General features: G+C 45.0%; 4 protein-coding genes across 8 annotated transcripts; 2 read left to right on the forward strand and 2 right to left on the reverse strand.

Moving 5' to 3' along the window:
* Positions 1–4,301: 4,301 nt before the first annotated feature.
* Positions 4,302–65,497, reverse strand: Cul3 (cullin 3). The gene is made up of 16 exons (XM_050188494.3): positions 65,081–65,497; positions 56,686–56,883; positions 54,644–54,757; positions 47,323–47,483; positions 46,192–46,306; positions 44,286–44,465; positions 42,207–42,255; positions 37,481–37,977; positions 30,897–31,004; positions 30,278–30,402; positions 19,831–20,177; positions 17,576–17,644; positions 15,925–15,997; positions 15,276–15,345; positions 7,945–8,051; positions 4,302–5,643 (listed from the first exon to the last, which is right to left on the reverse strand). Exons 1-16 carry the CDS (start codon positions 65,132–65,134, stop codon positions 5,619–5,621), a joined length of 2,292 nt encoding a protein of 763 aa, XP_050044451.1. The 5' UTR covers positions 65,135–65,497; the 3' UTR covers positions 4,302–5,618.
* A 785-nt stretch (positions 65,498–66,282) lies between these two features.
* Positions 66,283–67,658, forward strand: THG (tRNA-histidine guanylyltransferase). Its single transcript, XM_050188499.3, has one exon. The coding sequence runs from the start codon at positions 66,723–66,725 to the stop codon at positions 67,638–67,640; it is 918 nt and encodes a 305-aa protein (XP_050044456.1). The 5' UTR covers positions 66,283–66,722; the 3' UTR covers positions 67,641–67,658.
* A 92-nt stretch (positions 67,659–67,750) lies between these two features.
* On the reverse strand, positions 67,751–99,757 carry Ppat-Dpck (Bifunctional Phosphopantetheine adenylyltransferase - Dephospho-CoA kinase). 2 transcript variants are annotated; one of them, XM_050188495.3, is made up of 9 exons: positions 99,508–99,742; positions 98,421–99,141; positions 96,557–96,771; positions 92,791–92,922; positions 91,352–91,606; positions 88,342–88,426; positions 80,642–80,739; positions 76,348–76,494; positions 67,751–70,183 (listed from the first exon to the last, which is right to left on the reverse strand). In XM_050188495.3, the coding sequence occupies exons 2-9, from the start codon at positions 99,049–99,051 to the stop codon at positions 70,121–70,123; spliced, it is 1,626 nt and encodes a 541-aa protein (XP_050044452.1). In that variant the 5' UTR covers positions 99,052–99,141; positions 99,508–99,742; the 3' UTR covers positions 67,751–70,120. The 2 variants fall into 2 exon arrangements, with proteins under 2 accessions (XP_050044452.1, XP_054932783.1); XM_055076808.2 differs by lacking the exon at positions 92,791–92,922 and having other exon boundaries at positions 99,508–99,757.
* A 253-nt stretch (positions 99,758–100,010) lies between these two features.
* Positions 100,011–229,476, forward strand: LOC126541645 (uncharacterized). Of its 4 annotated transcripts, XM_055076807.2 has the most exons (24): positions 100,011–100,222; positions 102,132–102,185; positions 103,473–103,706; positions 112,167–112,211; positions 116,871–117,071; positions 121,730–121,882; positions 128,030–128,233; positions 129,057–129,340; positions 133,915–134,061; positions 140,720–140,788; positions 145,702–145,975; positions 151,507–151,581; positions 153,049–153,262; positions 154,452–154,539; positions 154,976–155,093; positions 155,894–156,113; positions 173,398–173,485; positions 182,199–182,282; positions 187,618–187,763; positions 189,396–189,475; positions 205,608–205,690; positions 206,008–206,099; positions 224,016–224,126; positions 227,449–229,476. In XM_055076807.2, exons 1-24 carry the CDS (start codon positions 100,196–100,198, stop codon positions 227,592–227,594), a joined length of 3,237 nt encoding a protein of 1,078 aa, XP_054932782.1. In that variant the 5' UTR covers positions 100,011–100,195; the 3' UTR covers positions 227,595–229,476. The 4 variants fall into 4 exon arrangements, with proteins under 4 accessions (XP_054932782.1, XP_050044459.1, XP_054932780.1 ...); XM_050188502.3 differs by lacking the exon at positions 102,132–102,185 and having other exon boundaries at positions 100,012–100,222; XM_055076805.2 differs by lacking the exons at positions 100,011–100,222; positions 102,132–102,185 and adding an exon at positions 100,258–100,459.
* Positions 229,477–271,540: the final 42,064 nt, after the last annotated feature.

Here is a 271,540-nt window from a genome sequence, read left to right on the forward strand (position 1 = left end):
ATTTAGCCTTTTATGCAAATAAGTACCAGTCTCGGATATAATTTTATTACATAGAATGGGCCGCATATTGCCACATTATCTAGCAATTGGGAAAACGCAAACTTCAATGAGAAAAAATTTCATTTTTTTTAATGCAGGAGTCTGAGACGAAAGGTACGGCTTCATGCCGTGTCTACAATATCTTCACATGCGGAACGAAGTGCAACCATTAATGTTTTCGTGTGCACTCTATCCCCACAGCTAGTATTTTCTCCCGCAGTGGGGCCATTATAGGTATTCTGTGATAGGATGACACTATTATGGAAAGCGCCGGCAGCGGGGAGCGAACGCTTTGTCTGCCTCTCACTTCAACGAGTCTCGGAAACTCGAGGTATTGCAACCTCCAGTACTACATGTGCAGGAAAGTAGCGCACATGATGCCATGCCATATCAGCACCCTCTCTTTGCATGCCCAGCAGATTACCTCAAAAACAGGGCAAGTGGGCTGTGTATGCACTCGGCCGGGCTAAAGAAGGAGACGTGCACCAAGCTGCTCCTCGCGTGGGCATGATTGCCGCTACCGTGAGCTCGCTCCCCTGCGCCACTTCCCTTTGCTCAAGCCGGAAGACTGCGCTCATCAAGCCACCATCCTTCTCGACTGACCCCCGCTAACTTCCACTCGCACCTAAAGCATACAGTGCACGCAGCGCGATAGGATCTAATCGCACTTGGACTTTACGCAGAACATGACACATGACACTGCTCTGCTTCAGCAATGGCTCTGTCACACAGCGCGCGATTTGAAGTGCGTTTGCAAGCATGCAATTCAACCATTTGACCATCTGCGTCCGTGAAAGTTTTCATTTATTGTCCTTGTATTCTTTCACGGCAGCAGTGAAAATTGGTTATATTGAACTCGTGTATAAACACACTTCATTATATTGAGGTTGAAAATACATGTCCTATGGACAAGGTATAAAATGTTAAATTTGTTATATTGAGACTTTCGTTATATTGAGGTTTAACTGTGTTACAATATTCAACGAATGAATACAAATTTAAAGTTACTTCACATTTATGGTTCCAGTATGCAATATACCATGTCTTTGCCATGCGCACAAGCAATGTGCTAGCAGTAACATTTCAGCTTGCTTAGTCAGTGGCAAATACATTCCGATATGCGACACCTCCTATGTAATAACTGTCACCAAGCCATCAAATGCTACACTGAATTACATGATGCACACCTTTTTTTTTTCATGTGATTTTTTAAAGCGAAGCTGTTTATGGCTAGGCTTTCATGAATTTTTGTTTTGCGTCAACAAAAGCTATCACCACCAGCAATGGCTCATACCTCCTTAAAGGGACACTAAAGGCAAATAATAAGTCTATGTGGACTGTTTAAATACTATTCCAGAAACCTCGCAACGCTTGTTTCATGCCAAGAAAGGACTTTGTTTTGCGAGAAAATTGCATCTGAAGGGTCCGAATACCTTTTAAGAAATTCAAATCTCCCGCTACCCAAGCGGGGGAGTGGTGACATTGCATATGTCATCACCACCCTTTGCTGCCGTCAGTGAGTAAAACGGAGCCCGGAAGACTGCAGCACTGAGTCAAGACAGAGGTGGATTCGCCGCTGCAGCTGCTTTTTGGTCAAGTGGCGTAGATCGCTCGGGCATCCGACACGTGATCAGACATAACATGGAAGTTGAATTGTCTACTATACTTGCAGTTTGTGTGAGTTTCGCGAGGCAGAAAAACCAGCACAGCCCTATGCGATAACAAAACTGCTGAAACACGAAAGCGCGAAACCAAAGCTTTCAACCGCGACGAGTCGTTGCAAGGGCAATTTCAATGTTCTTTTTCTAAAAATGAAATAGAACTGCATAAGTAGTACTTTATTTCATCTTATAATACAAGGATGTTTTTTGCAACAAGTGATTGAGTACTAGTGTCAGAATTTAAATGAGGAGTGCTTTAATCATTGGGCCAGTGCTTAAGTGTCCCGGGGGAGTATTCAATTATGTCCTGCATTTACCGAAGTTTCTCAATTATTAAGGCCCTGTTCGCAATAATATTGATGCCTTAGATTCCAAAGCACTAATCTATCACTTCAGCTTGACTTAACATTTGCCTTTAGTGCCCCAAACAAAAAATGCTTACCGACAAACTCAAACAGCAAAGAATGTCAAGTGGACGAGCGTTTTTGAACCGCTACAGACAAGACGGAGACGAGTTGGTTTCACACATTGTTACAGGCAACCAGACTTGGATATCCTATGCCACTTCAGAAACAAAGCAACACTCAATGCAGTGGCGCTACTCTTCACCAAAACCAAAAAAATTGATGCAATCTCCTTATTTGAGTCGGAAAACTATGGCTACCATTTTCTGGGACGAAAAGGGTGTTCTTTTGGTTGATTTCATGGTACGTGGGACCACAGTTACAGGCAATGTATACTGCGAAACACTCGCTAAGCTGAGACGAGTGATCAAAAATTGATGGCATGGGAAATTGTCTGGAATTGTCCTCCATGACAACGTGCAACCTCGCAACCACTGCCCGAACCAAGAGGAAGATGGAAGATTTTGGTTGGGAACTTTCTTATCACCCGTCCTACAGTCGCAACCTTGCACCAAGTGACTATTTCCTCTTGTTTAATTTCACTCTTGTCACCCAAGCCACTGTTTCAAGAGGAGAAACTCAAGACCACCGTTGTCAACTGGTTCAATTCAAAGCGGCGAACTTCTATGCAGAGGGACAAAAGAAACTGGTGCAGCGGTACAAAAAGTGCTTAAATGTTAGCAGTGATTATGTAGAAAAGTAGGTTTGGACTAAACCTATCAATAAAAACTTTCACCAACGAATAAATATATTTTTAGGATGAAAGAGCCCTTAGTTTTTGAATAACCTCCGTATATAATTTATTACCTCACTATAATGAAGTTCAATATTACGAAATTCTCGATATAACACTAACTTTTCATAACCTCTTCTCCATGTATTTATAACCTCAATATAACGAAGTGTGTTTGTGATTTCAATATAACGAAATTTCGCTTCCGCCGCAAAGGAATGCAGAGACAATAAATGGAAACTTCCACGGACACCGATGGTCAGATGACTGAACTACGAGCGTCTTCTTGCAAACGCACCTCTCAAATCAAGCACAGCCCGACAAGAGCGACCGCCTCAGTGGAGCCGCATCATACTCTGTATAAAGTCAAAAGTCCGATGAGATTCTATCACGGCCCGTGCACTTTGTGCTTTAGGTGAGAGTGAAAGTGTGCGAGGCCGAGACAAAATGATTGTGGTTTTACCGTCACGAGTGCCGCCTTCCCATGCAAGCAAAGGGAAAGAGGGGGAGGGGAAGGAGCTCGCGGTAATGCAATCAAGCATGTGCGAGAGACTGGGGTAAGTTGGCACGCGTCTTCGCGGCCGTGGCTGTGCATGGCTGTAAGTGCAGCTGAGCGCATACACAGCCGCGCACCCTACGTTGGAGGTAATCTGCCACCTGTGTAGAGTGGGCGTGCTCAGACGGTGTGGCATCATGTTAGCCGTCTTCTTGCGCGTTTAGTATTGGAGGTTGCTTGTATATTCTCGAGTTTCGGTGACCTGTTGGAGCGAGAGGAAGAAGCAGCACTCGCTCCCCACTGCCAGCGCCTTTCCCAATAGCGTCGGCCCAATGCGGGCAACGCTATCAGCTGCGGGGGTGGAGAGCATGTGAAAGCGAGGCAGGATTTGCTTAATTTGTACCGCTGATGTGAAGATATTGTCAACCTGGCATGAAACCGTATCATTCATCGCTCACTACCAAATTCACCAAATTGTTTCCCCATTCAAATATGCTTTTTTCGACTGCCCGATAATTTGGAAAATTCTGCAGCACCTTTCCTTGCAAGAAAAATTGATCGGCAACTGTACTTATTCGGTCGAATTTCAATACAACAAATTTCGATGTAACAATCAGCAAATTGCCGATTTTACCTACTTTGTTATATCGAGGCTTAACTCTACACACACACACACACACACACATATATATAGCCGTCTACGCAAGCGTATATAAATAAATGTGTGCGCGTACCTTTGGTCACGATGACCACCGATCAAGACAATGCGTTTATACCTTTGTTCAAAATTCTGTGTCACTTCTGTGCCATGTGCTAAACGGCTTCACTAGCAGAGTGGAATGGCTCATGATTTTTTTTAATGTGAATGTGAGAAAAACTTTCCAGTCTTTCTAGCATTGCCTGCTATGTATGAAATGAATTATCACTCAATCAATCATGTTGCTAGGACATCAAATCACACATGCACAGAAGGAAGAAAAATCCTTTACTGAGGCAATTTATGTACATCAAATAATGCTATGTACAACAATAAATGAAGGCATTAAAAAAACTGCACCCTATTTCCCCCACTGGAAGGCCAATGAAAGGCTCTTGGGGCGATACACTCTTGTGGCAGCACGCAATCCGAAAAACGTGCCTGCAAAATCATTAGAGAAACCCAGTGATGCAAACTAGGTTTCTCCTGTACATACAGTAGTGTACAGCAGAAAGGAAAAAAAAAAAAAGGAAATGTACACTGTTGTGACAGACTGTCCAAATAAGAAGGCATTGACCCTCAGTCAATCACACGCACACACTTTCATGGCGCTGGCAATGCAAACTCGTATGGCAATGCTTCTTTGGTGCCTAGGCCTTTCACCCAAACCCATTTATTCCCTCAACTAGCAACTGTACCTATAACTTTCTAGGCAATGTGGCAGGGACATTTGCATCATAGAACTTCACATCGAGGTCACAGCTTTCATCTCACAGTAGTGACACATCATGATCATCATCTCACCGTAAAAAGCACAACATGCTACGCACTGCTTGAAAGTGGACACAGTTCTTACAATTAAAAAGAAAAACAAAGGAGAAAACAAAAAACCTTGCATCCTTCTCATGGAAACAGCATCGCCTAACTGCTGCACAAAAACAGAATAAATAGCTTGTATTAGCTAATATAAAGGGAGGCACCTTACATGCTAATGGAACACAGCACAAATAGAAAGGGACGCAATTATCCATGCACGCAGACACGCACGCAAACAGACAAAATTATGTGTCTAATTATGCACAGGCTGTACAAATTAGTGCCCCACATTTAACTTTACTTTAAGAGTGCCTCTACAGATGTGGCCGTCGTCGGAGTGAGCAGAAATGGATGTGGACATCACTCGAAGCAGGCAAATTTTGTTGTCAGTACACCTTCCCATTCAAGGAAAAAGAAAAAGAAACTAGCCTCCCGTGTGCGCCCAGAGAAAGCTAGGGAAAAAAAACCATGTGAACCCCTCTATAAAACTAAGATATTGAAAAGCGAAAAACTGTTGAAGGCATCCTCCTCCTCTTATCATGGAATGAAATGCAAAGAAAGAAAGGAGGACTTTTTTTTTTTTTTTCTTTCCTCGGCAGCAGTGACCAAAGACGAGAGAGTGAGGGCTGCCAGAACCAGTCTTCCTTCCAGCTGCACTTGTGCCAGCAGTTTTGCCGCGACTCGGCCCATTTGCTCTACTCCAATAAATAACCGCACATCTACAGCCACAGGCACCGGTGCCATCTTTCCACAAACTCCAGCACTCCAGATTTTACGCCACGTAGGTGTACACCTTCCTGCAAGTGAAATTCAACGGTCATCACTTATATGTGCCTGAAATCTTTAAGCAAGGCATACATGTGAGACACTTTCGCAATTCACAAAACATTGTAGCATATCTGCCGGGCTCAACTTAGAGCCAAATATTCTCCTTCACAGATCCCATTCCAGTGGCCACACAGACAGGAGGAGAACCTTAATGACTGCTTGAGTGCATATGGACTCTATTCAACTACAAACTGCTCTCTTTTCATAAGGCAGAAAACACACAAAATCCAATTAGATCTATAGCCAGCCTAAATAATATGCGCGTTCATGGAAGCAGCAAGCAAGATCATGCACATAGTACACAATCAGCCAAAAGCATAGTTTGGTAGCAGTAATCATGTCTATGCAATGATTTAAAGATAAACCACAGAAAAACAAATAAAAGCGTCAACCATTTCTCTAAAAAATGGAAATAAAAACTAAGCTGAAGAAGACATATCAGTAAGCAAATACTGCTGGCAAGTAAACATTGAGTACTGCTACACGAAAGAGTTACATAAACTTAGTTCATGAAAACCACCATGATAAAGACAGCAGTTTGCACCTTTCTGCCTTAAGCATGCAAGCATCCATGAATGGCCTATGTATTAAAAAATTCCGAGGTGAAAATACCCATTAGTGAGCCAAAAGGTAAGAAGATAAGCAAGCCTTTTCCTTACAGTTGATTTCTGTAAATTTGACCATGAAGCAGCCAAAAGAAGTGGGGGGGTAGTGTGTGAAGGTCCACCTAGTGGACATATCCATTTGGTCCGCTGCTGAAGTGTGGATTAGCTGGGGGCACCTGTCTCCTTCGGATCGGTGCCCCAGCCTAGCCAATCAGAACTTCAGCAGCAGATGAAATGGACATGTCCACTAGGTGGACACTTACTGAACACCCCTGTCACTAAATTATCTGGCAGGTCAAATTAAAAGACAAGGCCAAAAAGAACAACCTAACAAACTGCTACATCATTTTCTTTATTTTGATAATACAGCATTTACCCAATTCTAATGCACACTTGATTTTTGTCGGTTCATATTGGAAAACAATATGCGCTCAAATCTAATGTGCACCCTATCTTATAACAAGAAAAACGTACCATGACTCAAGATTCTGGCAATCGTAAATAAGATGAATCCCGCAAAGTTCGCCTTCATAGGATCAAAATTTATTTAGACTTATTGTCCATCTGCGGGGTCGAGCTGCTTTTTGCCTATGAACAACATGTCACCGATCTTGTGGTCCAATTGTAATTGAAGGCTGCAGCTAACACCGCAAACACAGTTTTGGTTTCGTATCTGATTGTAATATGGAGGCCTTTTTCAGACTAATTCCTTTTCTTCAAAAGGGCGTGGATTACAATCGGTCAAATACAGTAATCATTCATTGTAAGGTGCCATTAACGCTTCAAGATCTACCAAAATTTTGGGTTTTAAAAGGAACATTGCGTGTTTGCAATGCATTTGCTATCCCGTAGCGTCATCACAGATGAAGTGCAGCCACTGGAGTCGCCATTAGTGTCGGAAGCATGCGTATTGAACAGCCAAGTTCAAATTATCCAGCGAGGGCCAATTTCATGAATGAAATAACGAAACTTCTGGCCCGTATGAGAGCCAGCTGGGACCTTCAGTCGGGATCAAATTAACCAAAAACAGACTGCCTGCTGCAGTGGTTCGCTTACTTGATAATGAAGCTTTTGCAGCCGCTATTTACAGTCCTCCTCTGTCTACCACTGCAGTTTTTCTTTCTATACCTCTATTATTTAGTTCTATAGAGTCATTTTCATCTACCAAAGCCCTAGGAGCTTAGTTTATTTCATGTTGGTAGTGTGCACCGACATCTTTATGTACTACTTCTGTTTCTTAGTGATAGTGATTGTGTTTCATACTGTACTGCAGCTTATTATAAAAATGCCATAGGTTGTTCACATTGCTGTGTAACCTTCCCCACTGTAATGCCTAAATGGCACTGTGGATATGAGAGTAAATAAAACTGAACTAAGAAATTGAAGCCTACTGTACCACCCTCAAGGCAATGGGAGCTAACTGTGACTTTCCTACTTGCATCTTTTCACTTTTGTTCAAAGCCGCTTGTTTGGCATCAAGTGCGTCACAGCAGCTGACTTACAAGCTATATATTCATGAATGGCAAAAGATCCCAAATACAGAAGGCAACCATGCAAACCCTTGCGCTTATTTTCTCTTGTCAGCAGGTACAAAGCATTTAAATCATACATTTTTCCCACCACAGAATGCATGTGCAACAGGCAGGACAAGCAAAACACCCATACCTGTCTTCAGCAGTCCTGGCTAGGTATTCCCTCTCAATAAGGCCTTCAATTCTCTTCTTGATGACTACAGGACTGGGATAAAACCTGGACCGCAGCTGGCTAGTCACCTGGGGGGAAAAAAGCGGTAACCAAGACATTACCACATAGAGATGCGTTCAATGGTCTCCCTAACACAAGAACAGATTGTATAGTCTCACAAGACAACATAAAGGCTGGAAAACTGTGCATCGAGACAAGACACTTTGCAATGACCCGGCTCAGACGTGTGGATGATGTAGCACCAGCACGACTCTGCTTTGACATGTTAGCCATGCTTTTAACAACGGAAGGAATACCCATTGTGAACCAGTGCCATACACCCTGCCACTTGCAGCATCAATTCTACGACAAAACCAGCACACTGTCATCCTCATTTCGATACACCGTCTCACAATCTACTTGCAGTGCAGTGAAAGCTACAGGTAGTGTCAGCCAATCAGAGAAGCCAACGTACAGACCGTGTCAGTCTGTGATGTGACCAATATGGAGCAGACAACACAGCGAGCAAGCAGTGCGCCTTACCATCTGAAAAAGTGTGTCTGCCACGTTGGACATGTACAAACACAGTAGAGCCTCGTTCATACGTTTTCAAAAGAACACAATAAATAATGCACTAACCGGGAAAATGTACATTTCAGTCACTAAAAAACTTGACAGACTCAACTGTAGTTGACATTTATGTATTGCAAAGCGTAGCACGAAACATTACAGCACGAGATGCCTATGCACGCTAAGCTGGTAGGACCTGAGCAGCGCACTGTCGTTTTTGCAAATACGACACACTTATGTTTGCGCTACGCAAATGTGGCCTGTGTTGGAAGCTTCTTCGAGCGGAGCATTCTGGCAGGGAGTTTTGAGCTGCGAGCTCGGCACGAATCGTTATGGAAGGAGACATTGACCCAGGTCAAGCTGGTAGGGCCCAAGCAACCCGAGGTGTACATTGTTGTTTTCCTATTGCAGAGTGTTTTAAGACAGCGGTGGGAAACCAAAACAAAATTGAGCTGGTTGGCAACACTGCAATCCAATGCCTGCGATGCCGCCACAGCGAAACATGAAGATCACTTTGTGCCGCCTGCAGCACGGAATGGCGGCACATTTCTATTATTGCCTTTTAAAAGCATGCAGTATGCTTTCCACAGCAGGACAACCCAGGCATTGTGAAACAGCCAGGTCACTATGCTTATCACAATAGGTTTGGTGGCGATGGCTGTGAATGCGGCACATGATGAGCCGGGAGGAGATATGCTGTTACCAGAATAAAAAACCAAGTGTGCACCGGCAGGGTGTCTACCAAGTTGACATTTCCAGGTTTTCTCCGAGTGCCTTTGCAAAATTCCCTGAGTGATACAGAGTTTTGTTTAATGTCAAGACGGGCTGACATGTCGCCTGATGCTGCCATTCTCTAGTAAGCATGTTAAAAAATAAAAAAAGTGGCTTAATCCAGTTTGAATATAAAGAAGTAGCGTCTATTTTATACAAACACGAAGGGTTAGTAAAATGCACAGCGAATAAAATATCTTTGAAAAAATGGTAAAGCCCATTGCAAATTGAGTCGAACATTTTTCAGATACGAATAAAAAAAAAGATGCATACAGAAGCAAATATTTTCGAACATGAACTATTTCTATTGACTCATAGCAAGCTCATTGGAATGCGGCTCAAATTTTGCCACAAGTGAGATTCTCTCTCAGAAGTTGGAAAGTCAATCTCAACCGCCCTAACATGCTCTCTGCCTGCTGACTTTCAGAAACCGGTATTATGCAATGCGCCATGCATTACGAGCTTCGAAGCCAATTGCAAGGATTACAAAGGCAGAGTAAATGCCATTGCTGACAGCAGCGGATTCTTTCAATGAAAACAATGGCACCGAATGGCAAGAAGCTTAATAGCGAACATCGAAGCAGCGACGCTTAGCTTTGCCCTGGTGGTGGCTACGGATGCCAGCACATTTACGTGCGACAGCACCGGTTTGAGGCGGCGAGATAATAAAAATGGCGGCGGTGGTGGCTTTGATTAATGCCATTTCGGACCTGCGATCATGGCAAAAAGTGCGGAAAATCAGCCAGCGAAGGGTTCTTGCATCCGACATCTCAGATTTTGTCGATATTTCAGACATTGACATTTTATACATTGACTCTATGGGGTACATGATGGTGCCACGAAGCCATCTGAATTATCAGGCATCCAGAAAATCAGGTGACTGGAAAATCCACTGTTGACTGTACACTGGCAACTCCTCCGGCCGATGACAGCATGTCAAAGACGATTCCTTACAATTACTCTGTTAATCGAGCCAGCATTAGCATGACTTTCGTTCCCTTTCAATAAAATTACAGCTAATTTTCCCCAACAGATGCACAAATTCGCAGTTTTCCCAGAGTATATCTAGACTATTCAAAATACCCGAGAATTCCCGGTTTTCCCAGTTAGTAGACACCCAGGCCAGGTGAGTATTGTGGGGAAGCTGTTGCGGCAGGTGGCTACGGTTCTTGTCGTGTGCCTCCCACCTTTTCAAATTTTACATGGTTTACAAGGGGGATCCAGCAGCCAGGAAACATATCATACAACCACAGTTTGGCAATGTACCATAACGCTGGCACTGAAATATCCTGTTTTCAAGGAATGTATGAACCAGTAAAAAGCAAGCATAATACTGTATTGCATCATTTTTGGTGTTCTCAATAGCAAATGTTGGCTGCGGGAAATTGCATGTAACAGGATCGTATCAACGAGGTTCTGCTGCAATTAGCAGATACACAGTGTCATTCATTCAGTGACATTTCTGATGTAACACTAATGTTTTTAGAATGTTCGTTGGGAAGGAGTACGAGCTATGCAGTGCGTCTCTCGTTTTCTTGTTGCGCACCTGCAGACTGCTGCACAACAATTCCTGTGATGCCGTACCAAGCCAAATGGTAGGCACAACACAGGATTGTGTAGGAGGTGAGAATTGGTGAAAAAATGCATATATATGCATTACCAGCATGAATTGAATCGTGAACAGGAAAAGTGATCAGAAAAACTTACACGTGGGTGTGCAATGTGCAAGCGCTCTGCAGCTGGTTGCTAAGCAGAGCGCAGTCTCGAATGTACGTTTTGGAGCCTGAATTAAACAACTGTTACAAATGCAGGCAAAAATGTTACTGCAGGCATTAAAAATGCTTGACGATTGGCCCCATTTGTAAGAGACAATAAGAAACTCTGGGCGAGCATGGGTACCAGCCCAGAGTTCTCGTTTTTCCATACCTAAAGTTGGCCCTCACCGGATAACTTGAACTTCAGTCAGCATGCATGTGCATGATCCATATGGTGACCCAAATAGCAACCGCTTTATCAGCAGCATTGTCTCAGCGGAGCTTAAAGGGGCCCTGAACCACTTTTTATCGAAGTGGAGAAAGACATTTGAAGTGAAGATAGGCTATTTCAGAACCACTTTGCCGCAAAAAGCGCTTCAATGCGTTCAGCAGAAGTGGAGTTACCGGCAATCAAACACGGCCTCAGCTGTGCTCCCCTTCCTCCCCTTCCCCTTGCACTGCGAAGGCTACGGCGGAGACGTCACCGTGGTGCACAGTTCAAATGTCCGATTAGGTGCTTATGCTGCGCTAAACGTAAGCCAAACGCGGCTGTCCTCAGAGAGCTGCAGTGCACTTAGCCACTGGACTCGTGGCGGCACCTCGCGGCGGCCGCAGTGTAGCTGAGCACAGCGACCAGTAGCAGGCGCATATTGGAGTGTGCTTTATGACGAAATAAAGCACACAGAAGAGAGTGAGGATCATGGGGTTTTTGAAACGAGAGCGTTTGAGAAAAAGGTGATTCGCGCTCCGCTTGCGAGCTCCACGGACCGTGTAGGACAGCCGAACTTGGCCGAGATATTCACAACAGCGTATGCTACCTGCGGACTATGTTATTTCACCAAGACCGAGGGGTGGTGCAGGGCCCCTTTAACTCTTTCATTACTGCGAGAAAATGGTAGTTTTTCATAGGTCTCGGAAACAAATATTTACCACTACAAATAATATTCCAGCACACACTGCAGCATAGCATATTGTGCATAATGAAATGCTCTTTCCAAAAACATAATTGCCAAAGAAATTCATTAGGTAAAACATAAAAAGTCTAGAAAACGCCATTTTTGCTGCCAGTTAATAACAACGATAAAAATACTTGATATCTACAAAAACATTAATATCAAAGAATATACACTTTGTGTGTGTGTGTGTGTGTGTGTGTGTGTGCGCGTGTGTGAGAGAGAGAGAGAGAGAGCCCTTTTCACAATCTATGCGACTCTAAGGGAGGATTCTTTTTGCAAACTGTGCAACCAAGGGGAGAACTCCCCGCTAACTGTCCGTCTCTGGAGAAAGGATGAGCCGCCCATCCCCGACCAGACTCCGCGGGTTCCCGCCAGAGGAGGCAAGCACATGCAACATTGCCCAGGAGAAAAGGAGCATCCGCAAAGCAACGACGGGGACGTGCAATATTGCCCAGGAGAGAAGGAGCAGCCGCAAAGCAACGATGGGGACTCTGTGCATGTCACGTGACGTTGACGTGAGCAAGATCCCGCCTACTATTTTAGTGGGCCTATTTAAGGGGCCACGCAATGTACTTTTTCAATTGATTCATTCTCTTCTATATCCTTTGCCAACCACTGAATAAACAGTGCAAGTTTCGCACTAGAAATCGTCTCGTCCCTGCCTAGTTGCCATGGTCTACTGGATGCCTGCAGCCTGCCGACAACGCCACCCTGCCCAATAGTAACGCCAGTCGAGGTTCGAGAAACAGGTGTCGCAACAGGGCCTGTAAGGTACCTAGAAATAAATAAATAAATAAATAAATAAATAAATAAATAAATAAATAAATAAATAAATAAATAGGTGCACACAACACTTTTCCCACAACACATCTGGTTTTTGTTCAACTTTGCGGTCCTTATAACACATTTTGTAGTTCCGCCTTTTCAGCATCTTCTGAGAGTGGTCCGATGAGAAGTCCAAGGAACGTACTTCACCAGTCCGTCTAGAGTCATGCACCTCTTCCAGAACCGCTCGCTCTCAGCATAGCTGGGCAACTACAAGATTAAGCATCCAAGCATATCTGTTTGCATTTTCGCATATTGTCTTTATCACCCCTGCAAAGAAGATGAGTACAAAGAAATCCCCCGCCATTGTAAAGTGTCTTGCACTGATCTTTGGTGCTGGGTCAAGATGTGATACGGGCAGCCTTCTTGGCGTGAACAGAAGTTTCTTTGCTGCCAGTGGCAGATACCATAACCAATCAAAGTATGCACCCTGAAGATAATCAGTAGAGCTCTCAAGTCGTGCAAAAAGATTGGCAGACAAGCGCACACAAGGAGACCACTCAAGGCCGTAAAGGAAACTCGCCGGTGAACAGCTGCAGATGTCCTTATGCTGACTCAAAACATCGTCGCCGTCAGAGCTTGAATCTGCTTTGCTGTCATCTTCGGAATCATAACTCGAGTCCTCATCACTAAATTGAAGTGCAGGTGCAGCATAGTTTCCAGTACGAAGCTTTTCACACTATGCAGACGTGCCGGACGACACCATGAGAGTGACTTTCGATAACTGCGCAGTGACATCGGCAGTGCCCCTTGCCTGGATTTTACAAGAGAAGTGAAACCCAAACTCTTGGAATCTAGTTGAAGATGCCAGGTCCACATGTTGGACATGCGGCAGACCTTCAGGAATACACTTTGGAGGAATAAAACGACTGGACTCCACACCAAAGCTCTCTAGTGAACAGCTGGCGACATTTTCGGTTAACCATCGCCGCTCAGCACTGTCGGATGGCAAAGCCGGCCATGTAATTTAATTTTTTACTTGCTGGAAGTGACTTGATTACAAAATCTTGAAGCTAGTGCAGCGTAATCATGAGTGGCATGCTTTTTTCTCGAGCGTGGCAGAAGGTAGCAGCCACGCCTCTTTTTCCTACAACATACGCAAATTAGTTTGCGAAAAGTTCGGTCAAAAATCACAACATTGCTGGAGCGTGAAAATTTAAATCATTTCTGAAAGTTCAGTGCCTGTACTAACTACTAGATGGCCTTAAGTGGATAAGAAACGGCTCCAACATGTGGAAATCGGAAACATCGAGCACCGGTGATAGATTTGAATAGGCATGATAACGAAAGAGTTGAAGGGACGGTGAATGCATTCAACACACGTCATCTCCCGTTGAATACACCTATTTGCCGCTTGTTCTAAGAAAATTTTCAAGCAATACCTCTATAGCTCACAATGTCTGATTACGTTATTTATACAATTCTAACATGCACAATCTTTTTTTTCTCCAGGACAACTGGGCTGAAAATTGCCTGCACGATGCAACTGGATACAAAACCAAAATCGCATCCACAGCATTTCTATGCTTTAATGCATAACACAGATGTAATGCGGCGTAACTGGCTTTGGGAAACCAGCCACCATAATGCAACACCTCGTAGACCTTTGCCCATTTTAAGCACGAAATGCTATAAGTTCCAGATGTCGGCGACCTTCAAATGACCTTGAGTCAGAAGCCAGAGCTGTTATCCAGGCACTCAAACAAGAATATCTGGGCAAATTGTGAGAACAAAACGACATCATCTGAGCACCCAGTCAAAACTTAAGAAAATACGGTCTATGGCCGCCAACCCTTTTTACAGGACCCCAATACATATGCTAGTTACTGCCCAAACAAGTTATTAAAAAATATTGCTTCAGAGTTCTTCCTAATGTTTGTTCACCATATCACTCAAGTTGTAACTTGGTGTGGTGGTTGTGCTGTTGCAAACATGCACTACATCCATTTTAATATGGTGGCTATTATCTCCAACCAATCTGCTTTGTCAATTGCCATTTCCTGCTTACACCTACTCTCGATACGAGAGAGCCAGAAATCTTTTTCTGCTAAAAGAATGGGTGCACGTTAGATTTCTACTTGGTTTAGGAGCTTTAATGCAATTTCTATGTTAGTTTTCTACTTGGGGATACATAGAAAGAGGGCACGTGTTTGGCTTGGGGGCATGTTAAAAGTGGGCAAATACTGCCAGATGAATCAGCAGTGTGTTTTGGCGTCTTTTCTACATCTTGCTTAATTTAACCCACGGGATAATTTTATTAACTTCATCGGGCCAATCAGGGTTGAACTAACGAAAGTCAACTGCATTACGTTCTGTTGCGAGTTATATGGCACATTAACACACTCCATATCTTTCATTGCACTGCAAATACACTGAGAGACAGAGTACAGAAACAGAAAATAAGAATACGAAAGAAGACTCAAATAGGGCAGCTTACCTCAGTGACGAGGACATTGTGTGACAGCTTCTTCCGTGCCTTCATTATCCTTACAATGGCAGCCTCAATCGTGCAGTCACAGTTAAGAAGAACTGGCACAATCAAAAGTTATCAAAAAACTACAAAGCAGTCTAAACCACGACACAGATGAAGTGAATGTGTTTCTTACAAAACGACATTTGCCAACCTGTATTTAGTGAACTAGTACTCATTTCTGGCACACCAAAGCTCAAACCTGTGAAATTCACACGGTGTGGTTCTGCATTTGTGAAGTCTTAAGCTGACAGCAGTATACCCCTGACCTTTAATAAGATTTAATATTGTAATTTCTCACAAAAGTAAGACCATTTGAACAGATGACGCAATTAGCAGAAATGGCTCAATTAATAAAGCAAGATCCAAATAAAGCTCCAGTTCTCTTTGGATAAGCATTAAAGTTAACACAATCAGTACCTTAATGCTACTTATAGATATTTATGAGTTCATTGTTAATAAAAAAAAAATGCAGACAACAAATTCAGAGTGCAGCAGACTTGCCAAAATTATCATCATCATCAGCTTATTTTATGTCCACTGCAGGATGAAGGCCTCTCCCTGTGATCTCCAATTACCTCCATTAGCCAAAATGATAATTTTAGGTAAAGGATATTCATGCTTTCGGTCTTCGTCCACCTTGCTTCTTGTTTCGTTCCTCTCAGGCTCGCTCTCCCCCTTTGCTGCAACTAAAGAAAGGACAACAAGCAATGAATGGATGAACCTAAAGTGATTTAGGCATTTTCCCCAGACCTATGGTATATAAATTAATGTGCCTTTAATGTACTTGTCAAAGCCCCAAAACAAAGGCAGAATGAAAGAGAATATTGCATTGCATTCAAGATGTCTCCTTACATGAATACTATTGTGAGATTGCAAAATCAGAAAACTATTTTCTTACTATATTACAGTAACAGTAGCACAGAAGGTTCATATACAGATTTTGGCCAGTGCAATAACAAATACTTGTAATTTTCTTGATGGCCGAGTCTGAAGGAGTATTTTACAGCTGCCCATTACACAGTCCAAGGAGCGCTGCATGCTGTATGATGCAGCGAAGCGCAGCTGTTGCACATACCGCTGACTATGTAGTGCCAGCAGTTAAGGCTGTGTTGCAGAAACTAGCTTCACAACAGTCTGCCTATGCCCAGCTTGACCTTTTCTGTCTGTAGGCACACAGACAAACATGGGAAACTGCTGGCGACCTGAACATCACATCTACAGCTGCCAGTCTAGCAGCTCGTGCATGTGAGGCCTGATCAATAGTGAGTCGCTCATACAAACAGCGGAAATCTTCCCATGTCAGCAACTACCCACTGTCACGCTGGCGAGCAGAAAATTTTGATTGAAAACACTGTTCAGGCAGTTAGGCCTAACCAATTCATGCTTCATTGGTGTCAGCAAATAAGATTATGGTTTGGCACCGAGTTCAGCGGCTGCAGCACACAAATAGCTGAGAAACTGTCTCGAAACAAAAGCAAAGGTAATCCAAATGGCACCGGCACTGTTCATGGCCACCATTTTTGCAATGCAATGCACGAATCATGACTGAAATATTACGCGAGACACTGTGTGGTGTCCCAAAACGTCAGTTGTTGTTACGAGCTTGTTCTGTGCAGAAAACGGCCATGCCACAAGATGTCTGAATAATCGAGTAGGCCGGAAAAATCAAACACCCTAAAATCAACTAATGTAGTGATACCTCTCTGATGTACAACAGCTGCACTATGTCTTTGGAATTTGAGACCTCCTTTCTTGTATTTATGTATTCTGTGCACTGTACTTTCACGTAATAACAAGTGAAATTAAGTGCAAGGTTGCTTTGGCAAACGAAGAGTACCAATCTATCTAGCCGAAGCAAGTAAGAAAAATGACACCTTTCCCTCTTAATGTGAATTAATTTAATGTAAGACCTTGCAAAAAAAAAATAATAAAGAAAAAGAGAAAAGCACATATGTAATTAAAATTAACACGGTAAATAAGATAAAGCATCTCTTACAATTGCAAATTACTGGTAAAACACAAACTGCACTATCAGAGCCAACTTTCTGTTCAACAATTTCTGTTGCTGCAACCATTATTCCTTGGAGCCCAGCAGAAACTTCATAGTGTGCCTCTGTCAACCTGCCATAAACTTAATATTTAAAACACCATCAGCCCGCTGCCTAGCGACTGTCTCATCTCAACTGACATTTGTTTATCAAGGTAATGTAATTCTCGAGCAAGAGGGAAAAAGAAAATCACAGGAAGAGGGTATAGCTCAGTACCTGCTTGAATCTTGACTCTGTACAATTTGGAAGTGAAGGAGTCATTGACAGTAAACGTGTGACTTGGCTCTGAAATAAGAAAAAAAAAAAAAAACTATCGTGAGAGAGAAGCCCTAAGCTGTCATTTTTCACAAGACAAAGGCACTAGCACAGGCTGGGACATCTTTCAGGGCCGAGGAGGACAAGATCTTTCAGATAAAGTAAGGCCTCTTCCCTCAATCCACACAACAAACGCTGATCATTCGCAGGCCTGCTCAACTCCTATGCAACTCGCACACTTTCTTCAATAAAGGTTTTGCACCATAAATGGCAATGTCACCATTCAAGAGAGCATACATTCAGGGAGAACACAGAAAGTACACTTGTGATAATATGAATTCCAAAAATCCGAACCAACCTTTCAAATCAAACGCTATGCCAGCAACCCCAAAGCAGAGCAGCTTCACGTTTTGTATGAAGTCCAAGCGTGAAAGGATCCTGTGGCACTTATTGCACGTATAGCTTTATACGTTGGGTGCAAGTGAAAGCTTGCGAGGATGAGCTGAAAACTACGGTGGCTTGATGAGCACAGGTTTGCCATGTCATCAAGTAGGGGGGGGGGGGGGTAAGCGAGTTTGTGGCAACTCGATCAAGCCCACAGGAGGAGGTGGGGGGGCAGGTTGACAGGCTTCTTTCCTAGCGCGGCTGAGCATGGCTGTCAGCACAGCTGAACACATACGCAGCTCATGTGCCTTGTTTTAGAGGTAATCTGCCGCATGTGAGTGGGTGTGTCGAGATGACGTGGCATCATGTGTGCTGACACTATCAACGGGGGCGGAGTGGACATGAAAGCGTGACTGGCTCTGCTTCATACCGCCGTTGTGAAGATATCGTCAATATGGCATGAAACCGTATCTTTCATCGTTGGCTCACAAATTTAACAAAATGAATTTTTCGTTCATTCAAATTTGTTATTGTCAATTGCCCTATAGTTCTGAAAATTTTGCGGCCCCTCCCGTGTAACAAAAATCCATTGACGACTGTGCTTATTTGCATAAGAAGTCGAATTTCAATAAAACTAAATTTCCATATAACAAAGCAAACTCCCGATTTCAGCGACTTTGTCTTATCGAGGTTTGAGGGGAGACCCTGCTTTTTGGAGCCAGAAATTGGTCCCTATATCTTTTTGCGTTCCTTTGCTCCAGGTTGGTGTATGGCATTTATTTTTGCTTGATTGGACCCCTGTATCATCCTCGATTGATTTGGCCTTGCCAGAATGACTATGAACATGTTGTGATATGTTTGTTATCAGTTTTACAAAACATATTTGATGGTGTCACAGTTCTGGAGCAATATGTCTGATTCTATTGTCCTATCACAATAATTATTTTTTTCTTCGAGAGGTAGACAATAAGAGAATCCAATAGGTACTGTAATATAAACAAATATTATCACAAAAATTTTCAAAAAGGAATAACTTGTCCTTGGTGACACTACGGGTTCTTACTTTAAAAGCTTGCTATGCTCTCACTTGATATAAGATTAGCTTAGAACACTATCCTTGCGGTTTTACACTCTTTGTTTGTTCCACATCATTTTTGTATGTCAATCTTTATTGCACCATATATAGTTCAGTAAATAGCTCACCTCCAAGCAAGTTGTGAAAAAACAGATTTTTCTTAATTTCTAAAATGTTATTCACTATGCAAGAAAACTGAACATATATATTAATAGCACATTTAAATACCTACATCAATTCAGCAAGTTTCTTCCAAATGTACCCACAAATAATTTTTGAAGAGCATGGTCCCCCCATTAACTGCACTACAGAATAAAATGCAGGCGCCAGAAAACAAACCTGCTTGCCATAAACATTCACAGCAAATGCGAGCTTTGGCAAACTTAGCTTTTAGAGGTACATGAACACTTCCTCTGAAGTCTCTCATATGGCCTTCTCTCTCTGTATGCTGATAGGCTCACGAAGAGGCAGTACTCAATCGAGAACTTCACCCAATACTTGCAATTGCCTGGTTGATTAAGTTTACAGGTTTACCCAGCAAGATAATGCACAAAATCAGCACATAGTGACGAGTGGCTCAAGCACGCAATCAGTTTCCAGCAGAAACAAATGGCCAACTAAAACACAGCCATGAGTACATGCATACTAATCACTGTCCTTGTATTTTTCAAGAACTGAAATGGCGACATGGAAATTGCTAGCAAGAGAGAGCAAACCAAAGAGGAGAGAGTTCTGGCTACATTTAAAGGATTCTCACCAATTTCCTTTGTCTTCGGGCTTTTGATGAGGATGCGCTGCGTGGGCTTTCCCATGGCCAACGACTGAAGTGCACGCACCAGATCCTTTTCAGGGATGTCTGTCTCAGAGGCAATCTCTTCGTAGAGTAGACGGTCACGGCTGTTGAAGAGCATCAGAACACACATCTGATACGTAGACACCTGGATGACATGCTTGCGCGGCGCACCAGCAGCCAGGCTCCCCAGCGAAGATGACGATGCTTCATTCTCCTCTTTGCGTGGCCCGTAGAACACTGCATTCAGATCCGCCCAGCCTAGCTGTGGCTGCAGAGTCAGCTGCCGGCCACTGTGCTTGGCCAAGTAGAACCTGAAACAAAGCCATTGCCTCTTTATATGTCGGTTTCCTTCACTCCTCATCTGTCCCTTCTGGTGCCAAAATGTATTGTGCATTGAACACAGTACAGTCTGGTAGTACGGTAGAACCTTGTTCACACGTTTCCGTTATGTAGGTTTTCCCCGTGCTAATGCTTGCAATCAAGAACACAAAAAATGACCCAACAGAGTTACGCTCACTTTTTACCGGTTTATATATTCCCGGAACATACAATTTTTCAGCACAAACGTTCAGTACATTGCCAAACTGCAATCATGTGATAAGTTTTCCGGCTGCTAGATCCCATGTAAACAAGAAAATGCGAGACGCACGTGTGATAGAGAACAGTATATGGCTGCCTCCCGCGGCAGCTTCACCACAATACTCGCCTGCCCCTCTCATGTGAAAATGCCAGCGCACACTCAATTACTCAATTCGGTAACTGCAAATTTTCACTCAGGCCGTCGCACGTGGCATTCACAACTATCACCACCAATCCTATCACAATAAGTATCTTTGCCTATCTGTTTCGCAGTGTGTGGTACGTAGTGCCATAGGTAGGTGGTGGTGGTGATAAACAACGATTACTTGAGCCTTTTTACAACATTGCTTGTGAGGGGGCTCAGGAGCGCGTAGGGTGTCCGGGAGTTTGTGGCCCTCGGCGACCCTCAGAGCCCAGCCCACCAGCCATATTTGGTCGGCTGGGTTGGAGCTAGACACCGCGGTCTCCCATCTCTCAACGTAGGCGAGTTGCCACTTAGAGGGTGGCTGGAGCTCAGGACATAAGAACATTATGTGATGAAAGTTCGCTCTAGGCACGCCGCAGAGCGTACATTCCTGTCGATATAGGCCTGGATGAACCAGGGCGAGAAAAGTTGGAGAAAGGAAGGTTTGTGCCTGAAGCTGACGCCAAGTAGTTTGTTGGAATTTCGTTAAGGATTTATGTGGGGGAGGATATCTCCACCGCATTTCGCAGTAGTGGAGAGTGATCTCATGATATTCTACCAATCGCGTTATCCAGGTCATCGGACGGCATGGCTCGGTTGACGGCTAGTCAAGCGATAGAATGGGCCATCTCATTGCCTGGATGGCCTGCGTGCACGGGCACCCAGATGAGCTTAATTGGTCTGAGGGGGATCTGATGATTGAGAATCTTCCGTGCCGGTTCATGAACTCGGCCTTTCGAGTAGTTGCGGATTGCAGTTTTGGAGTTGCTAAGGATAACCTCGGCAGTGGTGGTTGAGATGGCCAGCGCTATGGCAGCCTCCTCTGCCTCTATGGATGTGCACGCCTTCATTGTGGCAGCTGTGATGTAACCAAGCTGATGTGACACTACACTTACGGCATAGGCCGTTTACTGTGGGTAGCTAGCGGTGTCGACACACAGTATAGGTAGCGTACTGCAAGCTTTTATATTAAGCGATAATCCAAACGCACCGCTGTTCACTGCTGCAGGCGGCGCGACGTAGGCATCATGTTTCACTTCAGCGGCATCCAGCGTAGCCTACCACCTCGATTTCGCTTCGGTTTCCTGTTGCCCTCTTAGAACACCATGCAATAGGAAAACAAAAAAACGCATCTCGGGCCACTGGAGCACCACCACCAGCTTGACAAGCGTCAGCACCTTGTGCTGTAACGATCCCTGTGACACTTTGCATTATGTAGATGTCAGCAATAGTTGAGTCTGTTACAATTTTTAGTTACTTTGGATCATACGTTTGCCCGGTTAGTACATTTCTCAGAGTTTTTTCCATAACATATGAATGAGGCTTTGCTGTATATCGCTCATGCCTTCCATTTGTCCCGTTGCTTGCTCTATTTAGCTGTAGCAGACTCCTAGCACTCTTATGCTACCTCAGTCTACAAGAACCGCACTACCACCACGGACACTGCTAGAATTGTCTAAAAAAAAAGCTAAAGCTAATGATTCAGAATTGAATCCTTAATCATGAGACACAGAAATACCTGAAAATGTTTCTCTTTTTTAATCTAAATGTGCAAAACACATTGAGAATAAGCACTATCAACAAAAAGAAGAAATACTTCGCCGAAAATTTCTCAGCAATGGGGGGAAAACCAGGCAAAAAACCAAGTGGGTTGGCCCCCAAGCCACCTATGGCTTCGTTTGAAATCTGTACAGGCAGCTCTTGTTGCATGTGAATCGTAGGTGTACATTTCATTTGCTTTACATCATGTGTGACAACACAGCAGCCGAGGACCCTTCATTAGTTTGTCTCCTTGGACTGTGCTCTCAAAAGAAAGCGAGTTGCAAGCCAAACTTCAAGACAGAAAAGTCCGAATCAAGTGGTTTCTGGCGCACGCGGGCGATGCGTCAGAACGCAATAAGAACCACAATGAGACGACACACGCATCGGCGCGAGCGCTTACCAACCACGCCCTGGCAACAGACCGTCCGACGTGGTTCGGAACCAAGGACCGCATGACGGACTACAAGGAAATCACGAAGGCCTACCGCCTGGCTCGCAGGACTCTCCCACTCCCGCACCCAAGGCTGAGTCGAGCGGAGGCGGTACTACTGAGACAGCTCCAGACCAGATCGCTACCGAGCCCGGGACTGATGCATCTCATGTACCCCGAGACATATCCGACCGATAAGTGCAGAGTCTGCCGGAGGGAGACGGCAGATTACACGCACATCTTGTGGGACTGCGTCAAAAATCCAGAAGCAGCAATATCAAGAACGATCCCACCACGACTCGAGGCAGCCGCAAAGAGCTACGACCGAGACGAACAGCTTTGGGCCATCCAGCAGGCCTCAGGGCGCTCGAAAGGCAGGGAGACGAGTAATGGCGACTTCGTAGATGACGTAGGCCCTCGTCAGGGCGCGCGAGCGCCCAACTGCAGGCACAAATAAAGTTGGCTCCAATCAAATCAAACCTGCAAGTGCAGCGCGAGTTCGGCGTGCACGAAAAGAATGTGCGACGATGGTGCAAACAACGGACCAAACTGTTCAGCTGTGCAGCAACAAGCTTGGCATTCACTGGACCAAAAACGGGCAGACACCATGAGGTGCAAGAAGTTGTCACTGATTTTATCACGGAACAAAGGGAAGTGGGAATGCCCGCGACGACAGAGATTATCCAAGCGAAAGCCAGGGAAGTTGCCAACATTAGGGTGTCGTACGAGCCAATTTTAAAGCAAGCAGGGGCTGGGCAACGCACTTTATGAAACAGTTCGGGTTCAGCCTGAGACGATGGACCTCCGTGTGTCAGAGGCTGCCTGCTGACTTCGAGGAGAAGCTTGTGAAGTTTCAGTGTTACGTGATGGAAAAACGGCGGGAAAAGGGGCTACCAACTGGGGCAAATTGCAAACGCCAACCAGACCCCAATGTTCTTCGACATGGCAATGGCACACACCGTGAACAAAAAGGGTGTGAAGGAACTCAAACTTAGGACGGCGGGTTACGAAAAGCAGCGAACGACAGTAATGTTGTGCTGCACAGCCAATGGACAAAAACTCCTCCCATACATAATACTCAAGCGCAAGACTCTACCAGCGGGCGTGAAATTCCCCAGAAATGTTTTTGTGCGCGTTCACGACAAAGGCTGGATGTCAAGCGGCTTGATGGAGGACTGGGTGAAAACAGTTTGGGAACGCCATCCAGGGGCCGCGTTGTGCAAGCAGTCACTTCTAGTCCTCGATTCCTACTGCGGCCATCTGACTGACAGCGTGAAGACCACGCTTTCTCGTGCTGGGACAGACATCGCCATAATCCCTGGTGGCATGACTAGCCAACTCCAACTGCTTGACGTCGCCATTAATAAGCCCTTTAAAGATAGGCTTCGCAAGCACTATACCGACTGGCTTACGTCGAAAGAACGTCAGCTCACCCCAACCGGGCGCATCAAGCGTGCTTCGCTTGGCCAGCTGGTGAACTGGATCGCTGCGGCATGGAATGAAATTCTAGATGAAACAATCATTAGAGCTTTCAAAAGGTGTTGTTTTTCAAACTCGATGGACGGAAGCGAGGATGATGCCCTCTGCGATGAACTCAGCAACAAAGAGGACAGTGATGTTGCAGACGATAATGATGACGACGGCGAATAAACTTTATATGTACGTGCCTACGGAGTGTGCGCTTACCCAATAAAAATCCTCGGTTTTCTGCCGATGAAACTTTTTTTTTTTTCCTACATTCGAGGTAAGCTTCCTTTCTTTTTTTCTGGCTTCAGACTTTGGGGGGGGGGGGGGAGGGGTCGGATTAGAATCGGAGTCGGCCTAGATTCGAGTAAATACGGTAGCAGCAAAACAAAGACGCTGCCGAGGTTGATCCTGCAAGCGCTGTTGTTGCCCTGCTCCTGACTTTAACAGAGGCTGTAGCTGCTTTGGCCCTTCTTTGCCGCTACTGCGGTGCAATACAAGGCACCGGCCTATCGCTTGTGGATAGTTCAGACTATGTTGAGGACACTGCAGTTAAGCATGCGGCTGGCAATAAGAAGCAGGCTACAGAGTACTGCTATAGTACTTTCAGCCAAAGAAATGAATACTTTGTTTGAAGCTTCAAGTGAGTACAGTTAAACCTGGATGTAACGAACCTATATGTAACGAATTCCTGGATTTAACGAAGTTTTTGAATTCCCCAACGCTGCCCCCATTGAAGCCCATGTATTTTCGACCTTGATGTAACGAACGCGTTGCGGCGGTTAGCCTTGATGTAACGAACTCCCAAAGCTGATCAGTCATTACTTTTAGCACTTTTAAGGAAAATTCGGCCGAAGAAATGCTCTAGATTATTGAATATTAATGCTGTAAGGAGCCAGCAGCTACGCGCACGCCAGGGATTGCCGCGACCGAGCAAAGTTAGCGATGATGATGATGATGGCGGCAACTAGCGCCGCTCCGTGCCTAACGTAGCAGTCTTTTCAGGCTTTGCTTGTCTAGCGTGGCACCAGGTGGCATTGGTATCGGCAGCTGATTTTTCTTGCAGAATTATTTTGTTTCGTATGGATTTGAGGACAAGCATTCTTATTTTGTGATTTTCATTTGTTTCAACGGCTTATACACACTTATGTGTAAGAATTCACTTGAAAAGCAACGCTGATAGCCGGTTCTTTCATTGCCAAGGCGCCGGAAGGGAGAGGGGGAGGGACGATGACGAACGATATCCGTCACTTTTTTTTCTTTCTCTATGGGTGCGTTGCATTCGCCATCTTGAGTGTTGTCCTGCGTTCTGCACGTGTGCGTGTGTCAACTGTGCTCTGGTACTGGTTTGTCCGACTTGTTTTGGAGGTGCTAGGCCTGCCTGTCGGCGTGTAGTCGTGCGTCTCCGCTTCTAACTGCGTCGTCGGTTGGTCGTGATGAGTTCTACTGCCAGAAAACAAAAAGTTCTGTCTTTTGAAGACAAACTCGCAATTTTAAATGCAGTCTCCGCAGGCGAGAAGAAGAAGGACGTTGCCACCCGTTTCAGCATTCCAGCGAGCACACTATCAACGATTTTGAGTGCGGAACACAGCATCAGAAACGCAGTGGAGTCGGGAACAAGCTCGAAGAAAAAAAGACTGAAGCTGTCCACATACACTGATGTGGACAAGGCAGTGTTCACGTGGTTTTTGGACACGCGAGCCAGAAATGTACCCATAAGCGGCGCGATCTTGCAACAGAAGGCAAAGGATTTTGCGTGTATCTTGGGTCATGACGATTTCAAGGCAAGCAACGGGTGGCTGCAGGGATTTAAGAGCCGGCACGGTGTCGTCGGAAGAGTAATCAGCGGCGAATCTGCCTCCGCAGACAGCGATGCTGCTGCTTCGTGGGTGGCTGACAAGCTGCCTGGAATCCTGAGTGGCTTCGAGGCGGCTGATGTCTACAATGCCGACGAGACAGCTCTATTTTATCAAATGCTTCCGGGCCGCACGCTAGCGTTAAAAGGCGATGACTGCCGCGGTGGAAAGCAGAGCAAGCTCCGCATAACGATTCTGCTGTGTGCCAACCTCGACGGCACAGACAAGCGAGTCCCGCTAGTTGTCGGCAAAAGTGCCCGTCCCAGGTGTTTTAAGGGAACGAAGCGTATGCCCGTGAAGTATGTGGCGAATTCCAAAGCGTGGATGACTCGGCCAATATTTTCTGAGTGGTTAAAGGAATTTAACCAGGACGTCAAGCGGCAAGGCCGTCAAGTTTGCCTACTGCTGGACAATTGCTCGGCGCACCACGTCGAGGGCCTGCAGCTGTCGAACATCGAACTGCATTACTTCCCGGCCAACTGCACGTCCCTAATACAACCCCTGGACAAAGGGGTCATTAACAGTTTTAAATGCTGTTACCGGCGCCGACTAATCCTGAAAATACTTCTCGACATCCGTCTGGAACGGGAGATGAAGATCGACATTTATCAAGCAGTCGAGATGCTTGCTGCCTCCTGGCAAGAGGTCAGGGCAGAAGTTATCGCGAATTGCTTTTTAAAGGCCGGAATAGCCAAAAACGCACGGGCTGGTGCCGACGAGGAGGAGGAAGACCTTTCTACTCCGTCCAATGTGGCCGAAGCGTGGAACGAGCTATGTACTAACGGTGGTGTACCCGACGACGTTGAACTGACTGACTTTTTGTTTGCCGACAACGCCGCCGTGACTACAGAAGAAATGTCTGATGCAGCAGTAGCTGAAAGCGTGCAAAATCCGGATGGCGGTGATGATGGTGCTTGTGAGGCAGATCCGTGTGACGTGCCTACTGCAAAGGAGGTGATGAACGCAATGGACGTTATGCGCCGTTTCGTCGGCTCGCTCGACGATGAAGGAGCTCTACACGATTTAGCCTCTTTGGAGCGGCGTGTTGTGCCTACACTCGTGCCGAAGAAGCAAGCGGAAATTACGCAGTTTTTTAGTGTAAAATAAATGATTGAAGGGTGAGTTCACCTTCACGGATATATTGAGCTATTTGGTTTCGTTTCTGCATCATTCGTACGAGCCTTCACACGAAACCTGCATGTAACGAAAACCTGCATGTAACGAAAAATTGCGAGCTTTTGTCAACTTCGTTATATCCAGGTTTAACTGTATTTCTTGCACTTTGATTGGGGTGCGATTCTATCGTTGTTTCGAGCACGAGTTCGGTTGTACCCCGCACGATTGGCCTAGGCCAATTGCATGCATTGCAACCAAACGCACCCTCCGAACAACGATACCCAATGGCACCCTTGGTTCATTGATTCATTTGTACAAGTTCTTGATACGTCTTTTACGTGATTTTATATGTCGAATTCTGGCTATATCGAACTATTTTGTGATCACTGCTTTTTTTTTTTTTTCGATATATAGAGGTTCGGCTGTATTAGGTTACAACAGATCAATTCTGCGAAAGGATGCAAGGTGAGCGAAATTCATGACAGGTAAACACCGCGATTTAGATGACTCTAGCATGAACCTACAAGGAAACTAATATCTCGGAAAGCATCGTAAAATTACATGCCAGATGTGCCGACTAAATGTGGCAGAGAAACAAATAAGTGAGGGCTTTTCGGTCATAGGCTTATCTTATGCTAGTCGAGTGCTTTTCTTTTTTCTTTTTTTTTTCATTGTGAGAAGCCACTCATTAATTTTTAATGAATTAACATTTATTACTTAACTTATTCAATAAGGTGCTAGTGGAAAGGTGGAATACGTCTAGAAATGGCCAATAACGTATATAGCGACCTAGTCTTGTTGGGTCCTTTCCTGACCAAAAAGAAAAGGGGAGTAAGAAATGTTTGCAATTTTTTTTTGTACTCCACATGACAATGCGTCCCTGCACCAGTAATACAAGCAGTCTCAGACGTAAACGTCATCAGTGCATTGTGTATATTATGAAAGCGCAAACCTGGGTCACGGTCTGGCAACTGTTTGGAAAGCGAACCGTTACAAGATCCCGCTACTTCACGTGTTACAGGGAGCGGAGATGCGCGTCAAAAACTGCTGACACGGTGAGAAAAAAACGCAGCCGCTTGTTCCCAATGCCACTGTTTGCATAAAGGTTGATGCGATCTACAGTGTGTGGAAGCGTTGTCAAGGTCACAGCTTTTCTTTCCTTTTATTTATTTGTTTCATGGGCTTTCTTGTCAGAAAAAAGTCTTCACGAATCCTAGGTCGTTTCAAATGCTGTTATCAGTTATTTGTTAACGTCATCCACAACTTTTAGGTAAATTTATAAATTTCAGCTAATTAAGCATATTTGTGCACAATGAACAAGAAATATTCACAGTGGCCACCATAAAACACACCCATCAAGGTACAGTGAACGCAGTTCACGTAGTGCCCTCTGGCCATTCTTAATTCTCGACAACTTTCAGTCAAGATAATTAATAAAGGTAAAACGAGACATCCACCCAAACGTAGCAAAGTGCTACAATGAAAAGCGGGAAAGGCGGTGGTCCCGGGTTAGAGTCCCGGACCAGGATGAATTTTTCTTCAACTGCGAAGCTTTTCTTTTGAGGAAGCCGTATGGATTTTCTTTGTAGCACTTAGCTACGTTCGGGTGGATGTTTCATTTTCGCTTTATTAATTACTTCTCTCCACCTTGTGGGTTTCAGCAGAACTATTTTGTCAGTCAAGATAGTGGAATATCGCAGAATAAATGTAAAGTGATGTACTGGTCATTGCACATTTGCCAGTATTTCACAATGCTCGCCGAGTGAAAGCTCTATGATATTTTTGAAAGCAGAAAGGGATAAAAAATGTTCACTGGCATTGCAGTCTGCGTCGTTGACCAATATTTTGAATAAGGTCGATTATTCAAGCTTATTCGCAGTTCCGCCACAGGCACTGTATAGCCAGTGTAAAACGGCAACCAATATTTCATTCGCCGAAAGATGGTTTATTAAAATTCTTGGCTTCGACCTGCAAAAGTTGCAACGTGAACGTTCGTTGCCAGGAACACAATTATGGAGGTTTGCGGTTTCACTGAACGTCCAATTACGACCACAATTTGGCCACTAAGGTTGACTAAATATGAAACATTACATCCTTGGCTTGCATTCTGCAGCAGCAAGAGCCTGATCTAGTGTGGTTTGAGTGACGATTTGAGTGACGATTGCGGTTGCCATTAGACACTCGTGACCAAGAAGTTTCATGAAAGCAAGCAGGTCATTTGTCAGCATGCCGCACTATCATCCCAGTAAGCGGACATGGTGCGCGTGCAAAATAGATTTGGAACGTCACATGCATGGTGTTCGCCCATTAATCGACGCAGATGCACCAATAGGGCACAATATCGAGTGCTAAAATGTATAACGAAACTGATGAGCTACACATTGAGCAGACTGCACAACCTAATTCACTCAGCATGGCTTTTCTTCCCGACTACCCCATGAAATGAGCACCAGTTCACATCTTTATCTGGTCTGCAAATAGGCAAAAACTTTACTCTTTTACAAAACATTTGTAATGCATTGTATAGCACGTAACGGTTTTTATTTTATTGTGGCCTAGTTACAATTATGCCACCAAACACACCTACACTCTGAAGATGCCGATGCTGAAATGGATTGCTTAGGCTTGGATTGCAGCGCTAAGCACTAGCCAATGCGTGTCTGTGGGCTGTGTGGTTGCAACTGAACAAGCACATCCTACTCAATTTGGCCACTTCATTCCAAATAAGTGTTTTGGCGAAGGTTTGCACAGCTCTATGGTTTGGCGCAAGATGGTTCAATTGGCGCATTACTACCATCCCTGTGGGTATATCACAAAGATCCCATGTTCAAAATGGAGTCAATGCAGTGGAAACGCAAGTCACCACCCGCACTAAAATATTCAAGACAGAAAAATCTGCTCCGAAATTCATGTCAACTGTCTCCTGGAATGTCGAAGGAGTTTTGCTTTTGGAGTTCATGCTAATGAACCTTAACTGAGGCAACTTATGCTAACAAACTGCAAAAAAAAAATTAAGTAGTAGTACGTGGGTTGCTTTCAGGGGACTACATTGAAAAATAAAATAATAATTTTGCCGAAAGCCTCTTCATTCTTATTGATGTAGATAAATTAATGAACACCCCTTATACACTATTAAGAAACATAACACAAAGACAATGTTGAAACAAAGTGCCGAAGAAAAGCCCAATTCCTTTGTTTCTTTTTGTTTTTTTGTCTGCCAGGGCAACAGTAGCTGCATACCTGCGAAAAGCCTCAAAAGCATTGCGAGGGGCTGTGGGAATGTTGCTCTTAGGTGTAGAAGCAGGGGTGGGCCAAAACCCTGTGGTGAGCACGCGCACATTCAGGTCCACTCCATACAAGTTCATCTGCCAACATGAAAGGAGAAAAACATGTCAAATGAGCTCTTAAGTACCACACAAATGCAGGATAACCCGTAAAACCACTATCTAAACCGAATGTTTAAAAAAGCAGTGTGTATTGACCAAGAGCTTCATTAAAAGAAAAGTACTTCAGTACAGTTGTGCAACATTTACATGCTGAATAAACACATTGAGTTAGACTGTACATAAAACCCTACAAACTCTGACTGCCGGTTAAACAAAACTATCGACACTGCAGTATGTGGCAACCTACCGATTACAAAAAGCCCACAATGAAATTTCATCATGAAAAGCGCTGCCTAGCAGGCTAGAGCCCGAAGTCCAAATTTAAGTCACATGTGTTAGGTTAGGCAAGAGAACTAAAGAGAATATAAACAAAAGTACCGTTTTTGCGGTTCCTTATAACTGTTCATGCATCATTCTATAAAATTGGATACTCTTTTCGGTAACATAGAACATAGGTGATGAATGCTACTTACATTTGAAGAGGCCACAGCAGCTTTGAATTCATCCATCATTGTATTCGATACTGACATGTCCTTGAACATGCCTTCCAATTTAGAGGTAAACTGGCAACCGCATTCAGTCTGCAAAGATGCATCTCATGTTACTTCAATCCTGGATTACCATGGGTGAGCTTGAGTACATTACACCACAGCAATGCACGCAGGTTCTTGATTAAACTGAAGCCTACAACCTTGCTTTGCATGACACATTATAAATCAGGTAAAAAGGTCAGTAGCATTGTTTACCATATTTATTAGATTAAAAGGCAGTCACAATTATAAGGAGAGGGTGGACTTAGGGGTATCCAAAAAAAGAAATTAGATACACACACTAATATAAGGCAGTATATAGTAGTTGATGGACTATTTAAACTTGGTGGGGATTGCCAGACACACTGAATAATCAGAAGTCAGAAAAACAATGTCTATGTACGACAGCAAAATGTAATGTCCCGATTTCTTAGGTGGTCACGAAAACGGTATGTCTGCTGTTTACATGCAACTACATTAGCACATTTTGGCCGCTGCCATGCCAAATGCACCTTTAGAGCTTGCATTACATTTTCATCTTTTGGCAACATTGAGAGGTTTATTGTTTCCACGGGCAGAATGATTCCAAGTTCCCAATTTTAATTATGTGGCACTTCTCTCGCGTCATGACATCCCGTATACGCACAGACAGCCAGGTGGATGGAGCTGGTTAATAATTCTGGGAGGCAAAAAACTTGGAAAAGAAGACAAGAAGAGGACACTGTTGCTATTTATTACATTAAGAAAGAAATGTTAGACGCCAAGGAAGCGCACAGTGTGTGTGTGCAAATATGCAGCTTGTCTTGACCAGTTAGCTTAGTCATGGACTACTGGATTGACCAAGTTATGGATTAGGCCAAAGGTGTTATCTGGCTACTTTTAGTTTCGAGGAGGCACTGGCAATTTAGCGAATTTAGCTCATTCTACTCATTGCAGTGTCAGAGTTCACATGCAGTCATACAGGTGCACTTCAAAAGATTGAATGGCACGCTGTAGGGCATCTCAAATTGCGTCATCATCACACATTACATATATGGGGGCTAGTTGCGGCGCCGGGACAGTGTTTGTAAAATCGGTTGGCGACTACAACTGAATCAAAAAATTTAGTTCATTCCTAAGTAAACAGAGGAAAAAAATAAAAAAACACATTCTAATAAAAATGCCACTCTTTGGCCTGTTCCACAACAGCTCTCCACTGCTGTTGAGGTAGCAATGGTTTCTCGATGGCTCATTGATAATGACAATGATTAACGCAGACGTGCAAACTTTAAATTTGAAAAACACTGCACTGAATTACAAAAAATTTCGGGAGGAATACTAAAAATTTCCACTGCACACACGCAGAAATGCATATGAAGTTAGCATTAGTGAAACATTCACGTAACAGCTGCCACCATTATTGGTTCTATTAGTTGATGTCACTGCCATGCAGGTTGGTCCATATAATCAATAGGTCCGAAAAATAGGCCATAAAAAATTACTTGATTATATTAGCCTTCTTTTTTTTTTTTAAGTTCACTTTGCTCTTAACTATACATGCAAATAAAGAATCGGAAAATATGTCCAACATACGACAATTGTGAATGAGAGCTAAAAACATATCCGAGGACACTTGAGCACTTACGAGTTGTGAATGCGAAAGCATTTACAGTAAAACCTTGTTAATTCGTACTTCACGGGACCGAAAGAAATGTCAGAATTAATCGAATTTTGAATTATCGAGGGTATCAAGAAAACAATAAGCAAATGCATCTTTTATTTATTGAATGAATCAGCAAATCCTCTTCCTATTTTGCACAAAAGTAGTGCAGAAGCTGCGATTCTCATCTCGTGACTGATTAGCGCTCGCAGCAGCAAAGGCCTCGCGACTTCCTTCACAGCGCGGCCGCGGCGTACGTCTTAATCTGAGACGCTTTTCACAACCGTGTGCACATCCCAATTATTTTTTTGCCAGTGTCACCAGGTCACCACCCATCGTGATGTAGACAGTGCTCTTCATCCTCTACAGCTTTGCACTGAGCAAACACGAAACTATTGTTTGCTACAACCGTTGTGAGCAAAACCGAGGCCGCTGTCGAAGCGATCTTTCCCGCCAACCTTGCAGTTCTCAAGGCGTGTGGCCGACGCGTTCTAGTCAAAACTAAACTACTGTTTGCCGCAATCGCCGCGGACGAAACAGCGGCCGCTGTCGACGTGATCATGTATGGCAAGTACGCAGTCGTCAAGGCACACGGCCAATGCAGTGCTAAGCGTGGTCGTAAATGCAAGAAGAAAGGCTTTAAAGGCACAAATAGGCATGATGCATTCTCGCATTGCTGTCATTCAAGTACAATTACTGCTGATGACTATGGCGATACAGACTCCGCCGCTTCGTTTTGGTGGACGCTAACGCCGTTTTTGCTCTTGCGGTGCTCTACGCTCGCCCAGCTCTGAAAGTTGTCCAAATTAAGCGATGTGCAGCTAAATGTGTCCGAATCAACAAAAGTTTCATTGCATTAAATAATTCATACGCCTGCCAGGACCAGGGGACGAGTCCAAATTATCCAATTTTTTTAATTAACGAGGGACGAATTAACGAGGTTTTACTGTATGTCAAATTGAACTTCGCTGAGCAGTCTTTCGAGTTGTGAACTCCTTGCACGCAAGAACTTGCGCGGACAAAGAGCACATGGATAACCCAGGCATCCAAGAGCACGGGTGACGTGCGGTCATGGTGATGCCCTCTTCCCTTGCGCAACATTTGGCACGCTACTGCGGCAGCAAGTGTTCCCGTTCGCTTGCTCTACTTCATTGAGGTGCACACTTGCTGTGGCGTCACAGCCAATGGAAATTTAGGTGCCATTTTGCTGCTACAGACGTCGGATTTTCCGCTCAGTGAGCCATTTGATGGTTTCACACCAAAATTGGGCATTTTACAATAAAATCATATAAGTTGGTAGGTATGTGAACAACATTTGCCTTCCATTGGTGTGATGGCAAAAACTACATCATCTGGCAAAGTTTATTAGTTGCTATACTTTGCGTTGCCATTTAAAAGTTGGATCGCAGTAAATACGGCGCTGATGCCATTTGAAAGAGTAAATGAGTCTCGCATATATGGCAGGGGGTGCCTTTGATGCTAAAGATTCTGGAACGAAACCTTGCCCTATACAGTCTGATCCGGATACATTTAACGACGGCATATATTGAATTATTGCCTACATCGAACAGTTGTAACATCCCCTTGGAAATCTCATGCACTGTACTACACATGTATTGAATTCCCATTCACCACCACATTCAATATATTGAAAACTGTGCCGTGCTACGCCCCTGAAAGTCCCCCGCTTCTAACAAGACTGCAATAATTTCTTGTGTCATCAGAAATATTCATGCTGACGAAATGGTGCTGTTTTGGCAGATGCTGTCAAGGTATTGAATATGAAAAGCAGTACAAGCCATTGAGTAAAAATGAGCAAGGTGAGTGCCTCAAAACACACAATGCTTGGGAAGCAAGGGTCTTATTTGCACTCAATAATGCCAGATTTGCTATAGTTATCTTCACTGCATCAAAACTGTGAAATGCAGCAAAGCATACTAAAAAGAAAACGATTCAATTATGGATTTTATGTGCCAAAACAACGATTTGATTATAAGGAACGCCGCAGTGGCGGACTAAAAAAATTTTGACCATCTGGGGCTCTTTAACGTGCAGCGAAGCATACTAATAACGAAAAGAACTGCCATGCAGTGAAGCCCACTACCTGAGGTCATTTGTTATTGGAAAGAGGATTGCCATGCGGCTTCAAGAACACAAAACGTCTCTCAGTCCGATACACGCACACCACAAGAAATGTACGGCACTCATTTTTTATTTTATTTATACTGCAGGCCAACATGCTGGCCCAGTGAGTGGCTTTGGGCATGGAACTGGCAAATTCCAGTTTCTCACGTTCTCAGGAGACTATCCGAGGTAAGCTTCAGATAGGCAGATTTTACATTTCAAATTATTGATATATTGAATTATTTCATGATGGCCTTCGAGTTGGATATATCTGCGTTCCACTCTTTTCAAATAAATACAGTAACAAGAGACCATGATTACTGTAGAGCTTCATTATTGCAAACTCCAAATAAACTGAGAGTTTGTTTGAACAAAATGGTGTTCAAGCCATAGGAAGTCCTTCTGACACAAATTCAGATTGGTGCAAGACAGCTGGAATGAATGTGCTTGACTACATGCAAGCTAAAAACCTTGCCACCAAGTTTCCAGCCCTATGATCCTGCAGCATCAGTGCGGTGTGAAACAAGACGAAACATTAGGATTGGTAACGATAGCAGGAAGCTGTCAAGCACAAACACATGGTGTTTATCTCAGCATGCACAGGTTATCTCGGCAGAAATGCGAACACGACTAAGTGAACTAGAAGGTGAATTTTCCTTCCCACATTCACCACTGTGTGACACTGGGGTGATTAGTTCACAAACGCTTAGGGTCTGAGCACACTTAGTGCCCGGCTAAACCTCAATGACACTTCACACTTTGAAGTTATCAGGAGCAAGAGATGTCGTTCTTTATTTCTTATCACTCGGGCTTCATTCTGGCAGGATAGTACCTGCTTGTGTGTTGTTGCTGCTTACGCAGTCGATGCCAGATATGTCAAACTCGGATATATCGAATTATTGTCTATATTGAACAGTTGTAAAATCTCCTGAAGATCCCATGCAATGATGTTGCGATGTACCACACATAAATCGAACTCTCATTCACCGCCCCATTCTATGTAATGAACGCTGCCCCATGCCTCATCCTTGGAAGTGTGCTTCTCCTAACAGAGACGCAACTACTTTTCATGTCTTCGGAAGTATTTAATAACGACAAATTTGAAACAATACTGTTTTGGCAGATGCTGCCAAACAAGAGATTGAATCTGAAGAGCAGTATGTGCCATGGAGAAAAAAATTGGCAGGGTGGTGTATCAGTTTACCTCGCTATGCATATGGATGGCTTGTGCAAATTGCAGCTGTTTGTTATTAGCAAAAGCAGATTTCAACAATGCAAAAGGCCTCCCAATCCGATACGCTTTCCAAAAGAAAGTGTGGATGACACTTGATCTTTTCACTGAGTGGCGCTGGGCACGGGATTTCGAACTGCTGTGTTGCCGGGTTAGTCTTCTTGTAGGCAAGAGCTTTCCGCAAATGGGCATTTTAAGATTCCGCAAGGGACCAAAACAATTCAGAGCACAACCTCCACTTGGACGGATCCTTACATTGCAGTTTGAATTTAACGAAACCTCCGCCCACCACATCTGCACTTCACGGAAAACCTATTGCAGTAGTGGCATGCAAGACTCGTCACTGTACGATTGGTGGGTCCACATTGCACGCGTTTTATTCATGCTTGCACGGTTATACCGTGAGTGGGAATGGACTCGAATGTTCAGCAAGCTGAAAGCCATTTTTGAAACTAACCACATGTGTGTAAGGTCAGCAGTCTCCGGCACAGGGACCAGAGAGGGAAGGGCTGAGAACTAACGGACTTACTGGCTGCGCTGAGTGGCACAAGAGACAGACGTGGACTTTTTAGGGTGATCGAGAAACAAAGACAACTAGTTCCAACAGTCAGTCCCGGAACTCGACTTGACAGTTCTCATGGCTCGTTGCCCACATATGACAATCGACCGTTTAAACAGTTTATTGTTGGAATAGCAATGGACACGTGGCCAGTCATATTCACGAGCGATTTGCAGAACAAGTGCACTGATGGCGGCACGGCACGTATCCATACAAGCTAGTTAAACTTCTGCGATGCATCTATTTCTACCTTATCTTGAATAAAAACGCTCAACAAGTCTTTTGACGCACCACCGGCGCGCTCAATGGTGCACCATGGTCTCTGCGTCCGGGCCGAGCGGGCTTTTATGTTTAACATTGGAATCAGTATCTCGGAGACTATTCCGCATCTCAAGCCATTTGAGACATTCGTGAGCAAAGAATACGTGAAATTTTATGCATTTGATAAGGCCTTGGAGAAGAAAATTGGCAAGTTCACGCTTTTTACAACCTCTGGAAACTGTCCAAGTTGTGTGGAAGGTATATTATAAGCTTCAGATAGGCATATTTTATATTTAATATGATGAATATATCAAACTGTCCATGTCCCCTTTGAGTTCGATTTCGAGTATGGTGCTCTTTGGCCACATCTGGCCCTCGCGCCAATAAGCTCCAATCATCATCATCATCAGTTCAATATATTTGGAATCAACTGTATACCAGGTGCACATTACTTTTGCAGCTAGTTCCTACTGTCAAAAATACTACAGAATCGCTGATCACACTGTAAAGCAGATGCACTAGAAGTTTCTCAGGAAATGCCCAGTGCCTGAAATATTCACAACCTAAACATGTACAGTCATAATAAAGCTTTCGAATTACAGTAAAAAAAAGAAAAGGTTTATGCAACAAGTGCACCTTAAGCCCGGAAATGGTGAATAAGCAAACAGTGTTGCCCTTGCATCAAGATAAGGTGCTATCATCCAGCAACTTGCCTTGAGCTTGGAGATCATGTTTTTCTCAGAGTCGTCGGAAACGCTCTTGTTCAGCAGTAATCGCTTGGCCAGGTGCTGCTTGTAGTATCGCTCAAACAGGTCCTTCTCCTGCAGGTAGCGAAACAGCACCATGGTTTTGTCCAGCACCTGCTCTATCTCCTGCTCGGTCATGCCCTTCAACCCCTTTTTGAGCTTGTCGTCCACAAACAAGGAGAGGTACTCGGGCGACTTGCGGTTCAGGTTGAGGAAATACTCAAAGTCGCTGGCAATCATCTGCTTGAACTGGCGTTCGCCGTTGAAAGAGTGGTGCAGGAAGTGGTCAAAGCGGTCCTTCAGGTCCAGAAGGTTCTGCACAAAACTCAGGGCGTCCCCCTTACCACCGTCCTCTTCAGTGACCAATGACTTGCCCTGCTCACGCAGATACTGACTCACACAGTCCACCACTGTCTTGAGGCCGTCCTGGACCCGATTGAACAAGCGGAACATCCGTGCCAGGTCTGCAAAGCAAGAACACACCAGCGTGTGCTACATATGATCAGCTGCAAGAAGCAGGTATACCTAGTCCTTACACTGGGTAGCTGCTGGGCAGGGACTACATGGGTAGACAGCAGCCTAGACACCTATGCACCTGCCATGCTTTCCAGCAAAGATGCAGAGAATCTCCACATATGCATGGTGCGGTGCTGCCAGGCCACTTTATCTTAATATTGTTAAAGTACTGTCTAAATATTCGCATAATGATTAATCATATATTATGAGCTCATTTTTCCGGACGCCAAAATTAAAAAATATTAGCAAAAACAAAAAAACACCATTTATGTACCTAAATACCAGAACTTCATGTGTGGCTGACACATCTGCATTTGGCTGCAGTTTGTTAATAAAATATAGCCAAGCCGGAGAGGGGCAAATGCTTTGTCCCACACAGCAGCTTCCACGGTCACCAGTGAGCCCTGCTTTCCAGTAGGACCCTTAAACAACCATGTACTCTGACTGGTCTGTCAATCCCATTGCTTTCAAGCCCATGCTGGCATGAACACCCGGTATGCGAATGGTACCGTGCTTAGAGATTCAAATGCGATACTCAGACTGCACGCTTACCTGCACTTGTTGCACCACTGGTGAGCAGTGGGGGGTCAAATGCAGTCACCATGAATCATAAGCACTCTCGCAATCAGCGTATTATACCACAATGCATCATCGATTTTCCCAGTGCCCACTGATTGCAAAGCAAGCACCAGCACCCACACTTTTTGAGAGTTTCGCATCTGAATCACTGAGCCCTGCCCCCCAAACACACCTCACCTGCCTCGTGCACACCAGAGTGCATAGTATGTAGTTTTTGGATTGTAAATTGCGTTTACATGGTTTTAGGGTTTTCCACATATGCATTCATGCATAACTGGCACACTTGAACCTAGATATAGTGAAGTCATACTTGTAGGGAAAAACTTCATTCGTGAATCTCATTAAGCATAGTTTAAGCACAAATATCAAGTGTGCTTAGGAGATTATCCGAGAGACTGCAAGCATAAATAAGGCATGCCACACACAGTTTCTGTACTGGCCAGGCACGTACCCAGGATATTTTTTGGAGGGGGGGGGGGGGGGCAACCCAAGGTAACTTTTCTATGCAAATGAGGGGGGGGGGGTACTTTACTAGTACAAATGTGAATAACGCCCACCATTTGCCATAAAAACCCGTAAACCCACAAAAGAGAAATGGATTAAGGTGTATTTTACAGGTGCGCCTGTGCGATACACCTCTCCTTTACTTGGCAAACAAAGAACCATGCCAAATGGACTTGCGCAGGAAAGAAGCGCAGAAAGTACATTGCCAAGAACAAGTAAAGAAGCGAAAGTGTCAAATAAAGATTACTTTAGTAGAATATAACTTCGAAAACAGTAGTTGGCAACAAAGGCACACGGACCGCGTGGAGTTGTGTTACTCCGCCAGCCAATGTCAGAAGCAAACAATATTGTCGTCATGCGGCCTTTTCAAAATGGCGTCGTACTTGATACCTCCGGAGCGTCTTCTCTTCTTAAAAAGTTTTTTCATCGGCAGAAACAATGAGGTGTGCAACAGACATGGACAAAATGCATCGAGTCTGAGCATTTCACTCTTCAAAAATCTGCTCTGCAGTTCATTTCACTGCTGAACCCGTTTTACTCATGAAACTTCACTACCAACAGAAGTGAAACTTCACAACAAATAGTTGTAGAGAAGCAAGCATGTTATTTCAGTTCAATAATGAATTAGGCATTCGCCATTCCACTATAATACGCGAGGGGAAAGGTATAAAATTACGCGCTAATAACTTTATTTTTGTAGTTACCACCTTATTTGGGTAACAGAAGAGGTTTGAAGTACGAATTATTTGCAGCCTCGCGGAGGAACAGTGGCTGGCGGTAATGAGGGCGTGGGCGGGGCTTCATTGCCAACGAAGCTTTAGCTCGGGTGCTCCTATCTAAATACATGTAAAAGGATAATTCGTTTTTCTCAGCAACAGCTGCACCAAATTTTACGAGGTTTGTTCCATTTAAAAGAAAACCTTAAACTCTAGTGACTGTTGGTTTAGAACTTTTGCTTTATATCGTCAATTTTTTATTAATAAAAAATCGACAATTTTCTGAAAACGAGACTCAAGTTTACAACTCTGTCTTTCGGCAACGAAAAATATCACAATTCTGTAAATTGCATCTAATAGTAAATTTAAAGCGGACAAATGTGATATGTTACATATGAATCTCAAGAAAATTTAGTAATATGGAAATACACCTTTTGCAGAACCCTTGTAAACAACGCAACAAATTCAGATAAGACGTAAAATGATACATCGAATTGGTCCGCTTTGAATGGCCTAACGGATGCCGTTTACAGAACCGTGATATCTGTTCTTGATGCAGAGCTATGGATTTGTAAACTTCGTGATTCTACTTTTTTCAAACTGTCGAATATTTGAATATCTCTTTAACAAAATTCACGCACTAAATCGAAATTCCGCTTCAGAGAGTCACTTAAATTTAAATGTCTCTCTCAAATGCAACAAATTTCATTAAAATCGGTTCAGGGGTTATCTCAGAAAAACGTTCTTGCGTTTTAAGTGTATTTGAATAGGCCGCCTTGGAGTTGGGCCCGAGCTAAAGCTTCCTCTTAAATTGTATCCGACTATAGTAGCGTTTTTTTTAATTATCTCTGGAAGAAATATAAGAAATACATATAATACAGTTTTGCCTTGCCGCAAGCCAATCAGAACGCGGGGCATTAGAAGAGCACTTTGTAGCTATAGCATATTAGAATATGGAAGAGTGGGTCAAGTGGTGGCATGACACATGCTTTCCTGCAATGCCAAAAACATTGGTGGCACTACGATTGAACTATATATTGCCGCGCCAACCTCACGGTGATAGTGGAAGACTTTCTGAAATTACGCAGTCCAATTGACCCAGTGACATAATTTCTGAGTCACCATATGCCCCCGCAGACCCAGAGCGCCACAATCAACCCTGGGCTGGTATTATGTAAAACTATCCCAATTTATGATTATTATTTTTTCCCCAAAACTGCCATTAGAACTTCATGATAGGTCAAATTGGCTCAGGCCTTGCCCACATGGGCACAAAAACAGATTGGAATAGTTTTATGTTATGTCCGCCCTGGGGACAGAGACAGCCGCCCGCTGAACCCACCGCAGCGCGCACCTCCCTATTCGCTCGCAGCACCCTCAGCTTACTTCGTTTTTTTGCACCTCAGCGAGGGAGCACTGTGTCACTCGGCCCACTCACATGTATTCTTGTACACTCTAAATATGGCTGCTTTGCCATCCTGACGGCAGTGGTAACAGCTGGGAGTGGCTGTGAACACTGGCCGCTAGCCAGAAACGTCGAAAAGTCCAGCGTTAAAAGCACGAAAATTACGAAAAACTGTGCGGGAGGCACCATCGTGAGGGTGTGCGGATTGTGAACAGCTGCACTCTTTTTCAGAGAACAAACACGCTCGCTCTTTGCAGCCATTGCCGGAGCACACATGCCGAAGCCATTCTGGCTCATCGTGGTGCAGTTTCAATTAAATTTCTGTGTTTGGCGCAGGAGTCCCACCCCTGCAGATGACAAAGTGGTGCATTCCGTCCACAGCTTGACTGTGAGCATTTGTGGTTGCTTACAGACATTAGCATGAGAAATGTAGCATGCAAATGGTGAATTCACTCTCACATGATGTCCTTTTTTTTTTTTCTTTTGCTTGTAAAAGCTACAGGTACATGCACATGACGCTTGTAGAGTTTGGAAAGTTGAAAATTACTCTGCTAAACGGTGCAAAGATATATGTGGCAATCAATTAAACTAAGATCTGGAAATAAAAGATTGTTAAATCACAAATTTCACTAAATGAAGGTTCACTGTTCTGAGGATTGATTTTATCATAAAATGCACTCCCTCTGGTATAGGCCCTGTGTGCTGCCAATTTGAGTGCACAGGAAAGCATAATACAGTACTAGGCTTCAGGTGCTTGCTGCCAACTAATTATCTGAAATTTTGCTACTTAAACAACAACAGCACACTAGTGTCGAATATGTCCCACGAACCAGCTGCTATGGAAGGTTTGACAATTCTTCTGGTACTTACAATGCCATGACAAACCAACTTATTAAATCCACAGGCTTCCAAGAACTATGAAAACAAACACATCACCAATGCACCAAGAATTACACGATAATAAATGTCTTACCCTCTGTCTTCTGATTCTTGAGCATATGCACAACACCAGAGTTCTCCATCTATTGGGAAGTAGGAAGGATAAATAAATGTACTGCAGTGAGATAAGATAGAGATGATATATATATATACATTTTTTTTTTATCTTCAGAGGGCCTTTTCGATTTCTCACTTCTGGCTACCCGCGGGCTGCCAGAGCCAGCCAAAGTGCCTTCGCTTTTTCGGGTTACCCCACCCACCACGCCATGCCCACCGGGCATTTGTTTTGCTTTGGCTGGACGGTTCTGGGGACCCATGGGGTGCCAGAACCAGCCAGGACGATTTTGGTCTGGCTGCTCTCTGGAAGTTCTCTGGCTAGGAGACGACTAAAAGAAGTGACGGGCACTCGCCACCATCTCTGTGGGGACTTGACGGATTGCAACACGGGTGCTTGAGGTGCTTGAAGCCAAGCCAGCCACGCTCTCGTGGGCACTTCACCCCGCAGCTGATAGTGTCGCCCGCACTGGGGAGCGATTGCTTCGTCTGCCTCACGTTCCAACCAACGGGTCACCACAACTCGAGATCACGCAACCTTCAATACTAAACACAGAAGACAGCTTACACGATGCCATGCAGTGTTGGCATGCCCACTCTTTGCACACGTGGCACATTATCTCTAAAGCAGGGTGCATGGTTGCGTATGTGCTTCGCCGCACGAAAAGCCATGTGCAACCATAGCCATGATGCTCACCAGAAATTGCCAACTTAACTCCCCTCCCGCCCCACCCCTCACATGCCCTTGATCGCATAACCACGAGCTCCCTCCTACCATCTTTCTCTCTCACCTTTGCACACTTTCACTCGCACCTAAAGCACAAAGTGCACGGGGTGCGATAGGATATTATCGCGCTTCGACTTTATATGGAACATGATGCGGCTTCACTTCGGCGGTCACTCTTGTCGCGCCGCACACAATTTGAGAGGTGCGTTTGTTAGCAGCCGCTTGTAATTTAATCATCTGACCCTCCGTGTCCGCAGAAGTTTTCACTTATTGTCACGGCATTCCTCTGCTGCGGAAGCGAAATATCATTATATTGAAATCGTATACAAACACACTTCGTTGTATTGAGGTTCTAAATGCATGGTGTTCTATGAACAAGAGGTTGTGAAAAGTTAAATACTTCGTCATATCGAGGATTTCGTTACATTGGTTTATTATATCGAGGTTTAACTGTATATACTTTCACGCTGCCAACACAGGCCAACTATGCTGAGCGCGCGCCGGCCTCGCCCGGTGCTGTCATCCTGGTAGCATGTTTACATTTATCCCGCAGCCAGTTGCCCCGGCATTCGTTTTTGCAAACTTCGGGCAGCTTCGGGTTGTCTTGGGTACCAGCCCACATGACCTATCAGGACCGGGACTAGCTGACTGCCGTCTGGCTGCCAGAGCTTCAAAAATCGAAGAGGCCCACTGATGATCTGTAAGTACAACAACACTGTTGGCCCAAAGCTTTAGCTCAAAAGCCATTTCAATGACAAAATAGTAAGACGCCTTTGAATACTCAGAAACACCTGTTCAGTTAACCTGCCGCAAGTGAAATTGTAGTTTTCCAATTTAACAACCATCACACTGGTACTGCCAATGCCATTGACCAAAGCTCATTCAAGCTACCTAATTCAACCAATGCATGCAACACACAAGATTTGCACAGGCAGCTGACGATCATTATACTCACCCTATCTAAAGAAAACCATATTCTTGACCGATCACTTTTCAGGGATGCTTTTGCTTGTGGGCAATGCTTCGCTGAAGCAATGAGCATCCCGTTGGCTGGCTCAATCAATCACGTCGCATTAAAAGTGATATTCCCGATATTAATTTATCGACCAAATGGCTGTAGCCATAGCAATTACTTGTACCCTTTAAGTAACAGCTGCAGCTCGTGGTAACATCTTCCTGACACAGAAAGATCATCTCACAATTAACATGATTTCCTTTCATTCTCTTTCAAAATAAAATAATAAAAGGAGGGAGGGAAACCAAAATTCAGCTGAGCCTTGTCAATCAGCACATAAGAAAGTACAAAGCAGACTGGGTGCAGCAGGAGGTTACCTCAACAATTGTCTTCATGTGGTTGGTGATCAGCTCCTTTTCAACCACCTGCACAATAAGCTCCTCGGTGAACTCGTCCAGGTAGTGCTTTGCGCGTTCCGCCTCTTCGTTGATACGCTGCTCCACTTTCTTGATGTACACGCATGCACTGTTCTCCGTCAGAAACTTTTGGCTCTCCGCCTGCATGTGTGCACATTTGCATTAAGAGGAAAGAAATAACTATCTAGCTCACTACCTCAGGTTGAGTCATATAAGAGAAATTAACTTTGAGATAGTAGCAAACTATCCGAACTTAGCAGCAAATCCATGGTGAATGCAGTCTTCAGGAGCTTCTGTGCTATGCGAGATTACTCCACCTTACGGCTATTTCACTTGCTTAATTTAAGTACCGTATTTACTCGAATCTAATGTGTACTTTTTTTCTCAGGTAAAACGAGTCCACAAAAATTGCATGCGCATTAGAATTGAGTACAACCCTAAATCTGTGCTACCATATCACCATCGGTTTTTTAAAATGGCCACCTCGTATATGCTTCGAGCCTAGCTGCCGTAGCTTCCTCCATGTGCTGTAGTACGTGTGCTTAGGCATGGCTAGAGTGTACAAGAATACAGTCATTCTAGTACACTGTGGACATGGCCGTGGCTTAGGTTAGTCCACAGTCTGTCTTTCCATTTTCTGAATTTTCTCCATCAGCATGGAAGTGCTGAGTGTGAAGAACGCCAAGTTCATCATGATGCCGCAATTAAAAGGCAAGTGATCAAGTGTGCTGAGAAGGACGGAAATTGGGCCAAATCACGGGGGTTAGGAGTTTCCGAAACTTGCATGCGGGACTGGCGCAAACAGAAGGAGAGGCGTTTTACTGTGGCTGCTGCTGCGTAAGGCGCAGCCGTGCAGGCTTATCTTGAAAGCAATCTGCAGTGAGGACAGTCTACTCGTCTAGGTGCACCGCACTGTGTTCTCGTCGCTTAGTTCACATTCAAGTGAGAGGCAGCACGAAGGCCAAAAATTCGTCGCTCCAGCTACTGCAGTTTCTCACTTCAGCATTTTGATAGCGAGTTTCCACGGTTACTGAGTAAGATGTGCTCATGCTTGGCTGTGCAAGCGTGACACCATGCTTGTTAATTAAGTTAGTAAGCGAATGTTTTCAAGTTTATACAGCCGGTAAAACTACTATCCTTACTTCATATAGCTGTCTACTAATTTGCTATCGCAATCGATGCTTCACTGTTTTGGCGAGACTGCAACTTTTTTTTATTTATCGCAACTTTAGTGCATTGGGGGCAAACATTAGGTTTTCCAAATGAGAGAAAGTCGTATTTCTGTATGAAAGCATGAGGTGCACAGTACTGTAAAGGACTTTTCTTTCTTGAGGTCACGGCAAACAGGTGCTCGTTACAATCGAGAGCACCTTTTTCGTTACAAAAAACGGGTGCGTGTGATGGAATTCAAATGACAGCATTAATTCTGCCAGGCTGAGGTCACCAACCAGTAAATATTCAAACATAAAACTGACAAGAAAGACATCCAAGTAAATTAGCAGGCCAGAAAGTTTTCAAGGGACAGAAGGTAATTTCATTATGCTTTGCAATGCCGGCAGCAAAGAAAACTCACTAATAGACACTTAATTGGCCTCATACTTCTCTTTCATAACACCTACTCCAGATTTCCCAACAGTTGTGTATTTCGAGCTAGCTTAACACGCTTGATGCCAATATAGTATGCCGCACATTGCCAAAGTGCCACGAAAAACACACATTGCATGCAAACATGACTGTGTATTGCTGTCGTGAAAATGCAAAGCAGATGCAAAGCTTGGAGGTACAATTTTTCGTCATTCATCTGGATGTTAATTGGCATAACATAAGGCCTAATGAACACACTCGCAAGAAAGGGAAATCAGCTTACCATATAGAATTCTGCCGATTGGGCCAGGAAGGGCCGCTCGAAGTCTTCCTCATAAACTGACCTTGAATCAATCCCCAAGTGTACAAGCATTTGGCATGCGTTCTTGATGGCTAGCCTGAAAAATAGCATGTCCTTTGTTCCTATCTGTGTCATTGAAAAATGATCATTCCAACAGCTATGCTAAACTCAAGACACAAAGACTGCAGTGGAAGGTCAATCAAACACTATAAAATTCCACTGAAGTGAACGATATTTCTCTACACTTCTTGCACTAGCTAGCTAAACACAAAGACAACTCTCCTTATGCTGTGTCCTGCATAGTGCTGCATAGCCACAGATGCTGACACACAAAGATTTGGGTATGCCCTTTTGTTCGTTTGCTATTAGGGCACAGAACGATGTGAGTACAGACTCGCTGCATTCCCGCATTCACCTACTTTCTTAACCTTTTGCCATGAAATCATTTCCTCATCCCCACTAGAAGCTAATTATAAATGAACCCTTATGAAAGAGTGTCCATTGTGACGCTATGCAGAAGACAACATTGGAATCAAGTGGCACGCTCACAGACACACACACACAAAAAAAGTTTTCTCCAGCTGCTTTTGGGACTTGAAGAGATTTAAGTGTTGCATTTGAACCAATGGGGAGGGGTTACACATCAAAGGGCAAAAAGAACGTTAATTTGGAAGCAGGGCTGCCACGGTGCCTCAGATGCTATGGTGTTCTGCTAAAGACAAGGTTACATCCTAGCCATGGTTGCTGCATTCCAAAGGGACACTATGCAGAAACAATCATGCATGAGCATTGGGTAAACATTTAAGAACCTGATGTGGTCAAAATTAATTTTTAGCTCTCGGCTATGCTGTCTCCCATATCTACTGCATTGCCTTGGGGACATGAAGAACCCAGTCAATTCAAATGTAGCAGCCCTCTGTATCTTATGAAAGACCCCACTGTTGAACTTCTTTTTTCAGTGTTAACAACACAAGGACTTGTGCTTAATAGCACAGCACAACTGCCACAAAGCAACTGCAGCCTGTAGTAATATATGATATCACACATGCTGCAGCTCATCAATATGACGGTAGCCGGAGTGATAAAGATGAACATGGGACAGTGGGCACACACCTATCAACTACTTCTCCTTTGCGTTCCTGCTGGACCATGCCAAGGAGTGTGTCCCGGAGGTGGTCCCGGATGTTGCCATACCGCACCACCTGGTCCCGGAAGATGATCAGGCCTAGGTTGTACACGTTGTCCACATTGTTCTGCTGTACATACACGCGATCCTGCAACAATGTGAGAAAGCCACCAGTCTCTCAAAAGTAATTTCCTTCAGGAACATTTAGCAAGTTAAACCAGCTCAAACAAACGGCTGCAAGAAATAATGCAAGTTGCTTAGGTGCTCACAAAATGATCGTGATCACTTTGCTTGGCTGCATTTTTTAATATCCAGCCTGTCAAAAGCATGTGCTTAGCACTTTATCAGGACATTATACTCCAGAATGACCTGACAGCAAAAACCCAAGGCAAGAAGAGGATAATTACAGCAATGCCAGGCAATCCTGAGCTCACCTATACCATACCTGCCAACCGACCTTATTCGCACCAACGGGGGGGGGGGGGGGGGGGGGGGGTTGCATCATTGTTTCAACTTCCGGTGGCCTTAGCAACTCGGTGAAACATGTTCTCCATCAGTGTTTTTTCATTTTTCCAACCATAGACCACTGCACGTCCCACCTTTCTTTATTAAGAATGTCCTCTGGAAGACTGTACGCCTGTAGTGTGGCAAACTCAGCTTCGAGAGCACCTAAAGCGTCTTCAGCAGATTCATTGGCATCTCGGGGCAGCAGCTGAGGGAAACTGAATAAAGAAACGAAGACTCGAGAGCGATGCCTGTGAAATTTCAGGTTGGCCACCTCCGCATTCTTAGTTGCGTTTCAGAGTTGCATCTACATCCATAGCGCTTTGCCTCGTCTCATTTCGGAAATATTTTCGGTAGAAGAGGCCCAACGTAGTCGCTGACACTAAGGGGTAGGTTTTGTTCGACGAGGAATCCCGTAAACAGGCACTCCACACGTATGACACTGTCATCGCACTTGTTCTGGAGAAAGTTCACTATCTTGCCTTGCTGCTCAGCGGTACGAACATAGCTTTGATGCTTCACTGTGGAAACGTGCAGTTTCAAGTCGCCGTTGACACCGTGAGACACGCTGACGTCGCATCCAACCGTTCTACAAAATGCAAAATGTTCTCCTTTTCTTGATGTCAAAAAGCACAGAAATTCAGAAGTTCGCAATAACTTCTGCAAATACCTTTTCTTCGACTTTGGTAGCACACGAGAATTCTAACTTAACACGGTGCACCGACACACGGCCTAGCCAACACTAATCGTACAAAAAAGCAGCAGCAACAAGATGCACCATGGATAGACACTGTACCATGGAGGAAGGCATGCATGAAATGCAAGAACCACAATGGCTCTGGCTTTGGTAGGCTTACTAGGCACCATGATGAGACGCCCTACCCCCTTGTGCGCTAGGAGAAAAGTGTGGAGGAAATGACGTACAGTAAACCCTCGTTAACTCGAAGTTGTAAAATCCGGGAAAAATTTCGAGATAAGCAGAGTTTCGAGTTAAGAAAAATGCCGAAAATTTCAGTGACCGGGTCACTGAAAGAGCCAGTGATAACCAGCACTGCTAACAAACGCTCCACAGCACGAGGGGAGCTTTTGCAATAAACGCAGAATTCCCAGGAAAAACTGAATTTTATTGTTTTGAAAAGAACTTGGTGATGCTTGCCTGCTTGGCGTTGGCATTCGGCGCGAGAAAAGCGTCCTCGAGCTGCTGAACGCACCGCATGAGCCGTTGTTCGCCGCCGCTGCATTCAACTTTGTTGCGGAGCAAACGTAGCAAGTTCCTTGTTTCTGCAGTTGTCGGCACTTCTCTAGGTGGTTCTTCGTCAGCGTGATCGCCGTCGTTCACTGCCATTTGAACAATGTCGGCGTCGGACAACATTCCGGTAACGGGCACGTCAGACTCGTAGAGCGCGTACTCTTCAAATCCGATTTCGCCGTCTTCGGCATCGCTGGCGCAGCCGGCAGCTTTGCGGACTTCGTCGCAAAGTTCATCGCAATCACTGAACTCGTCAGTGTCTGGCTCGAGCGATTTCTCGGCGCGCGAAAATCCTGCGTGCGCGAAACAATTGGCAATCGTCAATGGGCGTACTTGTCGCCAGGCTTCGGCGATCAGGTGGATTGCACCCAGCAAATCTATTTCGTACTTCTTACCACTGTCGTATGAGCACAAAATGCGGTGCAGGAGGCTCTTCCGATAGAACTTGCGAGCAACCTCAATGACTCCTTGGTCCATCGGCTGGAGCACGGACGTCATATTAGCAGGCAGGAACTCCAGCGTGACTGCCTCCAAGTTGTTGATTTTTCCGTGGCCGGGGCAGTTGTCCACAACGAACAATACTTTCCGGCCGTCCCTTGCCATTTTGCGGTCAAGAGCACGTACATACTCTTCAAAGAGCGCTGCAGTCATCCAGGCCGTTTTATTGGCGCGATAAGTCGCATCTCTCGGGAGCCGTGCATTTCGGAAGCACCTTGGATTGAGCGACTTACCGATAACAAGCAGCGGCAGTTTTTCATCGCCAGTGGAGTTGGCTCCGAAAAGTATCGTCACTCGGTCTTTGCGCTGCTTAGCGCCTGAGCACGCTTCTCCCTTCGGCGTGTATGTGCGGCTAGGCAGCATCTTATAGAACAGTGCTGCTTCGTCGAGGTTGAAAATGTCCTTGTCCGCATAAGCCTTTTGCAGCTCAGCGAGGCGGTGGTTGCGCCAGGTGTCTGCAGCCCCTTCATCAACAGTACCGCTTTCGCCGTGGATAGGCTTCGAGGCCACGTTATTTCTTTTTTTAAATCGTTCAAACCAGCCATTACTGCAACTGAAGTCTGTGTGGCCCATCTGCAACGCCAGAGCGTCTGCCTTCTCCATCATCATTTGGGTTGTCACGGGAAGGTTGGCTGCCCTGATCATTCCGGAGCCACAGCATGAGTGCTGCTTCGACGTCCGGGAATTTCGAGGCCCGAATCCGCTTCCGCTCGCTGGAAAAACTTTGCTCGAAGCCATCGAAGACCTTCTGCCGATTTTTTAAAACTGTCGAAAGCGTCGACAAGGGGATGCCGAATTCTTTGGCGATGCTTGTTTTCGATCTTCCCGCCTTGTCCACTTCCTTGATTAACGCGACTTTTTTCTCCAGCGTCAGAGACTTACACTGCTTGGGGCGGGACATCGTCGTCGTCCGTTGACCACACACCACACTCACAACAAAAAAAAATTGCAGTCAACGCGTCGTGCGCACAGCGCGACGAAACAAAGAACAGAATCGCACATGCACAATAACGTCCGCACGTGCGAAATGCGGTGGCACGACCACAGAACACCTATACAAACGCACGACTACCCGATAAAACCCATGAGCCCCCGCGCGCAAGCGGCGCACACCACGTGACTGCTTCCAAGGTTACTTGACGTGGTTGACGGAAAACGGCTGCATCCGCGGGAATTTTGTATTCGCCCTTCGATCGTGACCGCGTTCGGCACTTTAATAGGAACCAAGCGCTCGCTCGGAGCCTGTATCACCTATTGGTAACGGCCTTTGCCTTCAGCCGTCCCGGTCGAAATTTTGAGATATCCGTATTACGCCCGAAAAATGCTTCGAGATAAACGGATGCGAATACATAACACCTATGGGTGGGGAAGGCGCGGCGTGGAAAACTTTCGACTTAACCGATATTTCGACATATGCGAGTTCGTGTTAACGAGGGTTTACTGTAGTAGGTTCTCCTTTGTATTGCTGTTTCTTTATTTCTTTGCTGTAGTGGCCCCGCCTTTCGGGCCACAATGGCGGCTTTGTTATTGTTCTGTGCGCCTACACGTGTTGCTCCGTAGGTTTCGTACCGTGGCAAAGGCGCCGTGTGGGCAAGGTTTGCGTTGGTCTACGTGTTTTGTTGTGCTGCGTTTCTGGACCGTGCTCTACCGGATGTTGCTGTGGCCAGGTGGGACAGGAGGAACTAAGGTAGTGAAATGAATGCGCATGCAACGCTGTACGCAATGTACCGCGCCATGGCAATGGCAACGGACGAAGGAATATCGGCGGGAAATTTTTCCCTCTTTTACAGAATCATGCTAACGTGCTAACGATTGTTTAGTATTGCTGCGGAGCACACGGGTCCGAGCAGCACGGTTGCGCGCAGCGCGGCGTGGTTTCGCGAGAAATGTAAACAAGAGAGGAGAGCTGGCCCGATAGGCGGAGCAACGCTATGAGCAACGCCAACTTCCGACTTCACTTTCGCTTCACAAAGAGTGACGTTAGGGCCTCTCCTGAGTTTCCTTCCTCCGTGCTAGACACTGTAGTCGGCTGGATGGATGGCGGCTACACCCTTTGTAACGGGCGGCGGCTGGCGCCGCCTAGCCTTTTGCTCCCCCTCCTATTTTATTTTTTCCTTTCTTTATAGCCCCTTCTCCTTAAACTAGTTTTCACTCCCCTCCTCCCCCCAAAATAACTATCTAAAAAAGTATAGAAAACATTATCTCCCCGATTTATGGTATTATCTCTCCCTTGACTTCCTCCACCAATCCTCTAGCCTCCCCTTCGTTACTGCCACTCTTTTCTCGTCTATTTGCCCTCGTTCCCCGGGAAAACCTAATGCCCCTTCCATATCTGCCACTGTTCCCTCTGCCAGAGTCGGGCGAAGGTCTGTGCATCTCAGCACTATATGCTCTGTGGTCTCCATTTCGGCTCCGCAAACTGTGCACAAAAGGTCCACGTCTTCAAATTTAGCCCTGCATGTTTTCGTTCTCAAAAGCCCCATCCTAACTTCGAATAATAGTGAGCTGCCCCGCGAGTTATCAAATAAGAGCTCTCTCTCTCCCGTTTTTGTGACCTATACATAGATAGTGCTGGCTTTCCGAGCATTCTTCCCACATTTTTCTTTCCGTGTTCTTCACCTCCTTTCCCACACTAGAACCTCGTTGGACCCTCTCCCTCGGCTGTACATATCTATTCCTCAGCTTCCTCGTTCTGAGTGTCCACTTTGTGTTCAAACTTTTCATGTATAGATATTTGTACACTTTTCCTGCCCACCTTTGTTCCACCAGTGCTGGGAGTCTCTGTTCATATTTTAGCTAACTTATTGCCTCTCTACCTTCGAATGATGTCCATCCCATGTCCCCCTGCACTCCCTCATTAGGGGTGTTCCCGTGCGCTCCTAAGGCCAACCTGCCTACACTTCTCTGTCTTGTTTCCATGCATGCCTGAACTTCCGATTTCATGCACAGTACTGAATTTCCGAATGTGAGACCAGGTACCATAACCCCTTTCCATACGCCCCTAACCACCTCGTACCTATTATAGTTCCATAGTGCCTTGTGTTTCATTACAGCTGAGTTCCTTTTCACTTTTTCAATCATAATTTTTTTCATGTTCTTTCAAATATTTTTTTGCCCTCGTTTAGCCTAAAGCCCCTCCATACACGTTTCCGCCGACCAGGTTAAGTACCACCAACCTGCCCTCCTCCTCCATGCTCCTCTCCCACTCCCCGCCTTAGCTTCCGGCGTCAAGCGGAGCTTACGTAGCTGCAGCTTCCTGTTCCGAGTGGAAGTGACGCTATGTTTTTTAGCGTTGTTTACTTTCGCGTTGATGGAGAGGCTTTAATTGCACCAGCTGCAGTTTAAACTGTGAATGCGATTCAATCCAAGAACCACCGCCTATTGTAATCAGTGATCTGCTTGTGTTCGCTGCTTCGCGTTAACGTGCGATGGATTGTGCCACGAGCGACAACGTACAGTGAAATGTAGTGCCTGGGTGCTTGGAGACCACTGCCGTTTTTCGTGCACTTGGAAAACAGCGACCGCGAACTACTACTTCAGCGCAATACAACAGCTTGTCCCCTTTGCATTTTTCTTATGGTGACTGCCACAGCTCTGCTAAGCGCACGCGTGCTAAGCACGCACGGGCGTCTCACCATCGCCTAACAGCAGTTAATGCGAAAATTCCCACAGCGCAACTCCAGGAAGCGGAAACGCCGGAACCGGAAATTTTTAAACCGGAAATGCCGGAACCGGATTTGGTGTGAGGCGAAAAGGCGGCGCACAACAAAGGTTGTCGCTACTTAAGAAAGCGGCGGTGGCGCGTGGATGGAGGGGCTTTAGTTTAGCCATATGCCCAAATACTTGTATTTTTCAACATGATCAATCTTAGTGCTTTGTATTTCCAATGGTTCCCCCCTTTCTTCATTGTATACTATTATCCCAGACTTCTCTCTACTGAATTGCAGTCCCAATTTTTCTCCCACCTCTCCACATATGCTCATTAGTTCCTGTAGCCTTACTCGGGTGTCAGCAAGCAGTACAATATCATCTGCATACATCAGTCCGGCTAGTACTTACGCTACCTTCTGCCCTTCCAGCATATAGCTTATGTCGGTTCCTATTGTGCTCTATTCTAGTCTCTTTTCCATTTGGCTCATGTAAATCATAAAAAGCAGGGGCGACAATGGACAGCCCTGCCTGCAACTTCTTATTTTAGCTGGCTTTGTAGTTTCCCCCTCCCATGTTATCTCTACCTCATTATCAGTATAAACTTGTTGTAGGAACCCAATCACCTTTCTATCTAGACCATATTCTCTCAACTGGCTCGATAACTTTTCTCGGTTTACATTATCATAGGCTCCTCTAATGTCTAAAAAGGCTATCCATAGCGGTTTCTGCCTGGCTGTCGCTATCTCTATGTACTGGGTTATAACAAATAAATATCATCTAGCCTTCTGTTCCTTCTAAATCCATTCTGCAGTTCTCCCAAGATTTCTTTACGTTCTGCCCATTCCTCCATTCTCATTTTCACCATATGAAAATCAGTCGGCTGCTTAGTCGATGACACCGATGGTGCTAGTGCTGCCGTTGTTGGTGATGCTGACAATTACGATGCGGCTGTAGATTCCGCGGTGCCGGTTTCGCAAAAACCATTATTGCGCGAACAGAGACCACTTTTCGGGAGATATAAGATAGTGATCGTACAATCGGAAAGTTCAGTCAAAAATTGGAGAGTCTCCCGGGCAAATTGGGAGGGTTGGCAGATATGCTATACTATTCAGCTTCCATATAGGTGAATTTTTTGTACTCCTTCCTGGAATGCTTTTCAATATGCGAAACTTTCATAATCATAGAGCGCAAACTAAACTCTGATAATCCACAAAGTGCAAATGTTCTGGCACAAAGCAGTACTGAAATACTCATAAAACAAGAGGTTAAGAGAAAAAATTCTTAATATATTGTCACAACTACAAAACTGAAAACAGTAATTCATTATGTAGCTTTTATACTTGTTTGGGGTTTAATGTCCCAAAGCAATACACATACTACATGAACAAAAAATGATGAAAACTTGCCATGTACATGAGAATGTCCCTGATCATGACCATACTTGTTTGGTGATCATTCCAGGCTTGATTTAGTGTTTGGAGGAAGTTGTTGTGCAGGGAGGCTAAGACATCTGCCCGAACCTGAAAGTGGAAATGATGCATATTGAGCCTGCAGCATATTGATGATATTGCTGTATTATTCTTACCTGAACATACATTGTCGAATAGAACAGGTAAATGAGGTTACAGACAGCACATACAGCGATGTACTGACATGGCAAAACATACTCTGAACTGCGACCTAAAAACAAGCACACAATTTGAGGGTCGCATGTAATCATTTCCTAAAAAGTGGATTATTTGTTAGTTTGTTTTTTATAGCATACTGCTGAATCAGTGAACGCATGTGCAATCTTATAACCACAAAATGGATGTGTTGCACCCTTCTGTAGAATTTTTATTCAGCAATGGTGGTCAAACCTTCTTGAGGACTGTGCTTCAGATGAAGCTGCATATTGTTGTTTGGGACCCAAATTCATAGGACAAACAGGGTATTATGATAACTTAATGGAACACTAAGCAAAACACTAAATCAGTGTAGAGTGATAAAGTATTGCCTGAAAACTCCATTGTTATTATCATGATAATGGGTTGATTACTAGAAGAAAAAATGAAAGTCAGAGTTTCATTCTTTTCTTTTTTTCAGTGAAACCCCAATGCCAGGACGCCAGTGTGATGTCAAAGATTTCAAAGTACCTTTTTTGCATTAGGATCATGCTGGCTCATTTAAACTCCTCAAAACCTGTCATGCTCACTCCTTGGCTCCTTTAGAACACAATGTAGCCCTTTTTCACCAATAAATAATTAACTACAACCTAGCATACATGGTAAAAATCCAATGACGTCAAGGTGAGTTGGTGTGGGACCTTCAAGATGGTGGCATCACACGTCTCATTTTTGTGCCTTTACTGCATTACCAAGCCTCCTCTTACCATAAGAGTGGCTTTATTGGTATTGTAGAAGGTTAACTTACTAAGGCAAAATCATTTGTCTTTGGAGTCCCTTTCAGAGATACAACTACCCAAGAAATATTTCTCGCACTAAGACCTCCGCATCTCTTTTTTACCTTAACAATGTTCAACTAGAATCAGTCACCTTGGCATTCACATTACCACTAACTTAACCTGGACCCTTCACACCAAACACATAATTAGCAATGCGAACCACATGTTAGGTTACTTACGTCCTAACTTCCTTAGAGCGCCATCGTCACTTAAACTATTGCTGTACAAAACACTAACACGTTCCAAGCTAGAATACGCATGCTCGATATGGGATCCAAGTCAGGATAAACTTTTAAAGGCACTAGAACTGCTTCAAAATAACTCCCTAAGGTTTATTCGGTGTAACTACAATCGAACCCCTAGTGTTACTGCCATAAAGTCTAATCTTGCCCTTCCATCCCTCCCTGTCTACGTGCCGCCAAATTTCCCGACTAACTCTTTTTCATAAGTTGTATTATCATCCTGTTCTGCGCGATCAATTTATCTCTAGGCCACGTTACCGATCCCATCGCAACAACCAAAGTTCAAATTGACATTTGCAACACTAAGCATTTCTTTCACTCTTTTTTGCCCAGGACTAGTCGCGATTGGAATCGCCTTCCTTCTGATGCTGTATCTATCATTAACAACCAACACTTCCGAAATTTTCTAGGTAACAATGTATAAACAGGGTCTTTGTAATGTTGGTTTTTCATGTTATTGTGCTAATATTTTATATATTTTTTTCCAGTGATATAGCTAACACTGTATTGTGAACGAATATTGTATTTTGCTTTTACATTTTGCTTTTATATTAACGCCACTCCCCTCTGTAATGCCTTTGGCCCTGAGGGTATCATAAATATAAAAAGAATAATAATAAACAACAACCTGGTTCTTATAAATTATTTGAGATGTACCAAAACGAAATGCAAAAGTTTTGTGCAGCAGGCGCGTTTCGTATAAAGCATATCGGGGGAGCATTACATGCACAATACAAAGTATGGTATTTTTCCAGGCACAAACCTTGTTCACTAGATGCTCCGTAACCACCTCCCTCAGTCCTGTGTAGAGACGCTCTCCGTGTTTGTGCAACACCATGGTGTATGCATTGCGATACAGCTCCTCAAAGCTCAACCCACTGTTGTTCTTTTTCTGTATCTCCTGGATAGCGTTTCGCAGGAGACCCCAGATGTTCTGGACATACCTCTCATCCATAGACATCTGCATAAAATAAAATAAATGGTGAGCAGGAAGAAGTAACACAGTGTGCTGGAATTATGAAATTTTCTAGCAGAAAATTAGACTTGACATAATGTAAAGTGTGAAAACAGATACCCCACAGGAACAAAGCATAACACAGAAGCACTACTTGGATTATCATCCGCAGACATGCTGTGTACATGCTGATAATGCAACATGACAACAAATGGAGAGGAAATTGCAGAAATAGGCTCATGTAATCTGCCACTAACAGAGGAATCGCACAATACTGTCAGGATTGCCAATGAGCCTACATTTCAGCTTCCACTATTTATTATCCAGCTCCATGTATTGCTCCAGAGCTCTGTCTGTCTCCACACGCAACAAATGCCGTGCCTGCCAGTCTGAGTGCTGCCATCCTGTGCCCCGTCCAGCAACTACAGTACCTTGTGCAACACTTGCACCATCTCTCGGTCGTCCTCCTAACGACCATATTTCCCAGTGTTTTTTTGCAAAAGTTTCGGCAGTCCATCTTATGCAACGGTGCAACTTGCATAACATGTATATGCATAAAACCGTGTGTGCTGGCGCAGCCAATATGCAATTTTTTTTTTTTTTTTGCAAGTACAAGAAACCACCTGTGGCAGCATTCTGAAAGAAATTGAATCTTGTATTAACACCAGAAAGACCACTGGTACAGACAAATGTTAGCTCCTAGGTGTCGCCGTCTGAACAGTGCAACAGCAGCATTAGGGTAGCAGTAGTAAAGGCCGCCAGCATGGCCTCTGTAATATGTCTCTCTATGATTGGAAGTCATGCTAGTTTGTTTTTATAGTTTAGTTTTTCTTAACGGGACCCTCACCAGACCACACAGCAGAATTTGGTCATACGCTGGAATACGCTGGAGATTGTTATGTGCCCTTTTGAGAGCATTATACCGCAAGAATTTTTCAAATTGGTTCATTAATAGCCGGGATAGAAATATTTCAGTGCTGCAAACCCATGATTTCGGGAGGTGAGCGTCACCGCCAACAAGGACACTCTCTCCACTTGTAACATCTAGCCTCCACAACCAAAATTTCTTTCCTGCGTTCTCCCATACCGGAGCTGGAGGATCGTGCAACAGATACATCACGGGCCTCGCCTTTTTTTTTTTTGTTTTGCTGCACGATGCACCTACGCCGACGGTCGCACATGCAAGTTGTTGCATTTGTCTCATTTTGCACACTGTGCATGAGAACACTCGACTAGCAGTAAAAGTCAGTGTTACACTAACAGTAAGGCAGACGTAAGCAAATCAGAGCACGATCGTGCGCTGCAACATGTTGGAAAATGACTTAGTTTCATTCCCAGTGCGCACGACTGCATGACGTGGGAACAAGCAGATGAAACGGAAGTATGTGTCTCTTGATGCGGTGCAAAGTAAAACAAAAACATGGAGACATTCGGTTTTTGTGTTTTATTATTTCTCTACACTTTCATTCGTCCACTGAAGCAACAAATTACACAAATAACAATGTTGCCTTGAATAATTTTTGAAGTGGCATGTGTTTCTATGAGTGACATCACAACATATACATGTACGTAGGCGCAGTTGCTGATGTGACATCCACCCGTCTTGGAGCACGGAGCCCTCGAGGAGAAGGGCAAACAGTGCTTAGCTTGAAATTTCAGGTCTTTCCGTGGCGCTTAATGATGTAATTCTTAGCAGACACAATCATGAGCGCAAAATGTATGCACTACGCTTGTCGGCTCAATATGGCCAGACCTGGAGAGGGGCCCTTCAAAGAAAAGGTTAAACCTACAGAACTGATGCAATAAGTACCTAAAGGATGTCACAATTTTTTACTGTAACGTTGTGGCAATCATGGAGCTTCCAGTCCCCATTTTGTATTCTTTATATGGCTCTTCAGGCTTCTTCAGGCTGACAGTTACCTAGCGATACTGCTGGCCAAAGTGGCTCACGCATTTTTACGGTGGATCGGAGGACAAGGCCTTTGGTGGCTTTGAGTGAAGTGCAATAAACATTGTTTGCTGTTCGAGTTTTTGGCTAACGCAAATTTAGTTCCTGGAAATTTAGTGCCCTGTAAGTTCAGCATTTTGTCATAAGGGTACATGCTTGTATCATTTCGTTTTGCAGATGGAGTTAAAGGGGCCCTGAAACAACTTCCTAACCAATCATAGAATATTACCATTAAATTTTATTGCCTCATGAATCTCCTCCCCCAAAAATTTGTTTAAACCTTTAAGCAAAAGCGAATTTAGACATAGTTATCAGACTGATCAGCAGCTTTGTTTCCTTTCTTTCAACTGGTGTACTGGAAGATACAGAGGGGAGATGGCAAAGGGGTGAAAGGGAACAATGCGATGCTGACTCCACCTAAAGGTTGAATGCCAGATGCTTCGTGGTGGCACCCCATGGCAGCCACAGTATATATGCTACTCTTTTCATCTCGGAGGGCAAGCACAGCAGACACAGCAATGTGCAACTGCCATGTCAAGACCGGCAGTGCCAAGATGAAATCGTTTTTCAGCATTTTTGAGATTGCAGACAAATATATTTCTTATTTATTGAACTAAACTGAGCAACAATTTTGCTACTGAGAATGGTCTTGCTATCACAAAATGAGCCAACAGTTGTTGTGGGTCCAGCTGCTTGTGATGACGCTGCATGACGACATTGCTAAAGCGAGAGCAAGCTATTTTTTACTGCTTTTGACATGGGATTGTAAGTCCCCTGCTGCATGCAGTGCTATAATATTTGGCTCACATATTCACAGGAGCCTTATTAACAGATTGGCAATGTTTTCTTACTATATTTAGAAAGTGTTTCGGACCCCTTTAATATAGCTAAGTATTATATGCCTGTACAATTAATACACCAATTTTTTCTTCTAAACTCATGTAAAGGGATGAGTGCAATTTATACAAAGGTGTCACTTATAATCTGTGAAGTACGGCACTCGGAGGTCCACTGGTGCCACCACTCCCTTTTCACAGATCTCCCCACCCCCCTCTCGGCCATGAAATGTGAAGCAGTACGGAAGGAATCGGGTGGTTGCGGTTCTTGGTAGAGCATCAGCCGGTCAGTGTGGACAATAGCTTGCTGATTCCCTGTTGTTGGATCATGCAAGACAAAGTTCAACTCCAACCAAAATTTATTTTAAGAACCTGATGTTTTCGCCAGTTCCCCAACAAGGCAGAGATGTGTCGAATGTTTACCTTTGTGTTATTCTTATTCTGAAAAAGAAATTCTGGGGACATAGTTTGCATTTAACCAACATTTCCGCCAATCATATAAGCCAAAGTAAAGCTGTTATGTGGCATTGATAGCGAAAAATTTCTGGCTACCGGCAAATCTGCACCTGAATCCTGGCATAATGGACCGATTAAAACACATGAACATTTGATCATCATGGCTATGATGTGCAATAAAATCATTACACACCATGCTCCTATACAAACAACAAGATTGCCAAAGCTTAACTTGTGTCAAAAGATCGCTGACACATATTTTTGAATTTGTAGAAGCAAGCTCTATCACATAGCTCCTACACAAAGATATGACCCTCAGTAAGTATGAAGGCTGGGAAACACGCATAAGATATTTTAACCTGATGATAAAGTTCAACTCGGAATACAACCTTCTCATCATCATCACCATCATGAGACGTCATAACACAGAGCAAAATTCGTAGACTTGTAGAAATAAGGCTAGGTGTGGTGCCATTGCTTAAATATTGACATGAGTGCTGTGCATGTCCATACTAGCTGCACTTGCACTTAGCAGCCCCAGTTATCACAGGAACAATGTATTGTGGCGCCATGATACATCCACCTTCTGTGTACGAAAACTGAAACTGGTCCAGAAAAACAAAAGATACTGTTTTACATTATGTAAGCCTTTCTGATACTTGGCAACATTTTTCCGTGTTGACTTCAGAAAAATGATATGTTAAATGAAAAATGTCCTGTCAGTACTGGGTACCTTTAAGGCGTCCTCCTCTGAAGACCTTGTTCGAAACATTACAAAAACTTTGTTTGCCCATGTACAACAACATGGCAGTGTACAATGTAATATACTGATAAACGGAACACGAGTGCACAGCATGTGAGAACCTCTCCCTCTGCTAACTCTAAATTCAATTTATGGACTCTGCAGCAGATGGCTTGTGGTGCTGGCACCTTTCCACACACTAGTGCAGTGCCAGCAATGTGAGAGCCACACATTATAGTTTTCCCTTTAACAGTGGACTGCACCCTACAAAGGGTATGAGGAAACAATCCATGGTATAATAAGATGCAAATGCATGCTATTAATGCAGCCTCGTGGTGAATTATTTGTGTCTATCTCTGGTATAAAGCACATTTTGCACCATTAGATTTTGTGCAGGTAACAAGTATCACAAACCCAGAAACCAACTGAACTAGCCTGTCTAACAGCCATTAGTTGGAGCTCTGAAATTGACCGGAGAAAAGTACCAGCGCAAAGCAATATATAATAAATTTAATAAATGTAATCAAGGATAAATTTAAGCTTGTAAAAATGCAGGCTCCTGCTCAAATACTAACAGCACAGCTTAAGTGCTGCATTTGAGAGAGAGCCATTCAAGCAATGGTTTGCTTTGATTTGACTTTTTGTCCAGCCTTGCTTGAAACATGATAAACTGTGTTGCAGAATCACTTCTGTTCCTTCTTTTCCAGTTTATAAAGCAGTGAACAGTAAACACTGAAGTTGCTAGAAAGTTTGTTTCAAGACATACATTCAAAATGCAAGCCACTACATCCCCCCCCCCTCTGACCCACCAAACTACAAAAGAAGTCTGCAACGAAGCATACATTAGAACTTTGATTGGGCTCCATCCTGTACTCCGATTTCAACTTATTGTTTAACAATAACTTTTTTCACTCATCATCCATAACAATGAGTGGCCAATGAATCCCAATGATAGCGACAGCCTGGCATCATCAGTTATATAAAGAACAAATAAAAGACGGGCCCTGTAAACAGATAAACTGAGTACTTGTAGATCAGTAATTCTTTCGCAGATGTGACCAGCCATTACAGTTTCCAAAATTATGTTTTTCGTCAGAACACTGGAATTTGCATATATCATTAGACACTGTTCTGTAAACACCAAGAACTTCATGCCCTCCATAATACATACTATTTTCTGGAACCAGCATTGCATTTTGTCAGCCTACTGTTACCTGCTATTCCAGCCTAGCTTGTCAACGACTTGCTGGTAAGTTTTGCTTTGAACAGGCACAGCTCGTCCATGGCAATATTCCCATTTTCAAAGTGAATTGGACTAACGGAAAGCATCCACTTAGTTTTTCTTTTACTACGTTGATGGTCTCAATGTGCCAATGCTCTAAGGCTATGTTTAATGCACTCAGGGCTGCATTTTTTCGGTGCTCTAAGGCCATGTTAATTGCAATTTTTGTGTTCTACTACATAGATGGTAGGACTCTGTCAGCACTCAAAGGACTGTGTTTTTGAAACCATGCTCTCTGGATGTCTTTTGGCAGGAGGTTTTGAAAGGAAATCTGGGCATGGTGCAAGTCCTGTGCCAAGCTCCGCGCGCCAGTCCATGTTTCATGAATTTCACACACTTTGTGAATTGCCATAGCAGAGGAAGAATGGGTGAAAAACTTTCTTTGATGCCGAACTTTGCTTCAGAGAATATCTGACTTTGAAGCACTGTCAAATAAAGCAGTTTGCTCGCTTCTAACTATACCATTTGTGCCAAAAACAAATGCATATATTGCTTAACCAAGAGGCAAAATGAGATTTTCATGCATAAAATATGAAGTAAATTGGTTGGAGACACTTTAGAAGTGTTTTGGAAAAAGAGAAGCTTTAAAATATGCAATAATAAAAGATGCAGAATAAGGTCTCTTTTTGCCAAAACAATAAACACTTAAAGGGTTAACGTTTCCTATAATATAGCAGACATGATCTGCCAGAAAGACACAAATGAGATAGGAGAGTAAGCTTTCTTAAACTAAGTGAGCTTACAATCTGTCCTTCGATTACACTTTCCTGACAAAACTATAAAGCTAGATCAGAAAATAAAACGTACTGTCCTGGTGACAGAGCAGAGAAAGCGAAACTGCCGATCCCAACAAGTCTGTTCATTTAACAAAGTGCAAATGCAAAATGCTTAACGAGCGTAATTTCTGATCACAGCATATATTTTTCTGTGCCTTAATTCCTAAGTTTATTCATTTCCCCCAACATAACGTTTCCCCCTTGAATAAAGTTCAACCACTTATGCTTTCCTTGAGGTTGATGACCTCTTGCATATATTTTCCATCCAGTATTATATGTTGCACTCAAAAAGCTTATGATATGCCTGCATTACCACATAACGCCTACATAATGTGACAGACATGGCTATTTCTGCCAGTTGGCAGAGTAAAACTGTGCATGTCCTTTTCATTTGCTGCAATCCACACTATGGATATTTTAGTTTATTCCTAAAGCACACAACTTTTACTATATCCAGTGAATCAAAGTGAATTACCACTACAACCATTTACACAACACTTATCTTAACAATAAACATTCATGCATATTAAATTGTGGGGTTTAATGTCTGGAAACTGTGGCTTATGAGGGGTGCCATAGAGGAGAGAGCTGCATTATTCTGACCACTTCGGATTATTTAATGCACTTAAATCGAAGCACATAACCTTAGCAGAGTCACTGAAAGGCCAATGACTTTACATAGTGTAATACCACAATCATACAGGCATCTTTCAATTTCGATTAGGCTCAATTGAAATCAAAAGTACACTGTGAATGGGGTATTTCAGGAATTAAATGGAAAGGAACAGCTTTGTGCATCAAGACAATATTGTGTATTTTTGTAGCCAGAATAGACATCAATATAAAGATTATAGTTATGACACTAATGTTTCGAATGGCTGTCCTTACTCGAAAGCAAGACGTAATATTGATGCCACAAATAGATGAAAACGGAAATGCGAGTTTAGCAAGTGAAAAACAATCTGTCACAACTAAAATGGTAGCCAAGCCTCTTTGAATTTTCGGAAAACAAGCAGTACAAAGTATTTACGGGACATTAATATTACTTCCACATGTCAGCAATTGAAATGCACAGTCTTCTAAAAGAATTTTGTTGATGTTCACTGCAGTTTCAGTCACACTAAGGCCTGCCCAAGTCACCCAAGCTATTGGTGAAAGGTGCTGAAGAACAGCTGTATCGGCATATTGAGGAAACTGCCTGGTGCTCTCAAAGTCGGCAATCGCCAAATATATGGGTGTGGTAGGAGATTCAAGGCTGAACTAAGTCGAAGAAGAGATGTCTCAGTAGTGTAAAATGCCGTGTTACTTCTTGACATTTCGGTAGAAGCCACAAATCCGGGCCAAACGCTGCCATCACCTCACGTACATACTACCTACTGACACAAGTCATATATGGGCCTTGCCGTCACGACCGGCTGTGGTCGCCGTCGCTCGATGAAACGGCCTTGGACTTTCATTGGAAACTTATGCAAGAGAGGTAAGGCCGTCAACGAGGCATGATACAGCGTGCTACCCGAGAGACAAATGTGCACGTGCGGGCATTTCTCACATTTTATAGTTAAATCAGGACCAATCCCCAGAGGCCTTCGGCGCATTCAACGACCGCCTTTATCAAGCCGTTATTGCAGACGGAACAAAACGACACTCGCTTCACTGTGCAAGCAATGTCAATGTCGGCGAATTATTCAATGTTTCTGTCGGAAAGTAGGTCCTAAAGCCATAGCTTTAAGTGCATGCTAAACTAGAGCACATACCTTCCTACAAATATCGCCGGCCCGAGGCAAGTCTTTCAGATCAAGAAAACTGTCGTATTCAGTGCAAGCTTAGCCTTGATTGAAGTGTCATGAAGTCGGCATAATATCGTGGGGGTGTGTCTCTACAAAAATTGGCTGCACACATTGTTTACATCTAGAAAAACAAAGTATGTAATAAACAACATAGAGCAGCACTAGTTAACCACACCGGGCTAGACACAAAACTTCAATATCACAGCTTCCGAAGAATCACTTCTAATGAAACCCACAGCACGGTCTCGGCGTATTAAGTGCGTTACGTGGCAAACACAATTCACGTTCTAGTTTTCTTAGCCGCTAAAAAAAAAAAAAAGACTTTATGAAAGCGCATTAGGCTTAGAAGTGATTGAAAAGGTTTCGAGACACTCACAGGAAATGCTCGGATACGCATTTTGGTATCCTTCTTGCCGGGCTTCAAGCTCATTGTGCGTTCAGGACACGGCAAGAACTCAGACGAGCGCACGCATCCACGGAGAAAGCTCTAGGCGACCGTTCTAGCGAAGTTCCCAGCCACCGACATCAGTAAACAACTGTTCTGACAGGCTTAGCACTCGCGCACAGTAGCCACTGCCATGACCGACTTTGAACTTGCACTTATGCTTTGCAGTTCAGCAAAAACTAGCGCAGTAAAAAAAAAGTTGCAGTAACCACTATACACATATAAAAGATTAGGACGCTTCCATTGGAACCCAGGGGTTTCCACGCAATGCCGAACTCGAGGAATTTTACATCAACGTGACGATCGAGACGCAGGTTTGCGTGTCTGAGCAGATTATTCAGCTGCTCTATGCCGCGCTAGAAAAAGTTCCTCAGATGTCAGCTTATGCACTTGGACTGCAGCTGATTTAACTCAATTCTTAAAAGTACATCTGTTTACGAAGCTAGATTTATTCTTATACCAAGCGTAATTTTTATTTAGCCCGCATTAGTCGTTTAAACAGTGATAAATCCCGATATTTCCTTGGTCAAAATTATCTTTCTAGGAAGGTGTGAATATTATACATATATATATTTCAGTTGACAAATAGTACAGCTGACAAACTTTTGGCAGCAAAAGCTTTATGTAGGAACTATTTGCCCTTTTTCGAAAACATTCCGAAAGTATAGTACGCGCCGACGTTACATAGGTGGCGCCTAGCAACTTCCGGGTCGGTATCTCAGGTATCAGGTTCAGGTATCTGTACAGGCAAAACATTGATTCACAGTGGAGGAAAAGAACTAGAAAGCTTACCAGCAAGTATGTGGCCTGTGGGGTGGGCAACACAGCAACAAAGGTCAAGCGGAAAGTCAGAGAGGCTGAATTAATCTCATGGGTGGCGGCAATGGAAAAGAAACCTGCCATGAGTAACTACTTAAGGGGAAAAAACGAAATTAGGAAAGAAACCATTTATGATAACTCAAAGGGAAGCTCATTACTTTTCGAAGCGAGATCGGGATGCCTTAGAACACGCACCTATAAAGCGAGATATAAGAAGGAAGAAGAAGCATGTGCTTGCTGCGGTAAAGCTAGGGAAACGACGGAGCATATTTTATTAGAATGTGAAGACGTCTACCCAGCGGTCGATTTAGGCACTGGCCTCCTTGAAGCCCTTGGGTTCAGCGGGAGCAGTGGTAAAGCAAACAGGTCCGCAATAGACATCAGTAAGAGGCGATTGGAGGATTGGTGGAAGAAAAGTAGGGAAACGACAAAAGACGGAGACGTACAAAAGCACAGTTCGCAATAGGGTATCAGAAAATTTGGACGTGGTAGTTCATAGTGGGGTTTTTTTTGTTTTTTCATTGGTTAACCTAGGTAGGATATTAAGCAGCATAGTAGCAAGAGCTTGGTGGCGCAAGCCACCGCCCCGTTCCAAAGGGGACGCTCATAACATCCATCCATCCATCCATCCGTCGGTTTTGGTGCACTTCTGGTGTTGTGCAAGGTTTCGTTGTGCATGGCGGTTGTTCTTGTGCTGTGTACTTACTTCACTGTTTTGCGTGCGCAATCGGGAGGAATGAGTTAGTTTTGTGATATGTCCCATTTTGCGCAGTCATTGTGTGTTCTAGCTCTCAGAAAGGTTCGGACATCGTCTTGCCAACGGCGTGCGTTGCTCCAAACTGACTTTCCGCCCGCCGCACAGTTCTCTTGTAGCAACGTTGACAAAATGGCTAAAAGTAAATTTGAATACGTCCGTCAATTCGAAGCCGACGACAAGTGCTTGCCAAACTGTTGGATTGTCACGCGAATTGATGGGAAGGCCTTCCACAAGTTTTCGGACGTACATGGCTTCGAGAAACCCAACGACAAGCGCGCCCTTGACTTGATGACGCGCTGTGCGGAGCGCGTCATGGAGGAGTTCGGCGAGATCTGTATAGCGTACGGACAGAGCGACGAGTACAGCTTTGTATTCAAAAAGAACGCCGAGCTCTACAACCGTAGGGCAAGCAAAATCATGACAAACGTCTGCAGTTTGTTCACGTCTTCGTACCTGTTCTACTGGCCCTCGTTTTTCTCGAGCCCCATCCAGTACCCGCCGTCATTTGACGGTAGAGTTGTTTTGTACCCGAGCGACGCAAATCTTATGGACTATCTAAGCTGGCGACAGGCCGACTGCCACATTAACAACCTCTACAACACTGTCTTTTGGGCACTCGTGCAGGAAGGAGGCCTCACTACTAGGCAGGCTGAAGAAAGGTTGCGAGGCACTGTCTCGTCCGACAAAAATGAGATACTCTTCCAGGAGTTTCAGACCAACTACAACAACCTTCCAGCGTTATATCGTAAGGGCACCGTCGTCATTCGCGAGGCCACGGACGAGGGGTCGTCAGGAGACGGTTCGAAAGCATTAAAGAACCGCAAGCAGGCCAAAGTGTATAGAATAACGGCACTAAACGTTGATATAATTCAAAAGAACTTCTGGAGTAAGTACCCCCATTTATTGGCGGAATAAATTGAATTTTTAATACCACTTTTTCCTCACAAGCAGATAGTGAATGGATCACCGATGAGCCTATTGCGGGTTCAGTGCGTGTTACGTGGAATAAGGCTCTTGACAAGAAGTCCCATGCCCAAAACATGTCTTTATTTCAGGTTATAATTCACCTATCTTCCCAAAGTAATGACATGCACGCGAAGCCACAAAAAAATATTGCACAAAACGTGTGTCTGCAAATTCGAGCACACCTTGCTGTCACATTAATTGCCTGCACTTGTGCCAAACAAGAATGTGAAAAGTGCAAGCCATAAATCACACAGTAAATGTGCAGTTTTTTTATACATAATATGCTTGCATAGTTTAAGGTAACCATTGCCAAAGTTCCTCTAATCACACTTGCCTTCTAAAGTGAAGCAAACAGCTTTCACAATACAGTGAAATTCACACGCTTGAACTCTGGCTTTCCACCTGCACCTGTTAACTGTAAATACATACACATCACCTTGATTGCTTATTTATTAGATTTTAGGGATCCCATGAGCATAAGTGGTGTCATCATAAATTGGAGAACAAATTTTTGGATTCTTTCACTTGTCAATGCTAACTTAATGCCTGTGGACAACACCAAACAAATTCTGACTCCAATCTGTTTGCAACAAGGTGTCACTGAATCCAGCATTCTCAGTATTAGCAACCAGGCTCTACCTCGTAATAAGCTTGCACTATATTTCTCATGTTCCAATGATTTTCTTCTGCTACATAAAGGCATGTGTTTGATTGTGCATGCCATGTCACAGCCTTTGCCTGGTGCTCTCTGCATATTAAAGAAATTAGCTAGGTCAGGTTTTCCGGCACAAACCACCAATCACCACTTCAGTAATATGCTCAATCTATAGAATCCTAGGAAAACACCAATGGGTAGTTGTACACCCAGAACCACAAACATACATTAGATACTTGGGAGCTGATGAAATAGCTAAAGTTGCCAAGTTTGCTCATTCACAACTGCTAAAAACATTGTCCTGGATGGATGGATGGATGGATGGCGGCTATACCCTTTGTAACGGGCGGCGGCTGGCGCCACCTAGCCTTTTGCTCCCCCTCCTAGCACATATTCAAAACAGTGTTGCCATTTTAGCAGGTTACTGGCTAAATTTAGCATTTTTCACACATTTAGCAGACAAAATTTGTCAACAGGTTGCAAATTGCATTTTTATTAATGAATCCTTAGTGTATTCAAAAATATCTACTGGACTGTGGCGCCATTCAAATGCTGTCCATGCTCCAGCGGAATATTCGCAGGAGAAACTATAGTAACGGTGACTTGCACAGCCTGTTTGACAATGTACATGCTGAAATGTATATTCACTTAACTCATCTGGCAAGTGTTATTCTTTGAAACATTGTGCATTTACTGAAAGGTGTTCAGAAAACACTTTGCCATCAACATAAAATTTACACCTTTTAGATGTACCTTAGTAGAACATGCAAAATTGTAATTGCTATTTTATTCGCACTTGCACTACTTAAAACTACCTGCTTGCAGATGTTAACCTTACTTATAGAAGATTTTTATCATGGACTGCAATGGAGATGTGTCAGCATAATCTTTGCACAAAAAAAAATTGATTGCAAGCCTCAAAAATTTTGGCTACCCTTGCCATAAATGCAAGCAAGGAATGTCGCAAATGAGACTGAATTATGTGTGACCACTTACAGATGCATTGGCTGCACCATATTAGTGTGCAATTAGGTGAGCAATAAAAGCATGATGCAATAACATAGCGGACATGAAATACTTCCCCCTGTAAAATATAGGTATGTCTTGATACCTGCAGTAGTCGTATTTCTACCAGTCCTCATCACAAGTCTGATCACAGTACAAGATGGTACATGTTGGCTCCTGAATGCATGGTGCTGTGCAAATAGGAACGATCTTGTGGCCCACACCAGCTTATTTCACAGATATGGCAACATGAGCCAGACAACGCTCCCCGTATTTAACGCACAAAAAGCAAAATTCAGTAACACCTTAAAAAGCATAGCTCTATGCTTGCGGCATCCAAGCAGCAACTTGTCTGACCATGCAACAGCACTACCTAAAAGATGTTGTCAATGTTCTTGCTCTTCGTACATAATGCTTATGAAATGAGTCTAAGCATATACCTAAGAAAAAATACATGTATGTATATATATATATATATATATATATATATATATACTTTAATTGCTTATATTCTGTATATCCTGAATCGTACAGGAATCGGAATTATAATTATTAGAGGGTAGCTGCCTCTGACTTGTCTCTAAGTTATGGTGCCAGTATCACAGGTTCATGCACCTCTTCATGAACAGAGAGACTCTCCTCCATTTATAAAGTTAGTCCAGTGATTGCCTCAGTGGAAGTCCATGCTGACCCGAATGCATGCGTACAGCACTACCCACATAAACGCTGCAGATGAGACTGAAGAAATGTTTCTGTACACAAACAGTGATTACAGAGCTGATGACTTCTCCTTGCCTAAGAATGCTTGAAGTTCATTCCATGCTTTTGCCACCTGAAATTAAACAAAAACAAATATTGAATTACAGATATGAAACATTTACTGTGCTTCACCAACAATTAGCACTCCATTCAGTTCTGCATAAATTTGAAATATCACCAGCAGCTCAGGGCCTACTGTCACAAAATAAGTAAAAATTGAATTTTCTGATGCACAGTTAGTGCATCTACATAAGCTTGCACATACTATATCACAAAATTAACGGGGAGTAAAAGCACAGAAATTTACAATTTTCAGTTCTGAAAATTTGACTGGTGAACCTAGCTATTGAAGAGGTTTTGTGATCGCACGGGCTTCCTTTACTTTGCTACTGGTAATTTGTTTTTCAGCAGTAATTTCCAATGTCCTGTGGATAGCACTCCTGCTGAGCTGTCAAGGCTTCCATTCAGCCAGAAGTAAGTCCAAGGGAAAGGACGCCTTGTTCCTTACGCATGCCGAACTAAACAAGCTTGTCCTATCTTGATACTTCACGCTAATGCCTGTACACAACATTGTACATTTCTGCATGGTGGCTATGTTTCCAGCAACGCAACAATAAAAAAAAGCTGAGAAAAAACCCAGAAATCATTATGTTATGCCACTCAGAAGTGCTTCCGCTGATAGGACACCTCTTCACTGCCACTTCACCACCTTAGGAAGCACCTACTCCACATACGTAGAGTCATCAATGAATGTAGTTTTCTGCTGTCTACAGCCAAACACTCCTCTGTGATTACTAACTGAGGCCTATAAAGGCTACAAAAGAGCAACAGCAAGCCCTTTTCTTTCCCAGGCATCTTGTTCAAACCCAAGAGCACATCATATCAAGTAAAATCTTCATTTACCTCTATATGCCCAACAGGCAGTGACAACAAATGCCATTTCAGTCACTGAAAGCTGCAGTATTGTTGCGTTAAGCCACAGCGACCATATTTACTCAAACTCTAAAACATGCCTTCTGGAAAAAGTCAATACAACATAACATGTACGTTAGAATCGAGTATAAAACAAAAATTGCAACAAGGACAAACTATTTGCACTTATGTCGGAAATTGCTATAATCCAATCCAACCTACATGGAGGCTGCTGCTGTAGAAGCTGCGGTAGCTGTGACATTAGACTTCTATTAACTAAATTTCTTGGTTCATTAGATCCCGACCAAAGGTCACAGCCGGTGCCCATGCATTTCTATGGGCCAAAGCTTTTGATATTTTGATCATAAAATTTACCTTTGTCGTGTAATTCATGCTTGACTAGTCAGCACATATGCACCTGACCCCTATGGTGACCCAAATAGTTACCCCTTTAGTGCAACCGGCTGTCTCAGCAGGGCTAAGGAGACAGTGAATGCATTGAACACGCGTCGTCTCCCATCGAAAACGCATATTTTCAGCGTGTCTACCAACAGGAAAAACTGGGAATTCTCAGGGATCTTGAGTAGTCTGGAAAAACTCAGGGAAATCTCAGGGAATTTGTGCCTCTATCAGGGAAAATTAGCTGTAATTTCATTGAAAGGGTCGAAAGTCGCGGTAATGCTGGCTCAAGTAACAGACTGGAATCGTAATGAATCTTCTTTGACACTCTGTCATCGGCTGGAGGAGTTGCCAGTGTACAGTCAACGACTGACTTTCCGGATGCTGGATAATTTGGACGGCTTCACGGCACCACCATGTACCCCATAGAGTCAACGTATCAGAACGTCTGAAATTTCGGACGCAAGAACCCTTTGCCGTACAATTTTCCGGGTTCTTTGCCATAACCGCAGGTCCAAAACGGCATTAATCAAAGTCACCACCGCTGCCATTTTGATTACCTCGCCGCCTCGAACTGGCGCTCTCGCACACGCATCCGCTGGCAGCCGTAGCCACCACTGCGGCAATGTTAGACCTACCTTCTTCGATGTTCACTATTAAGCTTCTTGTCATTGGGTGCCATGTTTTTCATTGAAAAAATTCGCTGCTGTCAGCAATGGTACCAACTCCGCCTTTGTTGTCCTCACGGTTGGCTTAGAAGCTTGGAAAGCACGGTGTGTTGCATAATGCCAGTTCCCGAAAGTCAGCTTCGCCTCTGTACAGTACCAATGTTACTTGGTGAAGCATACGCAAAAGTATTGCAGTGAAGCATGACAAGCGTGGAAAGGGGCTATTGCCACGGGACACAGTATGTATTCCTTAATTATACACGCGTGCACCCGGTATCTCCTGTCACAGACGAGCACTGATATGCCTAATACATGTACTGACAGGCCTTTAGAGCATTTTTGAATGTGCCTGCGGCAGTTTGAGCCCTTAAGCACAGTAAATGACATGCACTTATTTTTTCGAACTGGACGATTTTTCGGTTGTTTTGGAGGCCCTTAGGAAGTTCGAAGAATCGGATGTGGACTGTGCAACTGACCAAGAAGATGCTTCAAATGGTCCATGGGGCGAATGAGTGGTAGAAGGAGGACAAGAACAGAAAGGACCTACGCATTGAGGAATTAACGGGAAAGCAAGCATGCTGCCACCGTTTTGAAGGAGCTTGAGCTCAAAAAACAAAGCGTTGGCTGACGCCGAGATACAGGTGTCCCTCATTCAAACCAAAATAAACTCTTTAAAGCAGTGAAACAACACTGAGGCGTCATGCACGGACTGAGAGTATGTCAGGACAGTTGAGGCTGACTTACAAGCTGTTGAGAGAGAATCTCAATTGTGACAAAGTTTGGGCCTCATACCACTGAGCTTGCTATCATTTGACAGAAATAGCTCATATTCGAAAATATTTGCTTCGGTATGCACCTCCTTTTTATTCGTATTTGAAAATGTCCGACTCGATTTGCAATTTTTTTTTAAGACATTTTATTTGCTGTGCATTATACTAACCCCTCCCTTCTATTCTATTTTTGCGTAACATAAACGCTACGCCTTAGTATTCAAATAGGATTACGTCGTGTTTTTTAAAAAAAATTTCCATATGCTTACTAGAGAGTGACAGCATCGGGTGATATGGTTTCAGCCCGTCTTGACATAAAACTTAGTTCTGCATCACTCAGGGAATTTTGCAAAGGCACTTGGGGAAAACCTGGAAATCTCAGGGAATTTGGAAATGTCAACTTAGTAGACACCCTGATTTTACAGGCTGCCCTAGGAAAATTTTCAACCAATAACTGTAGCCTAACATGCCTGATTATGATATTTAGTGTGAGGGTACGCAAATATCTAATAGCAGATTTTGAATCTAATAGCTAACTGAATGAAGGAAAAAAATGCCAATTGTGAAATCAAATATCATAAAGCTTATCACAATCTTTATTTGCTTTCAGATCTTGTGCCAGAAAAGACAGTGCTGCACACATTCGGGAGTCCTCTAGCATTGCATAACAAAAGTACAAGATACTCTTATTAAAAGAAACACCAAATTAATATGCCAGCACTGAAAACAGCTCAGTTTTAGTGTATGAAGATACGGAAAATATTTTTTTTTTATCAGCAGAATGTCTGCGAATGGAACCAAGTGCTTTTTTCCCTCTGGAGCTGAAGAATCAAATGTTTAATGAATACCAATGAGGTTCTCAATTTAACCCTTTTATGATGGCACACACACACATATATATATATATATATATATATATAGTCGGAAACAAAAAAATTTTATTTTCTATCCAAATTTGAATAACACATCAAGGATATGCACAATCGACAAAAGGAAAAAAATATTTGGCAGAATTTTTTTTAACATTAGAGGAAAACACCGGGCAGAAAAGTGAAAGTGGTCTTCGCCCCAAACCACCTATGGCTTCATTTGAAATTCGTACAGCGAGCTCTTACCATACATGAGCCATAGGTGTAAACTTATTTTGCTTCACATCACTTGCATGACACCACTGCAGCCAGAGATTTTGAATTCCAGAAATACTGAAGTGGCATTAAGTTTGTCGATCTATATCCAATATGATCTAACGTGCCTTTCGATGGCTAATTGTCCCTGTCTTCGCACATGAACATGATTTCGCATTTACCAAAATATGCGCCACTTTGGTTGTCATTCCTTATGTCTGCATAGCATTACCATTTTGATCGGTCTTGATCAGCCAAACCTGGATGAACCCTGTACCAGCCCAGCACAGGCAGCCCCAGCGGACGCGGTGGCGTTTGGGTGCTGTGTGCAATCACCACATTGGGCCGATGTCGGGGAGCTCGTGCAGCATGGCAGAAGTGCTCACAGAGACAACATAAGTGCTCCCAATGTATATGATAATGTATGTCAGCAAGGGCTTTCAAGATTAGAAAAAACATCACACCTCTTGCGAAGCATGCCTGCGCACACTTTTTGTGCTCTATTTAAAGAGCACGAAAAGTGTTAAAGTGCTAAAAGTGTTAAAGTGCAGAGAACAAAGTAAAGAAAGGGATCGACAAACCCGTTCTTACTTCAACCTTCTGTTAATATAGTTTCTTTTAAATGTAATAATGATGCATGGCAATGAGAATTTGTAGAGGTGAGTTCATCAGATGATTTGCGAGCAGCACTCTTTGCCATTGCATGTTCCTGTGAGGGATCTCTTTTGTTAAAATAGAACTTTTATGTCCAAAAGGAGACCATTGCCTGTATGAATAGCTTGTAAAAGTTACTAGAAAATTCCAAACTCTTTCAAGACAACAAAACCCCCGATTTCTCTCCAGTTTTCATCTTCAAAAACAGCCCTCGATTTTTACCCCCCCCCCCCCAAAGTTTGAAAAATATAAAACCTGGAAATGAAGGACCCTAGAGATGAGGGACGCAATAGTGAAGGGCTTTAGATTATATTTGACCACCTGAGGTCCTTTAATCTGCTGCCAAAGCAAGAGTGTCACTGCATTCTGCCCCTATAAGAATGTGGCCACCATGGCCGGGAATAGCACCTACAACCTTGTACTCAGCAGCACGATGCCACGCCCACTGAGCCACCACAGCAGGGACAAAACTGTCAGTAATTGTAGTTTTTAGCAGGTGGAATGGCAACTAAAGTTGAGAGCAGAGATTTTCTTTTCCCTTTAACTCTTTCCCTACCACACCCATTAGGCATCGTTAGCCCACTATTGATGGTTTGAAACACCGCTTTTGAGACCTTCTGCACTGCTCACACCATTGGACTTGAAGGAGAACTCTATGCTTGTTCTTTAAGCAGGGAGCTTTTTTTCCTGCTTGGAGGTGACTTTTAAATATGCTCTGAAGTTTCGCGACCTTCAGAGTAGAAAGCAAAAATGGCCGCCTCCGGAACCACCGCACGTGCGCTTCAAAAGATGGCAGATCTAGTGATTCCGCTGCATATGCGACTGATTTTATCAATGGATCGAGCAGCGGCGAGTCTGAGGATGCTGCTTTTTCATTGGACTGACACCAAGAGCGATAATGACGCAAACCAGCACGGAACATCGGCGGCCACAGCCCATTCAGTTTCGCCTCTTGCTTCGGCCCGTCTTTGTTGCTGTTTGGAGTGCTGGAGAGTCTGCCAAGATGGAAACTTATCGAAACTGCTAGAAATGCTACGACAGGAAATCCGCGCAGAAAACAAGAGTGCACTGCAACACATGCAACACTCCACAATGTTTTCCACCGAGAAACTACTTCGCCGCATGGCACGCCCAACCGTAGTGCTTCAGCTTAATTTTTGCAGTGGAAGAACTGTTCAATGAAAATTTTTGTTTTCTTAGAGATAGTGCCTATTAGATGGCAATACATTTTGTATATCTCATAATTCTTGTAGATACATGCGTGTCCTTACAAACTTTGTTCAATTCTATCCCACAACCTTGATTCAGGCAATTTATATCTTTTTTATGACATATATCTCATTAATAAAGCCTTTATGCATGAAAAGTGCATTCATTTGCTTTTTCTTTATATGTTACATAATATATTGAGTGCAGTAGCTGCTTCAGAAAAAAAAAATATGGTGTAACTTACAAAACACACCCATTTTCCCCATGGTAGGGAAAGGGTTAACTTTATTAAAAAATTATGTTATGCCACGCAACAAAGGGGAGGGAAGTATTATGGCAAGGTACAAGATTTTGGGTACAGAAGTTGGGGATGGAGAAGTCAAAGGATTAAATTATTAGCAGCAGCAATTGTAAAATGTGTAAGAAATAACTTTACGATCAAAAAAACACGAAACTATCAGCAAGCAGTAATCTGCCTAAATTCACTTTTTACATTCATACCTGTCGTTCTGTTGTGGCGTAATCCCAAAGGGAGCAGAAAATGACATTAGCCTTGTCCACACGTTCCTTGTTAGACATCTGGGCTTGGACTCTGCGTAGTGCTTGGTCTTTCTCCAGGTTGTCCCTGGCCATCACTCGCTTCAGCGCCTGTTTTAGACAGAGAAATTGCCAGAAGTGTGGTGCCGCATTTAAAAACCCCTTGCCCAATCAACAATGCACTTTCTTTTTAAAGCAAATCTTTCTTCGCCTCTTCCCTCAACTTTCCCACTGCTGCTGCTGTGCCGGCTGCTGTCTGGTACACTGCATCAGGGGGTGGTTCAGAATGTGTGTACACATGACAGGAGCTACTCGGAGAGGAAAGGCGACACTAGAAACTCATTTGGACCCCACCACATTGAATGTGCACAATGCCTTCTGGAGCTCCCTAGGTGTCACCATATTAGCTTCTTGACAGCTGTGATTATCCATCACCCCCCTCAAGAGCATTACAGAAACCGCAGTGCTTCCCTTCCTACTAACGTGCGAGTCCAAAAAGGGATGTAGATAGAACTGTAGAGAGGATGGTGGAAAAGAGGCAGTTCCCATACAAGGGGGGCCTCAAGCAAACACCTCTCCCTGTGTGTTCTGTGTACTACGCAAACGGCAGTGGTACACGCAAGGTAACGTTTAACCTCAACTCACCACTCTCGTGTTGGACAAAATGTTGAAGAAATTAAACATTTGCTGTCAACATCACCGCTTAATTATCATCAATCAAAGCAAACTACACAGAAAGCTTCGCTTACATCGATTCCCACAATGCGTGGGATCTGCATTCTTTTTTTTTTTTTCAGAAGAGTGTAGACTATTCTTACAACTTCTCATGCCATAGTGCTGTACCAAACATAATGCCACATTTTTCTGAGCAGCTGCTATTGCCCATGAGAGGTTCCACAGAAGTACTCAAATCAAATCAAATTATAGGGTTTAATATTCCAATACAACACACGAGCTATGAAGATGCCATAGAAGTAAAGGGGGAAGGTTCGGGATTAATTTGGAACACCTGGGGTACTTAACATGCATCTACATCTACCCAAGTAGCCTAGTGATTTTGTATTTTGACATCATCAGAAGGCAGCCACCACAACCACGAATGAAACCTGCTTGTGATCAGCAGCAGAATGCCATAGCCACTGCTCCACCATGGCGGGTTTAAAAGTACTCAACAAAGGTGGGTAGAACTTAGAAGCTTGGTACATTAGCAACTAGAAATAATTCATCACTCAAGCCAAAAAAGGTGTAGCGGAATCATTTCTTTTCATATCACAGGGCTGGACACTAATGTTATTATTTTGCTCATGATAAAGGAAAATGTCAGAAATCATAAAATACCATTCATTAGCTTCGCAGTAGCTTTCGTGTTTGCCACCACAGTTCAGAGCAGTGCTAGCAAGCAATGCTAAATGCCTGTGTACAGAGCTCAGATCTATTGAAGGTACATGGTACATTCAACTGATTCCTACTGCACTCAGACTCAGTTTGCTGGGATGCGGAGGCCTCTTGATGCTGGTGCCAAAGAAAGCATGCACAAGCCAAACATTCCACTGCTTTCGGAGCAGTCAGTAGAGCCACACGATCGGAATTCTGTTGGATCTCGACTGGGCGCTCAGCTTGAGGAGGATAGTGCCTCTGTGCGCTCTGAATGAACTGCATGAACGTGTTCCGAGTGCTTAATTTTCACCAGCAGAATGTAAACTGTTCTGCAAAAGTGCTCAAAAGCAACCAAATCTGAGAGAGTTTGTGAAAGCAGCCGACCTTACTGCACCAAAGTGTGGCATCGTCTGTGGCGAAACATGGGAGCGACAAAAAGTAAAGCTGTACATCATCAAATCCCGGTAATGTCTGCATTGGCGTCAAAGTTTTTGGTTTGTTTACAGGCTCTTCATTACTGCTGCCTCAGTTGATGTTTGCGTCTTTTCTGGCTCTAGATGGCTTTGAAGATATCGTCTGTTGCCTGTTATGACTGCATCGTCAATTCAATAGCATGAAATGTATTCGTCAGCTGTCGCACCCACTGCTTTGTTACAACCAGCATACGAAAGGAGCAACTTCTGAAGCAGTGCACCATGACTTGCGTTCGTTGACAATGGCATGCTCTTCAAGTGCTTTGTTAACACTGCCGTTAGTGCTAGCGCAGAGCACAGCTCAGTGGTGTCTGCGGAGGGCAGCGGCATTACCGCTACATGGCGGTCGTATTAAAAAAACAAATCGGCCATCAGGGACACCTGAATTTCTTTGTTGTACAGTTAAACCTTGATATAACTGAGTAGGTAAAATCAGCAATTTGTTTTGTTATATTGAAATTTCTTTGTATTGAAATTCGACCTTTTCTGCAGATAAGTACAGTCGCCGACCGATTTTTCTTCCATGCAAAGGGGCAGCAGAATTTTCCGAATTATCGGGCAATTAATTTGCAATTCATTTTAATGAACTTGGAAGTTGGTGACGAACGATGCGGTTTCATGCAACGTCGACGACACCTTCAGGTCGGCGGTACGAATTAAGCGAAGCCAGCCACACTTTCGCGTGCACTCCACCCCCGTGGCTGATAGTGTCGCCCGCACTGGGACAAAGCTATCACGAAAAGTGCCGGCAGCGGGAAGTGAATGCTTCATCTGCTTATTGCTCCGACGAGCCACCGAAACTCAAGATTACGCAACTTCTAATACTAAACGGGCGGGAAGACAGCTTACATGATGCCACGCCGTCTCGCCACGCCCACTCTTTCCACATGCGCAGCCACGGCCGAGACGCATGTGTGCCAGAAATCGCGAGCACGGCAACTTACCCCTCCCCCCGCACCCCTCACGTGTGCTTGATCGCATTACCGCGAGCTCGCTCCCCTCCCCCTCTTTCCCTCTACTCGCGCAAGAAGGCAGCACTCATGAAGCTACCATCTTTCTTGTCTCATCCTCACACACTATCACTCACACCTAAAGCACAAAGCGCAAGGGGCGCGATAGATCTTGCGCACTTCGACTTTATACGAAGGATGATGCGCCTCCACTTAGGGGGTCGCTCTTATCGGCTGCACGTGATTGAGAGGTGCGTTTGCAAGCAGCCGCTTGCAATTAAATTATTTGACCTCCTGCGTCCACGGAAGTTTCCATTTACTGTCTCGGCATTCCTCTGCGGGAGAAGCGAAATTTCGTTATATTGAAGTTCGTTATATCGAGGTTTAACTGTACAGGCAAATTCGTCGTAGCGGTCTTCGTTGTAGAGTGTTCACAATACGTACGAAAGCCGGGACGCAATCAAAAGGCACATAATCACTCCTTTGTTATACCACGGCCGCTACATAAAAATGGTGCGGCATTCCACGTCAGGCGGGCTGCAATGGGAGCGAATGTCTCATCCGTAGTTGGATTTTCAGCTGCTTGGCTGGGCCGAATGGCACTAGCTCTCAGGGACGGGACACGTCGGTTTCTACAGGTGATGGCGTTTGAAGCATGTTTTTCATGCATTTTCTACGCCGATCACAGACAACAGTCACCGACTGGTAGCGCTGCGGCGGATGACAGCGTTTTCGATGCATGCGACAGGCTGCTTTTTTTTTTTTTTTTTTACATATATCTAGCATGTCATTTCATCGTAGAGGTGTCTGGCTGTATACAAGTCTCCTCTATTATATGTCTCGTTACAAATGAGGTAGCCTTCAATAATACCACATTTACTCGAATATGGGCTGATAATTTTCCTTAAAAAATAATATACAAAAGTTAGGGGTCAGCTTTGGTTCAATGATACAGTTTGGCTGCAACCACCAGAAGCTGCCGACCGCAGAAAAGATGATGCCACATGGTGTAAAAAGTCACTGATTTTATCAAGACACAAAAAGAACCTGAAATGTTGATAACAATGAAGATCATATAGGCGATGACAAGGAGGTCACAAACATTTGAGGCGTCGCTTGGAACAAGTTCAGATGCCCGTCTATTCAACATGCCTTCAACCATGTCTACTCGTTTAGTCAAGCAGGAGATGAAATTAACGCCAATCTGATAGTACAAGCATTCTAAAAGTGCAACAGCTCAGTAATGTTGCAAGTTCTTTTCACAGCCAAATGCCCTTTTTTGTTTGACTTCCATCCAAGGAATGTTTTTAAAATTTTTTTGATGTTCTGAATTCCAGGGGTCAACCTAGAATAGAAGCTCGTCTAGATTCAAATAAATATGGTATTCTATTTGGCACGAAAATTTCTGTATTCGATCTTCCCTAAAAATATGAACAGGGGCTTCATTCCAGTACTTACTTCCTCCACAGGAATGACGCACACCCACACCTGGTGAAACTTGCTTTCCCAGCCAGCCTCCAAAAGAAGTGCAGACTCCAAGACAACCACTTTGGTACCTGAGAGGCAAACATGGTCGTCTAAATTGTAGAAACATAATAAAATGAATACACCTGTAAAGTAAAATGTTAGGCCGGCACTTCCCATTGATGCCAGTGTCCTTGACTACATTAAAGGTCCGTCTTGGAGCGCGGCGGCCACGAGTGAAGAGGGAAACGGCGTTCGGATTGAAATTTCAGATCTTTCCGCGGTGCGTAGTGATGTAATACTTTGCAGACATGATTGTTATCGCGCAATGTATGCTCTGCGCTTGTCAGCTCAACATGGCCAGACCTGGTGAGGAGCCCTTTAAATGTAATAAATGAAGACAGTACAGCAAGTGCATTCAAATGTACTGGCAAGTCATGAGCTCCTTGTGTGTACTGTGTAGCTTTGTGGAGCTAAAGGTTTCTTTCACACAGAATGCCGTCCCACACACTGTACACAAAGTGCCTAGTGCACTGATGCCACAGTTATGAAGGTCGCAGTTTTTCAACAACCTTAGGAGCCAAGCAGCAGCTGTGTTGTGGTTCAGAAATGTATGCTATTATCAATGACAACAGTGCTGTTGTGCATAAACCTACACAAGCTACCTATATTTTCTTTGGTAGGGTTCCAACTAAAGACACCACACGTCCCCCTCTGTGCTATTTGACACATTCACTACATAGGAGGTCACATGTTAGTTGTATCAAGCATTCTTCTTCTGCAGCGGAGAGAAAACAGTGGCTGCAATTTCAACCAATTGCTTTTAGGGTTACATTTTTGTGTAACGTAACATAACAGACATCTAATCCACTTGAGAACTGTAGGTGACGTGAGAGCATTTATTGGATGTGAGGATTCACTCTCAGGATCATCAAGCCTTTCTGTCAAGATTGACAAGAAAGGATAGCAGGTGACATTGGTCATTGCTGAATAGACAAAGAAGAAAGAAGTACGGTGCCTAAACGAAGCGCACAAGAAAAAAAGAATGTGGCAGCACAAGCGGGTGCAGGCTTTTGGAACACAAGAAGATTGAATGTGTCAGTGCTGCATCACAGCAACATTGACAAGACTTTGGCGCGCTGGTCTGAGTCTTGCCCCAGCACCCGTCGTCACCCAAGTCATTCTGCCCAAGGTCATGGCTAGGTGAGAAGCCGCTGTTAACCACCAGGACCAGTGCTCGGCTTCCAGTCTGGCTGCGCCCATGTCAGGCAAACACAAGTGGCAGGAATTTGCGGACCATGTCAGTGAACGTGTCACGGAGGACATCGCCGGCTTTAATCTGGTGAATATGTTCCGTCGAAGAAAACAGTGTTACATACATGGACGAGAAAGGAAAAAGACGGGACGAGCACTATCCTCTTCTTTGGCTGACTGACAAGGAGTATATATTTCTCCAGGAATAATCATGATGCTTTCCTTATCTTCATACCCGTGCGTGACTGGAATTCTCATTCTCCCCTGTTTACCTTCCCCAAATTTCCCTCCCATTCAAGAAACCAGACAGACATCAGTTCATATGTAAGGAAACAGCCCGTGAGACAATATTAAAACTAACCACAGTGTGCCTGCACACACACGGATGCAAAAGCAGTCGCTGAAATACTAGTGTAAAGAAGCCATGGAATGAAAACCAAGAGACTATGGAGAGAAAAAAAAATTCCTTGTATCCAAACAGGGTGGCAGCACTTGCTTGGCAACAGAATTGAAAAATTGACACATTTTGCAAACATGCAGACGGTGTAATAAATATGCGGCATTGATCATTTGGGATTTGTGTTGTTGTTCACACAAAAAATGACACCACTGAAAGTGACTGACTGAGACTATAGACAGTCTTCAGCAGTGGCGCGTGGGGGCAGCCATGTTTGATCACATGATCACGCCGGCATGATTGGCCTTGAAAGCCAGCGAAGCGGCCGTACGGTTGTAGGCATGGGTGACAGTGCGACAGACGCCACTGTTTCGGGTCCACTAATGGGCAGCAGCTGGTTGGATGACACAAAGCTCTGGCCTATGGTTCAACGAACATGTAAGTGAACCATTGTTTGTCATTTTAACATTGCATGTGCTCGCACTGGAGTGCTCTGGCCATTGAGTGTAGGAGTTGCTGACGTTGAGGTGGATTTTGAGAATGGAAGGTTTATTTACATTAAGTAAAGGGCTTAGAAAACAAGTAAAATAACAGTAAAGAGTCATGGTCGGCCGGCAGCAAATCGTACGCCCACGGCAAGAAGCATGTCTCTGAACGTCTCTCCCTTTCCAATGGTAATCTGGCTTATAACCCCTTCAGTCCATCGAGGTCGCGTCACTTTCAGCCAATCGACGAGCCCGTACAGGTGTCGTCATGTTTGGCCAATGGGGACACTCACTGGGCTTTCCCCTCCGATGGCCACATCCGTTCCACGCTGCCTCCTCGCCTGTTTGTCCCCGAATGGTCTTTCAGTGCTGCAAAGCCACTTTTCTTGGAACTAAGGTCGACCACCTCAAAACGTGCCAAACTACATGCATGTACACTTTCGGAGAATCGCTACATAAGGGGGGGGAGGGGGGGAGACAAAAGCCTGCCGACTGTTCCTCATGCTCCAATGCGTTAATCAGACCATCTGAGTTGGTCGTCCTTTTCCTTATGGTGTATCCACACGACGGACGGCTCCGCGCAAATCTGTGCCGCGGACGCTTATTCCGCCGCCCGTCCGGCTGCGAAGCGCATCCAGACGACGGACGGACTGAGTAGACGACCGCGCCGGAAAAATAAAGATGGCGGCTACGCCCGAAGCGACTGCCGTCCGCCTCGAACCTGTCAAGTCGTCGTCGTCCACTGTGTGGCCCGTAACTTTCAAACTGAGGATTGTATTTGGTTTAAATTTGTGTCCAGAAGCTTCGACAGCAATGTATTCGTGATGAGTGAACACCGTTTCCGAAAGCGATACTCAGATTCTCGGCGTGTAGGCTTAGAGTGGCTGTATTGGCTGAACATGGCCTCGAAGATGTTGCGGCGGCCCGAGCGGATCTCAGTGGCCGTAAGTTATTATAATTGCTTGTTTCTACTCGCTCTAGATGATGCCATCGGTGTAACAAAGACTTTGTCATAGGTGTTTTCACTCTGAATGAAAATGGAGATCGAAAGGAAACGACGGTTGGCCGCAATGGCTGTTGTTTTGTCCGAATTGGACACGAATGGTCCAAGCAGCGATGAAGCTGTTTCAGAAAGATCCCAAAGCCGCACTCGTTGCCAGACTGTAGAGCATGCTAGGCTAAATCCGCAGCATTCGACCCCCAAAATCCGGATGCGAAAAATAGCTCGGCATTTTCCGTCCGTGGGGGTCGCGGACGACGCGCGGACGGCACAAATCCGTGACGCGTAGTCACGTGATGCGCAGTCCGTCGCGAAAAAGACGGATTTCGTCCGTCGTGTGGATCCACCATTAGCGTCATTCCTGCCTCCTGCATAATCTCTTTGGCTTCGCGGCAGATTTGAAGCGCATCTTCATCTGACTCTGCTCCAACCACCAAATCATCTACGTAGAATGACTCGCTGAAAAGTTTCATGGTAGTGGCTTTGCTTGAAGGCATACTCTTTAGGTGAAGGAGTATAGTTGCCGTCAGTAGAAAGGGGCTACATGTTGCTCCGAATAGCACTCGCGTCATCCTCCACTCTTGAATCTCCTCTTCGGAGAAACGCAGTGCTTTTTTTTTTTTCCAAACCAGGGGAATCGAAAGGCATCTCTCTCTATCCTTCTCTGCTATTGAGATTTAAAGGAATGCTTTCTTAATGTCGGCTAGCAGAGCTATACAGTGCGTTCTGAAGATTAATAGTATCTTCACCAGATTCTGGTACAGGTTTTCATCCTTTTCGAGGCATTCATTTAATGAGAAGCACCCTTTGGCGTTCGAAGAAGTGGCGAAAGCTATTCTGACTTTTGTGGTTAATGCGTGCTCTCAGATCACTTCCCTGTGTGGCACATAATAAACCTTTGTCGGATCCAGGGGTATCCCTTCAAAAATCTCCGCATGTCCAGCCTGCAGGTACTCCCGTATGGTGTTGTCATATGTCTCTAAAAGTCCTTGCTTGCTCGACAGTCGGGAGATAAGTTTACAAAGCCTTGTTATTGCGACTTGCTTGTTGTCCGAGAGCTCGACCTCTTCCTTCCAGGGCAACATCACTTCGTATCTTCCAACCCTAAGAGTGATGGTTTCTTCGAATTTCATCAATACTGGACTGGGCCTGCTCTCATTGTCAACGGCGTCCAATATTTCCACGCTCTTGAGTTCCCAAAATGAGTGGAGGAATTTTTCGCTCTTTTGTACACTCGTCTTCAGTACGCAGACCATTATCCACGAAGCTGTTGTATCTGATGCCATGCAGTTGGTGTTGCCTTGAAACATCCACCCTAGCTTAGAGTTCAGTCTCATTGTTCTCGCATTGAGTGACTTCACCCGTCATCACAGTCTACATTTGGTCGGAACCAATGAGAATGCTTATGCCTGCTTCCCCGACAACGGATTCGTATAGTCGGTGATCAGCGATGTTCTTTCCAAACTTCCGAATTTCCGCGACGAATGGTGAGCTGGTTGTACTTGCCTCGATATCTTGGCATATGTGTGGAATTTCTATCGCTTGCAAGGCAACTTCTATATCTGAGAACTGGCTTCGCAACAGAGCTGCACAACACGCCGCTTCTGCGCTGCTCGATTCCACTTGCTTGCAAACGTATTGAGCGCAATGATGGTAGAGCCCACACACTGCAACTTCAGCTGTCGTGATAGCCGTTCTGTGATGAATGTGCACTGACTGATTCCGTCTATGACACCTCTGATATATCGACAAGCGACGTCTGTTACTGCCCAAGCTCAAAGCGTCTGCAGGAAGCTCGTCGATGAATCCTCGACGGTACGGCAATTTTTCCCTAAAGATGCGCACACAGTCGTGTTTGTGCTTGCTGGTTACTAAGCAACCACCTTGTTTGCTTAGTAACTCAGGGGACCAATTGCAATGCATGCTCACTGACCTGGAGAGTGAAAGCAGAAGGGTGGGTTTAAAAATTAACCTGCAGAAAACTAAAGTAGTGTTTAACAGTCTCAGAAGAGAACAGCAGTTTACGATAGGTAGCGAGGCACTGGAAGTGGTAAGGGAATACATCTAGTTAGGGTAGGTAGTGATCGCAGATCCGGATCATGAGACTGAAATAATCAGAAGAATAAGAATGGGCTGGGGTGCATCTGGCAGGCATTCTCGGATTATGAACAACAGGCTGCCATTATCCCTCAAGAGAAAAGTGTATAACAGCTGGGTCTTACCAGTACTCACGCACGGGGCAGAAACCTGGAGGCTGACGAAAAGGGTTCTACTTAAATTGAGGACGACGCAACAAGCTATGGAAAGAAGAATGATGGGTGTAATGTTAAGGCATAAGAAAAGAGCAGATTGGGTGAGGGAACAAACGCGAGTTAATGACATCTTAGTTGAAATCAAGAAAAACAAATAGGCATGGGCAGGACATGTAATGAGGAGGGAAGATAACCGATGGTCATTAAGGGCTACGGACTGGATTCCAAGGGAAGGGAAGCGTAGCAGGAGGCGGCAGAAAGTTAGGTGGGTGGATGAGATTAAGAAGTTTGCAGGGACAACATGGCCACAATTAGCACATGACCGGGGTAGTTGGAGAAGTATGGGAGAGGCCTTTGCCCTGCAGTGGGCGTAACCAGGCTGATGATGATGATCCTTGGTGGTATTCTGGCTGTTGTTTTGCCATTTTCCCGTGTCTACTGGTTTACCTTTTGCGGATCACACACACTCGTCGTATGACGTCCTTGGCGGGTAGAGCAGGTAACCTTGCGTCTACAATCACACGCCCTGTGACCTTTAGTCGTGCATCAAAAGCACCTCATGACTCCTGATAAAATTTGCTTCTTTTGCGATAGTGGGAGATCAAGTGTGCAGTCTTCCGTGGAATGTTGACTCGACTTACAAAACACACAGTTCTCAGGTACTTTCATAGTGTTGTTGTGGAGAACTGAAGACGTGGGTTTCGAGTCACAGAAATGGCGAGATTTGTTTGGTGCATTCTCTCTTCCTGGATTCGCAAACTGGCTTTTCTCTAAGCTCTCCAATTCGATGGACAGGAAATTTAATAGGCATTTCAGCTCCATGATAGACGCTGCATTACTGCTATCACTTGTCGCCCGAATGGTGCAAGACTGGTGGTACTGCACTACTATATCGTGCGGTAAAGCCCGCAGCAACAGGTCGCACAACATTGCGGAAAAGGGCACCTTGCTCACCCCCAGTGTCTCCAGTCTGCGGATGTTGATGATGATCTGGTCATACAGCTTGCGAAGAGCTGTTGGGTCACTTGAACGCACCGAAGTCAAAGTACGAAGCCTGGAGAAGTACTCCTGTTCGAGTCTCATTCTATCGCTGAAGCGTTTCTTCAGTATATCAATGGCGTCCTTGTAGCCAGCTTCTGTTGTAAGCAGTCCCACAATAGCTGAGACTGCGTCGCCTCTTAGGAAGAACCTCAGGTAGTTAAACTTGTCCGTCGCTATGAGGCTTCCGTTGCGGTGAATCATCTGGTCGAATTGTTCCCAGAAGTCATTCCATCGACACAAATCACCAGCGAATGGGGCGATGGTAAGCTTGGGTAGCTTAGCTCCAGAGACTCCCGCTGTACTGACTGTCGATGAAGTCCGAAGCTCCGGTGTTGATGACATGACAACACTGTCTCGCTTGCTAAGCAGCTCACTCATCACGCTGGTCCTAGTATTCCACAACGGTGATGTATTCTTGCTCAAACTCTTAATCAACTATGTGGCTCTCTAGCTCCTCATTGACCTTGTTCAGCTCATCGTAATTACCCTGGAGACGTCCGTAAAGAGTGTTGAGCTGATCTGCGGTGGCTGTTTCATCGCTGAGAAGAGCTCTTGCCTCATTGATAAGCCTGGTGTTCAGAGATCGTCTTGACATCCGCTTCGATCGCAGCCTCTCTGTGATGGTCAGTTCACTCGTAGCCTTCCGTGGTCTCCGATAGTAGATCCCGGGTTTTGGCACCACAATGTTTAAGATGGTGTACGGTTTACTGACAAGAAGCGAGGTTCCAAGCATCAGGCATTCTTTTTATTCTTTGCCGTTCAGGTAGGCCCTGGCTGCATGTGCTTGTGACCACGGGCTCCCTCCAGGAAGGAGGTGCTTCTTCTTCTTTAATCCGAGACTGACAATAGGCATGAAAAAAGTTCACAGCACAAAAAATACTTGAAGACGCTTTACCCCCTTCTTCAAGTCCCAACTTCAGATAAAATTGTTGGAAGTACTATTGCACAGTGGAATCACGCCACTGTCATTGTGTGTTTCCAGTTTAGTTATAAAAATGTATTACAAATGCAATACTCTAGCTGTTCACAAATGCAATGCCCATCAGAGATGACTATCTGGCATGTTGCAACACACCTGACATGTGGAGCATGTGGCCTCATTTTACATCATGATGCACAAGAGCGTGGGCATAAGGAGGAGAGTTTTTCCAAGTTAACCTGCTAAATTAGGCAACTACACCTAATGTACACCTACAATGTACACCTACAAGGAAGCAATGTACACCTACAAGGAAAAGCAGGCCAACGAAAATAACTAAGAGTACCTTTTCGTCTGTGCTCTTCAAGTCGTTCATCAATGAGACGGGAGACTTCTGGCCACACAATCTTGTTTAGCTGCTGTCGTTTTGCCTGCATTAAAAGAGTCAGCAGAGCAACATAAAATTACAAGTCTTCAGAAAAGTAGCAGAAAAGTACGAAGCTGAAGAAGGCTTCCCAAATTTAGCTTCAATATGAATGAGGTTTCAATGAAAAACTACATCAAAATATGGTAATCATAATGAAAAAAAGATATTACAAATTTACAAAGCCTCACATTTTTGTTACATGTAATTAGTACCAAGGTACAATGCAGTCAGAGTGCCCTTACTGCATCAACACGAGCCATCAGGTTTCACACCTGGCACAAAAGCATGCACGTGCCTTACCCTTAAGCTGACCCCAATAGCAACACCTTTGTGGCAGCATCTATCTGGGTGGAGCTTACAGGACAGCGAATACATTAGACATGTCATCTCCTGTTGAAAATGCCTATTTTTGAACTGCCGTAGGAAGATTTTCAAGCAGTAACCATAGACCACAATGTATGATTATGGTATTTATATGATTCTAACGCGTGGATTTCTTTCGAGAAAAATTGGGCTGAGAATTGGCTTCGCGGTGTAGTTGGATATGAAACCAAAATCCCGTTTATGGCGTTCGTATGCTTTACCGCATAACACATGTACTGCAACAGAGCTGACTTTCAAAAACCGGCTGCCATTGTGCAACACAAATTTGCATTCGCTAGTAAATTGGGTGCACGTTAGATTTATACCTTGATTAGGAAATTTAATGTAATTTCTATGTTACATTTTTACTATGGCGTCACAGAAAATGGCCATGCATTTGATTCGGGGGCGTGTTGGGCTCTGGCAAATACTGCCAAATGAATCGGCATTGTGTGTCATGAAATTTTTTAGGCTGCTTGCTTAATTCAGTCTGCCGGACAATTAGATCAATTTGGTTCATCACATCAGGGTCAGATTAACGGAATTCAAGAGCAGAAACAAAGCAAATTGACAGCAACCTTTGGCCCCTGGCACTGTCCAACTGTCCCCTCATGACAAAGGGCTGCATATAAAAGGGAGCACTGTGCTCTGAGAATGGTGGTTGTATTGAGACAAGCAAGGCTAGTTTCGCGAGCAGAACAGGCCACTGTTCTGACCTGAGCAGCTCTGGAGCGGACATAACAATTTCAAAAAATGCACATCAGAACTGTACAGCCTCGAATGAAAGAACTTGCTAATTTTCTCATCGCTATCGGCCTACAAACTATGAATCACAAATAAAAATGGTTAGGAGTGCATGTAGTAGGCACTCAAACTATGGGGTTTTAAGTGCCAAAATCACTTTGTGATTATGATGTAGGCCGTAGTGGGGGACTTCAGAAATTTCGACCACCTGGGGTACTTTAATGTGCACCTAAATCTAAGTACACGGGTGTTTTCGCATTTCGCCCCCATCGAAATATGGCTGCCGAGGCCGGGATTCGGTCTCGTGACCTTGCGCTCAGCAGCCCAAAACCATAGCCACTGAGAAACCATGGTGGATTGTGGTAGGCACTCTCGTTACAAACAGCAAATTCCCATTATCCTTGAAAATGATACAATCAGTGCATTCTAACAGCACTAAACTAAAGGGCTGAAACTTTACTAAAGACCACACATTGAGTGATAGAATGGAAAAGTATAGGCGTAATGTAATAATACAGGAGGAGGGCAGCATGGATGGGATAGCAAATGAGTGCAGCTGACATTTTAGTTGAGATAAATAAGTGGAGTTGGGCAAGTGGTGTATAATGCATAGAGCAGATAATGAGTTGCCTAGTAAGATAACAGAATGGTTTCAAAGGGGGAAAAATACACAGTTGAGAAAAGCAGAGAAATAGGTAGTATGATTAAATTTGGAACTTCAATAAAACTTCGGTTGGGGCTAGTTGAAACATGGTATTTTGAAGGTGAAAAATTCAGTGCAAAACCCAGAACTACCCACAAAGAAGAGACGAGACAAGCACCGGCGTCGGTGCTTGTCTCACCTCTTCTTTGTCGCTGGTCCTGGGTTTTGTGCTGAATTTTTCACCTTCAAGATTAAATTTAGAAATCTGCAGCCATAGAATGAAGTCAGCTGGTGCAAGGTGGAAGCAATTGGAGATTGCTCCAAGATGCATTTTTCATGCGGTGGACGTAAAACAGCAACTATAGTTTTGATGGGATGGTTCCCTTCTATCTCTCTCTTTTTTTTTTTTTTTCACATTTATCCTGCCCTCAATACCAAAAAGAGCAAACATTGTTAGAAATAAATGCAGAAACAGATAATTTAAGAAAAAAAATTAATTTGAGCTGAACCTTGTCATTAGAAAAAAAAAAGAAAAACAATCACAGCTTCCTTACATTGTGCTTACACGTATGAGTTTTGCAGTGAAAAAAAAAAATGTATGAATTTTCAAGGTATTGACAAAGCATTTTCAAGGTGTGTGACAACATCGTGTTTGACAGCTTGAAAAAAAAAAAAAACACACTCTTCAACATCAAGCAGCAAATACATTTGTTTTAGTTACACACACACACACACACACACACACACACAAAAAGAGTACGAGAAAGAAAAACTACCGACGCAACAAAGCCATTAAACATTGGACTGGCTTGTGTTTTGGATTGCGCAAGCCTCGTGATATTGTGTTGCACTAACAAAGTCCGCTAAGCTTATATGAAAACAAAAGTCAAGATTTTTTAGGCTTCCATTTTATAAAATTTAAGGGTACTCGAGGCTCTGAAAATGGTCCTTCAATATTCAAGGCTTTTCAAGGACGACCGTTGTTTACTGTTTATATTTTTACTTGTATGCAGCACAGGAGGTCCCATTACACTTTTTGACCTCAGGACCTCCTTTTGTATAATATCTTTTCTTTTTTTTTGTACTGTATTGTGTCTAACAATAACACTTCATTCATTCATTCATTCATTCATTACGAACCTCGTGTCATAGCAATACACACTTGTTAGTGGGCCTCACCTCGTCTGCAAAAATTATGGTGCCGAGGAGTTTCCTGTTGATAGTGCCATCAGGGCTAACCACTCGGTCACCAAAGGTCTCCACTATGTGGGAATATGCGTTTGTACCCGGCTGATAGCTCTCGTGGCCAAGCGGGTCACAGTTGATCACTACCGCCCCTAGGGACTCCAGTGTCTTGATGATGTGGCTTTTGCCAGTGCAGATGCCCCCAGTCACACCAATAAGGTATGGTCGGTCAGGAAGATCAGGTCTTGGCTATAAACAGATGAACAGAATATGTACAGTTGTCATCAAAAGCTTATAGGATGTGGGTTCCTCCTAGAAAGCAAAATTTCTGCTCAGTTCAGGAAAGCAAAGTTTAAATCAACGAAACACTGTTGTTCACACTTACTGCTTCATACTGCTATATCAAGCTTCGAGAATGTACTTTATTATTATTATATTGTTTTTTGTTTGTTTTTCTTTTGTACTTTTACTACATTTTGGGACTCACAATGTAGATTGTGCTTCCTAAATACTTTTGACATTGGTAGTATGTAATACAGTGTTACATGAAAGGATCAAAAATGTATTAAAGGGCTTGGGGGGGTTAATTCTGTTGGGACTAAATGGTTTCTTGAATGCTTATGGCCCCCCCTGTACACACTTGCTTGTTTTCTTTGCAACAAGGCTTACTTCACCAATAACTGAAGCTTTGTCTGCAGCAGTAACACACCTGAGCCTGTGCAGCAGAGCATAAGGTCATAAGCGCAATAAGGTATATAAAGTATTGTGTTAGTGCAGTTGCCTTGCCTGGTTTAATGATTTCTTGCCCTAAAGCAGGAGTAAGGAGAACTGGGGGAGTTAAAATGCTAACATGAATAAAACACAGCAAGAACAAATAAAAATGATGAAGCAGTCAGTTTGCTGTTTGCTTGACTTGAAGCAGATATGGGCCATTGTGGGCATCGTGAATCAGCATACCTGCTTTAGTGTCAGCCTTTGTATGGCTTCTTTAGTTTTCATGGAATGGCTCAAAACACTTTGCATTATCCCATACAATTATGAAAGCTATCATAAGCTTTCTACAATTGCCATTTTAATTAATTTATCACTTTGGATGTGCTCAAAACACCGCTTCGCTCTTCATATCAGCTTGAACATGTTATGTACTATTTGCACAAACTTGTCCTTCTCCCCTTAGCAAATGTTTTTTGAAAAGATGATGCTAAATCATGTCTTAACGATGTTTATGGCATTAAAAGAGAAACTGACTGGCATATCTGTTCAAATAATCACCCCCCATCACACCTTTGTCTTTTCCAAAACAATATAGACTACTAAATACTGTGAAAACAACTTCCTGAAGCAGTGACAATCTATGCTAAGAAGAATTATATTTGTTAAGTTTGGGAACACAGCCAGCTCCACTGTGAAATTGTACTTTGCTTCAAACATACCTTGGGTGGAGTAAGGATTGTGCCAAGCTGCCGCCGCCTCAGTGAAGACGAGCTCACTTTAAATTCCTCACCGACGCCACGACAAACATCTTCAGCTAGGCCTACAGATCGGATAACCATTGGAGACATGCCCTAGAGGTCAACACAACATTTTTTAAAGAACCGTCAGGAATTCACAAAACATGTCTGCTTATCACAGTAACACAACTTTTCGTAGCAGTGTCAAGAACAAAGTTTTACTACCAATTTTCTTAACACAAATTCATTAGTAAGAGAACTACTGGACAAGAAATTCATGCTTGAATTTTAATACAGTCAGAGCTCTTTATAATAAGTCGATAACCAGGGATTGGATTTTTCAGCATCTGTGTGTGTGTATGCGTGTCTTTCTTTTTTTTTTAATTTGGAAGGCATTTATAGACATTTACTTTCCTCTGAAAATTCGGCATTTATCAACACCTATCTTTTTTACACAGTTGACTCTCATTACAACGGATCCTGATAATCCCACAAAGAAACGTCCATTTTATCCGAAGTCCATAATATCCCAAACTCCTCACTTCTGAAACTTTCGTCATGATGTCTAACAACTTTATTGCGAAGAGTGAGTAACGAATGTTCAAAGTAAAAAACAACTAAACAAGTCGCAGTTTCACCTGAAAGGCAAAGCATCGATAGCCGTTGGAACATTAGGGTTACAGAATGGTTATCAAGAGAAGGAAAACGCAATCGAGGACGACAAAAGACTAGATGGAGCAATGAAATTAGGAAATTCGCGGGCGCTAGTTGGAATTGGTTGGCGCAAGACAGGGGTAATTGGAGATCGCAGGGAGAGGCCCTTGTCCTGCACTGGACATAAAAAAGGCTGACGATGATGATGATGATGAAGGTGAGGCTGAGAAAAAGAAAGCCTGCTTGTAAGGGGACTTAAGCACGAGCACCCAACTCGCTTGGGAGGGAGGGCCTGGTCACGTTGTGACTTTAGCTGTGCGGGCCCCTACGACGAGCCATGACGAATTTCTAAATTGGGCACTTTTCGGTTTTAACCGAATTCCTAAAATTGAAATAGCCAGGTATTTTTTCACATTTATTGGTAATAACCAGAAACTCTAATTCATATTTAAAATGCAGTCACATCGAATGCAAGATTGCCTTCATTAGCACCAGTACTTGTTACAAGCACACCTACATCCTTTACATGATGAATTGGCAAGAAACTATTTAGATTTCATTCAAAACATGCAATAATTCATCATATTCATGCTTGTTATGTCAAGGCTCCACTGTACTGTTTCAACCAAGTGCATAGAATGAAACGTAGTTAAATCTATGCACGAAGCGACCATAAAGGCCAATGGGGATGAAATGTGCCACTGCACCACCACCAACAAGCTTGACTACGATAGTATGCAGCTTAGTCCTGCAGAAAAACATGACACACGCGTGACCAATGCCATTATACGGAAAAAAAATTCCTGAGTGAATCTGAACAGACACACTGCAGCATCCACAGTTGATCTTTGCGTTCTTGAGGCAAATAAAATAATAAAAGTTATATACGATTACACGGGCTTAACAGCTTCGTTCTTCACAGTCACTGCACACCACTTAACAATTATACACAAGATGTCTCACCTAATTAAGGCCAAAGCCCAAATGAAGCTCTTTTTTTGTACAATGATGAAGTGATGTGTAGCTGGAAGCAGTGATGCACAGGTGCACTAAAATTATTTTTCAATAGCTCGAAATTTCGAGTTTTGGTCCAAACTTATGTTTCAAAATAGCTTGCAAGCATGTAATTTTACAGTACTCAAGTACTGATGCGCTGATTGATTGATGAACTTTAAAGGGGCTCTGAAACACTTTTCTAACTAATCACAGAATGGCCTCACTGTTAAAGGATGTCGTCTCACGAATGTCATGCCGCAAAAATATTTTGAATCCTTCAAGTATAAGCCGAGTTATCGCACTGATAAGTGGCTTTCTCTCTTTGTCTCCACTAGCATGCTGGATGGTGCACAGGGGCGAAGCCAAGCAAAAGTTGGCTCGTTGCAGCGCATTGCGCCTGTAACACATGAGGCACACTGTGCCGACATTGTGTTTTTGCAAGTGGGAAATAAAGATTGATTGATTAATTGAAAGTGGAATTTTCTTCCAATTCGTCACCTTGAATGTTATTAAATCTGCCTTTCATATACCCCAAGTTGGCCTGAGCACATTGAATCGCCCATTGCACAAGGAGCCTTTTAGCAGCAGTTCTGAACCATACCTGCTACGGTGGCTCAGTGGCTACGCCGTTCTGCTGCATAGCATGAGGTTTCAGGTTCGATATCCGGCTGTGACAGCAGCCTTCTAATGGGAGAGGGATGGGAAAATGCTTGGGTAGTTTGCTTTGGGTGTATGTTAAAGAACCATGTATGGTCAATCCGGAGCCTCCTACTATAGTATTCAACATAGCCCAGTGTGGTGCTTTGAGGCGTTAAACCCTACAATTTCATTTTCAACAATACAGAATATAAATTTCACTATACTTAGATTTAAAAGAAATGAAACAAAAATAAAGGCATGTAATTTAGTCAGAAAGAGGACTACAAGAAGATGTCAATTTATGAAGGTACCTGTAGACAAAACAGCTATACCATGATAGTAAAACTACCTAGCTGGCATGCATAACCAAGATGCAGATAACGCTAAGATAAGCCATTACTAGCGCAGATATGCGACTACAGTGACACACAGTGAAAGTAACACAGAATATTGAGCTTTCTTTGGGTCTATTTTGAAATTATCCTTGTCAATAAGTATGCTATAGTCATATAAGTAATATAGCCGCCAGCATGATATAGGCAACAGAAGCAGGTAATTTCACTGTAAAAAAAAAACTGTGCTTTTATAGGACAAAATAGATGAAAAAGGACTACACTTTCTTTTGTCCAGCTACAGCATCATCTTCCTTCTCAAGGCATAACAAACTCGCCCAATTGCATCTTTTAATTGTACTCTGTGACTTTCCTACCATTGTATGATAAGGTAAGCACAGGACAGGTTGCGCAAAGGCTTTCTTCCTCTTGCACTGGCTGAATGTGACACAGTGATGAAAGCACAAGCTTATCTCACAGAACGAACAAGCAGCCCTTGCATCAATGCCTTCCTTTCACAAAGGCAATGTCATGGTCAGAGCGGTACTTTTAAAGATAAGATAGGAGGATAGGCTCAGAAAGTAACACACAGTGTGTTGATCCCAGCCTCTTGCTTATCATGTCTCACCTCTAAGTAACAATAGGAGAGATGTTTGCTGGTACATGCGACAAAAACAAATAGCCTTATGCGAGTGCCAAGGGCATACATACCTATGTGTTGATGTTTTTAACGAAGCGTGCTTTTCACGCAAGGATGACAAAAAAAAAATTGTCGGGATAATTCACTAACGCTGATCATAGCGTCATGAACTGCAGTCTCTTAAATCGAAATCTGCGCTGGCCGTAGATACTTGTGTGCTTTTCTTCAGGTCAAGTGCCAAGCTAGGTGGCCCGCCATTAAAAGAAATGTAAGAAAGATGTGACTACAGTGACAACAGCTGTGTTTCTTCTGTCTTTGTCCTGTCACTTTCCATTGTTTGCAATATGCTTTTCCTAAACTGTCTTGAAGATTACCTAGGAAATATAGGTGAAAATATCAACCCACTCAAGGTCACATAAGCCTTCCCCCCCCCCCCCTTGTTTGTCTTACCAACAAGGTCACAGACATTAAAACGCCGGAAACGCACCCGCCTGGCTCGCTCCTCATTGACCAGTCTGCCTCCCTTCATGGTTTCTTCGCTCACGTACAGACATTCCAAATCGTTGTCTTCAATGGTTGGCCCATACGGGTTGTAGATGGGTGTCACGTCATAGTGCAGTGTTGTGTCGATGTCATGCAGAAAGTCTAGCAATGCATGCATTCGAGTCTCCACTGGCTCTATCAGCTCCCAAAGCAGTTTACCTGTGAAACAAGAAAGAAAGCAGGGGAAGCACAGATTACACATATGAAAATATGCTTCTACATGAAGCTTTGTGCAGTTTACAATGAACTATTTTCCAGTGATTAAGAAAAAAGTAAAGTCAGAGACTTATTACACACCTCACTTGTAATTTACTTCTTTCAAAAAGATATCACTAAAGTTTGATTCTTAGGAATCAACATATATATTGTTACGCAAGAACAGCTTGCGCCATTACAATACACTTTTGCATACACATGAATTGTAGAAATATCACCGACTCTTAAACAGAACTTAAATACGCTTAAACGGAACTTGAATTGACAGAAAAATATTTTCTGTTTATTTAAAGTTTCATTTACCTGAAGGCCAGAAAGACCAACAATAATTTTACTCAAAGAGCTTCCAAGTGTTTTAATATTACTGTGGTGAAAAAAAAAAAAGACTTCATTGTGCTCTGCTTCTATGCTTCTTTTGCATGAGGTTGTGTTTATGCACAAAAGGATTCTCAATAATCACTGCTATCACCACCATTCCAAATAGCACTGCAAACTTTCAACTGCATCTCTTGCCATCCGGTCCGAAATGGTAACATGCACTGTGTTTCATCACTAGAATCATAGTCTTCACCACGAAGTTCTAACTTATAATCTTCAAATGCATCCTAAAGCAGGTAACAAGGGCATCATCTGAGGTCTCTTATTGCTGGTGGTGTGAATGAAGCAGTAGTGGCAACCTGGCTAAGATTCCACTGGGAAGTGCTCTGTTCTTCCTTAGGGATCATTACTTGCCTAACGAAGCACTCATGATGAAAACACCGATGCAACTTTGACATCCTTAATTCGCATTAGCTTTCGTGCAACTGCCCGATAGACTGATTATCAACTATTCATAGCATCACCTTTTGATATGTTTGTCATACTTTTCCTCTTCCATATGCCAATGAGATATACGGTAGAGTTGGTGACAGTTCTGTTTACCAAAGTTCACAAAAAGATTCATCCTGTGTAACCCAAGTTCATTGCCACTAAACCTATGGGCAGATAACAAAGGTTGATACCATCGTTCCGTTTATCCAGCATTTCCATTTAAGCGAGTTTCGTTTATCCGGAGTCCGCTCTACTGTGCAAAACATCAGTGGCACCATGCTTTTCTTTTTCTAGATGGCACACTAAATAAAAATATGCTTCTCCCAAAGCCGCTTAAGCTAAAAAGACAAAGCATATGTCAAAGTTAAAATGAAACTGAAAATGTAAATGCTTTCAAGGATGAGCACAAAAAATATTTGAGCTACCCAGTTCACGGTTTCATTTAGTTTTAAGAAAACGTGAATTATAACGCCTATGCATTACAGGTGCGCAAATGCTATTTTTCCTGCATAAAAACAGTACAAAGCTATAATATCAGAGTCTGTAAGGAGTTGACAAATAAGATGGAAGTGAATAAAACCTGCAACTACGTGATTATGTTTTACCGTGGCATCCACAAATCATGTTTCACGTGCCCCTCTGATCTAATTTACCAGCCTACCAGGTTATTATTTCCACAGTGTGTTAATATTTTACTATTACTATGAGAACGGTCCGCCTAGGCTATCAACACAAAAGTTGTCTTGTGTTCTGAAAACAGCAAAGACAACTGGACCATTCACCTTTCAACATGTCACCATCCGTCACTCCAACAACAAGCTTGCCCGATGCATGCAACACTGCCTCTGAGAGCAACACCTTGTGGCCAAGATGCAGGCGGTCGAAGGTACCTCCAAGACAGACACTTTCAAAAGTCTGAAAGGTGGAATTGTTTTGGACCCCATTGCTTCCGTGACTGAAGCCATTAAAGCTGTCCTCATTGGCATCGTTGACTGTCAACTTGCTCTCAAGACAGTGGAAATTCGAACAGCTCTTGTTGAACTGGTGTCCAACGTACAGCTCCAAATCGGTGCGGCCATGGCTGCCATCCGTCAGCACAACGTCAAAAGATGGCTTCAAGTGATTCTCTTTACGAGCAGGATCCTTGAAGCAACTTTGGAGAACTCTGATGTCAAGATGCGCGCACACTCCAGCTGCCTTAAAATAGATGTCTGGAATGAGCTTTCGTAGTTGGGACAGTTCTGAAGGTGTGAAAACAGGTTGTTGGACAGGCCACAAGTGGTGCTGGTTGGGCTCAAGCTTAATGTATAAAGTTTTGTTAACGAAGTTCTTCGCAGCCTTTAAATAGGCAGATACATTTGATGTCAAGATCCTAGGCGATGAGGTTAAAATTAAGAGACCTGTCTGAAACATGGCAGGCCTCAAGACGATTCCTTTAGAATGTCAGTGGACTTTCCTTTTGCATAAACCCAACTCAATATAGCTGAAATTTCCTGCTGAGACCTGAAAAAAGAAAGTGGAAATCATAAGGCGTAAAAAAGAGAAGGGGGGAGGGGGGCAGTAGAGCGCATAAATGTCGCACCAAATTAAATGTTGTTACAGGGATTGTTTGTTACATACAAGCAACTAAATTTACTTTGTGAAATTGGACAGCCACTTATGACTTTACTGATGGCGTGCGGCGATGTATTTTGCAATATTACGGCTGGTAAATACTACAACACCTTGATAACAAAACAGCTGCATGATGCGCAATGCTAGACGAGCAGCCTGAAAGCATGCATGATTGAAAACGAGATACAAAAGAATCTAATTACAAAATACCTATAGACTGCAGCAGTTCACACTCGTCCAGTAGGAGCTACTTACCTGAATATTGTAGAGGCGGTCCACTTTGAATTGTACTTACGCTTAAGGAAACCTACAAGGAAACACAGCGCAAACCACAGCAAACACAGCTCAGCGACGGCAGCCGCATTTCGCGAATCCTTCTCCCCTGCGTGTGGAAGAGGATACGAGGGTGTGGAGGACGTGCGCCCCGTGCCCTGTCGTACCACGTGCTTCCTGCTTCCGTTTAGGCAATGGCTCAGTCTTGCCCAAATGCATAATGCGTATTAAATAATCTCACATCTCCTTCTCCTACGTGATGCTCCGCGCCGATGTTTCCATAGTTCTAGATTTAGCCGTCACTATCTTGCCTGAACAACTAACTCTAAAAAGTGGCGCTGCAAGACAACCCATTGGTTGTTCTGCAGCGCTAATAATGGTGTAGGTGTACCGGTGCAGTGGTAAGAAATGTCGACGTGAAAATCTCCGCGCTTTGTAAGTTGCGACTGGTGGTAAAATGCTTAGAGTGACTTAGGTATTTTCACTGCGCAGCTAGTTCATCCGATAGGGCCGCTTAGACCGCCCTCTTGTTTTTACCTTTAAAAATACAATATTTTCAATAACGCGTCTACGAGCATCCGAGTGGACTGGTTAATGAGGCGACGCAAACAAGATGCCTTCCCGTTTAAGTTTGTGGTTAAGTTGTTAACTTGTTGGTGTGGTGGGTGAAATGGTCACGAGACAAATCTTCGATGAGGTAAGTCTCTATTGCACGAGCAGTTTCGCGTCGAGCGGCTACATGGGCTGTATTAGGCTTAATATTTATATAAATAGGCACGTGGCTCTTTCTACAGAATTCAGCTGCATTGGTGCTAACATGGTCCAATGTAGTTTCAATCCTGCAAACGAAAAAGGTTGCAGCGCAACGGTTGCAGAGCGAGAAATGCCTCCATTCCGCGCTGCTCCCGAGCGGCGTTTCTGCATTACGGATCCGGTTAGACCTCTCAGCCAGTTAACATTTCACTCCTCTGGCTGCTTATTTATGTTATTGCTAATCTATGATAACGTGCAGTGCAGTATTTGACCTGCTTTAAGTTAGTGAGCGAGCACTTGATCGGCAGTCCACTCGCCTAGTATGCCTGTGGTGGCGCGGTTCGATATAGTTACCTGGCGAGTATTGAAGCCGTGCAGCATTTAGTAGAATTAACGCACTTGCGTGTTTATGCATTTTACGTTACTAAAACTTTCCGATGGGCTAATCCATCAGGATTTTTTTTTATTTAAATATTTAAGCGAATATACGACAACTTGCGAACACCGCAAATGACCGTGCCGGTTGTTTCGGTTATCGGGATGGAGTGTTTGCTAGTCATTGGGCAGGCTCGCAGCTACGTCTTCGCAAACTTTGATATGGAATATTGAGGTTGGCTGCGCCGAGTTTTCTAGGAATTCTACAGCGTTTCATATCTCTGCCTTATCGCGTGTACCCGGTGAAACGGCAACATTAAAGTGTTTGTTAGCTTTTTTACTTTAAATAGTGTGGTATTCCTATAAATCATGCTTTACTAGATAAGTTCAGCTAAGCTCGCCTTGTCTTTTGTTGTGGTAGTCTGGCACAGTCATAATTGATTTTCCACAATGTTATCAAGACAGGGTTGTGTGTTAAGTGAGTCATTGAATACAGTAGTTGGAATTGTGTGAGTTACGTTAGAAGCTGTTCCGCTGGCTAGTTGTCGAGAAAGAACCCTTGAATGCTTGTCAGTACTTTGAAACCTTTGATTTGCTACTCAAGGGCCTGTTAAGGGTGCAGATGCGAATATTTTTGTGTTTGCATCACAGATTTAGTCTTCTGATTTCAGATTGTAGGTCTTGTTCTGTGCTTCTGTTAAAAAGCAGTTCTACCTCATGACATGCTTGAATAAGATATATAGACCTTCTATCATAGGGCATGCGCATGTCTGATCAGATCTTAAATACACAACATTATAACTGTGACTCGTGAAAGTTTGCGGGGCAAGCAATTATCACCATTTATTTTCTTTACAGCCTTTCAAAAACACTGTACCTGTGTGGCCACTTCATGCAAATACCACTTAATGGCAACACTGAATGATGGCATGAATGATGACTATAGTACAGCGGTACTAGGAATCACTCTCTTAAAAAAGTCTTAAAGGGACACTAAAGAGAAAGAATAAAACAGCAAATTAATAAAGTATTCTTTCAAAACACTATTTTACGTAATTTCACCATAGTAGGTTGAATATAAGAAGAGAAAAGGAAGGTCAAAGTACTATCTTAAATTTCGTGCTGAAACCTCAGCGCTAGTACTTCAATGTGAGGTCACAGATTTCCAACTGTTGTATTTTGGCCATTGTGGTGCAGTAATAGTTAACCAAACTTTTTTTAAAGTTCAGTCTTTGTCTCTTTTACAACACCATGTAGTCTACCTTAACTGATAGAAAATCAACCAGGCCCTAACAGACGCCACCAAAATCCGTGATATCATGGCTGGCTGGTGTGGGATTTTCATGATGCTGTCACCACCTGTCTTTTGTTTTTGCACTTTTTATGGCTTACCAAGCCTCTTCTCACAGTAAGAGTGCCGTTTTTGGTATTTTAGAATGATGATTTACTAATACAGCTCGAATTGTTTTTTTCTTTAGTGTCCCTTTAAAGGACCCCCCACCAGACTTGCGGATTGCCAAAAAACAAGCCTGGTGCGTAGATCGCACGATGACAATCGTGTTTGCAATATATTACACATATGTACGTCGCGAAAGCAACTGCAACAAAAGTCTGCATGCCCTTATTCTAAGAGAAGGCAATCTCTTGGCCAGCAGTGACATTCATAGGTCTCGCCTATCTTGTAACATATCCCATGACCGAGAGACGCAGTGCGCCATACAAAAATCCAGTAGCAACAAGAATAACACAGGAATTCTCTTGAAACCCAGAGTGCACAATATCGCCACTGGAAATTAAGTTGTGGGTTTTAACATGCTAAAGACGCTGTAGTGGAGGGCTTCAGATTAATTTTGACCACCTGGAGTTCTTTAACGCCCACAAGAGCATTCTTGTATTTCGCCCACTTCGTAGCTGTAGTGGCTGGAGTGAATATCTTTCACTGCTCAAGGTCTGAAAGTGTTTGCTTCACATTGAGATACATACCGAGTGCCTAACAGTGACATCAGAACTAGTTCCCAACGTTGCCCACTTCGAAATACGGCCACCTCGGCTGGGATTTGAATCTGTGACCTCATGCTCAGCAGCAGAACACCATAGCCATTGAGCTGTTGCTGCAGGTGCGATGAGAAATATGCCTCGTGGCAAAAGATGGGTACAGAGAAAAAAATGAAAAGGGTCCAGTGACATAAATGTCATGTGGGCTGCCGACTCCAATGGGTGAGACTGTCGATTGCAGGACGCTAAGTCCTCTACTGTAGGGACGTTAGTTTGCCTCCTGACATCATTGCCTTGTAGCATTTCATTTGCTTTTATGTCCACTATTGCTAAAACCCTTTAAAGAAGTCTCACCGTAAGAACACTCCCTGGATTGGACATGCTTGATAGCAAACTGGACGCTTATCTTGTAAGTGTACGTTCTTTTTAGTCTGTCTCTCCAGCTTAGCTCAATGAGGGACCCTTTAATATTTTCCATAACATGGCCCCAGTTCTTGATGGGCCTGTGTTAACAGTAATATTTAGACCTGCCATAGTGGCTTTGTGGGGATTACATTCTGCTGCTGAGCACGAGGTTGGCAGTTTGATTCCCAACCACCACGGCCACATTCTTGCGAACGCGGTATACAATGGCACCCATAATTTTAGAACTCCAGGTGGTGGAAATTAATGCATTGGCCTCCACTATGGCGTGCCCATCACCTGTGTTTTGCTTTCGGATGTTAACACCATAATTTGATTTTGATGGTTAGTAATATTTAAGATGGTTTGATCACATAGATCAATGACCTTTTTTGTGCATGTTTCTTTGCCGTTGTGTGAAGCCCCACCTGGTGCAAGCAGTGTTCAAGGGTGATGTGGAAGAGGTGGAGGAGCTGCTGGCAGAAGGGGAGGAGGCCAACTACCAGGACGCAGAGCGGCGCAGTGTGCTGCACGCAGCTGCATTCTGTGGCCTTCACCAGGTCACTGCCCTGCTTCTGGCGCATGGTGCTCGCGTCAATGCCAAAGACAACAGATGGGCCACTCCACTGCATCGTGCCTGTGCCTCTGGATACGAGGCAAGTTGCCACTATATATCTGCCAACTTTCTTTCGATAATTGACAGTATCAGAGTGGAGCGGGGCCAGTTCAAAGGCTGATGTAATTTTGATCATGCTTAACAGAATTGTTTAGAAATTAAGGACAGTACAGGGTCGTCCACTCTTAGTTAGAATGCCGCTCCGGGCTGCCAGCGCTCCGCGGGGCACCTCTGTCAGGCGCCGGAGAAACTATTGCGCAGGTGCAGTGAGAGCCGCAGGCGGGGCTTCGCGCGTCGTCTGCTACAGTGCGCCCTGTATTGCGGTGAAGTGGGCTTCAAATATGCACTGCCTCCGCAGAACGCCGATCGGAGAAACGTTTCTGAATAAACAAAAGACTGCTGAGAAGCCTATCAGCTGCTTTTATCCCGTTGCAGCAACCGTAGCAAAGTTTCCTGCGTGCCTGGTGAAGTTGAAACACACAAATAAGCATACCGGGGAGAAAATGCACGCCGCGTAATATTCGAAGCTTTATACTACTGCTGCAGCACTACGATCCGCCAATATCTTTAATTTTTGGCGTCTTGCTGAGTAGCTGGTAATAAGTGTTAGCAGATGACTGCTGTTGTCTGCTGAAATCTCGGTGCAACGAAAATTAATCGGAGCGGAATAGTAATAGTGGAGGTGGAGCTACATTTTCAGTCTCCTATTTTACCTTCCCACAGAAAAAGGTAGACGGCCAGGTAGACTCATCAGCGTTTGAAAGCAATCCCTAAGGTTTACCAGGACCTCAGTCTTCAGCTTTGCATGGCTTTAAGTAGTTGCTGAGAGGATATTTATTAAGGCGATAGCGTTTAATTGTTCCTACTAGCGTCCGTCCGTTACATTTGAGGTCACGTGACCTTAATATCACGTGACATCACGGTGCAGCGCGTCGTGATGTCACATGATCCCTCTGCCACGCTTGCCCCAGCTGCTCTTCTCATCTGTCACAAAATGAATTCAAGCGCGGCAAATTCAACTCAGTGGAATGAGTCGCAAACGGCTTTCGCCTTCCCGCAGTTAATAAACATCTAAGTGCCTCCAACGAATTTTACAGTTCACAGGTGGCCGTAGGAAAATATGCCATACTGTGTTCCCGCTAAGTTTCCAAGTATGTGGCTGGCGTATTGAAGCAGGACATCTTGAATCGGGTATGTGGACAATTTAGACAGCCGCCTTTCAATCTGCCTCTAACACTTCCATCAGGGCTTTCGGATAAGCGCTAAAAGCATAACCTTTTCTTTGGTTTACCGTGACACTGCAACTTCCTGGTTGCGAAATTTCTATGACGAAGGTTATCTAAAGACATAAACCGTCAAGTCACCCAACTTTCTGCTGCCGAGTGCAGCTGCTCTCGCGAGTCATTCGGCGATTAAGACTACAAGAACATTGCCGTATCACCACTGCGGCCCAAAATGTGATTCCCGCCTGTCTAGACCGAGAGCGCAGGCGTGTCTGGTCGCTTCAATGTTTTCTGCTTGTGGGCCGCACTAAACCGAAATGTCGAGAGTGCCGGAGGACGAAAGACCTGTGGATTTTTGTGTCAGAGAATGCTCACTGCGATAAAGAATACTCAGAGATGTGTAGTACTGCTGCTACGACTACTCTATAACGAGTCTTCAACTCTACTCAACAACGACCCTTCCACAACATTTTGAAACTTCGATCCTATTGTATGGGCAACTAATATTCACCATTGGTAAACGAGTGCTTTCATCTTGTGTGATCTCGGGGGACTGAATATTAACGCTGAATAGGCATGAAAAACTGCGGAGATATTGTCTTAGTCTAATATGAACACTGTAGCAAGGTACTCACGCAATTACAAAAACAAAAAAGAGGCAAAGGTAAATACCAGTATGCTTTACTTCGCAGATATGCACAAAAAGCAAGAACATAAGAAGCTTATTCAGAACATGAAAACGAAACAAGTTCCCGAATACAGTTCTCTTGTTAGCTCAGAAGAAAAAGGAATGGCAAAAAAAGAACATAAATAAGGCAGTCTGGAACCGACGGTCAAGCAAGGCGCGAACTTGCAGCCCGTCTCGACGCAAGCGCGACGCTAAGTCGTACCCTTCATGGCCTAGTAGCGCGTAACATCTCCGCCGGCATCTACGACAGCTCTCATCCGGCCAGGAAGGGAGTTGTAGAGCGATGGGCAGAGGTCAACATTGGCGCTTAATGTTTCCCAATGCTCTTGGACTGCTCTCCACAATTGGACTGCCGACAAACCATGCAGGTTTTCACCCGACAACGCAACTTTAATGTTCCCCCACAGGTTCTCGATGATGTTGAGGTCTGGTGATTGTGGAGGCCAATCCATCACGGCAATTCCCCGGTTCTGCACATACGAGGCAACCCTCTTGGATGTGTATATTGGGGAGTGGTCGTGTTGAAGAACGAAGTCCATGTCAGGGAACGGGCCGTCTAACAGAAATGGCAAAGCCACATCATCCAGTATAGAGCAGTAGCCCTCTGATGTGAATCGTCCGGGTATTCGGACTAGAGGTCCAAGGCCATCCTTCGTCACGGCGCCCCATACAGTCACAGAACTCATTCCACTTGCGGCAACTCGTTGTATGAATTCCGGCATATAGCTGCAAGAAAGATGGAGTGCAGGTACTATATTTTTGTTTGCTTTGTTGCCATGAAGAAAACACTGTGTTCTAGTGTCGTAGAGGAAGGAATTGTCTTTTGTTACAACGCACTTGTTTCATGTAATAGCATGCAAATTTGTTATATGCATACACTTGTTATGAGAATTATACACCAGCCATTCGAAACCGATTTTCAAGGAAGGGATGCTTCTGAAGGCATACTATGTATTAATTTTGTTGAGTCTGCAAACGGATCTTGTATTCCTACCAGCTAAGACAATTACCACAAGCAACTGAAAAAAATAATGGCTTGGCTGCTTTTTTAGCGACACCGTCTTTGCGTCAATCGGCTGCGCTGTCAAGTGGCTGAGAAACAATGAAAAAAAAATTGAGAATTGACGTGCATTTAAACAGTTATCTTATAGAAAGTGTCATTAGAAAACTTGGCAAATATCAATTCTGAATGCTGCCTACACGCTTTAACCTGCACGTATGCATTTTTGACCTGTAGTTTAGCGTGAGCACCTTGTGCACGGAAAAGTATTGCCCTCCAAGCAGTGCACAATGCACAACACCAACTTTTTTACGCTGCCCGCAATCAACGCTTGTTGATAAGACAGTGTTCAAAATCGGAACGGGTTGCGCGCAACTGTATTCAAGCTTTAAGTTATGTATTCAAGCTTCTTTTTACTAGCTTTATACACATACACCTAAGCCGGACACATCAATCAGTCTTTGCCCGATGCGGTTACAAAAAATGAGCTGCGGCGCATTTGAAAACTATATTACGCAAAGTATACACATTCATCAGAACGCTAAATTGCAAGCTAAATAATGCTCCTAAAATGTTTTTCAAAATTTCCACCCATTAACTTATAAGAAAGGTTTAGGAACAAAGCCACATACCTCGTGTTGATGGGGCGCCAGACTCTAGCTCTTTGGTCCCATCAAGTAGAAAAACTAGACTCGTCTGTGAAGACAACGCTCTTCCAGTTCTCAACCGACCAATCCGCATAGTCTTGGGCAAACTGCAGGCGTTTCGCCTTATTTTGAGCACGCAGCAGCTGCTTCTGTGCAGCAGTTCTGCTCTTAACGCCAGCTTCGTAAAGGCGGCGCTTGATTGTAGTGGCAGAAACATGTTTCAAACCCAGCTCCACTTGCAGCTCCCGTACAGACGTCTTTGGGTTATCCACCACAACAGGTACTAGCTGTCTATCTTTTTGATCTGTTGTCACTCTGTGACGAGGCTGCCGAGGGGCATCCTGAAGGCTGCCTTTATTCCGGTATGCATTAATTATTCTATTCACTGTGTGAATTGCACGATTGGTTTCTGCTGCAATTCGTTTCTGCGAATAGCCCCTCAGACTTAAGTCCACAATTAGCCGCCTTTCGTCCTCCGGCACTCTCGACATTTCGGTTTAGTGCGGCCCACAAGCAGAAAACATTGAAGCGACCAGACGTGCCTGCGCTCTCGGTCTAGACAGGCGGGAATCACATTTTCGGCCGCAGTGGTGATACGGCAACGTTCTTGTAATCATAATCGCCAAATGACTCGCGAAAGCAGTTGCGCTCGGCGGCAAACAGTTGGGTGACTTGACGGTTTACGTCTATAGATAAACTTCGTCATAGAAATTTCGCAACCGGGAAGTTGCAGTGTCACGGTAAACCGAAGAAAAGGTTATGCTTTTAGCGCTTATCCGAAAGCCCTGATGGAAGTGTTAGAGGCAGATTGAAAGGCGGCTGTCTAAATTGTCCACATACCCGATTCAAGATGTCCTGCTTCAATACGCCAGCCACATACTTGGAAACTTAGCGGGAACACAGTATGGCATATTTTCCTACGGCCACCTGTGAACTGTAAAATTCGTTGGAGGCACTTAGATGTTTATTAACTGCGGGAAGGCGAAAGCCGTTTGCGACTCATTCCACTGAGTTGAATTTGCCGCGCTTGAATTCATTTTGTGACAGATGAGAAGAGCAGCTGGGGCAAGCGTGGCAGAGGGATCATGTGACATCACGACGCGCTGCACCGTGATGTCACGTGATATTAAGGTCACGTGACCTCAAATGTAACGGACGGACGCTAGTAGGAACAATTAAACGCTATCGCCTTAATAAATATCCTCTCAGCAACTACTTAAAGCCATGCAAAGCTGAAGACTGAGGTCCTGGTAAACCTTAGGGATTGCTTTCAAACGCTGATGAGTCTACCTGGCCGTCTACCTTTTTCTGTGGGAAGGTAAAATAGGAGACTGAAAATGTAGCTCCACCTCCACTATTACTATTCCGCTCCGATTAATTTTCGTTGCACCGAGATTTCAGCAGACAACAGCAGTCATCTGCTAACACTTATTACCAGCTACTCAGCAAGACGCCAAAAATTAAAGATATTGGCGGATCGTAGTGCTGCAGCAGTAGTATAAAGCTTCGAATATTACGCGGCGTGCATTTTCTCCCCGGTATGCTTATTTGTGTGTTTCAACTTCACCAGGCACGCAGGAAACTTTGCTACGGTTGCTGCAACGGGATAAAAGCAGCTGATAGGCTTCTCAGCAGTCTTTTGTTTATTCAGAAACGTTTCTCCGATCGGCGTTCTGCGGAGGCAGTGCATATTTGAAGCCCACTTCACCGCAATACAGGGCGCACTGTAGCAGACAACGTGCGAAGCCCCGCCTGCGGCTCTCACTGCACCTGCGCTATAGTTTCTCCGGCGCCCCGTGGAGCGCCTGCGGCACGGAGCGGCATTCTAACTAAGAGTGGATGACCCTGTACATCTCAAGCAAAGCTTTCTGTCAGAAATGCTGTCCAAAATGCATTAGATCATGAGTTTGCAGGGTTAAAAATTATGTAATTGCTCTTATCAAGCCTATGTCCTTCTCCTCTCGTTGTGCTCGGCATCACTGTGGCTACGGCCTACCTACTTAACACTATTATTGATGTATTTGTTGCAACTCAGTGGGCATTCGATGCATTCAAGGACCAGGTGAGGATTTATCAAGCCAGAACACATTACTGCAGCTGTTTTTGAACCTACCTTGCGTGTAGGGTTTTTGTAAAACGGACATAAGGGAAGTAGTCCAACAAAAACAAAAGTTGCAGGAAGATAGAAATGGATTAATCACTAGCATGTGAACAAGGGAAGCCCTATCTCTTAACCAACATTTAGACATAGTTTTTTGTTGAGCCTAATAAAGACATAAGACTGATGAAATGCTGGTGCTGTGCTGAGGCATCCCTTGATAAGGAAACTAAAATCAGTCTATGTAAACTGCAAAGTAACATGTTTTGTCAATTTCAGAAGTAGTATATGAAATTGTAATATCAATTTTTGCTGTAAAGTTATGCAATTTATAATTCTTACATTATGTTTTCCCACTCTCTCTCTTTTATGTTCAGATATTCACCAATTCTAGTAAGAGATTTGTAGGCCTATGTGAAAAATTTGCTTTCAACTTTAATGTTATGCTATAAATTGCACCTAAATTGCTACAGCCTTTGTGTGTCTCACAATATACAGTATTTGAATAGAGCTTTTTCTTCATGGCCCAAACAAAAGAGAAACAATCGCCAGTTAGTTAAATTTATCGAATTGAGAAATAAATTTTTTTTTAACACAAGATGCGCAAGCCAGATATATTGGAGCCTGGTGCCTACCTACACTGCTGTGAAAGCATCCATCACATGAAGCACAACTTGGTCAATTGTAGTGAAGACATGAGCAAGGCAAAAAACCACAAGTATCTTGAGTGCTTTCTTAATTTGCAGTTCGGAATTGGTGTGACATTTCAGTGAGACCCAGCGAAGAAGTCAGAAGTGCTGCAGTCTCTTTAAGGGCCCCTCACCAGGCCCCATAGTAAATTTTGGTTATACGCTAGAAGTTGTTACGTGCCCTTTAGGGAGCGTTCTGCCGAAAAAATGTCCAAATCGGCTCATTCACACCCAAGACAGAAATATTTCAATGCCGCGAACCCATTATTTCAGCAGGCGGGCTCCACTGCCAAGCAGGACGCTCTCTCCACTCGTCCCGTCTAGCCTCCACGGAGAAATTCCTTCCCTGCATTCTCCCATACCGGGCCTTGAGGATCGTGTGACACACACGTCACGGGCCCCACCTTCATTTTTTTTTTCTGGCGCTACACATTTCCGCTGAAGCGTCGCACACGAGTTGTTGTCTCGTTTGCACAGTGCACAATTTTGCGCACTGTGCACAAGGAAATGACTAGGGGTATAATTCAGTGCTACACGAATACTGAGGCAGAAGAAGCGGGTCGCAGAGCATGATCACGCGCTGGAGCACGGTATATGATGGCATAGTTTTGGTACGTGCTCATGTGACTGCACGACGGTGGGAAGAAGCAGACGAAGCGGAAGTGCATCTCTCTTGCTTCGGTGCAAAGTAAAACAAAAAAACACGCAGACATTCCATTTGTGTGTTTTATTATTTCTCTAAACTTCAATTTGTCAATTCAAGCAACAGATCGCACGGATAACAGATGTACACCCGGCCACAAAATATTACGGACCATGAGATCTGAGAAAATGCTGATTATCTCCGCGACCGCACAACGCAGCCTGGTATTTGCATTTCGAGCCTCGACTAGAATATGTTAACAACATTGCCGTATACAGTTTTACCGGCTACTACTACAAGCTGCCCGGGAATCGAACTTTTTCTGAGATCTCGTGGTCCATAAAGTTTTGTGGCCGGGTGTACATCTTGAATAATTCTAGAAGTCATATGTCACCATGAGCTATGTCAGACTGCGGACACCAGTATGTAGGCACTGTGGGAGATATGGGGTTCTCCTCCGTATTCTTGGGACAAAGGAACGACAACACAGTAGTGCAAACAATCACAAGGGCATTTAATGCACCTTTCATAGATCAATGCCTGCTAGCCGAGTTGCTATCCCCAAAACATGCCGATGGGCGCGCGACAAATCTAGAAGTCCGACTCACTGCGACCACGTAGCGAGCGAATATGTTCGCCCCATGCTGGATCCCAACGCCTGGTCATTCGCGTGTATGGTCACGCGGACGGTGGCGCGTTCCAAGGCGGCCACGTGAGGCGGTCTCGCAGAAACATGGGTCGGCAGCGCACGGGACGTCCACGCCGTTCGCAGACCCGCCGGGAAAGACCAAGCGCCTTTCTTTCCCGCGCCTAAGTAACCCCGCCGCAGCGCAACACTAGCGCCATCTCTCGCACTGCGCTTCAACCACTCCGACCGCCACGGGCGCTAGGCCACGCGGCGGGCGAAGCCGCCCTGCAGAAGACGAGCTATGCGGGAAAACTAGATCTCAGGGGAGGCGTGAGAGTCACGCATCCCCACAGCACAGACACACAAGTACGTCATCCTCCGGTTTGGAGCGCGGCGGCCGCGAGGAGTAGAAAAAACGGCCTTCGGTTTGAAATTTCTGATCCCACTGCGGCGCGTAGCGATGTAATACTTTGCAGACACGATCATTATCGCTCCATGTATGCTCTGTGCTTGTCAGCTCAAAATGGCCGGCCCTGGTGAGGGATCCTTTAAAAATTTAGTACGATTCTGTTAAGTTGTTTCTCCACGAGCATTTCTCTAATTTTATTTATTTGTTTAGCTGAGGTAGCAAAACTAAATGAGTGCTGATTTGCTGACACACTGTAACATGTACAGACTGTGGTGTTCTGAAAAAATTGAGCTAGCTAAAGCTAAAAGCATTGCGTGAGGCATGTTACTTTGTTACTGATTCCGTCTTGAGCAATGTGTTTGCATCTAGATGAGCCATAGCTGTGTCTAAGTTTACAGAGTTTTTTCTTTTTAGCTGTTGCCTCTGGTCTGTGTCAGTTTTTGCTCAGCTGATTTGAGCTCTGCTTTTCTTGCAGGACGACAACACCCACCAGCTAAAGCCCGAACCTGTAGATGTAAAGGTAAGTGTAGTACTAGTATACACTCGAGAAGTCATACATATTGAAATTGGTCATTCATTTTTTGGTTTTATCTTTCCAAACAACAGAGATTGACCGTATTCATTTGCCCTTTATTTATGAGTATAACACATACAAAACATTCAATAAATTCAAGTACAAGCCAGGATTGCTGGTTGTTTCTGAATTTTGCAGAAGTCTGGCATCATTGTGAAGTGGCACCCTAAACCAAAATTTGCAAAAAAAAAAAAATGAGTTCGTGTTGCGAACCTGTGCCTAAGGGTCCAAATACATATGTAATGTAGTGAGCAGCTGCAGTGAGTGCACTGATGACTGAACATAAAAAAGGACTAAAATTTATTTCAGGGCATTTGCCTCACATGGGTTTTTGTTTTAACATTGTTGTATGCAGTTATCTTGTGCAGTTATTATGGAGTTATGTTTTATTATGTCTGCGCATAATTTACATGTATAGGCTTTCGCTCCCCCTTTCCTCAAGAGTTGTGGTTCTACGGGTTATAACCTTGAATCTGTTGTGAGTGTTAAAATGTGATTCTGTACGATGTTGTACAGTGAGGAGCATAAAGTAGCTCTGTTGTGGTTTCTCCATGTGCATTGTCTTGCTGTATTTATCTGCAGCTTTGGATTTCTTCATAACCAAACATTTCATTTCCCCCCTCCTCTTTTCTTTTTGGATATTGGTCGCTGGTTTTACCACTGGAATTGAGCCATTTGGTTTGAAGAGTAATAAGAATGGAAAGTAAAATTTATTGTTGGAATACTGCGCCTGTGAAGTGCATCCCCTTACAAGATTATAGAAGTGCTAATATGCAAAAGCATTTAGGGATGGTGAGTGTGAATACCTCAATTCGTGAATAATGCTGGCTGTAACACAGTAAAACCTCGTTAAACCATACCCACTTAAACAGTAGTTTCGTTTTAAATGTAGTAAAGTGAAATCCTCGACTCAGTGGCCATTGAACATAATGTGTTTTGTGTTGAGATAAACCGTACCAGCTTATTGCGTACGTATCGCTTAACACATAGTGTTTCCACTTTTCGTCACACAAACACGCCGGTGCGCCGTCTCCATCGGGTGGCCCGTCAGAACAACGAGCCTCAGAGATCAGCACAACGGCTTCCAAGCGCCCTGTGCGTTTGCTCGTGAAGCCACATCAACATCAACATCATTTCGGCGCCGTGCCAGAGAGCGTTGTGGTGTTGTGCAAAGAAGGGCTTGCATCATGCTGAAGGAGTATAAAAAAGAGGTTGGTCGCTCAGCATAGAAGAAAAATTAGACATCGTTCGTGCTATCGAACGTGATACGAAGAAGTCGGTGCTGGCACGTGACAGTGATCTACTGTTGACGACGGTGTATGGCATTTAGAATGCGCAGGAGTTGCTCCGCAGCGCTGCTGTGACCGCGAAGAGATGCCTGCTACGAGGTTCGACTTTTTGCCATCGTTGCCTTTGTTGTTGCCGAAGTGTCGACTAGCAATATTTATGAAGACTACATGGAAAGCGACAGCACGGGCGATTGAGGTCTGACAGTGGCAGACGCTGCGCGTTACGTCAGCCTCATGAATGCAGTCATCGCGATGAGGACAGCACCCTGCAATGAAAAAGGCACCCCGCGACTTCTGCAGCACTACCGCCTGCGTGCACGGAGAACGTGAAACTCCCAACGAGGAATCTGCCATGCGAGTGTTTGCCGAGAAGAGGTGGCTGGCTGAAAAGCTGGCTCGCGGCTTCACTAAGTTTGAGGCCGCTGTCATCACTGCTAGGCCGCCGCGGCATCAAACGAAAAGAACACTTTTGTCTCGCGAAATGAATGAATACTGCATGTTTTTTCCCCTTTCATCACACTCTCTCTCTGAGTTCCGTTTTTTACAGGTAAATGGGCGATCTCATGCTATTTTGGTTAAGCAGTACTACCGTTTAGTACGTACTTCTTCCGAGCTCCGGCCAGCTATGGTTTAATGAGGTTTCACTGTAGTAGTGGCCATGTAGCTCATTTAATTCACATTTTGATTTGCTGTTGGGTATGTAAATTTAACATGTATGCACATTGTGAGTGTGTGTCTACACATATGCATCTATGTATGCGTATTTGTATGTGATAAAGAGATATAAAGATCTCGCTCTAGGTCTAAACCTAGACGTGGGTCTAAACCTAGACCTGAGTTTAAAATTACCACTGCCTAGCACCTTCATGGGGGTTTCCAAGTAACATTATGTAGGTTGTTGATCGTGGTACGCATTGTCAAGTTGTATTTGCATGCAATGGAATTTTGCAAAAAAAAGGCCTGTTAATTGGGATATCTTAGAAATACCGCATTTGTTCCCACCTTAATGTTTGATTTTGTAAATAGAGTCATACGTCGATATAACAAAGTCGGTAAAATCGCCAATTTGCTTTGTTATTTAGAAATTTCGTTGTATTGAAATTCAAGTGTTTATGCAAATAAGTACAGTTGCTGATAGATTTTTCTTGCATGGAAAGGGGCCGCAAAATTTTCTGAATTATCGGGCAGTTGAAGAAAGCAAACTTGAATGAGAAAACAATTCATTATGATAAATTTGGGAGTCGGCAACGAATGATATGGTTTCATGCCACATACGTCGACGATATCTTCACATCAGTGGTACAAATTAAGTGTAGCCAGCCATGCTTTCGCGTGCACTCTGCTCTCGCAACTGATAGCATTGCCCCTACTGGGATGATGCTATCAGGAAAAGCGGCGGCAGTAGGGAACGAATGCTTCATCTGCCTTTCGCACCAATGGGTCACCGAAACTCAAGATTACACCACCTCCAATAGTAAACGCACGAGAAGACAGCTTACATGATGCCACGCTGTCCTGGCATGCCACTCTTTGCACACGCAGTAAGCCCAAAGTGTGCGACGCGCGGTAGGATCTTATTGCGCTTGGACTTTATATGGAACATGGGGCGCTATAATGTAAAGCTATTCCAAACTTTAATTCTGCAATCAGCCCTCCGCAATTGGTCAAAAACTTTTTTGGCCCACCCTCACTTCTCCTGTCTGTCATGTGACGTCACGAAAACCGTAACAGCTCCCCATCTAATATGACATGTACACATTGATTATGCATGATTGGACCGAACAAAAGAAAAATAGTTATTGCTGATTTGACGCCTTTTCGCTATTAGAACTCGTCTATTGGTCAAAAGCTTTAGGGCTGCACCCGCTTCACCTGTCGGCCATGCGACATCACAAAACCACGAAAACTTACTGCGTCAAAGTGACATGTGCTCGTTAAAGATGCATTAATATGCCGAGCAAAACTGATTTTATTTCTGAATAGCCGCAAGCTGCCCGGTTCCGAAAGGAATAAAAGATGGCTGCAGCCGATCGCTCAGGCACTGGTTACTCGCACCTAGGTTTATTTGCCTACAACAAAACGTTTTGCATGGTCGTGTAACGTTATTGAGCATTTTCAGCACGTTTATACCTTGCTGTGCCAACTCTTTGCTGAGAATCCGTTTTAGCATCATTCTTAACCTTTCGTTGCATGCTGCCACAATTTACGACCAGCCACCGCAAGCTAAGTAAGGGAAAGCGGACCAATCGCAGACGCCGGCACCACCCTCTTCATCCGGTTATCGATTTTCAGTGCACTGGCTCGGCCCCATCAAATACCTGTCCACTTGAGCGTGCCCCTTGCCTTTTGTCAGCCAATTAGATAAGACGAGCCACTCAGTGTACGCGATGTTATTTGCTTTTAAAGCAAACAAAAGTGACCTCCTATAAATGAAGAGAGCGTTTGATTGGTCTGTTCAAACAACCCTGTGGGTCACCGCCCGATGCTTGCGTCAGTGGTTATGCAAATTTGACGTCAAGAGATTGGAATAAAAAAGTATTGGAATAGTTTTACGTTATAAGGGTCATGATGTTATAGGGCCCATGACCGCCAAAATGGCGGCCGCTCTTATGGCGCAGCGCGCAATTTGAGAGGTGCGTTTGCAAGCAGCTGCTTGTAATTCAATCATTTGACCATCTGAGTCCGCCAAAGTTTCCATTTATTGTCTTCATATTTATATTTTTTCACCGGCAGTGACATTTTGTTATATTGAAATCGCATAAAAACACGCTTCGTCACATTGAAGTTCTAAATGCATGGTGTTCTATGGACAAGATGTTATGAAAACTTAAATACTTCATTATATTGAGAATTTCATTATATTGAAGTTAGTTATATCGAGGTTTAACTGTGTATGTGTGGTAAACCAAAATGAACTCTTAACAAGAAAAATAAGAGTGCCATTACATGACATGCATTGATACCAGGCTTGCCTTATGTGTGAAAATCGTGTAGTTTAAGCAGAACTTCACTTTATCCCTGTGCAATTCTGCATGTATGTTGCCTAGCTTTAGAGAGCCATTTGTGAATTCATGGGTTTGATTAATATTGATTTTATTTTTATTTCCTTCTTTTGTAACATAAAATGATATGTTGACATAAGTGGTGTAACATAAAAGGGATGAGTTGTTGTTTAGTGTGCTGTCAGTGTTTCGTTGTCTACAAGCATAAATAATGCGAAGGCCAGTGCTGCAGTCGTGAAAACCCTGAATGTTGATTTACAGGAGGTAAGAAATAGGTCATGCAGTCTTTCTATTATATTCTTTTTGTCTTGCAGAAAACTGTGGAAGTGTTACTACGACACCAGGCAGACGTGAATGCACGGGACAAATTTTGGCAGACTCCACTACATGTGGCAGCTGCAAATAATGCAGTGTCATGTGCTGAGCTGATCATTCCTCTGCAGAATAATGTCAACATCTCAGACCGTGCTGGACGCACCAGCCTTCATCATGCTGCCTATAATGGGCACACACCGGTAAGTGCATAAGTCTTGCACAACGCTTTCTTTTGTAGAATTAAGTTTTAGTATAAGTTCCTCTTCTAGTCTGTCAAACAGTCTCGCAAACAAATCCATGTAGGTGTGGTTTCATTTGTCCTTGTTGTGGATCCCAGCAGTAATTTCTCACAATTTATTGGCAGTGAAGAGCTCCAGCTGATGACATCTAATTAGCAATCACTTTGCATTCGTTTTACTGCCATGCAGCAGTTCACCTTCTTGCCTGTAAAGCATTTGTGGGCTGACCTTTGTATCTGTAGAGGCCCTATGAAAATTTTCTTCTGGGGGGAGGGGGACAGTATCATAGTTGCTTCAACCTCCTTCTGAATGAACTGATTGACCGTATTCAATGCCACGTCCTTCACTTCTGAATGGTACAAAGAAGTCCCATCACTGGTTGTAGAGCACAATTGTGATTGGGCGCCGAAGGCGATGGAAGGTGTAGAGTACAGCGATGTGGCTACCTATGGAAGCGAACGCCACCGAACATGCTGGTGTGGCAAGACTCGATCATGTGCGATTACCAGCTCCTTTTAAAGTAGCGAAGTGCTTGAAGATGGCCGACAAGTTGCATGACACTGTACAAAGCAGCATGCGTAAGTACGGAGTCGAGGCAGGGTGATGTACGTCACCCGAGCAACAGGAATGCAACCAGCGCATCGGTGTGTGGTGGCTCGATTATTCGTATTATCCACCGCAGCACGAAAAGCTGTTCGCAACATTCAAATTTAGCACATTGTAAGCTAATGAACTACAGCCAGGACTTCTGAAAAAATTCGTATCGTACCAAAATTCATATGAGGCATGATCATATCACCGAGATTCTGCTGTATAAACAAGCTAACAAGCTAAGTGGAAAAGGGAAGCAAAAGATTGTCACATTAGAACATAAGGAAGCAATTGTAAAAGCTGTTGCGTCAGGTGCTAAAAAGTCGTAAGTCGCACATGCCTGAGATTCTTTTGTTGTTTCAAAATTTTAATGCATACGTGGCTGTGGAGCTGTCTTATTCTTTGCATGTTTAAAGTTGTGCACACCTTTGGGTATATATTATAGTAAAGGGCAATAATGCATATATGTAGCCAAGTAATTTTGGCTCCCCCTTCAACTTCGTTATATCAACATAGTACTCGTGTATAAGAAAATTCTTAATCAACGAATGCTATCTGAACTCTACAATGCACACCTGAAATATTAATCAAAGGCAAGAAAATGAGGACATGAAATATGCATAAACTATAGTTTGAGTGTGCTCGGTCATAATAGTGCTGCGCTAGTATTCGAAGATAGCATACTAACAAGCCTGTGTCACGACCCTAAGTGACAATATAGAGCTCACCTCGCACTATTGCACTTTGCAGTGTGCAAGCATTCTGTCTCGCACAAAGCAGATCCTCAGATTCACCTGTGGCTCTATAAATGAGTGCATGCATTGAACTGTTACTTCGATGAATTCTAATGTGTGAATAATTTCTCTAATACTGTGTGCAAATATTACTCTCCTGTTCAGTAAAGCCTGCTACTTATACCAAATTCATAGCTGAATGTGATGCCTAACTGAGGGACTACCTTTGTGAGATTAAAAATAAAGACTGCATATTGTGGGAATGGCGCGGTCCCACAGTCCACGCCAGCAGGCCCCAGTCCTGGCCAGCCGTGCCCAAGAGCGCCCAGCCGAGCCTCGAAAAACCGCTCACGCTCACATTTCACTTTGTCCTCCACTTCTTTGCTGCTGGCTCCGATGCCAGAGTTCCCATACTGCCCCTCCCTCTGCAAAGGCGATGATGGCACTGGCCCACGGCGGCTTGCCGTGATGGTACCACACCCCTAGTGGCGGGCAAACCTTGCAGACTGCTGCACAGAATGAGGCCCGACGGAGCAGGCAACGTCGGAGTAATTGAGGTCTTCCAGGATGCCGAAGGCCCTAAACCTGGCTGGCTTCTCACACGTATGCTTCGTGCAGATGCGGCAGACCAGGTGGTCAAGCCTCTAAGTTGTTGAAATCTTGCAGGAACCAGAAGGCCCTAAACCATTCCTGGAGGCACACCTGGTCCAGTCTTCCTCCTCGACCTCGTTCTGATGAGTACATGCAGCAGGTCGCCGGAAGTAGCAGCTGCTCACTCGCTGCCATTCCATTGCACAGAGACTGCACAGTGCCGCACCACGCATTCAACAGGAGTGGAAGATCGTAGATGATGACGATCATCGCCCGAACGGTGCTGTTTCCACTACCGTTGGCAACTGACCTCGAGCACCCATGAGGTTCTCGTCGTAGCTGTCGTTGAACTCCTCTTCTGTAGAATCGTCATCGTTGTCTTCGCTGCCGCCGGCCGGCGCCGAGGAACAGCCGCCAGAGTCCAAGACTTGGCCCTCCTCAGGCTCGGACGAGGACAATGTGCCACTCTTGTTCTCGGCTTCGCTGCCCATCGAGCGGTTCTTCCGAGCCGTTTTCTTTGACAGCTTGCCTTCACGTGCCTTGGCTGCTCGCTTACCATCAGCTGTCCAGTGTTTGTCGCTCTCCGGCCTCTCCGAGTTGCTGGACGCGGCCGCGCTGCCAGATTTGGAGCCACACGTGATCTTCGTGCTTCAACAACTTGTCGCGTTGACGCAGTGCTGCATCTCATTGATGCAGTCACCGTGCCGACAGGTCCATTCTCCAATGGTCAGGCCGGGAGCTTCAGCAGTGCGTAGGAGACCTCTCCAGCCACATGTCCTACATGTCCTATGCCAGCCCCAATGACGGTGACAGAGGAGAAGCCGGCAGAGACGGTCCTCAGCGAACGCCAGAGCTGCAGCTCGCACTGCGTAGATTGTCACGCACCAGGCCAGGCAGGCGTCGCTACTGGTCGTGGTACAGGGCACTGCCCTGCTTCCCCACAATCATAGTTCATCCCGGAATGCAACCAGGCCCCCATGTTATGGGCGCCAATGTAGAGACGGTGCGGTCCCCTGGAAGAAACGGAGGACAAAGTGACACGTGAGCGGTGATTTGAGGCTCGGCTGGGTGCTCTTGGGCGTGGCCAGCCAGGACTGGGGCCTGCTGATGTGGACTGAGGGATCGCGCTGTTCCCACAATATCTAGTACAAAAAAGACAAAAAAGTAATAACCTTGGTTACAATGATTCGTGGTACTATATCACGCATATATAATGGACCCTACGACAAACAGGTGGTGCACGCGGGTTTATAATTGAGACTACATTTTAGCATGCAGTCCAGGGTGCCATAACAAAGCTCGTAGCCTTGGCTGTGCTGCCAATGAATTGCAAGATAGATTATAGCCCTGGGCTAGGAATCAAAGTACAACTTTTCTCATTTCCCGACCACATACCGTACTTACACGATTGTAAGTCGACCACTTTTTTAAAGATTGAAAATCTGAAGTATGGGGAGTCGGCTTACAATCGAAACCAAAACATGGCACCGCCAAAAAAGCGAGACCAACAGGAGTGACAACGTAGTTAAAATTTTATGTTTGCTCTATAGCCCTACCCGTAGCTTTTCGCTATCCTGCGTGTTTGTTCGCTTTTCGGAAGGGTTTTTCAACATTTTTGAGAGTTGATGGAAGCGCCGCTGTTCCATTCGCGGCGGCACCCTCAGAACGGCGGCGCTTGCGAGGAGCACCTGGAGTTCATGGAAGAGCAGACACCGCTCGCGGGTTTCTCTTTGCCAGTTGCGCTTAGCTTTCTCTATAGTTTGACGAAAGGCATTGGTTTGACGCGTTCCACTTGACTGCCAGCTACGTGCTACTTCTATGCTTCCTCAGTCGTCACGAGTGCTCCAGACCCATTAATCAATTGGCACTCGTTCACAGCAGTGTTCAAGAGGGCTGCCATCCTTTACGCTAAAGAAACAAATCACTGCGCAGCGGGCCACAAGTTCGATGTTTCTGAACGGGTGGTGCGTGAGTGGCGACTGCAGCGAAGCGAAATTTTCACCTGTGATGGCAAGTGAAAAATTTCCCACGTGCCGAAGTCTGGACGCTTTCCGGAGCTGTAGGCTAAGCTTGCGGCGTACATCGCTGAAATGCACGATCGGTCCCTGCCAGTGAAGTGCGACATGGTCGTGAAACAAGCCCGGATCTTCACCTTTTAAGGACCTGCTCTGCCGTGAGTACAACGAGTGGCTGGCGGCAGAAGACCGCGAAATTACGCCAACCGGACCTGTCAAAAGAGCCTCCCTGACGGCTGCGTGTGGTTGGGTGCATTCGGCATGGGCTGCCGTTCCACAAGATGTCGTGCTGTGGTCGTTTGCAAAATTTGAAATTTCACAGGATGATGACACGCTGTGGGACCGTAGCAGCAATGACGATGACAGCACTAGTGAAGATGAGTAGTCCAGTGACCATGTCAGCTACTAATAAATTTTCGTTATCAAATGCACCCTCAGTTATGCTCTCCTTTTTTTCTTTTTTTTCCCCTTTCACACGATATGGGGGGGTCGACTTACATTTGAGTGGACTTACTATCGTGTAAATACGGTAAGTAAAGGTAAAGCATCGATCATGATTGTCATTGATGAGGTGACATATTGCTACAGAACAGTATTATAACAAGCTAATCGCCCAAGTTCCATAAGCTGGCCATTCGGCATGCTTGAGAGGACTGTTTCTACATTTGCATTTTGTGTACCTCTCCAGATGGTGGAACTTCTACTGCAGAACAACGCCACATGCAACTTCTTTGACAAGCGTGATCGCCGAGCCATCCACTGGGCTGCCTACATGGGCCACACGGAAGTTATCTCTCTTCTGGTCAGCCATGGAGCCGATGTCAACGTGCGAGACAAGGACGTATGTACCCAAACAGATCATTGAACATCATTTTAATCACTATCAGTTATTCAGTAAAGTCACTTTTGTATTTAGATTTAGATGCATTTTAAAGAACAACAGGCAGTCCGAATTAATCCAGAGCCCTTCAATATGGCATCTCTCTTAGCCTCAGTTTTTCTCTGGGACATGAAACAATCAATTCATGCAACCTTTTCTGTTGTTTACTAAACCACTTTTATGCTATGATATGTACCGTATTTACTCATGTAAGGCCCAACCCCCCCCCCCCCCTTTTTGGAGTGAAAATTTGATTTAAAAAAAACGTTTCACTAAATGTAACGCACCTGATTGTGTGCTAGTTAATCTCAGCAAGCCGGTACTAGATGGCACTAGTTGTCCTGCCAACGATGGCATTATTATCGCCGTATAAGTGGTGTCCACATCCATTCACTGGTGGTGGCGCCCTCTGTATAACAGGCGCAGATCTCGAAGGTTATGCTTTCACTGGTTTCATGCAGCAGAAGTGATTGTGGGAGCCAGAAACACGTCATAGAGGTCGAGTTTTTTACACCACCTATTCCGCCCTTTGCACCAAACTATAAGATTGGTCGTCATCGATGATGAAGCAGCATGTCTGTGCTGGTTAGTGCCTAGCCAGTAGGCGCAATGGACTGCGGGTTGTTGCAGAAAGTTTGCCGTTATGATATTTGTACAGTCGACGCTTGTTACAATGGACCCGCGTACAACAGACTTTCGGATATAACGGGCCATATTTCAGCCTTAGTTTCTTCTGCCTATTTTATTAATATAATGAAATTCGCTTTTGACAAGCCACGTTACAAAGGACTATTGGCTACATCGGACAAAATTAGCGGCAATTTTTTCAAAATGGAGTGTTTAAAAATTTGGAAGACGCTTAAGCTTTGCCTTTAAATGTGGAAGACGATATTATTCAAAGATCCTTGACTGCTCCTCACGCTTCCCGGCAACTGCAGTTTATGTAACCGTAATGTTTACTGGGAAACGCTGGCGGATTTTGGCGCTTTAAACCCCATAGTTTCAAACACTGGGGGCGAACACTATGCACGAAAACGAGCTTTCTGGTAGAGACACAACCTCTTGCATGGGCCACGATGCAGCGGAGGCGAGCACCATCTGGAGCTGTTGAGATTTGTGTGCGCAAATCTGGGAGGCCATGGCCGCTCTATGAATGGTAGAAACACTGGAAAAAAAGCTTGTTTTTCTTTTTCTTTTCTTTTTAGTTTTCGTGTAACAGAATTGTTTTCTCGTATATTCAAATTACAATCCAATGCTATCATGTCTATAGGTTGGTTATGTATAAGTCGTGCTTTACGACTTTGTGCGTAGTTTACCTTGAGAAATTCAATTGGTTCAGCAAAACTTCCTTGTGCCACATGGAGGGCCTGTGTGGTTGGGTATGCGTGGTTCGAAATTCTTTTCGCTGAAACACCGTCCGACGCCGGATGCCAAGACCACACTTTCTGCAACACGGGGCCCTTAACGATATTGCGTTAACAAACGTACTTTTGCCTTGTCGACACGGGCTGACAACTGACTTGCGAGGGGCAGCTGACGATTGCAGCTCAATATTGTGCACACAAGGGAAAAAGGTGGGGCAGAAATGCGTCATCGTTCGCACGCGAGGCAGGGGGAACGGGGGGTTACTCTGGCAGCTTCTGCTTACGGCGTGGCCGCCGTATCTTGAAAGCGACGTGCGATGTAGACAAAGTATGCATCTGTGTGGGCGCTGTATCTTGAAAGTGGTCTGCGATGTGAACACAGTGCGTGCCCGCGCGGGCCTTAAAAGTGATCTACTATGTAGACAAAGTGCACCCAGTGCCAGTAGCCTCGTACGTGCTGGGTTTTTGACGATTAGTTTGCATTGAAACAAGTAACAGCATGAAGGTCAATTTGCTCATTGTTGCTGCTGCACTTGCTTAATTTGCTACCGTAATCAATGCTTCGCCGTTCAGGCAAAACTGTGACCTTTTTGTTTGTTTGTTACTTTGGATGTTCGTCGCTCACTCTTTGCACTAAAGTTGTTAGACATAGTGATGAAAGTTTAGGAAGTGAAGCGTTTTGGATATTACGGACTTCAAATAAAACGTACGTCTTTGGTTGCATTATCAGAGTCCTTTGTAACCAGAATCAACTGTAGCAGTAGACCGCATTGGTGATCAGGCATGAGATAATGTGCACAGGCTGAAATGACAGCCACATGCGTGAAGCGGAGCTTGGGTTTGCATACGATCAGCCGCAGATACTGGGAGCACCTACCAAGTTCATGTGTGTGCTTACTGGACGGAACGATATAAGCTTGCATGCAGGCATAAAGCCAAAAAAGCTCCTAACTGATTTGGGCAAAACAGCCTAAACTGACCCTATCGCGGAGTCAAGGTCGCATATGCAATATTGGCACTTCATGACGACTTTCAGTGCACATAGAACTGTGTGATGAGTGAACACGAAATGCACCCACATCCTAGGCCATCACGAAACTTTAGGTAGACTTTATTTTAGTGAGGCAAAATGCTAAGCAAATGTCCATGAAGGAAATTTCTGCTCTCCTGGCGCTATAAAAAACAAAACAAAAATGTTTTTATCATTGCAATTCACTTTTTTTTGGACTGCCAGATTAATCTGACATTTTCACAGCATTGTTCATGTTCGAAAAATCTGTCCGCAACTGTAAATGTGGTCATTTCAGTTGCCAGTGGTTGCATTAAAAGAGTGGCTTTACACACGTAAATTCAGTATGTAATGAAGTCCTTGCAATTTGTATGCACATGCACACAGCATTCATGAGAGGGGATAAAAGAGGAGAAACACTCGGCTATGGTATGTTTTTACTCACGTGGCTTTGCAGATAAATGCAGTCATGTATGCAAAAGGGTGATATCATACAGAAGATTTAATGTAAAGCATTGACAGCGAAGTTGATGCTGTAGTGCACATGATCCATGACTTCTACATGTGCACATAATAGTACGAAGCCCATGCCAAGTTACATTTCATGACTGGTTATTTTTGTGTGCTACATTCGTCTCTTGCTGCACTAACCTTTAGTGTCATTGTAGTGTTACAAGAACGCTGAAGTAACCACTAGGAACCCACATTCTTTTTTTACATTTGCAAAGTGCTGTGTGCTACTTGCTGTAAACTGAAGATTCACAAATTTGGACTCTCTTTAAATATATAAATTGCCTTCAAAAAGCTCATTTTGCTGCTTTTAGAGCACACTTCTGACTGCACTCTAAATTGACTTGAGGCCCTGGAATGCCTGCACATAGTGGTCAGCTCAGCACCTCTGCTGGTGCCTGCTTCAGTAGCATTGCTTTTATATAAACAAGGAGACCCACTACTGCGCTAGCTGAAACTGGCGTGCATGTCCCGTGACTCGTGCTTGGACTCTTGCTTAGACGTGTTTGACTCGTGTTTAGCATCGTGGCAGGCCCATGGCTCATCAGCAGCTTCCTAGTCTTGCTTCCAATCATTGGCTCATGCCTCACTTGTGCAGGGCACTAAGGGCTTTAATTGGAGGTGTACAAATACTCAAATATCACTGAATTGAATCTGATAGTGAACATTTGAACAATTCAATTTATCGAATATATATATACTATTAAATTTTTTGGTATATTTTGGTACCCGCGCAGTACCGAGTGTTTCGTAAAGTACGAAGATGGGGCCGATTAGCCGCAGATAGGCATGCAGATTGTGTTGGATACGCTGCGAAAAAGTTCACATGTCGCTTCAATCGCCGTTGGTCACTGATGAGCCATCTGTATCAACATATTAGTGACAAGCATTTCGCAATGGTTTGCAGACGTTACTGCATCGGCCAGTGGTGAATTTTCGTCACAGCCACTTTGCTTCATTCATTAGGCTTGATCGGTGGTGCTTCATTCAGTGTTGGCGATTAAAGTTACTGTTTGGGGCCAAATCGGCACAGACCTTTTTGCAGCAGCCATACGACACTCGCTAAGCCAACAACTGCCTCACAAACGAAAATGAGAGACAGCGATTAACGAGGACGAGGAGGAAACAGGAAGGGCGGGGGGAGGGTAGTGAGTATTGCGTGAGCATGATGTTACCCTGCAGGTTTCAGATTCTTTGACAGGTGGCAAATCACAGTGAACCTGACAATGAAACGGTGTGGATAGCACCTGCTCTTTAACGTCAACACTGGCTACATGCGGAGTGATGTGCAGACCTTTTGCCTGTTGGGCAGATTGGCCTTATGATAACCCAGCTGCAGTGCAGGTGGTTTAGCTATTCTGTATTTTGGAGAAAAACTGGAAAGAAAAGCTTTCTATGCAATAAATAGAATAATGGCCGCAGAACGCAGGTCCTCTATTAAACTGAGGAACTAATTGGTATTCATTACAACAGAATATCACTAATTCATTAGTTTCAGTAGGGAAAAAGTTATTCTATTCAACAGAAATTTTATTGATAAAAAAATATTTTCACCTTAAGATACTAGAACAGCTGTAATCAGTGCTGCCATATTAATTTGGCGTTCCCTTTAATAAGAGTAGACTGTACTGTATGTCTTGATTTCCATGTACCTAAGTTACTGACAGCTTACAACACTCTTACTATGCAATGTTAGGAAACTTGCGAGCGTATGCAGCACCGTATTTTCTTGCCCATAATTTGTAAGCATTAAATTTTGTGAAAAATTTTCTGGTATTTGATATTCTATTTGATATTCAGCTTTCTTGATATGACTCAATATTTGATTAAAAATCTACTATTTGGTATTTACACACCTCTAGTTTTAATGCAGAAGCAAGGGAGTAGCATGTGGACAGTCTCACAGACTACATTTACATTTTATTGTGTTTTGTGTACCTGCAGTCACAAAACTGCTCTTTGATTAGACAGATTAGGTGTGTAACCCATTCAGGGTCGATATTTTTCATTGCAGATTTAAATCCTTCAGAGGGACCTATTTCAAAAAAGGAATTTACCATAATTTTTTTAGGGTGACCGTAAAGTGAGAAAAAATATTTTGCATTAATATATATGTACTGTTTATTCATGCATAACAACAATAAAAAAAAGGAAATAAACTTAAGAGTTAAAAATTTGATGCATTGTTATGCACATAGTTCAAGGCTTAGAAAATGTGCACACAAGAATATTTCGCAGGTCTCCAGTGTTCCTGCTCTTACACTAATATTTATGTCCATAGCGTAATCGAACTGCGTAGGTGAGCGCATTCAAGGAAACTGTGTGGTTGTGTGCCCGTCAAAAAAGCAAAATGTGCAACAAACTTCTGCTAATCTTCATCTTATCGCCAACCAGAGGCAATTAGTTTTTGCGAGTCTCCAAAAAAAAAAAGAAAGGAAATACATGCGAAGCGGCATCCTTCGTATGCGCACCCTTGTGAGCAATAAACCAGCGAGTAACAGGTGATCACCCTTTGAGCGATTAGTAACAAGATAACCATTAGCTTTGTGAGCGCAAGAACAGTACCCAAACTAACCACCGCCGGCCCGAGCGCGTGCCCATGTGCGAGCAGTGGTATACAGACACACCGGAGCAAATAAACCATGCAACAATGGTGTAAGAAAAAAAAAATTCCCTGTATTCCCACATAGTGGCATCATATGCCAGGCAAGAAATAGTTAGGAAATTGACGCACTTTTTAAGTTGACAGACGGCACCATAAACATACAGCATCGACCATTTTATACTTGTTCGCGGCGCTGTATATTTACGTCATTGACCCTGAAAGGGTTCACTTCTTTATTGGTCTGCGTAGTGCATGTCATTTTCTCCACACTGCTGCCAGGAAGGCAGCAGTATAATGTGTATATTGATAAGTGATTTCTTCCAAAGAAATGAACAGATGTAAAGAGGAAGGAAAATGCACTTGAGGGCATCAGAGGATTAGATGACACTGCAGCATTAGGTTTGTAGGCACAGCATGCAGTTATGTGCAAGTGGAAGAGGCCATATCTGGAAGAGGCCCTTGTTCTGGGGTAGGCCTAACTAAGATAATGATGATGAGTACGATGTCATAAAGGGAAGGATAGTTTACCATGTTTGTTTGAGTCTTGAACATTGTGTGTTGTAATTGGTAAAAGTTGCCCAGCACCCAGCATAACTTCTGCTCACGTTCTTGCTTGGCAGTACTATACTCCACTGCACTGTGCGGCAGCCAACGGGCGTCTCAGTGCTTTGCGTCAGCTGCTGACCCTTGGTGCTGACGTGGATGCACCGAACGGCTGTGGGAACAGTCCCTTGCATGTGGCATGTCTCAATGGCAAGGAGGACATCGCTGATGAACTACTTGCTGCTGGCGCCCACATTTCTGCTGTCAACTGCCGTGGCCAGGTGAGCTTGATGTCGAATTTCATGACTGGACACCATTCCACTTCTTTTACAGTTTCTTGTTGATGTATATTGTGGTGAGACAATTGCCACTCTTGGGCATCATGTAGCAGGTATTGTCCACTTAAATTTATATCCGAACAGGAAAAATAAATATCCACCACAGTTATGCAGTTACACTAAAATGCTATTTGCAGTCACTGCACAGCTGGTATATAAATATGATGTAGTTCAAATCTTTGTGTCAGAGCCTCGGTGGCACCAGTATCTCAAATGCAGGTAACATGTAAATGCAAGAGCTCCCATTCGCTTCATGTTGCCAGTTATGGAATCAAAACTGCATGGAACAGTATTCCGAATTATACACAGTTACATGCTAATTCTTCACTTCGTATAGTGGAGCAGGGAAGCCCTTTATTTGAACACTGCTTGTGGTCGATGTCACTTTCATGTTGTGAGGAAAACACAATAGAGATGTGCTTCACCATAACTAATAAATTACGTAAGGATGTAAGTCAGCTGCTGTAGATGCAAAAATAAAGGCTGTGACTGTGTTGTTTACAAGATTAGCCATTGGTTTGGTCCACTGCACTCTGCCCTTGATATGTTTAAATCACATTGAAACCTTATGGCACTGACACCTCAATATATTTAACTGGGCTGGCTGTGTGCGCTCAGATCTTGTGAAAGCACCCCATCGGGAATCAAGAATTATTTCTCTCACTACCATAGTCCTAAGTAACCTGGGTCGTGAATTGTAAGTTTTTAATTACTGCTACACAGTTTAAGAATGTTTTTCCTGTGCCTGTCACATTTGTGCACGCAGACACCGCTTCACTATGCGGCAGCTTCAACACATGGGGCAGGCTGCCTAGAGGTTCTCCTGCGTCATCGAGGTGCTGTAGTGAACTGCCCCAGCCAGGATGGCCGTACCCCATTGCACATGGCAGCAATTCATGGTCGCTGCAGCCGTGCCCAGACTCTTCTGGAAGCTGGTGCTCATGTTGATGCCCATGACGTGCAGGGTTGCACTGCGCTGCACGTTGCTGCTCGTCATGGACACGACCTGTTGCTCGGGGGACTGCTGCTGGCTGGAGCTGCCTGTGACACGTACGGTGCACTTCCCCCCTTTTTTTTTTCACCGATTTTCTAGAAAGATAACTTCCGGTAATGCTTTTTCACTATTGTGCAACATTGAAAATGCTGCCTCACAGATACAGATGACATTTCTTGGTGGCAAATCAGTTCAGTGGAAGCCTGCAAGGTTGAGGATGGTTTATGAAAGGCAAACTTGTTATCGACCTAACTCTAGAATGAAGCTACACTAAGTGGGCTTTCTTTTTACCTTCATGCTACAGTCGAGGGGATGTTGAATTTTTCTTTAACATTTCATGATCTACATGTGTTTCTGTTGCCTATACATTCGATACCTGTTACCACCTCACAGTGTGAAAATAATGTCATAGCGAACTTTCATTAAGTCGACAACCCTGTGCTGCAGTCAGATGATGCTGGTTTTCAGTCACCACGGTGAGGGATGACTATGGACAGGCTCTAGTAGTCAGTTACCTGCCCCACAGCATGTTTCTATGTTTTGTGCTGTTTTAAAGCAAAGCTTTCTTTGCCTTTTCCTTCGACTTTCCCACTGCTGCTGCTGCTGCTACTGCCGCCGCCACCTCTTCTTCTTCTTCTTCTTCTTCTTCTTCTTCTTCTTCACAGTATGGCTACTATGGAACAAAAACAAACTTCAACCATTGTGCATTTAGCTTCATATAAAAAGATTACAGCTGTAACTGACCTAAATCTTGAAATATTGTTGCCAGAAGCAAGTAGGCTGAGCGAAAAGTTAGTCTAGAATATTGAGAAAGCGCAGAGAACTTGATTTATTCAGGAATATATTGAAGTATGTACATGCCACCTGTTGTAACAGACTAGCATGCCCCTGGCACATACCCCAGTATGCACGCCGCAGTGTGAAACGTTTATTATTGGAAAAGAAAAAAAAGCTTTTCGTTCGCCGATTACCTCTACTCTGCATTTCGCAAGCAGCAGAGATTGTCGACGAGAAATAGGTTGCACGTTTGGTTGACGTAGCATCAACGCAGATCGTGCACAAGCGTAATATCTTTAATCGCAAAAAAAAATTATTTGATGTCATTTGCCAATTACCTGTGCTCCACATTTTGTGCACAGCGAGATTGTTCGTGCGGAACGGGGTGCATGTTTGGCCACCGCTCACTTGCGGCGAACTCCGCGCCAATGCCGCAGATTCCACATGAGATATCTGTGGCGAGACTGCAGTCACGTTCGCCTTTATCCACTGCCGCACCGCAACTTAAGTTTTACACAAGAGAGCAGAGCATATATAGAAGCGCGGCTTAGCATGATGAATCCCATCTGCACCTCACCCGAGCCAGCCGCAGCGGTGTAAGCGTGAGCGAGAAAATACGATTCTTGCTTGGTAGCCAGCATTGAAGTAAAGTCCTGCAGTTTTTCTTGAGTCGCCTTCATACTTTGTGGGGATGCGCGACTCTCACGCATCCCCTGATATGTTGTTTTCCCGCACGGCTCGCGTGGCCTGGCGCCCGCGGCGGTCGGAGTGGTACAAGCGCGGTGCGAGAGATGGCGCGAGTGTCGCGCCGCTGCGGGGTTACTTAGGTGCGGGGAAGACAAGGCGCTCTCTCTTGGATTCGGGACAGCGAGCGGGATGGACATGCCGTGCCGCGCGTGCGCCGACCCATGCTTCTGCGAGACCGTCTCGCGTGGCCGCCTTGGAATCCAAAACTACTGCACTTTTTAAAGTTTAACACCACTCATTTCTTCTTCTGTTCGCTGAATTTTCATTCCGTGTTACACACACCCGAGCTGCCCGGCACGATGACAGCAAAAATCTGCTAATGGCATGGAGTGCTTACAGTCGCATGGCTTAGTCGACGAATGGAATTGCGCATCTGGTCAACTCTTTCATGGGCTTTTTCTTCATAGCCATTCTGCACACAGAATAGAGGTGGCGCAAAAACTAAACAAGAGTCGCTCTTTCAAACAAGGCCAAAATGGCTGTGCTCGGAAACTCAAAACGGCAACTGCGCGTTGTCAAGTACTAAAATACATTCTTTATTTCGGGAAATCCTCAGCGCATGCACACACATACACAGTCTGCGTTTCATCCCGCCGCATTGGCTTGCTCCACCGATTACTTCACTCATTCACTTCGTTGTCATGCGCCCCCCGCATACCGATCGCGCACACACGCCTTCCATTTTCTCTCTCCTCGCCACACACCATTGCCTACCATCCCGTGCCTACGACTCTACACCACCTGGCGTCGGCCCGGTACCCTCACGGCGTCCCGGAAGAAGGCCCTTCTTTGCGTGTTTATCAGTAAAAACACAGCTCACTGACTCGATATAAAATGCCATTACGACTAAAATATTGGTCCAAGTTGCATGAAATTTTCTGAGATAATGCATCAGACACTGTAGAATCCAAACATAATGTTTTGAGAAAAGTGATTTTTTTTTGCGATTTTGAGATCATAGAGTTTCATACAATAATTTCTAGAGGGAACTCTGGCACTAATATCTACAGGAGCTGCTATGAGAGTGGTTGACCCAGCATGGGAATTATGGGAAGTACATGGATTTGCCTAAGCTTTGTCCTTCTGGCTTCAAACGGCTTTATGACTTTGTAAACTCGTCATTTTCAACAATGCACTGTGTAATAATAAATAAGTAAACATTATTAAAATTGTCTGATGGCAGGATTTGAAGACAGGACCTCTAGCACAGAAGTACGATAAGGAAACCATTACGCCATTGATGCATGCATCGACAAGCAATGTGAAAGGCCCTTATGAATTTATAGAGGGCATGCCAGTGCCTTGACACGCTTGATGCATTTCGATTTAGCCAACTCGACAAGCTCGATCGTCGCAATTAGTAGCCATTGTGTGTGTTCGCAGCGCCTTCTGCACCTTGAAGAGTATAGATTGCTCTGAAATTTATGAAAATGAAAGCATATAAAGCGTAATAAACAAACCCACAAGAACATTTGAATCCACAAGCATGAAGATGAAACAAATCCGTGTACTTCCCATTGTTCCCATGATGGGTCAACAACGACTGCAGCACCAGAGTTCCCTCTAGTATATTGTAGGAAACTATGCTTAAGATGAATGTTTAGAATGATCGCCACCGCTACAGATCCTGGAGACTAGGGTGCCTCGATGTGCCACATCTGGTGGCACGCGCATCAAGGCATTCTACTGGAGGCCTGCGGCACACATCGCCCATGGACTGAGGCAAAAACAAGAGGAGGAAACAAAGAGACAGTGACGTTTCACTGCGTGAATGCAGGTGATGTTCAAGCGTATGGGTGCTATAGCGCCTACAAAACTCGGCCCTCGGTGCGGCTAAACTGTCCGCATTGCAAATGATATTCAAGACAGGGCTCGTGCGGCTGCGTCATACGTAGCAGCCGCCAGAGTAGAAGATCCCCATGTAAACATTCGCTTACTAAATAAATTAACAAGCGTGGTGTCAGCGCGCACAGGCAAACATAAACACATCACACTCGATGACCACAGATGCTCGCTGTCAAAATGCTGGCGTGAGGATTCGCAGCGGCGGCAGCGAGCGAAGTGACCTTCGCGCTATCTTATCGCTTCAACGCAAACTGAGCAGTGAGAGCACAGTGCGCGCAAAGCTACGAGCCATCAGCCCATCTAGACTGTGCCTCCAAAGAGGTCGCGTTCAAGATAAAGCCTGCGCGACCCTGCGCGGCCGAAGTGCAACACCCCCTCCCTCCCCGGTGCCATGCACACAACGTAAGATGACACACTTCCCTCCCCCTTTCCTCCTTTGAGCACGCAAGATTGAGCCGTCATCGTCGGCTCACCGTCACACACTTTCACTCACACACACAGCGTACGGCACACGAGGACGATGTTATCGCAAGAGAAACGCAGTACGTCCATATTGCAAAAGTGGTCAACCCAGCACGGCTCCGCGACACTTCGCCTCATTTCTTCTTCCCCACTTTGCTCACCGTCACCTAGACTTTCCTCTAGGTTACATTGCCTTGCCAGGCGCTCAGCGCTCTCCTACGTAGTTTCACTAACTCGGAGCCTGCACCGATGACTTGTGAGGCAGCAGATGCCTGCTTTAACTCTGTAGTGAACTTTTTCCAGCAGCATGAAGGCACAGAAAGATTTTTAATTTCATTAGGTGAGATGTTTGTCACTGCTTGACGATTTGCACAGAAGCACCAAACATTCGTCACGGACTGGATGAAACCAAGCAAGACTACCACTTGAAAACAGTTTTGTATTAAGTTCAGCTAATGAATGTTTTTGTCATTTTCCCCCCTTTTAAGTCTACTTCATTTACCGTTTTGAAGCGAGATATTTAGATGCACCTGGTCATGTTGCCAATTATTCTTCTGATAAGACAAACTTCTGGTTAGACAAAAAAAAAATGTTCGTGGTCCCTTCAAGTTAGTCTTAAAGGGAGTCTGCTGTAAATGCTAAATGTGCTATGAATGCCAAATGTGTAAATGCTAAAGTTTGTCCACCTGGAAAGTCATAAACTTGATTAATCCCTATAGCTTTCTATTGCTGCAGAATGTTATTCTTCTGTCCACTTCCTTGGGAAGGGGTGTAAGATTCATTACTCCATCTTTTGCAGTCATGGCTGCTCGGGAATGACACCACTGCACATGGCTGCCTTGGGTGGATACACCGACTGCTGCCGCAAGCTTCTCCATGCTGGTGCAAAGATTGATGCTAGAGACGACCAGGGGCGAACCGCTTTACATTTTGCTGCGTATGGCGGGTGAGTAACAACATTACTGATGTATGCCCAAATAGTGAAATGTTCAAATCGAAGGCGATACAAATGTTTCGAAATACATCTTGAAGTGTTGAATCAAATATTTCTCTATGTTTGGAAGAGAAAAATAACACCTTGCTGCAGCAGTGAAACCATAGTAAGCTCTACCAAGGAAAGAAAACATTTTTTAAGTATTAAAATAATGAATCTGCATGCAGCCTGAAATGCAAACATCTTCATATAGAGTCGACATTTAGTTTTTTCAGACTCCCTAGGGGTGGTGGCAGTTTCGGACGCCCTCGTCGTACTGCCACGTACCCCATATAGCCAATGTATATAAATGTCTGAAACTTCAGATGCTGAAACCTTCACCGTCCAATTTTCCCAACTTTTGGCCATGACCGCGGGTTCAAAATGCTGCAATTTTTATTCGCAGCCTCGAACCAGCGCTCTCGCATGTCGATGTGCTGGAAGCTGTAGCCACTACCGCAGCAACGCTATGCCTAGCTGCTTTGACGTTCACTGCTAAGCTTCCTGCTGTTCGGTGCTGGGCTTTCATTAAAAGAATTCGATGCTGTCAGTAATGGCACCAACCTCATCTTTGTCACCCTCGTCGATGTCTTCGAAGCACGCACAGAACTCCAAGAGTCAAGTGTTGCATAATGCCAGTGTTGCATAATGCCAGTGCACCAATACACAGTATAAGTGCACTAGCAGGCCTTCAGAGCTATTTTGGATGTGCCTGCAGCTATTTGAGCCCTTGGGGGCAGTACAAGGCATGCATTCACTTTTTCTGACGTTTTCGTGGCCTAGGGTGTTGTATGTTGTAAATAAAATAAAAAAATCTGACTCTCACGCTCTCAACCAGTCACTTTAAGATGCACAGTGCTCTAAACGATTCTTCTCTCGCATTTCACAAAATTTGGAAGTACAGCTAAGACTACTTGTAACGTAACCGCTTATAATGCAGGACCAGATATTATGCGGTTCTTACTGACTCCCGTTTAACTTCCTATGGTACTCGGTGTATGCGCATACCGCTTATAATGCAGCCGTGCAAGATGAAGAGCTGGTTATAATGTGGTCGTCGGAAAATCCCGCAGACAAGCCAGGCCATGAACACACTTCTCAAAGAGGCATTCCAGCCAAGTTGAGAGCAACAACAGGGATGCGGAGGAGGAAATAATGCGGAGTGAGCAAACAAACAAGGAACGGAGTGGGAAAAAAGCAAAAGTAAAATGAAACAGCAGTGGCTGGCTTAATGGGTGCGCAGAGGTTGCCTAGGCGACAGAGGAGCCTTTTTCTTGGGCCGCTTGTCAGTGGTGCGCAGTTTGCAATGAATGTGTGCACTCTTTGGCTGTTCAGTTTGTGTGTGGGGAGTAAATACAGTCACACACTCATTTTTTCGGACACGAATGGGGTTGTAAAGATGTCTGCATTATCAGGCTGTCCGGAAGAATGAATTTCAATGGTAAAATTAATTTGTTGTTTTTTTACAACTCCAGCACCATGAAAAAAATCAATCCAAGTTGCGAATGTGTTTCGCATTCCTTCATAGCACATGGGACCTTGACACTCGACACTGTTAGCTTAAATAGTTTTCCACAAGTTCATTAGTTCAGAACATTGTCCGCATGCAAGTTTTTGCCGTTACTAATAGTGTGTACACTTACAAATATTTGCTATATGCATTCACAGTAGTTGCCTGCCAAACGCCGCCTCACGCGTGCTGCCATGAGTGCAGCCTGTGCGCATCATCTTGCGCCACATACCAATGTATTCGTCTGTGGGTACAAACACATCAAGGGCAAGCTTCCTGCAACAGCATGCCACCCGACACTCCCGCTGGATAGGCATCAGCAGCCAAAGTTGCAGTTCGGTGCAAATCAATGAAGCTATTCAACCAATGGATTTTAAATAATTTAATGTCAAAGTACAGTAGACCCCCGTTAACTCAAAGCTGTAAAAGACAGACTAGATTAGCAGAGTTTCAAGATAAGTGAAATTCTGAAAATAGAAGCCCACTGACCGCACATAGAACACATGAAGCCTTTCCAAAATGCCGCCAGTAATGTTTTCAGTCACTTTTGTGTCTACAGTCGCTGACCGTTTATTCGGACCTGACGGGGACTGCGGAAATGTCCGAATCAACAGGTGTCCGAAAAAGCAGATTAAGAAAAAAAAAAAGGAAATTCTTCATTTCCATGCACTTATTCGGGCTCGGCAGTAGGCTTGAAGAAATCGTGAATGCGCCGTTGCACGCTGTTCCGTTTAGGCGCAATGAGATAAGCCTGAATCTCGGAGAGGGTTGTACGGTCACTATAGGCGGCTGAAAGCACAGTCACTGCTTGTACACGCTCCGCATGCGACAGCAGTGTAGCACATGGTGCGTCATCTTTCGACTCGAAGTCATCGTCCGGCGGCGTAGCAGAAACCTGAGGAATGATCTCGCCGTCGTCGAGTTCTGCGCATGTCAGTATAGCAGTATCAGCACCTGTGAAACTGTCAAATGGGACGGTGTCCGGAATCGCAATGCAACCACTGCGCAGGTCTCGGCAGAACATTATCGGCATCAGTAGGGAGCTCATCGGAAGGCGACAAATCCTAGGCCTCCCGGCACCCGCTTGCCATTCCCCAGCGCAGTTTGCGCGGGCACTGTCAGTGCCATTAGACACTTGACGCTATGTTTCCGTATGCCACGTTCCATCACCGCAACCTCGACACAGGACACAAAGCAAACATCACCACGCCGCCATGCCGATACCAGTCGCAAAAACGAAAAACGTGGCCTACTCGCAGCGCCGTGCACAAAGAAACAAACAAATCAGCTTCTGGATTGTCTTGACATGGCTTACTAAGCTGAGACTGAAACTGCTGTAGCTACGAACAAGGCAGAAGCGATGATGATGAGCGAGGATTAGCAGTAGCGCCACTTCGTGGGGCAGCAAGGAGGCTCCGTTCAAAACAAAAATGCCGTTCAGCAAGTCGAACCATGCACTGGTCAGAGTCGGTGCATGGTGCTCTCGATCGAGTTGGCTCAAGGAGTGTCCGAAAAATCAGACGAGAGGTTGCAAGGTGTCCGAACTTTCGGCAGTTGTTATACATTATGGTCTATGGGGAGAATGGCAGTGCCGCGAAGCAGACCGAATAATCGAGCATGTCCGAATTTTTTGAGTCCAAAAGATCAGTCGGTGACTGTATTGGGATTGAACACGTCGGTGTCTATGCACAACGGTGTTGCTGATACTGTGCCAATACAACAGGTATGGCACAGAGTCAAGATGATTGGTCCTAATGCAATATTTGAAGCCAGTCATCTGAGCATAACCGCTTCTAGACATCCAAAAAGCTGATGCTGATACTTACTGCGTTATAATGAATCATGGACAAATTCACTTGGAAAACCAAAACTGAACTGTGTTAGAGTGCAATTGTTACATCTTTAGCAGACACCAATGAGTGAAGTGGCATTTACGCTGAACCATCAGTCACGTGAGCATGAAGCGAGCATCCTTATTAAGTTGCAGTCTCACTGAAAAGCTATGATCATATTGCTGGCTTTTTTGAGGGTGCAGTTGCATGGGCATACCACGCCTGCTCAATATTGCTGAACATCTTGCTCAAAGTCACAATTAATACATTGTGACCACATTGATATGTCACTGACACCGTCCTAAATGAGAAAGAAAAAAATTACCGCATTTACTCAAATCTAGGCTGGCCCTGATTCTAAGCTGACCCCGGAACGTCCGGGGGCAAAAAAAAAAAAATTCCTCTTATGTAAGTAAAACAAAAAAATCAGGACAGCGTTCACAAAATGAAAACAGCATTTATTCAATATGAACATGCCAAGCTTCTCTACGTCATCATCGCTGCTAAACTCATCGCAAACTTCCTTATTGCTATCGTCTCCCGTTGCTCCCTCCAACGACAGATGTTTTTCTCATCGATGCTGAAGTCCTGCCCATCTTGAATGTTTGACGATGCCTCTGCGGCTAGCACAACTTTTCATTTGAAAGCAGCACTATAATGGCATCGCCTGTTTGGTGCCATTACAGTAACGCCATGGCGCATGCCAACACGCATGGAGGAAGGAAAAATATAGGAGGGAGCATTGTGTCGCGCAGCTAGCCTTGGCAAGTGAATGCTCCATGAAGGCACAGTGGCGGCCTAACATGTCACCTCTTGCGTCAAGATCATGGCGCAAGAATCGAGATTTGCTGGGACGTTTGGCTCCCAGTAGCTATGCCAGTAGTTTTTATTCAGTGCACGCTTTAATTGCATTGCGGTGTGCTCCTTCCCATCTTTTTCCTTCCTCCTTGCCGATACGACACAGGTCAAAACGGTGACGTTGCTCATGTATTTCAGTTGGCTACTGGCGCAGCTAGTAGCAGCTGCGATACTGACTTTTCTTGATGGCGGTAGCTATGCGCCATATTTATCATTTTCAATTTAAAACTGGCACATATTTTTAATATCGTTGAATCCAAGCCGACCTTAGAATTTGGTATATGATCATTTGAAAAAAGATATCGACCTAGATTCGAATAAATAGGGTATGCAGACCCCACGCGCTATGGGAACCTGTGCAGCCAAAGCTTTCTGTAGTGTTTGCATTGATCGACATAATTGGCGGTGATGTTAATGGTGAATGTTTTAAGTTATTGAGTGCTTGGTGTAATGAGAGTGGTGAGGTGATATTTTCCTTGGGTGCACCACTTATATTTGTCCACGTAGTACACAACACATAGCAAGAATGCTTGGGGAGTTGCCGGCCATTGATCATAGCTTGCGAGAAGGTTAGCTCTGTCATTACCTAAAACGGTGTTTCATGTCGACAATTTTGCTAAGCTTAAATTAAATGTTGCTTTACATGCCAGAACCATAATCTGCTGGTATGCTGTAGCTCGGTACTTCGAATTAGTTTTGACCACCTGGGGTTCTTTAACATGCACCTAAATCTAAGTACACAAGCGTTTTTGCACTTCGCTGTTGTGAAAGTGTGGCAGTCAAAATTAAACCCGCTACCTTGAGTGATGCTACAGCCATTAAAATATAGCATCGAATACAGAAGTGTTTATTCACTGGGCAGTCAGTTGCATAGTGTCATCTTGATGCTGCAATGCTTTAATGTAGCTTTGCATCTATGCCCTGTATCAGTTCTCTGCAGGACAAGTTTGCTGCGATGTAGCACCAGTGTACCTTACCGTAGAATGAATTACATTTATTCACACATTGCTGAACTATTGCCAAGTGTTGTAGTAGCCTTTCCTTTATAGAAGGAACCCCAACTGACGCATGCTTTCTGATTTGCATTGCCCCTCTCCTGTGCCATGCAGACAAACTGCGACAAGTGAAGAGTGGTAAAGTTTGTGGTCTGATCGCTATACTCATGGCACACATGCTCTGATATTGTGCGTGCCGGACAACCACCGCGGGTTCGAGCAGTCCGAGCCACCACGCATATACTGGGCGCCGCTTCCGCACCTGCTCAGGCCCGCTCTGTGCGCCGACGCTCCAGTGCGCACGTACGTGCCCCGTCAGCCCCAGCTAGGTAAAGGCAAGACCACGCGCGGAGAAAGAGAGGGCTTAGGCAAAGCACTCCGGAAAGAAGAAATAACATTTATTAGGCTGAGATTTTATGCAAACACAAGTTTAAACAACAAGTCCGAATCTTAAATTGTGACACAATACATGGCGAAATGGTCGTCGGTGGCCGCTAACGGCGCACCGCAACCGAGAGAACAAAGAGCCCAGCAGTAAGAGGCTGCCTATCCTTCGGTCTGCGCCTGCCATTGCTTGGCCCACTGCAGAGAAAATCGAAACTGAAAGAAACAACAGATGAACAGATGATGGCACGATCGGAAGACGATGCCTCAGGACATCGAGACGACGGAAGAGTGCGCGCGCCTGTCGAGGCCGGGACCGCGACGAGCCGGAGTAACCATCAGCCGGCGGTGTACAATGGGGGCTACCACTGGCAGAGGGGAACACGTATGCACCTTACGACACCCCGATGTGGTCTCCTTGGCCCCTGTCTTGCGTGCGCGTACCGGGAGCACTTGCAAGTAGGGCCCGAATTCTACCAAAATGTCAACCAATGGGTGAAGCCTGTCAACGTTCCCGTGGGCGGGATGACAGCCGAGTAACAGTGTTTTATGACGTGGGAGGAGAGGGACACGGAGCTCCCAGAAACACGATGCAACGGCTCCAAACACCCTACAAATTGTAGTTCACTGTTTTGTGACTGCATCGGTGACTGAATGGGCAGGGCATCCTGTTCTAACCCTTCTCTGCCGCCTCTCTTTACACCCTTCCCAGCATGCGAGCACAAAGGCAGTTTCTACACTCTTTTTTGCGGGAAGAGGGCATTAAGGCCACGCTCCTACCAAATGAGCCATGCTTTTGACGTCGCCTATCTCTTCTCCCGCACTCCTGCTGTAGGCTTTCAATCACCTCCTGTTTCAATTTAATCATGTTTGAAGTTACTGATATCGAGATGCCCCTAATTGCTATCCAGTTTCAAGATTACTCCTAACACCATGACACTACTAGCTGCGTTTCAAAGTATGCACGTGTGTACATGTATACACAACTCTGCATGTGCTTAACTCTTTTGAAAGGTGTTACATGTTTTCTTTGTTTCTCTTTTATCGCGCAGCAATCAAGAAACCCTGGAGTTGCTCATTAGTCAAGGCGCTGACTGTCTTGCCTGTGATAGCTTCGGAAGGTGAGCAGCTGGTCAATCAAATCAGTCACTGGAATCTAGCTTTCTTCCTTTCTTTCTTTCTTATACATTCGTCCAAATTATTGGACATCTTGCATATTTTTAAAAAATTCACTGACGAAAACAAGCCTCCCTAATGTGATATTTGAGTGCATGTTTTCATTTCTCGGTGTATTGAGGCATCACACTGATTAGTGCACCGACTGGTAGAGCTGCGACGTACGGCGCTATGCTGTGAAGACCGCCCACACTGTCACTGCTTCCCAGCAACTGTAGCTTATGCAAACGTGATCTTTACAGGGAAACAATTGCAGAGAAGGCGGGCTTTCTGGTTCTTTTCTTCTTTCCCCATTGGCCAGCGCCACTGCTGTTGCTGAAGAAGGCGAGCTTTTTGTGTTTGTTTTTTCTATCCCCCGCTTGCCCGGCGCCGCCGCTACCGCCGAAGAAGGCAAGCCTTCTGGTTTTCTTTTTCTGTCCCCTGTTTGGCTGGCACCACCGCTGCTGTGGTTGCATGGACGTTTTTCATTGCCTGCACTGCTCTGCGTTCACTCTTTCATTCTTTGCTGTGCTCCTTCTGTGCTCGTTCACTCGATTATAACAAGAGACAACGCCGACGCTCGCCGCACTTAAGAGCTGTGCTCTAAAAATTTTAGCTTGCTTTTTGAGCCACAGAAAGGTATCCCAATTGTTCTGTAATTTCTGAAGTATGACAGACAAGCACCTTTTTTTTCTTCAGTGGGCAGAATACTTCCCACCAGGGTACTTGAAATAATACTTGAAGGAATCTTCAAACCTTTCAGGGAGCATTCACGACCGTATATTGTGAAAGATGCGTAAGTAGACCCCTGTGGTGTCTCAGGGTGTCTACCAACCGGGAAAACCGAGAATTATCAGGAATTTTGAATAGTCTGGAAATACTCAGGGAAAACTCGTGGAATTTTCGCTTCTATCTGGGAAAATTTGCTGTAATTTTATCCAAAGGGAACGAAGGTCGTGATAACGCTAGCTGGCTCGAGTAAAACGGAGAGGAATCTTAACGAATCGTCGTTGACAATATGTCGACGGCTGGAGGAGTTGCCATTGTACAGTCAACGACCGACTTCCAGACATCCGAAGGCTTCGCGCCACCACCATATATCCCATAGGGTCAATGTATAAGAACGTCTGAAATTTCGGACGCAAGAACCTTTCGCTGTCCGATTGTCTGGACTTTTTGCGTGACCGCAGGTGTGAAACGGCATTAGTCAAAGCCACCACCTTCGATTTTGAGTATCTCTCCGCCTCGAACCGGCACTCACGCAGATCCGCTGACAGCCGTAGCCATCACCGCAGAAACGCCAGGCGTAGCTGCTTCGACGTTCGCTATTAAAGGGCCCCTGAAACAGTTCGGACAAATTTTGTAGACGCATAGGGTACAGCTTAAGTAGAACATTCGCACCACAATTTGAGTGAAGCGTTACGTATTAATGGAGCTACAAGCGATTACAAGTTACCCTCCTCCCTAGCCACACTTTTCCTCCTCAACTCGCTCGCCGAGCGATCGGGGCTAAGCTCCGTCTTTACTGGTTCTGGGTCATGTTCTGCTTGCAGAAGGACACGATGTCGCAGCTTGACATATTGCCAGTCGCTACGTTTGCAGTCCACAATGCAGCAAAGTTTAATCATAGTGCTCACGAAAAGACAAACCGACGCTGACTGCGGAGCTCTCGTCAAAGACGGAGCACTTTGTAACACAAGCAGATGACACTTGCTGTGTGCCCGAAGTGTTTAAAAAGACACTAAAGCGAAACAATAAATCAGTTTAGACTAATGAAGCATTGTTTCAGAACCCTGCAGGCAGACATTTCAAAAAGATAGTTTGATTATTAGATGAGAAAATGAAGGTCCAAGTATCAGTATTTGAATTTCGTGCCGAAACCCCAGCGCCGGTACGTCAGCGTGACGTCAGGGATTCCAAAGTATGTTTTCGCATTTGGGACGCGTTGGCTAAGTAAAGGTTCCCGAAACTTTCCATATTTAATATTTGGTTCCTTTAGTGCACAATGTAGTCAATCTGTACCACTATATATAATTAGTAGGCCCTAGAAGATGCCATCAATATCCATGACGTCACAGCCACCAGGAGCGTGAACTTAAGTAGGCGTCGCCACCCGTATTTCGTTCTTGCGGTTTTTCTGGCTTACCAAACGTCTTATCGTTGTAAGAGTGGTGTTTTTGGTGTTGTAGAAAGGTAGTTTAAGTATGCAGAAGAAATCATTTTTCACTTTAGTGTCCCTTTAAGTGTACTGAAAAATTGTTCTTGTGCATCCTCTTGATGTTACTTTCTTTTTATAAAAACAAATTAACTAACATTCCAACTATTACAAACATCATTTGTTTACCATAAAGTTGGAAAAGTTATCGATCACGCGCCTGGTCAGCTAATCGGATAGCTCGCCCCACTGAGGTCATATGGCCGATTTCCGTCATATGAGTAGGAGCGGCTTAAAATTCCGCCGAGCAGTGTGCTGCGATCGGCAGCGATGTGCATTTTTAAAACCTTATAATAAATTACACGCTTTATGCGGAGCACTTAGATGTGTCAATTAATGATCAGAAGGACCTACTCTAACGACTCAGCACGTTTGTAGAAAATCGTCAAAATCATTTCAGGGTCCCTTTAAGTTTCTTGCCGTTTGGGGCCGTGTTTTTTATTGAAAGGATTCGCTGCTGTCTGCAGTGGCACCGACTCCGCCTTTCTGGTACTGGCGATTGGCTTCGGAGGTCGGAAAGCACGGCGTGTTGCATAATGCCGGGTTCCGAAAGTCAGCTTTGCCTCATTACAGATATGTTACGCGGTGAAGCATAAAAAGCATGGGAAGGGGCAATTTTCACGGGACACAGTACATATTCCTTAGTTATACACGCCTGCACCTGCCATCTCCTGTCGCAGTACGAGCACCGATATGCCTAATAAGTGTAATGGCTGTCCTTCAGAGCTATTTCGGATGTGTTTGTGGCAATTTTGAGCCCTCAAGATCAGTAAAAGACATGCATTCAATTTTTTTTCATCCTCCCATTTTTGAAATGTCCGGTTTGTCAAAAGTTTTCGCGGCCTCTGGGGTGTCTGAAAAATCGGATGTTGTCTGTGCAACTGACTAAGAGGATGCTTCAAATGGTCCATGGGGCGACTGCGCAGCGGAAGGAAGACGAGAACAGAAAGGACTGACACAGTGAGGAATGAACAGGGAATGGAAGCGTGCCGCCGCTTCTTTGAAGGAGCTTGAGCTCAAAAAGCAAAGTGTTGGCTGACGCAGAAGTGCAGGTCTCCCTCATCCAAACCAAAATAAACTCTTTAAAGCAGTGAAATGCAACACTGAGGCATTGTGCGCGGGCTGAGAGTATGTCAGGACAGTTGAGGTTGACTTTCCAGCTGCTGAGAAAGACTCTCACTTGCGACAAAGTCCGGGCCTCATACCAATGAGCTTGCTATGAGCTGACATAAATGGCTCATATACGAAAATGTTTGCTTCTTTATGCATCTATTTTTATTCATATTTGAAAATCTTCGGCTTGATTTGCAATGGGCTTTACCATTTCTTTCGAAGATATTTTATTTGCTATACATTTTACTGACCCCTCCCTTCTGTTTCTTTTTGAATAAAATAAACACTACTCCTTCCTATTCAAACTGAATTCAGCCATTCTTTTTTTTTTTTTTGACATGCTTACTTGAGAGTGACTACATTGGACAACATTGTGTCAGCCCGTCTTGAGATAAAACAAGGTTCTGTGTCACTCAGATAATTTTGCAAAGGCACTCAGGGAAAACCTGGAAAACTCATAAAACAAGGTTCTGTGTCACTCAGATAATTTTGCAAAGGCACTCAGGGAAAACCTGGAAAACTCAGGGAATTCGGATATGTCAACTTGGTAGACATCCTGTTAACAGCTCATTTGCATGATTTTAATATGTTCGCATAAAACCTTTCTCAGGTACAAAATTTTTTTCTTGCAGTCTTGGGAAAAATGTATGAGGGGTTCTATGGTTGCACGGTGGAATCTCATTAATTTGAGCCGGTGTAATTTGAACTTCCAGTTTATTAGAATTTATGCTGGTTGTCAAAATTATGTGTAAGCATTTGTAGCAGTTAATTCAGATATCACACCACCAACCATGTTCTTAGCAGCATGCCAACTTGTGCAGTGGCACTTCCGACCTGGCAGTGCAGTTGTGCGCCAGCTACTGCTCCCTTCTCCAATTGGAAGTGCCATATTATGATGCATATAACCTGTACCAAAAATTGAAATAAAGTAACAGTAAAGTCAAGGTGTGGGTTACATGCAAATTTTGCCCAGAAGTGTGGCTTCATTGCAGCACACCCCACACTGTCTTGAAACCAGACTTTTGGAACTCATTCTTTTTATGTTAGCTCAGTGCACGTGCGGTGCCTAACGCAGCACTGCACATAAATCCTCCATTCACTGAGCTTCCCCTAATTCAAACTCCATTTAGTTTGAACTAACTTTCTGGCCCTTTCATGTTAGAATTATCGAAATTTGACTATACAAAGGGACACGCCTAGGATGGCTCTAGTAAAATTATACATATGTAGGTATAAAACATGGGCAATGTATGTTCCAGGTTCTGCGACATTTTCAGCAAGCAGTAATGATGTTTTTTATTATTATTATTATATCTTTATTATTATGTTTATTGGTTTGTTGTGTTTCTGTATTAGAAACTTGTTCTTGCAATTTTTTGGGGACTCATATCCTCATACTTCAAATGTAATATTCTTCAACTAAGCCATTCTGCATCTGCATTATCGGGAACTATGCTTTTTATGTGGTCCAACATCTGTTGTCCTCTGAAGGGTTAGGGCAGTGGGATTAAAGACTATTGTGCACCGGCGCTGCACTTTTGCACTTTCCAGGCTTCCCCTGCACTACAGTGCTGGAGGTGGGCCTGAGCAGCAGCAGCAGGGCGGTGGCTGCCTGAGCGCCCTGCTTGCACTTGGCTCAGACGTCGACCGGGCAGATGGCGAGGGACGCACGGCACTGCTGGTGGCATCAGCATCTGGCGACCCCGAAGGGCGGTCCCTGACCCTCCTGCTCGAGCAAGGGGCCCAGCCTGCGACACAGGACAGCAGGGGCTTCGGGGCCTTGCACCACCTTGCCGCTGCAGGACACTTGACCCCACTTACAACTGCGAGTAGCCTTCACTTGCACTTTATTTAGCTAAACAAACGCAATCTCCTTTATTTGCAGGCAAACCTGAATAATTCAATCTCATTTATTTGGAAATTCGTTTAATTCCTAGAATTTGTGCAGTCCTGTAATTTGCAATGACAATTACACTGGATAATTTGAAATGCTTGTGTGCATCCATCCGCATAATTCGTAGCTTCCAGTTGTGGCATCTGTGATAGGCATAAAGCGACGCGCTTCTGGCTTTGCATATTGCAGAAGCAGTGTCGGAAATATGGCGGCCATACGCTATGTTTCATGATGTGGGCCCTCATAAACCATACAGCTGTGCAAAGTGTCTACATTGTGTAGCTGTGCAGGTTCATTTTATGTGTTTCCGCCCACTACAAGCATAGTAGCTGTAACGAAAGTAACGAAAAACATGTAGCCGGGACACCCCACAGGGGTGTCTGTATGAGCAGGCATTTGGTGTGTTGCGACACCACATACCCGAGCACACAAGGGTTGGGCCCTCCTGCGTGTAACCGTGCGCGGCTTAGCTATGTCCGGGGAAAAGGGGATCTTGGGGTTTGAGTGAATGCCGGGTGTTTGAACCTTTACGGCCCCTCTGTGGTGGCAACACACCTCTTTGACCTTCGCTTCACGTAGACGGCACCCCCGGATCTGTAGTTGCCTCGTCCTGTTTCCCTCTCCAATCTTCGTCTTTCTCTCTCACTTTGAATCTTTCCTGTCTTCTACTCGCTTCATTTTACTTCTCATTTTCCAGGCAGCAGGGGTTAACCGTGGGTATCTGCCCAGCCTTGGGTACATATGTTAGGTTATAGCGGTGTTGTATAGCTGACGTCTACAGGTATGTTCCTAACCTCGTAGCATCCCCTTGTTGGGCTCAGTGGTGGATGGCAACCATCGCCGCTGAATATTCTAAGAATGTCATGACAAATGCATTCCCCCCCTCCTTCCAGATCGTCCTTACAAAAGAAGCATTTCTTTTTATTTCACTTTAACCCTTTGAGGGTCAGATTATTTTGAGAAAAACTTTCCCAGGTGGTCAAATTACTTTATTGCGGATCTTGAATGTACAAAATGTATAAATTCTGGAATAAATAGTAAAAAAAATTAGGAACAGTATTTTGGTGTTGGCATAACTCAGAACTGCAAAATGTTCAATAGTATTTCAGGGTGCGGTACTCCTTAAAGCACGGGTCTATGCACAGCACCTTATCGCAGTCTGCACACCTAAAGCGCGTGTCTGTTCTTCCCTTGGAGCGACAAGTCACGCGCCGATTTGGGTTTGGTTGGCACACACATGACATCTTCTGTGCTTGCGGCTGCCTTGGGCAAAGATCTGAGGCACCCTCTCTGGGAACTGGTGCGCTGTCAGTCACAGCGGTTTGTCTGTGGTTCGTCTTCCGCGCCTTGGTCGTTGGATTTGGGTTTGGTACAGTTCCAATATTTGGGTAGCGACTCTCTTTCTAAACACAGCAAGCTTTACTGGGGTGCCAGTTCTCTCGCGGTATACGCCTCGTGCACCGCCTATAGAGGCGCCACTGAAAGCCACCTAGCCGACGCTTCCAACAGTACACGCGGGAGCAGTAGCAGACGACAACCCTTTTCAGCAAGGAAGGTTGAAGTTCGCGGCTGCGATTTCTCCTTTGTTTGGATGCCAGGCTGCTTCTTCTGCGGTGACAGCTGTAGGGAAGATGCTCACCTCTGTGCGAGCGGGTATGAACACGATGTTACCGGTGTTTGGGACAACATGGTCCACATACGTGCAAGGTGTGTCCCGCAGACAAACGCCATGAACCCCATTTACATGACGTGGAGCTTATGTTGACTAGCCGATAAATTTTGTTGAGTGATGCGATCTCTCGATGGTTTTCTTTATTCTACCCTTGCCGCAATGCTGCTTCTGTACCTGAATAATAAGCACCCGTCGTTGGTGCAGGCTTATATCAAACAAATCCGCACGGTGCAATCTCTGCATATGCCGTTGTGATTTTTCTGCCGATGAATACATGTGACATCGCTGAATAACTGCAGTCGAAGTCGCCTCAAGAAGACTAATTGCCAATTTATTGATGGAAACGCGTACACTAGCCAACCAAGTCACCAAACACACGGGTTAATAAAAGCACGTGCTAGTGCTGTACCGCCGATGCAATTCTGCTGCATACGCCGATTAACTACCGTTCCTGCTGCAGTTTGTGCAATTTTAGATTCCCCAAGGGAGCTGCTTGGAAACGTACAAAGCGAAAGACTAACTTTTCGGAAGGGCAGCGGATTGGGCGAGTTGGTGTTGCATGGTAACTATAAAATAAAATCAGCGCCGTGTTTGTCTTCTCCTCATTCTGGTCCTGTCGTTTAGCGCTGTTTGAATTTTATTGTTAACTTTTCAGTACTTTTTTATATTACTAGAGAGAGGTGCCACATGATATATTTAAAGGCAGAGCAGCGCCAGTCTAAGTAGATGAGCGCTGGCGGCAAAGCCCGGTTTAGTTGTCTGCAGCATAAAGTATAAGAAAGAATTCAGTTGAGTACAAAAGTCACATGCAACAAGGGACTACGTTGTGAAACAAACAAATCACTCGGCGTGTTAAGTTTGCTCAGGCAGCATCGAGGTGTGATGACTTCCCAAACGGGACGCGAACTTTTCAGCGAGAAATGGAACAAAAATACCATATGCAGCAGCTATAAGCAATTCTCGCCCTGAACTACCTATTTTCTAAACACATTTCCAAAAACGCAAACAATATCTAAGATGCCCTCGGGTGAAAAGAATAAAGCTGTTAAAGAAGCACTTCCTTGGTATCATTCCGATAAGACACAGCGTGATTTATACCCTTTGCAAACAAGGCAGGGTGAAAACTTCGCAGCTCAAAAGAATCGACAAGAGTTATGCATGGAGCAACTAGCAACAGTTAAACATGTGCGAAGCCACGCATAAAATAGATGTAAAAACATGAAGTGCGCCACAGCTGGTGCGAGGATTTACCGCGCCACATGAAACCAACAATTTCAGTTCTTGCAAACTTTAGTAGCTTTAACATACAGCGCAATGCGCTCGTGCAGTCGTGCTGCCTAGCTAGCGCAACGCGGTAAAGAAGCGGAAAACAATATAAACGGCAAACAGTATTCCGAACTTTAGCGAAATGCCTTTAAACCTCATGCTGCACTGCAGACAAACTTCGTTGCTCACGTGTCTAACTATGATCGAGTGAAAAAAAAACACCGACGAGACAAAGGAAAGGATGAGAACAAGAAATTTCCCTTCGAAGCGACGATCCATTTTTGCTACCGTTACTCCCGCTGATGAGGCTTTGCCGGGAATGATTAGAACCGTATCGCCGGCACGTTTTCACCGTTATTTGAGCCCCCCACCCTGCAACAATTCTTCTTCAACATTCCCTGAAGCTTTGGCCACCCCACACATGCGAATGGTGCCTATCTTGCTCTAAAAACGTGAGTAAGACAGAGAACCACGATCAATGACACAACAAACTACAGCACGCGCCAGGCTCCTCTCCCGCGTGTTCTGCGCAAGGCCGCCACCAGTGGCACGTCCATCGGCGTGCACGGCGCGTATAGAATAAATGCGTTCAGCAGTGTCATATCGAGCAGGTGAAAAAAGAACTTCTTGTTCCACTTCAGAGTTTTCCTGATGCTTTCACTGAAGCTCAGCTGCATGTCTACTCTGTCGACGAGTCCGATTTTCTTCGTGGATTCAAGTACACATGCAGGCTTTTTCTTTATTTCTCCGGTCGCTCTGTCCACTTTATTGGAATCTTGCATCTCCGGTCCATGCATTGTTGTCAACATAGTGACTTCGTGCTTGTCGCACCATTTCAAGGCAAGCAGAGTGTTTTCGTGGAAGCTTTGTATTTCACCCTTCTTCAACTTCTTTTTGAAAGAGGGTAGGCCCTTCCTGTTGATATGCACAATTCCGCATGCATTTGTTCTGTTGCTCTGCAGAAATTCAAAGAGCACTGGACTTGTGTGACAATTGTCCATAAACAGAGAGTGTCCTTTTCCAAGAAAGTCTACCAGAAGGTCAGCAACAACACCGTGTGCTGGCTCACACAAATGGTGGACACTGTGGCTGGCTGGTTTACATTTTAGCTTGAGAAATACAATTAGTTCAGTGAATTCTTTGTGTCACATGGAGGGCCTGAGTTTGGGTGGTCTGAAAATTTTTTCGCCGAAACGACGTCCGACACTGACACTGGATTTTCTGCGACACAGGCTCAACGCTATCTCGTTAACATAGAACTGACAATAAAGCTCCGAACATAGTAGAAATAGAATGTGCACCCTAGTTTGTACCAAGAAAAATGGGCAAGAAACAATGTTTTGCACAATGATGGCCGGTTTTCTAAAGTCAGCTTCGTTGTAATATATTCATGTTATGCAATAAAGCATACGACTGTTCTGGTGCCGTCTTCAACTGCACGGCGCAAGAAACTTTCGGCCCAGTTGTTTCTAAAAAAAAAAATAAGAAAAAGTGCTGTTAGTATCAGGTATTCAGACATCGTGAAATGCGGTTTATTGCTTGAAAAATCTTCCTCAGGCAGGCCGAAAATAGATGTTTAGGGTCACCATAGACAGCTCAAATTCTAATTATCTGGAAAAGGCCAATTTTAGGATCGAAGTAAAAGAGCTTGGGCCCATAGGAATGCATGAACGCCAGCCGTGACCTTCAGCCAGGATCATATTAGCTGAAAAATCTAATTAACAGAGGTCTACTTAATACACTGGCCAACAGAGCAGCAATATGAGCACAGTGCATCCAAAGAAGACAGAATGCGGAAAGCACAGGAGTTCATGCGGCATTGTTATAACGGCAAAACCATTTCCACATTTTCCTTGAGGGCCTCGCACATTAGTATGATTAGGTCGACTCTAGTTCTCCTGCCATGGCTCACATGTTGCAAGTACTACTGAACACACAATATTCTGGATCATGTGCAAAGGCTGGCTTTTATTTTGCCTTACAGAATGTGAGTCAATATATGTATTCTTGACACATATCTTGGTGATTATAATAAAATTATGTTACTGGTAATAACTTATTAGCCAGTGGGAATTATGCATTGCAGAAAAAGTTGCCTTTTATCTCTGCAGTACTGTCTTTGGAACATTTGCCAGTCTCTCAAAGATGCCTGATATGAAACCACTGACAACTTAAACATTGCCTTAAGGTAATAAATAGCTAACAAGTAAAGTCCTTTCAACTATGTTTAAAGCATTTTCAAGCCTGCTTAAAGGTGCTTTTTTAACCAATGTGCTATGGTAGTTGTCCTGGAGGAATTAGTAGATAAGCAAGCAAGCTTGGTATGCATGCTTTAGAGTATAAAGGTATGCTAGCATGTCTTTGCCACTAGTATAATTCTGAATTACTTATTTAGCTCTTGCTTGTGTTTGGTTATGCTGCCACACCTACATGAGTAAAGAAATCTGTCAGCCAAGTCATAATTCTTTTTGTGCACACTTTTTTCACATCTCTTGCGTGAACAAGTTTCATGTGTATCGTGCAGCTTTTATCTGTGATGAATGCTGAAGAAGTCAGAAGAACAAAGTCTCACAGTGGGCTTTCACCTCTTCATCTTGCGGTAAGTTGGGAATTAATTGTCAAGTTATATCAGTATAGCAGTCAAAACCACCAAAAATGTTGATGATATTTTATGAAGTGTTCATTATCAACAAAAGTTTTTATCTGGAACCTTTCATTACGCTTGGCTCCAAGTGTGTACAGCGCCACTTGTGCTGCTAAGTACAACAGGCTACGGCAATCTTAATTTTAGTGTCCATTATATTAAGTGGATGAAAAAAATATAAAAGGCAGTGAATACAGGAAAAAGCACTAAAAAGCAAAAATAATGAAGTATGCTAAGTGGGCCTTGCGCCTCTACTTTCTGTCCACTCGTTCATTGTGCCTGCCCTTAAAAGAAGTGTAGTGAACAAAGTGAATCAGCTTTATATGATTCGTTTGTTACTGGGAGGTCCCATGTGTGTTTCAACTGTCGACGTATACACTTGTTATCGATGCCGAAGTTGTTGCGGGCTCACCATTGCGGACTCCCGGCAGCAGCTGACAGATCAGCTGGATGGTTGGCTGAGCTGGCTGCAAAAACTAACCGCACAAAGAAATAAATGTGGCCGGCGACTTGCGCAGTGACATGGAGGAACACGGAGGAAACAGTCATGGCCATGCACTTCACACTAGAGCACCTCAGAGGTCAAAGTGCAGCTCTTGGCATCTACGAGTGGTACACAAAAGTATGCTGCAGTCCAATATTCGCTGATGCACGTGCTTGGCACCAGTGCACTGAATGCAAAAGCTTTTCGGTTGCAATGTATTTCTTTTTCCAAATTTTGGGTGGGCAAGTTGGGGACATGGCCTACACACGGGTGCGGCTCCTACTCAAGATTATGCACTGTTTCGCTTGTGTATGTTACATTAATTTTGTCCATCTTAGCGATCCCAGTAGATGCAGTTCACAAAATTGTGTTACTTTTTTTTTGTTTTACTACACTTGTAAGTTGACATCTCTGTTTTGCTCATTTTCAGCTATTTTTCTTCGATATATTAGTGGCCTGAATCAGGAATATGCTTGCAATGGTCGGTAGATGTTTTTTTTCCTTCTTTTTTTAAATGCAGCAAACATCATCAAAATTTCGGAGGATGTTAAGCAAAATGATTGCTTTGTTTTCAAGTGTGTACATCTTATATTCAAGTGTGTAGGTCATGTAATGCACCGGTTAGACAACCATTGGACCATTAGGGTTACAGAATGGGTACCAAGAAAAGGGAAACGCAGTCGAGGACGATAGAAGACTAGGTGTAGCAATGAAATTAGGAAATTCGCGGGCACTATTAGGAATCAATTGGCTCAGGACAGGCGTAATTGGAGATCGCAGGGAGAGGCCTTCATCCTGCAGTGGACGTAAAACAAGCTGATGATTATGACGACGATGATGATGATGATATGTAGGTCGGGAGCTCTTGTAGTAAGACTTCCTCATGAAAAACCACTGGCAGAGATCACGTTGCTGTGATGTTTCCATATATATGACAGGCGGTGGGTGGACACAGCGATTGTCTCCAAGCGTTGCTGTCAGTCGGATGCATGGAAGACATGCTGGAGTGTGCCGAAGAAGAGCAGGGCTGGAGCCCACTGGCCCTGAGTGCCCTGTTGGGTCGAACTCAGTGCCTGCGCTTGTTGCTGCTGCATGGAGCCCAGCCGCTGGGGAGCAACCCTCGCACTGGGGCAACCCCGGTTCATGCTGCTGGTGAGAGCATCCCTCTTCGAGTCTGCCATGAGAAGAATACAAAGCTTTCAGCTGACCTCACTTGGCCTACAAGCCACGCAATGCTTACTCTAAAAGTAGTGCGTACATTGGTAAAAAATTTAAAAGCAAACGATGTGAAACTATCCGAATTCATTGTTTCGTTGCCAGGGTCACCTGCGTTTGCAACAGCTGCGTAATCACGGCTCCAAAGAGTACGCTCCTCACTACTCCATACTTAGAAACAGGCTACAGAGCTATTACAGGTTGCACTTCCATGTAATTATGCATGAAAGGCATTTGTTACTGTTCACATCCCAATATTTTACATTTGTACTTGTCTTTTCATGGCTACAGAAGCTTTTGTGACATCTTCGAAGGCATTAATTTATTACGAGAAAAAGAATTTATTGTCCCACGTAAAACCCTTGTTCCTTGAGTAGTTAATGAAGATTGATGAATGCGCCAAATTGAGCTTGGTGTGGCATGTAGAGACACATTTCAAGGCGGCTGTTTTCACTAGAAAAGGCTTTTTGGATACAGCCTTTGAAGATGTCTGTGTTAACTTCATCAGCATTCTACACCAACTTTGCCCCTGCACTGTGCTTAAGGCTTTGAAGTAGTGACTTATAGGTGTCGCTTATGAGCCATGCAACCATGAATTATGCAACTGCAGTCTCGGAGAGAACCACGGCATCTTGAATTTCTTAAATGCTTGTGCTGAGCCGCAACTAAAGACTAAAGCTGCCATGATTACAGAAGCAGACACCTGGATTAAGATTGCTGTTGTGTGGATATTCGGAGATGTTTTATAAAAGGCCATATAGGCCTTACACATCTATTCCCTAGTCTGGAGGTGTTGGCACACACTATTTTCTGGATTGACTTGGAAATTGTGGAATATGTATGTTCGGGATATGCGGGCACATGTCAACATGCAAATTACAACTGTGGCCCTCTAGAGACTATGCTCTTCAACTAATTTTAAATCTAAATCTTCAAATTTTGTCTGGTGTTTTTTTTTTTTTTTGGCTAAACAGTAGGTATTGTTACAGTGAGTATATATTAGCCTGTGTTTCGCTGGAATCTCATGCAGACTCTTTTGTGCAGCCTGCCAGACTGTTGATGGCCTGATTTGATGTATGGGTAGATGCAAGGTCCTTTTCTTTGTTCAAATTGGGCTTTGTTGCAGCCGCCTCAGGTCAGACAGAGTGCCTTGAGATCCTTCTTCATAGTGCCAAAGGATCTGATGCCGCCAACACAAGAGACGCTAGCAACAGGCAAGTATCTGCACTGAAGAACTGAAATGAACACATTTTAAACTTTGGGCCCTTTGTCCACAGATTAGTGTAAACCAAGGAAACAAATATTAAAAAAAAAAACATTTGGTGGTTTAACTCAAATTAGGTATAGCTCATATGGAAATCTGAACCAAGGTTTCAATTCATGAGCCTTCTGCATCACCAAAATAATTTGTTCTTGGGCTTTTGTGTTTTCTATGGAATTGATTTGGGCGAGAACAGTTATGGTGGATGATGTGCATCAGGACAGTGAGAACGAGTGCACTTTTTGAGGCTTTTCGGTAAGGCCAGCTTATGGTCGGATATATCTGGTAGCTAATATTAATGGTGAAAAAGTATTTGATCAAACCGGAACTCATGGAAAATAGGTAGGCATCAGGTGCTCTGTATACATGTTCCTTGCCCCTCTGTCTAGGACTCCTCTGATGCTGGCTGTCTTGAAGGGTCACACTGACTGTGTGGAGCTACTGCTGAGACATGGTGCTGCTGTAGATGCTGAAGACATGTCCCGGAGGACAGCCCTGTTTTACGGAGTAAGCATACAAGACCTGCTTTGTGGGTTACTGGGTGCAGTGTGGTCTTGACTTTTGTGTGAGCCACTATGTGCAGCAGCACAAAGACATATTATGCAAGTGTCTCTGATTTTTTTTTTTTCCATGATTGCACTCCTAAAATTAGGCCAAATTTGATCTGGGACTATCAAAATTAAGCAGCCAGCATTCATGTGCATTACTGCCAAGCATATTCCACCAGCCATCGGCCAGCAATGTTTATAGTGAGTTGCACCTTGTTTTGTCTAGATATGTGCACTCACGAACTTGCCGTAGTCTGGAACAAAGGAGCCATTATTGCCAGTGTAACATGTGCACAGCTACAGCTGCAACTTGTGCAAATTGCGATTGTGAACCACTTCCCCTCCTTTTTAAGATTGCAAAATTTATTGGACTGCGGTGGGTGCTGAATTAGCTGTGCAGCAGCTTTTATATTTCAGCATGCGACAAACATTGTGTTGAGATTGTTTACTAAGTAACAAAGTGCGAAGAAGTTGTTCGTTTGGAGTCATTGAAATAGCTTCTTGTGAATTGCTTTTCTGTTTTTATGATATAGTGCAGTGTAGTAAAAGAAAGTCAGTCATGTACCCAATGCTTAATAATCCTGCAGCAGTAGTGCCAAGCTTGATTCTAAAGAAGTGCACAGAAAATCACTGGCAGTAAATTGTCATGCTGGATGGAGCTACATAGTGTTTCGAATGTACAGTTGTGGTGTTGGGTTCTCTAGGCGAGAAATTGGGTCCGGAAGCTCAATTCTCTCTCTCGCTTGGTGTCTCATGCAGGCTTTTGGAGGCAGTGAGGAATGCATGCGCAAGCTGCTGAAGGAGGGTGCAACTGTCTTGTTGCGTGACAACATGGGCAAGACCCCACTGCACCTAGCAGCAGCAGTGGGCAATGGCGCTGTCCTGTCGATGCTGCTACGCCATGGCCCTGATGGGGAAGGCCCTGACCGACTTGCCGATCTCCGGGGTTTTACTCCCATCCACTGGGCATGCTATGGAGGTGAGAAACACAGTTTGCTGGGAAATGAGCAGAAGGCGGGAACTACTATTTTGGTACGGATGTCCCCTAGCCCACCTTTTTTTTTTTTTATTTAGGGGTTAACCACATGGTGAAGGAGCCTAGGACATTTGAACTCCGGTCAAAACCCATTGAACACAAACATCTTCAGTAACGCCACCACAGAAATGCAGTAGAGCCTCGTTCATGTGTTATGGGAGGAAACTCGAGAAAAAACTTGCCAACCAGGAGAATGTACAATCTGAAGTCTAAAACATTTGGCAGACGATTACTGTAGTTGACAACTATGTAATGATAAGTGTTGTGCGAATTGTATCACGAGGCGGCGCTGATGCGTGCCGAGCTGGTGGAGCCTGAGTGGCCTGATACTCATTTTGTTTTTGCACCTTCAGCAAGCTTACTTTCGTGCTCCTTTGGTCAGGGCATTTTGGTGGGAGGCATGACGTGCCCACTTGGTGAAAATCATTGCGGCATCAGTGCACTTCAAACGGCATTATGCTACATGCATTACGAAACAGATAGGTGAAGATGCCTGCCACAATAGGACTTGCGGTAATAGTACCTGGGAATGGCAATGTGCAACGGCACGCAGGTAGATTTGCTGGTACTGGTACTAGTAGTGGAAACTGAGTGCATGCCATCATTTTCATGTGACATAGGCGGGCGAGTGCTGCAGAAAAACTGTTGTGGTAGGGCCTACTGCTTTCGATGGTGCATACCTCGTGCCTTTTTTTTGTTCGCTTGGGATCTTGCAGCTGGAAAACCTGTCACACTATTAAATCTGGCAGCCGTGATGCCATTAGGTAGCATGTGAGGCTTTATTAGCCACATGCCCGCTCTCCTAAGATGACGTGTTACATGACACCACCAAGTAAAAAAAGGATGTTCGACATCTGCCCACCTTGGCTCTGAGTGACGCTGGCTAACACTCCTAGGGCTAGACCTAGCACACATAAATAACCAAGTTAGTAGACGTTTGATAGCCGTCGCTGCAGCACAATCCGCTTTTTTCAGGGCGCGATGGCGCATACGCCCCTACCCTAGCATATTAGTCTTCGTACGCTTTGGAAGGGATGCGTGCACCGCTGCGCATCCTTTCCATTTTCTTTCCCTCTTGGGGGGGGAAGTAAATGTGTGTGGACACACACTGCAGCAAACACGCATGCCATGTACTACGTTGGAACTCCACTGGTAGCTTGATCAGCGTCGGTGCGCTCCTGAAAACATGCATAGCGTAAAACTGCAACTCCACTTTAAAGCAGAAAGCGGCTAGGGCTTCGTCTGGACAGCACCGTGAACCCCGTAGTTGCCACGTGGCATTGATGGCTAATAAATTTATCGAAAAACCCCTGCGTTACACTTGGGCAACACTTTAAATATATCACGTTGCTGACGAAGTCTTCTTGCAGCATCGGCCCTCTCTTGCTGGTGGTGGCAGCGTGTGCCTGACTTGCATGCAGTGCAGTAACACTGGGTAGATACGAGACCAACGAGACTGACAAGACGCTGACATCAACAATTGACCAACTATTCAGCGCAGTGTGTTGCTGATACCATTTTCTCATAACAGGTCAACAACGACACAACCAATGGGCATGAGTTGTCATAGTGTGATGGGCTACGACAGCGTTCGAATGAACCCCACGCAATCGGCCGTTGAACCGATAATGTGCTAGCCGCTGCCCCTTTGCTTGTATATATAATTATTCACACTCAAAATGCCGAAACATGGCTTCGAAGTTGAAATGCTCAAGCTTCAATCCTTTCAAGCTGTGCACGTGAAGTTTGAGCCAAGGTTGATCCTGTTTAGTGAAGGTAGGACTAGGCCTGGCCCCGCCGAGTTCGTGCACCTGCTACCAGTGGACCTGAATGTAAAATGAAGTGGTTACGATGAATGAAACTGTTTTTATTGTCCAGTTGTGGCACTATAACGATTTGATATAAACTATTCTTTACTTCACACGGCGCGTACACAACACGCGGCTACACAGCACTGTGCCGATCTTCGTTCCCGAAAACTGCCGGCCACATTCGCTATGGAAATAGGTGGGCCTGTATGTGTTGTTATGGTGACACACTTCAGAGAAGCAATGTTTACTTCTTCGTCAAACGGGAAACAAGATGCAGTTTATTTGGTACAGCAGCATAAACAACCATTTCACTTAGTTACCAACAGTTTGTCGGTGGCATCCGCGTTTTTGCGTGATAACTATGTGGGTTATGAATGAGTGCTTATGCCGAGCACAGTATTCTCTAATGATACTGTATGGAATATGCAAACTGTAAGTATGATGAAGTTAAAGAAAAGCGAGAAACATTAATAACAGCCCATAATATATTTGTCTGGATCACAGTTGCCGTTGTTTAAGTGGCTCGGCTGCACATATTGACTCGTCTCAGGGTGGAACAATCTAGTGTTCCTGTATATGCTCCCGCAGGGAGCAGAGTTGCGCATAGGTCCGCCGCCGTGATCCAGCTCTGCAGCGAAGCCACCCCTCACGTGCGCAGGAGCCAAATGCCGCGCGGTGTTCTGCCTTTTTCTCTAGTGGTCGCGAGCTACAAGCGCCAATTGTTCGCAGGCGCTTAGCAAAGGGCACTTCTTAATACAGGCTACGCTCGATTGAGTCATTCGTGCAGTCGGAGGGGGTGGGCTTCCAACCAACCGAAACTTTGTATGTACCTATGTAAACACGCATATACAAACACCCACACGAACGTACAAATAGGGGGTAGGGCCGCCTTCGATTCCCCAAAATAATATACTCCCGTGGCTCGAACAGCTCCAAAGTTCGCTCGCAAACGCGCAGTACGTTGCCACAAAAAGCGGTGCAATGATTTTCAGCACGCATATGAAGTTGTGTTATCATGGTCAGAAAGCAAGAAATGTTTTAAAGAGTGTTTAAAACTTCACACACGTAAGATGGACACTTAGCGCATTTTGGCTGCCGAAAGCAGCCGAATTATGACCGTCGCCAAGAGAGCTATCGTGCCTGCAGTTATGTCAGTGACCGTTAACAGAGCGCCATTTATCACTGACCATCGTTCACAACAGCTGCACGTTTTCGATACGTGCGGTGCAGACACAGATTTAAGCACATTTCAAATGTTGACATGCGCACATTTTAAGCAAAGCTTACTTTTATTTACTATTACTATTTAGTAATACTTACTATTTAGTAGTGCTTACTATTTAGTAGCAGCAAATGCAAGTGTGCAAGTAGAAAAAGATTCAAGATGCAAGAGCTTCTAGCTGCTCCTCTGAACGCACGATCGACGGTCCACTGATTGCAATGGCGATGGTACTGACGGAAACGACGAGTTCGCATGAGTCGGCGATGCGCCTGTAAAGTTGGCTTCGCAGCGGCGCGGATCATTTGACGTCAGTTTTTAACGCTCGGCCAATAGCGGTGCGAGCGGCGCCGGAAAGGTTATGCGCAACTCTGCTCCCTGCGGGAGCATATACAGGAACACTAGAACAATCTGGCCCATATGCATAGATATGTAAGTTTTGCTACATATTGACCTTATTTCATATCAGTGATGCTCATTTTCCACAATATTTGAAACTAACAATGATCCATGGCTGTAGATGTCGATGTAAACAAACGCACCGCTTTGGCAAATTTGACGTGGAAGGCTGCGCTCGAATACCTTTTGAATATGGAAAATGCCTAAAGAATGTGTAAACAGAGCACAAAAAGCTAGGTGCAAGAGCCGACATCATTGACAACAAACTCCAAGGCAGCCGCGTCGGCAGACGGAACTCGGCATGCCTTTATCAGCCGCACTGTTAGCACAACAGTGCACTCAGACCTGCTCACCCAGTAGTCCATGGGTGCTACATGACTTGCAGAAACAACATGCTGCCCTGAAGAAGCCATTAATAAGTCAAACCTCATTAATACGTAGTCAGGCAGGAGCAACGTATAGGTACGCACTAAACAATGTACGATTTAACCGCCAATGCCAGTTTAGAAGCTGCTTACTGGCCGGAAATGAACTACGTCATGATGCTCTCAAACACACACACTCAGACCAGCTTTATTTGTGGTTAGGCAGCAAAAAATCAGCAATCTTCACTTGCTGCCATGGTGGCCTTGCCGCAACATCTTCGAACTCGGTAAGGTCGCTAGCGTGTTTATCCACGAGGCCATGCTTCTCTGCGAAAGCTCGCATGATGTTCAAAGCACGCGCCGCGTCAGATAATGAAGGACTGCTGTCCACTTCCGCATTGTCATTGTTGTCATCACTTTCACTTGAATATGGGTGAGGTGCAACGGCGATAATGTCGCTATGCGATGTTACGTTCGACCTGCGGGGACTGGCGAACTTTGGGGAAGCGACCGTTGAACTCTGCCCGACCCACTGCGATGACTTGCTTTGTGAAAATAACAATGCGCCTCGTCAACAACCCGATGGCGCCAGCATGTCTGCTGCGGCAACTGGCTTTGTAAGGACGACAATACGCCGTGTCCCCAAGCAAGCGGCGCCGGTATGCCTGGACACAGTCGGCAGACCAAGTATTGTTAGTGGATTCGCTGTCACTGTTACGGTTTGTTTGGAACAGGGAACTCCTGGAAGAAGGTGTTTTGCGGCACCGTCTCACAGGTCTTAGAAGTCGTCAGTCAATGGACAGACGCGGCGGCCACTGTCTGCGCGGTCGACTCTGGCACCAAGGTGCCAGAGTCGGTGCCAGACCAAGGTGCCAGATCTGCAAAAGACACCTGCTCAGGGCAGGACCCGTGTCCGCGAAAACCCTCTCACCTTGGTGTGGTCAGTGAAAACTGCGGAAGTGAGTGTGTAAACCCTCCCCCTCAAAGGTGGGTCGTCTACGGTGACTCCGCATTGGTCGAAGGTTGAACGGCCATTTTCCCTCACCTAAAGATCTAGGGAGGACAGAGTGTATTTACGCTGCCGTTGTCGGCTGTTCGGTGTGCATTCTCTTTCAGTCATGCTAGACTGATGAACTGTAACGTTCTCATGTAGCTACTGTAAATAAATCCCATATTCCTCGTTCTCAATGAGAACAACTGTTCCTTCAACAACAGCCTCAGCATGAATGAGTTGGACGACGGCATGGGCCAGCTACCATCTATTTCACGCCTGACCCCAATCATTACACCGAAGATTCCGCAGATGTAACAATATCGACTTCTCGATAACATAAACGCGACATACTGCAGCAAAGATCGTTGAACACCACGACAGCACAATGACTGCAAACACACTGGCGAAATAAAGAAAAAAAAAACTCACGCAGGAACTTCTCTGGGAGTTGCCTGAGTATGCAAGCATTGTGCCACTTGCTCATCTCCACACAGCCCGGTGTCATTATCAATGTTATGAAACTTGATCCGGCCAGTACAAACAAACGACATTGCTGCGGCGACACGAACTGATGTGCACGGCGGTGCAAGGTGCATTGATAACGCAAGCAAAGTACTACAGGTGACAGCGCCCGGTGCACTGATGACGTTCCAATCATTATCAGCTGTTATCGCTCATTTGCATCTTATCCATCCGCGTCAAACCATTATGAACCGTGATCAAACGTACACCGGTGGCACATCTTGAAAGCGGATCTGCGAAAGGGACAGGGTGCGGCTTGTGCCGAGAGCTTTGTACGTGCTGTGTTCTCGCTGCCTCATTCGCGTTGAAGCTGCAGGCAGCGTGAAGGTACTGTCGCTCGCTGCTGCGGATTTTATCTTGAAATCGGTCGTCTTATGGGACGGACAGACAGAGGGACATTTTTCTCGTTGGACAAGCATAGAAATGCCTATGCATTTCTTTTAAATGTGCTTCTGCACAGTTATTACTTGGATTGGATTGGGTTCGACGGTGACAGTGAATCTGCACTCCTACTGGCAGCTTCGCATTACCGGAAGCGAATCTCGGAGGCCGTGCTTTTGTGCGCTGCAATCGGCAACAACTGTATGAGCAGGAACTATGTCATGGTGTCCATGTTTAAACGTCACTATTGCTGGCGGCCGTCGTCCAGGTGTCGTAACTCGAGAATCTAACGTCTGCACACATGAGATTTTGCCTATTTTGTGCCTGTGCGCGTAGAACAAGAAAGAAAATAGCGTGCACTAACCGTTTGGTGCGCACTGAGCGGCTGTGGCTTAAGTGGTCAGCCAATACAAGGGGTCCAATGGGGGCTGGGTGGGGGTATCTTCGTGACTGTTTAAACCGCAATTACACATTAAGCGGGTACGTGTTAACGAGGTTTAACTGTACAGCCGAACCTCGATATATAGAGCAGTGCGGCAATCGCGGAATAGGTCGATATAGCCAGAATTCAATATATGAAATCGCGTAAAAAATGCATAAAGAACTTGTACAAATCAATCAATGAACTAATCGTGGCGCAGTAAATACTCACTTGAAGCTTCGCTCAAAATACAGTGGAATCTCGGTGATATGAATTCGGCTGATACAGATTTTGTTGTGATACAAATTTTTAAAATTCCCCGGCCAAAGTGCATTGTATCATTGTATATAATGTCAAAAATTTCAGATTATGCATACACATTCATGACTCCGGTGTGGGTGATACGAATACGCAACGAGCAGCCGACAGCGGCGTGGGCAGGAGGCCAGACGAGTCTGGATTTTCTTTGCGGCCGGGGTTGCACGCGGGCTCAAAAGCAATCAGTCCTCCCTGGCCGACGGTATTCCACCTCTTGGCGTGTTTACAGTAGCGATGGGCAAGGTGCTGCTTCTAACGAACAGAGCATTTCACCCCCTCTATGCGTGTTCGTTCTCTCTGACCCCTCCCATCTTTTATTTCCCTCTACCTACCTTCTTGCTGTCCCTTTCATTTCCACTGGCTGCGGCCGTGGTGGCAATCAACCGTTCCCCCTAGTTTCTGGCATTGAGTATGCTCGCCATTTTGCCTGCACAAACGCACGTCTGTTCACAAGCATCATTCCTCAAGAGCCATATCAGCCTCCAAAGGTGCGACGGCACGGTAGCAGAAGGCACTCTCTTTTAAAGAAAAACTATAAATTTTGAAGAAAGTGGATGAGGAGCCGAATAAAATGCGCGCAGACCTCGGCAAGGAGTTAGGCCTAGCGCCGTCTACTCTATAAACCCTTGTTAGTCAGCGCGACCAAATCATGCTTAGTGTGCAGTGCTTTGGCATCAACAAAAAGGAGGCTAAAACTTCCCATCATCTCAAGTTAGAATAATTTCTTCTGATGTGATTTAAAGAAGTGGCAGCAGCTGGCGTCAGCATTGGCGGTAAAGTACTACATGAAAAAGCCATGGACGTAGCAATTTCACACGACATTGAAGGTTTTCAGGTCTCCGGAGGATGAATGCACAGGTTTAAAGCCAGGCATGGCCTTGCGTACAAGACAGTCTGCGGCGAAGCTAAGAAGGTCGACGCCTCCGCTGTTGAAGGTTGGATGGAAGCAACACTGCCAGCGTTAATATAGGGCTATGAAGCTCAAGACATTTTCAATGTGGACGAGGCTGGACTTTTTTAGAACCTGCAGCCCGAGAAGAGTGTATTTTAATGTTGAAGCCTGTCAGGGCGGGCAGAAGAGCAAGCAGTGCGTGACTGCTGTTCTGCTGCAATGCTGACGGATCAGAGAAGATGCAGCTGACAGTCATGGGCAAATCACAGAAGCCGCGATGCTTCAAGGTAGCCTGGCGGTTAGCTTGCATATATAAAGCTAACAAAAAAGTGTGGATTATGCGTCACTGTTTTTGGAGTTTGCTACCTACCTGGATAGGAAGATGTCTAGCCAAAACAAAGAGCGTTTCGATTTTAGAGCAGTGCCCAGCACACCCAAAAGAAATGACGCTGCAGAGCGTGAAAATTGTATTTTTGCCAGCAAATGCCACCAGTAACTTGCAGCCGCTTGATGCTGGCATTATCAAGAATGTCAAGCGTCATTATAAAAGCTTGTTGGTGCGACGTATCCTGGCAAAAACCGACTGCAAGGATGCAAACCTGCAAATCAATCTTCTGGATGCCCTACACTTTATTGCAATGGCTTGGCATCACGTGTTGCCTACGACAATTGCTAACTGCTTCAGCAAGTGTGGCATTTTCAAATCCCGTGTGGCCGCCTTTTCACAAGACCCAAATTCGGTCCAGATTAAAAAATGGGACCTTCTTGGCATGGAGTGTTCTACGAATGACTTCATGACCGCAGATGACGACCTCGCAGCTTGCAGTCTGTGAAGTGTCGCAAACATTGTGGATGATGTGGACACGCCGCAAGTCAGTCTCAAGCAGCGATGACGAAGATAACTAAACAGCTGCAATGATCAGCTGCCAATGGCAGCAGAAACAATGCACGCACTTGACATTCTGCGGCGCGTGTTTGCATCAAAGACTGCGCAAGAACGCATCTGCTCAGTTCTTCTTTTTTGTTTTTTTTCCAAAATTCTTTGGTGGCTGACCTGGCGGTAAAGAAGACGCAAGCGGACATCTGGCACTTCTTTCCATGGAAATAAATCCCGTGTACGTGGACCTCCTGTCTAAAACTTGTTTTTCTCTCGTTTTTTGGGTGATACGAGTTGTGGGGTGATATGAATATATTCGTCGCCTCTTGAGATTTGTATCACCGAGATTCCACTGTATCGATTTCTTTGGCTGAAAGTACTGCAGTAGTGTAGCCTGCTTCTTATTGGCAGCCATGTGCTTAACTATTGCGTCCTCAACATGGTCTAAATGATGCACAACCAATAGGCTGGTGCCTTCTATTGTGCTGTAGTAGCGGCGTAGAGGGGCCAAAGCAGCTACAGCCTCAGTTGAAGTAGGGAGCGGGGCAAAATCGGTGCTTACAGGATCAAGCTCAGCAGCGTCTACGTTTGGCCACTACTTCCGCTGCGACCTCCACATCCCGAGTGATGAGCCCTCTTCTACACCTAATGAAATCGTCGAACACCAAAGAGAGGAGCGGAGGCAATATGGACCATCATCATCAGCAGCAGCCTGGCTACACCCACTGCAGGGCAAAGGCCTCTCCCATACTTCTCCAACTACCCCGTTCATGTACTAATTGTGGCCATGTTGTCCCTGCTAACTTCTTAATCACATCCGCCCACCTAACTTTCTGACGTCCCCTGCTACGCTTCCCTTCACTTGGAATCCAGTCCGTAACCCTTAATGACCATCGGTTATCTTCCCACCTCATTACATGTCATGCCCATGCCCATTTCTTTTTCTTGATTTCAACTAAGATGTCATATACTCACGTTTGTTCCCTCACCCAATCTGCTCCTTTCTTATCCCTTAACGTTACACCCATCATTCTTCTTTCCATAGCTCATTGCGGTAGTCCTCAATTTAAGTAGAACCCTTTTCGTAAGCCTCCAGGTTTCTGCCCTGTAGGCGAGTACTGGTAAGACACAGCTGTTATACACTTTTCTTTTGAGCGATAATGGCAACCTGCTGTTCATGATCTGAGAATTCCTGCCAAACGCACCCCAGCCCATTCTTATTCTTCTGATTATTTCAGTCTCATGATCCGGATCTGTGGTCACTACCTGCCCTAAGTAGATGTATTCCCTTACGACTTCCAGTGCCTCGCTACCTATCGTAAACTGCTGTTCTCTTCCGAGACTGTTAAACATTACTTTAGTTTTCTGCAGATTAATTTTTAGACCCACCCTCCTGCTTTTCCTCTCCAGGTCAGTGAGCGTGCATTGCAATTGGTCCCCTGAGTTACTAAGTAAGGCAATATCATCAGCAAATCGCAAGTTACTAAGGTATTCTCCATTAACTCTTATCCCCAATTCTTCCCAACCCAGGTCTCTGAATACCGCCTGTAAACATGCTGTGAATAGCATTGGAGAGATTGTATCTCCCTTCCTGACGCCTTTCTTTATTGGGATTTTGTTGCTTTCTTTATGGAGGACTACCGTGGCTGTGGAGGCACTATAGATATCTTTCAGTATTTTTACATACGGCTCGTCTACGCCCTGATTCCGTAATGCCTCCATGATTGCTGAGGTTTCGACTGAATCAAAGCTTTCTCGTAATCAATGAAAGCTATATATAAGGCTTGGTTATATTCCGCACATTTCTCTATCACCTGATTGATAGTGTGAATATGGTCTGTTGTTGAGCAGCCTTTTGGAATCCTGCCTGGTCCTTTGGTTGACAGAAGTCTAAGGTGTTCCTGATTCTGTTTGCGATTACCTTAGTAAATACTTTGTAGGCACCGAACAGTAAGCTGATCGGTCTATAATTTTTCAAGTCTTCGGCGTCCCCTTTCTTATGGATTAAGATTATTTTGGCGTTCTTCCAAGATTCCAGTACGCTCGAGGTCATGAGACATTGCATATACAGGGTGGCCAGTTTTTCTAGAACAATCTGCCCACCATCTTTCAACAAATCTGCTGTTACCTGATCCTCCCCAGCTGCAATATGGACGCCCGCACCCAAAAAGGCGTGGCAGGCGCAGAGCACGACACCGAGGAGGAGTCAGTGCAGCAAATCCAATACGTCATTGACGTTGTTGAACTAGCCAAGCCGCTGCTTGCGTACACCGTTACATTCAAATGGCGCCCTCGGTGCAATTGATGTGTGCTGCTATAGTGCGCAGCAGTCGAGAACGCCCATCGGTCTTCGAGGGTGTTGCGGGAAAGTTCGCTGCCTGTCAACAGAGCACATGTGGTGTGTTGTGGCAGAGTTCGATGTACATTCATTTTACATCCTACCCAGTTTGAAATAAAAAAATAAAAAATGCATGCGATTTTTAGGTGATATAGAAAGTGTTTAATATACACAATAATGCAATATGTCGAGGTTGGACTGTAATTGAGATCCCCAAAACACACAACCGACGCACACTCAATATGGGCACAGGTACACAAATCAACTGGCAAAGGCCTCAGGACCCTCCGAAAACGTCTCCAGCAGCATTTGGAAGAGGACAGCACAGGAACATGAAAAGGGCAGATTAGTAGTGCAACGCATGCACAATGCGGATGTTGTGGGTTCGGCTCCCACTGGCAACACGTTACCTTTTCATCCACTTTGATTTCCCTTTATTATTTTCGGCATCTCAATTTCAGTTACAGCTAATTTCCCCGATGCTTTCCTTTGCTTCATTGTCTGTGGGCTTTATATTGTCATAATTAACACAGTCTGGCCCCTCGGTTCTCCCTTTTCTCTCGTCACATTTTGGTCCTATAATAAATGGTGTCAAAAGAACGTGTTTTCTGGGAACATATTAACCAGTAAAAAATAACCATAAGTGTAATGGGACGGATAGTACATTTAGCACCAGCGAACAAGGACAGAAGGGAGACAACACTACAGTGCACTAAATATGCTTTCCAAGTCAGTTTACCAACACACCCAACAAATGACGAGGCTGTAATGGGTCATTTCTTTTGTGTTCTCATGTATGAACATTAGCTCCGGGAAGTTGTACGAAGTGGGATCATGTCAACAATGTTCTACTTTATTGGCATAAAAGTTGAACCCACTTATAATTATACCGGTCTTTACAATATATTGGATATAACAATGACCAACTGACAGTAAGCTTTTGTGTGTGTTCTGTGGCGAAATGAACCGCCTACTACCACGTTCCATGCCGCATTATTGGGTATAACAACTAAGTCTGCCTACTGGGTGTGCAAGTTGAAAGGAAGAGAATACAGTCAATAAACTGTCAAAAATACTCATTTGAATAGTGCAATGAAAACAAGAATTTTAATTAAATGTGAGGAGATGCAAGAACAGGCTGCACAGCAATGGCAGCAACGAAGAATGAAATTTTTGAAGATATTTTATTTATTTTCATATTATAAAGCACAAGTGAACAAACAGTTTTTGGACCTATAACCAAAGGCTAGCTGTAGGTCCAATAAACACAGGCAACACCTAGCATAACAGCAAGATAATAGGTAACATAGAGTAAAGTGAATTCAAAACTAGAGAGGAGGAGAGAGAGAGAGAGCAACACAAACTAAGTTCGAAGTAACGTGCATGATAACAATGAATGAGAAGAATGCTGTACAGAATAGTAGCTATTGTGATTAAATAACAAACAATAACAGTTGTTATTTGAATTACATACCATGCGAGAAGAGAGATACAAGTTATGCTGTCCACAGTAGCCTAAATAATCTATAGTTTGAGCAAGTGATGTTCTTATCTTTAATAACATACCATAATACCAAATTCATTATTACTACATTAGCACAATACACCAGCATATCTCCTATTGACTACAAAAACTACAATACTAACAAAAAGATTGGAAGACTGGCTCGGTGTATAGAAAATTGATTATGGAACCTGCCTTTTTATTGTGACATTAACAAAATTATGTCGTATTGTTTGAGAGCAATTTGGAAGTTTGAAGAATTCATGAGTTCCACTGGCAGTTTATTCCAAATTTTGATACCTGTAAACTTTAGAAGACATTCTCCATATACACTTATATTGTACGAGATTAAAATGTCCTGCATCAAGACTTATGGTTTTGTTAAGGTTTCGTATAAAGAAGAAAAAAATATGGAAGCGTTAAAGGGCTGGTTGAACCCGCCGTGGTTGCTCAGTGGCTATGGTGTTGGGCTGCTGAGCACGAGGTCGTGGGATCGAATCCCGGCCACGGCGGCCGCATTTCGATGGGGGCGAAATGCGAAAACACCCGTGTACTTAGATTTAGGTGCACGTTAAAGAACCCCAGGTGGTCGAAATTTCCGGAGTCCTCTACTACGGCGTGCCTCATAATCAGAAAGTGGTTTTGGCACGTAAAACCTCATAATTCAATTCAAAGGGCTGGTTGTACTATATCACAATGCCACAAACGCACATTGACAGGCTCTCATGTAATAGGTCAAATAGTAACATGTGATACCAGTTGAACAATGTGACTGTGGGATCAGAATGTTTAGACTGAAACATAATTCTAATAGCGTGTTTTTTATCACCATCATCATCATCATCATCCTTTTTGATGCCCACTGCAGAACGAAGGCCTCTCTCCCTGCGATCTCCAATTACCTCTGTCATGAGCCAACAGATTCCAAATAGCGCCAGTGAATTACCTAGTTTCATCGCTCCACCTAGTCTTCTGCCTTCCTCGACTGCGTTTCCTTTCTCTTGGTACCCATTCTGTAACTCTAATGGTCCACCAGTTATCTAACTTGCGCATTACACGACCGGCCCAGTTCCATTCTTTTTCTCTTAATGTCAATTAGAATATTGGCTATACCCCTTTGCTCCCTGAAAGAAGCCGCTCTCTTTCTGTCTGTCAAGGTTATGCCTAGCATTCTTCGTTCCATCGCTCTTTGTACGGTCCTTAACTTGTTCTCAATCTTTTTTGTCAGTCTCCAAGTCTTCGCCCCATATGTCAGCACTGATAAGATGCACTGATTGTACACCTTCCTTTTCAGTGATAATGGTAAGCTTCCAGTCAGGAGCTGGCAATGTCTGCCATATGCGATCCATTCTTATTCTTCTGTGAATTTTCTTCTCATGATCAGGGTTCCGTGTGATTGACCTAGGTAAACATACTCCTTCACAGACTCTACAGGCAGACTGTTGATCCTGAACTCTTGTTCCTTTGCCCGACTATGTATCATTATCTTTGTCTTCTGCATATTAATCTTCAATCCCACTCTTACGCTCTCTCTGTTAAGGTCCTCAATCATTTGTTGTAACTCGTCTGCATTGTTGCTGAATAGAACAATGTCATCGGCAAACCGAAGATTGCTGAGATATTCGCCGTCAATCTTTACTCCTAAGCCTTCCCAGTTTAATAGCTTCAATACTTCTTCCAAGCACGCAGTGAATAGCATTGGAGAGATTGTGTCTCCTTGTCTGACCCCTTTCTTTATAGGTATCTTCCTGCTTTTCTTGTGTAGAATTAAGATAGCCATAGAGCCTCTGTAGATATTTTCCAAGGTATTTACGTAAGCGTTCTATACTCGAATGAGTAAATTCAAAGCGCAAAAGACAAGGACTGAAGAAGGACACAGACAGGACCGGCACCAGTCCTGTCGTTTGTGTCCTTCTTCAGTCCTTGTCTTTTGCGCCTTGCCTTTACTCATTCAAGCATGAACCAACTAGCCAAAGCAAGAGTTTTACTTGTTCTATGCTCCTTGATTACGTAATGCCGCTATGACTGTCGGTACAGTAAAACCTCGTTAAACTGTACCCGCTTAAACGGTAGTTTCGTTTTAAAAGTAGTAAAGTCAAATCTCCGAATCAGCGGCCATTGAACATAACGTGTTTTGTATCCGCATAAACCATACCAGCTTATACAGTGCTTTAAATGACTTGCTATAAAAGCAAAATACATAAGGCGTGTAACTCAGGTGTCAGAGGACTCACGAGCTTGAGTTTAGCCGTACCAGCCAGATGCTAACCTGGACCTAACATAGTTACATGGTCGCTCGTTGCATTTATCAAAAATCATCTGAAGGTACGTTTAGGAGCTAGTCTGAGTAGGACATTGCTTGGCTTTAGGTTTAATGTTGTAGTGTCTGCAATTTTGAAGTGAGACTGGCATACCACATATTTTGATTTCTTTGTGTGAATTGTCAACTTGTTTCCTAAGAACCAGTCTGAGATTCTGCTTAACTTCGTGTTTGCCTTTTGACTAAGTTCATCGATATCATCCGCTGTTACAATAACACGTTTTGTTGATGAACATGAGTACTCCTGCAGAGTCAGTTATTTGCTGTAGGTCATTTATATATAAAAAAGAAGGGGACCTAGATTGGAACCCCGTGGGAGGCCAGTACAAATATTTTGTTTAGAGGATGTAATACTGTCGAACCTCATTGATATGTTCCCATTATGTACGTCTTTCCAGCGCCAATATTCACAATCGAGAACACAAAATATGACCCAGAAGAGTTGCGCTTATTTTTGACCGGTTCATATGTTCCCAGAAAACACAATTTTTCGGCACCAACATTCAGTACGTTGCAAGACTGTGATCATATAAGTTTTCCGGCCCCCTAGATCCCTTGTAAACAAGAAAATGCATGAGGCACACACGATCGAGAGCAGTATATAGCCGCCCGCCACGGCAGGTTTACCGCAATACTCGCCCACTCGTCTCACATGAAAACGCATGCATTCAGTTTCTTATCTTGGTACCAGTTATCACAGCTATCACCGCCAATCCTATTGTTATAAGCATCTTCGCCTATCTGTTTCACAGCGCATGGGCCTGTCGGAAGCGTAGTGCAAGCTTTTAGCAGGCGATAACCAAACGCGCAGCCATTCCCTACTGCAAACTGCAATTGTATACGTATTCCGGCTGCTAGATCCCATCTGAACAAGAAAAGGCACGAGGTGCGCGCAGTCAGGAACAGTATATAGCCGCCTGTATCGCGTCAAAACGACGGCGTTCACAGTTTCTTATTCCGGTACCAGCAAATCTCCGCCCGAGTTGTCGCATGCTGCGTTCACAGCTATCACTGCCAAACCTATTGCGATAAGCACTTTCACCTATCTTTTTACAGCACATGATATGTAGTGCCATTGGTAGCGTACTGCACATGTTAGTAGGTGATAATCCAAACATGCCGCCATTCCCTGCTGCAGCGCAGGTTTCCCATCACCCCCTTTAAACACCACGCAATAGGAAAACAACAAAACGTGTCTCTCGCCGCCATAGCATCACCAGCCTAACGCTTGTTGGCGTCACGTGCCGCAGTGATCCGCGCGGCGCTTTGCATTACGAAGATGTCAACAATAGTTGTCTTAAATTTTTTTTTAGTTACTTTGGATCATACGTTTTTCCAGTTAGTATGTTTTTTTTTTTTTTTTTTTTTTTTTTCCCAACACGTATGAACGAGGTTCTACTGTATTATTAATTCTCGCTACCTGAGAACAATCTTTCGTGTAACTTGAAAGGAAATCAAATATTTTTCTGTGAAACTCATAATGGTTAAGACGATCAGCAAAACGAGAACAAGGTGAAAGCAGGAGCCAACGTTTCAACAAGTAGACTTGTCTTCTTCAAGGCCACTTGTCGAAATGTTGACTCCTGCTTTCACCTTGTTTTCGTTTTGCTCATCATCTTGAATTTCCATCTCCCGCCTTCCCCGTGTTTTCCCATAATGGTCAAGTTTTTCTAATAAAATTAAATGATCCACAGTGTCAGATGCCTTTTTTTTTTAAATCAAGGAAGATGATATCAATTAGCTTACTGAGCTGCGGTGCGATGTTTATCATCTGCGATAGTCATAACTGCAGTAGCTGTTAAGAACTGAGCTCTGAAACCTTGCTACTGATGACAAAGCACATTGTATTTATCTAGAAATGTTTTTATCCCTGTTGATATAATTTTCTTGAAAATATTTTTAATACTTGTAATAGATATTTGCCTGTAATTTCAAAGGGTAGGCAGATCACTTTCCTTGTAAATAGAAATTACTTAAGCAATTACAACACAGATTACAGGCACCAGAAAGAATGCATTGTGGAAGCTTGGGCAAGTGGGTAACGGTTCATTTTTATGGCATTCACAAGGTACATGGACTCCATAGAAATGAGCCAGAATTATGCTTTTTCAAACCTAGAATTGATGGAATTGCAAGATACAGTACTTGACAATAGCACTGTCTACAGGAAAACAAGGTTTATACAGTCGCCGACCAATAATTTGTACTAGATGGGGACTGCCAAAATGTCCGAATAATTGGGAGTCTGATATACCAGGTTCGCCAGAAAATAAGTGACTTTATTCCATAAGTTTGCAAAAACAGTGTGCCATATTCTCAGATTGACCTAATGAGGGTACCTTCAATTTTGCTTAACTAGTGCAAGACGCATCAGCTTCTTTGAGCAACGCCATTCTTGGCACAGTGCCATGTACGTAATCTGTTGCATAACTAGTGAGGCGCTTTGAGAGTATGCTAGACATAAAGTTGTTGATGTTTTCATATCTGAAGTTGCTGTGGAGGGTCCTCGCATAGAGTGCACATGCTGTAAACTTGAAAAAAAAAACTTAGTGGCGAAATAAAAGCACTTAGGGTAATCAGTTACGCAGCTGTACACTTTCCATGATTCTGAAGATGCAAGAAATATGGTAAAACTAAATGTTCAATGGACAGGATTGCTTGGCACCTGAAGGAGATACACATTGCTGACAGCATTATCGCTATGTTATCTACAAACTGTGCTTGTGTGCTTACAATGCTGGAACCTGGCGAAGGGGCTCTTTAAGAAACCAAGGACACATATGACTATTGCAAATCTTTCAGTTGTCCTTTTTTGTACCTTTGTAATTAAAATATGTTTTGTTTCCTTTGGTGCTTTGTGTGCTAGGTCATGGCCCATGTCTTGGCATGCTCCTGGAACACACTCGAACAAATACATTTTATGGGAACTCCTTCAGTCCGCTTCATTGTGCAGCGTGAGTACCACATCTGTGGCATTGAAAAAGTATGCACACATGCATGTGTGTGTTTGCGTGCATGTGTGTTTGTGTGTGCGATTAAGCCTACAATCAGTATCATGTCAGCCTGGCCTTCTGTCCTTATTTTGCTGCCTGGAAATGCTGTAGGCTTGCATATTGGTTTACAATAGTATGGTCTATTTGCACCAAGCCCCTTTTCCAGGAACTATGCCAAGTTGTTCTTATATGTTCAACATGGTCATCAGTTAATCATAGCATAATCATAGCATAATCATTGTCCTCACAGCAATGCTTGTAACCTGCACAACGGTATCTCTCAGCAAGCTCATTGCCTGCACATAGTAAGAAATTTTGGCATGACTTGTGCTTCTGCAACACTTTCCACTTGCACTGGGATTGCTTTTTTCATGTTCCCACTTCATTTCTGAGCCATAGAAACTCAGCAGTTGGAATTAGTTCATCTCCTAAAACACAATTCTTTTTTTATTGGCTTGAAATGGTTTCATTTGATTGGAATTATGTTTTCAGACATAAACTGGCCTGATCTGCCAGTGTTTTATATTGTTCTTGTGTGGTAATTATTTATATTCTGGGCTGCTGTGCTTACATTGAAGTGATTACACACAGCATTCTGGACTGTTGTAACTTTTGGTGTGAAAATTGAATACAAGGCTTAAGTGAAGTTGTGTTGTAATATGCTGATTACTTGAGGACTGATATCTGCATTCCTGTAAAACAGTGGAAGTAAATGTTGTCATGTATGGACTGCTGCTGTGTTGCAAGGACTGCTGTGCTGCTGTGTTGCAAGTGATATTTGGTGAAGCCAACAACCTCATGACAAGGACACCTTACAATGCTCACTGCAAAGCTGTGTGAAGGTGGTATTTGTGGTGATGACTTCCTCCCCAAAATGCTGCGTCTTTCATCATTCACATTTCTTAGGAGCCCTTCATAACTTTTTATGAGTTATATGAAAGAAGTTGAGTATTAAAGGGCACTTCCTCACAAACCTTTATCAGGAAACATTTAAAATTTTTAAATGCATAGTGTGTGAGCAGTCATCGGCAATGAAAAGTTGTTCTTCTTTCTACACCTCATTGTTCCTGCAGCAATCGAAGCTGTGCCACTGTTTCAATGCAGAATAATGCCTGCCATGCACCACTCACCATAGCATACTGAGCTTAGGTGTTGGCCTGACTTCCAGTCGGGCAGTGCTACAGCTGATTTCAGAGCCCGTAGAATTATTGCAGTAGTATCTTCCTCTGCTACTAGATGGCACCACTACCTTGTTGATTCCTGATAAAATATTTACACTGGATTTATGAGAGGTGCCATAAGGGAGGGCTTCTAGCCACCTAGGATCCTTTAACATGCACCTAAATCTAAGTATATAATCATTTTTGCATTGTGCCTTCGTCAAAATGTGTGCGCTGCGACCTGGTATCAAACTCGCAACCTCGTGCTCGGCAGCCAAATGCTTGTGGTTTGAAGCCAGGTCAGGGTGTTTGAGAACACTGAGTTGTAGAGGAGGAAACATTTTCAAATGAATATGACTCATGCAGAAAGTGTGAAAATGGAACAGAAACCATAGAGCATGTTCTGTTAATTTGTCTCAACATCCATCCAGCAATAAATGTGGACATAGGCTGCCTGAGAAGTTGGGTTTTAAGGGCAGTGGAGGAGATGTAGATGGGTCTTAGAGGGAGACAAGAGATGGCTAGAAGATTTATTGTGCAAAGGAAAGCAAAACATGCGATGAAGTGATATTCCTATTTTGAAAAAAATAAACACCAGAAAAAGCATATGTAATAAGCTCAGTGGCGTGTGCCGTCACCACATTTCAAAGGGAATGCCCATATCGTGGTCACAAAAAGAATTCTGTCATTTCTGGTGGGGACATTGCTTAGTCTTGATTTATAAAATTATATGGTCAATCCGCATCATAAGAATAAGTTTGCCACAATAAGTGCAATAGTTGGCATGGACTTCAGGAATGGGAAGGAAAGAGCAGGTGGTCATTTTATCTGCATTGTAGGCCTTGCACTGCATGTGCATAAACAAAATTTGACGCGGATGTTCATGGTGGCTTTGTCTAACAAGCAACCACATTCGCTTCCTGTGTTCAAAAAGTCTTGCAAGGCCGTTTTAATGTTTCTCAGATCGGAGTATACTACACAGCATGCTAAAGTGCTGCGCGTTAACTTCTAATGGCCAGAGCCATTATCGGTGCTTCTGCTGCTGCCATTGTGTGCTGCTGTGTTGTTCTTGTATGTGCTGTGAAACGTGCAAGGAAGCTGATTTGCTGATACATTGTCTTGTCTTCTTTCCCGCTTTCTCTGTATCCCCTTTTCAATTCCCTTGCACACCAACCCCACCCTTTGCTGTGCTTTCTTAACCATTCCTACGGCTTGATGCGGCTTGGCGCGGGGGCCACAGTTGCAATCCGTAAGTAGCCCTGATGCTGCTGCCCCCGCTTTTTGCTTCTGCATGCTACTGCCTTCTTTATTATTATTATTTTTTTTTTTTCGTGGCCTAATGTGAACTAGTTCATTTGGCTTGTATCTGTGTTGTCAAATTACAGGCCATGTCTGGGAGGTCATATCTGCTTGTACGTGTGATAACCTTCATTCACAGTGCTCAACATTTGTCTGTTGAAACAGCAGAAGTAGTTTTCTCTTACAGCATGCACTAGTATGAGAATTTTTTTATTCTTTCAAGCACGCTGCTATCAAACTGTTCTTACAAGACTTAAAAATTAAATTTGTGTCATCTTGCTTCCCCCGATCTTGTAAGTTATTGTTAGGCTGTTACATGTTTTAAGATGTTCGATACATGTATAGTAGGTGGGAAATCTTGACCTTATTGGGCTTGAATAAGTTCAACTCCAAGTGTTTCAAATCTACAATATGAAAAAGAACGCCACAAAGCTGCGCTAGCCCATTTTTTTACTTTTAAGTCAGATGAATGTTAAATAGATATTAAAAGAACTTATGCAGTTGAAGTAATCCTGGAGTCCCTGTCAATAGCTTCTGTCAAAGCCCAGGCATAGCTTTGCAACATTAGAGTCTTGGCAATCAGTTGAGCATCTTCTCCTGCCTAGCACACTATTTTACAGCAGTGTGCCCGGTCATGTGGACCTATAAGAGGCACTGTAATATAGGGCTCAATATTAATCTTACCTGCCTCGAGTTTACTGACATGCACTTGAACATAAGTCCACAAAACATTCTCGCATTCAGCATGTGAGGTATGGAACAAAATATTCACAGGGTTCCGTTCTAGGTCCCCTTTTTCTTTGTATATAAATGACCTACAGCAAATAACTGACTCTGCAGAAGTAGTCATGTTCACCAACAAACTCCTATTGAGCTTGTGCTCAACAGTGAAATAACATTGTTGCTGAGCTACTGTGCCAAGTATATAAAATTAAACCTTACTGCAAGCAGCCACACATGAGCCACATATGAAGTGGTCGGTGCCATGTCATGTTTTCTGATGTGTTATACTCTTCCACCTGTTACAATGCACGTACAGCACAGCTGGAACCAAGCACATCTTCCTCAGTTCCCCCTTTTTGTATGCGTGCATGTGCGACTTTTTCAGTTGTCTGCCTGATGTGTTGTTTGTAGTGTTCTACGGCTTTTCTTCCTCCCTGATTGATGGTTTTCCTATTACACAGCATTTTCATGCAAGTATCTTTATAATACATTGCCATGTTTCTTTTCCTCTTTTGTGTGCTTGCTGGTTTGAACTGTAGTACTGAAATTATTATTGGACAAACTTGGCCATTCCCTGTTGTAGAGTACTTCAGCTCAGAAATGTTTAAACTTGTGCCATAGAACATTGTTTTTGATGCGTTGGGTGGCTGGTATATTCTTGACAAATGGGAGGCATCCGCATGATGGCTGCATGAACGACAGGCTGTTCTCGATTGTCAGAGTCCTGCCTGTTATGCAACTTGAAGTCTGTTGGAGTCCTTCACTCTCTTCAAAGCTAACTTGAACTGCTTAGTATTGATGACTTGTTGAGACACACTGCCCAAGACATGCAGAATTTTCCAAGTAGCTTCAGATTGGAATATTTTACATTTCGAATTATCGATATAGTATCAAACTATTTTGCGATCTACTTTGAGTTCGATATATCTAGGATCTGCTCTATTTGGTTACGTACACCCCTACCCAGTGAGAATGTTATTGTATGACATTTTATCACTTAACTATCACTGATCAATATATGGTATTATAGTAGCATTACATTGTCAGCACAATACAGTTGTAGCTATCAGGTACAATTAGTGCCACATGCTCTCATAATTAGGCCCTTATACATGCTCATCTGTCCATACTGTATACCATATACTTACTCTCATAATGAACTCTTATTTTTTTCCTGAAAGGCTTTGCACAAAGTTGGGGAGTGCATTCATTATTCAAGGTAAACTTTAGAGCAGCTTTTTTTTTTTCCCCGGCCCCTCTAAGAAGTAGGGGAGACACTGTTAGATTCGGCATCGGATAAGGTGCCTGACTTGCCATACCGGCAGCCAGATCTGAGACATTTTGCTATGCTGTAGCTCTGGATCAGAAGCACCGGATTGGACACCTGACATGCGCTGGCATTCGATCCGGTGCTACAGCACGGCAAAATGCCTCAGATCTGGCTTCTGTTTCAGCTGGTCAGACGCTGTATCAGACGCCAAATTGAACGATGTGTCTTCTACTTCATGGAGCAAGTTCAGGGTACGATCATTATACGAGGAAAAGAAAAAACACTTCTCGATTGGAAAAGTGTGGGGTGCATTCATTGAGTGTTTTCATTGTGCAAAGAAATACGGTAATCTTTAGGTATTCTGGCAGCATAATACAGGCATATTTTCATGAAAGACGCTTAAGATTTTTTACATGTCTGCTCAAATGTAAAGAGCCTTAAGGTCTGAGAGTTCATCTTCAATAAAACGGTGAGGTTATGTGTGTTCTGTGATCTTGCTTTGGCAAAACCTTGTGCCAAATATTCGTAGAGCTCTTCCAAGGAGCATGCAAGCTATCCAAAAGCAACCCTTTAATCATAATAGGAAACCTCAATGCCCGGGACACAAGCTGGGGCTATTCGCGCACAGATGCAAGAGGTAAAATGATCATACAGGCAGTAGAGAACCTGTACTTTGAGCTGCTCACAGACTCAGTCATGCCTATGCAAATCGGCAACAGTGTAAATAAGGACACGAGTCCTGACCTAACATTTATCAAAGGAGGGGACAACATCACCTCGCTAAATCTACGAGAACCTAGGAAACGACTACTGCATACTGCACACGAGAGTAGCTGCAGGAGTCACAAGAACACGAATTGGACAAGCCAAGATTACCAACTGGACTGCTTTTCTAGCAGAAAGTGAGGAACAGCTTGGCAGCATAACCACCCTCAAAGAATGGTGTCAAATCCTCACAGAGGCTTCGAAACCATTGCGTAAAACACACAGAATAGATAGCAGACATACCAGAGGTAGACAGACAAAGTCTATGCCTCTGGGAAGCCAAACGTAGTCTAGTGAAATGCTGCAAGGGCCAGTAGCATAACAGGAAGTTAAAGCTCAAGATTTTCGATGGGGGCAAAATGCGAAAACACCCGTGTACTTAGATTTAGGTGCACGTTAAAGAACCCCAGGTGGTCGAAATTTCCGGAGTCCCCCACTACAGCGTGCCTCATAATCAGAAAGTGGTTTTGGCGCGTAAAACCCCATAATTAAATTTTCTTTTTTTAAAGCTCAAGATCGCTGAAATAATGGCCAAGGCTGAAAAGCCTACGCCGCCCAGCTAACTCTCTTCAATCGGCAGCAACTGAGCGACTCCTTGTCTGGCACATTAAGTATGGCACGCACTTGGAATATTCTGAAAGAAACCAATAAGGCACTTATGAGACTTCTTCACACCTTCGAAGGTACGGAAGCTAAGCTGCTTGAAAAAGCATGACAGAAACGCTTTGGAAACCACCTACCACCCAGCGTTAACTACCAGTATAAAGGCGCTGAAAACTCCATGCTCGACAGACCTATAACAAATCAAGAAGTCTACTCAGCCATATAAAACAGCACCAAAAATACCGCTCCGGGGCCTATGGCATAGCAAATGCTGTCATTCGCAACCTTGGTGAAGAGGCCATTCAAGAACTCGCAAAATTTACAAATGACCACAAGGAGGCGGAGTCCGTAGCAGCAGAATGGAAGCACGCAGAAGTAATACTCATTCTCAAACCAGGCAAGAAGGTCCAGGTTGAGAATCTCAGACCGATGTCACTTACATCTTACCTTGGTAAGCCATATGAATGCATCCTAACCCATACTCCAAAACTACATGGAAGAGAGTGATTTGTACCCGTACACTATGTTTGGTTTACGGGCAAAACTCTCTACACAGGATGTGCTCCTCCAACTTAACGAAGAAGTCCTCAAGAATGTCAAAACCCGAGGGGAACGCATTGTCATGGCCCTAGACATCAAGGGGGCTTTTGACAATGTCAGCCATGAAGCCATCCTCGCTGAACTAGACAACCTGAACGGAGGCAAACGCATCCACAGCTATGTAAAAGCATTCCTCTCAGACAGAATAGCTACAATAGGCATAAACGATGCCTGCACAAATATTTTCTAAGTGCCCAATAAGGGCACACCCCCTGGGATCAGTAATCTCACTGTTGCTCTTTAACATAGCCATGATCGGACTTGCCAAAAAAATTAGAGAACATTCCAGACATCAGACATGCAACAACGCTGATGACATTACCATTTGGATCACCAGGGGCTCCCTCCCTGGGGGTACAGGAAGTAAAACTACAAGAAGATGCCAACTGCGTCGTACAGTATACTAAAGAAAGAGGCCTGCGATGCTCAGCGGAGAAATCCGAGCTACTCAGAGTCTGGAGACAAAACTAAATAGGATGGTACACACGGACAGAAGTCTCCGCCTCAACGTGTACCTTAAGGGCCAGGAGATACCCGAGAAGAACATAAGAGTGCTGGCGATGTGGCTCCAATCTAACCAACACAGCAACCACACCCAGAAGCTCCTCAAAAATAGAACTCTACAACTTACCAGAATGATTAAGAGAATCGCCACTCATCGGACAGTACTGCGGGAACAGGACACATTGAAACTAGTCATCAGCAGAGTCATGTATAGTCTACTAACCAATGGCTTAATCTCCATGAAAAGAAACAAGTGGAAGTAATCATTCTAAAAGCATACAAAACGGCACTGAAACTACCAATCAGTATGCCTACACAGAAACTCCTCGCCTTGAGTGTGCACAATACGTTTCAAGAACATTGGGAAGCTCAGCTCCAGGCACAAAAAGAAAGACTCCTGCAAAAACAAACAGGCCGAGCGCTCCTCAAACGCCCTGGCTATACTGAACAAATTAAGAGAATGGCAACAACAGCTATCATACCAGAGGAAATCCGCAGGCAGCTCAGAGTGAACCCGATACCGAAGAACACAGACCTGAACTTGCAAGAAGGCAAGCGGGCAGCATGTGCAGATTACATCTAACACACATACTCCACCAAAAATGACGTAGTGTGCATAGACTCAGCCACCCAAGATCCTAAACAAGGACGCAGAGTGGCCACGGTCATCAACACAAACCATCACGAAATCACAAGTGGCTCAACAAGCCAAAGCACCGTAACTCAAGCTGAGGAACTAGCTGTTGCTGTAGCAGCAGTGGAGGGCTTCAGAACAGGCAAATCTCTGACAATTTTAATGGATTCTCAAGATGCCTGCTGGCATTTTCTGAACGGTAGAATAAGCCTCCGCGCACTCTGTGTACTCCTCGAGATGACAGGCGGCGTAACACACCACACCACACAACACATCCACAGCTGATCCAACACAAGATACTGTGGGCGCCAGGACATGCAGGAATAGCGGGAAACGAAGAGGCGGACAAGGTAACTCGAGGGTTTGCAATCCGATCACCCGAAGAATCCACACGCGAAAGTCTACTGTCTGTTTCAAATGAATACTTGGCTTTATTGGTACACTACAGGGGAACCACGATACGATATCCTCCTCCATGTAAATCACTCACGAGGGCAGAGGCCATTGATTGGAGGCAGCTCCAGACAGGAACTTTCCCCTACTTAAACCTACTGAGTAAAATACCCCACCAGATATGCAGCTAAATGGCCGCGGTGCTGTCAGAAGCCCACCTTGTATCACACCACATGGGAATGCCAACTTATAACAGCAGTACCCAAACTGATAAACCCAAGTGCAGAGCAGTGGGAGGCTCTGCTGGCCAGCGACCACTGTGAGGACCAAATTGGTCTTGTGCAGCGAGCATGCAGGGCAGTTGAGGCCGTAGGAGCCCTGGACGAAGGGCCCCACCCATGCTAAACCTACTCAAGAGGGTCCAAGAAGACCCTGAGGGTCAATAACGAAAGATCTTGCACAGTCCAATAAATGTCTTTGATGATGATGATGATGATGGCAATGCCAGCAGTGTTATGAGAAACACCTTTGCAGCGGAGATAGCTTTTTTTTTTTTTAATTAGCAGAGAAATATATTCTGTTGTCGCCAGAATGGTCCCGTCTGAAGGTTAGATTTCACTCCATTGCTCACTATAGCTCTTTGTACAAGTGTGTCAGATTTAAGAACTGTTAACAGTCACTCATGAACTTTGTGTTTTTCTTTTCCTGTCTTCTCATTAACAGATTCCATGGAAGTGAGTTTTGTATAGAATTGTTGCTCAATCATTTTGGGAAGAAGTTAGTGCAATTACGGGACAAAAAGCAAAGGTAAGCAGCATTTCTGTATTTGCTCTGCTCACCACTTTTCTTTTCTTTTTCGGTTTTTTTTCCGTTTTTTTTTTTTTTTTTTTTTTTCGTAGTTCCTCACCATTTGTATAAATATCTCCACACGGTTCTGTCACGATCCGCCCGGGTTCGTGAACAAGGGAGGGCTCGAGGCACCCTCCGTTAGACGGACGCTCCGCAGCGGGGTGGTGATGAACGATGACTGACCCCGAGCAGCTGTGCTCGCCGGTGTTTATTGGTGCAATGACCAATGTTGCCTGACTGAGCCTGGCGGGCCAGCGAAGATTATGCCCGAGGGGGCGTCACATGCTTGCTACACCCCGTTACCCCCAGTTTGTTTGTCGCCAACAAAAAAACTTCCAAGTTCAATGTACAAGGCTCTGCCTCCGTCCTAGCCGGGTCGACGGTGCCTGCTACCCAGGCGACTAACGGTCCGGTGGCCTCCGCCGTCGAGTACCCCGCCTGGGCGCCGGTGTTGACGGGTCGGGTGTGGCGACGCTGGGTGCTGCTCGAGACAGCCTCGCTCCATCCGGAGGATCTGCAGTGGTCGGCCTTGTGAGCGGTGACAGGCTCGACACCGGCCCAAAGGGCGCTGCACAACTGGCAAACCTAGCCACCTCCGAGGTGGGCGGTGCTCTGCTGGAAGCAACTGTGCTGCCGCTAGTCCTCCTGGTGGGCTGGAACTCGGTAGTGGCAGTCGAGGGTGCTGGTCAGGTCCCGAGGCGAGGCCTGACATGGTCGGCGTGTCTGTGCCACGTGGCCCCGTCTGGCATGCGGACGAGCAGTGATGAGGCGCTGGCAGGAGACACCACCTGTCCGGTGGACCAGGGTGGGCCAGGACGAAAGTTCCTGGCGAAAACTGGAGCTCCCAACTCCGGCAAAGGCCCGGGATGGCACCCTCGGTCAGCAGCTAGCTTCTGCTTCAGCTGCTTCAGGAGCACTGTGGATTGGAGGTCCGGATGCAAGACGTCCAAGGGTGTCTTGACCATCTGACCCAGCAGGAGCTCACAGGGGGCACGGCCAGTGACATGGATGCACTCGTGGGATGCGGTCCAGTACTGGAACAGTATCCGGGCAATCTGCGTCCGGAAATCCCCAGTCTGGCTCTTCTTGAGTTTGTCCTTGATGGTTTGCACCACCCGCTCGGCTGCACCATTTGAAGCAGGGTGGTACGGCGGAACCTTCATCCGGCGGATTCCGTTCTTCGTCAGCCAGGCCAGGTACTCTGTGCTGGCGAAAGCAGGACCATTGTCGAACACGATGCTGTCTGGCAACCCCTGGGCAGCGAAGACCTGTCGTAGCGCTGCAATGGTCGCGCCTGCTGATTGTGGTGACAGGTAGAACCTCCACCCACTTCGAAAAGGCGTCCACCACCACCAGGAAGTAATGGCGCTTGAAAGGTCCCCCAAAATCTACATGTAGGCAGGACCAGAGTCTCTGTGGGAACGGCCAGGGGGCGATTTCCACATGACGTGAGGCCCGCTGAGGCTCCTGGCAGATTTGGCAGCTCTGCACCATGTGAGCAATGTCCTGGTCCAGGCCACGCCACCAAACATGGGGCCAGGCCACCATATTGGTCTTTTCCACGCCAGGATGACCCGCGTGCAGCAACTGCAGGACCCTGGACTGGAGACTGTGGGATCACCACCCTGGAACCCCACAGTAGGCAGCCCTGCTGCAAGCTCACCTCAGGGGCCTTGTGGCTATAGGCCTGCTGAACCAATTCCTCCCTACGGGACACCACCTTGACCACCTGAGACAGGACTGGGTCCCGGCTGGTCGCTTGCAATACCAGAGATCTGGAGAGCACCTCCGGTGAAGCATGAAACTTCAGCAGGTTCTGGAACAGCATCAGGCACCTCTGGCAGGGGCAGGCGGCTCAGGGCATCAGCAGGCCCCAGTCCTTTCCCGGACGGTAAACCAGCTGGTAACTGTAAGCTGCCAGCCTCAAGGCTCAGCGTACCACTCGAGGTGATGCCTGCATGGGAACTGCCTTGTCAGGCCCCAGCAGCCCCAACAGTGGCTTGTGGTCTGTGATCGCCTCGAACTTCCGGCCCCACAGATACTGGTGGAAGCGTTCGACACCGAAAATGAGGGCCAAGCCTTCCCTGTCCAGCTGGCTGTAGCGTTGCTCTGCAGCATGAAGCCGACGAGAAGCAAACGACACAGGGTGTTCCTGGCCATCCTTGTCCCAGTGCGCCAGGACGGCTCCCACGTCGTACGGTGACGCATCTGCGGCAAGGACGACCGGCTTGGCAGGATCGAAGTGCACCAGCACTGGAGCCTTGATGATTAGCTCCTTGCTGCGCTGGAAGGCCCGGTCCTGCTCCTTCTTCCAGACCCATTGCTGACCATCTCGATGGAGCGGCTGTAGATGCTCCGACAGGTTCGGCAGAAAACTCCTGTAGAAGTTGATGAAGTCGAGGTAGCTCTGAAGCTCCTTCTTGTTCTGAGGCTCAGGCGCCTTGAGCGCAGCATCAACTTTGTGGGGAGCCAGGACTAGGCCAGCCTGGGAAATGACATGTCTCAAGTAGTCAACACTGGGGGCCAGGAAAATGCACTTTTCCAGCTTGTGCTTAAGACCGGCGTCCTGCAGTCGTGCCAGGACATTGTGCAGGTTCTGCAGGTGGTCCCTGTCGTCGCTGCATGTAACCAGGATGTCATCCAAATACACCGCCACGTGCCTCATGCCCCTGAAGAGGTTGTCCATCTCCCTCTGAAATATGGCCGGGGCTGAGGCCACGCCAAACAATAAGCGCGTGTACTGGAAGAGCCCCAAAGTTGTCGATATTGTGACATACTTCCGGGAGGCATCCGGGAGCACCAGCTGCTGGTAAGCATCTCCGAGGTCGAGCTTAATGAACTTCTGTCCACTGGCCAACGCTGACCAGAGATCTTCAATCCGGGGCAACGGGTACTTCTCGACGGTAGCGATGGGGTTAACGGTAACCTTGAAATCCCCGCAGATCCTGACACTGCCATCTCGCTTGAGGACTGGTACGATGGGAGCAGCCCATCCAGACGTCTTGACGGGCACCAGGATGCCCTCTCGCTGTAACCGTTGCATCTCCTGGGTGACCCCATCCTTCAGGGCGAACGGCAGTGGGCGAGGCTTGAAAAAAATGTGGCCGGGCTCCCTCGGGTAAATAGATGCCAGCCATCTTGCCGGTGAATGTGCCCACTCCTGGCTGGAACAGGGACTTTAACTTGGTCAGGAGCCTGGCGACGTCTTTCACCACATGCAGGCTGGCTTTTTGGTACTCTAGCAGACGAACGCCCAGTGCATGAATGCAGTTTCGGCCCAGCAGCGTCGGCGACGACCCCTTGGTTAAGGAGAGGGGAAGGGTTGCCTCCCTGTCGCCAAAGCGAACGCTGACCTGTGCCTGACCCTGGACCTGGGAGAGCTGCCCGGAATAGCTGCGCAGCATCACACCCGTAGCCTCGACGGACACGCCGGGAAAAGTATGCTTGAAGAGTTTGCCGGACATTACTGACACGCTGGCTCCCTACGTCCAGCTCCATGGAAAAGGGGGCCCGCAGATCTCGATGGTCAGCATGTACGGCAGCACAGACGACGGTACAAAGCCTGTGTGCCACCTGTCGAAAATCGGCGGGTCCTCGGCCACGACGTAGAGCCTGGCCACGGAAAAACTTGAGCCGCACACCCCCGCCGCTTACCCTTGCGACGGCTACCCTGGCCGCGGGCTTGAGTTGTACCTGGCCTTGAACCAGGCTGCTGCTGCTGTTTGCTGTTCGTCCTCCCCCTTCGGCATACCCTTGCCAGGTGCCCAGTTTTCCCGCACGTGAAGCATTGTGCTTGAGAGAACTGGCACTGTGAGGGGGAGTGGGCACCACCACAGCTACCGCAGGTACTGCCCTTTGTCGCCAATCTGTTGACCGCCGCTTCCGCTGACGGTGAGCCAGTCGCCTGGGTGATCTCGCCGGCGTCCTTAGCAGCAGCTTCCATTGCCAGCGCTGCCTTCACGGCGTCATCCAGCGAGGGGTCGGGAAACTCCAGGAGTCGCGTCTGCATGGCGGGGTTGTTGGTGCCACAGACGAAACGGTCCCGGAGCAGCCAGTCCAGCTGGTCCCCGAAAACGCAGACACTCGCTAACCCTCGTAGCGCAGCAACGAACTGCCCGAGAATCTCTCCTTCTCAGCGGCTCCGATTGTTGAAGCGGAAATTATCCATTAGTGTGGACGGTGCTGGGTTGAAATGCGAGCACAGTATGGCGAGCAGCTCACCCAGCGTCTTAACATGCTGCGTGGCTGCAGCAACGGGGGGCGGTGTTTCGCCGCTCGCGGCGGCGTGGGACGGTCCGTGCGTACTCATCGCCAGTGTTCAAGATCCGCCTGGGTTCGTGAACAAGGGAGGGCTCGAGGTACCCTCCCTTAGACGGACGCTCCACAGCGTGGTGGTGATGAACGATGACTGACCCCGAGCAGCTGTGCTCGCCGGTGTTTATTAGTGCGGTGACCAATGTTGCCTGACTGAGCCTGGCAGGCCACTGAACCTGGCGGGCCAATGAAGATTATGCCCGAGGGGGCGTCACATGCTTGCTACAGGCTCTCTCTCTCTCTATTTGAATTTGTACTATCGAGTGCAGGCATCATCGAGCCTTGCCACTGCTGTGTCAAACGAAAAGTTAGCAGCGCTGCCATAAGTTGATTTCTCAAACATAATCTTATTGCTCTATTGGTGATTGTGTGTAGATATGTTATGTATTTTTTTTCTGTATAACAATGTTCACTGTGTTTATAGTTGTAGGGTGTGTATTACTCATGTATATTGCTGCGTTTCTGTTGTCAAAACTAGTTATGTAACGGAACGCTATAGCACGGGATACCGGCGGAGCTGACGAAGACAAAGGAGACAAACAAAGTACACAGACAAAGTGTCTGTGTACTTTGTGTGCCTCCTTTGTCTCTGTCGGTTCCCATGCTGTAGCCTTCCTCTATGTTCAACCACCAAGCCCAACTAGTTACCCTAGTTACGTAACACTGTGTTGTTGCCTTTTTTGTATATACCTCCACTTAATTTCTAACAGTAGGTCCCATATCAGCCATGTGCAATGGGACCTCCTGTATAGATACCCTATGCTTGTATTTATTTACAAGTAAATAAAGAAAGATTGATTTCCTCCTTTAAGATTTCTACATGTTCATGCAGGAAATAAAATAATGAAGGTCATGAAAACTTGCCCAAGTCAGCCATGCACATTTTTTGTTTATTTATTTATTTCGCAAAAAAAAATGCTTCCTGCCTTGTCGATTCTTGGTCATCATCAGTCCCTCTTTTCTGTAATGATGATTGCAGGACTGCACTCCATGCGGCTGCATGCGACGACAGCGTATTGTGCCTGCAGACCCTGGTCAAGGAAGGTGCTGACATCAATGCCGCTGACTGTAGGGGTCAAACGCCACTCATGATGGCTGCTGCCCATGGGAGCTGCAAGTCCATAGGTGGCTGCACTTTCCCTACCTTAAGTTGCAGTGCAGAGCAAAAGGCGTTAGGGAAAGAAGCTTGCCTTGGTGTAATCATGATCAAATGGTCAGAAAATAGTGTTAGCTTGTCCACAAATGTGCTACATTTAGCAAAATGCCATGTTGCTGCATACATGGGTAGCCGTAGCAGTGCTGGTAGTGACATATTTTGTAAAACACTGTGTTATGAAAAATTCTTGTGTTAAATGGGTGTCCTCATTGAAGGCAAATAATAATTGACGGCATGTTGACAATCATGTCAATGTATAGTATGGTAGGTCACTGCAATAATAGCTATGTGTATTCTCCGGTTAAACTGTGCACCATAAGATGGCACCACCAACACGGCCATTCACGTAAATGCCTCTCGTATCCCAGTATTTCATAAAGAGTAATATGCACACACAAAGTATTCTGTAATGGGTAATACATATATGGAAAAACTAACAGTATATACTATCGCACAATAAGGAAGCATGGCAGAAGTGCAGTGAGGCAGGCTAGTAGTAGGCAGGCTACCAGGCTAGTATATGCACAATGTTGGAACAAAAAACAGCACCAGCAAATGTGACATGAAAAGACATGCTACTGATTCTCCCCCTATATGCACGGAATGCAAAACACTTGAGTAGGGTGGAGAGGAGAGTAGGACACACAGGCTTGATTTGGGACTATCAGACAGCATGACACCATTAAGATTTTACCGCCGCACAAAAGTCTTGAAGGCTGCTGATGCACTTTCAGTATTATCCGGGTACACTGAAGAGTGGAGTTGCTACTCTGGAATGTCTCGCTTTGCACTGTACACAGCAGCCGTTTGTGTCTTACCAATTGCATGGCATGTTAACGTTGGCTGCCTGGCTCTTTTTGTTGATGCAAGAGGAGCATGGAGAAACAAGGAATAGTAAGAATGTGGTTAGCTTTGCTGCCATATTCTGGTCTTTAGTCTTCACTGTCTAATGATTTTTGTTCTGCTATCATTGCAGAAAGCTGCTCATTTCAATCTGATATGTACCAGTCTAAACAGGAACCATCGTTAGAGTGCCTCTTGATAAAACATATTGTGGCTGTTTGTTTGAACCCATTAGAACACATGTACCACATAGCCTAGCAAGTCGCTTGCTGGGTTATGTGGTACATGGTATATAATTGTGCTGGAAACAAAAGGTGCAATACACACACCTTCCAAAGAAATAGTCGCTTGTATGGCTAAACGAGAAGAAATGGGTTTAACCGAGGGGCCCAATTTTTATTAGTCATCCACTTTCATTGTCCATTTATTTATCATTTCATTATTTAATTTATTAAGCACAAGTAATTTCCCCTATGTTGTCCTTGGTGTCAGTGTTTGTTGGCTTCTTATGATATCACTTGTATGGCTGTATCATGTGTTTGTCTTCTGATGCATCTTGTTGGCGGATGTGGCCTGGTACAAATGTCATCTGCCGAGCCTCTCTTATTACCCTAAAGCTGAAATGTTGAGATTCAAAGATGAGTGGAAGGCCATTTGCCTTTATTCTTGTGGTCAATGCGAGCATTTAGCGTAAATCTTCTGATAGGCTTCGTTTGTTTCACAAGTATCAATTGGAATTTATTTTGTGTGATTTTTAGAGGCCTTATTGGAGCTGAATGCAGACATCCTTGTTCAAGACAGCAAGGGTAATAGTGCTCTTCATCACGCTTGCTTGCAGGTAATTAGGTGTTTCTTTCATTACACTTTCTAAGTGTTGTTCTTGCACAACTGACATGGTGCAATGCCCGATCGTGCGCTACGCTTCCGACGCCACCACACAATGTGAAACAGATAAGCAGAGTGCTGGCAACTGCTGGCATAGGGCAATCACAACTGTGAATGCCCTGTGCGACGACCCCGGAGATTTGCTGGTACCCAAATGGGAAACTGAGTGGGCGGCGACGTTTTCATGTGAAATGGGCGATAGAGTATTGTGGTGAAGCTGTCTTGGCAGGCAGCTATATACTGTCCTCGATCGCGCGCGCCTCACGCATTTTTTTGTTTACATGGGATCTGGCGACTAGAAAACATATCATACGATTGCAGTTTGGCAACGTGCTGAACATTGGTGCCGAAAATCGTGTTTTCAGGATACGCATGAAGGGTAAAAAATGAGCTTAACTTTATTGAGTCATTTTTTGTGTTCTCGATTGAGAACGTTGGTGCTGGGAAAACGTACATAATGGGAGCGTATTGGCGAAGTTCTACTGTACCACTGAACCAATTCTGGCAAAGCTGGCACATGTATAGATTTTTGTTAGCAGCCTTTAACCCTTTGAAGGGTTTTGCCGTACATGTACGGCGGCAGTTTTCTGTCCCGCAAGGTCTTTGCCGTACGGGTACGATTCCGACCCTCCGTTTGAAATTTCGCGCCATAATGACGATGCGTGCTCACCGGGAGGTGCTGCCACCTCTTAGCACTTACAAGATGCGTTTGAAATTGGTGCTACCTTCTTGTGGAGATAAGCAGAACTGATTGCTAGCTTCAGTGCGTCGCTCAGACTGCGGCAACGCCCCTTTGGCGGTTTCAGTTTCGCCGCGTGATCGCAACGGAGGTGCGCAAAACGTCAATTTTTTTCTTTGTCGGCACTCTCTTGCAGAGTGGTGGAAGTTGATTTCTATATTGATTGGCGCTGCTCTTAGCTTGTTTATCAGCGCCGTTCGCGAGGTATTCTCGCTCTCAGTGGCAACGCGCTTTCGGTTCCGCCGCGCGATCGCAATGGAGGCGCGCGAAACGTAGTTTTTCTCTTTGTCGGCACCCTCTCACAGGGGCGGCGGAAGTTGATTTCTATCTTCATTGGCACTGCTCTTAGCTTGCTTATCACCACCGCTCACGAGGTATTCTCGCTCTCTGCGGCAACGCGCTTACGCAAGAGGGTGCCTCAGACCTCTGCCCAAGGCAGCCGCACGCAGAGATGTTATGTGTGAGCGAACACAACTCCTCGCTCCAAGAGAACAGACATGCATTTTACGTGTGCAGACTGCGATAAGGCGCTGTGCGTAGACCCGTGTTTCAAGGAGTACCACGCTCGGAAATACTATTGAACATTTTGCAGTTCTGAGTGATGCCGACACCAAAATACTGTTCCTAATTATATTTTAATATTTATTCTTGACTTTATACATTTTGTACATTCAAGATCTGCTATAAAGTAATTTGACCACCTGGGAAAGATTTTTTCAAAATAATTCGACCCTCAAAGTGTTAAAGGGCCCCTCACCAGGCCACACAGCAAACTTCGGTTATACACTGGAAGTTTTTACGTGTCCTCTAGGGAGCATTCTGCCGCAAAAATTTTTCAAATTGGCTCATTAATAGCCAAGATAGAAATATTTCAGTGCCGTGAACCCATGATTTCTGGAGGTGACCTCCACTGCCTGGCAAGGCACTCTCTCCACTTGCCCCGTCTAGCCTCTGCAAGCGGAATTCTTTCCCTGCGTTCTCCCATTCTGGACCTTGTGGATTGCATGACGCATACGTCATGGGCCCCGCCTTTGTTTTTTGTTTTTTTTTTCTCCTCACTTTCTTACATCGCGCACGATTTCACGCACTGTGCACGAAGACACCCGACTAACAGTGCAAGTCAATGCAACACGAATACTGAGGCAAACACAAGCAGATCACAGAGCATGATCCTGTGCTGGAACACGGTAAAAAACGACAGTTTTGGTGTCTGCACACGCGACTGCATGACATGGGAACAAGCAGATGAAACGCAAGTACATCTTTCTTGCTGCGCTGCGAAGTAAAACAATAACACGCACACATTCAGTTTGTGTGTTTTATTATTTCTCTAAGCTTTAATTTGTCTATTCAAGCAACATATTACACAAATAACAGATGTTGCTTTGAATAATTCTCGAAGTCACGAGTCGCCACGAGCGACGTCACAGCACAAACACGTGTATGTAGGCGCACTAGCACGTGTATGTCATCCTCCGGCTTGGAGCGTGGAGGTCATGAGGAGAAGGGAAAACGGTGTTTGGTTTGAAATTTCAGATCTTTCCGCGGCACGTAGCGATGTAATACTTTGCAGACACAATTGCTATCGCACATTGTACGCTCTGCTCTTATCAGCTCAAAGAGGCCTGACCTGTTGAGGGCCCTTTTAAACAGCAACTAAGTATATGACGTGCAGCCACACCTGGAGACCCAGAGACTGATAGGAGTAAGCGGTAGTCTGAGTGTCTTGCACGAGGAGAGAGGGCTCGTCGTGGCACTCCATTGCTGCTGCACTATCTACGCTCCTACAGTATCTGCAGTATGTGCTGCAGTATCTACGCTATCTACAGTATCTAATTAGGAAATCCGCGAGTGCTAGTTGGAATCGGTTGGTGCAGGACAGGGGTAATTGGAGATCGCAGGGAGAGGCCTTCGTCCTGCATTGCAGATAAAACAGGCTGATGGTGGTGATGATGATGATGATGATGTTAAAGATATTGTCACACACTACTTGGGACAGTGACAGGAGATGCTTAATCAACCTTTATGGGAGTCTCGTATGTTCTCGCCTGGATTATGGGTCAGTCGTATATCAATCTGCAACACCAAGCACACTTAAGATGCTTGATCCTGTCCATCACTTAGGGCTCTGGTTAGCGACTGGGGCTTTTAGAACAAGCGCCGTTCCCAGCCTCTATGTTGAGGCAAACAAGCGGTCACTCAATCTGTGTAGATCATATTGCAGCTTCATGTTCTTCTTGAGGATCACTTCAGAGGGGCCTAAAGATCCCTGTCACCACATCATTAATGACCCTTCTTCCGCTGCCCTGTTTTTGAGGCGACCAGCAGCAAGAATTTCTTTCTCACTGCATTTCAGAAGCCTGGCTGACAACCTTGGCATTCCACTTTTTGACAATCGATTACTGTCACCAAGGCTGTCACCAACACCACCATGGCTATGGCAATACATTGAATGTGACACATCTTTTCTTACAATATCTCGACAGTTCCCGAGGTACACAGTCACTTCCTAGAATTACAAGGAAAATACTCAGGCCCTGAATTTTATACGGACGCTTCTAAATCTTCTGGAAAAGCTTCCTTTGCAGCTGTTGGGTCATCTTTTAAGTCGTCAGGGGTTCTCAATCCACAAATGAGTATTTTTTCTGCCTAAGCGTTCGCAATAATGTCGACTGTGAAATACATCAGAAAACAAAGGCTTAGCAGAACTATACAGACTTGTTGAGTGTGGTAAGAACAGTGAAATTTTTGAAGAAGCACAAAAACCCTGTGATTAATGAGCTATATACTCTGTGCTTTGCACGAAATATCTATCCAACCACCACATAACATTATGTCAGGTCCCTGGACATAGGTGCATTAAAGGCAATGTGCTCGCTGAGCATAATGCAACATCCGTCCCCCCTGAAGCTGCGGGCAGCAACGTAGCAGTGCCAGTCCTAGATCTAAAACCTTTCCTGCGTATGAAGTTGAAAGAACACTGGCAACAACAGTAAGACAAAAAAACACAATATAAACTATACTTGGTAAAGCCCTGAATAGGTAACTGGGTCAGTGGAAAGAAACCAAGGCAAACAAATATGCCACTCACCCAATTGAGAATGGGACACATATTTGGGATGCATTCTTCCTTTCTCAAGTAATGAACTCCCCACCTGCAGCGGGTTGGGGAAATGCTCACTGTAGTATGTGTCCTAATAGAATGTAAGCACTTAGAAACTCACAGAATGAAATATTTTCCCCATATTTATGACAAGTGTATTCCACTACATTCTGCATTATTCCTTGGAACAGAACCACTTTTTAAAACAAGCACACTGATGGCATTCTTCAGTGATGTTGGGACATTGCAAATTATATCTACACAGGGCTACTAACTAATGACAGGTTTGCAGCACTCTCTTTTTTTTACACTTGAGGGAGGGATTGCTATCATCTCATAGTTGTCACCGGTCTCACTGCACCTGCTTCAGCAGGTGTATGACTATTCTGGAGGCCAAGCGATATCCTCCAGCCTTGCATAAATAGACACCAACTCAGACTATCACATGACCATTCACAGGCACTGTTTTTGTCTTATCTCTGAAGACTGTCAACTCTTAAACATTTAATGCATCAATGTGTACATGCCCATACCTTTATTCCATAGTTTTTAGACATTTTCCAGTAATTTTAGCCAATTTTACAGCCATACTATATACACCATCTTACATAGCACCATCTCACAGCATTAATAACATTGTTCTTGTGCTTTTTGGCCACAATTGGCCATTGCACTATTAAACACCACATATCATCAATTTGCACCATAGTATTCCATGGGGTGCGCTCGATGAGCAAAGTTTTACCGCTCTAAAAGGCACTTCTGGTACTGAAACGTGCCAAAATGCACAAAATAAGTGTCCTTCCTATTATAAGTGTCATGTTTGACGCGAGTAGCTACATTAACAAATCGGGAAGACGACTTTGGGGAAGCCAATCTAGAAATTTGCTTGCCGCTTGCCATGACTGGCCTGTATTGCAATAAAACACCGCCCCTAGCTTCATTGCACTTCTGACGGTGCAAATCGACCAATAATTCAGTCATTGAATTTTGTTCCTAGATATTTTTCAATGGTGCGGATGTGGCGGTGCGTGAACACCGACACTCGAACTGTAGAATTAGCACAGTGTCATCAACAATGGTGCGTCGAAAAACTCTCGTTTTGCAAACTTCACGGCTGCACACCTTGGGAAAAAATTGCCCAGTGATCATGCAAAGCCCCTACTGCAAGACCATTCAGTCTTCATGATCACGCTGCGTACCCACAATGAGTGGCTAATCGTTTTTTGAGCGCAACAAACACAACCTTAGACTCGTGCCATGGCATTTGCGGTTCTTTCCACCACGATACTCTCGTAGTCTTCCGTGATCTCCCCCCCCCCCCCCCCCATAAGAGCAGCCGCTGCCTTCCCCTCCTCATTCACTCTCCAGTTTGCAAGCCGTTTGGACGCTGTTCACTCCTCTCACTAGCCTTCATTTCAACTCCTCGCCTCCTCACTGCCAGTTTCGACGTCACTGCTCCTCCAAAGCTGCCCTCTCCCGGCCTGCCCTCCCAAGCACAATCTTCCTCCAGCGAGTGCCCTTCCGCGGTTCCTGCTTCTTGTTCCACAACTCCGATGGCCTTTCTTCCATTACATGTGAAGCTGATGCCAAGCCCGCCATTGCAACCGTTGCCATCATCAGCGTCCACTGATGAGCAAAGTAAGATGTCCTGACAACATTTTGAAGCTTCTGCCTTCTGTGTCGCCCAACACGTTCAATCACTTTGGCGCCGACGGCGCGTGCGTTTGGATCCATGCTGCAGGCCATGTGATTGTGTGTTATTCGGAGTGCTTCATTAGGCCTGCCTCGCTTGTGCTTTTGTGGTCTGCAGTGATAAATGGCTTTGTCAGTCTCCGGGCGAAAGTGTCTGACTTTAGAGCAGAAAGTTCTGCTTATAGAATAAGTGGAAAAAGGCGGTCGACAGAAAACTGAACTTGCGAAGGAATTCGGCATATCGTCGTCTACTTTATCAACCGTATTGAAAAACAAGGAAGCTGTGCTGGATGGCTATGAAAAGTGCTTCTCGGCGAAGAGAAAGAGGAATTGCGATTCGAAATACCCCAAAATGGAAGGCACGCTTCTACAGTGGCTGAAGAACGCCAGGAGTGCAAACCTCCCCTTACATGGACCTGCACTTACTGCAAAAGCCGAAGCTCTCACCCTCCAAATGGGCCATAAAGATTTCAAGTGCAGCAAAGGCTGGCTTTAGCGGTTCGAGAAACGACACTGCGTGACCTCAAAGTCGATCATTGCCTAAGGCACGGACGGAACATCGGCTACAAGCTCTACTTCAAAAGCATGTAGACAAAGACATCGACAACCTAGATAAGGTTGCATTCTTCTACAAGATGCTACCGAATCACACGTTCACTATTGCTGACGGATCCTCATCTGGAGTAAAACGGAGCAAGGAGCGTGTCGCAGTGCTCTTTGGTGCCAGTGCAACAGGCGAGGACAAGCGTCCCTTGTTGATACTGGGGAAGGTGGAGAAGCCGCGGTGTTTCTGAAATGCTTCTATTCCTAAGGAATGCAACTACAGAAGTAACAAGCAAGCGTGGATGACTGCTGCTATTTTTGAAGACTATGAGCCCCTCAGGATAGAGGTTTGCATGGTTCGGTGCAAAGAATTGGCAAGCGCTTTTCACAATTGGCAATTGTCCAAGCCATGGGAAGATGGACAACCTCAAGGCAATCGCTGTGGAATTCTTGCCTGCGAACACAACCGCGGTACTGCAATCGATGATCAGAACATCATTGAGACCACCCGGAAACTGTGCTGCAAGGGTCTTTTGCAGCGCGTGCTCACAGTGTATGATGCCAGCGAGAGGTACAACATCGATTTGCTTGGTGTGATCCATTTGCTGAACTTTTCATGGAAAGAACTCGCACCTTTGAAGATCTCCAACTGCTTTGCGCACGCCGGCTCTTCCGTGCCGTCGTCAGCGACCCTGATGATGACCAGCCTGACGATAACCAGACTTGCAGTGATCTGTGTGATGCTGTTCATAAAATTGCTGGGCAAGAAATAGATGGCGACTTTGAGACATTTGTGTTGGCTGACACTGCTGCTCCCATGGTCGCCCCACTGATGGATGTGGAAATACTAATTGACGCTGTTGGTGACGCCGACAAGGATGAAAAGCTGGCAGACGAAAAGCCATATGAAGTGCCAACTACGGTGCAGATGCGGGAGTACCTATGCCTGATGCGAAATAGGGTTGAATGCACGGGCGGCGTCCACAGCCTCATGCAATGTTTGGTTAAATTAGAGCAGGAGTTACTCACGCCTGGTAAGAACTTGAAATAGCTAAAGCTCGCTGCCTTTTTTGCTCCTGAATAAAGTTTTGCTTCACTGAATACATTGTATTTGGCTTCCTCACAGTTGTGGCACAATTAAAGTTCGACTGCTTTAGCTTTTCTCAAGTGGTCGCTTATATAGAATTACTGCTTATAACAAATTTTTTTTGCCATCCCGCTGACTGTGTTATAACGAGGGATTACTGTGTTCCCTTATGCAGATGCTGTTGGTCAACAGCTGACATCAAAAAGAAGGGTGTTTGGATCGCTGTGTTTCTTCCTACTGTTACTGCGTATATTTATCGACGCAGCTTAATAGACAGGCTAAAGTAAGCGAAAATCTGCTTTCAAGTTTTCATAAGAATTATGTACTTCCGGAATAGGCTATTGCCTGCTCACATTCGGTCGCGGCCGCCTGTGTAGTAACTAAATTTCGCCAGACTGCTGATTGGGGTCATTTCCATCGGGTCTTGCTAACTGCGCTTATATTTGAATACTCAACTAGCCTTAAACACGCTAAGGTTGGAGCACGCACACACACGCTTGCCAGCATGCGCTCACTCCTGGCTGCTCCTGGCTAGACACCTTGGCACTTCGCTTCATGTTGTGCTATTGACAGCGCTTCAAAACGTAGAAGTTGGATGTGGCTACTAACCATCAGTCAAGCTGGCGCAGGGCAAAGCTGGTCCACACCACTTAGCACAGCCAGACAGGAGCATATGAGCGTGAGCGCGCACTCAAGCCCTGTCATGCACAAAGCAAATGCCACGCATACGTAGCTGCAACTATGCAGCCACGTGCATAGTTGCACGTAGCTGCAGTCTGCTATGTAGCATAAATAGCGTGGCCATCCTCCTGGGGTGCCACGATGAGTCTGCTCGCTGAGCACACTGCAGGTCAGTGAGGACAATCGCATTTGTGGCGTTGTAGGCACCAACATCGAAAATAGTGGCTTCTACATGAACAAACAAAATCAAATTTGACCTGCTTGCCATGGTAATGTTCAGCAAGTGGAGTGTTGTGGGCACGCCCTGCTCCGCCAAAGCCTTCGCAGTGCAAGGCATTGAAGAAGGAGCGAGAGCATAGCAAAGGAGATCAAAGTCTATTTTAACTGAAATGTATTTCTCGATTTTGATAAAAAGAGGTTTAGGGCCCCTTTAATGTACTGTGTGTCTTGGGTACAGAATTAAAGATGGCTGTGCTCCCTAATTACAGCATCACAACTTGCTCATGTTGTTGTTTGCACATATAGGCAACTGCTATTCAGAACTACAGTTCTACAATGTGTCTAGGAAGCCTAATGTTCTTAAAGAACAGAAAGTATGAAAGGAAAGAACTGTTGTTGTATTTCAGGACACCTGTGGCATCATATAATACACGGGTTCAAGAGTGCAAACTTTCATACAGGGCGTACCTGTTGATTTTTTTAGACAGTGCCTTTATGCCATGTGCTTTCTTGCTTTGCAATTTTGCAATGATCACGCAATCCCTTTAAAGTGGAAATAAACAGGACTAATATATTTGTGGAACTGGAAAGAAAAAAAAATTCCTTATTGTCATTGAACATACTCTGTGATGACTGCCACGTAATACAAAGGGGGCTGTAAAGGTCGAGGGAGAATTGTGAGGATGTTTTTTCAATTGAGTGTAATAGTGCAAAACTTTTTCTCAATAAACGTCAGCATATTCTCTGTGTCGTGGGTCATATCTTGTATTCCTGATATGCGGCAGCCAAATTATGTGTACAGTTAAACCTCAATATAACAAACTTCAATTTAACCTCCTGAAGCCCATCAATGGAAGATTTGTCCAATATATTGGACAACCAAACACAGTGCGCCACGGCTATCGAAACAGATTTTTCCTCTCATAGACATGGCTTTTCCGGCTGCTACTAGGATCCGTGCTGTGATATATTGACTATACGGTCAAAGTCGCTCTGTTTCCCACATTTTCAAGAGAGTTGAAAATGGCGGGTCAGAGTGCGAGTGCCTTTTACGGCTGCTGCCTAAGAAGTAAATGTATGGCCTAAAAATTTTGTGCTTGCAATTCCAAGTGGCCTTATTTTGGATTTTGAAAGGAATGAAGTCCAATTTATACCTAGGCAGTTCTGGAATAGGAGAGTCAGCTATGCTCAGGCTTGCAACCAATCTCACTCCTGGAAAGTACACCTCTTTTTTTGACAATTACTACACGGCTGGTCCATTACTTGATAAATTGGCAGTGAAGGACACATCTGGTACCGGACCAGCGAAGAAGAATTGAATCCTAAAAGGTGCGAATCTGTCTAGCGAAAGTGAAAGCGAAAGTTATTGTTAGATGGTATGACGAGAAAGCCACAACACTGATGTCATCTCTTCTCGGAAAGCATGTTGATCACACGTGTTGCAGGTGGTCCAGCAAGGAGTAAAGCTTGTGAATCTTTCCAGGCCAAGTATTCTATGTTTGTACAATAATATGGCAGTTGTCGACATGGCCGATCGCATGATCAGCTTTTACCAAATGAAGCGCTTATGGCCAACATCTTATGCCCACGAGATGGACCACAAGGTGCTTTTTGCACTTGACGGACATGACATTAAGCAACTCATGGTTACCGCACAGAAGGGATATGCGCCACCAGCAAGAACAACACAGGGACATATTCCAGTTTTTGGATTTTCGTGTCTCTGTGAGAGAGGCTCTGATCACTGAAGCACTGCAAATTCCCACAGACAAAAGGTATTCATACGAGCAGCCACCCAAAAAGTGGGCTCCACCGCGTCTTCAAGTTCGATCTAAAACAATCAGTCATTTTCCACGACTTTCCAAAGTTCCGTATGCTGGTCACAGCACAGTGGAAGGTTGCAGCATGAAGACCAAGTTTTTTTTGCACGAAGTGTCAACTTTTCTATTGCATCACAAAGGAGCGACGTCGGTTTGAGAAAGCCCACTCCTCCTATTGAAATAGATTCATAAGCTTCAATCTTGTTTAACATTGTTGGTTTGTACTTTTATATTTGTAACAACTGCAAACAAAAGTAGTTTTTTTTTTTTTTTTGTCAAAATCCTTTGTTTCAGCCACTGGCCCTAACTATGCCATTCTGTCTGTTGACGGAAAAAGACCCCCTAGAGGCCCAATGTCCAATATATTGGACATTGTGCTAAGTCCAAACAACGCATCAGACAGCAAAACTGCATAACACTTTTCACCTATGCACCCAAAAAATGCATTTCTGAAAGTTTAACAAAAATCCGAGAACCTAAATTCACTCAGGGCCTCGGGAGTATTTAACTTTTTATGATTTCCTCAAGACACCATTTATTTAGAACCTCAATATAATGAAGTGTGTTTATACATAATTTCAATATAACAAAATTTCAGTGCTGCTCCGAAGCAAAACCAAGACAGTAAATGAAAACTTCTGTTGACACAGATGGTCCAATGACTAAATTACAAGCAGCTGCTTGTGAGCGTACTTCTCAAATTATGCACCGCGTGACCAAGCCACCATTAAAGCACAGCATTGTCATGTTCCATATAAAATCGGAAGTGCGACGAGATCCTATCACTCCTCGTGGCCTGTATGCTTTTGGCGCAAGTGAAATCGTGCAATGGTGAGCCAAGAAGAATGGTGGCTTGATGAGCGTCATCTTCCCATGCAAGCGCAGGGAATGGAAGGGGGGAGCAAGCTTGCGGTAGCACAGTCAAGCGTGCTCGAGGGGGTGGTAGCAATGGGGGGGAAATGAGGGGCAGGTTGGCAGGCATCTTATTTAGTGCGGCAGTGGTAGTGCATAGCTGTAAGCGCAGCTGAGCACATATGCAGCTCACGTGCCCCGTTTTAGAGGTAATCTCCCGTGTGGGCAAAGAGTGGGCATGCAGAGATCACATGGCATTGTGTACACTTTCTTCCTGTGCTGGAAGAGATGCCGCGATGAGCCCGCTCGCCATCAAAATGCCCTCGAAACTTTGTGCTTGGATGGGGCTCCTATAGTTATGTGACTCCCGTTGCATGGGCGTGGCCTCGAAATCCAGCCCGAGTTCACAATGTGCGTGCTGAAATGTCTTTTTGAGCATGAGAAATACATTCTAGACGAAATCTAGATGATTTCTGGCGCTGGGGATTGTTTTGGTCGGCGGTGCATGGACAGCACGAAAAAATTTCCGGCGGGGCTGAAGCCCCATAAGCCCCCCCACCGGCTACGCCTCTGGTTAGGTGGTCCTACCCCGCTCGGTGTACACAGCATCTGAGTTACACAGCTCCAACACCATCCTAGACAGTGTCGGAGCGCCCGGTGCCAGGCCGCAATACCAATCAGCCCGTAGCGGCACCCATGGCCCGCGGCCACCCGGCTCCCAGAGCCACGACTTCATCAGAGTCAAAGAGATAGAAGAAGCTATTCACAAAAGAAATTTGGACCACCCACAGGGCTTCCGTGCTCACTCGCTTCAGGCTTGCCAATGCTCCGCGGGCGCTAAGCCTTGCTCTCCCAGGATGTAGACCACGTGGCTCTCGTACCGATGAATGTCATTAAAAAAATATCATTTGCAAAAAGGCTTAGCATGTTCAAAAGCTCAAACACACTACAGCCACCGTCGCCTCGCTCAAGAAAGCACGCCGCCAACGCGAGCAATCAAAATCTACGCTAGCCCTACACTTCGGTTCAAACAAAGTTCTCGAACGAAGGAAACCTGTTAAAATTATCGTCAGATGCCCCAAGAGCTTCACGTTGGGCGCCAGATGTGGGGTTCTCACCTGTGCTCTTGGGACAAAGGAACGACAACACAGTAGTGCAAACAATCACAAGGGCATTTATTGCACGTTCCATAGACTAATGCCTGTTTGCCGAGTTGCTATCCACAAAATATGCCGATGGTCACGCGACAAATCGCGGAAGTCCAACTCACTGCGACCGTATAACGAGCGAATATGTTCGCCAAAGAGGAAGAGCCTTCTCCTTTTTGCGCCAAAGTAACCCCGCCGTTAGGTGGTGTTAGCAGAGCAACGCTCACGCCATCTCTCGTACTACCCTGCAAGCATACCGACTGCCACAGTAAAGCCACGCAGAGAAGCCGGATTACAGGAGACGGGAGCTATGCGAGAAAACTACATATCAGGGGACGCGTGAGAGTCAGCGCATCCCGACAAGCAAGAGGCACACGAAGCATTCGCTGCCTGCTGCAGGTGAAAGGACGGAGCGGGCGTGAAAGTGTGGCTGGCTTTGCTTTGTACCGCCGATGTGAAGGTATTGTTGACATTGCAGGAAACTATCTTTTGTCGCCAACTTTCAAATTCAACAAAATGATTTCTTTAAATTAAATTTGCTTTCTTCAATTGCCTGATAATTGAGAAAATTTTTCGGTCCCTTCCATGTAAGAAAAATCCTTCGGTAACTGTACTTATTTCCATAAAAAGTCAAATTTTAGTATGAAGCAATTTGCAGATATTACAAACGTAATCTTATCGAGGTTTAACTGTATTCGTCTGCTTGCGGCTGCAGTAACTTTACAGCACTGGAATGCAGAGGTTTAATTCTTGTTGTATGAGGTTAAATATAGCCAGGGGAATATTTGGCAGAAGTGAAAAGCTGTGACCCAGCGGTCACCCGCATGGCATAAGGCTCCTAGGCTGGGCTGCCACCTGTGGTATTAAACTGCAACTATAGTAACTGACGTAGTAGTCCTGCGGAAACCTGCTAGGTGGAGAGAAGTAATGAATAAAGGGAAAATCAAGTTGTGTTAGGCTGAGAATTTCGCTACAGTCCTCAAACTACCTAGTGGTTAAGTATATGCTGTTTTTGTGTTGAAATAAGGCATATTAATGGGTCTGATAGATACAGAAGGCTTTTATAGATGAAAAAAGGAAACCAGTTATAACATTTCGAGAGAAACTGGCGCATTCACTATTTGGCGCTCGCTTGGAAAGCAGCGAAAGTACATGTGGGAGGAATTGTAACCACACGCTGGAAAACTGATTGGTCGGCACGCAAGACTGGCAGCTATGTGCTGCACTGGCTGCTATGCATCCATCAAAACCGGCAGTAGCCCAAAATGATGCAAGAATGAAAGCGATGAAAATAGCCACCTTCTGTGGAGAATGCCCTGGCACGCCATTCATGCATTTTCCATGCTTTATTTCTACACACAAGTGAAACCTGTGAAGTAAGCAACCTTCAACGATAATTCATGTAGGATTTTAAGATGAACTTCCAGATATCATATTAAGCTCTCGAGCTTAATTTTAATTTCATCTAAGTATTTTACAATTAAAACTGTTTATAAAAGGAAAGCTGACTTTGTCTGTTTTCTGGTAGCTAGCACTTTGTGACTCACTGCAAAACCATGAAATAAAGGCCAAAGATAGCTCAGCATGTTTCAAATGAAGGTGCCAAATGCGAGCAGCGACAGTGGCAGTGCTATCTGTTTGGAGCACAAGAAAGGCGCAAAGCAGTGCGACCCGCCAGTGGGTGATGATGCACCTGGGGAATATAACGTACGATGCACTGGTGGGTCATGCTGCATATAAATCGGGACCTTAAAAAAAAGTTCTGCCACAGTGAATGTGTTAATTGGTGCCATAACTGCCACTTAGGATGCATGCTTCTCACAAGAGTAGTTTCTCCACAAAGTTTGTGCTACATCTCTAGCCTGTGTATTTGTATTGCTGTTTGTGGACAACTTGGTCACTGTAGCCATAGTAAGCCTCACTCTTAGACGGGTCGTTTGCAAGAGATGACAAAGCGCACACGTATTGCTTTTTAGCATGGCAGTAGACATCCGCTGATAGTGTTGGTAGCCGTTCTGGTTAACCCTCTATAAGCAGAGTTATACACATTTTCATAAATACCAAAGAAAGTTGGAGCTATTGGTACCCAACCACCATTGTAGCTCGTTTTGTAGAGCCCTGCACACAACTTGAATATGCTACAATTTGAATTTTATATTGTCGCGCGCTCCCGTCAAAACTTGCGATAAGGACATGGAAGAAGACGGCGCATTCCTTGGGGCCCTCACCGCATCTGACCTGATCACACGACAGCGCGAGGACGCCGAAATACGCCCTCTCATCTATCACCTAGAAGGCAAGAATGTTACGATTCCAAGACACATTTCTCGCAGTCTCTCGACCTTCTGCCTCCGAAAGGGTGTCCTCTACAAGAAAAACTCGAGTGCCAGTGACAAAGAGTATCTATTGGTCGTAGCTGCCACCCTCCGTGATGACATTCTCCTAGCCTGCCATGATGAGCCCACGTCTGGACACTTGGGGTTTTCACGCACTCTTGCAAGAGTACGCCAGACATACTACTGGCCCAGACTTTCTACCACGGTGAAGCGTTACGTGCAAAGCTGCCGTGAGTGTCAACGCAGGAAATCGCCGTCTTTGAAGCCCGGGGGGTTACTGCAACCCATCGCACCACCTAGCGCACCGTTTGATCAAATCGGTATGGATCTTCTGGGACCCTTTCCCTTGTCAGCCAGCGGAAACAAGTGGATTATAGTCGCCACAGACTATCTAACACACTACGCCGAGACGAAAGCTGTACAACGTGCCACCGCCTACGAAGTTGCCCAGTTCTTTATCGATCAGATAGTCCTAAGACATGGTGCCCCATCACATGTCATCACCGACAGAGGAACTGCCTTTACGGCCCAACTGATAGAGGACATATTCGAGCTGAGCTGCACGCAGCATCGCAAGGCCACTGCCTATCATCCGCAGACCAACGGACTGACGGAACGGCTAAACAAAACCATTGCTGACATGCTGTCTATGTATGTAGACGTCCACCATAAAACATGGGATCAAGTCCTGCCGTACGTTACATTCGCGTACAACACCGCCATTCAGGAAACAACACGCTTCACACCGTTCCGTCTTGTCTACGGGCGCGAGGTCCAGACTACGCTAGACGCAATGCTCCCGCACGACACCGACGCATCACTTACTTCCGACGCCGAGCAACTTACTCAACACGCAGAGGAAGCTCGTCAACTCGCGCGCATACACATCACGACGCAGCAGAGTGCAGACGCGCGACGCTACAACCTTCGACATCGGCAAGTCGAGTACCAGCCAGGTGACCAAGTCTGGGTGTGGACTCCAATTCGTCGCCAGGGGTTGTTTGAGAAGCTGCTGAGTAGATACTTTGGACCCTACAAAGTGATACGCCGCGTTAGTGAAGTGAACTATGAGGTCATTCCCGACGGTGTCGCGTCGCCTTGGCGTCGACAGCACCACTCGGAGATAGTGCATGTTGTTCGCCTCAAACCGTATTTCGCGCGTTACGGCGGCGCCAACCTGATCTCATACGACTTCCACACTTCCACTTTCTTTTAGTACGAATCGTAGTTTCGTAAGCATCGGGTCAATGCTTTTCTTTTGGCGGGGGGATAATGCCGCTAGGTGTCACGCGCCAGCGCTGAAAAAGAAGTGACCGCGCTTGGCAAGAGGTGGGCGCTGAAGAAGCAGAGGCTGAGGACGCCAGCTTGAGTTTTGTGTACGCCATCTTGGACAACTGTCTGTCTCGCCGACGCCGGGTACATCTTCAATTGTCTTTTCGTGACAAAACTCAAGGCATATTCTTCTTTCTCTTTCCTGTTATCATGATTATGAACAGGAATGTAGTTTCCTTCTTAAAGGTCTTCAACACCTTTATGCTCTTATTGGTTGCAGGGACTTACGACTTCGCTTGTAGCACAAATTATGCAGACAAATTACCTGTGATATTTTCTAACGATTATGGTTTCATAAAGTGCAGCGACACACTTGTTTAATATAGAGAAAATGCGCTGCTTTCAAAAGGTTGCCTAATGTAGTGACTCTGACTAATGTTGCAGCCAGTTTGCGCAGAAGCACCTGGTAATTACTCTTTTGATTTTTTCTTTATTGTGAATGCCCTTAAATGTGAACACTGTCGAATTGCAGAAGCACAATGGTCTCGGTTTCTATGCTTTCTTAACATGCATGACATTTTTGCTTCCAGAAACAAGAAGGCGCAGTGGCCACTCTATTGGAGAAAGCAGATTTTGTGAAGCTCATCAATATGATCAACGATGACATGAAAACGTAAGTGTGCACTTCTTGTACACATTGTCTTTAAATTTTTTCTATGTGCAGAAATAGTATATCACATATTTTGTTTGCACGTTGTTTGTGGGCCCCTGTCTTTCGTGCAGCTTTTGTTGCAGTGATCACCTCTCTGATATTTCCAGCTATAGCTCTGTCACCAGTATTTTAGCTTCACAGGAATTGTACCGTGATATTGTTCCCACACCCTGCTCCATTTTTACTTGAACAAGTTATATTTGGTGTTTAACCTGGTTTGGGATTCTTCTTGTGTGTCATTAATGTCATGTGCAAACCTTTTGTGTTGTATTTTATAGAGCTCTTCATGTTGCTGCAAGCAATGGCCTGATCGATGCAACTCAGGCGCTACTCCTGAAAGGTGCTGACGTGCTTGCCACAGATGTCAACGGTCAGTGCTGGCTTTTCAAAGAGCACTTTCATTCGGTCTTTCATTCTCACAAATCTCTTTTGTGCATTGGTGTGCAAGTTCTCACAAAAAACCACATGTTCAGCCGGCATTTACACCATAGTGTGTATTGTTTGTTGGGCTTAACTATACAAGAAACTTTCTTCAATATCGGGTGGTTTCTTCTTTCTCTTCGCTTGCACAAACGGAAATTGGTCAACAAGATAAACCACGAGCAAAATTCTTTTTCTTAACATTTCACAAAGCACACACACACAAAGAAATAATCTTGTTCTTAGGCAGGATATAGTAAAACATGATTAATTTTAGAAATGTTTGAACATGTAAATTATTCAAATTGAGGGTATTTTTAAGTTTTCTTTAACAAAGCTGAAGAAAGATATCATGAAATTTCTTGCATAGGCTAGGCACACACCACCTTCATCTGGCTGCTGCACAGCATAGTGTGGCATAACCAGAAATTTATTTCGAGGGGCGGGTCTCTGCCAACAACTACCACTCCCCCCTCCTTCATATCTCTCTCTCTCTCTCTCTCTCTCTCTCTCTATATATATATATATATATATATATATATATATATATATATATATATTGTAAGGAAGATATTGAACGTGCACACTGGGTCAGCAGCATCGGCAGCATCAAGCGCGCAGCAGAAGCTCAAGCTCGGGAACTGCTCGGTGCATCGTAGAACCGGCGGTCGCTACTAACCCCAATAAATCTACTTTACAAGTGGTGGAGCCGTGCTGGGTAACGTTCCACTCTACCATCCTGGAACTCCGTTCTCGGACGCTACCCTCTGCCATGCCGGACGCCGACCAGCAGACTCTTCCACCGCCACCCGTCTCTTGCCCTGGTACCGTTCGCCAACGGGAGCCTCCCATCTTCAGCGGAACCGACGACAACGACGTTGAAGAGTGGCTGTCGTCCTACGAGCGGGTGAGCGTTCATAACAAATGGAATGACTCAGATAAACTGGCTTACGTATCATTCTATCTCGCGGGTGTGGCCAGTCTCTGGTTCAGAAATCATGAGAGGGATATCCGAACGTGGTCGGTGTTCAAGACTTCGATTACCGAAGTATTTGACCGACCCGCCATCAGGAAACTCCGAGCCGAGCAGCGTTTGCGTACACGCGCACAGGACACGGGTGAGACATTCACCAGCTATATAGAAGACGTTCTAGATTTGTGCAGGCGCGTGAACGCTGCCATGACGGAAGCGGAAAAGATCAAGCACGTCATGAAGGGAATCGAGGATGACGCGTTCCAGATGCTTCTGGCCAAGGACCCACGCACTGTTGGCGACGTCATCAGCTTGTGCCAGAGCTATGATGAGTTGCGTAAGCAGCGAGCTCTGACAAGGCGACATCCCACACCAAATGCGACATCACTCTGCAGCCTGACCACCAGCCCAGAACAAGCCTCCCTGATAACCCAAATCAAGGATTTCGTCCGCGAAGAAGTTGCACGACAGCTATCTCTGGTGTCCGTTATTCAGGGGTCTGCCAGCACTTTGCCGTCTCATCTCCGTAACGTGATCCATGAAGAGGTCGCGGAAGCGCTGCCGGCTGTTCACCAGCAAGATGTCGTGACTACACCACTCACTTATGCTACGGTTGCTGCAATGGCCCCTAGCACTGTGCCCGTGCGTCGCTTCCAGCAGCCTGTGCACCGCCCTCCCCCTCCGGTCCCCTGTACCACCACTGCCGTCACTAACCCGTGGCGTACGCCGGACAATCGCCCTATATGCTTCGCCTGTAGGTATCCCGGTCATGTCGCAAGGTTCTGCCGCCGCCGATCGCAGGCGTTCGATGGCGATCGCCGCGCGCCCTATGTGCCGCCTGATCCACCTGCGCCTTACGGATCCTTCGACCCATCACCAGCTCGCCCCCAGACTGATCGCCGTCCTCGCTTCGAACGCCTCCGGTCACCCTCCCCACGTCGCCGATCGCTTTCCCCTATGCGTCGACGGCCCGTCTCTAACGAAGAGGGAAACTAGACGACGCAGTTCCTGAGGCAAGAACTGCGCAAGTGTCGACATGCCGAAGTCCTCCTCCTTTACCTGCTAATGTCATTGATGTGTCAATGACATTAGCAGGTAAAGTCGATACCGGTGCCGCTATTTCAGTTATGGATGCAAGATTTTGCCGTTCGCTTCGTAAAGTTACGACGTCTCTGTCTGGATTGTCGCTCCGAACGGCGAGTGCTCAACCCATTCGCCCTACCGCTGCTTGTACTGCCCGTGTGACCATACAGGACGTTTTGTACACGATTGAATTCATAGTTCTTTCATCGTGCTCCCACGGCGTTATTCTAGGATGGGATTTTCTCTCACGCCACAACGCCATCATCAATTGCGCTCGGGCTGAGATTGAAATTTTCCACCTTGGTGACCTGGCCTCTGTTGATGCTCATCCTGCCGCTAAAATTGTCGTGAAAGAAGGCACCTGTATTCCTCCGCACTCTTCAGCATTCGTACCAGTCTTCTGTAGTATCATATCCGACGGGACGGTCTTCTTCATGCCCTCTCATCACTTTGTTACCCGAAAAGCGCTTCCTTTGCCCTTTGCAGCTCTTGACCTTGCCGCCGGTGTCAGCACAATGCCCATTTACAATCATCTTTCATCGCCGCTATCACTGCTCCGCCGCGAATGCCTTGGTTACGTCGAGTCGGTCGATTCAACACGAATTGTCTCCGTCCTCGACGAAGCGCCTGCTACTGCCGTCCATGAACTGAGTGCCCTCTCCCTACCCGACTCAACATGCACTGGTGTGTTAAGCCCATTCATCGCCGAAGATCTGCCGCATTCGCAGCGATCTCAACTTCTCGCACTCCTTCAGCACTTCCGCCGTTCTTTCGACGTTGCGCAACCATCTCTTGGCCGCGCATCGACGGTCGAGCATTACATCGACACTGGCTCTCACTCACCGCTGCGACAAAGACCATATCGCGTGTCTGCTACGGAACGTCGCGTCATTGCAGACCAGGTCGATGACATGCTCCGTCGAGGCGTCATTCAACCTTCCCAAAGCCCATGGGCCTCTCCCGTGGTCCTCATCCCAAAAAAAGACGGTTCCATCCGCTTCTGTGTTGATGTTCGACGCTTGAACAAGATCACGCTGAAGGACGTCTACCCATTACCACGCGTCGATGATGCTCTGGACTGTTTACAGGGAGCCGAGTTCTTTTCTTCGCTGGATTTGCGGTCAGGCTACTGGCAGGTTTCGATGGCAGAGGCCGATCGCCCGAAAACTGCCTTTGTTACACCAGACGGCTTGTATGAATTCACTGTCATGCCTTTCGGACTTTGCAACGCTCCTGCTACCTTCGAAAGGATGATGGATAATGTTCTACGTGGCCTCAAATGGAAAATCTGTCTTTGCTATCTTGACGATATTGTGGTGTTCGCCCCTGATTTCGCAACGCATCTGCTCCGTCTCCAGCACGTACTCACTTGCTTGACCAACGCCGGGTTGCAACTTAACCTGAAGAAGTGTAGATTTGCTGTTCGTCAGCTCACAATTTTAGGCCATGTCGTGTCAAAGGAGGGCATTCGCCCGGATCCCGAGAAGCTACGTGCTGTTACTGCGTTCCCAAAACCTACCACTATGAAAGAGCTACGCAGTTTTATCGGCCTCTGCTCTTACTTCCGACGATTCGTTCGAAACTTTGCGTCAATTATATCGCCTCTCACGCAGATCCTTGGCGGCGCTAGAGATCTCTCATCATGGTCTCCAGAGTGTGATGACGCCTTCGCAACCTTGCGCCGTCTTCTCACGATGCCACCCATTCTTCGCCATTTTGACCCTCAAGCGCCAACCGAAATCCATACCGATGCAAGCGGTGTAGGCCTTGCCGCTGTGTTGGCTCAGCGTCAACCTGGCCACACAGAATACGTCGTCGCATACGCGAGTCGCACGTTAACCAAGGCGGAAACCAATTACAGCGTTACAGAAAAGGAGTGTTTGGCCATTGTGTGGGCGCTTGGCAAGTTTCGCCCATATTTATACGGCCGATCGTTTAACGTAGTGACCGACCACCACGCACTATGTTGGCTGTCGACGCTCAAAGATCCATCCGGCCGCCTTGCCCGCTGGGCATTGCGAATCCAAGAATATGACATCCGCGTGGTTTACCGTTCCGGGCGAAAGCACTCCGATGCTGACGCGCTATCTCGATCGCCGCTTCCCCCGAAGGCCCGTGACGACTCCGCCTGCGAGTGTACATTATCCTCTCTGAACGTTGACACTATCGCTGCTGCACAGCGTAATGATCCCTGGACTGCATCTCTGCTCGACCTTCTCTCGGATACGTCGAAAGTTCCAGCGTCACGTACGGTTCGGCGCCAAGTTCCTCATTTTGCGATTCGAGACCAGCTACTATATCGACGCAACTATGTCCCAGAGGGACGCACCTGGTTACTCGTCATTCCGAGAACCTTGCGATCACAGCTCTGCTCCCCGTTCCACGTCGACCCTCAGTGTGGCCACGCGGGAGTCTTCAAAACCTACGAAAGACTTCGACACCACTATTACTGGCGGGGAATGTACAATTTCATTCGAACGTTTGTCCGCTCTTGTCGTGAGTGCCAACGCCGTAAAGCGCCACCACACAACTCTGCCGGTGAACTCCAGCCTCTGCAATGCCCATCCCGACCCTTTGATCGCGTGGGCATAGATCTCTACGGGCCACTTCCGTTGACTCCTACCGGCAACAGGTGGATAATCGTTGCGGTAGACCACTTAACCCGTTATGCGGAGACCGCTGCTCTACCAAATGCTACAGCGCAAGAGGTCGCCAATTTCATACTTCACCGTTTTCCCCTTCGTCATGGAGGTCCACGTGAACTTTTAAGCGACAGAGGCCGTGTCTTCTTATCTGAAGTCATCGAACAACTGCTTGCTGAATGCGCTATTGTTCATCGTAAATGCACTGCTTATCACCCACAGACTAACGGTACCACGGAACGCTTTAATCGAACTCTTGGTGACATGCTCGCCATGTATGTTTCACCTGATCACTCTAATTGGGACCTCGTTCTTCCGTTTGTCACCTATGCCTACAACACCGCGACTCAGGCCACTACCGGATTCTCACCCTTTTACCTTCTTTACGGCCGTCATCCTTCGCACACAATCGACACCATTCTGCCCTACCGGCCAGACCCATCCGAATGCCTGCCCAACTCGGAAGCCGCCAGACACGCCGAGGAATGTCGCCAGCTGGCCCGCCGATTCACCTCGGACGACCAGAACCGTCAAAAAGCCGTTTACGATGCCCAGAACTCGACTCCCACTTTTCTCCCGGGCGCTCTCGTCTGGTTGTTAGTGCCACACCGCACGCCTGGGCTCGCTTCAAAACTCCTTCCGAAGTACGACGGGCCATACCGCGTTCTCGAGAGAACATCACCCGTGAATTACCTGATTGAGCCGCTAACGCCACCGTCCGACATGCGACGTTGTAACCGCGAAGTCGTTCACGTTCAGCGTCTCAAGCCGTATCACGATTCTACCGTCCTTCCAGAAACCTAAGTCGCCAGGATGGCTCCTTTATTTCCGCGGGGCCATTGTAAGGAAGATAACGAACGTGCACACTGGGTCAGCAGCATCGGCAGCATCAAGCGCGCAGCAGAAGCTCGAGCTTGGGAACTGCTCGGTGCATCGTAGAACCGGCGGTCGCTACGAACCCCAATAAATCTTCTTTACAATATATATATTATATATACACACACGCTTGAAGAAACGAGCGCTACGAAGACGCAAACTAAAAGAGGAACATGTATGACGGACAAGGCGCTATATATTGTGACGCTCTTAGGTGCATAGTGGTTTCACGAATGTGACGCGCTTAGGTGCATAGTGGGTTCATGCCTCAACAAACAGTATACGGGGGCACCGAAGGGTAGTGAACGAGGACGACGACGTGTGGCTGGCTGGCTGAATCTCGACAGGCGCTCAGTTGACCAAGGCCATCGCTTCTAACTCTACCCGGCTTCAAAGTAACGCCTTTTGTCGGCGTAACAGAGTGGTGGAGGTGCGGGGTACGACAGAACGTACCACGGAGTCGCAACATCTAGAACTTCGCCGGAGCCGTCGTCTTGCCGGTCTCTTGCCAACGACCTTCCCTATGGCTCAGGACGGAGGCGGACAAATGCCAGCTATAGTTTCACCTTCTCAAAGGTCAGCGCCAGTTGGACCTTTGCGGCACTACATGGAACCACGCTCGTTCGCGGGAAAAGTGGGCGAGGACGTCGACGAGTGGCTAATGCACTACGCAAGGGTGAGCCGCTACAACCGTTGGGATTCTGTCACTCAGCTTGAATATGTTGCACTCTTTCTGAGTGAGACAGCGCTGATGTGGTATGAAAACCACGAAGACTCACTAACAATGGGGGAGCACTTTGTCGAGGAAATTAAGAAGTGTTTTGGAGACACCCACGCCAAACAGAAACGCGCCGAGAGAACACTTGCTCAAAGAGCTCAAGCTCCTGGAGAAACATGCACTATATACATAGAGGAAATCCTCAAGCTGTGCAAAATCGTAAATCCGCAGATGTCCGAGGAAGACCGAGTCGGACATCTCCTCAAAGAAATTGCAGAAGATGTATACAATTTCCTCATAAGTCGGGAACACGTTGATTCCGTCTCAGATGTCGTGCGTCATTGCCGTACGTTTGAGACGTTGAAAACGCGTCGCATTGTGCCAAAGTTTGGACGCCTGGCGAATGTGACAACCATTGCCAGCGTCGATGAGAGCCAGTCTGCCGATCTTTCGTCTACTATACGGCAGATCGTGCGTGAAGAACTGCTGCGGCACCAGGAACTTGCGCGCGACGTCATACGACAACCTGACGCTTATTACCCGCAACACATGGCGCCTGCCGCACCCTGCGCTTCCTGGCAACCGGCGGTATGTGTCACAGACGTCAACCACAGAGGTGCTCCATGGCCACGTGAGGACACATTTACGCCCGAACACCGACCAGCAGAACACCCTCGCCCCAGCAGGTTTGCATGCAGACCGACCGTTCCTCCTGTGCAGCAGGCTCAGCCGCTCCGCTCTGCTACACGACCCCCCACGGCTGAGCGCTTCGAAGGGCAGTTCATCGATCGTTGTTTACCTGTGTGCTATAGCTGTGGCGACTTGGGTCACATTGCCAGGTACTGCAATCGCCGCCAACCACCGAGGTTCGACCGATCGACGATGTCTAGGCGGTACCGCGCTCCTCTGGGCGAAACATATTCGCCCTCGCACACATATTTAGGAAGCTTGCCTCACCAGCACCTGGAGCCGCTACGGAACCGTTCTCCAGCATCCGATCGCAGCTTGACACCACCACCTGCTCCTCGTGTAAGCCGGTCGCCCTCTCCGCGGCGTCGATACCCGTCGCCACCTCCGGAAAACTAGCCAGCGCGGCCGCTGGAGGTGAGGTCGCTGGACAATCTTCGATATCGACAGAGATACCTCCAACCATTTGTATGTTTAAGAGTAAGGTGTTTGTATTAATTGACGGGGTTTCATCCATGGCCTTAGTGGACACGAGAGCAACCGTTTCAGTGATGAGTCTTGCGTTTAAAAGCCTCCTAGGACGAAAGGTGATGTTTCGCTGGGACCGTGCCGATACGTTTCGCGGAGTGAGTGGGGAGTTGTTGTATCCTGTGGGCGTGTGTAATGTAGACGTTACCTTGGGTGGTCAAATATTTAACACGGAGTTCGCTGTTCTACCTCATTCTACGCATGACGTAATCCTGGGTCTTGATTTTTTGAAACTGTGTGGTGCCACCGTCGACTGCAAAACGGGTGAAATCAGTGTAGGTACGAGCTTTGCTGCGGCGTTTATGGAAGCCCCACCGTATCGTGAAAGTGTGCTTTGTGTATCCCGGGATACAGTTGTGCCTCCGTTATCCGCAACGTGTGTTTCAGTCGCCTGTTTCCCCACCACCGACGGAACGTTTGACGCTACCGTGGAGCCCGTTCACCTGAGTTGCATCAAGAGGAATGTACTGATACCGTATTGCACGCTGTCAGTTGTTCAGGGACGCACCAACTTATGGGCCGTAAACTGTTCGAGTGAACCTGCAATACTACCACAGGGTCTGAAACTTGCCGCCTACCATGAAGATCACGAGCTATCGCTCGCCATTCTTACAGAGGCCCTTGATTCTGCGGATGAGCGCCATTTCGCTAATGTCTGCCCTGCGGCGCACTCCTCATTTCTGACTATGGTAAACAAGTCGCTCAGCACTAAGCAGCGTCACGAAGTGGCGAATATTCTGCTAAAACATGCCCGACTGTTTGACTTCTTCCAGCAAGAGGGACCACCATTGTTTCCTCCTTCTCGTATACACCATCGCATCGATACGGGATCTGCCCAACCGCTGCGACAGAAACCATACAGAGTCTCACCGTCGGAACGCAAGGTGATCAATGACCAAGTCCACGAAATGCTAAATAAGAATGTAATCCAAGAATCCTGTAGTCCGTGGGTAGCGCCAGTGATCCTGGTTAGAAAGAAAGATGGTACATGGCGATTTTGTGTTGACTACCGCCGCCTCAACACCATCACTAAAAAGGACGTATATCCTCTTCCGCGTATTGATGTTGCTACCAACTGCCTCTCATCAGCGTCTTACTTTTCGTCTGTTGACTTGAGGTCGGGGTACTGGCAGATTCCTATGCACGAGGCAGACAAGGAGAAAACGGCATTTGTAACACCAGATGGACTTTTTGAATTTAATGTGATGCCGTTCGGGCTCTGTAATGCGCCTGCAACTTTCGAGCGCTTCATGGACAACATCCTGCGTGGTTTGAAGTGGGAAGTATGCATGTGCTATCTAGATGATGTAGTGATTTTCGGGCGCACGTTCAGTGAGCACAACGCACGTCTCGATCTTGTGCTAGACTGCTTGGACAAAGCGGGTTTGGTGCTCAACTCGAAGAAGTGTCATTTTGGAGAGCGCCAAACACTCGTTCTGGGACACCTAGTGGATAAGGACGGTATACGGCCTGACCCAGCGAAGACTGCTACGGTGGAAGCCTTCAAGCAACCTCGCCATGTAAAAGAGCTACGCAGTTTCCTAGGGCTTTGCTCGTACTTCCGCCGATTTATTCGTGGATTTGCCAACATCGCGTATCCGCTGACATGCCTCCTCCAGAAGGGCGTTCCCTTTGAATGGACTCCTGAATGTGAAGCTAGTTTTCGTGAGCTGAAGTCTCGTCTGACGTCTCATCCCATTCTCCAACACTTCGACCATGCGGCTCCCACAGAAGTTCAAACGGACGCTAGCTGTATTGGCATCGGCGCCGTCCTTATTCAACGCGTCGACACCAAAGAACACGTCGTCGCCTATGCGAGTCGTTCTTTAAGTAAGTCCTAGCGTAACTACACCGTTACAGAGCAAGAATGTCTTGCAGTTATTTTCGCAGTACAGCGCTTCTGGTCGTACCTGTACGGGCGCCCCTTCACTGTGGTGACAGACCATCATTCTCTCTGCTGGCTGGTTAATCTCCGTGATCCGTCGGGCCGGCTTGCGCGTTGGACACTCCGTTTACAGGAATATAACTTTACCGTTTCTTATAAAAGCGGCCGCCGACACGCCGACGCTGACTGCCTCTCGCGCATGCCGCTTCCAACGACGGACTGCGACGCGGACAACTTCGACTGCTATATCGCATCACTGGAGCCGGGATTTCCTGATATAAATACCTTCAAGGTCGAGCAACAAAAAGACAGAACTTTAGAACCACTGCTCATTACTGCAAGGCAATCAGCACCATCCACTCGTTTCTGTGTTCGTGATGGGGTTCTTTACAAAAAGAACTATTCTACTACAGGCCCACGATATCTTCTGGTGGTCCCGGAGAGTCTCCGTGTCTCCGTCTTGCGCGCTATGCATGACGATCCAACATCTGGACATTTGGGTTCTGCGCGAACTCTCTACCGCCTCCAAGAAAGGTTCTACTGGCCTAAAATGCGCCAGACGACCGCCCAGTATGTGTCCAGCTGCAGCGAGTGTCAACGTTATAAGCGTCCGATGAGTGCTCCTCCTGGTCAACTCCATCCAGTGCCACCCCCCAGCTCTCCCTTTGAGCAAGTTGGCATCGACCTCCTCGGTCCTTTCCCGCGTTCATCCGATGGGAATCGCTGGATTATCGTGTGTGCCGATCACTTGACACGCTACTGTGAGACAGCTGCAATACCATCGGCTACTGCAACCGAAGTGTGTATTTTTCTGCTGCGTTTTGTCATTCTCCGACATGGACCTCCCAGAGTCATCATCAGCGATCGTGGGCGGCAGTTCACTGCAGACGTGGTCGAAGAGATGCTTCGTCTATGTGCTTCAAGGTTTCGACATTCCACCCCGTATCATCCCCAAACAAATGGCCTTACGGAACGCACGAACAGAACTCTTACTAACATGCTGTCCATGTATGTCGAGTCAGATCATAAGAACTGGGACAGCGTGCTACCTTTCATTACGTACGCATTTAACACCTCAAAGCATGAAGTTACGGGCTACAGTCCCTTCTTTCTTCTTTACGCTCGTCCGCCTCGTTATACACTAGACACTATCTTCCCGTTTTCCAGCCAAGATAATCTTTGTATATCAGAGACAGTCTGTCTTGCTGAAGAAGCCCGACGACTTGCTTCGTTACGCACTCTTGTTTCACAAGACCGCTCGAAGGCACGCTGCGACCGCCGACGCCGACACGTGATATATGACCCTGGTGATTTAGTGTTGCTCTGGAAACCAACCAGGAAACGTGGACTATGTGAAAAACTGCTGGCCCACTATGTTGGACCCTATGTTATTACGGAGCGCATCAGCGAATTAACCTACCACATACCACGTCTCACATCAAATGGCCGACGGTCAGCAAAGACTGAACTTTCGCATGTCGCCCGTTTAAAGCCCTTTATTTCTCGACAGCCTGTTTGACTTGCCCGGCGGGCTTCGTCTGTACGGAGGGAAATGTGACGCTCTTAGGTGCATAGTGGTTTCACGAATGTGACGCGCTTAGGTGCATAGTGGGTTCACGCCTCAACAAACAGTATACGGGGGCACCGAAGGGTAGTGAACGAGGACGACGACGTGTGGCTGGCTGGCTGAATCTCGACAGGCGCTCAGTTGACCAAGGCCATCGCTTCTAACTCTACCCGGCTTCAAAGTAACGCCTTTTGTGGGCGTAACAATATATTGTAAAGGCGTTTATTAGTCACCATGTTTGGGACCAACCGTTAGTTAGAGCAGAGTATGGACTCTCAGCCTGAGCGGCATTTTCCGGTAACAGCGCTGGAGAGCGTGACCCACTAGAAAGCATTGGAGAGGATAGTGAACACTATAGTGTTCCTGTTCTACGCTACAATTACCCCCGGGAGCCAAAAGGGAGTCGTCTGGTGACCTAACAGCTCCTCACTATGAGTGGATCATAATACGGCTTGAGGCATTTGACGTTGACGATGTCTCGTCCGTGGCTGCGCATGTCCGAACACTGTTCAATGGGTTCGATCATATGGTTCATGGGGGATGCACGCTTGACGATACGGTATGGCCCTTCATACTTGGGCGGTAATTTTGAAGAGAGCCCAGGTGCAACGGAAGGAACGGAAAGCCACATAAGTGCTCCAGGAAGGAAGGTGGGTGCAGAGGTGGTGTCACCGCGAGTGTTCCTCTGGCGCTCTTGGTCATTAGAAGTATAGGCTCATGCGAGATCACGGCATTCTTCAGCATGTCTTGCTGTGGCAGAAATGGGCGCACATTCAGATGCATCCGGCCTGTATGGTAGAATTGTTCGTGATGTGCAATAGGTGCCTACCGTATGGTAAGAAAAAGGGCGAAAAGCCGGTGGTGCTCTAAGTAGCGGTGTCGTATGCATAGGTCACAAACGGTAGAATGACGTCCCAATTTGTGTGGTCAGAGGCGACGTACATTGCAAGCTTGTTGCCGAGTGTACAGTTGAAGCGTTCTGTAAGGCCATTGGTTTGAGGATCGTACACCGCAGTTATGCGATGAACAACTTTACACTCCTTAAGAATGGCTTCAACTACTTCAGATAGGAAGATGTGTTCACAATCACTGAGCGCGGACTTCTTTATGATGCAAGGTGATTAATCGATGAAGCAGGAAGGAGGCAACATTGCGAGCTTTAGCTGCCGTGAGGGCGACAGTTTCAGCATATCGCGTGAGAATACCGTATTTACTTGCATAAGGATCGCACTTTTTTGTCAAGAAAATTGACGCGAATTCAGGGGTGCGATCATTGCGCTGTTTAAATTTCCTGCAAAAATATATATATATTTTTTTCATCCTGCGTTTGCCAGGTCAACAAGCAGGCGGCTGCCAAATATGGCGGCCGGCGGAGCAAGCCAAACACGCCGAACGAAATTTTTGTTCTTCTCGTGAGTACATTACGCGCATTGAAACAGTTTCTTCCGTATCAGTTATGAATAATATTGTTAATATCGGCAAGTTTGCGACAATAACGTAGCCATGTGCACTTTGAGGGGACGGAAACAGAGATGGGCGCGCGTAGCTGCCAGTGAAACGGATGGTGGGCATGCTGCGGGAATTGCTACCTTTGTCTTCACTACTATCCTAATACGGTGTTTTTCCGCTAAGGGTGGGCGAATATCTTAGCTGTGTTACAAGCGTCGGCGTATGAATAGGGTACACTTCTAACGTATCAGTGTAAACGTGGCCACTGTAGTTGCTGCTCGTGATTTGTTGCATGCCCACGAGTGCAGATGAGAAGAATCGAAAGGCACCTTTTTGTTGTTGTTGGCCAAAACCATTATGAAGCCTACAAGAAATAAAGCCAAGGCAAGTTTGGTTGTAGCTTTCTTATTATTATTATTATTATTATTATTATTATTATTATTATTATTATTATTATTATTATTATTATTGTGGAAGTGCGGAAACCAAACAGAAGTTCACTAGCAGACGAAATGGACATGTCCACTAGATGGACTTTTACATAATACTTCCCCTGTACCGCTACCTGTGCATCTGGTACATGGCATTCTATGCGGTATAGTAATGTCCAGCTGCAATGCAACATGTGCACATATCGACACTATGTGACACGCATGTCACATCGCGTGTCTCCTCGCTTGCTAGGATGCATTTATAGGGCATTTTTCCACTGCATGTTAGCAGGTGCTGGCGTGGCTCAGTGGTAGAGTAGCCGACTCCCACGCAGCGGTCCTGGTTTCAATCCCGGTGAAAAAAGTTTTTTTCTTCTCATTCCTGGCGATAGCTGCTACGAACACAGGACGCCTTTGGCAGCGGCATACACCATCGCCAACCAAAATGGCTATTGGACAAGCCCATAACAGCTTATGCTGTAAAAAAAAGGGGAGGGGGGGATTATTATGTGTTTCCTAAACAAGCAAGTCACATTATTTTCCAAATGCTTGTTGAAAATGTGGGCCCCGTGGTAGTTGCAAAAATTAACGGTACTGCAATCGAGTCAGGCTACCAGCAGTTCTTCTGGTTGCGCGCTTCCGTCAGTGCAGCTGCGTCCCGTGTGGTTGTGTTGTTGCTGCACATTTGTTCCTAGACAAGCAAGTCGCATTATTTTCTGAATGCTTTTCTCCTGTGCAGCATGGTGTACGATTTGGTCAGGTGCCAGAAATTAGAAGTTCTTCGATGACTTGAAGGCCTGGTGGGGTGCAACAATGTCTCCAAGTCTTATGCATGCACTCATCCCATCTTTATCTGTGTGGAATTTTGAATGCTGATCCCCTTCAGAAGTTGTGGTTAACATGATTTGGAATGAGGTAGGGAGGCGGCGCCATGTGTAGGGTCACAATGTTCTGTACATAGTAGAGGGGACCACTCCTATGACAGCCCCCCATTCGCACCAATGTTATTAAAACCAACTCAGTTTCACAGCTCCACTGAAAACATGGGCCCCGTGGCAGTTGTGAGAACTAGCAGCACTGCGATTGAGTCGCGCTACTGGCAGCGCTTGCGGTTGCGTGCTGCCTTCGCTGCAGCTGTGTCCCGTGTGGTTGTTTTGTTGTTGCGCATTTGTTGCGTCCTGCAGAAGTTAGTTCGGAGATGTAAAGCCTGGCTTGCGTCAAGCATGCATTATGCCGACGTGTCTTGCTCTGGGTTGAAAAAGCAGCTACAAGTCGTCAGCTAAGCGTCACCTTTAATGCGTAAGCATGCTTTGATGAGTATCACAGGTCCTTCACATGAGAAGTGTAATGCCTTGTATCTGCACAACAATGCGTAATTTGCAGTTAATCGTTATAGTAATAAAAATGTCTATAATTAGTACCTTTATAAGCAATAAGGGACAATTTAAAAAAATTTGATCAGCGAGAATACCCATAGCAGGGTCAATGAAGGGCCCTGCCCATAGGGGTACATAGAGGTCCATAGAAAATGCATGGAGAATGTTATAGTAGGGGTCGGCCAAATGAAATTTGGGGATGGGCTAACTTGAAATTTGGTGGTGGGCGAACATGAAATTTGGAGGCAGACCAACTTGAAATTTGGAAGTGGGCCAACTGAAATTTTATGGCGGGCCAATGTGAAATTCAGGGGTGTGCCAACTTGAAATTTGGGATGGAGGCGGGCTGCCGCGCCGCTACAGCAGCGGCCAACGCACCCAACCAGCAGCCGGGCTCAACCGCAGCGCCGTTAGTTCTCCCGACCTCGGTGTGGACCACATGCTTGCGCTGGCCAATATGCGGAGCTGCATAACTGAGCAGGGGCCGTTCACCTTGCGCGATACTATCACCTTGGCCATGCTTTGGCAAATCCGGAAAATAACTAGCGCCATTCTGTCTACGTGATTTTCCTGTCTACGTGATTTTAACGTCATGGTGTCTTTGGGTGCTCTGGACATATATTGTATAAACGAACATGTCTTTCGGCATTCAGCTGCTGGTGGCGTGTAGTAGAGGCAAGAGAGGTGATAGTTCATAGTTGTCATTTTAGTAGCATCTTACATGTGTTCTTTCGTGGCGATATTTGTTGCCTATTGGTGCTGTTGTGTATTGTGTTGCCTTGTGGGAGCAACAAGTGTCAATGGCAGTGTTTAGGAGCAGCTTTCGTCTTTGCTCAGCTCTACCCATCTTCAAAATAAAGAGCCATGTCTATACGACGCCCCTCTGGCGGTGCCTGATGGCTGACACACACACACATAGAAACAAAGCGTGTCGTTTTATAATATCACCTAAATTGAGTTTCGTAACTGCGTGAGTTAGTTGTAGCAAAATTTATTCATTAAAATAAAACATTTCACACTTCCTTTTTCCATTTATTTTACCTATAGCAGCCGTAGCCAACCATAGTCGGTGCATAGAACTCACACTGCAGCCACTACACTCAAAAACAACACACCCGAGCCACTCTGCACTCGGACGATGCACTTTCTCATGCAATGTGAAGGGTTCAAGAGTATGTGTTGGTAGGGCACGCTGACGTCACGAGTAAGCAGTCACTTGATTTATTGAATGTGACTGTCGCAGCGACAAAACTATCGCAGAAGGTGAACGTTTTGGAATATGGCCCCTGGTTCTAGGAACGTTGCTTTGGACCGCTACTAGCCCTCACCTTGCTTTCACAGTCAAGCTTTCCCTTTCATCCATGTCGCTCTTTTGGAGCCCACATCCTAAAACTTTCTGTTCCGGGGGAAAGGAGGAGAGGGCGTTCGTCAGAAAACTTCAGGGTGGTTTTGATTCCCTCCCCCAACCACTCCCCTGACTACACCAATGCTGCATAGTTATTTTAAACACTGATTGCTGAATTGCTTCATTTGATGTTTGCAGCATGTGTTCAGCATCTCAGAATTGCTGACATATGCTGAGTAAGTTTGATACAACCTGCAAGGCACTATACAATGCCTGCCTCTTGTGTGTATGACACACATAAATTCGCATGTGGCCATGACCACATGGTATAGCAAGTAGGCCACAATAATAGAAACTCGGTGATGCAGTCACGCCTGATATGAATTTTGGGCGATATAAATTTTTAATAAGTCCCGGCCCAAGTCCCTTAGCTTGCAACATGCTAAATTTTGAATGTTGTGAACTGTTTTGTGCTCCACAGTGGATGATAGGAATGATCAAGCCGTCATGCTATCCCGGCAGGGAGGTCTGGCGCGCCGGAAGCATGAGACACTGGCTGTTATCAGGTCGGGAGAGTAGCCATGCCTATACCCCAGTCGCATTCCTGTTTCCATTGCAACCTATGTCACTTTGCCTTGATGTCACCTCTCCCCTCCACAATAAAAAAAAAAAAAGGAAGAAGCTTTTTCTTTGTGCAGTGTCATGTAACTTGTCGGCCGTCTTCGAACAACTTGTAACTTTATCAGGAGGTGGCAATCACATGCAACCCGGTCTTGCTGCATCAGCAGGATCAGCGTTATTTGCTTCTGTAGGTAGTCGTATCTCTGTATTCCATGCATTCCATTGCCTTCGAGGCTGATCCCACGATATGAAGTAGCTTCATCACCACAAGTAAAAGCAAACACATCATGTCCTTGACAGGCAGATCTTGAAATGTTGGCCACAGAGCACTCGAAGTGCACAGCCAATATGTGTGCTAAACAAGAGCCCCAGTGATTCGAATTCGGATCAGCCATATAGGAGCACTGGCTGCATGCCACATGGCTACAGTAGCGACTTGTTACTTTTCCTTTTCATGCTCGCTTTAGTTGCTTTTATTTCTGCATGGAGAAATACAGTGCTGCAACTGCCTAAATATCCGATCCCTTGTGTTTATGGTAATACCAAGATTGGCAGCGCTGGGTCAACGAAAAGCCACATTTACACACCTCTGGAAATAGCACCTCCGGAAACCAGATTTTCTCCCACATTTCGAAAACAACACATTAAAAAGTGAAATTTTCTTAAATTATGCTATGTGTTTCTTCCACATGTTTAGCCATAATACTTAAAAAAGGTTTTAGAATTGCAGAAAGAAATTGGAAATTTTTAAGTGGTCAGCCATTTCATTGCAGTGTCTCCCTTTGATTTCTCTATTGTTTTAATTGTTCTCGGGTTATACAAATTTTCGCACTGTCCTGAGAGAATTATGTCATCAAGATTCTACTGCACAAAATGCAATGATTTTGTTTAAGTTCGCAAGTTGTCACTATTTTCAGCACAGTAAAAACTCAAGTTGTATCCCACGTGTCCAGCAAAGAAACTTTGAATTGTCACATTCTTGAATTATCTAACATCTAAAGGAAACCTACTCATAAATATTTGGTACATACCAAATTTATTATGTAAATTAGTGATGCCCATCTGCTTTCTTGATGAACTTTGCTTGTAGGCAAGAGTATTTAGTGTCACTGTTATGTGCTTCATGGTGCACGCATTGTCAAGAGCATTATAAGAGAAACTGCTCAAGAACTAAGAACTCTTATAAGCATTCATGGCAGTTCATCATGACTTGAGTGTTGAGATGTTTTGTATCTTAGCCGTAGGCATAGGCATTGAAAGCTTTGGATCAGGCGCATTGCTTCAGATTGAATGTTGTGTTCTGGCATCATGACAATGTGGCCAGCTGCAGTATTGTCATTTGTATGCATTGGTGCTCTCCTCACCGCCAAAGCAGTGCATGGCACATGTGATGTGCATCTCAGGATTGAATTAACTAATGCACACCAACTTGGTAAGGAATCCTTGAGTAGCTGATGCCGTACAACTATATAGTTGATGTAACCATTGCATGTTCAGGAATATTTAGATTTTGAATTGCTATATGTTAATTTAACGAGGTTTCACTGTATAATTTACCAAAAAGAAATAAGGGCAGCCTCTAAGTGACGATTTATGACTTTATGTTATGAATACTTCTGACTGTGCTTCGAGCTTAATGTACACCAGTATATGCCTTATGAATTTGTGTGTACACTTGCTCTCAGGCCACACACCTGCCCTCTCCTGTGCCAGGAGCAACGAAGTAGCCGAGTGCCTTGCTCTTATCCTGGCCGTGATGCCTTCATCGAGCCCTTTCCGGATGGATGGTTTCTCACGTGAGGCTTAATCTCTTTTTTAAAGATATGTATGTTTTATTCATGATAACAAAGAAAACTCGGTGCTAAGAGTGCTTATTTAAACATGTTTTGAGACCATATTTTCAAGGGCTGCATAAAGACAGCAAATTTGGGCTAGTTACGGTTCTTTCTTAAAGGCATGTAACAGCACTAACAGGGAGATAAAGAAGGCAGGCAGATACAAGTGCTAAGTCACAACTGAATGTTTTACTTGAAGATATGACATATGTACACATGCACAGGCTGATACCACTTTGTTTAAGCAGTAACGAAGGTAGGTACATTAAACACCACAAAACAAAAACCATATGTCTCGCCGAATCTAAGTTGGCAGGCATGATCAGTTCTTCTATAGTCTACTTTATATTCATATTATTTGCTTGCAGTACAATAAAAGGCTGGCTTGCACATACATCAAGGTATTTCCTATTGAAAAAAGCATATACTACTTCTTATGTTGTTATGTTACTTGTGTGTAAATCCACCCAAATCCACAGACACAGCCACACATGTTGCAGTGGCAAGCCAGGTGGAAAGACTTTGATTTATCAGTTTTGTTTACATTGTGTGTGTGCGTACGTGTGTGCACGCACGCATGCTTTCTCTAGTAGCACCATTTCGGAGTCAAAGCAAAGCAAGCACTGGCTTAAAGCCATTGCTACTGCTTGTCAGGAAGTGATTTTATTTGGCAGTAGGTGCAGCAGATGGCAAACAAACATCACTCAACACAGTGAGCTATAACCAGCTAAGCAACCGCCAATTTTAACTAGCACTTTCACTGACATGCAGGCCGCAAAACCACTGTTTCAAGGGGTGCCAAGGCATGCCTCCAAGTTTGCAAACAGCCACAAATGTCTTCAGCTCGTGCTGCTTCTTGAACGATCTGGAGAAGGCTGAAGCACTGCAGTGACGAAAGCAAGCAGCATTCACTCAGTTCTTTCAATAAACATGTGGCTCACTGTAACTAGCAGCATGATTGTGTTTTGTTTCTTACTTTTCACTAGGAGAGGGAGGATGTTCGATACAGGTGGATCTAGCCTCGCGAGACTTGCCAGCAATTGCTCTGCCCAAGTGGCGCCTTTCAGGACAGTTTAAAACAATCTGTGGGTACGTCGTTTAGTGTGTCATCATTCAGAAGTACAGCGCATGATGGGTGAGCAAAAGGGCATGCACAGCAAGATGGAACAAGGCACAAGCTCGCAACTTGTGGGCCAACCAGTCCATGCATGCATCTGGATCACCCGCCCCCCGACACAGTGCCTTGGAATAATTCTGCTAAATGTTCAGCGGAATAAGTTCATATCACTTAAGAACTTCAGAAAGAGCCTAAACACCTCTCTCCTGAATGTCCAATGTCCTCGTGGAAGTGCCAAGTTGTACGCAACATGTGTGTGGAGCACCTCGACGCTGAAGAGCCTCAACCAAATATTTGCACTCTGTAGCAAGTCAAGGACACACCACCATATAGTATTCAGCATCACCACGAGTCTTACAGGTCGCACACAACGGTGACGTGGTGAGTCTAATCTTGTATGGCCATGCTGGAGTACACGCTTATCCTGTGCACAGGCGATGAAGCAGGGAAGTCTCTGGCCTGCTCAGTCCCTTCCTCAAACAGAACTAGTGAAGTGGCAAGCATGAAAGATTAAGAATGCTCAGTGGTTTGTCCTAGAAGACACTAAGGGTCTCTGGGAGCTTTGTTGGTCCGAATATTAAGGCATCACAAGCAAGTCTATCAGCCGTCTGAATTCTTCCTACTCCTACATGCAAGGGTTCACCAGTACCTTCACATGTAATGACCACTCTAGTGGAATTGTCGGGTGCGTTACCTGCCAATTCCCCCATAATTCACCAAAGGATGTACAGATGTTGGCCATTTCGTGTGGTCGCACAGCTAAGAAAAGTATCTCCCGAAAATTTGATTTTTCTGTTCTTATGCTCAAAAGTTGCCATTGGTCTAGCCACATACAAGAAAGCCAGCCAGTGTAGCTGTACAGGACTGATAGATTATCATGAAGTCTTAAGGAAATTGTAGCGCCAGCATTTCAGCCCCGTAGCTTAGAGAATGTTAGTACATCTTGCTGCCGCCATCATGCAGCCCTCATCGAACGAAATACTTTAAAGGAGCCCTAAACCACTTTTTATCGAAGTGGAGAAATGCATTTGAAGTGAAAATAGGCTATTTCAGAAATACTTTGCTGCAAAAAGTACTTCAATGCATTCAGCAGAAGTGGAGTTATTGGCAATCAAACACGGCCTCCGCTGTGCTGCCCTTCCTTCTCCAATGCCTTGCACTGCAAAGGCTACAGCACAGAGGGGCATGCCCACAACGCTCCGCCTTCTAAATGTAACCATGGCGCGCTGTTCAAATTTCATTTTGGATGTTAATGTAGATGCCACGACTTCCACCTTTGGTGCCTCCAATGCGCTAAACGTAAGCCAAACGCGGTTGTCCTTAGCAAGCTGCAGTCCGCTTAGTCAATGGACTCATGGTAGCACCCTGTGGCAGCCGCAGTATCTATACAATGTAGCCGACCGCAGCTTGATGTCAGCTATCAGCCAATAGCAGCCGTCTAAGGGAATTACGAAATAAAGCGTACTATGATGAAATAAAACATCCAGAAGAGAGTGAGCATGGGGTCGCCTCCTGCTGAAAAGAGCATTTTTGAGAAAGGAGACTTCCTGATCCACTTTCGAGTTCCACACACTGCGTATGAAAGCACAACTTGGCTGAGATGTTCACAGCAGTGTCTGCTACCCGCAGGCTATGTTATTTCACCAGGCCTGAGGGGTGGTTCAGGGCCCCTTTAAATAGGTGGCCAAATTCACGGCCTCTGAGACCCCTCGCACTGCATAATGCCCATGCCAGTACGCAGCATGTTGATATTCTCAGACGCTATGATTGATTCTAAATTTCTTCACAAGCTTTCTTCAATAAGCGTCGGGGTTGGCATTGATACACCTTAGAGGCTGCACCAAGTCTGGTGGCAGCATGGTTTATGATCACCGTCAGGATGACATCCCTTCTTACCTGCCTCATTTGCAATTGTTACTATTATCATTGTTTGTGATGGTCAGCACACAGGAAAGATTCACTGTAATGAACTTTATTGTGTGCAGTTCATTGCTTTATGTTGCTCGCTTTTAATGATCCACCACCTCTCCACTCGGCAAGTCTTGCTTATTTGATATAGAACCTAGATATAGTTATGAGATGGCCGAGCCACACTTTTTCATTGGTGAACTACATGTTAACAGGGTGATCCTATTGTGCTTTTTTTTCCCCTTCCTTTTTTTGCAGGTGTGAGCAGCCTCTACCGACAGGGGGGCCATCTCTCGGAGCTGTTTAGCGACCAAGCCAACCACCACACAGGGGCACGACCATCCTCTGCCGACAGCCGCGATTGTTCCGAGCCCTGTCAGAGCTCTGACTCGGAGTACTACTGACGGTTGCTGCTGCCCGCACTGCTCCTCATCAGCGGCTATGGTCCGAGCAAGGAGGTCACTGGGGCCCTTGCTTAAGCGGCCAGTATCGCTGTTGGGGTTGTGGCGCTGGGCGGCAGGATGTTTCTCTTGACAGCCCTTGGCCAAGTCAAGGTTTTCTTGTTCCGTTACTGCTCAGGTCGCTCTCTTTGTTTTGCCTGCGACCGACCTTCGCTAAATATGGTGCCATGATACATAGGTGGGCCTTCTCACCCTTGGAAGTGCCACTGAAAATGCGTTTTGCATGCGACTCCAACCCAAAGTGGGGGACAGACAGTCAGTGTTGCAGCATTTTTCGTTGTTCAGTCCTTGTTCCTTGCATGAGCCTGGCAATCACGCATGCAAGGTGCTGTGAAACTACACTGAAATATGGGCTCGGCATGCTGGGAGCCACGCAGTTTGTTCCCCTTTGCTACAACCACCAAGAGAGAGCTTGATTTTTTTTTATGACACATGATGCGTTCAGCTTCTAAAAGCACTCTGATTGCTCTCAAAGGTACATGACTAATTGATCTGCCACGTATCTTGAAGATGTAGATGCTTATTTTTATGAACTGCTCAATGCAGATGAGTATGCACGCACATTACTTTTTTTTTAATCTCCTTTGGCTTTCATTAGTTCCCTGTGCACTAAGGAGCCTTCAGCTATTGTTAGCTGTAGTTTACTGATGAATGGAAGGCTTTTTCCACTTTAGTTCAGAAAAGCAAGTTGTTGACGTACTTGCTTCTTCACTGTGACCCTTATCTTGGCATTCTCAATTTGGTGGTTTGAGTTTGTACTTGTCAGTTATGTTTCGCTAAAACCTCACGCTGTTGCATGTATCTGCCAGATTTAGTTTCACCAGGATTTGCTGGCAGCCGAAAACATTAGCTTGCTTTCAGGATTTTGTCACTGTTGATAAGGACACCGGACCTCGTAGTTGCGACAATCCTGTCTTAACTACACGTGTCATCCTTAAAACTGAAGCAGCAGGCGGCAAAAGTACTCTTTCTGCCGTCCAAAGTGAGCCTAGACTGCACCTACTGTTGCCGCCGCCTTTGCCGCTGCCTCCATTGTCTCTCAAGTAGTGGGAGGTGTGATAATGCATTCCACCGCAAACGGGTTCTTTGGTGGTCGCATTACCTACATTCGCTGAAGTGACATTTTGTGCCAGTGCAGCTCTATTGAAGTACTCCAACAGTTGATAAGAAATTGCCGTTTTGGCTCTGTCACTGGACCTGTGAGTGCGTGTTTATCAAGAGAAAATAGCATGTACAGAGTCAGCTGAAGGCACTGCTCATGACCTTTTAACTTTGCCTTTCAATTTTTGGTTCAGTTGAACCTTTTTGCTTGTCGACAACTAGTCCCTGTGTGTAATCTGAAGTGTGCCTCCCCCCCTTGTAGGTTTATAGGGGAAGAATGTGCAAATGCGATAGCATAGCTGAAGTTAGCCATAGCATTGGTGTTGGCAGTTTCAAGTTATGCTGCTTTTCAAGAAACAAATTGGAGTGGTTTTCTTGATACAATGTTGTGTGTATGTTCAAGGAATAGCTATGTAATGTCAAATTCTTAGCTGTCCATAAGGTCCTATGCCTGCTTTTTCTTTTTTTTCTTTTAGTTGCCATGCTACCAGCTGCATTTAAGTGTAGCAGTGGCTGTCAGGGCTGATATGGCAATGAAGTTGCACTGTGTTGCGTATTATTGCTCTGCAGACTTCCCAGGTTATTTTGTTCAGTAACTGCCTATGCCATCAGTGGTGTCTAGTATGTGTGCAGTGCTTGCTGGCTAGAGGTTTTACCATATTTACACGCGAATTGGAGAGATTTATGTTTTGCGCGACTGTGTAATAAAACTGTCTTGTATTAATTGGCTGTGCAAGAGGATGAATACCAGCTGCGCATAAGGTGATTATGACAAACATTTGCACAGCCGAATGTCAGTGTAATGAATTGAAGACTGACATGCTGAATTATCATACATAACAAACTAATCCTAAGGTTTGTTTGGTTTGGCCATATGTTGCCTTAGTGGGTATTATTTTTCTTTGATTGACCCAGTTATGCAGTGACATGATGTCACTATTACAAATTTTCTTTTGAACTCGGCTAAGAATTGGCACCATCCTGCGTATTAAGGCTGAACATCTTTTGAACAATCTAGAGTGAGTTTATAGCACCATGCCTGTACACTTTTGTGGTAAATACTGGGTAAAATTGCATCATTTTGTTACTTTAGGTGCTACTTTATTACAACAAGGTTCAATTGTATATGGTTAACACAGAATAGCAGCTGTTGCACTGTTGCGTGCATCTGCAAAAAAATTCATGATGGAAGATGCCAGGTAGCTTAAGGATTTTTGCACGAACATAAAATGAGAGTAGCATGTACAACTTAATTTGAGCTTGACAGCATGACTTGAATGAAAATCTCAATTATTAAGATGTTTCATCGGAAATTAGGAGCCTGCTAGTATCTTTCATAGGCAACAAGACATATGTGACAAGGTTGACGCTTGCCCGTGTTGTATGTGAAAAAATTCCTTTTGTTGAATGGTTTGCAAATGTTCTAATGGAATGAGCAACTGTTAAGCTTTTGGTCAACATGCAGATTTTTGTGTTGAACAAATAAGAATTGCTGAAGAAACGTGATTGACGAATATTGACGTGCATGTTAACATTCGTGATCTTTTGATTGAACATCAACTTCTTTCAGTAGTTGAATGCAACAACTAGAGCATAGAATTACATAAAGTAGTAGTTTTGTAAAAGTGGCATAAAGCAACATTTTATTACCGTTTTTATACATCTCATAATTCAGAAAGCCTCAGTAAATACACAGTGCAGCAACTTTCATTGGTACAATTGTAGTTAGCATGTATTCAGCCACATTTGAAGAACTTCCATTTGCATATGTGTTGTTTTGTCGACATTTAATGTGCTCTTCAAACAGTCAAGGTCAAGTGTGCCTGTCTCCTAGTGCAGGGTGGTTACAGCAATAAGACAACATTCCTTCATTTGGCTAGAGAAAAGAAAAATTTTGCATGTTTCTATATTTGATGCATTCCTTTGTTTCGCTGCATTTTACTTTGTGTTGTTGACATTACTGAATTGCCTTTTGTGTAACGGTCGTGTAAATAAGGTACGGCCTCTGGTGATATAACGTGTGTTGTATAGTATTATCATTCTAGTTTTGTGTACCAAAGCCTCAACCAATGGGCTGCCTACCATGGGCATATGTGCAGCCTGGTAAAGACCAGCTGGTGTAAAATGACAGCCATGCTTTTCTCACACCCATTCTCACTTCCTGTGATATGCACAGCTCGTTGAGATTTATTCCTGCGCTTTTGGGCATGAATTAGGTGCAGGAAAAGAAGAAATAAACGGATGCAAGAGGCAGTTTATATTGTGCAGAAAAAAAAAAAGACTGCTTCACACAGGGCAGGGGATCTAGATAGCTAGAGTTATGCAGACCATTTTATTCTCTTGGTTGAAGTCGTGCAAGGAGCAAGATTGCTTCAGCTTTCTCTCTTCCTATCCCGTATATATATATATATATATATATATATATATATATATATATATATATATATATATATATATATATATATATATACACACACACACACAAGTAACGTCTGTCAGTGCCAGTGCAAAAGAAAAATGCCATGCTGAACATTCAAAAATCTGTATTGTGCATGTGTTGAAGTGCTGTTGCACACGTAACATTTCATGCTGTTGGTAAGGCTGTGCTGAAGTTTGAGCGAAGCGACTGCAGAAATAGGCACTCAATATTGATTTGCCCCAACATTGAGAGCTTGAGCTTGATCTCTGCCATTGTAGATTGTATGGCTGGCATTGTGTGTGGTGTTCTGTTCAGGCTGGTCACTTTTGTTCCACATTTCTCACAAGGTGTGGTAGTTGGTACACCAAAGTGCAAGAGAAAGATTGTTTTGGCTGGTTAGGTTGCGTCAGTTTTTCGAAGTTGCCGAAAATTTCAGTGTTAAGAGTTCACAGTGCTGTGCAATGCTTGTGAGCATAAACGCTGGTTTCTTTCGACCTGTTTTAGCCTTTAATGTAGTCTTTGTTAGATCTGATGCATGCTCATGAAAACAGTCTATTGCAAGTGATGGTCACCCTTAGCCTTTCTTCTTTATTTTCCGTAGAGGTTGGTATTGATGTTCCAATGTGCACTTTGTTCTGTCTTCCCAATTCCTTTGCCATCTGATTTAGCATGAAACTTTCCTCAATTCCTTTAAAATCTGTAAAGTGGCACAGCTTGTTTTTCATATCAACATATCTACAATGTTCTCCACAAGGCCTCGTGTGCCTGCAAGGTTGCTAGTAGCATTCAGAGATTTTAGAAAACTAAGCTTGTACAAATACAGATAGTCATTCTTGACCATGTGCAAAGTACAAGGTGGTTAACGGTTTAACTGCTTTCCTTCATTTGCTGTGCCAATTGGCATTGTCAATTATCTGCCTGCCCCCCCCCCCAAAAAAAAAGAAAAGAGAGATGGTTTTGGAGGACTGCTGATGAATGTGCAATTGCATACAATGTACAACAAAACATGCAAAGTATACGTGTCACGCGTGGTCAGCCCGCTTGCTTTGAGCAACTGCTCAAGGCTGCTTCAGTCATTTCGTTTTGTCGGCCGAGCCTGCTTGTAAATTGCCACGAAAGAGAAAGTGCACGTGGTGCGCATTAGTCGACCCTGTCTTTTTAACTTTGTCGTAATCTCGTGCCTTACTCTCACCTAACATCTTTGTTACGGAAAGAGTATTGTCCGTGTGAACATTGTTCCACAGGTTTACAAGATTACACTGAAAAAGAAAAAAAAAAAGCGAAAATGGATGGAAGTAGAACTTTTTCTTTTTTTTTTTACTCTTCTGTTTCGTTTTCGCATTTTGTAACTGGATTCTGTCATCAGTTTTACATGAATTGGTGTAAGATGTCCCTAGCTGGTGACTGGTTAGCATGCTACTCCCTCTTGAAAATCCAGAACTGCTTTTTGTTCTTCTTACACCACTCTGGCTTTGTTCAATTCAACATGAGAAGTGCTTCTCTTATGCATTGCTTAGCTGCGCTGCCACAGCGGCAGGAATCTACTATAAAGTGAGTTTCGAACAATGTGCAGTCATGTCTACTAATTTTGTTTTGTTTCTGAGTAATCATTCTGTCTCACCTTGTAGCTCCTTTTATTATTTGTCTCTCTGAAGCAGCCAGTTCAGATTAGTTTGTGCCATATATGAGTGAGCTTCACTTTTTTTTTACTTTTTTTCCCCCAATTACTGCAGTGGGCACAAACTGTCACCTCATGAGCATTTTTTCAAAATCTTCATTTCTTCACTTTGTCAATTATGTGCTTGTTTTTGAAAACTGTGTGAACTGGTGGGCTGCTTTGGATTGTATGCAGACTTGTTGTGTTAGGCTTTATACTTCCACAAAGTACTTTATTTTTTTCCATCTCTTGCCATCCTGGAAGACCTGTAGTTGTATTAGCTGTCATATAAGCAAGTTGTTGGCCACTGGTAGTAATAGTGTTTGTGTTCATTCAAGAGTTGTTAGCATCCTTAATGGGACACTAAAGGCAAATATTGGGTCAAGCTAGAATGATAGATTTGGGTCCCAGGGTGTAAATAATTGTCAAGTTTAACATTCCAAAGCTGCAGTGTAATACGACTCATGAGGGACGCCATATTGGCAGGCTCCGGATTAATTTTGACCATCTGGGTATTTAAAATGCATGGAAATTTAAGCACAGGTGCATTTTTGCATTCTGCCCCCATTGGAATGGGGCTGCTGTGGCTGGGAAACAAACCCATGACCTCACGTTCAGCAGCAGTACACCATAACCACTAATCCACCGTGACGGGCATTCAAGGGTGTGCAACGTGTTGCTTTTACAGAGAACAATGTTTTTTCGGTGGGAAAATGACATAAACATAGCACAGGGTTAATCGGCACCACTACTGCAAAAATATGACGCTGGTTCACATGATGTAACACATACCATTTATGATTGGTAAACTGGCGTGAAGCACAGATAATACGAAAGTTAATTACATTGCATTACAATGCGAAAGAATATGCAGTCTCTTCCCTATTCCTTTCTTTTTTATCTCTCTCTCTCCCTTCCTACAGAACCCACTAGGGCTACCTTTTCACACTGTTCTGTCATAACACTTTACAGCATAGTGGTGCTCTTCCTGCAGGCCTCTGACTGAAAAAAAAAAAAAATGAAAGAAAAAGAGTTCCAGCAGAAACGCATCTTGCGATGACTGTCGACAAGCTGTTAGGATTCAAACAATATAGTGACATACCGTATTGTTAAAGACACCTTTATTTACAATCTCGAGGGGCGAAGTAGGCTAAGAACGCTAATAGCCTTAATACATCTATTCGCCACAGTGCCACCATGGACCACAGTGTCTGCACCTTTGGACACCACAACGAAAGCTTCACTAAAAGTCTCCTTCCAACCGCAGCCAGTTTTGTCCTGCTGGCATTGTAGAAGTCAGCATATCTTAACTTCTATCGAACTACGGGCGCAATTGCATATGCATGTTGGTCATTGTGCTGTTCAGAAAAATTGTCAGGAACTGAGAGGTCAGGCAGACAGGACAGATGCCTGACCTCTCAGTTACCGACAGTTTTTCTACTCAGCACAATTATCAATGAGCAACACTGACTAGACAGCCAACTGTGCTATGCATATGCATCTTTTTCAGGCGAAAAACTCCTTTTCATTGCCAGCTAGAAGAGTGCATGTTCTCACTTTTAATAATCAGACATGTAATTTTTTTTTTTCGTTTCACGAGCAACATTTCAGGTTCTAGACATCAGCAGCATGCCAAAGTAGGCTAAAAATAATAATTGCATTAAAACAATAGAACCAAGCAGAGTGCAATCTCTGAGATTGCCGCTGTGGCTACATGGGAGACCCTGTTCGTCTTAGGCAGTTTGAATTGACAAAGAATTCTATGGCCCCATCAGTCATAATTTCCTCTTGGCATCTATTGGCACAAAACATGTTTCAGGAGGGCAACTGATCAGTCTAGATTGATTTAATGTTTGCCTTTGAGTGCCCGCTGAAGACAAGGTATTTGTGGTATTATCTAACCGGATTCACTTGTCACTCAAGCTGCTACTCAGTGATATTGGTGCTTTGTTCAAATGTGTATCTTTGCTCAGGCATGCAAATTTGGCTTGTGTGTTTCTACACAGGGAAGGAAAAAAAGAAAAGCAGCAACGAACTTGTGCTCAGATTAAGAGTTCTGTATGCTCATCTAGGTGGCTCTTACTGGTCATGCTTCAGGACAATTTTTTTTTTCTCTGTTTGCAACGCTTGCAGTCTTCAGAGTTGCTTTTAATAATAAATAGTTGTTATTGAAAAATACTCAACCTAGTACCACGGTATCCCCACAGTGCCACTCTGTAGTGCAAAGCAGCATTACAGAAGCCTTTTATCATAAGCTTTTGGATATGCATTGGTCTGCACCTTACCGATGGTACCACCTTGCCTTACTAGGCTTCACAAAAGCTGCACTTCCAGGGTTTCTTGCCAAGAGATTCTAGTGTACTAAATTCTCACATTCAGAGTTTCATAGAAATGTTTCAATAAACCTGAAGCTCAACCTCATCAATCATGGGGGTTTGCTCTTTGCAGGGCTTTCTTTTTCACAAAGAAACAAGGTTGTTTTTGTGACATTATCAGGCATGATACTTAGCCTATTTAAGGCATTCAAATTGACACAAATCTGTTAATTGACTGACAATATATTACTAATAGAGACCTTTTGCAACCAAAACCAGCATATTTCTAGGGTTATTCCTTGTTTAAATCATTCCAATAGCGCTTGGCACCGTCGGCATGTGCATTTAGGTTTTCTTTGTGATATGGTAAACGCACATTTCCAATACTGCAGAGACCAGCAGCCATTGGGAAGTGGGCTCTTCCCAGAATTGCATTGCAGTTGAGCACACCTACATTTGCAATGTGTGCAAGTGAATAAGCTTTCATTTTGCTTCGACGCAAGCTGACTTGTCTGCTTGTGTGATACTCATGCAAAATACATTAAATGTGCTCAATACTGATGCTACTACATAAAATATTGATTCTGTTTTTTTAGCTGTAGATGGAACTAGGGCTTGTTCTGATGCTCTGCTGTCTCTGTGACCGCTTGATCGTTGTGCATTGAGTGCTTACTTTGTTAGTGGACATGCTCAAAGAAGGCTACAGAAATGACTGACAATCCCTGTCATGTTTTGTTTCCTTTTTCTTCTTTTTTTTCTTTCTCTTTGCACAGACCCTGTATTCAGAAATCGTTCTGCGATTATTATGTCGTCGATTGGCTCCCACACTCTGCATCTTTTGATTTCTGAACACTTAAAGGCATTTTTACTCTGATCTAATCTGGCATTGGTCACATATTACGTGGGACAGATTGCCAATGGCTCAAGCTAGTGACACACTTGAGGACTGTGCTGAAGCCATGTTTCTGATTTGTTATTGAAGCTAATGATGCATGCCATTTTAGTGGGGATGTGTTTGTGCTGCACCAAATGAATGGAGAAGCAGAAAAAAAATGCAGTGTGCCTTGCAAAGCTGCCATGGCTGGATATCCATTGCTGTGTAGAACTTGCTTGATCATTTGGGTAAACCATCAGATCGGCCTTCCCCTGTCTTCCCATCTCTTTCCTCTTTGCCTTTCTTTTTCCTTCTTTTTCTTGAGCAGAAAGATGCATGTGTATACACGGTGTTATCTTATACCGAACTAAGGTTGTGTTACATACTTAGCCTGAAGCGCCACATTTCATTCATCTAGTCGAGCGTCATTGATCTGGACATTTAAAAATGAAGAAGCATTGCTCACCCTTTGTCGTGACTTGAACCATACCAAACACATAAAGATAAACAAAACTGTTGTTTCTGCCCTTGTATTCTGTCTTTCGGGACAATTTCTGTGGTGGTGTGCGTTGCCTGTCATAAATGCATGCATGTATACTAGTCCCCGAAAGTGTTGTGTACGCAGCTTTTCACAGAGTGTACTATCCCATACTCAGTGATGTTGTGATGCACTTTGAGCAAATCAGCTTCTGAATGTCCTTGGTACTCCCAGCACGGTGCAGTCGTCTGCAGTGGTTGATGCGTACAAGTGTGCATCTGTGCTTGTGCAAATGGCATGCTGTTTTGACTACTCGCACAGGGCACGTTGCATCTTTCCGAGAGGAAAGCAGCCTACAGTAGCGCATTTGAGGAACTTAGTGCCTTTCAGGCATTGACCAAGTAGCTATATCACAAGTCTGAGCTATACATGCTGTGGGCGCACAAACATTTGGGGAGTTTCTGGAATCGTTAGGTCCTTTCTGTCTTCTCTTCAGCACACTCCATGAATGTGTGCCACCTGTAGCACTGTTTTTCTTTGCAATAATGTCTTCATAGGGTGTGCCAAAAAAAGGAATATAACAAGAGTGTCACAAAATTGATGTGGCCTGGCCACTTGTGAAGAGCAGAAGTGGGTCAATTATGCTTGCATCGGTGCTTAACCTTAACCTCTTTTGAGCTTCTTTATTTTTGTATTTACGTAATTGCTTTGTATTGATGGACATTGGCACTTGAAAGTAGTGTTTACTCTTGGGATGCTTGCTGGTTACGTTGGCATTGCCAAGTAGCAAAGCCTGCTACAAGTCGTGAGGTGTCTTATTCTAGATGCGGAGAGTCCCTGCAAAGTAGTGCCTTTCACTTCCGAGCCTGTTGTGTTGCATTGGTGTCTTTGTTTAAGCAGCTGTGCAACAAAACCTGCACCAGGGCCGAAAATGCGTGCTTTTTTTATGATTTATTTCTCTTTTTTTATTTCATTTGTCCCAGTGCAAGCCTATATGCACAAAAGCAAGGCAGGTTCAGGATTTATATTCATTTGTTGCTTTCCAGACTCGCTGCAGCTGGAGGAGGTATCTGAACTGAATATGTGCATGTATGCAACCATTGACCCACTGTATATGTTCACTGTCCAGAGATTGTGCGAGCGTTTGTGAGCAAAACCATTTGGCAATCTGCGCTATGGCCAGAAAAATTTCTTGCAAGATTATGATGGAAAACTTTTCAAAAGAACCATTCTGTCTATTTGGCTGTTTCAGTTACTTTGAGGGCTTCACGCTTTGATCAGGTGCAGCATTCCTCGTCCTTCCTTCTGAACGTCTTCTTGCGGCAGTGTGGTGGTGCTCACTTTGTTGCCTATCATGTGCCTCCCACCTTTTAAAGGGTACATTCATTGTGCATTTGATGAGTATAATGTCTCTGCCAATTTGAGCAACACCTTATTTAGGGGGCATTTAGCCCTGTGAGGGAGAGAGAGGAAAGTGGCACACTGCTCATAAAGAGCCATCTTGCCTCCTGTGTTCCTTTGTTTTCGAATGTGCCGTGGAAGTGATGATTCCAACACCTTGTAGTACCCAATGCGCGTGTGTACTTGGAGCAGCTTTGCAACTTAACGACAGGAAGCTGTGTTCCTAGAAAGTGCCATGTTATAGCATGCCTCCTTGACATCTTCACGTTTTGTTCTAAGGTGTTGTTTGGCCTTGAACAAATTGGAAGGCAGAACAGCTCAGTCTGTGATTGTTGCAATCAGGACATCCAACCCCAAGCTTGGAAAGTATTTCTTTGCAGCTGTTGTTGCTGCTACTCATTAAATGGTGTCATGTTGTCCATTGTGGCAGCCTACCAAGGCTTTGCTGAATGATCACTGTCCCTGTTCTTGGGTTTAGACCACGTGGTGGCTGAAATGAAAATTGCTTTGTATGCTGAAATTTGCACAATGAGCACCACTTTTTCAGTTTAAGAAAGCTATGTTTACCTTGACAGTCGGTTTCAATGCCTTCCTTGTGTCACCAGGGGGGGTACTCTGTAAGAGTTCGCCTAGTGCACTGTCCATTTTGGCCACTGCTGATTGGATGCAGCTGTACGAGCGAGGAGGAGACAAGCGGCCCCAGCAAATCAGCAGCGGCCAAAATGGACAGTCCACTAAGTGGACTCCTACAGAATACCTCTCCTATGCTTTGGAGTGTTCACAGTTGCAGCTGCCTTGCGTTTCTTTTATTTCTTCCCAAGCTTGCATTGTTGTACTGTAGTGTGTGTACCATGCCATGTTTCAAGTATAATGTCTCTGGGTTACTGCTGAAGCAAAGTGCCCCCAAAAGTGCCATTTTTGACAATGCTGACATGCAGATGACTTTCTTGTTTAACAAGCAATGTTTTATCACCCGGGTTGTCTCTCCGTTTTATCACCCGGGTTGTCTTTCGCACCTAAAATATGCTTTTGTTTTTGTTTCAGCAATGTGTGTAATATGTACCTGGAGTTGCTGTGAGACTATTACGTGTTTCTGGGATTTGGCAACATGCTAATATAGGCTGGTTAATTATCTGTCTTAAATCTAGTAATATCACTCAGGCTGGTACAAGCTGAGGTCAGTGCTTGTGTCATTCCTCTGCCTGCCCCATCAAGTGCACAGTCTAGTTTCGGGATGACCTTGGCAACTTATACTGCAGCACTTTTCTATGCATTCAAAATATTAGATTTGTATTAAGAACAAAAAGATTTGCTTCAAATTTTTTGCACTTCGGCTAATGTAATAGAAACACATGTTTAATTTTCTGTGTGTGTGTGTGGGGGAGTCAATGTGCTGTAGCCTGCTGAAGGCGTGCTGTGAGCTCTTCCTGATTATGGCAGAATGCAGTCACTTTTGTGGTTATTTTCTTCCCGTTCGCTTGCACACAGTTACAGCAATAGTTAGCTGCTGCTGGATCTTGTTTGCAACAGTGCTTGGAGATCATTAACTGAGATTGATTAGGATACAACAAAATGTGCATTAATTGCAAAAAATTAAACATACAGCACTATTTTGTTTACTATTACTGCCACTTGTCAGGGACACAAACTTCGATGTCCAAGCTATTTTTGTTGGTCCTTATACAGTTGACTTGTGATAATTCAAGCTCCTAGGGAGCACAGATTTTCATTCAGGTTAAATGCTTAAATTATTTGAAGTTGAGCAAAATGAGGGTCAATTTTAAACCTAATTTATCTTCCAAGACATTGAGGGTTCCTCCAGGTAAAAGGGCTGTCAAAGACAGCTTGAGGGGTGCCTGGAACCCCAACTCCAAGGCAGAGTTGCAAGTTGCAAGTGCACACTCGGCTACATATATATGCAGCGTGTTGCAACTGATTTGCCCAAAAAGGCCTAAACATATTGAAATCTGTCATGACTGGATAGCTAATTTAAAATCTACTAATTGTCTTTTAAACTGTCAATCGTAGGCACTGCATCAGAATAGGAAACTGGTTGCAGTTTCTCAATGTACTCTATGGCTGTTTTATAAATTGCAATATAATAATGCTGCTAGCAAATATTGACCTAATTACCTCTTAAGTATTCCAAATCGATTTGTTGAACACGAAAAATGCAACTGCTATGCTGAAAAGAAGTGCCCCTTTGGATGAACCCACTATTGTGATAAGAAACAATGGTCAGCCAACGGCAACGGTGCACTTCATTGTCAATAGTTGGCTGCTGTTCGACATTCACAACTGTCAAACCATGCTGAAGATTATTTCATGCAATTTCATTAATGCAGAGCACTTCGACTCCTGATATACTCCGTTTCAGTTTTATGCATCGCATAAGCCGTAGTGTATCGCTGCTAAAGCAGGTAGTAGTATTATTCATGTGTAAGTTAAAGAACAGGTATGGAGTACACTACAAAAACGTTACGTGCTCTCCATATCCAATGGAGCACTTATGCCCAATGAGAGTGTAATTAGCATTTTTATTGTTAATTTGTTGTCAGAATATGAATTTGTCAGCTTCTTGCATGTCGAACAGTGCAGTTGATATTATTTTGAAGAAATCACTCAAACATTTCGCCTGCCTTATTTTTGAGCATCTTTAGACCTCTCAGCTCAAGCACACACCAGCTTTTGAGCTTGACCAGAACATTTGTGAACAGCTGTTTTATGTGTCCTTCTTTGAATAAGCAGCTGGTTTAGTGGCATATCATAGTGGTGTGTATGAATATGCAGAGCAGTCCAAATACCCAACATTGGAACTTTCTGACTACTCGTGCCTTTGTGGTGTGCTCTCATCAGCCATATTTTACTGCATGGAATGCTAAAAAGCTTGAATTAAGCTGCTTTAAAAAAAGCAATGAAACCAAAGCTGGCAAAGCAGGATTTCATAGATTTGTTTGAATTGATCGGAATTTCGTATTGTTTGAATTATCACCAGTCAACTGAGACATTGCGCAAATAAATTTTCCATTGTTGCATCTGCGTGGAAGGTTGGCCGACCCCAGTTTGTGGGTTTAGCTTGGAAGCAGCCAGCATGCTCGCAAATAAGAGGCCAGGCAAAACTTCCTCGGGCGTCTCTTTTCCCACAAACACTGGGTTTCACAACTTGGCACTCGTTTAATAGAGTCACATTTTTCTGGGAACTGCTTACAGCAATTGCTTCCCTTTTGTGATTGAGGTGGCCTGGGACAAAGGCACATTAGTTGATGTAGTCTTTTCTGCTCAAAAATTAATTGTGCTTGTCATATGTGTTGGAAAAGTTTGCCTTCTTTTCTCTGTCTTTCGAAGTGTCATTTGGACTTCAAATGAGATAATGCATCTTGTGGGAAAATGTGATGTGCGTGGGATGCCTGTCTTGAACTGACATTCAAAATTGGTATCAAGGGGCTCGTTCTTAAAAAAAAAAAAAAAAAAAAGAAACACTAGTCTTTGTTTGTGTCTGATATGGCACAGTGCAGGTGTTTTTCAAAATGGTACTAAGCACTACTACCCAGGGCTGTACCCAGGTATGTCTTTATGTTTGCCCCCTGTGTATACCCGTGCTGCTCCAGAGTTAACATTTTCAAAATGCAACTTGCGGGAACCATTATGTTAGTGTGTGCGTGTGTGTGTTTCACACTAGTGGCACAGCATTGACTACCTTTATTAGTAAATATTTGCAGAGTGCACTTACGGAGTCTTTCTTTATAGCTGTTAGACCCAATTGCTGTGGCATACTAACCTTTGCCGTTCATGGGGAAGTATGATACTGAATGAATGCGAGCCTGAAGCCAAGTAATGGTGCCTGAATTTTCAGGGAATCTTGCCGTGTCGGTGACACTTAACCCTCTCTTTCTCTTCTTCTTTTCATCAAGATGCTAAAATTAGAATCTCGGGTTTCACTCCCTGCAGATCAAATCCATATGTGGGGCTTGTGTTGTTGTTGAGAATTGGATTTTTGTTAATCATGCAAATGTTATTACATGCAGGAATATTTTGCTTTCTTTAGCCAGAATTTATCATCAAAGATTGTCACAAGTTAGCCAAAAGGACCCCCACCCCCCACCCCTTGTTGAGAAATAGTGTTACGCGGGATTGAATACTAGCTGTAGCTCACTTTTTGTGCAGTGTTTATCCTGTGCATTACTTCTGTGCTCTCTTAACCTCAGCTGCCATGTTAAACGGCGGCACCTTTGTTCCTTTGCATTTGTTGCATGTATATTTAGCCTTTATTATTTGTATAATGTTTTCAGTAATGAAAAAACTAACTGGTTTATTTAACGGGTTGTTTTCCTTCTGCTATGCTCTGTTCTCAACCTGGGTGCAGCCCCAGTACCATATCTCGGCCTGCTGCTCATGCTGTGGGCACATTCCTTTTGACTGAAAAATATTTTTGTGTGAATTGGATACCTTTATTCTCTCCCTGAAACATGCCAACATCTGCGGCGCACATCACACATTTCTCATGCAAGTAGTCTGTCCCAGCCACGACCCAGCCAGGAGTCCAAAACTAAACTAAAATAAAAATCTGTGCTTTTTTTTTTTTTCCTTGCTCATGTGAACATGTTAAGCTAAAAAGATGAATTGGGGAACATGATTTGCAAGTAGTGTTTGTGCTGTCTGTGCAGGGTTAATCTAGTGACCTTTTAACAACTGTGATAAACATGTGAAATGTTGTTTACTAGACCTAACCAAATATATCTAAAGATCTCTAAATTGAGCTATTCCGGTTATGCAGCATTTGAGAGTAGCCTATTGTATCATCGAACACATCTGCATTTAAGAATAAAAGGTAAAAGCTGTCATGTCTATCATATGGTGGTTTTCTTCAAGTTACACAAACACTCTGTGTGCTTTTTTGAAGGACAACACACAGAAGTGATAGAATGGGCATTGACTTGCAGTTGCATTCATTGAACTGCAAGTTGGCCCTCATTGCAATTTATGCTAACGTCTGTATACTTTCAATTTGGAAATGCAGCCATGCCTGCTGGCTGAAGTAGTTCTTTTCTAGGCCTCTTGTTTGCTTCTTCTATCAGCTGTGTTTCACATAATACAGGAGACTTCTTAGCGTTAAGGTTTTCGTAAATATTACTAGTCTTACAAATAGCAGTTGCGAGCTTGCTTAGTGTGAGAAAGCAGCAGCATCTGCGAAACTGCACTGGGGCAGAAAATGTATGTTAACTTTAGATTCATCATTTATAGAACTCCCTTTACCTTGCCATCTGATCTCAGACTTGCTTCATTTTTACTTGCTAGCAGAAAGAACCTCATTGCTCTTTTGCTGATGTAGATCTCGCTTGCACTTGTGTCGTCAGATCGTCGATCTTGGTCATCCATATTGAACATGGGCTCCACTGTCTATAATCATTCTAAACCTTTTTTTTTTCCTGCTGCCCCAAACATGAAGGTTGGCATCCCCATTTCAGCCACCATTTTCTTATAATTTAGCCGTGAATGTTCAATGCTATAATTTTCATTAGAACTTTCTTTTTCCCCATTGCTGGTTGCACTGCTGTGCTGTTAACTTGACCTTTTAACTTGTTTTATTTGCATTTGTTGCAAAGGGCCTTGAGAGGAAGGTTTAGTTTGGGGTCAATTTCAATTTCCCAATTCTAATACATGTAAAACACAAATTCTTTTGAGACAACCATTGGACTGAGTTGAAGAAATTTTTTTGTTATTATTCTTCATTCACATGCCTTACAGGCACCAGTAGGAGTATTACAATGAGGAATGGTATACAAATATATATAAGTGGAAGCATTACAAAGTTATAAAGTAAACAAGAACATGCAGACATACACTGAATGTTGCAGTGCGCATAAAAAAAACATGAAGTTTCGATAAACTTTTTGCGTTTCAGAGAGAAAATTGAATTTAATTACTCTAGGAAGCATAATTTTGATTTAATGGCTGTAAAAATTGCTAAAGTAAAAGTTTAAGCATGAAGTTTATAAGTCTGTAACTATGTCGAGAACAGATTTCGCAATTGTATAAACTGCATCCGCTACAGCATCTAAAGTGGACAAACTTGAAATGTGAATTTACAGCTTTTGTTACAATGCTTACAATGGTTTTGCAAAAGCCCTATTTGCAAATTATTTATGTACTATAGAGCAGTGTATAACAGATAAAGTTTGTCTGCTTTCAATGTATAATTAGGTGCAGTTTATAGAACTGTGATATCGCTTTTATTGCTGGGTTACAGATTCATAAACTTCAAAGTTTAGTTGTGAAAATTTGCAAAACTATTTCTTAAAAAGTTAACAGCAACAGCTTAAATAAAACATTCATTCCTACAGCTAGTCATTAGATTTTAATAGGATAGCATATTGTAGGAACATTACACCCCTCCTTGGAGGTTATGGCTGATCCCACGCAGTCAAACATAGTGCTAGCTGTCGCGAGGGAAAAATGCTAGAAAGTGGCATGTGACTCACGTGACTTCAGCACGAGAGAAGCATGCGTGCAATTGTAGCCTAATGGTTACAGCGTTGCGCTGCTGTCCTAGAAAGAGGTTCAATCCCACCATTGGTCATACATTTCTTTGGAGCGTTATATGTGCACTACACCCACTTTGGAGTTATAGAAAACTCGGCTAGTGTGTTGAGGAGTGCGTCACAGTCGGCATGAGAGTGTTCACAAGGTTGCCCGTGACGCATGCACATGCAGCTGTAGACATAACAATCTAAGTTTGCTTTGTCACATATTAGAGAGTTTGCGGTGCTAAGTTCTGACCTCGTTTTTCTTTTAAATGGAACAAACCTCATCAAAATTGGTGCAATGGTTGCTGAGAAAGATGTTTTCTTCATTCCCATGTGCATAGATGGAAACATTTAATTTTACCGGGGAGGGGGGGAGGGTGCAGCTTTCTGGACGCCACCCATAGAGGGTGTCCCAACTAACTTTAGCCAGAGTTTAAAGATATGCGAATGCCATGTAGCTGGACAGAATCAAGGTAATATTGTTTGCCGTCACTCAGAGATACTCAGATTATTTTTTGCATTTTGCCTAAGTACATGATTAGTCTTAATGTACTGTAAAATAAGGAGCAGTGGGGCTGTGGCTAGGAGAGAGACAGCGACGACGAGAAAGAACAACCTTGTTTCGGTGCTCGGTCGGCTACACTACCTCTCGCTGCTTCAGCGTTCTAGTCGCGAACGTTTTCTGCTCAAAGTGCTTCGCGACATTTGGTGGAAGGTGCTGGACTTATTGCAAACCTGGAACTCCGAAGCTGGACGATCCCTCTCACATCTCCCATGCCTGAGGAGACTAGTACTACCGCGCCTCCCATGGCACCGCCTCCAGTCGTCTGTCCTGGTGCGCCACGCCAACGGGATCCTCCCATATTCAATGGCACTGACGATCACGACGTAGAGGACTGGCTGTCATCATACAACCGAGTGAGTGCACACAACAAATGGTCTGAAGCTGACAAGCTTGGCTACGTACCATTCTATCTTTCCGGGGTCGCCCATCTTTGGTTCCGCAACCATGAGGCTGACTTTTCCACCTGGTCAGCATTCCGAACGGCACTTCAGGAAGTATTCGGTCGCTCTGCTGTGCACAAACTTCGGGCTGAACAACAGCTTCGCTGTCGCGCCCAACAAAAGGGCGAAACCTTTACCAGCTACATTGAAGATGTAGTTGACATCTGCCGGCGTATAGACCCAGATATGACCGAAGATGCCAAGGTCAAGAACATCTTGAAAGGCATAGAAGATGACGCCTTCCAAATCCTCTTGGCAAGGAATCCTCAGACGGTCAACGACATCATAACGCTTTGCCAGAGCTATGAGGAGCTGCGCAAACAACGGCTTTCTACGCGCCAAGCACTCGCTCCGGACGTCGCGCTTTCAGCTCTGAGTGATGGTGTCACCTCTACTCCTTGCAGTCCAGAAATTTTTGACAGAATCAAGCAATTTGTACGAGAAGAAGTGGCGCGCCAACTCTCTCTTCTGCCAGTCGCTCCAGCCTCAGAGCCGCGCTTGTCTCCAGATCTCCGTCACATTATACAAGAACAAGTCGCTAACGCAGTACCACTTGCTCATCAACCGCCTCCTACGCCTGTGCCACTTACGTACGCTGCCGTTGTCGCTAATCCAAGGCCTCCTTCTGCAGGTAATCAATCCAGACTTACCAGCGCCTTTCCCTCACCTCCGCAAGCAGCTGCAACATATTCTCCTGCCCCCCCAAGCAGCTACTGGTCGCCACAGCAGCCCGTGCGCCCACCTCGCCAATATTTCCAACAGTCTCCGCCCGCTGTTCTCAATCCATGGCGCACCCATGACAATCGGCCTATCTGTTATTCGTGCGGCCTACCTGGGCATGTAGCACGGCTTTGCCGTCGGCGTGGATGGTATCCTTCGGATTCTCCGAGGGCACAAAGTAACGGTTTCGACTCTCCGTCCCGTTCTGCTACTGCCGCTCAGGCCTTCGAAGCCTCGTCTCCTCTTTCCCGACCCTTCAATACCCGTCGGTCTCCGTCTCCCCGTCGGCGTTCTCTGTCGCCGCTTATCCGTCGTCCTGAAGCTATCCGAGAGGAAAACTAAGGACCGCAGTTCCGGAGGCAAGAACTGCGATCTTAGCGAACTCCTCAAGACCTCATTTATTTCCTGCGAATGTCCTTGAAGTTTATGCAGAAGACATTGCCGTTCATGCGCTTGTAGACACAAGAGCAGCAATATCAGTGATTTCGGACCAGCTTCGTCTTACCCTTAGAAAAGTAGCGACGACTTATTCAGCCATTTCATTACGTACAGCAAGCGCTGCGCCGATTGAACCCTTAGGGAAGTGTACCGTGCGTGTTGTTATAAGCGGCGCTTTATACCATATTGAGTTCGTTGTTCTGCCTCGCTGCTCCCATGCCATGATTTTAGGATGGGACTTTCTGTCCTCTCATCATGCCGTTATAGATTGCGCCCGTGCTGAACTCGCGCTGTCGCCATTCGGCACCAACGTTTTTGAAGATACTGATGACACTTCCGGTCGTGTGTTCGTCACCGCCGACACCGAGATTCCTCCATACTCTGCCGCACTTGTACCCGTTTCCTGCGTTGGGTTTTCCGACTCCACAGTTTTTTTCACGCCGTCTAAGCTTGTTACTCGCCGCCATCCTTTCTTGCTTCCTTTTGCCCTTCTTGCCATTCGACAAGGTTCGAGCGCACTTTATGTATCAAACCTGTTTCCTTGCCCTGCTAGGCTGCTCCACAATGAGTGTCTTGGTTATGCCGACGGAATCGAAGCAAGTTTCCTTTACGATGTGCCTGACGACCCGGCTTCTCCTCCGGTTGACACTCTGGGCCTTCAAGTTTCTCCTCCCACGCCGCCGTGTGACCCAACATTTTACCAGAGTATTGATCCCAACCTCACTCCAGCGCAGCACGCCCAGATCGTCCATCTTCTAGACCGCTTTCGCACGTCATTCGACCTACAACAATCTCGCTTAGGCCACACTTCTACTGTTGTCCATCACATCGACACCGGCAACCATGCGCCTTTACGCCACAGGCCGTATCGTGTATCCGCCACGGAGCGTAGCGTGATCGCTGAGCAAGTTGCAGACATGCTCGAACGCGGTGTCATACAACCTTCGCACAGTCCCTGGGCTTCTCCTGTAGTGCTGGTAAAAAAAGAAAGATGGCACAATTCGCTTTTGCGTGGACTACCGGCGACTTAATAAGATCACACGCAAGGACGTTTATCCGCTACCCCGTATTGACGACGTGCTAGACTGCCTCCAAGGCGCTGAATTCTACTCATCCTTAGACTTACGATCCGGGTACTGGCAAGTGCCAGTGGCTGAGTCAGACCGTCCGAAAACGGCCTTCATCACACCTGACGGTTTATTTCAATTCACCGTGATGCCATTTGGCCTGTGTAATGCGCCTGCCACATTTGAAAGAATGATGGACAACATCTTGCGCGGCCTCAAATGGCAGATATGCCTATGTTATCTGGACGACATCGTTATCTTTTCACCGGACTTTCCTTCTCACTTAGACTTGAACGCGTCCTAAAGTGCATCGCCGATGCTGGCCTCCAGCTTAACTTGAAGAAGTGTCACTTCGCTGCCCGCCAGCTGGTCATCCTCGGCCATGTCGTGTCGAAAGAAGGTGTACTCCCTGATCCGGCGAAACTACAAGCTGTTGCCCAGTTTCCCCGACCAACGACTTTGAAACAACTGCGCAGCTTCATTGGATTAGCGTCATACTTTCGCCGTTTCATCCGCAATTTTGCCTCTATAATAGCACCTTTAACGCAGCTTCTTCATGGTGGCCACAACCTTTCAACCTGGTCGCCGGATTGCGATGCCGCCTTCACGAAGCTGCGTCGTCTCTTGACGTCACCACCAATCCTGCGCCATTTCGACCCAAGTGCTCCAACTGAAATACACACGGATGCCAGTGGCGTTGGCCTTGGGGCCGTTCTCGCTCAGAGAAAGGCTGGCTTCGATGAGTACGTCGTTGCCTTCGCCAGTCGTGCACTCACTAAACCTGAATCGAACTATTCTGTCACAGAAAAGGAATGCCTGGCTATAATTTGGGCCATAACCAAATTCCGTCCGTATCTTTATGGCCGCCCGTTTGACGTCATAACTGATCACCATTCGCTGTGCTGGCTGTCGTCCTTAAGAGAACCATCCGGTCGTCTTGCTCGATGGGCCCTTCGACTGCAGGAGTACGACATTCGCGTGCTGTATCGTTCTGGCCGAAAACATTCGGATGCGGATGCCTTGTCTCGTTCGCCGCTAACAGACGAGGCTAGCTTCCCGAAGGCTTCATTGTCCGAGTCTTCCCTTGCTGCCACGGACATTCTTCTGGAGCAGAAGAAAGACCCATGGATTGTGTCCATGCTACGTTTTTTGTCCAGCCCATCGGCACCCACTACCAATCGCGCATTACGTCGCCAAGCACATCACTTCTCCATTCGCGACGGGCTCTTGTACCGTCGCAACTACCTCCCGGACGGCCGCAAATGGTTGCTTGTCATCCCGCGACACCTGCGTTCGGATATTTGCGCAGCGTTCCACGACGATCCCCAGTGCGCGCATGCAGGGGTACTGAAGACATACGCGCGTCTACGCCTTCGTTACTACTGGCGGGGGATGTATCGATTCATCCATCATTATGTCCGCTCCTGTCTGGTTTGCCAACACCGTAAAGATCCCCCTCGTCGTTCAACCGCGCCATTGCAGCCTTTGCCTTGCCCAGCACGTGCTTTTGATCGAGTAGGCATCGACATTTATGGACCTCTGCCAACCACATCAGATGGCAATCGCTGGGTAATCGTGGCCATCGACCATCTTACACGCTATGCGGAAACTTCCCCTTTGTCCAGCGCTTCTGCACGTGACGTCGCCTGGTTCCTCCTGCGCCACATCATCCTTCGCCACGGAGCTCCCAGGGAACTACTCAGTGACAGAGGCCGCGTCTTCCTCTCCGACGTCATCGAGGCTCTCCTCAAAGAATGCCGCATCATTCATCGCACCACTACTGCGTATCATCCGCAGACTAATGGCATGACCGAGCGCTTTAATCACACTCTTGGTGACATGCTGGCCATGTACGTTGCATCCGACCAAACCAAATGGGACCATGTTCTACCTTTCCTGACCTACGCTTACAACACCGCCACGCAGACTACCACGGGATTTTCGCCCTTCTTTCTCCTGTACGGACGCGAACCTTTTTCCACAATGGATACTATCCTTCCGTACCGCCCTGACTCCACGGAAACGACTACCCTATCCGAAGCTGCTGCACACGCAGAAGAGTGTCGCAAGCTTTCCCGTATATTTACGTCAGAAGACCAGCAACGCCAGAAGCACCATCGAGAAAGTTCCAATGCTCCTGTATCGTATGCTCCTGGCTCGCTAGTGTGGCTTTGGGTTCCAGCCTCTACCACCGGACTGTCACCGAAACTCGCGTCGAAGTACCAAGGCCCATACCACGTGATCAACCAAACGTCTCCAGTCAACTATATTGTGGAACCCCTCGAGCTACCTTTGGATCATCGCCGTCGTGGACGCGAAATTGTGCATGCCCAGTGTCTCAAGCCCTACTATGATCCGCCTGTGCTGTCCTACCCGTAGGTCGCCGGGACGGCTTCCCTTTCCGCGGGGGAGATAACTGTACTGTAAAATAAGGAGCAGTGGGGCTGTGGCTAGGAGAGAGACAGCGACGACGAGAAAGAACAACCTTGTTTCGGTGCTCGGTCGGCTACACTACCTCTCGCTGTTTCAGCGTTCTAGTCGCGAACGTTTTCTGCTCAAAGTGCTTCGCGACATTAATTATTTAATCAACTTCTCAAACATTATAATTAGTTAAAAAGTGTCACTGAGAAAATTGTAGAGTTATATGAAAAACTCCCAATACAGCTTTCTGTTGCTCAATAGTTGCTACATAAATGTTTTCCGAGCATGAAAGAAGCCCATGAATGCACCCAAAGTGCCTTGAGCGGCCAGTGGCATGGCCATTCCCCTCAAAAACTCTGGAAGGTACTTAAAGCCCCAGGGCCCACCCATAGTCTGCACCTATACCCATATGTATTTATATACATAGAGCTTCCAAGCTAATGCTTCTTTTTAAAACGTGAAGCATTTCTAATACTTCTTGCCTGTTAGCACTCTGTTGTTTGTTTCTTTTCACATTGTGTTCTTCCTTTACTATTGAACTTCACTTTGAGAGTTCATGTTCATTTCGGGCAACGGGCGCCTCAAATTTCTAATTGTCATATTGAATTGTCAAATTGTCCCTCAAATTGACACAAGGCATACTGACATGCCATGTCGCAACCGAAGCGAATAAAAAAACAAAAAATCCTGAGGCATGATTAGATTTGCATTGTGTGGCAAGTACCAGTCTGCAACAGCTTGGATCTGTCTGCTGTGCTGAGTAATTATACGTCGCATAGTAAGTCATGTAATGCCTCTGAAGAATCGTGTCCAAACTGCACACACCAAAACATAAGTAGGGATATTCAAAAAGACAAATACGTGTTTTACTCGCCTAGTTACATTTAGTGTGCTCAATTATGTAAACAGTGCTATTATATGATTTATGTAATTTGCTAATGCAAAAGAAAAGCAAGCCAGCATCTCTTTTCATATGCATGCACTAAACCAAGAAATTAAGGAAGAAGATCAGAAATAAACACAAATATTTGTGCACTTACTGGCATAAAATAATGCTCCGTGCAATATTTGGATGAGGCATGAACCTTGAATGAAAGCCACGTAACATGCTTTCCAAAGCGTCCCTTAACTGACCTGTGTTGCTCAGCATCATTCAAGAAGCTTTCACCAGATTAATTTTTCCCTTTAATAAATTAGACAATTCCATCTCGTAATAGGTCATGCAGTTGACTTCATTTCTGAAGTTCCATGTCATGAAATCAGTGATAGAAGATATAGAATTATGCACAGCTACATAACATGAAAGCATTTCTCCCACTGAAGCAGTCTGAGAACATATCTGAGCATTGCATTCAATAGCTGTAAAATGAGACTATTGCTGCTTGTAGGTATGAATGAACCCAGTGAATAAGAAATATAGGCTCTCAGACTTCTAGTATTGAATGTGGCAGCACTTGCGAAAAACATATCACACTAAAAATTGCAGCACATGTAATGAAATAACTGAAATAGCTAAATAGAGTTTAATACACCAATAAACAGGAACTGTAAATTCCCAACATCCCTGAATAATTTTCTTGACCTGTAGTCGCCTCATAAATATGGCTTCCCTTAATTGCTTGTACCTCTGTTTTAATTTCATAATTCCTCACTCGCTGCTTTGCCCATGCTGATTGACACCTAGCACAAAGGTTTGGGCAAAAGCATCTGAGCACGTGCTAGCGTTGCAAGGTAAGCTGTCCATGTCTGGTAGCCATGTCTCTTTCTCAGAGTAGATGAAAGGGAAACCAAGAGGGTAAGGCACAAAGAAGACAGATACCTTGGTTCAATGATAAATGAAAACACCAACATGAAAAAATTGGACAGCCCGTAGAATCAGCGAAATTGACATAGTTTGGAAAAACAAAAAATATGCATTATGGTATGTATGTTACACAGGTCCCAGTCAAGTTAATTTTACTGTCTAATAAACTTATATAAGACAATACATGACCAGCAATACTTCATGGAACATAAACAATTTTAATAAAGTAATCTAGAAGTCAGGATAGAGTGGAGTGACTTAATTGAGGATGCTTAAGTGGATGAGGTGGAGGCAGAATGTGAAGCTAGGTCTTAAAAAATTACCTCCAACACGCAAAGATTGGACTCAACGTTCAAGGAGAAATTGACTAAGATAATTTATTGGTGTATATACATGAGTGCAGCAGCAATACAGCAGAGATAACTGTTAGGCAAGTAAGAGTAAAGGATGTTAGTCTAAAAATTAAGTTCATCAGAGGAATGGTTAAGCATGGGCTCAGGCTTAACGTTGACTTCTATATGGTATGCATGATGTCAGAGCTGCATCGCATAAAGAACTGTGGCCTTACATGCTATGAAACATGCATCGATTATGAAAAGATGTGGGCCAACAGTGGATCAAGGATAGCATCAAGAGGGGGCCTCCTCCAAAAGGAAGACTGGAGAGGTGCAAGGGGAGAGATCTACGTAACAGATTGAGCTGTACGAGAAGGAATTAGTGTCGACATGTCTCGGGAAGAGACAAACTTGCAGGGCCCTCCACGTGAATCTGCCAATGGTGTTAGGCAAAATGGTGTATATATTCCCCAGTGATAGGCATAAAGTACTATATATCTTTTTCATACTGTTTCCCTTTAAACTTAGCCCATTGTTGCTTTAATATAGCAGTTGCCAACTGGCAGATAAAAGACAAATCTGCACAACTAAGTCTATGACTGTAATATGGTAATATAGCTGTTTGCTGCTTATAACTAGCAACGAAATCGTTTTGTTTTTCTTTTTTGCGTACAATTAGTGCGCTGATATTTGCAAAAGAGCATCACAAGATAACTTAATTGTCCATATTTAAATAGGCCACAACAATGCTTCACTCAAACCTGCATACTTAAATTGTTTATACGAATAATTGGTTGTCGAACTTGTCAATGAGTACTTTATTATATTTACTGTTGCAGCAAAATACTGGCAATATTACATGACTGAAATGTTGCAATCTCACTCGGTATGTACACGGCCCCTCTGTACATGAATTGCGATGCACTGTCAGTAAATGTGTCGAAGCCAGATAATTTCATTCCACAGAGCTGAAGATTCTTTTGAAAGGATGCAAAGGTGGCAGGAATATACTTTCTGCATGGTTTAGTGAGTCCTTGTTGATACAGAGGAATTAAATTTTGACTTGATGTGCAGTCTATATAATGCCACATTTTTTCATAAAAGGATTTAAATCACTGGCCCAAACCACATGAACAAGTTAACTACTAGCTGCAGGCGCAACGAGGATTTTAAAAAAACTACTTCACCATTGCTGACAAGACAGCATTGAACATGTGCCGTAAATTGCCTTTGCATGGTCCCGTTAGCAAAGCTGTCACGTGTAGCAGTACTTTGCAGTCTGAGTGAGGTGAGCAACATCAATTGACTCGAGCTCAGTTTCTTTGTTTCTTTCCTTGCCGATATACTGGACAGGATTGGCAAAAAGGATTTGCACCCACAAATGATGTGGACATGATGACTCAAGGGCCTATACAAAACAAGGTATACACATTCATATCTCAATATAATTACTAAATTTTGTGTTCTCTGCAAGGGTGGCGATGCGGGCTTGTTAGCTGTTAGCACGGAATGACATGTAGTGTAGCGCAGCAAAAACAAGGACAGAAGAACAAACGAAACACAGACACAACCGCTTAAATATATATCTATGTTCCATTTCTTCCTGTCCTTGTTTTTGCTGCGCTACACTGCATGCCACTCTATACTCTAGCTGTCACATTCATGAGCACTGAAAACCTAGAATCACATAACATCTTGCCTCATTTAATTACCATAACTAAAGAAAATATGGGTATGCTAGGTCTATTTGAGTTCTAGTGATTTTAGTATCATTGACATTCATCTTTTAAAAATGTATAATTGTTTCTCCTGTGAAGGCAGATCTAGTACATGATCAACTGCTACAATAAGTGTGAACGTAGGCAAAAATGACATTTTTTGCTCTTGCATAAATTTTATGGTATGTTGCATAATCTAATCAAGTGGTTTCAATTTAACGAAGTTCTCGATTTAAGAAAATTGTAAAACCTCAGATCCAATAAAATTTTTAACCACACTTACTGTACTCTATAATCTAAGTACTGTATAACCGAAGCAGCTACAGCCGCCGAGAGGCGAGCAATATTGAAATGACATTGCTTTAGTCAAAATATGGCGCTGGAGCGCTGCTGCACACGTGCGCATCACGTGCATTGGGCAAGAAAAGATCTGCAGGAGCCGTGGTACCGCACGCGTTTTTCATTCAAAGCAGCACATAAATGTGCCGCAGGTTTTAGATGGTTATATGCATTGGGAAGCAGTCTTTCGATTACTCATTCCTGCTATCAACCACACGCGCGCGTGTAAGGTCACGTGGCAAATGCAGCCGTGCGAATGCTTCGCTGTGCACGGATCGGCTGTTCGCGATATTGAGGCACTCTACGGGTGCACGTTTAAAGCACGGCATTTTTTGCCCATCACCTGATCCTTGCGGGTGCTCCATGGCTGCGTGTCTTGCGCAGTACAGAATTGACCGCGGTACCGAAAGTACACGGGTAGGGCAGCCCGTGCCGACGAAGCGCGAACGTCTTGTCTTGTGTCCCACACAGTGGCGCATACCCACTATGGGAGATTGGCCAAGAAGCAGGCGGTTTTTCGTATGCTTAGATGAGCTCAACATAAAAACGTCATTGTCGTCGTTATTCTGTTGCGATTATTGATGCGAAAGCATAGGGCCCATTGAGCGAAAAAGCCGGCACCTGTCGTCTCAGCAAAATGGCACCTGAAATCCCATTGGCTGCAACGCCACGTCACGAGCGTGCCTCGACAGAGCAGAGCGGGTGAAAGGGAACACCAGCTGCTGTCGCTCTAGTGCACCAGGTTTAGCATGAATGAGAGGGCATCGCCGCGTCATCCTCACTCTGGCAAGCCGACACGCGGTCCGTATATCTCCCCTCGCCCCACTAGGCTTAGCTGCTGCCGCAGCTGCCGGCCTTGTCCAGATAGCCAGCTAAATCTATTAGATGTGCATGATATGGTACACCTTGGACATTCAGTACGTTCATTAGATATCCAGATTTATCCAGAAAACGTTGTGTAGATCTATAAATCATCACAAATGCACACAGAACATGCAAGTGGAACGTTGGGGGCATGTCAGGGCTGGATATATGTAACATCTAATAGATATCCACAATATCCTGCCAAGATATATTTATTACATCTAATAGATACCCGCAACATCCAGTAGATATTTACATATAATATATCTATATTAACCGCGCTTACGTCCAGAGGACATCCATTGTACAGTTGAACCTCGCAATAACGAACTCTCGATTTCGCGAGAATTTCGTTGTTGCGAAATGAGACAGCACAGAACGAAACTTTACTGTCGAAGTTCCGTTAACCTACTTTGGCAAGCTTTGCCGCATTGCCGACAACCGCATTGGCGACCGTATACACTGTACGCCGCATGCGTCGATCAGCAGTGGCGGCTGGCAGCACTGCCGTGGCATTATTCTCGGTCAATTGTTTTCGAAAATGCTATCACTTTTGCGAGATTTTGCGTGACTCGGCACCGGACGCAGAGCAACAGCGCTCCACGCAAGCATGCAGCAGCATATGTTTCTCCAGCGCACACTGTCGCATATAGACGCCGACACGTACAGTGTCGAGCGCGAAAGTGATCGTATCTCGTATACCAGAAGACAATCGATCGAGACTACGGCCCCTTAGCGCAAGTCTACATCCGGTGCTGAATCCGCACACGATGCCTGTCGGGTGGCACCGAAACCAGCGTTCTCGAAGTAACGGATGCGTATTCCCGGACGATCGCTTAATCACTGCCCGATCCTTAGCACTCCGTGCTGCGACCGCCATCTCGAGCGCCATATTTCATGTCGGTGGGACGTGGATTTCCTTGTTTTTGCTACATTTTGCTCACCGAGGCGCCCATTACGCGCTGCACTAGTAGTGTGCTAAAACGGTCGTTACATGCCGGTAGCAACGTGCGTGCCGCTTCGAACGGGTATCCACTATAGAACGTTCTTCCCATTTAGTTTACTCTGCGGCATGGCCGGCATGACTTTTTCCGTGTCGTGTGCTTGTTTTTCCTCGTGAAACGGCTAAAAAAGCAGCGTTTAAACCATTTTTAAGCACCAGGTTGCACAACTGGATAAGCGCGTGTGTAACAACGTTGGAAGTTCTCTTTTTAAAGCCCCGAAAGACGAAGAACGACGACTTATTTCGGAGTGTAACCTCCATCAGCTTGACAATTCCACTTGACGCCAATTGCGCTGTGCGCGAGTTGTACCTTGAACCGCATTTTATTGCGGGAGACTACAGGCCGCCATTGGAATTTGAACTTGGCAACGTTTAACGTTAGAACGTTATCTAGTGAGACGAGTCTAGCAGTGTTATTGGAGGAATTAGAGGGTAGTAAATGGGATATAATAGGGCTCAGTGAGGTTAATTAGGAGGACAAAAGAAGTATATACAGTGCTAAAAAGCGGGCACGTACTGTGCTACCGGGGCTTAGCGGAGAGACGAGAACTAGGAGTCGGATCCCTGATTAATAAGGATATAGCTGGTAACATACAGGAATTCTATAGCATTAACGAGAGGGTGGCAGGTCTTGTTGTGAAACTTAATAAGAGGTACAAATTGAAGGTAGTACAGGTCTACGCCCCTACGTCCAGTCATGATGACCAGGAAGTCGAAAGCTTTTATGAAGACGTGGAATCGGCGATGGGTAAAGTCAAAACAAAATACACTATATATTGATGGGCGACTTCAATGCCAAGGTAGGCAAGAAGCAGGCTGGAGACAAGTCAGTGGGGGAATATGGCATAGGCTCTAGGAATAGCAGGGGAGAGGTTTCTGCCCCGTAGGTGAGTACTGGTAAGACACAGCTGTTATACAGTTTTCTCTTGAGGGATAATGGCAACCTGCTGTTCGTGATCTGAGAATGCCTGCCAAAGGCACCCCAGCCTATTCTTATTCTTCTGATTATATCCGTCTCATGATCCGGATCCGCCGTCACTACCTGCCCTAAGTAGATGTATTCCCTTACCACTTCCAGTGCCTCGCTACCTATTGTAAATTGCTGTTCCCTTCCGATACTGTTAAACATTACTTTAGTTTTCTGCAGATTAATTTTTAAACCCACTCTTCTGCTTTGCCTCTCCAGGTCAGTGAGCATGCATTGCAATTGGTCTCCTGATTTACTAAGCAAGGCAATATCATCAGCGAATCGCAAGTTGCTAAGGTATTCTCTATCAACTTTTATCCCCAATTCTTCCCACTACAGGTCTCTGAATACCTCCTGTAAACATGCTGTGAATAGCATTGGAGATATCGTATCTCCCTGTCTGACGCCTTTCTTTATTGGGATTTTGTTGCTTTCTTTGTGGGGGATTACGGTGGCTGTGGAACCGCTATAGATATCCTCCAGTATCATTACATATGGTTCATCTACACCCTGCATGATTCCTTAGTGCCTTCATGACTGCTGAGGTTTCGACTGAATCAAATGATGTGTACAGTAATTTGTTGTATTTCTTCAATTCCACCCGTGAACCCAACGTAGAGTGAGCTCCCGAAACATTCGCGTAGTGTATTGATAAAAGTAATTATGTTTTCAAAACTAGTCTATCTTGTCGGGTCTGCGACAAGTTGTCATATCTGGGTAGCGGTGACAGCAACGTGCAGCGGGTAAAAGCTGGCAGAGAAAGGGTGATCATGTAATCGTGCCTAGTCAGTATACATGGAAGTGATCTGCAGTTTTTAACATGTGGACATGTAAATTTAATCTTTTCGATCGAATAGTGTTTCATACGCCAGACCAGCCAGCTGCGTGCACGGAACTGCCGAAATAAGGGGATGGTACAGCGTGCACGTATTCAGACATTTTTCACTGAGAACAGAAAACGTGAGAAAAAGAATGGGTGTAAGGAAATATTATAGAATGTCTGATAGAATGCCCATTCATACGTGACGCGCCTCCGAGGGTGCTCAGAAGCAGATAGCGGTGCCGGTTACTGTAACAGCTCCATTGGCGTATGTAGCACATGAAGTAATCGGCGTAGCTGTTTTAAATATACTTCAGGCACCTCCCAATAACGAGCGCATCCGTGCGTATGCGCTTTCCTTACGAACAGCTGAACAACTATAGCTGAAGTACAGTGATCGCTAAACCAACCCTTTTTTGTTGAACCGGTATTCTAGTTCACTGTAGAACGGGTACGGTGATCATCAAACAAGATGGCGGCCATGACGTGTTACCGGCGGACGCTCCCGCGCGTGCTTGGTTATTGTAAACAAAAATGGCGGTGCTCACGCTAGTGTAATGTGATGGTATTTTACGCAATTTTAGTGCAAAGCAGTCGCATTTGAGCACATTTTGGAGCATTCTAGCCTTGCGTAAGTAATATGCGGGGTTACGTTCCGGCAAATTTCGTTGCTTGCATGCACTGGGCCTCTTCACTTGATTGTCCCAGACTGCCGCAGACTGCTTGAGACGCTGCTATTAAAGCCAGTGAGCGTTGGCATACGCAGCTTCTTGGAAAGTCCTGGACTGTTTGGGACAACAAATCAAAGTGCCTCTGCCAAGCCCAGAAAAACTCCAGTTGTCACCATCAGTGAAATACAATGGCAGACTGCAGACATTACAGGAAAACTAAATGGCTGTACATAATGAAAAACTCATGAAAATAAAGTGGACGCTAAAAATACAACATAATGACACTCTCTTGATTTCTGAAAGGCAGAATGAGCACTTAACGCAAGAACCAATACAAAAATATTCCATAGGCATGTATCTAAGCATAAACATACTACAGTAAAAGCAACGCTTGAAAAGGAACAGTTCTTTCATAAAAGCCAAGACAAGTTCTACTTAGGTTAGCAAAAGCACAGTGTTAGCTGCACTCTCTCCAGTAAAATAAAACACAGAGGGCAAATTATGAGACTTGTCATGAACAAAAACAAAAGCAAAATTCACATATGGAAACATCAAATCACTGTTTGACTAGCTTTGTATTTAGCAAAAAAAATAAGAATAGTATAGAAACAACGTAATGAAACATATAAAGGAGAGCAACAGCTGAGCCCCCCCCCCAAACCACCAATACGTAAGTACAATGATAAATTATATAAGAGAAGCAGGCTACCCCCTGCAGCAGGGTGCCAAATTAGCTTCTACATAAGGGAGAGAAATTCGAAACACAGCTGCTGAACATAAGCATATTGTTCTCACTCTAAATCCGAAATGAAAGCTTGCAAATGGCACAAGGCTGTTATCACTAGTATGTGTCTTAATTTTTGCATCATTCTTTTTTAATAAGTAAGCATGCAATCAAAGTACAAACATAGTATGCTCATTAAATGGCAGCTGAAACGGTTCAGAGAAATTTTGAAATGTTTCAGACGCGCCATCATCATCATCAGTCTATTTTATGTCCACTGCGCAGGACGAATGCCTCTCCCTGCGATCTCCAATCATCCCGTCCAGCGCCATCCGATTCCAACAAGCACCCGAGAATTTCCTAATTTCATCGCGTGCACCTAGTCTTCTACCGTCCTCTACTGCACTTCCCTTCTCTTGGTACCCATTCTGTAACCCTAATGGCCCAGCGGTTATCTAACCTGCGCATTACATGACCTTCCCAGCGCCATTTTTTTCTCTTAATGTCAATTATAGAATATCGACTATACCCGTTTCCTCTCTGATCCAAACCGCTCTCTCTCTGTCTCTCAAGGTTATGCCTAGCATTCTTCGTTCCATCGCTCTTTGTGCGGTCCTTAACTTGTTATCAACCTTCTTTGTCAGTCTCCAAGTCTCTGCCCCATATGTCAGCACCGGTAAAATGCACTGATTGTACACCTTCCTTTTCAATGATAATGGTCTGCTTCCAGTCAAGAGCTGATAATTCTGCCATATGCGATCCAACCGATTTTTATTCTTCTATGAATTTCCTTCTGATGATAAGGGTTCCCAGTGATTAATTGACATAGATAAACGTACTCATTCGCAGACTCCAGAGGCTGGCTGGCGATCCTGAACTCCTCTTCCCTTGCCCGGCTATTCATCATTATCTTTGTAATCTGCATATTAATCTTCAACCACACTCTTACACTCTCTCTGTTAAGGTCCTCAATCATTTGTTGTAACTCGTCTGCAGTGTTGCTGAATAGGACAATGTCATCGGCAAACCGAAGGTTGCTGAGGTATTCGCCGTCGATCTTACTCCTAAGCCTTCCCAGTTTAATAGCTTGAATACTTCTTCCAAGCACGCGGTGAATAGCGTTGGAGAGATTGTCTCTCCTTGCCTGATCGCTTTCTTTACAGGTATCTTCCTTTTCTTGTGGAGAATTAAGGTAGCTGTGGAATCTCTATCGATATTTTCCAGGATGTTTACGTAAGTGGTCTACTCCTTGATTAATCTATGAAAGTCGTATATAGAGGCTGATTGTACTCTGCAAATTTCTCGATTAGCTGACTGATGACATGGATATGATCCATTGTAGAGTATCCCTTCCTGAAACCTGCCTGTTCCCTCAACATTTTCCTGTCAACATTTTCCTGCCTATTTCACTCCTTTTGGGTGGTAGTAGTTATCGGCACCTCCTGGGTTGTGAAGACCAGTTTTCTCATCGAATTCGGTGCCCGCGCGATTAAACTCGAGATGCGTTCAGTTGTCACCATCTATTGCAAGGGTCATGCGCATCGCTGTTGCTTCGTTAGTTCAACCTTCTTTGTTCAGTCTGATCCAGGCGAAAGGGATTCGGTTTGTAGTCAGCTGGTTTGTATGCTTGAGGAACGATTTGCAGCCAGAGAAAACGCCAGTATCGTTTAACTTTTCCTTTTGCTTCATTATTTTCTCGAGTGACGGCTCGCGGAGACGCTGGCAGATCCTTGGAACCATGCATATACCCGTGATATATGGGTTAGATAAGGTGGGAAATAAAACCATACGAAACAGCGCCCATCATCAAACCCTGCTGTCACCCGTATACGACTGTCACCCGTATACGACTGTCACCCGTATATGACTGTCACCCGTTATACCTCCTCTGATTTTTCCTTAATTGCACAGAACTTTTCGGGCAAAATTGGCAACTGGAAACAAGAGTCGCAAGGAGTTGAGAAATTAAACGATCTACTAAGAGAGAGCAGAGGCAACAGCCATACAGGAAGGAAAAGCGAAAATTAACAAATTTAACCGTTGTTTGTGGACAAGGTCGGCTCCCGTCGGATGACGGCGAAAAAGCATGCTGCAATGCTGGCCGAGCGCTGCCGATGAGATAAAGAACGCCCTGCCGGGTCCTGGTCGCCAGTCACGATGCAGCCGATCTTGTTCACCGAACCCATGTTTGAGAGCAGCACGACACCACTGCGCAAACGCTCCTACAGACCAGCACATATCCGTGTCTGTCCGTTCTCCACGAGGCTTACCCCGACGTATATCGCTACGACGCCTGCCCGTCCTGCTGGCAGACGACCTCCACTCTATATTGCACATGCTCTGGCAGTGCGGGTCGACATACCCCAAGTTCATCAAGGAGGAATGGGACTCGCTTCTGTGTAGCACCGCTCTGGACAAGCAAATCCTGGCTGTCCGGCGTGCCCGCGACCGGGCCGGTGGGCTAGACCTGCCGGTCCCGACGTGTGAGTATAGCCGGGTGCGCGACAAGTTCGCGTCCTCGCCGGACCTGCAATAAAGTTTCTTCACTCACTCACTCCGTCACTTGGCTTTTTTCATATTTTGCGGGCTTTCTTTGCCACCCAGACACTGAACCCTGAAGAAAGGACTACGTGAGACGTATCGCAGGAAACAACTCGATCGGTGGTTTCTGAAGGTGCTCTACAAATCTGCCATACTTGGGGTCCTCATCCAATATTTAAAAAAGTTGGGTAATTAAGCTTAATTAGTGAGTTTTAATTGTGGGGAAAACAAAAATTGTCTGAGTTACTACTGTAAGAGTTGTCGGAATATCTCGCTGCTGCCACCAGTTGTAAGGGTTGTAGGACGAAGGGAGGAACTAGGCGTACAGGATTTATTTACAGATATTTACATTAGAACAAGGGATGCATTCGACAGTCTAGCGTGACTCCCAAATGGAGCACGCAAGACGAAGCATACAGCATACGAGCACGAAGCTCCAAACACGTAGCTTGTTGAGCACGATCACAGAGCACACCGACGAGCACGATGACGAGCACGATCCTAGCAGCGACAAACAGCTGCTTATAAACACTCCGTGTTCCCTAGATCCCTAGAACAGGGAAAAACGTTCCAGTCATCGCAGCCGAGCCGCCTTTGAGCAGGAGGGCTTACACACACGTACGCACAGCTTTCACTGCCCCCACCGAAGCCAGACGGGCTTCGCAGAACTCGGGGCTTCTTGACCAAAGGAGGCGCCTCTTATTCCCCAAGCTGACCCCCGCCGCGTGGCCCCCGGTTCTCCATTGTCTTGCGTCTTGAAAGGCGCGTGCGACGTTGCCGCCAGATGCATTCCCTCGGGAACTCCCTTGCTCACAGCAGACCAGGTCGGCGGTGGCGGGTTCAGTCACAAAGCCTGCTTCGTCGAACTCATCTCGGCAATCCCGCGACGAAGGGTTGAGGACGCTGCGTATTGTTCTCCGCACACAGCAGACCCAGTGACGCCGTGTGGCTAGAGGGTGGCGATGGCTCTCCAGGAAAGGTCGACGCCGCTGTCGCACCTGGCTAGCAAAACTTTGCATGGCGGCATCTCGGCAGGCCATTCCTAACACTACGTACTTGGTGTCCTGAGCCAATATTTAAAAAGCTGGGTAATTAAACTTAATTAATTAGGAAGTTATGGGGAAAACTAAAATTGTCGGAGGTACTACAGGCCAGGCACGTACCCAGGATTTTTTTTTCAGGGTGGGGGGGGGGGGGCTACCCAAGGTAATTTTTCTATGCAAATGAGGGGGGGTATCTTTACTAGTACAAATGTGAATAACGCCCACCATTCGTTATAAAAACTCGTAAACCCACAAAAGAGAAATGAAATAAGGTGTATTTTACAGGTACACCTGTGCGATACACCTGTCCTTTACTTGGCAAACAAAGAACCACGTCATATGGACTCGCGCAGGAAGAACACTGGCAAGAACGAAGAAGCGAAAGTGTAAAATAACGGTTACTTTAGTTGAATACACCTCCATGGTTGAATAGAACTCTAAAAAACCAGCAGTTGGCAACAAAGGCACATGGACCGACGAGCACATCGAAAATGGATTTCACCGCTCTTTCTGCGCACGCGCGAGGAGCAGTAGTTGCGAGGGAGAAATATGGGGACTTTTGGTGCTCAAAACTTCTCTTCGCCTAGGTACTACGGGGAAGAAAGCTGTTAGCTCTGTTTGTCCCTAGCCGAGCTTGCAGCACAGAATCGACAGGATGCGTGGGCGGCAAGACGAAAAAGCCGCGTCCGAGGTGAGTTTGTTGCTGCCACGACCTACTGTATGTTGCTACTTTGTTGCGACGGTAGGATATTGAATTTTATAGTCGCAAGGGGATACGTTTGGAAGTGAGGTGTCTTCTCGGATGACTTTAGTGGCAAAGCATTACGTCGTGCCGATGCATTGTTCATTAGTATCGTTGATCAAGGTCAGCATACCACACACTTTAGGGGAATCGCGGGAACGGAAACAGTTTATGAATTAACTGCCGTGCCGATGCATTAGTTCTTAATGTAACTGAGAATACGTCACACTTGGAGGTTCGTGGGGATGGAAATCTTGTACTCTGTATGTGTAAGTACTAAAACTTGCGTCGCCATGCAATGTGAGCCGTAGATCGTTGTGAGAACTGTACAGCCACACTGGCAAAACACCACGCCCTGCGGATGAATACGGAAGAAATGTATGCTAAAGAAAAATGGCCGTCATGCAATTTCATAGCAGTAGACCTTTGTGAAAGCTGTACATGAACACTGATATTGGTTACGTGGTGCAGATTCGTAGCGTTTCTGAGGTGCTTGTGCGCAAGGGTAATTAATAATCCCGGCTGTTACGATGTCTAGCTCATATACGGGGCGCTCTATGTGGGCGAAACAAGGGCTCAGACCGCTACAACCGCATGCGAAATAGCTCTGAATGCCTGCCAGTACACTAGCATTATTTTGCTTCTTTTCGTGATAGTGCCTGGCTATCTGTTGCTGATGCCACACATTCACTTTGCAATGGTTTATTAGACCACATACATAAATTAATAGCTGTATAAAACCTTGACCCTCCAGCACTTCCACAAAATTCATGCAGAAGTGGAAACAAAGATTACACTTCATTCCTCACCACACATTACTATGTCTGCATCAAAGCTTGATATTACCAACATGTGTGCAGTGTCGTTGCCCGTGCTTCCTGGACAGGAAAGCCAGTTGCTCCAGTTCACAAGGCTAGAACAACTGCGAAGTGATTGAGCTATCTGCTTGTGCTGCATTTTGTTGCCACAAGCTGTACAAGGTCATGGCTTGTGCTGCAGAAACTGCATCTTTTTGCTTGCTGCATTCCTTAGTGATGCATTCAACGTGTCTGCTTCCGTTTCCCCTGCTATTTTTACAGCGAAGCTGTATATGGCTAGGTTCTGACCACGACCAATAGTGCATACATCGACAGGGTGTGTAGAAAAAAGTTTCGTCGACAAAATTGAATCCACAGTAGCCTGCTGTGCGCCAGCAGTGCTCAGTGGCTCTGGAGTGGATGGCAGAATAATAAAACGTCATTGTGTACCCACCAATGTCTGTGCCTCGTTTTCTTGTGAAGTCGACATTGCTTAGCGACGTTATCAGCAGTTTTACTTTGGTCCTGCTATGGCCAGGACGCGTCTAGTCCGTACTGAAGAAGAAAGATGTGCATGTTAAGAGCACCAGTGTGAGCATCAGCGTGAAGGCAACGGGCAGCTGCTATAGCCAGACCCGTCTTGTCTGCAGATCCGTAATGTCGGATAGCTGCTCTGTGACCGATGAAGAACAGCGTGCCCGTGAGGATCACCTTTGCAAACAGAAGCAGGAGTGGGCACGAAAGCATCGGCGACCAATTGCAGTATATCACAGTGACCACAAAGCAATGGTTACCATGGTGACAAAGTAAATAGAATATCAAAGATAACGAAGTTGTGTGTATGTTTCTTTATTTAATCAATATAGCAATTACCCATATATAAATCAATATACTTGTCAACAAGTACAGCTTCAGCTGGTCTTCCATCTTCACATAGTGGAAGGGCTCTGAATTGTATTTTTTTTTATCATTTGTCATCAAACTTGTGCATTTTCTTTTTGTAATGCTACAGCCTGTTTCGTGCCATCACTGTTTTCTCTGCTTTCGCCTATTCTGCAGCAGTTGCTGGCATTGTCTCTTGTCTAGGTATTGGTCCGCATGACATGCTAGAGATGCCATAGACAGTTTAATCACAGGGTCTACAATGTAAGAGAAGGTCAAAATTACTGGTGTTTTTCATTTTTTAAGCAGCCTTTTTTGAACTTTTGTGTGATAATATCTCGCTTTGTTGATAAACAAGTGATTATCTTTGACAAGTTGTTTCCAATTACATTTTTTCTGCGTCGAAAGTTCACACATTTGCCAACAAGGTGCACACGACTCAAAGAACTTTGAAACATTATAGGTCTTGCTTCATGCTTTGTCACTTGGTTTGACATTTTATTCCCATTTTTGATCTCATTAACCTGGCTGCTGTGTGGGAATACCGAACTTGCTACTTAGTACTCAGCACGAAACAATGCTTTAAAACCACTGTGTTGTCCACTTGCCTCACCATGCCACTGTGTGGTTTTGATCAGAATTTTCCATCATAAGTACACTGTTACAAAATTGCACATGACAAGTATGTTACCCTATATGCAAGCAATGCACTGTTTAAAGCCGAGCTAAATACTTCACCAAAAGAACTGGTTTCACCTCCAGTCCACTCTTTTTAGTCTGTTGTCTAAACATCTTGCCAAATACTGTCATTGCTATTGTGTCCTGCCGCAATTGTTCATTGTCAGTAGGCCTTAATTGTTTTGTATGCTAGTGCAAGTAATATGCCTGAAAATGTACTATGGTGGTGTCCTGTCCTCTTAAGGATGACCAATTTTCCTGGAAACCATAGTAGCCAGAAGAATGGCATTTAAAATGTGCATCACCAAGGTCCTGCAGAAGAGCAGAGCTCAGTGTTCGAGCCTTGACATCACTCCATAGAATACCTGCATATCATTTGTGCTCAATTAACCTTGCTGCAAGACTTTTTCCAAGGGCAAGGCCTAGAATGTTGGTCAATTTTTGATGCTCCGACCTAGTTTGATGTGATTTTCTGTGACATTTTTCTCTATTCCTTTCTTGATTATTTTGGATAGTGGCCTTCTTAGGAGCTATTGCTTCATTAGATGTTTCCTAGGAAGGAAAATCTTGGATGCCTTTATACCACACTAGTGCGCATCATCTGTATGGAAACAAAGCGCTGCATGACCAGAGGTCTGTCGGCGGCAGCTGCTGTGAATTGCGCCCACGCATCACCCATGTGCCGCTCTCGTGGTCTTCCAATTAGCAACGCAGTCGTGCCACACTTCGCTTTGTTTGCGAAAGTGCCACACGAGACAGATTGTCCATGCTAGCCAATATATTGCGAAATGGAAACATGTATAGAGCTGCACTCAAATTTCACATTAGGCAGTAGGGGAAATATTTTGTAAAAATACCAATTATATAAATACCATGCAATGAAACCAATCAATATGTACTGAACCAAACTTGTCACCTAATCGCACTGCAGGGAACCCCTGATCATTCTAAGTTACACCAAAGGCTTGTCATATTTAAATTGTCTCTTGTGCACGCAGTGCATGAATGGGATATCATTGAAAAATATGTGAATGCCTAAGGGAGTGTAATCAGGACTGGCACTTTTTTCACTTTAACTGTCAGTTCCCTATATGTTGCTTCGATATAGGGAGGTTATGATCTAATAGAAACAGTTGGAAGACTGTTCTGTCCACATTGTCACTTCCATATATATTTTGTTTTGCACTGTGCATTCGTTTAAGACCCATCAACTAGCCGAAATTAATTTACATATCTCATAAAAGCAAGTGCACTGCAGTTGGAGCTTTGGAAATAGGCCTGTGTTTAAAACAGATTCGAGTGGTCGACACATGAAGTGGGCTCATTCATGTGAGTATCAGTGTCAGTGCTGTATTGTCTTTTTTTGAAGAGGATCGATCGATTGTTCCTGCTTTAGATAGTCTAGTGATCTAGAGAGCATATTTTAAAGGCTGATGAAAAAGGGAACACTTTTGGATTTTGCGTGCTAACTACTATCTTGTCAGCTGCTACAGCTTTTGTAAATATTCAGTAAACATATTTGGTGCATCTCTTTTCCTCTGTAACACTTTCATGGAGGTTGTGGACGCTTCCAGACACAAGACTGATTTATGCAGCAGGCGCTCCTTGGCTGCATCTACAATGCTAGCTCAAGGCGAGAATGCTTTGGGCACGTTGCCATCTGCGTCCACAGTCATCCTGGCACAACTGCCATGGTATGTTGGCCACAGAAACGTCACGTGGGTTGACAATATGTGTAGGCTGCTGTGAACACAGTTGGCAGGTGGGCTTTGCTTGCCTTGCGTGGTTTAGATTCCAGCTTATGATCTTGAAAATCTCACCTTGTGCTTCTACTGAAGCATTACAAGCAATGGTGTCTGTCCTTTGGCATCATTATCTAAAACTTTTCACCTGTGTTGCCATCTGTTTACAGCAATGTTTCTCTAACTTATCTTATGTTCAAGTGCCATTGTAAGTTAATTCTGGTTCACACATTTGAACCATCCTGTCATGTCTCGGCACCAAATGTTACGGAACCTGTATCTGTGAAAATAGAGGGTTTTCACACCATTTTCTCCTCTAACATAGGATACTGATGATGTTTAGAGCATCAGCAAATGTCGATAGCGTCTTGTTTCTGCGGAGAAATCGGCAAGGAAATGCTCTGTCCTGACAGACGCGTGTACCGTGATGGGGCCGATAACACCTGTGTGAATCAGGCCTTCGTGAGGAACATAGTTGTCAATTTACCTTTAGACCAGTCAGGCTATGTCAAGAATTGCTGGATAAAACACACTTCTCTCTTTCAGACAGAGATAATTGAAGTGTTTTGGAGGTTGTCCTAGTTTCCTGCCTCTGGCTTGAGCAGGTGTGCAAGATGCAAGCATTAGGTCCATAGAATTGACTGCACCATTTGAAGGTGCACCACTGTAAATGTTTGGTTTGCCTGCAAGACTGTGAAACATGCTTTGTTAAGAGTCTTATGGCTTCGGTAAATATTACGTCTCAATGTGCAGAAATACGTATCAAGATGTTGAACTTTAAAGCGGTACTTACATGATATTTTTTACTATTCATTTCTTGCGTTAAATCAAGGCCCTAGACTTCTAAACTCTAGAAAAAATTGTGACAAGCTTCAGTGTCGTTTCTTTTTATACAGTGGAACCTCGATACGATTCTGCTTAATACGTTTTTCGAAATGTTAAGTTTTTTTTTTTCTTTTCCCGAAAATCCGATTTGGTTGGATAATACGATTTTCCTATGGTACACTTTATTTTCCAGTTCCTGTGAAGATCGTATCAACGAGGTTCTACTGTATTTCAGTTTTTAATTTGTTTCTCATTAACCCTTTATTGACGATTGTTGCCTACAGGCACCATACCAGAAAAAGAATGTTTGTCTTGCGTAGTTTCATTATTCAGTACCAAGATTCTGGCTAGGTGTCTTTGGCCAACACTGAATGAGAGGCAGCAACTGTCATTTGTTAGTTTAGAGCAGGAATACTTGACGAGGAAGAAGTTTGGCATGTGACTCACTGTCTTTTAAAAGTAAGGTCAGAGGATACAGGCCGATGCAAGATATCCAACTGCGGTGGTGTCACACATCTGAAGTACAGCAAAAGAAATGTACACCTATGGTTCATATGTGATGAGAGCTGTCTATGCAAACTGAAAACAAAGCCTCAGGTGGCTTGGGGTGAAGCCCACTTCCAGATTCCTGCCTGGGGCTATTGTATTAAATAATTACGCCTTCATATCAGTAAAATCATAAACCTTTCCACATATTTATTCATGAGGTGGAAATGTGCACATCCGCTGCTGTGAAATATAACCTCACCGAGCATTCGACCTCACTCAACCTCAAATTTGTCCATGAGGTTGCCATTGCCATAGCTGAAAAATTTTAACAGCCAACCAATGTCGCATCACTTTGGGAGGTTGAGATCAGCTTAGGTTGACTTCATTACGTCATCCGTGTGAACCTTGTGAGGTTGGCCATCTTTGCATGGAAGTCTACATTCTATGGCCCCCTGTAGAATCCTGGGGTGCTATGACATAAAATGATTCCAAACTTTTCTATTCCAATTCTGCAATCAGCCCACCACGATTGGTCTAAACTCTTTCAGGCCACTCCAAAACTTCACCCATCTGTCACGCGACGTCACGAAAACCGTGATGGCTCTCCATCTGATATACATGTACACAATGATTATGAATGATTAAACCGCACAAAAGAAAAATAATTATTCCTGATTCAATGCCTTTTCACCATAAGCCCTCTGCTATTGGTTCAATGTTTTTGGGCAATACCCACCTCGCCTGGCTGTCACGCGACCTCACAAAACCGCAAAAACTCACTGTATCAAAGTGACGTGTACGCGAAAAAAAAAGCATTAACATGCCGAACAAAACTGAAAATTTTTCTGCATAGCCAGAGACTGCCCCGTTCTGAAAGGAATAGAAGATGGCTGCCCGCCGATCGCTCAGGCCCTCGCTACTCGCACCTGCCGGTCAGCATGTATTTATTTGCACATGATAAACCTTTTTGCATGACAGTAAAACGTTATCGAGCCCTTGCGGCATGTATACAGCAGCACTCTGCCAACTCTTTCTTGCTGAGAATCCATTTTAGCGGCATTCTTATCCTTCTGTTGCAAGCCGCCGCGATTTTCAACCAGCCACCGCAAGCTAAGTAAGGTGAAGCAGACCAATCGGAGAAGCCAGCACCACCCTCTTCATGCGGTTATCTGTTTTCACTGTGCTGGCTCGGCCCCATCGAAACCCCCTCCACTAGACCGTACTCCTCGCCTCTTGTCAGCCAATTAGATAAGAAAAACCACTGAGTGTAGGCAATGTTATTGGTTTTGAAAGTGAACAAAGGTGACCTCCTATAAATGAGGAGAGTGTTTGATTGGGTTGTTCAGACCACGCTGCAGGTCACTGCCCGATGCTTGCGCCGGTGGTTACGTTAATTTGATGTCAGGAGATTGGAATCAAAACAGTTCGAAATCATTTTATGTTATAGCGCCCCAGAATGTGCTTTACTTTTGGTGCGTTCGATTCGCCTGCACCGCCTGAACCAGTTCACGAGGTGTTGCACCCTGCCATTCGTTCCAGTGGTGCAGCAATGGCGCCTGCTGAACCACTCCGTTCATTTCAAAAGGTGCAGGGCTGGTTCATTTTGCTGCACCGACTCCGCTGTCGGTGCCGACTTGGTGCAGGCGTACAGGTGCGACGCAGCAGTGCAGCAGACAGTCCAGCACATGGGCGCAAGCGCCATTAAAAGCCCGCTTACGCACGTCTGATGTGTGTACAGGTGTGGTTTGTAGTTAGGCCCACAAGCTGATAATACTTGTAGTTCATGATCTTTCAAATGTACGCACTCTGTGCACATTAATCAGGCATAACATAACGCCTGCACCGCTTCTGCACCTTGGCATTCGTTTCGAGTGTAGCGCTGTGCCTGCACCGCAGAAACAAGCTGCACAATTTCTGAACTTCTCGTGAACCTCCGTTAACTGGTTGACAGTTGTGCAGGTGAATTGAACAGCCCTTTTAAGTGCTTCCACATGAAGTTCTTATTTGCCCTTACGTTGCTTAGTGGCCTGATGGCTGCTTCAGGTATTGTACAAAATGTTCGATTCAACATTGAAAGAAAATTCAAGGATATGAATGCTCATGAAGGCCAAAATTCAGTGATATACAAATGCATTAATTCTGCACATAAACTAAAAATTGTCAAATTTCCTTCTTCCTAGCTGCATTCAGTTAAGCATGCTACTAAGTTGGAATTGCTGGAAAAGTGTAAAAAAAGGCAATTCTCTTTTATAGTGTAGAGTGTCGACTGATAACTGGCCTTACGGCCAGAAATGATGTGCATACCTTGAGGAGGATGCTTTAGTTCAGTGCCAACTCTAATCTCTTTATTCAAATACATGTAAAATGCAGAAATGCTTTTGAGACAACTACTGGAATAATTGCAATGAAATTTGTTGCATTTGAGAGAAAAAGATAAAATTTAGTCATTCTAGGCTGCATAATTTTGATTTAGGACCTTGAATAT

The sequence above is a fragment of the Dermacentor andersoni genome, chromosome 2 (genome assembly GCF_023375885.2).
Source record: "Dermacentor andersoni chromosome 2, qqDerAnde1_hic_scaffold, whole genome shotgun sequence".
Taxonomy (NCBI): domain Eukaryota; kingdom Metazoa; phylum Arthropoda; class Arachnida; order Ixodida; family Ixodidae; genus Dermacentor; species Dermacentor andersoni.

Excerpts from the sequence above, each read along its gene's own strand:
- Cul3 (XM_050188494.3), bottom strand. The coding sequence starts at position 65,134 with ATGAGCTTGAAGCCCGGCAAGAAGGATACCAAAATGCGTATCCGAGCA. Across the intron at positions 56,884-65,080 it reads TGCGTATCCGAGCATTTCCT|ATGTCTATGGATGAGAGGTA; the intron begins GTGAGTGTCTCG and ends TATTTTATGCAG. Across the intron at positions 44,466-46,191 it reads AATCGGCAGAATTCTATATG|GCGGAGAGCCAAAAGTTTCT; the intron begins GTAAGCTGATTT and ends GCACACATGCAG.
- THG (XM_050188499.3), top strand. The coding sequence starts at position 66,723 with ATGTCCCATTTTGCGCAGTCATTGTGTGTTCTAGCTCTCAGAAAGGTT.
- Ppat-Dpck (XM_050188495.3), bottom strand. The coding sequence starts at position 99,051 with ATGTTTCAGACAGGTCTCTTAATTTTAACCTCATCGCCTAGGATCTTG. Across the intron at positions 96,772-98,420 it reads GGATGGTGACATGTTGAAAG|GTAAACTGCTTTGGGAGCTG; the intron begins GTGAATGGTCCA and ends CTTGTTTCACAG. Across the intron at positions 80,740-88,341 it reads TGAAGAGCACAGACGAAAAG|GTACCAAAGTGGTTGTCTTG; the intron begins GTACTCTTAGTT and ends TTTGCCTCTCAG.
- LOC126541645 (XM_055076805.2), top strand. The coding sequence starts at position 100,265 with ATGGGCTGTATTAGGCTTAATATTTATATAAATAGGCACGTGGCTCTT. Across the intron at positions 140,789-145,701 it reads GCCTGTGATAGCTTCGGAAG|GCTTCCCCTGCACTACAGTG; the intron begins GTGAGCAGCTGG and ends TGCACTTTCCAG. Across the intron at positions 156,114-173,397 it reads CCACTGGGCATGCTATGGAG|GTCATGGCCCATGTCTTGGC; the intron begins GTGAGAAACACA and ends TTTGTGTGCTAG.